Genomic DNA, 288358 nt, shown 5'->3' with positions numbered 1-288358 from the left:
TGATGTTTGTCGAGACATGTAAAAGTAACCTTCACACTGAGAAAAAATAATTTGTTAAACACTCACTTATACTGTACAAAAAGCGACGGATTTTCTTTGCGTAGCACTGATACCCTTTTTTGATGGGCCGACCTGTGTCTGGATGATCCACACAAAGCCAAAATGTGCATCGTTATTAGGACATAGTCTTATATCTCTGAGTGTACACTTTGCAAATCACGAAGCTGTTCCTGTAATATCCAGCACCAGGAGCTGAAATCTCATGTCATTATTGATCGTTCGGACGCTGAAGCGAGGGCGGCTATTTGGGCTAGCGCGGTACCGCTTCTAAGAAAGCTCCGATGTGAGGAGAGAATTTCTTATGGCCAATAACATCTTATGGCGCTTTTTTCAGCTTGTTTATAACAGTTCAGTTCATGCTGACCCGTCGTTTTCGTATTTTTACCTGCTTAATGAGGCTTTTATTGTGCTCTGCTTATTTTTCATCGTCGTAATGAGCGGCTAATTTGACATTAGCTTTTGCAGGCTCCGTCTTCACACTTCGCTGCTTCCGTGTGGAAATCATCTTATTTGATACGAAATAATGTGAAGTTCATATTTTATTGAAACTTTTATGAGTATAGTTATGTGTATTTTATGAAGAAGGAATATTTTGCTCCTTGTATGTGGCTATTTGAGTATGATAGTATATTGGAGCTGTCAGTGAATTTCTCAGGCTGACTATTGGAAAACAAGTTACCGTACTGACACACTAATAAAAATAAACTGACGCTTTTTACTGCGAAACCATTTTCAGTTTCACAAAATATCGCCTTCAATGGAACAAGTTTAAATTGGGTCGACGATTTTCAGTATCTGGGCTTAATTCTAGATAAGATTATTTCTTTTAAAAACACATTACCTACGTTTGCCAGGGGATTGCAGGATATATGGGTAAAGCATTCGGGGTGCTAAATGCTCTCTCCAGCGTCTTATATTCCTCTTTATCGAAAACGCTTTTTCATTCATTATTTTTATCTAAATTTTCAAGCACATTAGTAATAGTTCTCTCAATACAAAAGACTACTTGTCACGTTAAATTAATAAGGCGCCGCGGTCAATTCTTAGGGTTAGATATATTAACAATATCTCGTTGACTCGTATTAACGAATTATATATGCAGTCGAAAATCTTGAAACTGGATGATATGTATAAATTTCAGTTTTTAAAATTCATGAATAGAATACTTTTTCATGACAAACGTCTTTTTGGATCTGTCTTCGTCCCTCTTGTTCCTCGCCATTCCTTTACAATACAATGTATTATAAGGGAATAAATGTACCAGCGGCGAATAAATGTACCAAAAAAGGAATAAATGTACCAAAAAAGGAATAAATGTACCAAAAAAGGAATAAATGTACCAAAAAAGGAATAAATGTACCAAAAAAGGAATAAATGTACCAAAAAAGGAGTAAATGTACCAAAATATAAATGTACCAGCGGCGTGGGCTTTAATTTACCGCTTGTTCGCTTGGAAATGGAAAAACACGCGACAGTTTTCAATTGTGTAAAATATTTTAAGGATTTACAATTATAAAAATGATTGTTCCTAATTCTTTTAAAAAAACAAAATTCCGTGATTTCGTGCTTACCCAGTGTTAATTTGATGTATACTATAGCTATTGTATAGGTTTCATTGCTATAGCAAAAACTATGACATATTTTTTGTTCGTGTGTTAATCTGTGTAGTGTTGATTTTGCCTTTCTAAGTTTATGTTTTAATGGCATATTGTCTGCAGTTTTATGGGTAGCTAGTATTATAGTATATAGGTATTTATTAACATTATGTTTTTCTTGATATTATCCCATATATTATTTAATGAAGTCATGTACCGCCTTCATCGCCTGACCAATTGTCGCCCGTGAAGCTGATTACTTGTATGGGGTATTCACTAGGGATTTTTTTAATATCTTTGAACTTTTTGTTCATTTTTTACCTGTTGCGTACTCCTATATCTAGAAAGAATAAAGAAAAAAAAGAACAAGGTTTCTTCTAATTCTTGATAGATTCTGCGGAAAATTTTTTGCTCATCTTGATGTAAGAGATTCACTAGGGATTTTCACTAGGGATTTCACTAGGGATTTTTTTAATTTATTTGAACTTTTTGTTCATTTTTTACCTGTTGTGTACTTCTATATCTAGAAAGAATAAAGAAAAAAAAGAACAAGGTTTCTTCTAATTCTTGATAGATTCTGCGGAAAATTTTTTGCTCTATCTATATCTATATTTATTATTTATCTATAATAATTTGGAAAATTTTTGATGTAAGGGATTAATTTAGGTTTTGTTTCCTGTTAATTCAATGCGTTTCCTAATGAAGTGTGTTTTTTTACATAGTTCGTAATTGCGTTTGACGTTCTTTTATATATTGTGTTTGACGTTGCAATTATTTATTATTTATAAATTGCGTTTATTATTTTTATTTATTTATATTGCGTTTGACGTTCTTTTCTTACAATAAATTTACTTATTTACTTTTAAAACTCTCATCCGATTATGTTGCAAGAAAATAGTTGTTTTTAAAAAGTGTTGTACGATTTTTAGAAAATATACTTAACATCGCATTTAATTTTATAACGAACTTTTCTCTGATGAATGATAATATGATGATGTGACCGATAATTATTAATCTATATGATGATGCAATATTATTATTGTACGGTTAGTTCGCATAACTTTATTTTTTTGCCTAACCTGCGCAACCTGTAATTAAGATTAAAAAAAATCGAACTCTCAAAAAAATTTTTTGTTAGTCGTTGATTTCTATGAAGATTACTGTATTATAAACATGGTTTAAAGTTATCACAGAAACTTCGCTCACTCAATGCAATAGTCAAATTTAAGTTCGCAAAATAAATTCATGCGACAATATTCTGACGACGATTTTTTAACGAATATGACTGGAACCGGAAAAGGTCATTTTTTGGAAAGGGTCTTCAGAAACTCTAACAAATTGCCCCAGGTTTACCGGTTCTGAGAGAAAAATGTTACATTTTGTGTGTAGCCGCGGGTTCATTAGCCGAAGAGTTCACTCTTCTCTCTCACGGCGACAATCGCTGCTGATCATTAGGAGCAATTGGTCAAAATTGGCTTATTTGCGCGGTCCCGAAGTTTGGACTCGTGAGCGTCGCGTCGTGGACGCTAGCGTCCAAGAATTTGCATAAGGATTCTTGAGCTGGAATTCTAGCGACCGCAGCGTAGGACCTCTGGATGTGCTGGCAGGAAGTTCAGGCCGTAACTGATGGACTTTAGGACGTCGTCGCCATGCAAACTTCGTGTCAAAAATCCACAGCAAATGAGAGCCTCAACCGCTTTATGCTGCAACCGCTTTGTGCTGCAACTCTGTAAAAGAAGACGCACATTATTAATATCTTTAGCAATATTTACATATTTTCTGTAGGTCTAATGAGTTTTTGATATAGAAATGTGAATTTTTCGGTCTCTCAAATAGTTGAGTAGTTAGGTACCAAAAGGTTTTAATCTATATCCTGAAAATCATAGTGTTTCGCTCTTATTTTGCTCGATGAAAAGTTCATGCCCAGAGAGAAACAGTTGCAAAATCAGCTGCTCTGCAATAAGTAAATACCTTCACGAAGTAACCGCTTACAATCAGGATACTGTAAAAGTTGTTTTGAAAGATTCATCACTTCAGTTATATATCTACAGAGTGAAGCAGCTTTTAGCAGCTGAACTATGAACTATGGTTACAAATTTGCATGGAGTGATCTGTATGAGGAACTTTATTCAAGTATATCTCGTCTTTAGTGCAGATCACAACAAGACACGGCCTCTGAAGCAATACGCCCAAATTTTCACTACCTTAAATTTCAAATAAATCAACCGTTTGCAAATGGAAATTTTTATGATCGTAAATCTAAGTTTTAGTTTGCCATCTGCATTCACAATTTATTGACGTCGTTCATAACGAATGTCTCGGACGAATTTACAAGTCAAATGAGCATAGTTCTCATGCAGCGCTGACATCTAGGATTGTGCTTGTTAACATGTTGGCAGCTCGTTAGCTTTTATCGTAATTCATCTAGCAACTCTATAGGCAAAAATTCTGCATTAATCCGTTTTATTGGCATGGTCTTCAATCTTTGTTAAATTTAGCCGCTACGTCTACGTATTAAAATCATATCTTTATAAACGTATTGAGCATTTGGATCCAGTTATCTTTTGCATATAAAGGTACGACAAATCGAGATTTATGAAAGGGGTATTTTTTTCTCTCTATATATAAAAAAATTATTTTTGACTGAGCTTGTGCTTTATTTTAATGATGCATTAATTTGATTTGTTCTGTAAATTGTTCGCGCCTCTTCATGGTTTACGGTTCACACGCTTTTTGCCGGTTATACTCATTATACATTATTCTTTACTAAAGATCTTCGAGAGATAAATTTCGCTATGAAAGTTCAAGAATTGAAGCATTTTTGCCTTTTTTGCATTGTTTGAAAGTGATAACTGTTGTGTCAGCCTAGTTTCAAAGGTAAACATTATGTTCTTGTTAAAAAATACGAAAGTTATACCTTACATGCTTTCCGATTTCAGTCGAAACTAATCATCGGATTTGTCTCTAAGAAGCCTTTACAAACCAAATAAAATCAGACTTGTTGGTTTGAATTTTGTGTCCTAAATTCGTTCCTCTTTCGTTGTGTCTCGTTCAATCCGCGATGAAGCGCTTCCTGACTATTAAACACAATAAATAACATTAATGCCTTTAATATTCCCTAACAAAATTTGTGAGTACGAGTAAAAATCGATGCCATTAGCAAACATCCGTATTTTCGAATAATTTTGAATGTTTATTAATTTTATTTGCTAACATTCATTTTTTATGCATGAGCTTCAATAACTGTATGTTTTGCTGCTATTCTCTATGCGTTCACTCAACTTTGTTTATTCTCTACTACTGTCAAATTTAGAAATTTAGTAGTTAGTAATAAATAATACTGCAACAATGCTGATTGTTGCAGTATATTTGCTTCAACAGATGATCACAGTATGTTTCTTTATCAGCTCCAGCATTGCATCAAATCTAACATGGTATTGGCTGTAACCCAGCACATTGATTAATTATACTGAACCTTCCACTCGCAGGTCGTGGCTACTTGGCTTCTTGAGGAACCTTATTACAAATATAGTCCGCAGTTTCGTATGCCACTTGAAAACTTATAGTCACCCATTTATTACTGGCCCCTGGCTTGCAATTAGTTTGATTTAATCTGGACAGACGTGAAGTCTGTACGACAATCACAACGCAATGAGTGAAAAACGTTTTCAAAAGTGATGCATAAAAACGTTTTTAAAGTGATGCATAAAAACGTTTTTAAAGTGATGCATTTGGGACTGATAGTCTGTTTAGGACTGATTGTCTGCATGCACTTATTTCACTGTATAGTCTTTCTCAAGAAAGACTACGTTTTAATCTCGAGAGGATTAGAATGTCACTCGCTATATAGCTGATACACTTTAATAAGTGATGCCATACTTGAATAATGGAGTCTGTAACTGATGTGTTGGAATTGATATTTAACTTGTAATCTGTGGAATCATACGAGTACGTCAGATAAGTTTATCTACTATAAAATATTTGATATTGTTTAGTCTACCTGCATGCGTTAAACGTTAACATATTCCTGAGAAAATAAGCGCAAGTTAACCAGTATTTAGTCTGGGTGCTTAAAAGAGTTATGAGCTTTCAATGCGCATATTAGCCGGCGTGCTCTAGAATTATGCGCTCACAATGCGCATACTTGCGGGTAGAGACATCGCTCTCTAACGATTGCACTCGCTCGTGCACACGCGTATAGATGAAGAGGTCCAGTGCCTCTGTTCAATTAGCGACTCGTTTCTTGCTTAGCAATTTCACAGAGATTGCCTTTCTTGTGCTATATAAATCTCTAATGACTTTTTTACTACTGGCCTTAAATCAATATTTACAGCATTAGAAATTTGTTCTAATGATGGTATCTTGCATTTATTTGCTGTTTATTTACATTTATTTTACATTTTTTATTTAGTCTTAGTAGGTATTCAGTTAAACTGAGAAAATTTGTGGTTTATATAGTAAAATTTGTAAAAAGGCGTGTTTCTTGTTTGAAGGAATCTGTTATTTTAATCGAGCCTTCCATAGATTCACTATATCAGAACTTTTTTCATTGCATCCTAAAGCAATGACATTGAGTCGTGCACGTAAGTGTGCCGCGTAACAAAGCTACACAAACTCCGTTCCGGCTGAGCCATTTCCCATCACAAAATTAAGTTCATTTTCTATAGCAAACCATGCAACGCGTGTTCGTTTCCTTTTGATTTTCACAGCGAATCTAATCTCATTGTCACTTGTAAATTTAATATTGCTTCTCCATATTCCAGGATGTATAAGAAGCATTTTTCTTCTCGCTGTTCAGCTCAGCTGGTCGACACGCGTTTCAAAGAAATTCAGCAGAAGCCACGATCGAAAAAATCTTTGAAAATGTTCGACCACCCACGCTATTTAACTGCGTTGCTCGATCCAATATTCGCTTGCGTCCATCCATCAATGAGGAATACACCGAGTACACTGGAGCCATCTGATCTGCCATTGAGGTTGGATAGAGCAATTTCAGGGCTTTTCGGAGCAGCAATTTGAGAGGCATAGAAGCCGCCACACGGCGCTCAACTCCGCTCTTCACGAATGACTTATTATTCTTCACACTTGATCAAAGACGCGCGCTACATCTTCACATTTGACCAAAGGCGTGCTTTCGGACTTTACGCTCGGCCAAAGGCATAGGTTTTTATGTTTCCATCCATGCTCTCACTTCACTAAGAGAAATGAGCGAGACTTTGTCCAAATTGCTATGCAATTTTTGACTTGTGCAGGTCACCCTGACCCAGCTTCCTCCTGGCAAAATGGTTTATCATGCAGTGATTGTATTATATTGTATTATATTAATGTATTATATTATTGTATTATATTATTGTATTATATTAATATAGATTGTATTATATTAACTTCAGATATTGTATCATTATTTGGACAACATGACCCATTTAGTAATTTTTCTGAGTGTTGGGATCATTGACGAGTAGCATCATCTTCACTCGTGCAATCGTATCGTATGAACGCAATTGCCACGATTCATTAAATCAAACCATTGATTTAATTTTTTCACTTGACCAAAGTCACACCTCTTCATCGTAACCCACTGAGGCCGAAGTATATGTAGCCGCTTCCGTTCATCTTCATTTACTCTTTTGAGGCATATAAAGCCCCTTTCTTCATTCACTGCTCTTGAAAATCGTAAGCTTTTTGCTTTTCCCATCTGTCAAACGCCCTTTTTTCTCGCATCCAATTCAAAATCATAAGCATTTCCGTAAACAATTTTTGTGCTCTAAATTCAATGCCTATTCTCTGCTAACTCGCTCAAATTCTGTCGCCCCCATTTCTTATTTTTTCTTATTTTAAAATCTAACGTCTTTTCATTATTAATTCAATCGCTCGCTTGAAATCGAACGCCTACTCCCTGACCCATTTGAATTGATTTTATCAATTCGAGTTCTTTTACATTCAAGCATGAACAAAATTCTTTTCCTTTTCGATCAAAAAGAATTGCATTATTCTCTATCTACTCGTATTCGATCTAAAAACGAACATCGTTTTCTCCATCTATTAGATAAAGATTTACCATTTTCGATAGAACAATTTACCATCTCCATCAAAATTGAACTTTTTTCGATTGTAAATTAGCAAATATCTACACGCATTCAATCGAAAACGAACTTCGTCTACACTCACTTTATCAAAAATAACTTCTTCTCCGCACATTCGACGAAAAACAAGCGTTTTCTTTACTCACCTAATAAAAAAACATACTAATTCTCTACTCATTCGGTCGCAAACGACTTCTTCTCCTCTCACTCGGTCGCAAACGAACGTCTTCTCTATTCCCCGATCTAAGAAAGAACTTCTTCTCCACTCACCCGATCAAGAACGAACTTCGTCCCCTCTCACCCGACCGAAAAGGAACGTCTTCTCTATTCCCCGATCTAAGAACGAACTTCTTCTCCACTCACCCGATCAAGAACGAACTTCGTCCCTTCTCACCCGACCGAAAACGAACGTCTTCTCTTTTCTCCGATCTAAAAACGAACTTCTTCTCCCCTCACCCGATTAAGAACGAACTTCGTCCCCTCTCACCCGACCGAAAACGAACGTCTTCTCTATTCCCCGATCTAAGAACGAACTTTTTCTCCACTCACCCGATGAAGAACGAACTTCGTCCCTCTCACCCGACCGAAAACGAACGTCTTCTCTTTTCTCCGATCTATAAACGAACTTGTACTCCACTCACCCAATGAAGAACGAACTTCGTCTCCTCTCACCCGACCGGAAACGAACGTCTTCTCTACTCCCCGATCTAAAAACGAACTTGTCCTCCACTCACCCGATCAACGGCGCTCGGGGATAGAAATGGAGCTTTGTTTAATGTGGACCGTATTATGTGTGCAGAGTGGATGGTGTGTATGTCATTGTATAGGTTATGTGTTCTGTTCGGATGTATTACATATGTTAACATGTGCAGAATATGTGTTCAGCAGATGTTTATGTTATTGTGTTCTGCATTTGATATGAACAGCAGTCATTATGATCCTTGTATTGCATTAGCGTGGTCAATGGATATTTTGAGAATTGTTGATTACTGATTACAGTTAAATTGCGTGTGTGTTATTGTTTAAGGCACGTGTACGTCTATTTTGTGTCATAGTGCATTTATCACATTTTTCCTACGTACGTGTCTGATTTGTTCTTTGTAAATTGCATCTGAATTAATTCTTTCCTCGTTTCTGAACGTCATTTCCACGTTTAATTTATGAATGCGCCTTTTTTCCATTCTTGTGATCAACAAATGAAATTTTAATTCAATTTTTGCTCACGGACGATCATTATTTAAGCGGCTGCCTGAGAAGTTCTGATTTAATTTTCCTTCAGAATTTTTCCCTATTCCTCATTCACGTTTTTCCTGATCCTTCTTCTGGCAATCACGATCCACTTCAACACCTCGCGCATAATACCAAGATTGGTTACGGGGATCGTCATCCATTACCGGCACGCAGGCTGATGCGATTTTTTTTAATTCCAGGAATTGTCGTTAATAAATTTTTCTTCCACGAATTGCCGTTAATGAATTTTTTATTCCAAGGAATTGCCGTTAATAAAATTCTTATGCCGTTTGTAGGTGTTTCCTACTTTTTCATTAGCATATACCGTTAATTATTTTTTTTAAGTTACATTAAAGAGCACGGATTGCATTTTGTTGACAGTTTCCTTGATTGTTTTTTTTAACGAGCTGAAGATTAGATTTAGATTTAGAGCGATTTAGATTAAGGCTCCAGCTAATAATATTAATGTACGAGTATTACTGATTCGTTTTCACGGGTGTTTTCTTTAGTCTTGAAATTTCTCTAGTCCCTCCAGCATCGGCCACAACTGGCTAGCTACAAATCGATGACATGAAGCCTGGTAGTACTTCATATGCTGTACAGTGTACAACCTATAACCTTATTTTGAAGGAACTTGTATTGCTCTAAAGTTCAATTCAAATCGGATACTCTTGTTTGGTGCTTGACTCTGACCATAAATAATGTCTTGAGAACTGAATGAATCAAAGATGAGCCATGTACGGAATGTTAGAATTAATTATTATTTATTGTTTTAATCGTAAAATGAGTTTAAACTGCATGCGACTGTGTTAAGCTTTTGCCATTATTTTGTAATTTATCGAGGGAAAGTCGATAGTAAGGAAGCTCTTCTAATGGTTACACGGCTCATAAAATATTTTATGCAAATAAAAAGCGTACCAGACATGAGCAAACATAATCTTCGAATATTGAAGAAAATTACAATTTCCAAAATTCGGACTACGACTAACAAAGCACATGGACGAGGAGATATATTTTCTTCAATTTCAATTTATTATATATTCTGAAAAGAACCTGCGAGTATAACAGGGTTAACATAGGAGATCCTGCTCACGTTAGGGTGGATGCATCCAATTGGTACCAGAGGTGCATCACTAACAATTGGTATTTGTAGGACGCCGAAGTTTTTTGTTAACATTTTATAACCGAGCGATTGCGCTCTGTAAACAGCCTACCGACACGAACTGCGCACACGCTTCACTGGACCTGCAAGAGGAGGAAGCGTTCTGGCACCACCAGCACGCGTGTCGGCTTATCGGTTCTGGACCTTAGTTCTAGGGTTCTTAGTAAGAACCTTAGTTGTAGCGGTTTTAAACAGTACCTACCTTAGTTGTTGAGTTCTTGATAAAAACCTTGCTTATAGTGGTTGTACTTAGAACCTTAATTGTAGCGGTCGTATTTAGAACCTTAATTGTAGCGGCCGTGTTCAGGACCTTGATTGTAGCGGCCGTGTTCAGGACCTTAGTTGTAGCGGTCGTACTTAGGACCTTGGTGGTGGCGGTACTATTTAGGACCATCTTTTTATCGGTCGTATTCATAACCTTAGTTGTAGCGGTTTTATTCATAAGCTTAGTTGCAGCGGTCGTATTCACGGCCTTATTTATAGTAGTCTTATTAAGAACCTTAGTTATAGCGGTTATATTCTGAACCTTAGCTACAGCGGTCGTATTCTGAACCTTAGTTGCAGCGGTCGTATTCTGAACCTTATAGTTGCAGCGGTCGTATTCTGAACCTTACAGATGCAGCGGTCGTATTCTGAACCTTATAGTTGCAGCGGTCGTATTCTGAACCTTATCTTAGTTGCAGCGGTCGTATTCTGAACCTTAGTTGCAGCGGTCGTATTCTGAACTTTATAGTTGCAGCGGTCGTATTCTGAACCTTGCTTGCAGCGATCGTATTCTGAATCTTAGTTGCAGCGGTCGTATTCTGAACCTTAGTTGCAGCGGTCGAATTCTGAACCTTATAGGTGCAGCGGTCGTATTCTGAACTTTATAGTTGCAGCGGTCGTATTCTGAACCTCAGTTGCTGCGGTCGTATTCTGAACTTTATAGTTGCAGCGGTCGTATTCTGATCCTTAGTTGCAGCGGTCGTATTCCGAACCTTGTGGCAGCGGTCGTATTTAGGACCTTATTTGTAATTGTTTTTTTACCGGATCTAAATTATCGAGGTATTATTCAAAGCCTTAGTTGTAAGGGGTCTTCTTCAGAACCTCGATTGCATCGTCTTCTTCGGGACCTTATCTGTAAAAGTGTATAATGGATTTGTGGTCCTCAGAGCTCAAACTCAACGTGTGATCTTAATTGCTGTGATTATAAGTTATAACAAATATAAGGGGTTCGTAATTGCTTGATTGAATTCATCTCACCAAATATTGCTCCTCATTGACAGTGATCACTATGCTATGGTGCCTCAATTACAGCAATTGAACTGGAATGTGGTGCCCCAATTGCTCCAATCGATATAAAATGTGGTGTCTTAAATTGAACTTAAGTGTGGTGCCTCACTTGCAATCGAAGTGGAATGCGGTGAATTATTTTTAAAAATTGAATGAAAAAATGGGACGCTAAGTCGAGGATTCAAGTACTGGAGTAATATTTTGTATTAAGGCATTTGAAGTGATAATATTTTTTTATTTTGGGCCATAATACATCCATTACATTCTACTGAGAATAACTTTAATCACACATGAAATGTGTGGTTATCGTATGGACTGATAAATCAATGTAAATTAATCCGAGTAATGGACAGATGCATTAATTTTCTGATTTTCATTCACAGAGAACATGTTATCCTTTCCTTGTGCTTTGTATCATTATGAGACAAAAAAAAGTGTTTTGTATCATTATGAAACAAGACTTTTAAATTTGCATCCATTCAATTTGTGACAATATATCATCTGCTTCACTTTTAAAGTATATATCCAAATCCATTAACTTCTTCGGTTACAATTTCTAATGCTACAACCGAAAGTTGTATTGCGAGTCTTTGGTCGATGCAAAAATTACCTTTGATATTTTACTAAAGCGCATGGCTCATTAAGAGTCTTAGGTCCATACAAAAATAACCTTTGATATTTTACTACAGCGCATGGCTCATTGTGAGTCTTAGGTCGATAGAAAAATTACCTTTGATATTTTACTAAAGCGCATGGCTCATTAAGAGTCTTAGGTCCATACAAAAATAACCTTTGATATTTTACTAAAGCGCATGGCTCATTAAGAGTCTCAGGTCCATACAAAAACAACCTTTGATATTTTACTAAAGCGCATGGCTCATTGATAGTCTTAGGTCTATACATAAATAACCTTTTATATTTTAATCAAGTGCATGTCTTGGCGTTCTAGCCGAGGCAATTATCCCAGCGACGTATTGACCAGAAGCAGTTCGAGTTATTGGCTCCTTAGGTGACAAGTATCATTTGTTAAGAGCCCAGCATTAGTGTCGACTGCAATTATGGCGACCATGCAACCGAAATCTTACAAGACGATGATTAGATAATTACATGTTGAGGTTTTCTCTACCATTACGTCATTACGTGCTTCCTTTGAGTATTTTTTATGTTGGTAAGATTCACCATCAAATTTCCAAAATTTACGTGTTGTGTGCTTTTCGCTTTAATCATAAAACTGCCCGACACACGTTTTTTTGGGGCGAACCATAATTTATTTTCTACTTTTTAGTCCACACGAAAAACGTGTTTTTTTTTTTTAATTTTAAGTATTTTATTTATGTTGGTAAGATACGATGCTTGGTACGGCTTCTATAAGGACATTAAATCATTGCCGTTATTGTACCTTATTTTAGAGAAAAATTTGTTCACAACTAGTGCAAAAATCCTAGATATGAAAAATTAAAAACTTCTGTTGAATATCTTCTATTTTTTGAATTAATAAATGAATGTCAATATTCACCGAATTAATAATTTTTCCATAAATACATACTTCAATATTCAAGAAAATCATCAGAAGGTTCAAGGTAAAACTCAGAGTTGTATTTCTCCAATATATTAACTTTCTGCGCTGCATCCGTTCGATGACAATACATTTCGTTTTCTGAAAATAATTTTTAGGGTCCAGCGAACTACTAAGTACATGCATTCGCATGTTTACTTGTTACAACAAAATTATTCAAAAATCACCGGAGCATGTTACCATTGGCCGTTAAAATGCCGTTGTTTTGCCGTCCTCAATAAATTATTAATGGTATCGTTATGGCGGTACACAGTTTGTAATTAATAAGTTTTTTATGTTATGCAAGTGTTCTACTTATGAAGTAACTTGTATTGAAGTTTTACGAAGAGATCGCATTGAAAGTTAGCATGCGAGGGCAAGAACATCATCGAAATCGGAAAGCTGCATCAAGATAACGCGCGACGCTGAACAAATTTCACCTCCGGATAATTGATAACTGATTTTTTTATATAGGATGACGAAGTTTTTTTTTTGTAAATGAAAATGAATGGGTTTCATATTCCGAATATTCATGCTGCGCTTGATGGCAAACCTTCTAAAATTTGAAATTTTTATCAGTCTTATATAGTATTGAACCAACATTAATATCGTAATATTAATATCGAGCGAAAATTCAAAATGGAACTTAGCAGACAACAGCGCCGGAGATGTTCCCTCAGGCAGAGCTGAGCAGGGAACTAGACTCCTGCGTTTGGTATTTTTTTTTATCCGAGACGAGACGAGACAACAGGCTCTGTCCCGGTTCGCAATAAAACCATTACAATTTTCAGCCCTCCGTAGGAATTCCGGGACGATACCGAGACGAGACGAGACATCCCGGTTAAAATAGGTAGCTTAAAATTTCCCGGAATTTATAGCCATTTTAACGAGAAATAACGAGATGAATCAATTATTGATGTGGTGTAAACTTTGAGCTTGCCATCATACATTTGTATAATAACTTGAGACGTATCTTTTTACTATTCTAATTGGAGCTCGGCAATTGAAATGATTTTTGAAAAGAATACATTTAGTGGTTTAATATGGTACTTATTATTGACATGCAAATAAAAATGGAAAAGCACGTTATTTATTTTCCAAAAATTGTGTTCTATGATGGTCTGGAGGAGGCCATACTAGCTGTAGCTGGTGACATCGGCTGACTGGACAGAATTTGATTTGCCTCCAGCTCAATCACAGAATCAGATTCAAAAAATCTAAAAAATATAATAGTTTGGAAAAAATATAATAGTTTGATCTTCAAAAAAGAACTCGAAATATCCATGTGTATCCTTTCTAAATAACGTTAATCAAGCATTTAACAACAATTCAGGAAACTGCGCAATAGTGAAGATTTCCTGCAGGCGTAGCACAAAATTTTTCTGAAGGCAGAGATAATCTAAAAATAGCTTTAGTATTATTAGGAATATCTTACCAGGATTCCACTCCACTGTCTACTAATTGGCCGACTAATCTAGACACTGCGTCCCTATGCTCTCCATGGCACCTGAACTCGTTCCGAACGCGTAATGAAACTCGACTTGTACTCGTACGGTTCCCATAAGTGCTATCGAAGCCTTAGTTAAGACTTAAGAGTAACTGTTTTTACTCAATACTCAGCCATGCATACATTGACAGCTTTGCGGTGTTTGTCGGACCACTAATTAACTGCCATTTCAGTTAGTCAGACAAATTTTACTACATCTGCAATTAACTCAATTTAACTGGTAACTGTTTATGGCTCTATTAGCAATAAAGGGCTATCTTGGCATTCTTCCACCCATGTTTTAAAAATTATTCGTATCGTAATCGAAAAACTTGTTTTGTCTTAAATAATTAAGACAAATCTCGTCTCATCTCGTTATGTCTCGTTTCAAATCTGTCTGTCTCGTCCCTGTTCATAATTTACCGGGACACAAGTTTTTAAGTCCGGGACAGAAGTCTTGTCTCGGTTCATACGTTAATTCCGGGACAAATTTTACCCTCTGTCCCGTTATTTTTTTCCCGGAATTCTCTCGTCTCGTTTCGTCTGTCCCGGTTCATTTCGAGAAAATTATTTCGGGACGCAGGAGTCTACAGGGAACAGCGCCGGAGATGTTCGCTCAGGCAGAGCTGAACAGGGAACATGTTCTGGAGATGTTCGCTCACAACTGAGGTCTTTAAGAGAAGATTTAGCTGCGCGAAGTGTCGCGTTTCTGATAAATCTGGCCATGGATCACAGTGAGCGACCAGCGTTGCAGTAATCGATGTCACACTCGTGCGCTATCCGTGATTTGTGGGGCAGTTTGTAGCTATGCTGAGTCACGGTAGCCTTTGCACAACCACACTTAAAGGTAAACGGGCTTTTTTTTTGTGGGAGGCTGGAGCGTGATTTAATGCTTATCTTGTCGAGAACTGTCTTTTATATAACAGTAATCAATATGTCTAAGCCTGATCCACGTGGTCGCAGGTGCAGAATTTATACGAATATTTTCGTACGTTTATCTTAGTGTTTTTTTTTGCTGCGCTGGATAAGATGAATTCTTCGATGCTTCGCTTTCATATTAACTTTTATTGTCTTCAATTATATATAAACTTAGAAAAATAAATGAGTCATATTGTCCAAATATAGACACTCTTTCAGCACGTAGCACTGAAACGCTCTTTAGCCGAGCCAAACGTACTGGGTCAGCTAGGGTGACCCACACTAAACAAAAGTTCTTCGTAATTTGGACTCATTCTCGCTCATTTCTCTGATTGTACATCTGTTTCATTGCTAGAATATTCCACGCTTCACATGTGTGGATAATTTATTATTGATTTACTTTTATTCGAGATGCCCTAAACACAGACGAATACATAAAAATGGTAGGGTTTATTCAATAATTCAAGTATTAGTCGCAAGTATTAGCCTCAAGTATTTAGCCTAACACTTTGCAGTAAACAATTCAGCCTAACAGTTTGCAGTAAACAATTGAACCTAACAGTTAGCAGTAAACAATTCAGCCTAACAGTTAGCAGTAAACAATTCAGCCTAACAGTTAGCAGTAAACAATTCAGCCTAACAGTTTGCTTAACAGTTTACAGTAAACAATTGAGCCTAACAGTTTGCAGCAAACAATTCAGCCAAACAGTTTACAGTAAACAATTGAGTCTAACAGTTTGCAGTAAACAATTGAGCCTAACAGTTTGCAGTAAACAATTGAGCCTAACAGTTTACAGTAAACAATTCAGCCAAACAGTTTGCAGTAAACAATTGAGCCTAAAAGTTTACAGTAAACAATTGAGCCTCGACAGGAACTTCGTGTAATAACTTTGTTGTCGAAGCGACCTCATCTGCAACGGCCATTGCCTGCCTGCCATTTGTACGGCGGCAGCGCCTGTGACGTGCGATGTTGTGGTGATTTTCCCGCGTTGCAAGCTCTTCATCACTCACAAACATGAATGGTTATATTGTCCTCTTGGCCCATACTTTCAAAAGAAGTTAAGAGATCGTAAGTTCATCAGCCAATCATTGACGGCCTTTCATGCAAAATCCACCAATCATAGACAAGAAAATAGAGCGTAAGTACTTACGTTCACTTAGCGAGTTTTGAAAGTATGGCCCCTGATAGTAACACACTTTCTCACGCACTGAAATGACTGATAGCAGACGTAGCACTGATACGCTCTTTTGCACGGCCAAACTTCGTCAGGATGACCCCCACAAAGGCAAAAAAGTGCGTTACTATTTGGACATTACACCTCATTTCTTTGAGTGGTGTAGTCAGAATTTGTAGCGCAGTTATTTTGTCTAAGATTGTATTATTTGTCATATATGTGACTGGTTGACTAGATTTATTTCATAATAATAATAATAATAATTATAATAATAATAATAATAATAATAATAATAATGAGTTGCAGTAGGCAGTTGTAAAATTTCGATCTGGATGCTTATTGTATTATTTCGTGTTAAAATGACTTGCAAAAGCTCTGCTACATTTTTTATTTGTTATGTTGTTTGCTGATTCATAACTACAAAACTAATTAGTATTTATTAGTAGTAATTTTAGTATTAATAAAGTAGTAACTTTTTAGTAATAACTTGTTAGTAGTAATAACAAAAAAAAAATTATAAATAAAGTTGGCTTTATTCTTGCTATTTGATAATTCATTGACGACGCCGTCTTATACTGGACGTCATCGCGTTGAGGATGGAAGTAAATTAAGTTATAGTTAGCTGCTTTTTCTTTAAGAGTTCCCAATGGAATTTCGCTTCAATAATGTTTGCTCCATCACTCGTGATTTCTATTGCAGTTGTGGCAGTAATTTATGGGAGTTTTTTGTGTGTGAAACTGTTGAACTGATGTAATAAATAACTGCTGTGCCTTGTGAAATTCTGCTGCACGCCGACAGTCATAATTCTTGTGACAATCTTTATGATTTGTTACAAACTGATTGAAGAGCTCCCAGCAATGAATGTTTTTATTGCTGTTATTGCAGTATTAATCTAATGGTTTAACCTTCTAAAAGGTTTCAAATAATAGTTAGATCTATATATTTGTGTAGGACTACAAGGAGTAGAACTTGAAGGCTGTAATTATTATCAATGAATGTCTTTATTTCTCCAACTACATTATTTATAGAATGGTTTCTCCTTCTGAAGGTCGTTTAAAAACAATCGTTCCACCTATATTCTTGAAGTACTTCTTCAAAGAGTAGAACTTGAAGGCTATAATTATTATCAATGAATGGCTTTATTTCTCCAACTACATTATTTATAGAATGGTTTCTCCTTCTAAAGGTCGTTTAAAAACAATTGTTCGACCTATATTCTTGAAATACTTCTTCAGAGAGTAGAACTTGAAGGCTGTAATTATAAATCACTACACTAAATTGTTACCACTTGTGCTGAACACTTAAATCTTGAAATGTATTTTTCTTTCAACATAAATCAAGACTCCGTGGCGTGTGCCGCAAACATCTTGATTTGTCTCTGATATTTGTTAAGCTTTTAACGATAATTTATTAACAATAAAGAGTATGTTAATTTTTTTGCTAACTTGTTAATAAATAAATAACGATACAAATTTTGTGTATGTTGTCTATGCTAATTTGTTGATAAATTATTTTTCAAATTGAGTCATCTATTCGACAATCAAGTATAATTACCAACTATCAAGATACAATTGTCATGGAGTATTTTATTGTGAGTCATTGATAAATTTAATAGCAAATCACTAATTGGATTCATTCTAATTAAAATGTTACTCAAAATTAACTTATTACCCGTTTAACCTTTAGCAGAGTATGAGGAAATTGTAATTTCTCTGTGCTGCTTAGTGCTATATTACTTTAGTGGAAACACTGTCGGGTTTGCGGTCCATAATGTTATGGGAAATATTTAATGTATAACACACATTAGAAGCCACATTGGCTTCTTTTTTATTGCAATTGCGGTAAAAATTGTCGACCTCCCCGTGACAAAAAATTATCGGGTACTGACCTATCGGGTACTGACCTATTTGCTTGCAATTTGATATACGCTATACCTATTTGATATCGGGTTCTGACCAATCGGGTACATGATATCGGGTAAAAAAAAACGACAAAAAATTGTCGGGTGTGCGGTCCTGGACCTCAATTAATGATAAAATATAAGATTTCTCTGTGCTACTTAGTGCTACGCTATTATTACTTTAGTAGGAAACACTGTCGGGTTTACCTGAGAATTACTCGAATTTTAAGTTAACCTCTAATCAGAAGTACTTCATGCATGTACCACTGAGGAATTGAATTTTTACCTAAAAGTTGTTTTTTATAAAGATGCAACCTGAATTTCAAGTAATATATTTGTTGTTGGTTTCCCATGCATGCATTCCTTCTCTACTGCGTTTTATAAAAATTAGAAAATCTAAATTATTTTTAAATCTAAATCATTATAAATAGATCTAAAATCTAATATAGATCTAGATCTATTTTTAGATCTAAAATCTAATATAAATAGATCTAGAAAATCTAAATCATTATTATTTTTTCAATATTGCACAAGATGTATTTTTCATGTAAAACTTGGATGGAAAATAAATAAAGTTTGATTTATTTTTGGCATCCAAAAACTCTTAAAACTTACAAATGCGCGCTTGGACACTTGAAACTTCAGCAAACTGGCCTACTGCCTTTTTTTGGAGACATGTTTTAGTACCACAAATTTTTGTTGGCATTTAATTTTTAAAGTCAACAAAGGCATTGATGACTCATCATGACTCTCCGAAAGTCATCAATGCCGGCAAAATACACACCATGATGGCAATCAAAGTCGGTTTATGTACGGCCACTGAAAAGCTCTCGGCCTGCCGATCGCTTATTTCCAGAGGTTCTGCTCTCTAGTCAGGAATTTTTAAAAGTGTTTCCAGCTGTGGAAAATTTTTGTTTTTTGTTACTCTGTAGAGCAGCCGTGTGTAATTATCAGCCTAATTATTGAATAATTATCGAGGAAATGTTTTCTTGTATCTCAAGATATTTTATTATGCCCCAAAAAAGATTTCTTCTTCATCCGGAAATTTTGGCCAGGCCTAAAAAAATGATGCTTTTCATCGGGAAATATTTCTTAGGTCTAAAGAAATATTGCTGGTCCCTCAATAAATATTGCTTGCGCTTCAAGAAATATTGCTAACGCCACCAGAAATATTGTTTAGGCCTCAAGAAATATTGCTTAGGCCTCAAGAAATATTGCTTAGGCTTCAACAAATATTGCTTAGGCTTCAACAAATATTTCTCATAGCTCTAGAAATATTTCTAGCGTCCCCAGAAATATTGCTTAGGCCTCGAGAAATATTTCTCATAGCTCTAGAAATATTGCTAGCGTCCCCAGAAATATTGCTTAGGCCTCGAGAAATAATGCTTGCGCAGCGAAGAGAACAGGCATTTGCTGCGTTCAATACAGGCTTCGTGTTTAAAGAAGCGCCGCCATGACTTGTGTCTGTCAATGCAGGGCAAACTCTTCAAAAGTTACGTGCTTGCAATGCAAAGTGCATGGTGCATTTGCATTAACGCTGTTCAGATGTTAACGGTCCAATAAGTAAACGGGTAGAAATTTTAACGATTAAAATTCTAGATATGTTTAACGTTGATAGTAAATTGGATTTCGATGCAGTTTTGAATCGAGCTTTATTGTCATCTCCAGTTATAAGATTGGTCGTAAAATGTGTTAATGTTGGCGCGTCTTAATTGTATCATCACTTTTTAATGTTGTCGTTTCTTTACACGCTTGTTCGCCCATTCATGTGGAAACAAGCGAAATATTTACAAAATTTGAGTTGCCCATATACGGCTCGTAAATATCGCTGAAAATTATTTCATTTTTTTTGTGGATCCAGGCTTATAATAAGCAGTTTCCTCATTAAAATTAATCCAACTTGCCCTGGTGCAGTTTTCTTTGTCATGTTCAATCCAATACAAACCTAGACTGTTCGAAAAAAAAACGAAGTAAAATGGTCTGACCGGCATTTCAGTGGCCGGCCAGTACGTTAAGTAAAATACAGTGTCCCTGTTTTGCCAATTCAACACAAAAAACTCGTGCCACATTGAAACAATCGCAAAATTGTCTATTTTCACGGGATGGCCTGCCACAAAAACACAGGTCAGACCGTTTTAAGTCGATATTTCAAACCATGTAGTATATGAACTAAAGTTAATTTAACTCGCAGATAATTTTGACATACACAATCCAGTTGAGCTTGCGTGCAGTCCGCCCTCCCGGAGCGTAGATTATCTCGGTATGTCAGCCGGCGTCCGTATGCCGTAATCCAGTTCTGCTTACAACTGCCTATTTGACGTGACCTCCCCCTGAGAATATGCTAATTACGTACTCTTATGAACGATTTTCAGAAAATTTCAGACCTTCTTGAAGTACCCAACATTTAGGCTATAATTGAGACGTAGTTCATATATAATGGAGTCAATGTTTCTGGGTTCGGTAGCTGTTCTCTTTAGTTGTAATTGCTTTAATTCTCTCAAGACTTGCAGTTGTTGCAAATGGTCCGCTATTTTGTGTCCCTCACAGGTAGAGGGTTCATATTTATCTCCGCTCAAATATGCCTTAGAACATTTTTAGTTTTAAAAGAGAAGCTATTGATAAAGTGAAAGAAATATTTTTCATTGAATTTAAAAGAGGCTAAATGAAAAATTTATTTTTTTGGACAAAACATTTCCAGTATTTATTTTTTCATTTGTTTTAAGTGTTGCAGACTTAGGTCGAATAGCCTTCTATGGGAGCTGAGCCATTACTGAATAGGTTTGCAAAATTATTAATTAGTTTCTAATTTCACTTTTTTATCCATAATTAAAGTCATATAAGCGTAAAGCCGGTTCATTTTTAGCGCATTTTCTCTTTATAGAAAAAATGCACTATTGTGTCATCTCTGATGTTGATTGGGTCTCGAGTTCGTTAATTAGAGACATCGCTCAAGACGGAACTAAGTTCTCTTTATAGAAAAAATGCACTATTGTGCTCGCCATGTCCGTCTGTCTGTCTGTCCGTTCGTGACTTCACGTTTTCGTCGATTTTAAGAAGCGGGCATGCCTGTATCAAAGATACGACATCTCTAGCTCTAATGCACTGTACTAATGTACTAATCGAAATGAAAACTGATTTATGCACGAGAAAATGCGCTCTCTGTCACTCACTGCAGTGAGTACTGAGTTATATTTTTTCAGCGCATTTTCTCATTTATGGAAAAAATTCACTATTGTTCTCGCCATGTCCGTCCGTCCGTCCGTCCGTCTGTCCGTCCGTGACTTCGCGTTTTCGTCGACGAGAAAATGCGCTCTCTGTCACTCACTGCAGTGAGTACTGAGTTATATTTTTTCAGACTGATTTCGCAGCTAAATTATGAATACGCTGATTAAATTTAGGTTAGACGTGACGATAAAATATCTATACCTCTGAGTTCATACATGATGAATATGTATTGTTTGAAGTGATATACGCGTTCACGCCTATAGTAGATACTTCACATCATTCATCGTCTAGCAACAGCTTATAATTGCTGTTATACGCCGAATTATTCATCAATACAGAAGTAGCTAAGTCAAAATCCATTTAAAATATTCAATCCAACATCGTTGTTTGGATTCAACTAACATCGTTTGTCGGTAAGCTGGGATAATTTTAAGATACAATCGACATCGTTTGTCGATATAATGAGATGCATGTTATCGTTTGTTGATATGTTCAACATGTGTGTTATGTGTGCTGATGAAATTTTGGGGTGACGTAAACGGGTGATTGATTTCTTTCTAGTTTTTATGCGAAAATTTCTCGCGACTCTCTTTTTATTGTGAAATGTTGTACTTTTGATGATCTGAGGGCTTATTCTCTGTGCTAGCGACAACATTGTTTTTTTTTACAACATTGCGAGACATTGAATGTTTCGCGTTATTAATTGCCTCACTACGACGGTAATTTCTCATTTATTAATCTGAAAATTTTATTATACCGTCGCATTAGACGGTTATACTATATATAAAAGCTATATATATAGACAACTATATGCATTAGAATTTCTATGTGCCGTATAAAAAACGCATTTTTATGTGAAATAAATATCCCATGTCTATGTGCCGTATAAAAAACGTATTTATATGTAACAACTTCAGCACATAGTTGTTCTATATATAAGTCTGAGTGCGTGAATTCGGTCTCCAGTGAGACAACATTTTCACATTCATAACTCATTACTCAGAATGACTGAATTCAGGGCATAATTATAAACGATGCAAAACTTTTTTCTACGCGATAGTTTTAGAGTGCAATTGTTAGGACGTTATATCAGAGTTCATTATTGTGTCATATATGGGAATAAAAAACGAGCTTTTACATAGAGAAAGGAAATAAGTAAATTTACTGATTACTGATTAATTACTGAATTATTCTTCTTCATAAGGGATCATATGTAAATTTTTAACTTTTCTAACTATTTCTCCAAAAAGTAGGTTTTAAGTGCGTAGACTTTAGCCGAGCTTGTTATTAGAAAGTAAGTGCAGAAGTTGTGGATATTGCAGAATCATTTTCTTTTCGCGAAACATTCCTATTTTAGGCGAGATTCCTAATACTGATTAATTAAAACATGAAAATTGTTGATCTTTTAATAAAACGACCGTATCAAAAAGACGATTACATGGTTAATAGATCATCGAAAAAAGGCTATGTCTCGAGTGCTTCGCTCCTTTAAACTTAGGTACCGCATTGACTTCTCCAGAGCTTTTACATGTTTTAAATGGAGTTTCTTGATGCATTACCGACACAGACCTCCCATTAAAAAATTACCCTCACTCTTGCATTTTACTCCCCTCTCACTCTTGCATTTTACTCCCCTCTCACTCTTGCATTTTACTCCCCTCTCACTCTTGCATTTTACTCCCCTCTCACTCTTGAACCAGTCTGTGCACAACTGCGTCGCTTAGCAATATAAATTTGAAAATACAAATATAATAATATCAATTTAAATACAAAAAGTAAAACATATTTCGTGAATGTTTTTAATGCATTTATAATATTCATGGCTTCAAAATTCACTTTGAAATTTCAGTATTATGTAGGTCAGTAGTGCTGAAAGTATGAGATAATCATAGTGAGAACCCATAATGCAGTTCATTCCGTGCCTGACATGTACGGTTCTAGAGCTGCTAACTGTTCTATTGAGTGTTTGTAGTGATGCTTCAGCGGACAGTGGACGTCAACAGGCTTCAACTGTAACCAATATAGGGGCCTGGGCTTATATCCGGTCGATGTTAATACTAGCAAATACGGCCAATATTCAGCCCCAAATTTACGTGAATAGCTTGGGTTTCGGTCCGGCTGGTGTTACAACTAACAAATACGGTCAATATTCAGCCCAAATTCACGCAAATAGCTTGGGTTTCGGTCCGGCTGGTGTTACAACTAACAAATACGGTCAATATTCAGCCCCAAATTCACGTGAATAGCTTGGGTTTTGCTTCGGCTGATGCTACAACTAGCAAATACGGTCAATATTCGGCCCAAACTTTACGTGAATAGCTTGGGTTTCGGTCCGGCTGCTGTTACAACTAGCAAATACGGTCAATATTCAGCCCAAACTTTACGTGAGTTACTTTGGTTTCGGCAAGGACTTTGTTTCTGACGTAACGTAAAGTCAATATTTAAACGAATATCCACTGTGCTACTCATTGACACCTTAACTTTTGACGTCTGGCCTCTGGATCGCCGAGTCATAAATGCAGCTCTCAAGCAATGCATCGATTACGTTGTCAATTTTACGTTGATTACGTTGTCAAAATCATGAACGAGCCTCTAAAGATTTACATTTGCTGTTTTTCCCAAAAAAGTGAAATCGCCATCGCGCTTTCGAAATGTTGTTTTTCGTCCTTATTTTTTATGTTATCCTGCAATAAATGTGCCATGAATACGTTTGAGATATGATAATGTAAATGTTGAATAAATTAAGAGATTCTGATGCAATTTTGTTAGAAATGTAACCGCGTATTTTAAGATCCAAATGAAATTTCGCAGTGAATGCTTATTCATTGGCAAAAGTTTTTTGAATTAGTGTAATTATAATTTGAACGCTATTATAATTAATTATAATTGACTCTGATAGCTATAATTATATAATATAATTATATAATTATAGCTATTATAATCCATGCCATATGCCTGCGGGCTGGTCGACTTCATGCAAGATAAAGCCCGTGCAAGCGACGGTCCTCTTGACAACAAAAGTGCAACATAAGTCTTGTCTATGAGCATTTTTCCTGCAGCTGCTTACAGAAAAAATCTGCGTGTTCTCATTATCTAGATGCATGTAAGTTAGAATTTAAAATCTATTAATATATAATAGTTAAATATTCTTCTAGAAATTGTGTTTTATCTTAAAATGTGACAAATGAGATATATTTCAAAGCAATGAGATATTTTAAAGACTGAAATGTTGTGTTCGTCTTCCGGTTATTGTTTTCATTCAAGGGTGGCACATTTCAGATTTTTGACCTGAAAGGTGACACGTTACCCCACCTTTCAGTTTGGAAAAACCAAAGCCTCTAAATTATAGCCTGATTAAAATGCTGTGAGAATTTCAATGGTATAATGTGCGAAATAATTATTACGGAAAAGTTATTTACATTAAGACGCATCGATAATCTTCAGAAAAAAGTCCCGTTTTATGAAATTCTTCTCATATTATCGACCCTAACGGCCTTACATTAGCTATCATAAAAAAATACTCTGGTGAATCATCTTCTAATGTATATTTCTCTGACCCCCTAGATAGTGACATATCTCTGAGAATATTATCGCTCATCTCTTCTCTTGATCGCGCCAGAAGAGTAATGATATCAGCCTTAAAAAATAAGAGGGCTGTAAAATAAATAAAAAATAAATGAAATAAATAAATATATAATAAACATCATAGTGTACAAATATTGACACACTTTCTTCGCGTAGCACTGATACGCTTTTTAGTCGGGCCAAGCTGGGTCAGAATAATCCACAGGTACAAAAGCGTATAGATATTTGGATAAAATTTCACTCATTTCTGTGAGTGCTGCAGCCTCCATGGTTGAGACCACCAAAGATCTCTCTGGGTTGAAATGTCATACACGAACTTGATGATAATAGCGGTTTCAGTGTTTATTAGGCCGTAGGCCTGTCGCCGATTCTTAACATCGCAGAACATTAACAGCTTGTTGCGGTCTCGAACTAGCAACTCACTGCTACAATTCTGCTACGCTTAACCGCCCGGCCTCCTCGCCGATTCTGACCAGAAACTGGCGCACAGAGCTGGGAGTACCAATTCAGAGTACCAGATTCAGAGTACTAATCCTGGTACTCTGAACTGTAACCACTGGGCCACCCTGAACTTGCGCGTCCGCAAAGATGACATTGCATACACGCAGTGCTTCAGCTTCTTAATCAGTGCCACACAATGGCACTCGGTAGGTGGCATTTAAACGCAGACTTTTTACCGTTTTGTCTGTGGTCTTCTGCCTCTAATCACCTAATTAAGCTCTATTCTGAAGACCCTCATTACATAACCTTGCTCCCTACTCCCTTCGGGGTACAAACCTCTTCGCAATCTCTGTACCACACCTTTAATTTTATCTCACAATTTGAAGATAATACAAACCGTTAGAGTCACAGTCTACAATAAGTCATATATTCTTCTTATGATACGATGATGGCGCTCATCAGTGTCGGATTTTCTTATAGTCAAGATAAACGAATTACTTTAGTGAGAATTCTGGTATGTGTACAGCATCGTAATGTTTTATTTCAAAATGCTTTCAACGCACGCTGCTGAGATGACGCTCATTAGAACAAGTATTAATTTACTTATATGATATTGTTGTTTCATAAAATATGATTTTTTTTACTGGATGATTGTTGTTTTGCTAGAGTTTTGCGTAATCAGTGCGTGTTTTAGTTCAATAATAATTGTGAAATTTGTTGCCATGTGTGCGCATAAATGTCCAACTACAGTATATTAGGGTACAATTCAATGCGAAAGTCGTGTATGAGTTGCAAAGCAAGTAAGTAGCATAACCATGCTTATATCTAAACATTATGTGTTATTTACAGCAGTCGACATTATCAGAATGATATCTGTATTTTAAGTGGATAATAAATGGTCTGCAATGTTAGCCGCCTCTATTCAGAATATGGACCTTAATAAGTAGGCTTGTTATCTTTCGAGATAATATCTTCTCTAGCGGTGCCTCTGTTTTTTCTGTCATTGTCGTTGTCTCGTTAATGACGACATCTTTGGTCCCATAAATGACCCTGACACGTGAAAGGTGTTACCGATGAATAGACACTCTATCGCATCGCCCTCATTGAGCTATGCACTTTATGTCTTGCACGATTTAGTACACGTGCTATAGTAAATTTAACACGATGCATTTGTTACACTTACAATACAAGTTTATCTGCCGTCAACTTCAGTTATACGTTGCATCGCTAGGCCGACTGCCTGTTTTATATCTTATAAAGAGCTAGCTATTATTCATAACGCTTCATTTTATAGTGTTTAGTATTAATTTAATCAGCAGTAAAATTATGGTAGATCATCGGCTTGCTTTGAGTGCAGCGTGCCGTATGAATTTTACCAGCGCGTGCCGTATGAATTTTTAAAAAATTGATCGAGACGCATGCTATTTTTTCTCAATTATCCGTCATTTCATGTTCATTCTGAAAGATTAATATATTCTAGACAACATTCAAGTATCCAGTGTGAAATTGTTATTGAATTATGCTAAAAAATCATATTGGCAGGCAAAAAATATTAATTTGTTAAATTGTAAATTTAAAGTTACTACTACGAGCGCACAGATAAAAAATCGTATAATTTTTCTACAGTTTCCTGAGAGAGGCAATAGGCAACGGGTTGCAATAGGAGTTTAAGGGGTTTTTGACTGGTTCGACATCACGCGCTTCATGCCTCTGCTATCGTACTAAAATTTGTTTAACATAGACTATTTGAATAGCGTTTATTTTTAGAAGGGTAATGCTCATCTTATCCCGCGTCGAAAAAATTTCTTTTGTCATGTTGGTCAGTCAAATTACCTGTTTCTTTTGTGGTATTTTTACGCGTGAAAGAATAGCATTGGCTCAATTGAATTATTTTCGCTGTGTGTTTGCATGTCAAAGAAAAGGCGCAAGATCTCGCACGTTGCAAATCAAAAGACGGCACGAGTGCAGAGTCGCTCGCGTTTCATGTCCTGAGAGTTGTTCTTGTAAGTACGTAGGCACGATGAGCCTTAAAAACTTACACGTTTCTTACACAGAAAAAATAACACGTTTCTTACACGGAAAAAATGACAGGTTTCTTGCAGATCAAATGGATCGTGCGAAGAGCAGCTAATTGTAATGTTTACCGACGTGGTTTTCCTCGAGGGATAGTAGAAGGCGCTAGCGAGTTTTTTTAGAATGTGATGGATCGTGTGAAATTGCGAGCGATTGCAGTTAATCGATGATAACAGCATATCCGTTAAAACATTGCTTCTTCCACGGTCATTTTAGAATCAGCGAATTGCGCGGTAATGAATTCGCACACGATTTTTTACAGATAATTTGATTGCACTGATGAATGCATCACAATGAATTTTAATGTTTAAAATTTGTCGATGTCTTTATTTGCTCATGAATACAACTTAATATTGCCTTGTGAATAAAATGGTCGAGAAATTAATATATTGTGAGAAATTCCTAATTTCTCACCGTTAATTTGCATTAGGCTAGAGTTTTTTTTTATATATTATAAACCGAATTATCTTACTTCTATAATCCGCTTCTCTAACTTCAGCCGAAGAGTAAGTATTAGTCTATGTCAGGGGTCCTGCCGCGGATCTTAGAGAGTCCTCATCAGCAGCAGTTATTGATTGTATCAAATTATACGTGCAGCCAGTAACAAAATCTGTGTTCAAATCTCGATTCCAATCTAGATTCAAAAGATTAACATTTCTTCAGTTATAATTGCCAATTGCCAGTTATATCAGCCATTCAACCGATTGTCGACTTACCTACATCAACGTTCAAGTATTTCTACCATCTTGCTTTAAGCCTGTTTCTCTATCCCTTGGTTTGTATGAATGTCGTTTGAATTTCGTTATGTTTATTTTTTTGCTCTATTAAATTCATTGATTCAATCTGTTAGGAAGTTGAACTTAGTTAAAGTGTTACAATTCAAATTTCAAATTACTTCAAATTCAAACTTTCATGTTGTAAATTTATTCATGATTTATTATAAATCAAATCAAGCTATTAAAATTTTTTAGCAGTCTTTGCTCAAGAAGGGCGTTTCTTTATGACGTCACCTGCAAAGATCACTATTGAAACCTTAGTCTTAAGTCTTTATCTCAAATTTCTAAAGCATCAAAACTGTGCTAGCTATTTTTCTCGTCCAACTTCCCACCCCTTAAACTGATTTCCGTTATTTTCCTACAAATATTCTTCCTTCAAAAAGTGATCACCACACTGGGCATTTAAACCTCAGGTTTGTTGTGGTTTTTCTTTACAAATTAATTGACATTTTTATTATTTATTTTGGCTATAATTTGCTACTTCGTAATTTTGTAAGATTTATAGTTTTAATTTATTGATTCTACAGTATATGTACATTAATCTGACCCTGAGACTGGACGGCCTTACTTTATATCTACGTTACGCATTCGTCACGTGTTCTGTCAACCATCAACCTTCAACTTATCTTGAACCGCATTCTGAATTTTTGGATTCGGCTCTTTACCATCAAACTTTCTCTATATTGCAAGGAAGGAAATTCTAGTCAAATATAACTCAGAACTTTATTGAATGAATTAAAATAGAAACTTCCTTGATTATTTCTTTACTTTGGACATCCCTTCGATTGTGTGAATACCTTACAATATAACTATTAATAAAACATGAGTATTAAACTATTTGGACAAAGCTACACATTTTCATTGAAATGGAAAACAAATTAGCGCACTTTCCTCTGGTGCATTTATGTACATGGCTGGTTTTGAATTTGATCTGTCAGAACTATAGAAGCGATTTATACTCTTGAACATGCCTAGGATTCTAAAAAAAGCATTCAGTTTTTTTGTCCTTGCGTCTATGACAGCTGGTCAGTGTAACTGCTGCATGATGAGCGATTTTTTTTTTCTTAAAAATACCATCTTCATTTAAAAAAATATACCAGTGTCTCAAAAAATTGCGGATGAGCTCTCGGGAGTGTTGAAAAAGCGACTGTAAATGTAGAATCATCATGGGTATTAAATACATTGTTTGCTTTTCATTCTACAATGGATACGTGGACAAGATCCGTGCTAGTGTATTTTCACGTAAAATGACTGTAAAACAATCTGAAATATAATTTTTTTAGAAATAATTCCATATGATAGTTATTTAATTTGAAAATAATGGCTGTTAAATTAAAATAGACCCAGGGAATGAAAACCGATATCAAATTTGTTGTTTTCTTTGTACAAAAATATTCAGTTAAGCGAAAAAAATTGACTTGAGCCAAGAAAGAGATGCGAGTGTGTGTCAGTTTGGGAGAAAGGCACACAGAGAGAAAGAGATTAAATGAACGCCTGAATAAATTGGAATACTAAAGGAAGTGCGAGAGAACTGCGGAAGAGTCAGTTGGTTGTAGCGGATAAAATGCAATTCGACTTGCTTGCTCCGGACTTCTTGGCAACGCCTGCCAAGTGGTAAGGGCCCCACTCGAGCTGACGTCAAGTGCTCTCTTGACAGACCACGAGTTCTTTTCTTGGCACTTCAGCCTGCCACTTCATGCAAATTGGGGAAACCCGCGTCAAAAATGCCTAAGCAATCCATGAAAATGATGAAAAATTCCATGCGCAGTCACTGGTCATTGTCGAGCGTAGAGCCTCTCTTGCTACTCGCGCTCACTAACAGTCATAAAAATATTTGTTACATGCCGTTTACGGAAAGCGAATTAAATCACTTGGTCGCCCGTCTGAAAATTTCTGCTTGTAGTCGATCTTTGGAGTGTTTGTGAAGGCTTATTATTATCGGGCGTCGTATGAAGACTGTCTGCAAGATTAGAAGCCAATGTTAACATAAGCGGAGACTCGCTCATATGCTAGTATTACAGCATTAGATGTGTACACTGTATTAGATATTACCTGAAAATTGGGGAATATTGGCTGTAGGTGTAAATATACCCTAAATTATAGCCCAATTAAAGCTTTATGGTTGATTTGTTCGCATACCGGCGTAAAGTAGCGGTGTTAAGAAACTCATTGGAATATTGGCTTCAGCTAATGATGCTACACTAGTTAGCTCCTATTTAAAAAATACGAACAAACTGTCTTACTTCCAGACTTCAACCTTGTAGGCTAACGATGCAAATTTCGGAGCATTTATAAACGAAAGCCGACTAAGTTGGTTATACCACCCACAATGTTTTCAGTCCACTCATAATTATAAGCTGCCTGTCGAGCTCCTTCACTCTAAATTCACTTGCATGTACGTCATGGGGAGCAGTTACATTTTTCAAGCCTTCACTTCGTTACAGTTCATTTTCAGTTACATTTTTCAAGCCTTCTAATATTCATGAGAAGTTCCCACTTTCCCCATAGGGGAAAGCCAGAAGCGACGCGCGGGAGAAAATTGTGGTTTGGCGCTGCGCGTTGCGGTTACGGTGAACTGAGTTTGTGTTTTCTCAGTCCACTGGCAAATCAGGAGTTTGTAAGCCTAATATAGAGCACACTGACCGGCGTGAATTAACTGCAATTGCTTTTAGATGAACGACTTACATCCGCCTGCATGGCGTGCTCACTGCTCAATATATCGATGCTTAGCTTGTCGTTACAGTGAGAGAAAAGATGTAAAAATAATGACAGCTCATAACAAATGGTCGTTTCTTGAGGCTTGGGTTTCCTTTACGAATGTTGAAACGAGTATATATAAATTGGAAGGCAATAAATTTGGTGTAACTTTTGCGTAAAAAAAACTGTGTACTACCTACTACATAATAGAAATGTAATGTTTAAATGTTCCCTATATTGGCTCGTGTGCTCTGTGCTCTTGTAGATGATGGATTAAAAACTGGAAGCAACAATGATGGATACTGAATATGATTATGATAGATTCTGCAGTGATGAGTTCACCTATGTTTGTTGCGAGTTTTTATTTTCAGTTGGGACAGAAAATAAGATTAAATATTCAATATTAATAATTATCATAGTTTATAACGTTCGTTTGTTTATCTACACTTTCAAAGTATATTTTTTTTAAATTAATTGGAAATTCCACACGTGTGGTAACTTAAAAAAAATCATCTACATTAATATAGTAATTTTTTTAATGAACCAATTCTTCATTTTTTAAGTTTTAGAGCTAACATTTTTTAATGTTCGCTGCAAAGTAACGATATTACTGTATCAGAATTTTTTTGAAGGATAGGCAGTCACTGCTGTTACACAATGTATTACTATTTCGAAAATCTTTCTTTCAACTCCTAAGCTAGTTTATATACCTAGTTTTTGAAAGCTTTGAGGTGCTTGGACTAAATTAACCCATCAAGAACATAATGTACTTTGCATGCAAAGCGTCTCATATTGCGGAGGAATATTTTAAAACGAAAAGATGCTACAGGCACTCAGACCTTTTTTGGCAAAGTGGGTGCGTGCGACCCACATAAAGTTCATCTTCGTGTACATCTTTTTTAGACTTTGTGTTAATTTTATAGCAACTTGGTGAAGTGGCAATTTCTTAACATCGTGCCAGACTGACAATCAGTTTTTGAAGCCTTGTCTAACAAATTCGAAAGCCAATTCTCTTTAACTAAACTGACTCAAAATTATAGAGGAAAAAATGGAGTCAATGTTTCGGAGAAAAAAATTTCGAAGCGCTCCGTGTTATTTTAAATTTACCACCAAGTTTTATAAACTTTTGAGAGTGCAATTATCTAAAACTACGATTCATGATCTAAAATGCCAATTACTATTGAAAACATTATCAATTTGTAACTTTAAAATTTTTTAGCATCTCCGAATTTCGAAATTCTTGTTGTAATCACATGTCATGTATTGTAAGAATTTAGCGGCTGAGAGTTGGCTGCAAATTTCGTCGTTTGAGCACTTATGACACTTAATTATTATCTTAGCACTCAAGTATTGATCAATAATAGTTTCAAGACATTTATCCTTTAGCCCTTCATTCATGTAAAACATCTCCAAGGTACAAAATTCAAAATTTTTAGACCATGTTGATAGTTGTACTCTTTTTTACAAATGAAAATGCTGTCACACGCTGGTGAATAAACTTGCATGATCAGTCGCTGTAAAAACCTTTAGTCAGCTTCTATCTTCTTATTGTTATATTTATCATATTTTTGTGATTGTGTACTTCTATGTAAAAAAAACTTACGGTTGCCGAACCATTACGGTTTTTCTTTCTTACGCAACTCGGAATAATGTCGGAATCTGCCTCAGCGCTCCTTAAATATATAAAGCAGTATAGCAATAATTGTCTCAGACGCTCCGCAATGTGATGATTTGATTTATTATGATTTCAGTTAATGATTATCATCAGATTACGAGGGATATAAAGTTTTTCTGCTAGGGAAGACGTTTGTGAAATTAACTCTTATAACGTAAGTATTATATCTTGCTTTCTATATTGAACTAAACTTGACATATAGCCACATACATGATGGTCAGAATTAAGTTCGTATTACTCATTAATGAATGACTCTCACGAATTAAATCTTAGTCGTAAATGGGGTAAATGGGACAAAGATTAATCTCAGATGTGAGTAAGTGAACCTTTTTATTTGAAGGAGCTTTGTAGCTTGCTTTACGCGCGTATTTTTTTCTACCTCACACACACTTGTATATCTTTGGGCGCGTCTGCGTCGTTTGATATGTTGCCGATGTGTTGACTGCATAGCCGAAGCCTCGAAATCAAATTATGCAAAAAAAATTATTTTGACGATCTTGATTTTTCAGTTTGCAGCGTCTTTTATTTGGTGGATGTAGGCTGAAAGTTGTCTCTGCCTCATCACAGAAATATAACATTTTTCTGTAATTTTGTTTGTTTTATGGATTTATAACGCTTTGAATTAATTCTTGAATTGAACAATAATATAAGTTGACGAATTTATTTTACTAATTTTGTTATTTTAGATTCCACTTCACTATTGTCTGAATCATTGCATTAATTTTCTCAGATATTACACTTTATTTTACTGAACGTTTTCGAATAAGCCCCTAAAAAAGTTCGAAATACTAAAATTTTTCGCCGTGAACTAGACTGAAATAAACAGCTGATAATTAAAATAATGAAGACAATTTTAATTATTTGCAACAATCTATGTATGGAAAGGTAGTCAATTGGGTTTCAACGCACTCTACAACTCTTTTGTTTGAAACATCTGTGCACTAAGCTGTACAATGTACATGCGGTTCCCAACACTCTTGAACCAGTCTCCTTCTAGCAGCTACACACTGAAATCTTCTCTATCACTCATTATAACTAGGATTAGCCTAAGGATGCTCTACGACGAGCTAAACACGTCGCATAATTTTCTCGATAATCACTCCCACGATGAAATTTGGAGACCAAAATAGAAAGTACTGTTATACACCTCGAGAAGTTGAACTGCATAAAAGTTCTCAGAAAAAAATTAAACGTACTTGAATAAGGTCTTTAAATGAACGTATTTAAACCATCAACCAATGAACGTATTTAAATGATTGTCTTCATCCGAAATACCTATTAATTAATTGATTAAAGAATAGAATTTGATGCTTACAAATTTGAGTGAGGTGATGAAACCCACTCAATTCTTCATTGACCAACAGAGTTTACTGCCTGAAAATAGGTGAAACGATTCTCTCAGGTCAACACCACAGAGCAGTCATTAATTTTGTAGTAAATCATTACCATACATAAGCTTGTACCGAGAATAGAGAGAATATGTGATGTCATGTTTTGCATTACCATACTTAAGCTTGCGTAACTTGTACCGAGAATAGAGAGAATATGTGATGTCATGTTTTGCCCATGTTAAATCGAGTGCCTAAGTGTACCTTGTCTCGAGTCTAGGTCATCAGTGCACTATCCTGTAGTAATGTGTAGCCGGATCATTTCAAGTCAACCGTTGTCCATTTAGCGATCAATTGATACGCAATTGTTTTCAGCACGGTCGGTCTGTGATAAAAAATGTTTCAGTGAGAGACTAGCTACGGCAGGTGTGAATGCCACTCCATTCAATGATACCTTACATAAAATCTTAAACACCTTGTGGTATAGCACGGCTCTCCCGCTGCGAGAAATATGGGCCTTGTGTTTCGCTACTTACGTGCACCCTGTGGCGCGGCGCTTTACCGCTCATCTGTCGCCGCAATAAAGTTATCCAATCATTAAGCGGGCAAAAAATTATAGCACATGCACACGGTCGCCTCTTCTTAGTCTGTAGCAGCGGCGGCGACCATAGAGCACTAAACCACAACATTTGCATGCCATTATCCAGGGTGTAATTAAGAGCATGTCAAGCCTAATGGAAGTCGCGAATACATCAAAATCATTTTATGTTAGGGACATGAGGTATGCCTGCAGCTGCTCCTCTAGAAGCCGAAGAATGCCTTGCACTAATCACTTGTGAATTGAAGTCGAAAAAGCAATAAGTTTATTGTCAAACTGGCGACTGAAAGATGAATGAGGAGGATACCGTTGGGTAGTGTGTCCAGAGTCACCTGCTTGTACTGCGTTTCAGGTCCATGCTACTTTGTTCTGGCAGACTTTCATTTGGCGGGGTCCTTTTTGAATTAGGTCAACTGTACTCGGTCAGCTCCTTTGTCTTGGGATAAGTTAACCGTTGCCAATACTATTTGTATCTAACGGTTAGAAAACAAGTGCTACCGTCAATGTACAAAATTATAACTGTTGCTAATGCAACAGTTATCTATCAGATAACTAATGCTGTTGCTAATGCTACCGTCCGCCCTCAATGCTATCCGTAGCTGAAGGCCCTGCGACGAGACTTGTCCTTAACAAAAATATGACTGAAGAAAAGACCCTGTAACATTGACACCTATAACAGCGATATTAATTTGTATTGCTACAACTTTTAATGTTCACAGATTAGTAGATTATAGATGTTTATACCAGACTAATTAAGGTCTACAACATTACTATGAAATTCGATAACAAAAATTCAAATTTTCTCATTTAGTATCGTTTAATTAAAATTAATTTATTTGATAAGTAATATAATTTGTTATTTGAACAATTATTGGATGCGTATTTTTGTTTGATCGTTAAAGTCCAGATCCATGTACATTAAAATAATTTAAATATAATAAGAATTCAATTAAAATAATTAAAATAATTCAACTACAATAAGAATTCTGTGATATACAAGCACTGTAAATTACAATAATGTGAGCTTTGAATAAGTTCCATCATAGAATTGCCATGAGATGCCCGCTTGCAATACCACTAAACTAATTAATTGCTACAACCTGGACTTGGTTCAAATGATATATTCAGCAAATCATTCAATCCTCTATGTAGAATCGATATATGCAGTCAAATTAAAATTTAATTGTCAGTTGTTTAGTTTTTACATTAATGGATAACTGTGACTTTTAGTTAATTTGTTCGTTAAAACCTCGCGACATGCAACGGACTCTGAGAAGAAGATCGCTACTCTACAAGCTCTGGTACTTTGAGCTGCACAGTTCAGCCAGCGGGCGCCATAGATCACGGGTCACATTGTTCACCATGTGGCCTCTGGACACGCGCCTCACATTGTTCACCATGTGGCCTCTGGACACGCGCCTCACATTGTTCACCATGTGGCCTCTGGACACGTGCCTCACATTGTCCGTAATGTGGCCTCTGAACACGCGCCTCACATTGTTCATTGTCCACAACGCGGCCTCTGGACACGCGCCTCACATTGTCCACAACGCGGCCTCTGGACACGCGCCTCACATTGTCCACAACGCGGCCTCTGGACACGCGCCTCACATTGTCCATAATGTGGCCCCTGAACGCGCGCCTCACATTGTCCACAATGTGGCCTCTGGACACGCGCCTCACATTGTCCACAACGCGGCCTCTGGACACGTACGGCCTCACATTGTCCACAACTCTGGAGAAGACGCCTCTCGTATCTGTGCTACAAGCATCTGAGTGTAACGCGAATTTCGTCCCTTGAATTTTATACTTTACTGTGCTTCCTGCTTGCGAAGCTTATGAGCTTATCGGAATTATTTGTAATGATGTTTGTTATTAATTTTATTTGTCTATACACAAAAGTGATCTCTGTGGCATGGGACATGTTTAGTTTATATCATATCATTTTTATTTTATTTATTGCATCTACCGGGTTAAGAGTCAAGTAATAGTCAATGTAGACCCTTCGTGTACCTATGAGCCAAGATATAAGATATATTTCATAAAGAGCTTTGTCGGGCAAAAATATAAAGTAATTTTTAAAAATTTTAAACCCTTGGCGTTTGGTTATCGGGAAAGTCACAGCAAGAAAATCTGTTGATGAAACATTTCAGGTCACCACAATAAATGCCATTTACCTGTTACGGTCTCATAACTTCATCTGTCGACTCTTTCACCGTGCGAAGTGTGCTGAACGCTGCTTATGAATATCACCGAAAGATGTCATGCATGGTAACTTTGAAAATTCATACACCAGTGACCAGCCATAGTGTAGGTATGTATGGTTTACACAGAGGCTAGTATACACAGGGACTGCGACCAGCACACACTGAGCATACATCACTCGCTACATCCTTCACAGCAGTGTTTGGCGACAGTAATCGAGCGAGTCTGTTAGCCAAACATTCAAGCTTCTTATAGCCCTCAAACGCAAACATTGACGACCGTCACGCTTTTCGCTACCGGGACCACCTTTGTGCCTTTATTTTGTTGTCCGTTTGTCGTGATCGAAGGTCTTGGTTGTGTATTAATTCCGTGTATTTGTAAATCTGGAATGGACTTTCGGGTGCAATGAAATCGTATGCCTGGCCGCTCGGCCGGATAAATTGATTAGTTTTCAATGGGCTTCATGCTAATGAAGAAAGATTATTTATTATGAATACATTTCAAGTTTGTGTTAACTTTAATATATGTCTGGTGATAAATTTCTTTAGTTTTCAATGGGCTTCATGCTCATGAAAAAAGATTACATATTATGAATGTATGCATTACAAGTTTGTGTTAACCTAATATATGTCTGGTGATAAATTTCTAACTTGTGAAAAGCAAACGGACATTTTTACAAATTTCACGTGCCATGTTTCGCGTGATTCATCATTATGAATTTCATGAGTGTATTGACATTATTTCAGATTTTAATAGTAGAATAAAAAACTAGCTACACTAGTGGGAGTTTTTTTTAAAGACGCCGTTTCCGCTCATTTCAATCTTTAAAGGTGGTGTAAAATTATGCCACAAGTCATTTTTCAAGATCGCATTCCTGATGTACGGATGATTGGGACGTGAATTACTGCATTATTTTTCATATCCTCATTTTGGAGTTGATTTTCATTCTTCGCTCGTCTCATAACAAGAAACTAGAATGAATATAAAATTGACAACGTGGCAAAAACGCGCATAAAATTCGTCTTTTTCATAGTCTATAACGATCTCCGTGACCGGCAAACGACACTTCTCTGCGCCATTGTCAAGTTATTCAAGCCTTGAAATAAGTCGTTTTCTCGGTTACATGCAGTTATTTATCGATCATTTTTTGAATTCCATGCCTATTATGGAAGAATGTTGCTCGCTTTTGAAGGCTACACCTTGCTAAACTGAGCCAAATCGCTTCTTTGGACATTGAATTTACCCATTTGTATTGTGTAGTTTCAACCCAACTCTGTCTTTGGTCTTTCCATTGTTCAAGTGGACACCGCGGCACGCGTCAAAGGCAACACAAAAAATGACGTCAAATTCGAACTGATGATGCGGTGGAAGTCCTTTTGGATGTTCTTTAACGTAATTTTCAGTTTATCAAGCCAATTTCTTCTCCTTTTTGCACATGAGCTCGCAGAAAAAATGATAACTTTCTGTAGAACTAACGGAGGGTTATTTTACACCGCACTTAGAACGTACTCTTTTTCAGTTTAAAGCGCAAGGATATGTTATTTGAAGCAAATTTAGCTCCGGGAAATTGACTTGCTTACAATAACGAAGAAATCTGTAGAAAAAATTTTGTTATAACCAAGTCTAAAATGGAAAGCCAACCAAGCGATGCCTCATTGTAATTACAGACTGCTTGACGAGAAAAAAATAATGGCTTGACGGCTTGTTTGAAAGTGAGATGCAAAACAATCTTTTATTTTCGACATAATACTTTCTTCTTTAGCTATTAAGAATGCTTATAATTCAACATTCAAACGTAGTAATCCGAATTTGTTTCCCATCTTTCGTGCAAGTTTCGTTATATGCGATGTACTTTTCGTGCCAATATTACATTAGTTTATTTAAATTTTCTGGCTAGTTGCATTTTGCAGTTGCAATCAATCTGAATTATTCAGAAATATTCAGATTAACTGTCAGATTAAATGAAGAAATTATTAAATTTACTGTCAAAGGACTACTACACAGAAACGAGAAGTTCAACCAGTAGCACTTTATTTCAATATAATTTCTCAAATGATGTTTTTCTGTCCATTTTCACTCAATTTAAAATCACGAATAAAGTGAGGAAATTTTTATTACTAACCTTCTATTCTTGTTAGTGAAGAGAACTTCGCTAATAAAGGTTGTAGATTTTTCCTGTGAAGCCCATGCAGCAGCAGAATATCATCTTCTATTAGCCAGTATTTCAGAATTTTTTTGCGCTTACAAGGCCTCATAAGCCTCCTTACTGATACCTGCTGGTTCGCTGACTGCGATTCAATGAATCGTTTCTGCGAAATGTCCACTTACCCTTTACATGCGCACGTAAAAATCCTGTAATTTTTGCAAATGCTAATCTTCTGAACACAACTTACGCTCGAGCATTCTCGTCTCACTAACAACACAACAGTCGAGTTTTTTTTTATATTAACGAGGACTCTATTGCCTTGTTATTTACTAGCGTTGACGTATGTTCTTTTACTGGTTCTTTTCTGACGTTTACTGTTATTTTTTCAAGATATTTCAATTATCAATGTTATTCATATTGCGCAAGCGATACATTATTTGCTATTAGGAAAGATCATCATTTCTTCGTCAAAACATTTGATCCGGTGTCTTATTATTTTTGTTTGGATTTAGATAAATTTCGACGTTTGAATAATTATCATTCTATTTTTCAAACGAATATTAATAAACTATGATCGGTTGAAAAGCTAGCTCATTGTATAATTTGTAATTTTTAGTGCCATGAAATTGTTATCCTTTGTCATTGCGTTGTCCGTATATGTCGAGCCGAGCCTGAGGTGTAGCGTCGTAAACTAGCTCATGATTTTGAATGATGTGAAATCATGATTACGGAAAACTCGTCATGAAAATCTCTCATAACGAATATAACGAGCCACGTGATGATTCGTCATCTTCAAAATGAGGCCTCGGGAGCATCGGTGTAATTTATTGCGGTCCCATGTAAATAATAATGATTAAAATAAATAATGATGATTGATAATTGCCATCAAAACTCGAATATCTACCGTGTTAGCCGAACATTTTAACTGAATACGACATAACTATGCTGTTGGCGGAATAAAATTATGGTGTCGAATTGAGAAATCATATGGAGCACATTAAGTGCTCGTGGAGCTCAAATAATAAACATGAAATGCTCGCCGTTCGAATAAAGTTCTACACAACAGAATTAGATGTTACCTGAAAAAATTACGAGTGTTTTGTTCCTTAATTTTAATGGTGGAACTATAATACTTGAATAATACTACGTCCATATTTGCTCTGTCGTTTCGTCACGTCCTTTTACTCTGCGAGCATAATAAAATATCCCAACACCTCTTGAAAGTCATCCAACAAAACCTGTAATAAGTTTCAATGGAATTTCATGAAATTTTCGAACGCGTTTGGCAGAACTTCCATCATGTTCTAATAATATAAAATAAGTTCTTTACATGTGCGTTTAAGATTTATTAAAAAAAGTGAATCGTTTTTTATGACAATAACATGCAGGCTTTGATAGGCATCCACCTCATAATTTCTAAATAGCAGCTATACGAGACTAATGTCCTGCAGCATCCGGTTCATATGTATGACATTAAGTAATGAATTTTAACTGCATTTGCCAAACTGTTTTATTATTTATTCCTCATTATTTTATCGTAATCGTTCTGCTTCGCTTGCTGCTGATATATTTTGTGGTCAAGTTTAACATTGGAACTGAACTGGAACTCGTTAAACTTTTTAATACGACACACCGTGGGCGAAATTCCACTTTCAGACACTAATTGTAAGAATTATTTGCTGTTTATACTTGAAATTTCAATAATCTTTATTCATAGTGATAAATATTGCGCTTATTGAACAATGATGCAGTCCAGGATGTGAATTTTTATTGTGATCTTCAAGTATTAAAGATGCTTACTGTCGTTGCGCAGTAATCAATCGAAAGGAATTGTCCGTAATAAAATCCCTAAATTTTAAATCACAGAAAACGCTTTAAATTGTGTACTTCAAACCACAACATAAATTATTTCTGAGCTCTTTCAAGTTGAACTGCAAATGCTTTCATGTCATTTTTAATTTACAATGGCTTGAATTTCAACTGTGAAATAAACTTGTGTGTAATCAAGTAAACGATTATTGCCATTCATTAAATTAATTTTTATATTCTACAAAACTTATCATCCAGCTAATTTTCCATAAACCTAATTTTGTCGTCTAAAGTAATTTTACCACACAATTAATTTTACGGTTCAACACATTTCTCAATCGAAATAATTTTCTCGCTCACTTAATTGTACCATCCAACTTTTATCGAATCACTTCCTTCCAACACATTGTATCTCTACAATTATCTGTAGATCACAATTTCTGCCTTGAAAATGGTGCTACTTGCATCGTTACTCAACTATCAACTATTGAGTTTGTATGGTATGCACTGCGCTGAACGCGTCTCGACTTCACTCATTATGTATTGCCTCGTTTTGTGTTTCTTCAACCGAGAAGACATGTTTTCTATATCGCTATGGTCTCTTCAAACATAACACAAAAATTGGGATATGAGTACGCATTCTGGATGGACATTATTGAACTGTAGTGTACATATAGCTTTTATTTACACGATTTTTTTCATCGTTTTTCATGTATTTTTTTAATTCATATTATATTTCGTTTACATGACTATTTTTTTATTAGGAAAAACAAATTTTCATTTTATTTCACGAAAAACTATGGGAACTTGATTTGTCGCCGAAAAATGGCCGACGTTTGGTCGGCTATGAATAATAATCTGTACTGCTCACGTGTTTATGTGTGTATCAGGTCTCCGTGTTATCCTATAGACATATTCCATAAACTAAAAAGTTTATGGAATATATATTCCATCTCGTATAAACGAGATGGAATATATATTATTTTGAACTGGTTTAAAATGACAGCTTGCTCATTTTGAACTAGTTTATATTGACAGCTTATTGATTTTGAACTGATTCAAAACACTTTCACTACCGTGCATCCACATACGCGGGCTCCATCATCCAAATTCACTACCGTGCATCCACGTCTGCCGGATCACCCAATTTCACTACCGTGCATCCACGTCTACAGGATCACCCAATTTCACTACCGTGCATCAACATGCGCGTGCTCCATAATCCAATTTCACTACCGGCATCTACATACGCGACGCGCGGCTCCATCATCCAATTTCACTACCGTGCATCCACGTCTGCTGGATCACCCAATTTCACTACCGTTCATCCATATACGCGGGCTCCATCATCCAATTTCACTACCGTGCATCCACGTCTGCTCGGTCACTTAGTTCCGCCAGTGGCCGCCTCCGCTCGGCGTGCGCTGCGGTCGAGCGATTGCTCTCCGCATTCCGATTTTTCCACGAGTCCCTGTCCTCGTTATGGCGCGTTTTTCCGCACACACATTATTTCCGCCCCCCGAGAAAACACTGGCTCGGTTTTTTGTTTCTTTTGGGTTCTCAGCGAGGCGCTGAAATGGTCGGTCTTTACCGAGACGACATCGTGGATGCACTTCGATCATTATCGAGTAGGAAAGGACCGTTTGAAATGAAAAAAAAGAAGGAAACATAGATGAAAAAAGAAACAGAGGATGGTATTGCGTTAAATTTATGCGACGAATCTTACAAAAAGGATGCCCTCTACGCGTGTTAACTTGCTCGTAATTTCCCGGGTAGTGAATTTCTATTGATTATGAAGCATAGAATTCGAAATCATCAGGCTCAGAATTTTCAAGATCAACGGTCGAATTAACAATGGAATTTTTTCGTTGTAATGACTAAAATGCTGAATGTTTGTACGATATTGTGATACAAATAAATGAGCTCTGTATAATATAAGTACATTAAGTAGGTAAAAAAACGCGTAGATAAATAATGATGCAAACACAAGGTGATTATGCAGGATGATATTGTACGTTTATAATTGGACGTAAAATTTCAACTCAATTGTGTAAAAATTAAAAATAATTTTAGATAAATGAACGAAATGATTACATGTCTTCAAAGAAGTTATCAGGACTGCAGGATATTCTTATTCATCATTAATCATCAAATTGATTAATAGTAAATTGTTTTACTTGAAATTGAATCTAACTCATTTGCCAGATTAATGGGCCAATTCACAAATTTCGATATGTTTTCATATGTGCCATTTTAATATTAACTATCATCAATAATTGTTATTGATTTCTTAATGAAGTCAAAAATTCTTGAAACAATCACAAGATTTTATAAATACTCTATTCACATCTGAGTCATATTTTTCGGAATAAAATTTTTCTTCATTCTATTTATTTTATGTCTGCTTTCTTGCAAATACCTTGAATATTTTTCGCACATTACTGACGAATCCCGCTTACATTTCTAGAGTTTTTTTTTTTCTGAAAAAATGCTCAGTTTTTGTTCATCAATCTTGCACTGTTTACCGTAAACATGAAAGCTCTCTCTGGGCTGCGTTTTTTTATCCACATTTTTTACTCAAACACAAAAGACTCGTGAGCACATCCTCCATTGTTTACTCCTCGCTTAGAACTAAAACCCTCTTATTTTTGCTTTGCAAATCAGAACTTTTTACTCATTAATTTTTCAGTTTTCTGCACTAGAAATGACAATTTTCCTTCACTTGAAGCTCCGTTATGTTTTGCATCAGAATTTAATGTTTTCTATCAAAGTCCAGAACTTTTTGTCATCTCAAAATTATCAAAATTTTTGTTCTAAGTTCTGTTATTAATTGAAAATAAAAAATAACCCCATCAAAATTCCATAGTTGTATAAAAAAATACAAATTTCTTCAGTGAATTGTTCGAGTTTTCTTCTCTAAAGACCGAAGCAATCGCGCGCGATAATCCGGAGGGGCGATGGTCGTGATTGCGCGGGCCGGATTTTTCGACGCGCTGCCGTGCCCCTGTCATCAAGTCGTCATTCAGGCGACCACATCAACGGAATTAATCCTGACAGACGCTCGCTGCTGGAATCCTAATGATAAATTATAGCAGGACCATAGCCGGCCAACAATCGGCCGAGTCTGGAACTCTAATGATAAATTATAGCAGGATTATTGACGGCCAACAATCGGCAGTGTCGGGATAATAGCCGGCCACCAATCGGCCGTGTTTGGAACCCTGGTGATAAATTATAGCAGGATCGTAGCCGGCCAACAATCGGCCGTGTCTGGGCACCTGGTGATAAATTATAGCAGGATCGTAGCCGGCCAACAATCGGCCGTGTCTGGGCACCTGGTGATAAATTATAGCAGGATCATAGCCTGTCTCTTATACACATCTAGATGTGTATAAGAGACAGGCCGTGTCTGGGCACCTGGTGATAAATTATAGCAGGATCATAGCCGGCCAACAATTGGCCGTGTCTGGGCACCTGGTGATAAATTATAGCAGTATCATAGCCGGCCAACAATCGGCCGTGTCTGGGCACCTGGTGATAAATTATAGCAGGACCATAGCCGGCCAACAATCGACCGTTTCTGGGCACCTGGTGATAAATTATAGCAGGATCATAGCCGGTCAACAATCGGCCGAGTCTGGAACCCTGGTGATAAATTATAGCAGGATCATAGCCGGCCAACAATCGGCCGAGTCTGGGCACTTGGTGATAAATTATAGCAGGATCATAGCCGGCCAACAATTGGCCGTGTGGGAACCCCGATCATAAATTATAGTAGTTTTATCGCCTGCAAAAAATCGGCTGGGTTTGAACCCCGGATAATAAGTAATTGTTGGGTCATCGGTAGTGAGGTGTTGACTTTAATATGACCATTTGTTGAATAAAACTGTTCGAACTCTCCTTAATTTAACTCATGTCCTTCATTTGATTTAAATAAATTATATTTCTAAACATAATAGCCAAGCGCAGTGTGTGTCCGCATTTGTTCACTGCAAGTGCAATGGCAAAATTCTTTCTCTGGGTCACATTTTTTTAAACTCTCCCTCTCTTTTGACTCACTATTATGCTAAGCTTGTTTAATATCCCGCTCATTCATGCGAATTTCTATCATTTTCAATGCTGCAAAGATTCTATTCGGGTATGTTCTTCACGCCTGCGTTGCAATAATGTGCAGATGTGCTCTATTTACTTGCACGTCATCGTCTAGAATGTCACGAATATTTCTCTGCAATTTTGCTGACCACGCTTCCGTTGCACTGCTCTGCAGAGATGCTCTATTTACTTGCACGTCATCGTCTAGGATGTCACGAACATTTCTCTGCAATTTTGCTGACCACGCCTGCTTTGCATTGCTGTGCAGAGGTGCTCTATTTACTTGCACGTCATCGTCTAGGATATCACGAATAATTATTTGCAATTTCGCTGATCACGCTTCCGTTGCACTGCTCTGCAGAGATGCTCTATTTACTTGCACGTCATCGTCTAGGATGTCACGAACATTTCTCTGCAATTTCGCTGACCACGCTTGCGTTGCACTGCTGTGCAGAGGTGCTCTATTTACCTGCACGTCATCATCTAGGATATCACGAATAATTATTTGCAATTTCGCTGATCACGCTTCCGTTGCACGGCTGTGCAGAGTTGCTCTATTTATTTGCACGTCATCATCTAGGATATCACGAAAATTCATCACGCTCTGACAGGACCGCATTTAGTGTATCGTCCAGAATCGCGAGGTTGACAGATCAGTCACGCTCGGGTGAGTTCAGTCGCTAGTTTAGCATTTGACGTGAAAACTACCGTAATACTCTCATATAACAGTGTTTATCAAACTCTATTTTCTTTACTTGCTTTAATAGAGTTATGTATCATAAAGAATTTAATTTTAATAATGGTGTTTTCCTGCATTTTTTTTTATTTCGTCCTGTAGTATAGGTGTAGTAGTCAATTTCTAGTCGTTAAATTATTCATGTCCTCATTCAAAGAATAACCTTAAAGGATTGAATATATTTCTTAAACGTGTAATACGTTTTATGCATTAAAATTCGATCTTAATAGGGCAGAGAAGCCGCTCCGTATTTTTAAACGAGCTTTAATAATAGGACCTCTGACAATAACTGGCAGGCGAGACTCAGAATCCATCTTCATATCAAACATTTCGGGACGGCTATGCCACCATGTGTGGCACAACACCTATGTCGCCGGCATTCAACAGAAAGGATTTATTTAACGAATAATACTGAACCAAAACTTTTTAGCGAGAAAGAAACTGCTTTGCAGTTGTGATGGGATAATTTAACCACCAAATTCGTAGTTCTGACCAGTATTATACGTTTTTACTGAGTGGCGAGCTAAGTTCAGTATCTGCCGAGTGGCGACATGTCATTGATGGTATTTGTTACCAAGCGCCCTCAACAAATACATTCTCGACGTAATGTCTCTGTTATTCATTTATTTAATTCATTCGTTACATTATATCTCCGTTAACTGCCTCTCTAATGTATTCGTTACGTCATACCTCCATATATTTTTATTTATTATCTAACTCATTATTAAACCATATTTCTGCTTATTATATTTTTCACAAATTAGTTACATCATACCTTCATTAATTATCCTGATTGGTTAAATCATATCTCTATAATGATCCGATTAGCTGAGATTTGTTTGTTGTGTTGCAAGGTAAGCTTTTTGATCAGTGCTTACGGCGTCTCTGAACCACGCTTGGTTTTGCGACCAAAAACTGTCGGCTTTGAAGGAAAGCTCAAATGCGTCCACGCAATCGTTGCTGTAAAGTAAAAAGACGCAAGGAACCGTACGTTACAACGTCGAAGTCTTCGAAGCATGGCGGTAAACATTGCCCAAGTGACCACCGTTTTTGTTTCCTAGACTTTCATGGACGAATGAATTATATTTCTTATCTTGTTTCTGCAACGCGAATTCAGTCAATGTTTCTATATTGTGCAGACTTGTCTCTGGTATTCAGTAGATCATGAAATATACTGACCTCATTATAATGTTTTAGATAACGCGTCTTTCTTATCGAATACGACATGCAGTTAATTTTAATGATCGTTTGTTTCTTTAATCTTGCGAAGTAATGCAGTGTTGAAATTGAAGTAGGATGAATCCTGTGAAGTTCGCTATTAGAATGTGTTTTTTTTATTGGATAAGTATTTAAATTATACTCTGGAGTACTGGAAATCGAATTTTTGTTTTGTTTTATTAGCCGATTTTAATCAGTTTTAAAATTGGAGTATGCTTCAAATAGATTATGGAACCTGCGATGTTCGTCAGTAGGATGTTTTTTTGTTTCTTCTGTATTTAAAATACTATTTTAATGAAGCACGAGGATATGGAAAATCGTAGATTTTAGCACTATCCCAATATTTTAGCCGTTGCTTTCCCGCGTTGTGAAAGCCCCGTTGCTTTCATTTCGTGTTGAAAGCAGACGCGATGAGAATCGCCAATGGCGTTAAATGCACGGTCGCTGTAAATTTTTAGGGAATTGTAATTACCAAATTCAAATCATCGATAATGATTAATAATAATTGATCCACTGATAATTGATTACGGGAATAATTATCATTTCATTTAGGCCTCGAAATTCCTGTACTTAAGATAATGTACTAGTATATTTCCAGGCTTTATTCATTCCTGTTTAAGATACGAGCTGGTGCGAACAATAAAGAACATTACTCAATTGTACAAAACCAATTTATTAAGTATATCTGTGAAAACCAAGTGTATTTACTATACGATTGATCCTCCTTGCATGGCAGTACTATAGTGGTACACTAAAATTATAAATAAATATTGATATTAGTGTAGTTAGGCAGAAGTTCTTCATTTATGCAGGTTTGATTGAAGATCAGAGCATGCTTTTAATTAATAATTTTCTTATTGTTTTTTTAATGAACCTAACGAAATTTCTTGCTGGCACTGGCAGGTAAAAAGCATGTTATCAAATGATATTTTACTGGAATACGACGTTTCGAATATTCAATATTCATTCTTAAATATTCAATATAAAATAAAAAACAATAAAAAATCTCAATCAAAAGCATGCTCTGGTCTTTAATTAAACCTGCATACATATTGAAAAAAGTATAATAGACTCATGCTAGACGTTATAACATTCTCCAAAAATTTGACTATGTATTGACCCGCAACTATAGAAGGATACTCAACTATAGAAAGATCACACCGTCATCCGTAAGGATGAAGGTAGCGGCGATCATAGAGTGTGATGACGTGTGCAAAATAAGCATTGAGCTTGATGATCATTAAGGATGCCAGAGACAGATCTACGTGGAGGGTTTCGCTCTTGTTTATGAAGCACCATGAAAGGAGCATTATGAAGGAGCACCGCGGTGACTGAAGCATGAAGTCTGATGACCTGTCGTCACTTCTAATGCCGCCCCAAATGCTGCATGGAGGTTTCTGCATCATAATGCTTTCAGTCTCGTATTCTTATTCTTTTTTTCATGATATTAGGGCCGTCATCAACATAATGCATACAGTCTTGTATTTCGTGCTGGGCCTTCTGTTGGTATATTAGGCCCTTCTTCTTCATTATGCTTGCACTCTGTGTTTCATACCGAGTTTTTTGTCGGGATATTTGGCCCTTCTGCTTCGCAATGCATACTTTCTTGTGCTTCACACCGAGTTTTTTTAACACGATATTGGGCACTTCTGCATAAATGCATGAAGTATGGTATTCCACACTGCGTGTTTTTCGGGATATTAATTTCTTTCGCATCATAATGCTTTCAGTCTCGCGTTTCATTCGGAGCATTTTGCGTTGATATTCAGACCTTCTGTACTGTACTATACATGGCCTTATGTTCTATTCTGTGTCTCTTATCGGGATATTGGGTCTTGGCTACTTGAGTTTTATGACGTATCCTAAAATTAATAGTTTCTTTTGGTGTATCGGAGTTGTTACTTTGTCTTTTTAGGATTTTTATTTGGATGTTGGGCCCGTTCTGCCTTATTGCAAGTTCAAGTTTCCTCTGTTTGAAAATTGTTTCCGAAAATTGGACACTCGCTAATTTTCTCATTGTGTTTAAAGGACAATTAAGTAGCTTGGTCTGTCTTAGCGCGCCAACTTGACTTGTAGAGATGATAAAATTTTCTGAACAAATTTAGCGCTACAACTCACATCTCAAGCGCTACAACTCACTCTCAAGCGCTACAACTCACATCTCTAGCGCTACAACTCACATCTCAAGCGCTACAACTCTACAACTCACATCTCTAGCGCTACAACTCACATCTCAAGCTCTACAACTCACATATCTAGCGCTACAACTCACATCTCTAGCGCTACAATTCACATCTCAAGCACTACAACTCGCATCTCTAGCGCTACAACTCACATCGGTAGCGCTACAACTCATATCCTCTCTGCAGTGTAGATTTAAGTACCAGTCCTTAGTGCTTAAGCCGCTGCCTCTAAACTCATCCTTGCTTGCAGAAGAAACAAATCCTCCGCCTAATGCTATTACTGCATAAATTGAATTAGTCATGCACACTCGTATAAATAAGTATAACTTTGTCCAAATAGTAAATGCACTTTTTTCCGTGTGTGAATCATCATCGTGGCTTCGTTTGGGCGTGCCAGTGCTGCGCCAGATCCCCTCTTGTGCTCCGCCCGGGGCCATACTTTCATAATTCGCTAAGTGAACGCAAGTACTTACGCTCTATTTTCTTGTCTATGATTGGTGGATTTTGTTTGAAAGACCGTCAATGATTGGCTGACGAACTTACGATCTCTTACCTTTTTTTGAAAGTATAGGCCCGGGGGTAAGGAAGTATTACACCATTTGGACAATATAACCCAATAATTTTTCCGAGTGCGCCTAAGGGTAATGTATGGACTCGCTCATTAGGTGCTCGGCGCTATGCAAGCGTTCGCCAATTAATGAATGGCCTTCATAAAGTAACAGGCATGCATGCGAGCTCCGGAGCACCAACTGTCGAACTATTTATCCCCATGATTATCGCATTTATCTTCCTAATTGGATTGTCGTTAGCCTATGTACTGACTTGTGTTGGTACCGTGTATATACTCTCTTTTAAAAAGCACGGTACTGTCTTACTTGAGGAGTTAGAAAGCGTTATCAGTTTATTTTTTCTTAAGCCGTTTGTGCAGAGAAATGTTTAGCGTTTAGACATTATCATTTACTGTACCTATAAGCTATAATGAGGTATAAATAATTTTGAAAATTTTTCTAATAATTTTCACAAAGTTGAGTTCTATACGCACGATTGTAGCACATGAGTTTGTACTACCTGCTTCTGTTCCTGGCCATACCACGTCGCAACTTTTGTGTGCTCATCAAAATTCCATAAGCACAGTCGCTGGACGTTTTAAGCTCACTATTTTGTTATAAATTCCTAATTCTCATTAGTAATTTATTGAGGATTGTTTACAGGTCTCATCAAACTGTGTCAATATTTAACGTGCATTTCTGGCTGCCTTGATCAAACCGAAATCCAATTCAGGCGTAAAGCGAATACACCAGAAATGGGGTTCTATTTGAAGCAGTTCCTTTAATTGTTGATCGGACCATACAATCAAGCTTTGACCATATACGTGTTTCTTTTAAAGTTTAAACTTATCGTCACAATCGAGGTCATTTTCATGACTTAATAAGAATGTATATATACATGTCTGACTATAAGGTTCATATAGACTTTCTTCACTGTTCCTTATTTGGTGCAAATGTGTAATTTTCGGTTACCTTGGTCTGCAACAACTCTATGTTTAATACCTACAGGAAGCCGCTGTTTAATACCATCTTGAGCCGCTGATGACCAACTATCCCAGGAGCAGTGAAACAGACCACTCGCTCAAGAAAATTTCAAGTTAAACTAGTTTAAAGTCAACAAGCTGTCATTTGAAGCCAGTTCATCATCAACAAGCTGTCACTTAAAACCATTTCAGAATCAAGAAGCTGTCATTTTAATTCACTTCAAAATCAACAAGCTTTCAATATAAACCAGTTCAAAATCAACAATCTGTCATTTGAAACCAGTGCAAATTCAACAAGCTTTCAATATAAACCAGTTCAAAATAAACGAGCTATAGTTTTGAACAAATTCAAAACACTTTGACAGTGCAGCCACCCGAGAGATCGTTTGCAGAGTTAATTGGTTGCTCTATAGATTAATACAAAATGAAAACCAAAAATCGACAAAGAGTGTGTTAGTTCCATACCAATTGTAATTTTTTTTCTAAGTCCAACATATAATTTTTCAACCTATTACATTCATTTGCCAAGTTCACAACAGTCTTTGAACGCAGACAACGGAAAAAAATTCATAGAACAAAAAACCTTTTCTATTGGTCATAGAAAATAAATCTAGCTTTTTTTGCTCCGCTTGAGCTGAAAGCGCAGCTTTGAACTTTTTCATTAGCACAAGAAGTAGATTTGAAGGGACATATCATCACTGCTACCGTGCAACAACACTCGGCTCAAGCTCGGCAGCCTAGCACTAAAAAACTCCTCAATTCGCATCATGGCTTGCCATTCATTCAACAAAAGAGCGTAGAAAAATACTCCGCTCTGGTCAATGAGTAAAAAACTTAAGTGAATCTCGCAAGAAACCTAAACGTCGTCATTAGCAGGCTTGCCTGACCACGACCGATCACTTGGCCACAACCACCAGCTATTGAAGGGAGAGGACGGCCAATTGTTTTGTTACCGGTGCAACTGGCCGGTCGTTTTTTTGAGGTGGTGTATGATAATGATAGTGGGTCGTGGTATTTTCGAGAACGATTTCATCGGTACGCGTTAATAGCTTTGCATAGCATAGTATTAGTCGACGCAGATTGATGATAGGCTGATCAAGGGCAGTTGCCGAGTCTCTTCATCTTGTACTCGACAAGCAAAGCTTCCAAATATTTAGCTCAGGACATTTCTATGTCAAGAACTGCACATGTTATATCAATTGTCGAGTGGTTGCATCCTAGTGGGAGGTTCCACTTGTACTTAGAACAAAGCATGATCGAGTCAAGTCTATTCTTGAAAGAGTTCATCATTGGTACATCGGCAGTCTACGTTGGCAGGCCGTTGCAATCAGGGAAGTACTGTCTTTGATAAGCATTACACCTTGGTTTCCTTATTTTGAACTGATGGCTTCTGTTGTTCCCTCAGTGCCCAGCGTGAATAAAATTTTTTTACGGAAATACCCATGGGTGTGCTACCCTTGGTTAAATCGATCGTGGCAATGCCCAAGATGTCGCCAAGAATTCTTCTGTATGTAATGCTAGGAACCTTCATCTTCACCAGACGCTGCTCGACATTCTTAAATCCTGTGATGACTATTGAGTCAGTAAAACTCCTTCGATAAGTTTCTTGTCTTCCTCAAGTCTGGGTGACCAGGCAACGTTACTAAACTCAAAGTGTTGATTAACAAGAGCCGTATATAAATTGTTTTCATTTTAGTGGCGTTGGGAAACTCAAATGATCTTCTAATCATACAAAAAATCTTGTTTGTCGTTGTTGACCTGGATTTCTATATGTGCTTTAAAAACCTCAGCTCGCTCTCTATGTTCACACCCAAATCTTTCTCCAGCAAAAACTCCTTCAAAACGGTTCCAAGGTGCGAGCCATGCTCTCTTATTTCATAAGTGTACTTGTATCTCATGTTTCTAATTCGGAACACATGACACTTGTCGGTGTTGTACTTTAGTTGCCATCAGCTCTCGCCCAGTCCACTAAATTGGGCTAATCTTTCCGAAGTGCGATATTGTCGACTGGTCGATCTATTACTCGTAAGCATTATCATCAACATAAATTTTGCAAATGGACACACTCGAGAAACACCTTGTAGGTCAATAATATAAGCAATGAACAAAAGGAGTGTATTTTGTCCTGTTAATTAAAATTCATTTAAACTGTACGAACCAGTTACCACGTACAAACTTATCTACCCTGAAATTTCAATGTACACGCGAGTTACTGTACAAATAAAAAAAAAAGTATAAACACTTGCACGATACTTAATATAGGTTTTATTTCAACAGATTACCTTTCGCGCCCATTAGTTATCTTTTTATTCATTTATCAATAAAATTTAGGAAAAGTTTCAATTGGATTCCAGATTTTCGGCAGATTCACCAATATATATTTTTTAATTCACGGTAAAATTACGCAAACGCCACGATGAACAATGGGCGTCAATCAACAAAAGCTTCTTGCCTTTAAAATATGAACATTAAAGTGTACGGTATGTACAGAGCATCATTAATATTAAAAGTTAATAGTAAGTAGTAATATTAGTATTATTTTTATTAGTAAAGAGAGACACTGAAATTAAACGTATAGAAGTGGCAGCAAATATCACATAGCCACACTCTCTCATGCACAGCACGACCAAAGAGCGCACGTATCGCTGATACGCCCCCTTTGCTAAGGCAAACTTAGGATGCCTACACTAGGGCAAAAAGTGCATCTGTATTTGGACAAGTTCTCCCTCATTTCTATGAGCGCAAGGGCGGACCCGGTTTCTCGGCATTCAAATGATAAAGGCGTTCTCAAGAAGAGCTCCTTGAGACGGCGTTTTTTTATTATTATAACTGAGCAGCTGAGGAGATTTTGGGCAGTCTTGCAGAAGCAAAGCACGAGGACTGTAGCAAGGCCATAATCTCTGCTGACTCAGCAGTTTTAAGGGGCTTTGGTCTACTGACGAGTCCGGCTTTAATACTTTACTGAGAATAACACACTTCTTGACCACAAAACCGCGTATTGTTTGCCTCGAGTATTCTTGCCGGATATGCCTGGGGTAAACACCGGTCAAGTGTAAAATCACAATTTGTTTGTTGCGAACAGTTACGATCATAATTCCTTCGAAAAACAATAATGGCTAGTAGAAACGTGTCGTTTTATTTCTTTTTTCACTCCGGAATTAATGAAAAAGTTCATAAGAATAAATTTATTGTATGCAAATATGCACATTTAAGGCGATTTTAGACGCAATTTTGAGGTAACTGAACCTCACGTGAACTGAAAGACGGTAGAGGAAAAAGACACTAGGAGACGATTCTTTTCTCAATTCTCAACACGTTTTAACTAGTCCAGAGCGCGTCTTAGCTGAACACGTCGTACACGAGATCTCAAGAGAGATGTAGCGTTCCATGATATATGAAATATGTGGCTTGATTACGAGAAGCGTGGTTGAATTTTTTTTCGTGATATCTATAGGATTTATTTTATGGATTATTTAATAGTCGTATAAAGCGATTACTCTTGATTCTATATATACTTGATTTGAATAATTAAAATGATCTAAATTAAAACAAATGTATTTCAAAAGGATTTATTCAGTAAAACATTATGTCTGAAAATCTCAATTCTGAACATTAAAAATTGAGAAATTCATCACGTTTCAAGCAATGAAATTTTCAAGGTTAATGAAGTTTTTGGACCAAATTTGAATGGATGAAATTATGTGATTACAAACCCAACATGAAACCACAAGTTGCTACTCTTCTCTGCAAACCAATCATTATATTTTTATCAATAGATTTAAGTGGTAATGTAACTTCAACCTAAGAGTTTCAGGTTTTATCATATTTTTGCAACTTTCATAAATTATTTTACATGTAATTACTTATAGCATTAGTCTGCTTAAATCGCAAGTTGACCATGAATTTAAAGGCAACGAAAACGCCAAATAAATTCCCCAAATAATAAATGAAAATGTTTCGTAGACAAGCTTCATCATCAGTTCAAAATCTTTATAAAATACAAATACCATCTTATACATAAATGCAATAATTTAATATTCAATAATGGGTCAAATATGTGTTTTTGGGGCCTATCCGTTACTCTGCAAGAGCTGAGCCGTGAATCGCCGCTGCTGTTATGAGTTGTATCTGTTCAAAATCTCCTGCCAAAAGTATGGACGCTAAAAATACGCTTTCGAAAGAATAAAAAAAACGAATTTAATATGGCATTAAAAAGGTTAAAATACCGTTAATGCAGATTAAGCACCTTCAGTGCGCTAGAAATTCATCTGAATTATCTAATGGACGGTGAATTTAGGAATTCCCTCTCGGCGATCGCCTTTGAACATCGCCTCTTGGTTTAAAAAATAACCCATCCTTGAAATTTGACAATTTATTTATTGAAGTGAAGAGAGAATACGGAGGCTTCAGGTTTCTTTGCGTGCTTGCGGCGGTTTTGGAAAAGTTTTCCATAATTTGCATGGAGGATGATAACGGCATGTAGCGCTAAGCCGGAAGCATGACAAGCTTGTTGTAATATTTATATAAATTCACAGCGTTTGAGAAATGCATTTTTCTGAAGTGAAGCATTTATTAATGGATGTTTGAAAATTTTTAATCGCTTAGAAATTAAATACTCAGGAAATTGTTTTCTGTCCTTGACAAAAATCACGATTAGTTTTTATATTGAATTGAAAAATATGGGAATTTAAATTTCCTCTTTATTTTCGTAACATATTTAAGTTGTCTTGACGGTTTGGTTACGAGTTGTTGCGGACAATATAAGCGCTTCTTTTTAAAGGGCTTACTGTCAACGGCAGAGAATATCGCACGTCAAATGAAATACAGTGACTTTGTGCTGTGGAAAATATGCCTTCCTTGTCAAAAATCTTAGCCGCCGTATGGCTGGCCGCCGAACGGCCGACGGTCGGCAGCAAAGAATATTGTATTAAATTTAATCTGGGTTCATGAGACGTGTTTGTACGTCCCAGGCTCAACGAAAGCGTCTAAACCAACCAGATTAACACACATGGCCAAATAATGAGATTTAACATCGCAGTTTGACCTCACTGACAAACATGCTTCAACTTGAAAGCTCATCTCAATAATTGGTTCTTCTTAATTTTACTGTGTAATTTTATTGCATTTTTAGCACATTTTCTCATTTATGGATAAATGCACTATTGTGCTCGCCATGTCCGTCCGTCCGTCTGTCTGTCTGTCTGTCCGTGACCTCAAGTTTTCGTCGACGAGAAAATGCGCTCTCTGTCACTCACTGCAGTGAGTACTGAGTTACATTTTTTCTTGATTTTACTGTGCATTTTTATTGCATTTTTTTTTAAATTGATTAGGCGCAAAAGTCATTCGCGCATTCAATATTGAAACTTTTCTGAACTTGCATTTTATTTATTAATTTGCTTGCGAAAACTTGTTAAGTCATCGGACGGAACGATCCCATCAAAGAAATCAGTTTGCATTAAATCGGAGGTCGGCAAACTTTTACACCCGCCAAAAACACATTGGATATTTAAATAGAATATTGTAATTTACATCGGTCTTCTATACGCACAAGTAAAATAGTGAACAAAATTTCTCCTTTACCATTGACAAAAAAGTTTTTTCCTTACAAGAGCCCCTTGAGAATAATTCTTCACTCATGTCTTTTACTGTGGTATAAAAAATATGCAAACTCACGTTTTTCATTATTTTTTTTCAAATTCAAACAGAAATAATTTGAATTATTCACGCAAGAAATATTTTTAGGTTTAAGTGCACGTTCTACGTCTGTGGAATATTTTTCATAAAGGACCCATGCACTCTACGCTGTAATGCTCTCATCGTGGTCATTGAATATCGTATCTCAATTTAATGTGGTATCCCCTTTCGACTCCCTTTTGTTTGCATTCTAGAAAATTATGTTTAAATTCTATTGAAAGTTGTTTGCGGTCCTTGACCACGATTATTTGTGATGTTCAATTAATAAAGGAACTTTATTTCCTCATATATTTTTTAATGTAGTTGAGAGGTCTTAGCGGTTTTGTTACGAGTTAAATATTAGAGTTTTATTACGATTATATTCTATATATTTAGAGATTTTTTATAATATTATATTATTTATTGGAGTTGCCATTGTGTTTTCCTTCAAGCAGCTCTCAATAATTGGCATTCAAGAATCAATCTTGTGATATCTCGGATGGTGCTGTAAGAAGTTAGCCGTACAGCATTACTCCGAATTAATTACATTACTCCGAATTAATTCAAGTACCCCAATTTAATTTCCTTTCCCCGAATTATTTCCATTACCCCGAATTAATTCCATTACCTACGAATTAATTAATTGCCCCAATTTAGTTTCATTTCACAAATAATTTCCATTACCCCGAATTAATTCCATTACCCCGAATTAATTAAATTACCCCGAATTGATTCCATTACCCCGAATTAATTCCATTACCCTGAATTAATTCCATTACCCCGAATCAATTCAATTACCCCGAATCAATTCAATTACCCCGAATCAATTCAATTACCCCGAATTATTTCCATTACCCTAATTAATTTCGTTACCTCAAATTAATTCCGTTACCCCGAATCAATTCAATTACCTTGAATTATCGCTATATAAGACATTACAAGATTGACTTGCAATGAAAGGTGATAAATTACAATTTATTATGTTTACATGTGATGGATTAAAATTTGTATGGTTCCTGAAAAATTCCAATATATTCTCGTATTCACCATATGGAGTGCATGATAGTTCCAACTTTAAGTTTACCTGACTTTTTCGTCGAAGATATCTTGCTTGAGATGTGGAAGGCTGAAATGGGTGGTCATCCAAAGGCTGCTTGCTAGGCGACTATTGCAAACTTAAATTAGGTTCGCAAATCAATAGAAGTTTTTGTGAATTTTATGTTCAATAAACTGAATATCTTAAAGATTATCTCACTATAGCTTTATAGGATGAATTGCAATAAAGTTCATAGTGCTCTTCTTTCTGTTATAGCCTAAACCATCTGGTGCGATGGATGCTCGACATCTGCCTTACAAATAACTCAATTATACGCTAGAATAGTTTCATTCTGCTACCTGTTTTGCTCTCTTTCACTGGTCAACGAATACAAAAAAATTTAATGCTTTCAAAGAAATTAATGCAGTGTTAGAGATCTTCTTGTCTATATCTTGCAGAAAGCGGTCATTTGACTTAAACCTAGCTTTAGCTTTTATCTTTGCACGGTGACGATGTTGTTTCTTTAATCCTATAATTTTACGTACTAATATGAGACAATATGCATGTTGCGAATTATGATACAAGAAATTACGAATTATGATAGTAAAGACAATATGCATGTTAAGAATTATGATTCGAAAGTTACCTCGAACTCTTTGTCTCTGATAGAATTTCTAACAATAAGACTCGTTTGGGTTCCTCTCTGGTGGAAATTCTGGTTGTGTCACCAGAGACTAGAGGCGTGATAGGCGGTCAATGTCGTGAAGTGGGAGGCCGTTTCTCATAAAATTCGACCAAAACATGTCCAACCAAAGATAGAAGAAACAAAATGAGCGGGTCATGTTTAAAGAATTATAATTAATTATTATTATATTATGTTTATTAGCCATTATAGCTCGAATTCCTTTATACGTTACTCGCTTCCTCTTATAGTATAAGCGCCATGCATGTTGTCGAAGCACCCATGCATCCATTTGTCCTAAATAAAAACACTGGTCAATTTAGGGCAATAGTAATATTTCCATACCCCCACAAATTCGAATTTTATGTTGGAAAAGCATGGATGAATTATTGTCCAATATCAACGGCGAAGTACGTAATAGTGCCTGACGCTTATCACGTACTATCATTATTGTCGCCATAGAGACGTAACTGCTGCTACTGGCGTCGCATAAAAGCGACCACGTGTGATTTCAACAGTAAAATATGGCTGGTTCTTGGTCAGTGACATCTAACCATTCCGAGGACAAATATCTAAGTTGGCCCATGATTACAGAGGTGATAATGAACTCCTGTATTTGGCCACAACCGACGACACTGAAGGCGGTGAAATCATTTAAGATGTACGCCACCATAGAGGCCTCAATTTAAATGACACTGTGACAAAAGACGACTGCTGTGATCGCTCGCTAGGAGACCTCGCGCGATGAGACACAAGAGAAAGCTAACTTTTTTTGTGTCAATTGCTCTGCATGTGTTGTAAGGATTGTGATGACTATTGCCTTTAACCTCACAAATTTGCTTTTAAGGCTCCAATTTCCCCGGCAGAAATAATTTATTAAACAGAAAACAAAAAATATTCTGCCTCTGGCAAATTGCATGCTACTGAGCTCGACGTTTCGTTCACAATTTAATGAAACCTTACGACGTTATTTACGATTGACTATATCCCTGGAATGTTTTCCTTCCGTTGCCAATCTGTCATGTAACAAAGCGTTTACAGATAACCACGCCACTCTTGAGGAAATATCTAATTAAATAAGAAACGCTTGAAATAATCTAGTATTTGTCGAATGAGCTACTCACTATGAATTAGGACTTTAATAGACGCTCAAGGATTGGTTCGTAATTCCTATGGTTAATATTGTCATTCTATTCTCTCGGTAAGATAGTTTTGAAGTATTTGCCTTTGCCGTAAAAGTTTACTATACTAATTCTTTTCACCAAATACTCCAATTGTAAATTCATCAAGTTTGTAAATTCACTAGTAGTATGGCAAATTCATCTAGTGGCAAGTGTGGAAATTCTTGCGCGCGTTCGGGATTGAATTGAACTTTCGATAAATTTTGTCTCGTGTCCAAAATATTACTTACAGGTAAAAGTTATCTGAAGAAGACTCTTCTATTTGCTCATATTTTCCTATGAGGAAAAGTATGTCTGATGCCGTACTCAAGAAAAATTTCGATGCAGTATTCTAATAAATACATGCGCAGTCCTCAAAAATAGATTTTAGGCAGTTCTCAAAAGCATGTTTGATGCAGTACTCAAAAACTGGTTTGATAAAGTACTCAAAAATGTTTGAAAAAAAATACTACGGAGGTCAATAAAAATGAAAATTATAAATTAATATCAGTACACTAATACAAGAAAAGCACTTTAGTTGAATTAAATCTTCTCAAAAATTATAACTACGGTAATGATTTTTACGCGTTATTTTTATGTCCGGTTAAATTAGTCTTACATTTGCCTTTATCCGTAGTCTTTATAGAAATTTCATCACATTTTTCAAGATTTTCACGGCCTATTCACTGTTCTATGGTTGAGATAGAAGGTCATTTCGGCACGTCTAACGTATTGCGTGATGAGGATGTCGAGTCTTGAATACATTCTTATTCTTAGCTCCCTTATTTCTATAGTATCATTTGGATCAATTAAAGTTTTTTGTCGCTATTCCTCCTTCTTTACCAATTTCATAAATAAAAGTCCGTTTATCTTAAATTTTGATCATGTCAAAGGTAACAATTATTTTATTGTTGAAAAAATACCTGGAAACAATTTTGATCTTCTAAAAATACTAAGTATATTGAATAAATTTTGATATTTAAACGGTACTCACTATAAACAAGAATAATTTTTATCCTTTAAACGGTTCTTGATGTAAGGAACCATGTTTGATCCTCTTAACGGTACCAACTATTTGGAACCGTACATTAACATGATTTTTGACCTCTAAGCTCATCACTTCGATCGCTGAGAATTTTTTAACGCTCTTCATTCTCTTCGTCCCAAAGAACATATTCTGGTTCTCTTAGCTCGTCTCTGTCCAACCACAGTCGATGCTTGCGGTCTCAGAACACTTAGCAAGATCATCTCTTAGAGGCCGTCATTTTTTTCGACTCATCTCATCTAAGCTGTTGTGTTGCACACGCCTCGTTTCGGCTGCAGTTGGTCAGTATTCACCTTATGGCCTCAACATTGAGCGTATTCTTTTTTAAATTGATAGCGATTATTTTGGATGTCGCGCAAACCTGTTAATGCAAGAGCCCGCCGCTATGCTGTATGTATTTCCACTTTGCGCTCCAAGCTTTTCTCGTTATTAAGCCGTCCATTATCCCATCTCATTATCGACTAATTATTAAATTTTTTTATTGCCATCCTTATCCTATTTGACTAGTATTTCATCAATACAACTTTTTTCAAATTGTGATAGCCTTTTTAATGCTCTTTTTTATGAATCCAATTCTGATCATCTGAACAATTCCTAAAAATATATAACCCAGTACTCACTGCAGTGAGTGACAGAGAGCGCATTTTCTCGTCGACGAAAACGTGGTCACGGACGGACGGACGGACGGACAGATAGACAAACAGACAGACGGACGGACATGACGAGCACATTAGCGCATTTTTTCCATAAATGAGAAATTGCGCTAAATAGGAACCGATTTCGATCCTCTTAACGGTACTCATTATATGTAACCAATTTAAGCGGTACTTGATACAAGGTCTACGTAATTTTCCACTATGCTGCCTATGCATTTCTTGTCACTATGATCTCCATTAACCTTACTCATTATATTAACTGACCTGAAGTGTGTTCCATGCATCGCTCAGGCCTATAACACTTCAGATATGCTTCAGCGGTCCTCTCCAATTTCAGATACTGTATCTTTCCCGTTAGCTAGTTGAATCCTGAGGTCGAGTTGAATACACGTGGGTCTCATGACAGCTGCAATGTTGCGTCTGTGTCTTGGACTGGTCCAGCTGTACATTAGAATAACTGTAGACGGTGCAACCTGGTCTTCGAGGTGCGGGAATATTCTTCACAAATACTCTCCAAAGGCCAAACTAGGTGTACCAATTGTATGAGGTCAAACCTACATATATATACTGGATTTTTAGTTGCGTTGCAATTAATTTTGTTGTAGTCGAACCAAACGACCGAGCCCCTCGATAATATTCCAGCCTTATATGCTTCCATCGCTTCAAAGCAGCGTTGCTTGCTTGATCTATAGCCTGGAATCTCGGAAAAATTTATTGGTCGTATTGTCCAAATTGTAACACACTTTCTGCGTTCGAATTTGGACAAGCCCGTTGAACTTGGAATGATGCGCCCCTTTGCCAAACTGGATCAGGATGACCCACACAGCCTTAAGGCTACTACGAAAAAATTTCCTACTAAGAAAAAAATTTCCTACTACTTGCTACTAAGAAAAATTTCCTATTTTCAGAGAGTGCAGCTCCTCAGAGTCACATCATAGTTCCTACAAAATTACATGCCTAAAAACTTACAAAAGTTTTAGGCAGGTTATCTATGGGATCTTAAGCGGTGCACTCCGGTTATTCCTTTTTTTAAAAATGAATCTCAGTCCAGGCATTTCTTTTCGTGCCAAACTTGTAAGATATTTTAAACGTTAATAATCGCAACGAGTCCAATACTAACACCGAACGCGCCAAATTCTGAGATTTTACGAGTAAAAGGGGAGGAGGTAGAAGGATGGTTGGGGAAGATGGCTTATGCCTGCATAGTTTGCATAACTGGAATTTGCCGAAGTTTTGGCATGCGTCCTCATGTCTGTGCTGAATAAGCCTTTGTTCGAGGGAGGTCTGTTTTAAAATCATACCAAGAAATTAATTATGTCATTTAGCAGGGCAATACCATTGTACTTGGTTTAAGTAATGAAGTTTTATTAATGAAGTCTTTCACAGAAATTAACCAAACTAAAGTAGAGACAACAGTGTAGGGGACCTTTAAGATCCGAACTGCATGCCTCCTGGGTTAACTTGTAATGCATTTAATTATGAGCTCCAATTTCAAAGGGAATTTTCGGTGTATATTTTAAATATATATGGAATACACGCTAGCACAAATAAGTTTTTACAAGAACCAGCGACTGTTCAGCACAACACGGCTTTATTTTAAAATTTTTCAACATTGCTTATGTATCATGCAGACCCGGTTGATTAGTGGATTGAAACGTGCGCCTAAAAAGCTGAAATTTTACATTTTGTCCTAAGTAGCTCCCATTAAAAAAATTATCATACATATATATAATAAATATATTTATTCATGATTTCTTGATAACACGTGTCACATAGATGTGTTATAAAAAATATTTTGATTTTAGTCCTGCACCTAACACGTTATTTGAAACATTCATATACCAAATCGATACGGAAAAATAAACACACAGTCTCATTACACGATGCATGCCACAAACAAGCCGTGTTAGGGCGGCTCTGTGCCACCAACATTCAATAAACAGAAGGATTTAGTGACGAAAACTGGTAGCTGATCAGGGATAATTGAGGACACGCTCTCGTCCTGTCTTATAGGATCAGCGTACGTGTAGGATCTGTTGTGTTCCTATGTAGTCTCCTGTCTCTTAGAATAAGAGTACGTATAGGATCTGTTGTGTAAAGTCTCCGGTCTTAGGATATGAGAAAGTGTAGGATCTGTTGTGTTCCTAGTCTCCTGTCGTATAGGATATGAGTACGTGTAGGATCTGTTGTGTTCCTAGTCTCCTGTCTTATAGGATCAGCGTACGTGTAGGATCTGTTGTGTTCCTATATAGTCTCCTGTCTTATAGGATACGAGTACGTGTAGGATCTGTTGTGTTCCTAGTCTCCTGTCTTATAGGATATGAGTACGTGTAGGATCTGTTGTGTTGGGTCTCCTGTCTTATAGGATCAGAGTGCGTGTAGGATATGTTGTGTTCCTAGTCTCCTGTCTTCAGATAAGAGTAGGATCTGCTATGTTACAAATCCAGTGAATTAGAATAAGCGTACGTGTAGGATATAATTCTTAGACGTACGCATGTTCAATTCCTGTCATCTTCACGTTAGAAGTTCATCAAGCATCATAAAAATGTCCTGGTTTACTGATGAAATTAATACGCTTTTCTGTCTCAAAAGCGTCGCTTCAAAGTCAATAAGGAATGTCATGTATATTTGAATAACTTGCTGGAATTATTTTATTTATTTATGCTTTATCGTACTAGTGGATCGTGTTACCTTATTGTACGATCTGATCGTACGACCTGATCTTGTGACGTTACTTTACGATCTGATCGTGTGGCTCGGCACGTTGAATCAATTAACCAATAACCATCGTAATTATATACGTTACTGTTTTATAATCATTATCTTAACTCTATTTGCTAGTGTTATGCATAAGATTATTTTCAATTTTTTAAATTTATCTTTGAATTTCTTGCCGATTTACTTATATTCTACATATTTTATATTAAAACGCTAATGAGCATAATTTGGGACTGTTTACATAATTTTTCTAGTTGCGTGAACATTGCAACAATAATTCTTTAACCCACATAGTCATAAATGGAGATGTTTGAATTGTCCAACAAACTATACCTTAAGTTCTGAAAATCGAAGTTAATTATATTATTATCTAAACATCGTGAAAGGCGTGCAATTGGGACACAGGAACCACTTCAGCTGCCTGGTTAAGCAAATGTACTCGTATCAATTTTGGTGAAGAACCATTTTAAAACCAAGAACAACCAATAAACCAAGAACCAATTTAGCTGACGGTGGAGTCAGCCTAGTTAAGTAAATGTATCAATTTTGGTGAACATGTCCTCGTAAAATCCATTACTTTTTATTTCCGTAAAAGCTATTAATTTTTTTCTTTATTGCTTGGCAATGAGAGGCTTGGCGAGCGTTCTAAACAGGCTTGTTTTCTCCTTGCTTTGTCTAGGAACTTTCGTATGATATGATGCAACCTGGGCCCATACCTTCAAAAAAAGTTAAGAGATCGTAAGTTCATCAGCCAATCATTGACGGCCTTTCAAGCGAAATCCACCAATCATAGACAAGAAAATAGATCGTAAGTACTTACGTTCACTTAGCCAGTTTTGAAAGTATGGCCCTTGAGCATTAGTTTTGGCTGTACTCGCGTGTCGTAAAGTTCATTAGAAATTGACGTTAACGGTGCTAGTTTCGTTCTTAAGTCCTGCGTTCAAAATAAAGTCCCGCATGACTTGGCCGTAATTCAGACAAAATTGAACTGAAGCCGTAACCGAACACATTATTCAGACATGATTAAACTGAAGCCGTAGCCAAACATCATTCAGACAATATTAATCTGAATCCGTTGCCGAACATCTTCGCACATTAATCGTTTCTGTGTGGAATTCTCATTTCAGACAGAAACCTTAAACTCGGACCACACATCCTCTAAAAAACACTTTATACTTGAATTTTGCGAATGATATATTAATTATCATTAAAACAATTTTCAATGAACTATTCTGTAAAAACTTGTGATCAATCGCGTGATCTGACCGACCATGCTCGTGTCGACTTGTACCACAAAGTTCTCAGGGAATTCTAGGCATTTGAAAATAATTTGACTGACGGTACTTTATTTACAAAATTCTCTTAATAAATGCTACTAGTATCTCCTTGGTGTCGCTCATGACCGCAGTCACGCACTACAGTCAAATTAGTGAGCGCAGTAAGACCAGAAGTTTACTGCGCTTACCCGCACTCAGTTAGATAGCATATCAATTTATCATCTCTCGCCATTCTCGTGGTAGGATTAGTTCCAAACTTCCAATGTAGCCACTCGTGGTCTGATTTTTTTGCATTTTGGTCTCATAGGTTCTTTAGTTATTACTTGTAAGCTTGATTAGTTTTTTGTTATTAGATAAATTACTTCTCTCTCCCTTTAACTTCTTAAATCAATTTAAAGAAATGTTGCTCTAAATTCACCTTATGCTCTTCAGCCATGCCATTCCCGCAGCAATATTTCGTCTTGAAAGTTTCGTTTATAAATGCTACAAATTTCAATTTCATATCGCCCCGTCTGCCTGCCACTGCAATAAATGCCATTTGGAAGCGTCTCCAATGCATTAGAAACGAACCTTAGTTGTTATTCCCGCCTTCGTATCACCGGATCTTCATCATATTTTACGTTGACAAATGGCACGAGCTTCTCTGCTGCATTTGGACTGCTTAGAGCCACAGGAATTTCCTCGGCTGATGCAAATGACTGCAGATGAGGCCTGGGGCCATACTTTCAAAACGTGCTAAGAGAACGTAAGTACTTACGCTCTATTTTCTTGTCTATGATTGGTGGATTTTGCTTTAAAGGCCGTCAATGATTGGCTGATGAACTTACGATGTCTTAACTTTTTTTGAAAGTATAGGCCCAGGAGCTGTACACGTAGCTGCCTACGTACACGTAGCAGCCGATTTCTCGTATATGATTGGTGAGTTTAGCTTTAATATACGTCTATTATTGGCTGAAGAAGTTACAATTTTGTATTTTTTTGGAGATAAGGCCCCTGCTGGTTCTTAAGTGCAATGAGGCCGGGCTAAGTTGGGCGTGTTGTCGAGACTTTAGCTTCACATTAGACTAGTTTACTGCTAGTTAGCTACCTGCTTTAGGTGCCCCGATTCGTTCTATTGGAAATTATTGGTCACGGTGATGTCATAATCCAGCATCACTGCATCCTTGTTCAGGTTGAAAATTTTTACTATTTTGCTTTAATTATTTGTATCTATGTTTAAAATTAACTCATTTACTTTAGATTTGGTAATATTTCACGTTTAAATACTTCATTGTGTTGCTTTCGTTGAGTGAACTCCTCTTTGAATTATAATTATAGAATTCATAAAAATGAATTTTGATTCACATTCAATAGTAGAATTTGCTCGTTTTCTACTAAATAATGAGAGTTTTCTTGATTGGGGAATTCTCTGTTGAATAACAGATTGGTATGATTTAAAATTTCTTCCATGAAATTGCTAGAGTATTAATAATGAATGATATGAAGAGATGAAGTTCGCAATGAAGCGATAAAGTTCACAATGAAGCGATAACGTTCACAATGAAGCGATAACGTTCACAATGAAGAGAAGTTCTCAATGAAGAAATGAAGTTCTCAATCCAAACGATGTGCCAGTTAAACATTCATCGACAAGTACCCGATTAAGTAATACGATTGTCGATTTATAGATGATCATTAGGTAAAAGTTTCAATGTAATGTTTGAATTTTATCCATTTCAAATGTATCGTGGGGGCAGCTTCATGTGTAAGCATTAAAGAATGAAGGCAGCGCTGTATACAAATATACGAATGTAAGTATTACTTTACATATATAAAGATTATCTAATGGCGGTATACTATTATACAAGTTTAAACGATACAAGACATCTCGCTATGAGTACGAATTAATGAAGCCCGCTCTCTATGTAAGTGAGCGAATTAAAGAATCTCTCTTTATAATTATGAACGAATGAAGCAAGCTCTATATATAATAATTATTGAATAAAGCAGCTCTTGATTATAAAGCCAGCTCTCTATGTAAGAATTAATTATTGAATAAAACAGCTCTTGTAAAGCCAGCTCTCCTAGCCAGCTCTCTCTACATAATTATGAACGAATGAAGCCTGTTTTATATATAAGTGATCGAATTAAAGAATCTCTCTATACAATTACGAACGAATGAAGCCAGCTCTCTATGCAAGTGATCGAATTAACGAATCTCACTTTATAATTATGATCGAATGAAGCATATATAAGGCTTCATCTCTATATATAAGTATAATTCGAGCTCCGGGGTGGTATCACGCTACTCGTAATTGATAGCGCCATGACTTGCCTCAATAATTGGAGCAACTGTACAGGCAGGCTATTGAAAACCTTACTCTGGTCACACGCGGCCATCCCCATGCTTTTTTCGGCCACCGATACAGGGGATATAATTTTTAATAGGGCAGATGATCACAATTGATCAGCTAGTCCATTAGGTGGAACATCAGTCAGTGTATAGGCGCGATATTGGCGTCTAACCTAACCTATTACCAGCCTATGAACGAACAATGTGGGTGATCCTACCTATCTCAGCCACAATAGATGCATATTACCTTCATGGCTTACCTGCCACAGGTTCGGGTAAGAACCTTCCTCTAAATGAGGAAAGTTTACAAAAATTCTACCGTTTTTGTTCACTTAACGACTTGTTTTCAGGCTGATCTTCCCCAAATTATTTAAGGCCTTTTCACTTTTTTGTTACAAGGATCATTTTCAGGAAGAAGGTCTCTCAGAAATTTCCTATTAATATATAATATAATATAGTTCACTCAAAATTTATGGCGTTTTCAGTAAACGTGCTTATCGTTATGTTAAAAAGCACGATTTTCGAGTTAAGTGAAATTATGCATCTGATTTTTAGCAAACGAAATATTTAAATTTTATACGCGTTGAAGTTATCAGTTATCAGTTATAATATCAGTTTTACTCTGATAATGTCAGTTTTACTCTGATAATATCTGTTTTACTCTGATAATGTCAGTTTTATTCTTATAATATCAGTTTTACTCTGATAATATCAGCTTTACTCTGATATTATCAGTTTTACTCTGAAAATGTCAGTTTTACTCTGATAATGTCAGTTTTGCTCTTATAATATCAGTTTCACTCCGATAATATCAGTTTTACTCTGATAATATCAGTTTTACTCTGATAATGTCAGTTTTACTCTGAAAATATTAGTTCTAATCTGATGCTAACAATATCACTTTAATTCTGTCAATCTCTCTCTGATTCTTCCCTTCTAACTTTGATTTTAGTGAAGCATTATTCTGCTGCCGCCTTGCAATCATGCGGATCTTCACACATTTTTTCGACGTTCTAACTGTGTAGATGCCCAAAAGAATGGCATTGACCAATGTACAATCGGCACCGTTTGCTAAACACCTCGTTAAAGGCAATAGGAACTTGAACCAATTGCAACACTCAAATGATTACAATTGTCAATGCATAGATTACCAAAAAGCCTGTTTTTTTCGACTATTTTTTCAATAATCTTGTTTGGGCATTCCATGAAACGGATACATTGGAAGGATGTGTCTCTAAGAAGAAGGCAATGCTTTAATGTGCAGAAAATTGATATCTTCTGGTTCTTTCTTCCAGTAGATTGCCGTTCTAGTTCCAGTCACTCAATGGAAGTTAAGCTTCGTAACGATCACGCACCTTCTATTTAGTCGCGATCCTAACAAGGTTTTCCTTTGGTCAAATTGGAAGATCGAGTTCTTGGTTAACGTTGTTTCTTCATTTTTGGAAGTAATTAATTTTTTCAAATTGGAATATCGAGTTCTTGGTTAACGTGTTTTCTTCATTTTCGGAAGTAATTAATTTTACCTTTTAAAATTTTTTTCTTCATTTTCGGAAGTAATTAATTTTTACGTTTTAAAAATTTTATTTTTGTTACAAAATTTTTAGAGCTCGAGTTTCGAATGTATATGCTATTATTTTCTCATAAATATTTGAGGACTTGTTGAATTATTTGTCTGCCACAGAACATATGTTAGAAATGATTCTACCAAAATTCAGAACATGGGTTAAGATAACAGAAAATAGGAGTAATTTTTAATGCGTCAAGCATTTGAGCGGAATTTATAATGCTTAAACATTTACCCGTTAATAGTGCACGACTTGTATAGCTTGTTGAGGTTGCCTCCAATCTTCCTACATGAATATGAAACAATACTATGAGACATTTTAAATGCACAATCATCATGCAACGATTATCATACATACCTTGCTGCATACCAAACATCTGCATATCATACCCCTTAATACTATACCCTTTTATATCATACCTACACGCCGGTATAACCTCTCATCCCTCAATATAGCTGCGGTATAATATTTATCCCTCATAGCGCTGGCCTTCAGACGAGCATTTAAATCATACAAAATATTGGCCTCAGGCTTTCTAGTGATACTATTAAAGAGCAAGTCAGAATGTGTAGGATAATAAATTGAAGGGAATTACCCTATATGAGCATAATCATGTCTCCAGCGTCCCATAACAATGGCAGAGCTTCAATATACGAGACAGCTTAATCAGCTTAATTGACTTGAGTGAACACCTCGAGTATTTTGGTGTGGTTTTGATTCTGGATATACAGTAATCCTATTGGCTTGCTGATTTTTGAACAAATATGTTGAACAGATTAAACTTTGGTAATATCAATCTTATCTCACAATTTCGTGTTTAAATTGGCTCCTCAATTCAATCGGAACATGAATGAATAAATTTCACAAATAGAGAGATGCAGTTTAACTATTAACAGGTAATGGACATGACATCCTAAATCACAATTAAATATGTATATTTGAACGAATTAAGGTTAATTCTGCGTTATTTACTTGTAGCTCTGAAGAATGTTATATTTTCATCGGCTTTTTTACATTCTCGGTTGCCTTTTTTCGCTTAACGTAGTGGCTGTTTTTAAATATTTAATTGGTTCATCATACACACTCTATTTGCTTTTTTATATACTAAATTGGCTGTTTTTAAATACCCATTGTTAATAAAAGCTGTTATCTGTTCTATAGCTTCATTTTGAATACCCATTGTTAATAAAAGCTGTTATCTGTTCTGTAACTTCATTTTGAGCTTGCATAGCACATTTAATTATGTTTTCTGTATAGCATATGTTACTCTTCGGAGCACAGCTCTTATTTGAAACTGCAGCGTTTTAATATCATTTCATTTTTCTCTAGCTGTGTTGTCAAACATTATTTCCTCTTGCAAGCATTTGTGCCTCTCAAGTGCAAATCGACGGAATTTACTGTAACGAGATGTGATTGTCTTACCGAAATGCATAACGTTTGCTTTAACGTCAAGACTTCAATCGGCTGGAATACGGCCTATTCTCATTATAAATTAAGGGCCGATAAATAACGGCCGTGTCTAGAATTTTATACGGCCGCCAATAATGCGGCTAGGGTTTTAAAATCTTTTATTTTTTTACCACGAAGTCGAGAGAACGTCACTCCATAGACCTCATTACGAGCCCGGCGTGGTCTAAGCAAGCCTCAGGCCATAGGTTTTGCAAGTCGACATTTCTGGCCTATGGATGCGGGAGAAACCGTCTGTCTTGCTTACTCACCAAGAAAAATACATAGGTCTTATTATCCTAAAGTGATGACTTTTTAGCGCATTTTCTCATTTATGGAAAAAATGCACTATTGTGCTCGCCATGTCCGTCCGTCCGTCTGTCTGTCTGTCCGTCTGTCTGTCCGTGACCTCAAGTTTTCGTCGACGAGAAAATGCGCTCTCTGTCACTCAGTGCAGTGAGTTCTGAGTTATATTTTTTAAACACGGTTCGAGCAGAGAGCCGACAAAGTACTTATACAACCTTTTGCAGAGCCTTAAACTGGGTCAGGTTGACCCACAATAGGGAAAAAGTGCCGCGTTACTTGGACAATGAATTCTAATTTCTCTGCATGCATTTTTTGTGACATTCACATTTCTTAAGAAAGTTGCCAGTTCATGCTAAGTTAATTTACAAAAGTAAGACGGATGGTTTAATTTTTTTTATCGATCAATAATCTTGGTCTGTTTTTGATATGTGTAACAATGTTTTATGGCAGCACGTTAGTCAGGTTTTAATACATGTAAGTATAGGTTCGAGTAGCATGTTAGTCACGTTATGATGCATGTTAGTATAGGTTATGGCAGCACGTTAGTCGATCAGGTTATAATGCAAGTAAGTATATGTTCTGGCAGTACGTTAGTCAGATTTTAATATTTCTTAGTATATTTTATGGGATGATCACATTGGCCAGTTAATATAAGATTTCCATACTTGATTCATAATGTTTAACACATCGAGCGGTATCCGCTCTCAAAATATCAATGATCAATTGGCTGCCCCTGCAATTATTTTTAGCTCTTGTAAAGAAAATGTATCCGGCAGGCGGGAATAAAAGATTATTTCATCTATCCCTGCGTTTTACATATAATTAATAACAACAAAATAAATGCTTTATATTTATTTATGCATGTAGTCTCGTGTAGCTTCGAATTATACTAACGGCAATGATGGAAATGTGTACTACCAAAACTACAGTCTTGATGCTATTAACGTATAATCTTGTTAAATCTGCAAGTAATCATTTTTATTGGAGATTTTCTTAGGTTTCTTGTTATTTTCAACTAAGGTTTTCTAGCTTCAAAGTTTCATCTCGAGAAAGACCCTCAAGTTTTCTATCTTCTTCAGGTAGCCAGGCTGTATTAGGGTGCGTATTAGCGGTATATATCAAAATTTTTAGGCCATTCTCGTGCGGATAGTTTTACGTCTATCCTTACGAGCTGTAAATTTTTCCCGCTGTCTTTGAGTCTTGAAAATTTTTTTTGCCGCGTCTTGAGTCTTGGGCGTTACTGGAGTGCCCGATCTCAAACTTAACAAATTCTATCGCCAGAAGGAAAACTTTTTCGAAAAAATATTCCAAAAATTCAAAATTTTTTTCCGCGTTTATGGGAATTCCAAGAATTAAACTCTGTCAGCCGCCAACAATAATGCTAACAGTCCGTTTTTTCTTGTGCAATCTGCTTATCTTGTGCAAAATTGTTATTGTTAAGCTCTAAAATACGTGAACTAGAATGGCTAATACTCTGAATTACGCTGGATCCGGATGATGCCAATAAAAATATCTTGTATTTGGACAAATTTCAAACTACGTGGTTAACTTGTCGAGATCAGGAATGATATTTAAATGAAATTAAAATGGAAAATGACAGAAATAAAGTTAATACATTTTATTTCATGTGTTCTTTATTCATGTAGCATATCTAATAAATTTTCATAGGAGGATAGACAATGTTTGTTTTATCTTGTTTAGTGTGATAATAATCGTTTAAAATAATGAAAACAGTTGAAATCCTTCGCAAAATTTTCCTATATAACGTATCAGAGACAAGTTTCTTACCACTCGAGGTCTAGAAAAGATGTTATGTTTATTTAATTGATGGTTTGCTTTGGCGAGTAAATGTTTTCCTTACAAAAGGTAAATATTTTCGTTTAAATATTTTCATTTGCTACAGTTAAATATTTTCCTGCCAATGGTCTCTATTTTTCTGTATGTTGCTATCTATTGCGTGATGTTTCTATCTATTTTATATCTTCTATTAAACATCAAGTTATCCAACGAGTGCGTAATAAAATAGCAATTGCACGAAGACAAGAAAACCAAAACAAGATGGTCTAGCAGGCAATTACAAAACATTATTTGCAGTTAGAGTAATTATAAGGTAATTAATTTAATTGAATAATATCAATTAACTTAATTAATCGGGAATTTAATTAATTCACCGCTAATTTATTCTCTTAATTTTTTTATTTATTATATTGATTTTTGGGAAGTTTCATCAAATTCTTGGCACCTCAATCCAATTATCATACTTCTTTTGATAGTTTAACATTAACTTATCGAATGTGATTGCTGAAATTGAACTATGAAGAGTGACGTCCGTAGATTTAACTCATGACACTCCTGCTAGAGATTCACAAAGAGATTGGATCCTGTTCCGAATACAAGTGCAATGTTGTTTAGCTTTATTTTCGATTAATGCAGATATTTTGCTTCATATGAGAGATTATTAGGCAATGACTCATTAGAAAATCTTTATTACTTTGACCTACAAACTAACTTAATTTCTAATGTAAAATGGAATGAGGCGTCCTAAAAATTTGTTTTTACACTTATAGAAATGAGTGAGGCTTTTTTCAAATATCGATACACTTTTTAGCGCATTTTCTCATTTATGGAAAAAATGCAATATTGTGCTCGCCATGTCCGTCTGTCCGTCCGTCCGTCCGTCCGTGACCTCAAGTATTCGTCGACGAGAAAATGCGCTCTCTGTCACTCACTGCAGTGAGTACTGAGTTATATTTTTTCTTTTTGTGTGTCATCCTGATTCAGTTTGGCCTGGTATAAGAACGTATCAGCGATACTTGCAAAAAGTTAGTCACTATTTAGGCAATATTCCCCATTTATTTTCCAACCGTACTTTTAATATACCAACTAACTCTTATAATTCTTAACGCCAGACAAAAAAAATGGGACGCACCGGATAATCTCTTCTACTTTTGGCAGCAACAAACGCGCATAATTTCCAGCATTTCAGGCGCAACCTGAGCGCTGTTTTTTACGCCGCTTGGCTGGACGTTGCAGGAAACTCGCGTGGCAAAGAATAATGACTGTCAGTGGCACTCAAAGAAATGAGGGAGTCTTTGTATGCTGACTGCCATATTAATATGTACTGACTGCCATATTAATATGCGCTGACTGCCATATACAAATGCGCCGCCTGCCATATCAGTATGCATCGCCTGCCATTTAATATGCGGTTATGAATTGCGGTCTTGATAGGAATATTTAATGGCATTAGAGCGCGCATCTTCACTCGCATATAAATGAGCAGTTAAATGAGCTTCTTCGTATGGAGTAACATAATATGTGCTTACCATATTTTACGCAGGTTATTCTTGTGGTTATGCATGCTCTTGTTCTGTCAATATAGGATTTTTTCGATTTTAATAAAGATTATTAATTAATAAAGATAATAAGATAAAGATTAATAAAGATAAAGAAAATAATTAATTTTCTTTTTGTTTTAATGGCGTCTAAATCTATTCGGTAGGAATTTTCATCTGACAAATAAATACCATAAGGAATTAAAGAGACGATTGTTGGTTTGTCATTACCTTTAATAACGGGAATATATTAGACAAGTTGGTCACCTAAAAAGTTATGTCTTGATGACTTATTTTATATCTAATATATTAAACGTATTCAAATATTTCAGGTGTAGTTAACAATGCATTGAGATCCAACATTAAACAAAAATTAATATGTGTCTTTTTATAAGCTGTTAATTAATTATTTTTTAATTATAATAAATTTTTTGAATTGCACCAAATTTTTGCATCTGAAAGGTGAGATTTTCAGAAAGTTAAATTCTGCCGAAAGCGTTACAAGTCCTGTTGTTATATTAAATCTGTCTTTCTTAAAGCGTTAAAAATTCATAATACCCCATTGTCATTTTGGGTTAGATTTTTAATAATTAACATAGTTGTAGCGTAAATAAATTATTACATCGATCATAAATAAATAAATATTTAAATAAGTCCTTAAATAATTAAAAAATAAACAACGTTCATGTCTAACAAATAACAGTTTTGTTGCTTAACAATACAAATCTTTAGGATTACTATGGACATAGCTGGGATTCACCTCTTGGGAGGTTCGTCCGTACTTCTCAACAGCTCCTGCAGGGCCGAGATGTAAGTTTGGGCCATCTGTAACGTCTCGAACTTGGAGAGTTTCCGGTCACTGCCAAGACAAGGCACAACTTCCCTGAGTCTTTCAAATGCGTCGTTAAGACCGTGCATCCTGCGTCTTTCTCGTGCATTTGCTTGTACACGACGTGTTTTTACGACTTCTTTTGGCGGCGCTCGGTGTCTTCTCCTTCGAGTGGGCTTTGGACACTGCCGGTGCGTAGGGTTCTTTGAGTGTTGCGGTGCTGGCGGGGTGACGTTGGAGGGTGGGTGAAGAAGTCCACTTGGCAGGGAAGGATGAGAAAAGTTAAGGTCGTTGAGGTCGTGTTCGATAATAGGCACTCCTTTTAAAGGGAAATCTGACTGCATCTCCATACTATATTGGCCTTCAAACGTTTGGTCGAATGTGGGCATATGCTTCTGGGGGGGTTGGCGGTTGAGGTGAGGTATCACATGATGGACAGGAACATCTTCCAACGCTGGAGAATTTATCAGGCCTGAGTTTGTCATTACGGACGTTGTGTTTTCGTTAACGAAACCGCTATAACGGAGACTATGCATCGCAAGTTGATCTTGCTGGCTTAACTGTTGTTGCACAGGAGAAGGACGATGGGGCCCGATTTGTTGTAGTTCTTGTTCGTAGATAGGTATTGGTTGTTGTGGCTCTAACTTTTGATGTTCAAAATCTTGCTGGGAATTTTCTAGAATTTGTGCCTGTGGTTGGCAATGCTGTTGAATGATGTGTTCAGAGAATGGATTGTGCATGTTATGAGCATCATCTACTGGAATATGGTTAGGCTGAGGAGGGTTAGTTTGAGATGGGAGGCTCATGACCTTGTCCAAGTCTAACGTTTCTTCCGCAGGCGGTGTAAGTTCATATAAAGAATGCCTCTCGGACTCAGTAACCCCAAGATTGCTTGTTTTAATAGTTATGTTGTTGTTAAGCTCTACAATTCCAAAGAAAGAAGTATGATGATCTTTATGTATGTGTTTGGGCATTTCAACAGTCCTTTGTTCTTTTTCCGAGTTATTGTAAGCCGAGGACTGTGAAGAGATGAATGAATAATCCAGCTTCTCATGTTGCGAACCGTTATGATGAATTGGTAAACAATCGCTTTCAAATGGATCGCTTAGAGATGTTAACGGAATCGGGTGAGTTGATCCTGACGTGAAAGTAAACGCTGGTGGTAAAAACGAATCCATCCCTTGACTTCGGAGCGGCTGGGTCGCAACATCTCGTGCCTTCTCAACTTGAAGTTTTTCTTCACACATTGTCTCATTTTCAACAAGTTGAATTACGTTTTCCGGCTTAGTTGAATTATCTGGTCTAATATCGATGCCTGAATCAGGATAAGAATGTTCGTGGTTTAGCTCTGTAGGCGTTGGGTATTGAGGATACTCCGAAACAGGGTAGGACTCTCCGATAACTGTCAACTCATAGGCTTCGGGTTCAGTGACGAGGAAGCCATCATTTGTAGGTTTTTCTACTGAACCCCGCTCGGCTGGCTCAGTGGAATCCATGAGACTAATCAACCCACTCGCTGGACCCAGAAAATTGTCATCTTCTGGGAAAAAATATTTATCCATTGTAGCAATCATTACACCTCTGTCAAAAAAGAGAGGGAAATCAATTTGTGTTTTGTTAATGATTTTAAGAAATTCCACACGTGCTCGGCAGTTACCACTGCATGAAGAAAACAAAAATTTTCTTTCGTAATGATGATTTTTTAAAGAATTTAGAGTTCACTGCTAAGCCTTGAAATTATGAACAAACATCGATCAATTTTTTCTCAACTTCTTGACTACAATTCAAGTTGTATCTCTTCGAACAGAACACCAAATAGTGATCTCTTCGTTCGTTTCCGTAACTTTTTGAGTCTCTTCTACAGCAGAAATTTTGCAGACGCTTCTCTGCCGCAGCACCACTACATCCAACAGGTCTTTGTTGGTATCATCACTCAAAGTTGACAGAACAAATTGCGATCGTGATCTGCCCTATTGAAGAAACTCGTCTCGGCTGCGTACCTCGTCACTCCTCAACTCCGTCATCATCATGGCGTAGTTAGACACTTCTTCTACAGAACATAACTACCTTGTTTATTGAGTTTTCTACATGGTTCTCTTTGGAGCTCAGCCACGAGATGAACGCTCGCTCGCGTTCACTTTGCGCTGATTTACGGTGATTGTGGAAGATGATGACAGTCCGATTTTGCCAGTCATCCTACAGTCTGGCTGCCTCTATGTCCTGATGCTGGCGGTGGAAAGCTAATGCAGATAGGCTCGGCTGCTGCTGCTGATTTCGGCTGAGAATAATTTATCATATTATGATTTACTTGATGTTAACAATATTCCATTGATTGATCCATTTGTTGTAGGTATGGTGAGAATAATTTATCATATTATGATTTATTTGATGTTAACAATATTCCATTGATTGATCCATTTGTTGTAGGTATGGTTGGAATGATACTGTAGGGATGGCCACAATAGTACTTGAGATTTTAGTCTGTGTCTTGAGATGCACTGGTACAGCAATTTTAGAAACGGAGACGTTTAACCGGTTTTTGCAATTGCAGTATTGTTGTGTTTGTTAAGAAATAATTATGATTTTTTTTCACTGTTGAGCTTGGATTTGAGTAAATTCGAGGTTAGCTAAATTAAATAAGCAAGGATTTTTTTATCACTTGCAGCTCCGAAATTTAAATGGATGTTTATGTAGCATTCAACATTTTGTTATTGAATTATTTTAAGACTGAGAATTCCTGGCATTTTTTCAGTTACTATCATCTGAAATAGAAGAATAATGTGCATTAGAAACTGAACAAATGTAATTAAACACTATTTTGGATATATTAATAATCAAGAGAAAAAGTTTATAAAATGCACTTATCTCAATAGCATGCATTATGTAAATGTTCCCCTTTTTAACAAGGCTATAATTAGTCTATATTAACAATATAATAATTGACATTAAGAAGATTGATGACCTTGCTACTTAATTCAATCTCGACTTGTATGATTCATTCTTATTATTTTTATTTATTATTTCCTCGACATTCTTTACTCTTAATTAAACATCGACAAGTCACTTGAAAATGAATAGCTAGACATCGACCCCTTGCTACATCGGCAGACTGTTTCATATTTCCTATCATGCAGTGAAAAAAATGACGCAGGTGCAGTTACGTATAATCGATCTGCATCCTTGTTAATGAACTTAATTTTTTATGTTTCCTCTCGACTCCGTTTGTTGTTTTCCGGTTATGCAAACGAGTTTTGGATTCCATCTGCAAAACCTTGCCCGTTCATTTTTTTCCTCTCGCCAAACCAGTTTCGCTGCACTCTGACCTACTGCGACCATTACCAATCTCGGCCGTGTAATATCCTCTCCAAGGCCTCTTTGAAGATGTGAAGAAAGGCGTTAGCTGTTGTTTTAGGGAGCTATTCGAAAGATCGCGCAGTGACAAGTCAATCTCTACCCAATGCAATTTTTCGTGTGCTTTAAATGTTAAACAAAAGGTACATTTTATTTTTTAGTTTAAATGTTTTTCTCGTGGTTCGCGTGCGTGCATGTTGCGGAGGGTATTATGTTATAATGGAATGTTCTTGTTCCGAAATCGTGATAATATGTTGGATTTTCAATAAAAATGTAATCAATAACGAGATATTTTAAAAATGATTTTTTGAGCATTTTAAAAGATTATTAAAATAACAAAATGGAGCTGTGTACTGCTCCTCAAATGTATTAACATAAATTAATTTAACTTCGCATCGGTGAAATTAGGTTAAATATGTCCGAGTTATTCAGTACAATTCAACAGAAACACAGAGTTCATACATGGCTGCTCGAATGCGTGTTTTCTAGGAATGTGTATTCCGGTGCTTGCATTGCTAAACATTACCACATTCCTAGTGGGAATTACCACATTACCACATTCCTAATGGGAATTACCACATTACCACATTCCTAATGGGAATTACCACATTCCTAATGGGAATTCCACAACCTTGTTCCAGTAATGTCACCAGTAAACCCTTGTCTCTTTAATTACTACTATTCGCTAACAAATTAAATCATATTATTGAAATCGATCACGCCTTTCATACGAATTTAGTCAGGCTATCCGCATGTTTCATGGAACGATTTTAATTAAAACCAAATTAAATGTCAACATGAGTTCATAGCTTAGGAAATACACAGTATTTCGTCAATTTATCTTCATCTTTTAAAGCATATTGTTTGGTCTGCGAGAAAGGGAACGATTATGGTCATTCTTGACATTATTATTGATAAAAATACACTGCAGCACATTAAAGATGCTCATTTTTCTTGTCATGTACCGTATATATCAATGAATTATGTTTTTTTAATATATCAATAACGATAATTGATTGTGATTGAGTTCGATTCAACGAACATTTCACGTTTCACCCTCAAAGGTTCTTTAAAAAATACTACATCACATTTTTCAGCACATTTCATTGATAACCACGTTCACAGTTAGTTGTCTTTTTCACTTCTGATGAATCACTGTTTCGAAATAATTTTATCCAAATTCATAACCTTGAATATAGGTCATATTATTCACATTTCACGAAACAAACTACCAGTTTTCTGTCTCTGAAGCACAATTTCCTTCTTTGGAACAACGATTTCCGTGCTCTGAAGCATAATTTCCTTCATTGGAACCACGATTTCCGTGCTCTGAAGCGCAATTTCCTTCCTTGCAACAACGATTTCCGTGCTCTGAAGCGCAATTTCCTTATTTGGAACAACGATTTCAGTGCTCTGAAGCGCAATTTCCTTCCTTGCAACAACGATTTCCGTGCTCTGAAGCACAATTTCCTTCCTTGGAACCACGATTTCCGTGCTCTGAAGCGCAATTTACGTCATTGGAACCACGATTTCCGTGCTCTGAAGCGCAATTTCCTTATTTGGAACAACGATTTCCGTGCTCTGAAGCGCAATTTTCGGCACGTCCGACATGACCGCAGCTACTGAAGTGACAGAGCCTTGACGAATGTAGAGCGTCGAGTGCTAAAAGCTCTCAATCGCGTCGTCTTTGCTTGACTGTAGCTTGCGTCCTAGTCGGCTCCTTGCTTCTCAACGTCTGAAACATCCTGTAGCTTTTACGGCCGCACTCCTGGTCGTTATTGTTAGGTATCGGCCTCGCGCTTGCCGAAATGAGGTAATATTTCACTCACGTTACTTGTAATTTACTTAAAGTATGTTAGTATTGCGTTTTAGTAACTAGAACCTTAGTGATTTAAAGCAAAAATAAGGAAAGCGATTTGCAAAAGCGACGCATGCGCAGCAGGGCAGAGCGTGAAGACGCCATATGGCTCAGCGGCACGGATGGCCGGAGCTAACGGACCACTGTGTCCAAGAAACCATAATTCCGCATTTTTTCCATGGTGCTAGGAATATGAAGGATCAAAGCCGCTACCGGTGCTGAAGAGTCCTGCAATTCCTCACCTCGTCAGCGGGACTGTCTGCATGGGATGAAGGAAAAAAAGGGAAGTGAGAAAATAAATTGTGTTTTACCTTTGAGATCTCAATTCATGTAGATTGGATCTTGAAGCAATTTTCATGTGTTAATGAAAATTTTTTGTTTCATTTTATTTTTAACTGTAATATTCTTCTATTTATACAGTTTCTACTTCATTTTCATGTATGAAAGTGGAAATCTCTCGATAACAAGTTCCATTATTAGACTAGTTATCCGTTTAAATGGATCAATGCTGTCATGCTTTCTATCATCTTAATAGTTTCGATATCATTTTAATAAAAAGCATGATATGCTATTCGCTAACTTGAAGCGTCTTGTTCAATATCATCGTCAATTTCGATGCTTTTTATTTTTTTGCTTATCGATTACAAGTTCATTTATTACGGGTGCATATAAATCGACTACTTGGACAGAATTGAATACTGCAGTTCAATCATAGCATTACAACAATAATCTATAAGTGGTACAAACCGCAGCTTATGTAAGGCATTCATCTCTTTTATTGAGACAAACACAATGAATCAGATAAAACATGTGGCCGAAGCTTGAATAGATTAAAGCGTAGTAGGCCGGACGTTTTTATCTCTAACAATTCTGTGTGATTAGATTCTCTACTGAACTGTACATTCGAACCGAATAATTATTCGAGGACTTACACTCCGTCTCGTATTCTGTTTAACATGAGTAATGGAACGGAAAGGCGAAGATAAACCCTTGAAATTCTACAGTAGAATGATGAAGAAGATTTGTGCAGTTATTTTGCCAATTGCTTGTAAATAAAATTTATAGCCTCGCGCTCGGCTAGTAACTTTGGGTTATTGTCTCCGATTGTTCGTATGTTCATGACTAAATCCATCACCGTAGATTAAGTGCCTCAAATCAACGGAGTGTAACATGGACAATTTTGGTGGAACAGTGCCTCCGTAAGGCGCCTCTGATAAGTCCATCTATCAGTGAATATATATCACTTGTTTGCTTAAATCGCAAATTGACTAAGAATTTAAAAGCAAAGAAAAGTCCACAAAAATTCATATCTTTATAGAAAACGTATTCATATCTTTTCTATAAAGATATGAATTTTTGTGGACTTTTCTTTGCTTTTAAATTCCATCTATCAGATAGTAGAATAACTTGGTTACATGCAGCCTTCAAAACATTAAGGACCATTGGTCATGGAGTGGTTGAGAGAGACGTAAATCAAGTTTCTATGCACTGCGATCATTAACTATAGTGACTCCCTAAAATATTGATGACGACAGGCACTTCCCACGCAGTGCATGCAAAATTAATGCTGGTTTTCTTCACTTCTATAATGGGTCATGGAGGTTTGATCAAGTGGCTTATTTAACGTGATAGGAAAATGACTTTATTCAAACGTTCCAGAGGATTGAGCAACACCGGAGCTTGCCGCTGCTAAAAATTATTTGTGGAAATCTACTGATTTTTACGCAGAAAGTGCAACACTACTTGCTAGACGACTGGCTTCAATTTAGATACCTTTTTATTATTAAGCTCTATGATGTATACGTATATCAGAATATATCAGAATTTACATCGAATTATTGTTATAATTTTTTTAAAGTAATAAAAGCTATCCAAAATCAAAGTATAACCTTCACATATTCATGCACGTGTATGTTTTAGTGTGTGTGTATTTGAACCTGAAAATTTTGAACAAATCTGAATTGGGGCCTAAAAACCTTTTAAAAGTCATTTATTTACGTGAATATTACCGATTTATTTATCTGTAATAATCATGCAAGATCTTTCCATTGTGAATAGTACTTGGACCTAAATAATGCTAACCATGCAGGTTCGATATTTTCATTTGCGTTGGATTCAAATCCGTCTCTGGATTATCTCATAAAGGAGTCTGAATCTGAAAACTCCATCTTAAATATGATAAGAAACGTCCACGATATTCATTGCTTTATTACGCAGCGGTATTCGAACTCTGGACGATCATAAATCATGAGTGCACGATAATGTCGGGCAGACAATTGGGAGCGTGAAGGAATAATATTGAGTCTTAATATTGAAGCTTTATTCATTCAGGTATCATTCATGTTCTTATGATCAATTCGATGTCGCTGTTGTACATTTGACTTTTCCAATCATACTTCATCAATCGTCCGGTCTATAGTACTTGAATCATTTATTTGACTTATCATTCTTTGTCATTTTTTAGTCTGTCATTCTTCATTATTTGTTGGTCTGTCATTCTTCATCATTTGTTTGCCCTCATGACATACGCTATCTCAATTATTGTTGTTTATAAAGCAAAAATATCGAAGTTTCTTGTAACTGTAGCCGAGTAGTTTTATTTATAGCTTAATGTGCAAAATTTAAAAGAGTGCCTAATCATCGACAACTTAAGACTTTTTCAGTAGTATCAACATTGAAAAATAAATTACAGTAATTAAGTTAGCTTATGTTAAAATCCTTTTTAAATCATTTAAAATCATAGAGAATTATAGAGTATATTGTAAAAGTAACGTCCGTATTTCGATAAAAGAGAATGAATACTGTGGCGAACCGTATACTAATAAAATATTTAATTAACGGGCTTTTGGACTTTCAGAATTCAATTCTCATAATATGATAACATAAACCTGAACTTGGCAGGATATTTCTATTTAACTTTTCCTAAATGTTTTCTAACTATCTATTCTATCTTTTTGTCTCGCATCAAACATTAACTTAGAAATAATATTGTCAGATGAAGTGATTTACGGTTGACCATGTGTAGAAAACATGGCAATTTGTTGACACCATGACTGTGGTGAGTGAAGAATAGCGGCTGGGCTCATGATCACGATGGTATATCACCCGGTGGATCAAAGAGCCATTAGTATATCACCCGGTGGATCAAAGAGCCATGCCCATTTTAGACCCGCCTTTCATGCCGCTGAGTTTACTAAGTCAACATTAGCCGCCTTCGCATTCAAATCCGACAACAAAAATAAACACAGGTTTTAACCTCCGTGCAAAAATCATGTGTCCGTTCAATGCAGCACTGATTTTTGTTATAATTTTATTTCGGTTAATTGAGTGAATTAATTTCAACACAAAGCGACCACACCATGAATTGTGCATTGAATTTAGTTTGCAATTTACATTTAATTGCACGTCGTCAACTTATTGTTTCTACTCTGAATGGTTATCGATTTACGCACAGCTCTTAATTAGAAAATATATTAATCTCTTATGTCTCTGATTTTATATTTAGTTATAAAGTACTCTGCGTCTAGGCTAATACATTCATGTTCCCATCTAAATTTATATACATATATAGCCGTTCGAAATATTTTTCGTCCCGTGAAATATTGAAAAAATTTAGTCCCAATTACACAGTTATTTTAAGTAGAATGTTCCGTAGCTAAAGCAAGTATAGAATGATTTTTATTTGTTCTTTTCGATCTCATCGCATAATAATAGTTTTTGCGGTTTCACTATTTCTTGCTCTAAAGCATTTCTACATTTATATGTAAATAATTATGTGGTAGGTCTCAGTATATATATGCTTTTATATCTGCTAGATTATTTTTCAGAGGCATGGTAATCCAGCATCTTGTGCCGATTTCCAATCTGTAGTACTCATTTAAACTGCTAATATACGGTCCTCAATCATTTAAAGCTTTGCGCTCATTCAGTTAAATCTTTTTGTTGTTTATTTTTTTTCTTCACATTTGTATCCAGCTGGTACATTTATATCCAGTTATCCAACCTCATGCGCCAATTTTGACCCAGGAGTTCCAGATGAACCACGGGCTTTCAATCTTTGACCATTTACATGACTTTCGTGGCCATTTTCCTTGACATTTAAATCCTGTTATCCAGCCTCCTGTGCTACTTTTTGAGCTAGACGTACTTGATGAACCAATGGCTCCCAATCATCAGCTATTTAGAGGCGAGCGCTAATTTATCTGCAATTTTCGATATGGTCCGCGACAGCGTCAGCTGAAAATGCGACCATGTGCATCAGTGCAACGTGCAAAAGTTTTCCTAGTATAACTGGTTTAAACGGTGCCGGGAGCCAGGGCCGCATTTTGCTCCTGCAGTAACTTGCCTACACTAGAAAGAACAATTGGCCGTTAGGTGCAACATAAGGAGGACCAAGTGTATTAATGGCCGACAGATGCCGCTATAATGAACCACCATCCTCGTCGTGTCTCTAACAACCCACTAGTACATGCCAACGCCCTGCACTAAACGCTTACACGTGCGCAGAATTTCTTGTACTTGTTTTTTTTTCCAAATTGAGAAATGAAAGAAAAAATTTAAGGGAAAATAAATAGCAGCATAAATAATTACCATTGTCGTTACGTTACCCCACTTTTTGAATAATGAATGTCACTTCAAATGTATTTTTTGCTGGTTTATGTTGTTGAACAAGACGCATATGCGTAGGTTGCTATAATAGGTGTTGGACAATTTATCTAAGGCATGAGCGACTAGTTCTCATTTATCCTTGCAAATATCCTGACAGGCTGTACTTGGTGGTCGACGCGCGGTAGGACTTTTATCCTACCGAAAAGAATTTCAGGTTTGTAAGTTTACGCTGAACTGCAAACGGTTGCTTACAGAAAATGTTCTATTTATTTATATTAGCATTTAAGGGCATTGTGATAATGTAAATTCTTAGCAAGCTTATAGAGTCATGTCACTATCCTCACCTTTAAATCTCAATTATGGCTAGCAGGAAATTATGTTATATTTTATTATTATAATTCAATAAACGTACATATATGAGTTCTCATTGGCTCAAGATTGTCAATGTTCTCATTGGAAACATGATTGTTTCCCCAATTCCGCTTTTTACTCGTTAACTTTTAAAAATGTAGTATTTAATCATTTTACGTCTTCTTGGGCACCTATTTCCAAATGCTTTTCTTATTTAAATTCATCATTCACTCTGACATGAATGAGCGTGTACATGTTAGCTAAGTCGACGGACATCTTCCTACCTGTTTGACTTAACGTGTCTACTTGCTATAAAATTTCATGAAGGCTTCAAGTTAGAAAATTCGTCACGAAATTGGCTCAATTTCCGTGCATTATTTTTTAAATTACTTTAACAGCAATTTCTCTGTAACAATCCGAAAGTCGGCCTTTGACCAGATTCATTTCTGTTAAAGAAAAAATATGTCCGATTAGCTTCCTTCACTTGACCATGAAGTAGGTGTGGAGGAAAGGTGAGTCTTTAGAAACAGAAACATACAAATGTTATCAATTAGAACGGACGACTAATTCGATTCCCTGCCGAGAAAATTGGTCTCTTTGAAGGCACGCCGATTATTTTTTTCGTCGTGGTTGTCCACAACAGCGAGGATGCAATTGGGAGCAACTAACTCAGAAAAAAATCTTCTTACATATGAAGGTGGCCGAAGGCTACGATTTGGTTCGATGGTTGCTTTAATCAACGAAAAAAATATGATGAGACCTCGGAGCTTTTGTCCAAGGCTAGAAGACAGTGTGTTGTTATTGTATATGTAATCATACTTTCTATTGATTATTCGCGTATAGACTACTTTTATTTTTTGATTCATTTTTTTTCTATAGATTTATTTTCCTGATGCAATAAGGCCTATTAATTTTTGTAGCTGGATTAATTTTTAGCTGGATTACTTCGGAATAGAATTCAAGTGAAAAACTTTTTTTTAAGGTAGAATTTTTTGAAGGTAGAAAATTCACTGTAGAATTGAGAGTCAGTGTAGAGAAGTTCAAAAATCAGTGATGCAACAAAATAACGTCGATCAATTGCTAAATGTGGTCTGTTTTTTTCTAGCAATATTTAATCAACGTCACAGTATCCTGTTTAATACTTCAGAGTATCCTATGTAATACTACAGAGTCCCCTATGTAATACTACAGAGTCCCCTATGTAAAACTACAGAGTCCCCTATGTAATACTTCAGAGTCCCCTATGTAATACTTCAGAGTCCCCTATGTAATACTACAGAGTCCCCTATGTAATACTAAAAAGGGGCTTCAGTTTGGTTATTTCGCTTTAGGTCGTTAAGAGTCTTGTACTTGGGTGTGGATTCAACCGTATTACATAGGGTAATCTGTAGTCTTACTGTGAATCTACTCAATTTCTTCATATATTACTGGATAAATTACTTAGTAGATCAAAGTATTAATGTGCAGCAGGTGACAACATCGAACTTTTATTTGGATTGTGCGTTCCAACATTTGTGTGTTCTGTACCAAGTAGTTGGGCTACATGATTTGAGCGCATGCGTAATTAACCATGCACATAAAACACCGATGGATAGGTGAATGTTAATCCTTCAATTAAATTTCCCTTCAACTTATAGTTTTATTCATTTCAAGTGCTAATGTGTCTCTAACGAAGAAACCTTGTCGGGAAAGTCGCTACAGGGAAATTTGCGGATCATTTGTCAACGGTTGTGAACTCTGCTGCTAGCTACATGCCTATAAATTTATGGTTTAGCTGCTAGGAACTTTCTTCTGCATAATACATGGGTTGGCTTTCCCGTTTGTGTTGCTCACGTGGAGTAGAGGCTAACATGAATAAATGTTTTTATTTTAATTGTGTTGTGGCGCAACTTAGGTACTAGCTGAATAACTTTGTGGGCTACTCATTTTTCCTAAATTAATTGGTTTGCTCGAACTTAATACTCTTACGTGTATGAATTATGGTTAGGGTGTTCTTTGAACAAGTTATCTACACATTTATTAACAAATATTTAACCAGTTTCAGATATGTTTGGGTGACATAGCTAGTAAAAAAAGTGTAAAAGGTACAGGCAGCTGTTAAAAACGTTATTGTGCACTTACTCATCTTATAAAGTAAATTTTTACATACATTGACACATCCATTCTATCAATGACACAACCACAAGTGTATTTTTTATTAAAATTCAATGAAATAAAATTTTTGATGCCCCATAGGCTTCTCACACAACTGCTGTAATTATACACAATTGACGGCCGCTTAATCATTTCCAACTGAAGCTTGTTCCCTATGACCCGCGCAGGATGTGCGGATTCAAATTCTGGTATCAAATTTATGCAAAATGTATCAAAGTTTTTTATGCTCTTTATTTAGATAACATAACACCTTATAAGCTCAACATCGTGGATTCCTTAATAATTCATAATCTCCTTTGCTGATGCTGATGCCGTCCCATATACAGTGGATATGCTAAAATCAATGTATTTTCAACTGTTGAGAAGAATTATATGTTACCATCTTCTTTCTTCTCCAGGGGCCATACTTTTAAAACTGGCTAAGTAAACGTAAGTATTTGCACTCTATTTTCTTGTCTATGATTGGTGGATTTTGCTTGAAAGGCCGTCAATGATTGGCTGATGAACTTACGATCTCCTAACTTTTTTGAAAATATAGGCCCAGGTAATGTTAAAATATTCTGGTGGATTGCACTGCAATTGAGACCATTCTAAAGTAGTTCAAACTTGTTGTGCGGGCCAGAAGCGGTCCAGCTTTTTACGAACTGTCAATGAATAATTTCTCATGAATATTTTAAAGCTTTTAACTCCATGGCCTGAGCAGCCAGAGGCATTGTACGACTTACGTTTCAACCGTCACCTCAACGCTTCCTTTCCGGGCTTTCGAAGTCCGTTTTTTTAATTTTTTTTTTTATTTTGCTTCGGACGTTTTCTTTGAGTATTTTTTTTTTTCATTTGGTGCCGAGAAAGTGGGGAGCGTCCACGAGGCTGATAATTATCTAATGTCTGGCTACTTTTGTCAACTTCATGGTGAATATTTTGCCTTCTGCACTGTTAGAAAAAACGGTGAAAAAACGGTCCCACTGGCGTTCTAGCTAGTGGCCGGTCGCTCCGTGAAAATAAACTGATTCGTCGTTTTTATCAGATGTTTTACGGATTTTTAGTGTTAAATTAGAATAAAAACGGCGACAAGGTGTTTCTTTTCACGTGCCGACCGGCCACTGAAACGCCGGTAATACCGTTAACGGTAATTTTTCTAACAGTGTAATTTTCATACACAAAAATATCGTACGGTGAAATAAGATCACTTTAAGAAAATCAGTTTGTTGTTCTGTATTTAGTGTGTGATGCATTTATTGTTCGAGTGTTTTTTCTGAGTATAGTTTGTTGTGTGATGCCTGTATTGTTGAACTAATGTAGTTCTGTATTCAATGTATTTTGTGATGCTTATTGTAATTATTATTTTGTATTGTATTGTGTTTCCCTGTAAATTCAAATTATTCAAATTCCTTCATAAACAATTTAATATTTATATCTTTCAACGATGTCACTTTTCATTCTTTGCTGTGGGCATTTGCATAATTTAGTTAAAGATTACCTGCATGCAATTTTTTAACCAAATTTTTCACTTTTATGTAACTTTTCCTTTTACGCGAGTTTTTTTTTTTTTTTTGAAACATGATCACGGTAAATACGTTTATACGGAATGTACAACTGAAACTTTTTTCTCTTCTATTCCGTAAAATGTTTTTATCTAAAATATTATTGTAAATTTTGCCTACTAATGTGTTTGAAGCCTGGCGCTGTAATACCGTAATGTGTTTGAAGCCTGGCGCTGTAATACCGTAATGTGTTTGAAGTCTGGCGCTGTAACACCGTAATGCGTTTGAAGTTGTTTGAAGCCTGGCGCTGTAACACCGTAATGTGTTTGAAGCCTGGCGCTGTAATACCGTAATGTGTTTGAAGCCTGGCGCTGTAACACCGTAATACACAGAGGCTAATCGAGTGCGTATCCGCAATACCGTTAATGTCAAGTAATTACATCAGAATAAAATTGTATTTTCAATTGTGAAATAATGAGACATTGAAAAACGGTGTGAAAATAGAAAGACTGAAACATATAAAGATGATTTACACTTTAGTAAATGTATATTTAACTAAAAAAAGTTCATGTAAACTTTAAGTTTAAAAAAAGAGAGCAAGATGGGTTTTCATTAAAGTGTGGGTTTAAATAGTCTTTCTTCATTTAACGTATCGGGATTTTGGGATTGGTGATAGAATTTGGATATTATAATATAATAATTTAGCGATTACCTTTTCGTAGCAACGACTGGCTAACGTGCCAGTTTCTTTTAAAGTTTTCGTGTATGCTCATGCCATTAATAAACCTCCCTTCGCTTTTCACTCAGCAAGCTACATGTATATGGAGATCTCTGATGTCAGCGATTTCTGCAGGTACCAATTTTATAAACCAACTTGTACCAGGTACACTTGCTTGCATGGATGTCTAACATATTACTTGGGGTACCACCAAGTAATTTGTTTGACATCCATGCAAGCAAGTGTATACCTACCTGGTGCAAGTGGGTTTATAAAATTAATACCTGCAGAATTCCTTGACATCGGAGATTTCCACTGCTTGCTGAGTGCACAGCGAAGGGAGGTTTATTAATAGCATGAGCATACACGACAACTGGCATGAGCATTCACGACAACTGGCATGAGTGCATCGTCAGGTTAAATGGCATTCCTCACTTTGAATTACCTGGACTTGCAAGTTGTAGTTTCAATTGTGAAGTTGACTGACATTTTCGTATCGGCTGAAAAAACTAATTATACTATAGTCTTATTTTAATTTCTGCATTTGAATCGAATTATTAGGAACTTTCATTTATCAGAACTTGGTTCATAAATCGTTAAAATAATGTAATTATTTTCGATTCTTGTCTAGTTATAAGTAAAGTATAGAATTACTCTAAATGTATTGAATTAAGTACGTTCGCCGTTATTGCCTGATTTTTTTAAAATCATACATCCCTACCTTCACATTTTTTTCATATTATATCGGTCAATGAACCAGTCCTGAAATGTAAAAACTTACGACAACTCTACTTTAATATTAAATGAAGCAGAATTGCTTTAAACTTCCATAGCCGGTCTATCATATTAATTTCCCTATAATGGCCTTTGAAACACATAAGGAATTCATTGTAATTATTATATTCTATTTAAATTAGTATGCAGAACAATGAAACTCATTCTAGCAGCTAACCATGTATGGTATGCTGTATTAAGATCGCTTTGATCCCACTTTACCCATCGGGACCAAAGTACTTCTCTTCCTGAGCTCTGCATCATTTTTCATATTAGAGGCAAAGCTGTTCTGCGTAACTTCATTGTAACAAGTTCCGTACTCTGCTACACCAAGTCCTACTTACATGTTGCATGGTCCTACTGTGCTGTGCTACAGGCTGCTACTGTGCTATACAGACTCTTACTGTGCTACAGGCTGCTACTGTGCTACAATTTCCTACTGTGCTACAGGTTCCTACTGTGCTAAGGGCAATGAATTGAACAAGTAATTTTTTTCAATTTAGTAGGTTAATAATTTTTTTCTTCATGGAATTACGTTCAATGACGTAAACGTTTGAAATAACTTATTAATGCATTCTTATTCTTCAATAATGGAATACCATTTGGAGCTTTTCCATTGTTATGCCGAGGTTGAAAGTCTTATAATAGCCCATAATAATAATCCATGAACCAAATAATAAAAATTGATTTTAATATTGCAAAATACAAAACTAATTATGCGGCTAAGTTATGCGAGCTTGAGGGCATAATGTACATTGGTTATAGAGCAAGTTTTGTATGAAGCTTTCCTGTTAGCTACCTACTTACACACATGCAATCTTTGCTTCTTTGTAAGCCTCCATAAACTCTACACGTTACACCCCAATAACGGCTGACTAACGTTAATCTTTCGCGACTACATCCTAAAAATTGAAGCGGTCTTCATCCTAAAAATTAAAGCGGTCTTCATCCTAAAAATTAAAGCGGTCTTCATCCTAAAATTGAACGCGTTGCCCAAGCATAGCTTGCCTTCCCATGTTTTGCCTGTCATGCTTGCATTTGTAGTTGTAATTGATTTGAAAGATTTATTATTATTTGACGCTGATAGGAGCGGAAAAGTGTGCGGTGTGTGGGCCGTTCACTGGAATCTTGCGCAATACATTTTGGGGTATGAATATATATCACTTGTTTGCTTAAATCGCAAATTAACTAAGAATTTAAAAGCAAAGGAAAGTCCACAAAAATTCATATCTTTATAGAAAACGTTTTCTATAAAGATATGGATTTTTGTGGACTTTTCTTTGCTTTTAAATTCTTAGTTATTTTGGGTATGAGCTTGATTAAGTGCGTGCCACGTTACAGTATCACTTTCAGCTATTTTATGTATTTTCATCATAATATTATTTGTCAATTTTACTTAAAGTTTTTGTCTCTGAGTACAACTATTTTAATCTATTATTTTCATTCTATCAATTTAACTGTTATAATTACCATATTGTATATATGTATCCATACATTCATATATAATGAAGGTAAGTAAAAAACTGTTTTCACGAAACTGGCGATCAGGGGCCGTGTTTTCAAAACTCGCTAAGTGAACGTAAGTACGTACGCTTTATTTTCTTGTCTATGATTGGTGGATTTTGCTTGAAAGGCCGTCAATGATTGGCTAATGATCTTACGATCTCTTAACTTTTTTTGAAAGTATAGGTCCAGATCAAGACCAAGCATTGCAGCAATTGTACTTATCTCATAAGACTGATATCAACTTGTAAATGACAGCGAGCAAAACATTTCTCAGGCAACCTCACTTCGGCACCTGCAAAATATCTCAAAGTGGAAATGCGACTCATCTAAATATCTCTTTGCGACCCACCTAGCCCACTAAAGATCACTACCTTAGTTGCATCCAAGTCTCCTTGTAAGTCCTTCATCAGACCAAGACTCTCACAATATTTCTGATGGCGTCTGGCAAACCGGAATAAGCAGTTGACAAAATTACTTTCAGCTTGTTATGAATTAGTTTTAATTCTCTTGTGACCCAAATAAAATGATAACTTTATGATCTCTTAGGGATAATCTGAAACTAAATGCTTCATGGCTTGAACTATCACCGCACTTAGTTGGCCAGGGACTTGGTCCTTTGCGAGTGAAACTAACGTGCGATACGTACACTAAATTTTTTGGTTTTAGAACTGAAGGTATGAAAAAGTTAGAACAGGTATGAAAGTCTCCACCAAACCCGAGAATGTTAATTTCACCCACCATGTTACTCGAGTTTGGTGGAGAACAAACTTCATTTGTGACTCTTACAGGTTAATCAACTAATTTAAAAACGACTTAACCCACATACCTTCAATTATTACTGCCAGTACAAAGGCAAACTATTAACATATTTCTTGAGTTTGATGGAGATCGAACTTCATTTGTGGCAGTCAACGGTTAATTGACTAATTCTAAAATGTCTAAACCCACATACCTGAAATTATTAAAGCCAGTGCATAGGTGTAATAATAACACATTTCTTGACTTTGGAGATCTAATTCCATTCGCGACTGTTATCGTCGCCAATTAATTGATTCGTAATTTACCAAATTAAAAAAATATAACTCAGTACTCACTGCAGTGAGTGACAAACAGCGCATTTTCTCGTCGACGAAAACGTGGTCACGGACGGACAGACGGACGGACATGACGAGCACAATAGCGTTTTCCCGTAAATGAAAAAATATAAATCAGTACTCACTGCAGTGAGTGACCGAGAGCGCATTTTCTTGTCGACGAAAACTTGAAGTCACGGACGGGCAGACGGACAGACGGACAGACAGACAGACGGACATGGCGAGCACAATAGTGCATTTTTTCCATAAATGAGAAAATGAGCTAAAAACGACTAAATCCACGTACCTAAAATCATCACAACAAACGTGGCATACATAGCGCAGGTGTAAAATTAAAATGTATCCTACTGGTATATCGTGAGTTTGAGGGAGAATCAACTCCATTTATGACAATCTAATTACCTAATTCCGAATCATCATAAGCCATATACATGAATGTTATGAACTGGACTAAGATATATGAATGACTGGCCGCATTATTTCTAAAATTCAGATAGGCCCAACTATCGCCTACCATGCAATGGCCAAGCGCTATTTGAAATACGCTTTTCTATTGCGATAGCAAACCAATTTTTGGGGTGAAAGGAATTTAAAATCAAATGACAACTTTTAAATTGGATATATTTGAAGATTAACAGAATACATGTGCGTGATAAAAATACGTTGAAAGCACATGTGCTTAATCTTGAAACAGGAAACATAAAAACACAAAAATACAAACGGAAACATATAGCTGAATAATACAATATCGATATCTTTTTCACAAATGACACAGTATTAAATTATACATGATCCATGCACAATTGCAAGTCACGACTTACCCCGGCGTCAAAATCTTACAAACGTAGAAACCAGGGCCTAAATACTTTCAAAAAAAGTTAAGATATCGTAAGTTCATCAGCCAATCATTGACGGCCTTTCAAGCAAAATCCACCAATCATAGACAAGAAAATAGAGCGTAAGTACTAACGTTCACTTAGCGAGCTTTGAAAGTATCCACCAATCATAGACAAGAAAATAGAGCGTAAGTACTTATATATGTTCACTTAGCGAGTTTTGAAAGTATGGCCCCAGTACGCCGGTCAGCTTCAAGCAGCTCATACTGACAGCTCCTGCAAGTTTAACTGAAAATTTAATTTAACGCCAGGGTTGGTCAAACTTGATCTTCGTCGCTTGAATGCACGTAAGAAATATGCAGCCTAATATAATACACTGAAATTATTGAGTTCAGAAGATTTTAAATTAGTTAATTAACCAATAATTGTCGAAAATTAAATTTGGTCCCCACGAAACGCGAGAAATATGTCAATTTTTCACCTGCGTAGTGGCTGTTGTAGTTTCATGTATATGTGGGTTGATTCGTTTTTAAATTAGGTAATGAATCCATAACTGATAACGAATGGCCAAATTTTTCGGCTAAAGAAAATTTTCATTAGCAATGTTTCATAATTGTCTATTTGCTTTCTGTAGTTAATTAGAGTTATTATTTTTACATTCAAATGAAACTAAAATACTATTTTAATAGGTAATTACTATACCTGTAGCTCATAGCGATAGTCTGGTCGCTTATTTAAACTTAATTAAATTTCAGGTTCTCTGACTATTTACTGGTCATTTACTAGCATTACTATATGAAAGTTTATTGTTCTTTTGCCAGTTGCTCTTTGAATAATGAAATTGGTGCTGAATATGTCTTTGCGACCTTCTTGTATTAATTTAATTATGTCTTTAATTCCGAAATTGATTTGTTTTTCTTTGAAATTGTTCACAATGAATTAATTTATCGAGTTGTGATTTTGTTCTCGAGTTTAAATGCTATATCTCTTATAATGTTTATTGATATTTAAATAAAAGCGTACGGTGCGAATCTTGTAGCAAAAGAAACTTTAATTGTCCTCTATTTTGGACATGGGATTCTTTGAATAAATTACTAGTTTCTACGGTTCTTCATTTGCATGCACGACTCTTACAATGCCAGGCACTCCTATTTATTGGAAGTACATTTTATAATTTTATTATTATTATTTATATATATTATTATATTTATTATATATATGTTATTATTATATTATATATATATATTATTTATATTATTTATTATTTATTACATTTTATAACTTCGAAGCCATATAACTCTGTTCACTGCAACTTCGAAAAGTCATGACTAAAAACAAATATTCGCAACGGTGATGAACAAAATCAACTAATATACTTACAAATCGTACCACAAATTACCGTTGAAAGATAAGAGAGCACAATCGTGCTCTCTTATCTTTCACAGTCGTGCTCACTTGCCGGGTATTGAAAATTATTATCTATTTTCAGGGTATTGATACTTACTAGAGCGTTTATACTTTTTATTTATGATCAGTACTGATTCTTGCCTAGCGTTGATACTCATCATCAACACTTGATTATTGATTCTTACTAAAGCGTTTATACATGTTATTATTTATTTATTTATTTGTATTAGCGTTGATGCTAATTTTCATCCCTAGAACATTGATACATGCCTGCAGGTACACGTGCGGTTTAAAGTGAATGTCCTACTTTTTATAAGCCAGTCCAGCACGAGTATGGTCTCAATGCGGATTGAACATCCACCAGAAAACTTGCACGACATGCACAACGAGAAACGTCTTCAGCATATCATATGAATAACGTTTCTCATACATATGAGTGAGGAATACCTATGAATAATTTGCGAGTACTGAAGCTCCAAAAATTGTAATTTATGAATGCTTTGTGTCTCAATTGTTGGCTCTGGCCTTGCTATGGTATTTTAAACAATATCAATTATGTTACTAGACTTAATAAGTCCAGATGACGGAGAGCCTAGCGTGCCTACTGGGCGAGCCTATGCCTATGCCTCCAGTGTTGAACAAATTTATCCGGGAACATCTGTCGCTACTCATATACGTGCACGCTGTGATATTCAAAACCTTGTCGTGCGAGATAATTTTCTAAATTGAGGTCCCGTTTCATTTTTGCTGTTCTCATACAGAGAAAAATTGATGGGTAATAATGTATGGATGTACAATATTTCAATATTGAATATTTTTTTAATATCATTTGTTTCTGCATGATCGAGTTAATATTATACGACCTATTACGAGGCAAAATACGCAAAAATATAATTTTCCACATAAATTCGTCTCTATTGATAGGAAGTTAATCCACTGTTACTATGTATTTATCATAATGCCCTGCTCAGTTCACTATTTTGAAAAAATAGCATGAAATGATCAAATAAATAATCGGAGATTTACGCCAGTCTTCAACATTTGAAATACTTTTTGTCTTGTTATGACGTTTTAAGCTGACTGTAGCCCTAAAATTATGGTGTGATACATTGTTAATTTATTTGTATGTAACGTACGTATTCCTTCCCTTCAATCCATCCTTGGTAAAAACATCTTCACTAAAGGTATAAGTGTACTCAGAGAGAGAGCGTCCAGCACGCAGTGCTTGGAGTTTTATAGCAACCACAAAAATATTTGCCTTCATGGGACTGGAATCAAATCACAATCCTTAAGGAAAACCCGTACGGTAATTGCTGGGACTTTTTTAATCTTTGGATCTTGCATAAATTTCATGCTAATTTTATTGAAGCGCGTCAGTTATTGCATGTGGGAGGAAATCTTGGTGGCATGTTCTGTAGCACGCGGATAAATTCGGTGCCTGTTACCGTGGTGTTTGCATAGAATTGTTATTCTTTTATGCCTATGTTCAGATTAAAAACTTGTTCTCAGATTCAGGTCAGTTTTCTAACTGGTTACTTTGCAACTTTCTTTGATTATATACTATAGGGAAAGAAATATATTCAAACCAACATAATTTTAACTCAAATTAGCATTGTTGCATTAGTTTCATACATTTGAGTAAGGGATCGGTTACTTTGTTAGTATGGAATCTTCAGGTAAAAGAGAAATGAGTTAAAGTCAGGCCTCTTGGCCCCCTAAAGAGTGTAAAAGAGGTAGCCAGGTCTTAACTCAGACTTGCATGCTGCTGTCGTATCACTCATTTAAATATCGATTGTGTGCAGTTGTGGGTGGCGTTCTGGTGCATGTTACATGTTTGTGGTGCATGTTACATGTTTGTGGTGCATGTTACATGTTCGTGGTGCATGTTACATGTTGGTGTTGCATGTTACATTTTTGTGGTGCATGTTACATGTTTGTGATGCATGTTACATGTTTATGGTGCATGTTACATGTTTGTGGACATTGCGTTGAACATGGCTTATGAATCTTAATCAATCGTACCTATACTTCTTGCAGATATTAATCTGCTTAGTAACGGCATGGATGTTAAAAGCCTGCTCCCATTTTGAAAGCTGCCTGTTGAACTAGGTATCAAGTTGATAATTTGATATGATATCGCGTCATAAATTCGAGCATTTGCATTCAGTTAATATCAACCCCCGAAGAGCATCATTCGTTGGAACATACTTCGCTATAAGGAGTTTCGTGTACCTTCTAGATGGTCTTCTCGATAACCGAGTGCATGGTGCATGCAGTGGGGAAAGGGCCTTCTATTTGACACGAGCTTGCACTCTGCGTTAAAAAGAATACGCTTTGTGTTCTTGCTTGCAAACATTTCTGCCGTTATGACCAGCCACTTTGGGACCGCAAACTTAAACGAGGACCGCAAAACTAAACTCGAGGCGTTGATGTGTCTTGATTTGTGGTTTACTCAGTCCAAAGAGCTTCGCTCAAGGCAAGATATGTGGCATGGCGAGTATAAACACCTCGTAAAACATCGACTGCTTTGAATATTCAACGCTTGTGGAAAAAAATTAACTACTTAGAATAGAATAGAATAAAATAGAATAGAAGTGTCGGCACTGAAGAAATAGGCCCATGGCCTGTTGCCGATTCTTGAATTTTTCGTGACTTGGTTCACAAGGGAACCTTTGGAACCCGATCTTTCCATAACTGATGATTGATTGAGATAGCTGCTGGACTTATTGCCTGGTCCGTAATTTTCTAAGCATTTTAAGACTGAACATATGCTCCTGCATAGCTTCGTCTGGACTTATTGCTTGGTCCGTAATTTGCTAGGCATTTTAAGACTGAACATATGCTCCTGCATAGCTTCGTCTAGTCTGTTCTTGAAGATGTTCATACTCGGAGCGTCAACGATGCTATCAGGGAGGCTGTTCCACATGTCGGTGTTTTTTTAGTTTATAGCCGTGGCCCCTGGTGTTGGTTCTTGTTTCAAATTCTAGTAATCCTTCGGGAACCTTGTATAAGCCATGAGTATACTTGTATGCTTCAATGAGATCCCCACGCAGACGTCGATAACTGAGGCTTGGAAGCTTCATAATCTTTAATCTTTCCTCATAGGACTTGCCTTTCAAGCCCGGAATTATCCTTGTTGCACGTCTTTGAACACTCTCTATTAAATTTTTGTCTTTTGATAGTAAAGAATTAAATCAAGATCGTCTTTTTGATCCTAAATGTCTTCTCGCCGTGATTAGGCAGCTACGGTATGCCACAAAACATGGTAAATCTACCGGAACCGCGACACGCCGTGATTCAAACTTGTTAACCAGTCTTTTGAAGCTCGAAAGCCCTTCCCCCTAAATTTTTTTTCAAATTGCAGAATTGTTGGTGACTACAACCTGGCAATTGTGATTATGACTTGCTAATTATTATTTTTATTATTCTGTAACTGTATGTTATATATCTATTATTATAATTTATTTTTACGGGGATACTAGCCTAATTTTGTGTCCAATCACGAAACATTAGGGCCGAATGGTTTGATTTTAAAGAATTCCCAAAAAGTAAAAATTATTTCCCTCCGGCGTGAAAATGTCGAATGGTACGTAGGAAATCTATTTCTTGAAAAAAATCTATTGCTTGGACTATCTATTGCTTGAAAAAATCTATTGCTTGGACTATCTATTGCTTGAAAAAATCTATTGCTTGGACTATCTATTGCTTGAAAAAATAATTAGCTCTACATGTGAATAACTGCGCATGGTTTTCTCAATCGAAATAATAATGAATGGCATCCGGGGGTTCTTGTTAATATGATGAATAATTTTTAAGAGATTGATTAGTTGTGTTGTTAGTTATGGAAGCCTATACCAATAAAAAATAATTTATTCTGAAAACATAGCAAGCGCTAAGCAGATCAAAATACAGGTTGATCCGTGATTTAATTTCTGTTTGATTTAGTTATGTAGACATAACTACTGTCAGCTCTTCTTCATACAAACTTCTGCATGTTTGAATTTTTGATAAAAAATGAAATATTCGTAAATTTTACTCATCCGTGCATATTATTATGCAATCGATGCATAATTTCATTCTATTCACCGCTATTTATTCATGTTAAACTAACTAAAAAACGGCAACTACTTTGCAGTAATTTGGCACGTGTGATGTAAGGCAATTTTCATCATAGTCAGAACCGAATTTCCGTTACCGTTACTTGGTTACGTTGGCATTTTAATTATTTTTTGGTTAAATATTCAGGTTGAAAGCCTTGAAGTATTTACTGGAACATCTGGCCCGGCCTGTTATTTGTGAACGCCCATCCCTTGATTTATGCGCCTAGCCATGTTAAGCTGCTACCAGTTCTAGGAGATCCAACAGAAAGGCCTCAAATGCAGTTTAAACAATCACCAGTATACTGCATCATGATCATGTGGTATATTACACCGTGAATTGCGCACTATATTATTATATATGCGCACTATATTATTATATATGCGCACCAGTATACTACACCATGTACTATATTGCACTGTAATATGCGCACTATATTATTATATATGCGCACCAGTATACTACACCATGTACTATATTGCACTGTAATATGCGCACTATATTATTATATGTGCGCACCAGTATACTACACCATGTACTATACTGCACTGTAATATGCGCACTATATTATTATATATGCGCACCAGTATACAAAACTCCATTTACTATATTGCCCTGTAATATGCGCACTATATTATTATATATGCGCACTCGCGCATATATAATATGCACGCGTCTATATTATATATAGACTCGCGAGGCGGCCCGTGTGTTGCAGTAGCTTCTTCTAAAACACAAACCATTTTTACTTGCTTTACAGTGCACCCGCGAGCTGGAATACTATGAGTGCTAAGTAGTTAACGAAGCACGTGGATAGCTTTAAACCAGTTACCGTGGTAGACAACAGTACCAGTAACCAGTAAACCAGTATCATGTGGTAGACAACAGCTTGTTATCGCCGGCATGCGAAGGCATTCGTTAATGTGTCGTCAGTGCTGTCTGATGAGAATGAATATGGAAGATTAATTTTTTTCCAATACCTTGTATATGGCATATATACGCTCGACCATAAGGCATATGACTTCTTCTGTTGTTTGACCTACTCTTATACAGGTTTCATGAGGTACATTTTATCTTTTAACCATGACACTACAAAAATATACACGTGGAGGCAGCAGAAAGCTTCAAATTAACATAAATTCCGATGAGGCTAAAGTGATCTATAATATGAATGCGATCCGAGTAGCGCACAATGCCTGTATGGGCCTATAAAATTTTCTTATGGGCATGGCATGAGAAGCACTTAACACTAAAAAGTCCGGAGCAGCAACCTTGCTCGGGACCAGATTTAAACTTCGAGAAATTTCCTTGCATCTGATCCTTAACTGTATCTTCGAGCAAGGATCTTAAATCCTGCGTGTTGTTGGGTTGTGCGATTGTCGAGGATTAAATTACCGTTTGATTTAATCAAGTTAATCCTTGGAAAAGAATAGGACAAGAAGCTTGAGTGAAATCAGCCGCGTTGTACGAGGTAAAACCAGCATTTAATTGCAGAAAACAACCAGCAAGAAAGTTGAATTAGCAGAAAATTTCTTTTTAGAATTTTAAAATGAAGAAAACGGCTAAGAACCTTACATTATCTTCGTGGAAAACATGAATATGTTGAATTTACATGGTGTTTTCATTTAAGCAAACTGATGATATGAAACTTTCGGGGATGTCAAAAAAGGACTTAAGTTTCAACGCTTGCTGATGTAAATATACGTGCGATTTATCTGCTGTAGTAGTATTCCAACGTATACTGCGACAATGCATAAGAATTTTCTACGTCGATTTTTTATACACTTTTAATTTATGTCATGTTCATGTAATTTATGTTATGTAATTTTTAATTTTAATCATTACAAAAATCAAAATTATTATTTAGTTTTGAGACGATTTAATTTTAAAAATGAACTAACAGTTCAGTAGTTATTTCTTCCACATATTTTTACTGAAATGAATTTTTTCGTTATTGAACCGTCAGCTGATGGAGACCCTAGTACCGGGACGAGAGACGAAGCGACTTTGGTTTCTTCTTATCCTAATTGCATCGCTCACGCTATTTGTATTCTTCCTGGCAACTTAAAAAGGAATAATCCTCGTTTGTATACAGAATAATCCTCGTTTGTATGCAGAATAATACTCGTTTTAATATGGAATTATTAATACTTGTTGGAATGAGGAATAATACTCGTTTGAATACAGAATAATACTCGTTTGACTACAGAATAATACTCGTTTTAAACAGAATAATACTCGTTTTAAACAGAATAATACTAGTTTTAACACGGAATCATACTCGTTAATACAGAATAATACTCGTTGGAATATAGAATAATATTTGTTTGAATACAGAATAATACTCGTTTGACTACAGAATAATACTCGTTTGAATACAGAACAATTAAAACGCGGTTGAATACGGAAAAATACTCGTTACAATACAGGATGGACTAACCTGGTAACGGAAACCAAGCTGCAAGCTTTCTTTAATTTGTGATGTATTTGTGATGTATTTAATTTGTGATGTATTTGTGATGTATTATGCCGGGGGTTGGAATATAAGATGCTTTCATGAACTGTCTAAAATTTTTAAAGATTCCATCCTTGTATACCTATTTTATTTGTATTTATTTCTTAATATTTTACGGCAAATCATTGCCAACCTTTATCAAGTTGCAAGAAATCCGGGTTGAATTCTTTATTATGTTTTGAATCAATATTATTAGAGGTCGTTGGCCATTACTATATTTTGGTGAGACAAGCTATTTCTGTTTATTAAAATCATATCGCTATTATTCCCATTGATAATTCTTAGAAACTTTGATCTGCCAGAACTCTGCTCAAAAATTAAACTAATTGGATTTTGCAAATCTTCTACTTCACGTTTCCAGAGTAACACTTGAATAACTGTTAAAAATTTCTCCGTCTTCAACTATGAAAGGCGCCAGTAAAACATCTGCTATAGGAAAATTTATTCGATCATATCTCATTGAACGCGTTTAAATGAAAAAAAAAATATATTCATCTCTGTTGCTACGCATAATGCGCACAAAAATGATTACGACAATAGAAAGAAAAAATAAGATAAGCACGTGGCATTTAATTGAGCATTTAATGAAATATGTACTACTGCCTGATGAATAAACGTGCAATCCGTTGTAAATCATTCAGCGCTGCTCTCGTCATGGTTGCTTGCGGAATGATAATGACTTCCATCATCTTTGGGCATCACTCCTTGTATCTCCTTGGATCGATATTGTATTACTGCATAACATGCATTTATCTCGTCCAGATTTGTTGCGGTTGATGTCTTAAATGCTCTTTCATGTGAACCTCATTGGATGCTCACCATTCTTGCACTGCCATCGCAGATCATAGCTCCATAAGTCAATTTATATGAACCGATCTGTTTAATTAGACCTTGACTGCTGCATGCTTGTCAAGAACACGCCTCGTGCTTGTCTAGAACACGCCTCATGCTTGCCTAGAACACGCCTTATGCTTGCAATAACTTACCTCCTGCTTGCTATTTGCCTGTCTAGAATACGCCTAATGTTTGTCTGTAACACGCCTCAAGCTTGTCTAGAACACGCCTAATGCTTGTCTAGAATACGCCTAATGTTTGTCTAGAACACGCCTCAAGCTTGTCTAGAATACGCCTAATGCTTGTCTAGAACACGCCTAATGCTTGTCTAGAACACGCCTCATGCTTGTCTAGAACACGCCTCATGTGCCTCATGCTTGTCTAGAACACGCCTAATGCTTGTCTAGAACACGCCTAATGCTTGTCTAGAACACGCCTCATTCTTGTCTAGAACACGCCTCATTCTTGTCTAGAACACGCCTCATTCTTGTCTAGAACACGCTAGTCTCGGCACCCAAAGCTTAAATGACTTCCAAATCACCTCAGGATGTTTAGACATGATAAATAGCCGTTTTCTTTATGAACTGTATTTGGTCATGCTAAAATGTTGATTATTATTTATTAGGGGCTGGACTCGGTGTTAATTGCAGTGTACTTTTAACCTCCGATATTTGAGTATTACTTATTCAAAATAGCTTCCCTGTTATTCTGATTAATAGGTAACTGAAATCCATTGAATTTGATAAAATCACGGATGAGACCATTATATAAAAGGACTTATCAATTTAACGATAATTATATTCGTTTATTCCGCATGAAATTACAATTTTGGTAAATTCAACTAAATAAAGTTTAAATTCTCTAATCCAACCCTCGGTTTACGGTTACCTTATGACTCCATCACTAATAATAAAGTTTCAGTCCCGGTAATATCCCGGCAAGATAAATATTGTCGATTGCCAGGCTTAAACCACATGCAAAATTACAACTGTTCATCGTTGCAGGCGAATTTTTTCTGCCGGGCAAGTAAAGCAATGACTACTTGCATCTCTTTGGCAAGTAAAGTATTGCCTCAACACATGCGCAATGAAAGACTTATTTTATTTATTATAATAATTATAGATAATCAGAATATTCATCAGAAAAATGGATTGCGTATTAGCATTTGAGCGACAGTTTATTTATGGAAACTAAGGAGCATTGACAGGAACAAAAAACAAAGGAGCACTCGTAATAGCATTGCAGTAACGAAATTAAATGGATTGTAGTAACGCTGCATTTCACATTTTAATTTATTTCTAAATATATATTGTTTTTACCTCAAATTTATTAGCTAGAATTCGTTCATTGATAGTATGCATCTGGCTGTGAGAAATTGCGACATTTTGCTGTCGCAATTTCTAAGTTGACAATTTAATAGAAACTGATAAAATTTTGGTTGGTATATAATTTTGTCGGTGCCCTACCGAAGTTTCAAAGACGTTGCATCGCTGCAAAAGCTCGCTGATCTTCAAATTAACCCACAACAAGCCAACCAATCTTTTGAAATTGATCAAAATCTTCCAAATTCTTTTGTCTTCACAGAACCGATTACTCTTGCCCCATTGAACCCATTTATAATTGTTAAACGATCCTGCGATCTCGATGAAAGCATTCATTGCTTGCAAATTAATGAATCTTTATAAATGACTGATAATTTTTTACATAATTTCTCATTCCGATAATTGAAGTAAAAAAGTCGTGCAGTACTTCGGTCTATGATTCAACTTATTCGAAAATGAACCTCAAATCGTGTTGTGCATCTCATTAAGTCATTCCAGTCGACAATTGGACACTAATGACGTAAATTTAGTGACGTTGTAATTGCTGAATACGACTTGAATTATCAAAACGAATAAAAGAAACGCTCAACCATGCAACATTACTGTTCCTTGTGACTCATACTAACAGATTGCATCGTTACTAAAAGAAAGCTAAGATTCCCAGTAAATCTGAGGCAAAATCTTGTGTTACAATCCTAGATTTTTATTCTCTACTAGACCCTGTCTGGTTCAAAAACTTTTCCAGTTACGCCGGGGCATTGCCATTAAGCAACGGGATTCGAGAATTTAAAAGTGAAGAAAATAGCCAGAAAATTCACCATTTCTTAAAAAGGAAAACGTTTCGGAGTCCAGCTGCATTATCAGTTCAAAACCTAAAATACAGGTACAAACAATTAGCAAGTAAATTCACATTAAAGCATAAATCGTCAAATGAAACGGTATTGCGTCGCACGTGTAAATGTTTTGTTGTCCGCAAACCTGTTCAGCAGACTTGTGGCTGAGAGAATTAAATATCCTTCTAATTTTCTTGCCTGAAAAGGAGCAGCTTATCCCGTTGGTCGAGTATTCATCATTCATTCATCATTCCTGTGTTATTTATTGCTTTGCCTGTAGTATTAAATAAAGGTTTCAAGCGATTATTACTAGTTGTATTCCTTTTAAGTCTTTAATTAGAATTTTGATCCTGATAATTTTGTAAGCAAACCAAAACTTTCTTTTGATTACTAGGTTTACATTTATTATGATTGCTTGCTTTTTAATCTAGAATAACCATGATCATCATCACCTTCTACTTTGTCAAGAAGAGATTAAAATCTCTCGCTAATTTGAAATAATCTGCACAGAGTGATAAAATTAATTGCCTTTGTACAATTTTTTCAATTTATTGGTTACTTTATAAGAATTTATTATACATACATTCGAGACAACACAGGTAGTGCTGAAATAATGACTTACGAAATGACGCCTAAAATAGCCACATGAAACCACTCGTTTAACTATAACAACTGAAATAATGAAAAATAACTGTAAAATAATCACTTGTGTAACACTACGCACGAAGTATGAACAGTAAAATAATTATTACTCATAACAGAACGCATAAAGTATGAACACTGAAATAATTAACAAACGCTCAAGGTATGTACACTGAATTTAATGACCTAAAACAGAACGGCTCACTATGATCTCTCAGTAGGCGACGTATGACCATGATGTCTACCCGCTATAGCTGTCATTCTCCGAGCTCACGTAATTCCCTAGTAATAGATATGAGTTTCATTGCCAAAACGAACACCATCATTTCCATGGGACGGTCGAAGACGTTAATGTGTTTGACCATCGTTAACTGCCCGCTCACTAAACTAAGCTAAGCCGCCGCTCCTGTTTGTAGAGTCTGTAAGTCTGTTAGAGCTCATGTTTGCAGAGTCTGTTAGTCTGTTGAAGCTCTGCAGAAAATACACAGATTCCCATAATGACGCGTTGTCGTCAAAAAGCCAAATGGGTTTTCCAGTTCGCTACCAAATTAGATTACCGTCGCGCACGTACAAAATCACCGACATGGGCTCAAAGAGAACGATCGGGACTTTGTCCGAATAGCGATGCAGTTTTTGTCATCGTTTGGGTCATCCTGATGTTGGTAACTCGGGATATTACATATATAAAATAACTTTCATTTTTATTCATTCATTGAACGATCTCAAATTTTTAGTGCTTTGGGTTAAATGCTATTCATGAATGAGATGCGTACTGCCTCAACTTATTCAGTCATCTCTCATTTAATGTTATTGCTGTTTATATTTTTACTCTAATTTTTGTATATCTTCACTATCCAACACAATCATATCTAACTAACCCTCACTCAAAACTATATGTGTTGCATAATGTATATAATATGGCAATATATTATAGAATGTGTTATTTATATTTAAAAATAATTATCGTCAGAATGAAACTTAAAACTGACAAATAAATATAAATCAAATAGTGACACACTTTCTGAATGTAGAACTGAAGCAAACTTTTGCCGGGCCAAAAATGGGTCAGCCTGGCCAAATTGGATGACTTATATAAGGCATAAAAGCATCGTTATTTGAACAATGACGCGCTTATTGCTCTGAGTGTGCTGCGTTCAAAAATTTGCATGCAAAATATTCTGTAGCACGAGGCTGCGGATCATAAATCTCCTGAAAGCTGCTCCCGTACGTGTTGCAATTCACATTCGACACTCAGAGAAGATGGTGTGTCTTTGTCCAAGTAGCACTGCACATTCTGTTACGTGGGTTATCCTGATCCACTTTGTAGTGGTTAAGCGGCCAATCTGGGCCTATACTTTCAAAAAAAATAAGAGATCGTAAGTTCATCAGCCAATCATTGACGGCCTTTCAAGCAAAATCCACCAATCATAGATAAGAAAATAAAGCGTAAGTACTTACGTTCACTTAGCGAGTTTTGAAAGTATGGCCCCAGGTCTGCGTCCGTGTTCTGCTTGGGCTGTGTATAGGAAAGTGTGTCATTATGTGCGCTATATGACCCATTACATATTCTGAGTGTTAGGTCGTTGATTGCAGGCCGCTGCTGGTTAAATCGTCGCATTTTACGATCTGTGGTGAATATCCAATTAAAGGCCTTGGAAATCTTGTAATTGCTAATCCCTCTTACTTTTCCTGGAAGCCTTAACTGTTCTTCATTTTTCATCTTGAATTTATTCTCTGAATTTTCATGAATCTGTGTTTTTTATATTATCCTCTTTAATTTTGTATTATCTTCTCAATTTTTTTATTCATTATCTTCTCTAATTTCTTTATTTTCTTCTCTAATTTTTTATTATCCTCTGCAATTTTTTTATTATCCACTTTAATTTTTTTATTCTCTAAATTTTTTATTATACTCTGTAAATTTTTGCAGTGCGTGTTTTACGTTTCTTTGCCCGCAAGCTCTCTCGCGTGTGTTGGATTTCGCGGCCTATATTAGTTTGTACAAGTATAATTTTTATTATATGTGTACAAGACGTAATTAGTAAAATTTTTATTTTTATAAGTTAGTACAAATTATTGAAAGTGAATACTTTTGCAGGAAAGAACTTTGAGAAATTTTTTCATCGAGAACAAGTTGCCGTAAGGGCGTCGTTGGAAAATGAATTTCCTTCCAACGAATATATATTCTTGAAACAAAATGAAATTAAATCCAGTATTTGAGTTATTTTATATACTGTATTACATTCAGCAGCATTGACCGTTTAAGCCGTAAAAAATCTATTTATTTTGAAGATTAACTGAAACTATTCATTCCTTGACGTGGTCCAAAAAACTTTTCATTGCTAGATGTGGTGCAAAAAAATTATTCGTTGCTGGACGTGGTACAAAAAAATTATTCATTGCTGGACGTGTGCACAAAATTTATTCATTGCAGGACGTGGCACAAAAAATTATTCATTGCTTGACGTGGCATAAAAAAAATTATTCATTGCTGGACGTGGTGCAAAAAATTATTCATTGCTGTACGTGGTACAAAAAATTATTCATTGCTGTACGTGGTACAAAAAATTATTCACTGCTGGACGTGGCACAAAAAATTTTGCTGGACGTGGTACAAAAAATTATTCATTGCTGGACGTGGTGCAAAAATTATTCATTGCTGGACGTGGCACAAAAAATTATTATTGCTGGACGTGGTGCAAAAATTATTCATTGCTGGACGTGGTACAAAAAATTATTCATTGCTGGACGTGGCACAAAAAAATTATCATTGCTGGACGTGGGGCAAAAATTATTCATTGCTGGACGTGGGGCAAAAATTATTCATTGCTGGACGTGGGGCAAAAATTATTCATTGCTGGACGTGGTACAAAAAATTATTCATTGCTGGACGTGGTACAAAAAAATTATTCATTGCTGGACGCGGTACAAAAAAATTATTCATTGCTGGACGCGGTACAAAAAAATTATTCATTGCTGGACGTGATACAAAAAAATTATTCATTGCTGGACGTGGTACAAAAAAATTATTCATTGCTGGACGTGGTACAAAAAAATTATTCATTGCTGGACGTGGTACAAAAAAATTATTCATTGCTGGACGTGGTATAAAAGAGAATAACGGTTTAATGTATGACGAGAGTGGATGCCATTTATTTACAGGTTAAACGAGAAGTTTTTCTTCTAAATTACAGTTTCTAATTCTTTATTTAAAATACAATCTATTCATGGAGCGATTCAACATCGGAAAGTCCTCCATTTCCTCATTTTTCTGATTGTTATTAAAGTTACAACATTTCAGCTTTAGTCTAATTGCATATATATTTTTCTCAGTTCGATTATCGTCCTAAAACTTCACTCGTGGATTTTTTTTATTTTTGGATGCCGTGGATTATACTATTTTACTACAGCAAAAATCTGTGCGCCAAATAATTGTTATTGACAGTAAAATTATATTAATACTAAAATTTATTGGGACTTAGAATAGCATAATGCGGAGAATTTATGCTACTTTTTTTATCTTAATACTGATTCAAGTTCTATTCTACGCAAGCAAACTTTAAGTGACTTCACTCCAAAATAGTTTATTTGCGCAATTGAATGATTTGATATTGTCGCCATAATTTTACGGCTTCAATTATATTGGCGTAAAATTAACGTCGATTTAACGACTTTTTAACGTCTTTTTAAATTACATATGACAAGTTACTGGACATTTATTTCCACTCAGCTGCAGAAATTTTGAATCCATTTAAATACTCTCGTGCTTGTAAAGATAACCCTTCAGAATCAGGATCTGAGCTGTACCATCAGAACTTAATTAAGTACACACTGCGTCCTGAGTACACGCTGCTTCCTATAAGTACACGTAACGGCCGAATTCTCGTCTGTGATTGGAGAGTTTGGCTTGAAAATCGGTCAGTGATTGGCTGACGGAGTTACGGCCTCGTAACTATTTGATAGTACCCCCCTGTTGGCTATCAAAGTCCGACTGCTGTCTACTTATGAATTTCTCTTCTTAAATGATGAAGGAAACCCGGCTAAGATTTAAGCAGTGTTAGGTGCGAGTGGTGAAGCTATCAAAAGCTTATCTGCATTGCATATAATGTCATGGGATCTTTGCTGTCGCCTCTGAGCTTCTCGGTAACAAAATTCGTCCTTAATTCCTCTTGACGCGAGGCTACAGTGCTTGACCCCTACGAGAACACTCTGAAAATATATGGATCATAGTGTCCAAATAGCAACACACTTTCTTACCCACAACACGAACAAATAGCGGGCGTAGCACTGATACAATCTTTAGCCGGACCAAACTGGGTCATGAAGACACACACATGGGCAAAGTGTGCATAGCTATTTGGTCGTTATCTCCCTCTTATCTCAGTGAATGCTTATGCTGGGTTCTAGAATTATATTTCCATGCAACTGATATGCTCTCTTACTCGAGGTCTTGCTATTGCAGCGCAAAGCTGGCACTCGCCACAAGTCTGCTCTTGAGAACTACAATTGCAATAGAGGATTATCAATGACATGAGCAATTTATACCTGAACCATTTGACCGCATTTGATTGATGCTATAGGTATAAAGTGTTTGCCAGATCTTCGGATGCCAAGAAGTGAAACGCTTAACTGTTCAGTTGTTGTTTCAATTGTGAATGCAACTCAATATTGTGAACCGCTTGTCACTTTCACGAAATAAACGCTCGCAATCGGTGCGCTTTTTCACATGAATATTATTTCCATTGATCTCCAATTTACGGTGTTAAAGATTTAAATACGGATTTAGAAATTTACAATAATTCTAAATGATTTCTTTCATTTCTTCTAAACATCTGAATTTTTTACCGCCTATTCTAATACATTCATGCCTTTAAAATATCCATACCAACAATCCATGTATATTTCTGCCGTCGACGAGTATTTCTAGCGCATTTTCTCATTTATGGAAGAAAGGTGCTATTGTGCTTGTCTTGTCTGTCTGTCCGTCCGTAAGTCCGTGACCACGTTTTCGTCGACGAAAAAAATGCGCTCTCTGTCACTCACTGCAGTGAGTACTGAGTTATATTTTTTCATCCTCGTAGTAGTAAAGCACCGCAACTACTCACAGAGATCGGATGCTACATCCCTAATTACATTTGATGCTCCAGGCGAGTGCTATAAATCATTGCGTAAATGCCGGCAAAAGCTTCATTATTTGCAACGTTTGATCGGAAGTGCGCAACCGCAACGCTGCTATTTCTCATGTGAAGATGAAACTACCACTTGATGACGATTGTTGTGATCTTCGGAACGAGTGCAGCCACGATCGCGAGCTACTCATATCGATCAGCGAATTATTCTCAGCCAATTAGAAGCGTTAATATTGAGGCTTTGAGTGTACAAACAAAGGGATGTGCTTTGAGTGTACAAACAAAGGGATGTGCTTTGAGTGTAAAAACAAAGGGATGTGCTTTGAGTGTACAAACAAAGGGATGTATTAGAAGCGTTCATTTTGAGGCTTTGAGTGTACAAACAAAGGGATGTGCTTTGAGCGTACAAACAAAGGGATGTGCTTTGAGCGTACAAACAAAGAGATGTATTAGAAGCGTTTATTTTGAGGCTTTGAGTGTACAAACAAAGGGATGTAGCGCTATACTGCTATAGCTTGTACACATCCGCCTATCTGTGCTCGGCATTTTTTCTCCTGAGAACATTTTTTATTCGAAATTATTTATATGGAATATTTGCCTTTTAATATACCGTTTAATATGGGTTAGTTAAAAACATTTGCCATATCGTTACCTTGCTCCCTAATTCATGCTGGCTAAGATGGTAGTAACGTTCCAGGAATATTATTCATTTAAATGAATGTATGCAAGAAAAGCGATAAAATTTTGATGTACGAATGAAAAAAAGCACTTTTGTTCAACGCGAAAAATTTTTCCATCAATTATTATCAAACACTGCATGTCTCGCGCGAGGATATTGAAAGGAACTATTGATATTTCCTATCAGAATTCGATATAATAAAAAATTATTAATAAATTTCTATTCAGCCTTTTTAGTGCAGATGCAGTGAGAAAATGTGGGATTATTTTTTTCTAGTATACTCAACTTTATTTTGTCTTCGAAAAAGTTCGTTTCCGTCAATCGAAAGCAAGAGTTTTTGTAGTATAAATTCGTATAATAAATAACACTAAGTAGAAATTCGTTAATTTTACACAAAAATTTAGTAAACCAGGGTAATATGTTTTTTGACAAAATGCTCCTTCACAATATCAATTTGAAAAAGTTTTGAACGCAATAAATGTTAAATTTTATATGAAAAATGGCAAATTAGGGCGTACAAATACTCGAAATGGCGTCACTCTTACAGCTAATCCGAATGAAAGTTTAATATTTTAATTATTAATTGGGGATATCCTTTTAAATATAGCTTATTAATATAACTGGACGATCCAGCAGAAGACCCGCAAATATAATCTCATCCACATTCTTCGTGTTATTTATCGTTAATTGCATGCATTCACATTCGTCCACATTCTTATCTCGTTCTCGTCTGCAGGCTTACGCTTGTAATTGAAGTGTCCGATTTCGGAATTGTGTCGAATAAATCGCTCAGAAATTCGGGCCTTCTCTAAATAAGCGCACCGTCAGCATTTAAAGAAAATTCCAAGTTCGAAGTATTTTCGCAAGATTATTATTCAGGGGCCATACTTTCAAATTTCGTTAAGTGAACGTAAGTACTTACGCTCTATTTTAACACGTTTTTCTTTACTCAGCTTCGCGTTTGTTTGTTACCAATTTCAGATACAATCATAAAAACTAGCAAGTAGAGACCTAAATTAGTTTAATTGAGTAAAGTATATATATATACTATATATATAGTATGACTTGCGGGCGCTGACGTTATATATATAGACGAGCAGGCGCTGACGCTCCGTATCATCGATACGTACGTCAAGTCATACTTAATCAAATCTTAATCGTTTTTCTTGTGGACTAAAAAGTAGAAAATAAAATACTTAAAAAAAACTTTAAAAAACACGTTTTTCTTGTGGACTAAAAGGTAGAAAATAAATTATGACTCGCCCCAAAAAACGTTGGTCGGGCTGTACGTTCACCATCAAATTTCCAAAATTCGTGTGTTGTGTGCTTTTCGCTTTAATCATAAATCTGCCCGACACACGTTTTTTGGGGCGAGTCATAATTTATTTTCTACTTTTTAGTCCACAAGAAAAACGTGTTTTTGAAAAAGTTTTTTTAAGTATTTTATTCTTGTCTATGATTGGTGGATTTTGCTTGAAAGGCCGTCAATGATTGGCGGATGAACTTACGATCTCTTAACTTTTTTTGAAAGTATAGGCCCAGGACCATTTATGGGCGACTGATACGAGGATAGCGCTTATCAGTCTTGTAGTGCAGCATAATTATAAATAACTTACTAACTAGGGTTATTGTTGGAACTAAGTAATTTACTAACTTATGTTATGGCTAGAACTAAGTAACTTACTAACTTATGTTATGGTTGGAACTTAGAGTAATTTACTAACTTATGTTATGGCTAGAACTAAGTAACCTACTAACTTGTGTTATGGCCAGAACTAAGTAAGTTACTAACTTATGTTATGGTTGGAACATAGTAAGTTACTAACTTATGATATGGCTAGAACTAACTTACTAACTTATGTAATGGTTGGAACTTAGAGTAATTTACTAATTTATGTTATGGCTAGAACTAAGTAACTTACTAACTTATGTTATGGTTGGAACTTAATTAGTAATTTACTAACTTATGTTATGGCTCGAACCTAGTAACTTACTAACTTATGTTATGGTTGGAACGAAGTAATTTTATATTCTTTGTCTTGCAATAAAACAACAATCCCTTGTTCTCTTTATACGTGGTGGATGAATTTCAGTGATGAGTGAAAGTGCTCGAAAAAGGCTCCATTAAAATTCATTGTTCAATTAAGAAAAAATCTGAGTTTCGCCTTCTCCTAAGCAAACATTCCGATTTATGTTTTTTTAGCAGTATTCATAAATGGGATTTTTAAATTTTCCTATTTTTTATGTGCCACTGCATTGATAAAACTGATTGACGTTATTCATATCGATAATTGAACCTGATATTATGCAATCTCCTGCATTTCACCATCCTGCTTGCGTGCCTCAATTAATAACTGAAGCTTCACAGCTGGCGCAAACCATTAAATTAATGTGCAATTATTAGAGGTAATTAGCAATTATCTTTTTAATGCTGTTGAGCGCAAGTTGTCCAGCCAAAATATGCCAGTAATCCCTCTGATGTTCAGCCTTGTCGCTCAATCCATCAACCTCTGAAACTGGTAACTTCAACTTGTATCCTAAGATTTAAAATAACATAGATCTTAAACTTTACTTTAATCCTTAATAGGTTTTTATATAAGTTCATGACTTGGTTTTAAAAAAAGTAGTTACATCGTCGAAGCTGCGCTTGCCAATTTTTTTTTCGATTGACTGTACTTTGCTGTCAGGGAATTCCATCTGCCGCGTTAATATTCATAATTATGCTTTTCGGATTATTTTTTCAGTGCAGGCAGCTGAATTGGAATAAACTAAAGCATCCGAAATATTTCAAATTACCTTTGAACCATTTTTTTCCTGAGATTTATTCTTTTAACTTCCAGTTTTCGTTTGCCTCACGTTTTTTTTCAAAATACGATTACGCTTATTTAGTTAGCCGGCAACAATTATGGCTATGTAATTGGATATTGCTTCATTTTAAGAAGTACTGCTTTTAATTAACCTAAATTAGATTCTAACCGGTATTTCTTCTCTCCTCATTGCTTCGTAATGAGAATTTTTTCATGTTTTAGACCTGTGCTTCCCAAAGTTTCCGTTAACGTGTATTCTCCACGTGCCACCCAGTGCCTGCGGTGTATCAATAATACGGCGTATTATTGCTTATTATGTGCACAAGTTGTATTTTATTTTGCTTAATGAAGTAGTAATTATTATGAATACATTTTATTTATTTGTTATTTTATGATTATATATTATGATAATGATTATTAATATGATTATAATTATAGAATTTATCAGAAGGCATCTGAGGCCAGGTTGGGAGCGTGCAGCTGCAGCTAGTGTTGCAGGATCAGCTGAGATCGGCAGTAAATATTTTTCTGTTGACTTAATAAGGAGTATTGCGGCTAGAAGGTCAAACCAAAAGCCATTTATGAACCAAAAAATACATATGTACCACTTGTATCAGTGGCTGTACAATGGAAAACCGGCCGCAACGTGTACTTTGGCTGCTACGTGTACTTTAGGCTGCTACGTGTACTTTAGGCTGCTACGCGTACTTTAGGCTGCTACGTGTACTTTAGGCTGCTACGTGTACTTTAGGCTGCTACGTGTACTTGAAACAATTTTTTTATGGTACGGCCCCTGCGTAACTCTTCTGTTACACGCACTACAGGTCGGGAGCTACTGTTTTAGAGCTGTTGCCATCTTTCATGTTGAATGAAATCTTAATATTTGGTCGTCTTTCTTACCTTCGTGTGATGAACTGCGAGAAGCTTGTTGAACCTGCAGGGTTATTGCTGAATGAGTTATGGTTTTGAATTACGACCAGTCAATGAGGGCCCCGTAACATATGGTCGATATGGTGCCGATCATAACAAAGCAACTATATAATAAATTCAGAAGCAGTATTATTGCGATATCTTCTCTCCTTTTCGGGCAAGGCTTGGGCATACTTAAAGATCAAGCTGGCTCAAGATTGCTTATAAAATGCGTCCTAACTGCTCGTACTAAACCTATTATACCTTCCGATTTGAGATTCCTCACTAAGCTGGTGTTTTTTCTTGAGTGTAATTATAAAGCTTCGGAACAATTTTATCTATATAAGTAATCACTAAGGAACGTCATCAATATTCATATCGACGACCATATTTATAGCATGCATATTGTAACGATATGTTATATGCGAAGCACAGACAGCTACACGTCCTCCCTATTCCTGCACAGACAGCTACACGTCCTCCCTATTCGTGCACAGACAGCTTGTCCTCCCTATTCCTGCACAGACAGCTACACGTCCTCCCTATTCGTGTACAGACAGCTATACGTCCTCCCTATTCCTGCACAGACAGCTACACGTTTTTCCTATTCGTGCGGATAGGCCTACATGAAATCACGAGTCGCATAGCTTGTAGGCATTCGTATTTGCATTTTCAATTTAACTGCACTGTAATTTGGAGACAAAATTGCTATCTTAAATGAAGCTTAGTGGTTTTTTTCGACCAACTTATGAGGTGGCTTATTGGAGAGCATTTGTTTGTTTTGCTCCATATTAAAGTCAAAATTAATGGCAAGTATTCTGCTGTCTAACAAATCGATAGGAATCTGTCGAATTATTTGTCGTTGATCTTATCCTTGTTGTCATTATTCATTGATAGAAAACTATGGAAAGAGCTTCGTCGGCGTTTTAGAGACCGATTTTTATTCAGCAACTGAGAAATTGTGTGTACCCATGCATGAATGAGGTCCGAAATTTTTATATTTTTGGTTTGGCATTTTTTATCCGTCCCAGTAGACATAATAGGAAATTCATTCCTCTAAACCTAGAAATATTTTTTAAGATAATCTTTCACGGTACATACCTCATCGATTCCATTTCTATATAAAAAGCAACATAGGAATTTTGGAATTCGAACATATTTCTGCATGAAAAATAACAGCGTTACACTTCACATATGAGCTTAGCTTCAAAGAACCAAGCATTCCCGCTACATTATGCAGCCGACCGGCATTGTCGCTCCAAATTAAAGCGATGCCATGACCATATCCTTCGGTACAGTTGATCTTCTCGCCTAAGATGGCACCGAATCTGATCGTCTTTACGCATCAATGCTTTTAGTCCAGGGAAAATTAAATCTGGATCTCCATATCGTCTCTTATATGCATGCGCTGAGGCTTAGTGCTTCTTATGCATACTTCGTGATAGCTTTCCTATGCAATTAATATGCATATAATTTCGTTATGGGCCAGTGCTTCCAAGTGCGATAGATTTTAAACCTGATTTATTTAATGAACATTGCTGCATGTCTTATTCGTCATCTTGCAGTGGCACGCAAAGTTTTGTTCATACGACCTATCACGTTTTTCCGTCTGTGACATTGACCAATTGTTCACAGAAATAATTCGTTTTGAAAACATAAATTTATTTTTGTCCTTGCAGTCATAACATTTTCTTTTCATTGAATAAAGTCTAATCTTAACTTGGACATAGCCAGTCACCGGGGTTAATTAGCCTCGTGTTTAATCAGCCAGGACATTCTTTGGCCTTGTCAACATATGGAGGAACAAATTGAGTGTGACTCTTACGCGAATAATTAAGTACTTTGCCCATACCGCAGGCTAGTATGCTGGTCCTTGTATGGTATGTCCATACCACAGGCTAGTATAGGCTGCTGGTGAGGCTGGTCCTTGCATGGTATGTCCATACCATAGGCTAGTAGGCTGCTGGTGCGGCTGGTCCTGGTATGGTATGTCCATACCACAAGCTAGTAGGATGCTGGTGAGGCTAGTCCTTGTATGGTATGTCCATACCACAGGCTAGTAGGCTGCTGGTGAGGCTGGTCCTGGTATGGTATGTCCATACCACAGGCTAGTAGACTGCTGGTGAGGCTGGCCCTTGCATGGTATATCCATAACACAGGCTTGTCTACTCAGAGAAATGGATAATTATTATTATAATTAGTTAAATTATTATTTATAAAGAGGTGCACTTTTTGCCTCGGCAGGGTCAATCTGACCCAGTTTGGCTTGATGAAAGTGTGCATCAGTGCTACGATCGCTCTCAGCTCAATTTGTGAAGAATAAAGTGTGTCACAATTTGGACAATATGACCGGTTTCTAATTAGAACAATAACGACCAATTGGATTATTAACCTCCAATTAGAACATTAACGTCCAATTGGAAGGTTCATTTGTCTTAGTTTAGGCTGTTCACATGAGTCTAATCCTTGCATGACAATGCAAAAGATTCTCGATACATCGCAAGAATGTGCGTGCAGGAGCAGATGACTTATTTTAACTTTTAACGTTAAGGAAACCCTAGCCAATATTTCCGTCACGAGCATATTCGTATTTATAGTAAAACTTAGCACTAAATGGTACTAATGAAGTTCCATATATTATGATGTTATTTGTCGATGAAATATAGAATTTACATGATATAATTGAAGATTCGGTGTCATACGTGACAACGCTTTTTACATTTAAACTAAAAAATCATAAATGATTTCCTACCAATACGTTTTTTTAATAGTTTGATCAAATACTAAAGATACAATTATAGATGTGCCGAGATTATACGTTGACAACGCTTTTTGCATTTGAACTAAAAAATCATAAATGATTTCCTACCAATACGTTTTTTAATAGTTTGATCAAATACTAAAGATACAATTATTGATGTGCCGAGATTTTATCATAATCGTATTGCTGCAGATAGATGCAATATTGATTAATTTTGCACAAAATTAATCAAAGCGTATAAATACACCCACGATTTGACTCACCTCGAACAGCATTATCAGCAAGACTTAATGCCTTGCATGCTACTTAGCCAACTAATTAATATAACTTATAAAAGTAAGGCCTTGCATGCTACTTAGCAAACTTATTAATATTCCTTGCATGCTACTTAGCAAACTTATATCTCTTATTTATCAAATTACTGCCTTGCATGCTACTTAGCAAACTCATTACTATTACTTATCAAAGTAATGCCTTGCATGCTACTTAGCAAACTTATATCTCTTATTTATCAAATTACTGCCTTGCATGCTAAGCACGATGATGCTTAAAGATTCGGGTGCAAATTTAACACATTTTCTAAATGCCATTGGCCCAGTTCATGGCGGGAGGGGTCAGGCTTTCCTGTTTGGTATTCTTAACTTGGACCAGCCGCTGTGTGACATTTGTTTATTCTAAATGTTTAATGATAGGTATAATCAATTGCATTAATAGCAACCTTATCTGATAGCCTATTTTGCTTGGGCAGGTGAAGCAATCGCAGAATCATTTAGGCTATTGAATAGGTTTTTTTCTAGGCTTGTTCTTCATTTAACCAGTCAAATTAAGAGTATTTAGGCTACAATTTGTTAATTCTAATTTAATATAATTCTATTTTAATGTAATTTGTTTACATTTTAAAATAATTCTTTGGCCCATATCAGTACCGTTATACAAGTCCCGGCTATACTCGTATCGAATTTGAATACAACAATCGCCCACAATTAGTAGTTTTGTCTTCACATTAATTAAATTTTTCAATTATCCTGCGAAGAAACAACATGGTTGATCATATTGGCAGGTTTGAAAAAACATGCTATTTAATTATAGCAGAACATGTAGAACAGAGGCGTAAATGTTACCAGTTCGCTACGTCATATCATTTCTACATAATAATTATGGTAGACTATCGATACGAAAGACATGCTCTGCAATAGTATATTAAATAATCTGCACTAACTCTCACCATAAACTTGGTTTTCTGTTCTTGCGCCTGGGCACTCGGTGGAATGAACGCTTTTATGCAAATTAGAGATCCTATCTCTAGGATATGGCATTATGGGATCTGTTTTTAGCTAAGTTGGACACTCGAATTCTTGCTTTGGATAGAACATATCTATTGCAATGTTTAATCTTTAACTATATGATTAACTTTTAATTATTACATGGTATGATTTCATTAAAAATATAGCTGTAGGTATAAACTAGAAATTTCTCCAATTCAAAATCGTTCATAAAAGCAACGACACAATGATAAGCATACCATATTTGATGAATGCGAGTAATATGTCATTCAACTGTTCCCACAGCCTACACGTTTTATTGCATGTTAAAGTGTTGCCTGCAATAAAAGTTATATGTTACTCTTATACATGTTACAGTGATGCATGTTACAGTGATGCCTGTTACAGTGATGCATGTTACAGTGATGCATGTTACAGTGATACATGTTACAGTGATACATGTTACAGTGATGCCTGTTACACATGGTGTTTGATGTTACAGTGTTACATGTTACAGTGATGTAGGTTACAGTGATGCCTGTTACAGTGATGCATGTTACAGTGATGCATGTTACAGTGATGCCTGTTACACATGCATGGTGTTTGATATTACAGTGTTACATGTTACAGTGATGTAGGTTACAGAGTTGGAACTACCCTGAATATTTTTTTATGCGGCCTAATATATTTTTTTTGCTAGGTCATCAATCCGGCTTATATGCCAGCAGCTACATATGCGTAGTATCGCATGCCTGCTGCCTTGCTAGGTTCCGATCGATTTACATATAACAATTTATTGAGACACAATGCACTGAAACTTCCAAGCCAACAATTAACAGAGGATTATTTTGGACCACACTGAATGACAAATTTGTCTTAAGTGAAGCGCCCTTTTTAGCGCATTTTCTCATTCATGAAAAAAATGCACTATTGTGCTCGCCATGTCCGTCCGTCCGTCTGTCTGTCCGTCCGTGACCGTCTTCAACGGTGAGCATGATGGCATAAATGTATTTTTAGCGCATTTTCTCATTTATGGAAAAAATGCACTATTGTGCTCGCCATGTCTGTCTGTCCGTCTGTCTGTCCGTCCGTGACTTCATGTTTTCGTCGATGAGAAAATGCGCTCTCTGCCACTCACTGCAGTGAGTACTGAGTTATGTATTTTTTGAATGGATCTGTACTGACAAGGATTCTGTACAAGTCAACATTGCACGGAAGGTTCACGGTTTTCCCCGTTCATAATTTTTTCTTCTTATCATTAATAATCTTATACGTCACGGGGGATATTAAAGGCATGATTATGCGATGTCTTTGGCGATATGATAAGCTGTGAATGCCTTGTCATTACAAACTCTTTAATTTTGACGGTTTCGATAAAAAGAAGTGAATGGTTGAACCGAATGAATTTTCCAAATTGACAATACGGCCGGGGCTAGAATTCTATACGTTTATTTATTTGTAACGTGCATTTAGTAATTTATCTAAGAGTCAATTTACTAAATGTTTGATGTTAATTCGGTAGCGAGGTAAAATTATGCCCGAATGTTTTCATTTATTATGTAATTTTCTATGAAACTTCTTAGAAGCACTTAAATCAAAAGAGAAATGGCTTCTAGATATTCGTTGAGCGCTGTTTTTTATATTTCTTAGCGATCTTGTTCGTGATCAATATTGAGTAAGATTTCGTGTATAATTATACTTACTCAATTATATATATAATTGAGTAATATTTCGTGAATATAATAATTACATTTTTGTATCTCTAATGCTTCACGTTATTTTAAACTAGTTTATATGTGAATAATGACTGATATCATTTGAATTTTTCCTTATTCATTTAAAATGAATATAAACTTCTATAACGACCAAAATTCGTAAAACCGCTTCATAATTAAATATTTTTTTAGGAATATTGAGAATTTTTTCTCGATGATATCCTCCTTGTGGATTGCCGTTTTTACTGAAGCCTTAACCCTCTACCGCCGTATGTATGTCACTCTCCGGGAACATAACTTTCAACTTAAATTATACGTAAACTATTGAGTGTAGCAACCTGAGGACGTTTGTACGCAACAGAGAACATTTTAAAATTTTCGTAAGTGGCGGCAACCATCAGTGCAAGTCATTTTGCGCTCACTAGAACGTCTCCTTTTTGGGAAGCAGACTTATAAGAATATTGCTCCAGTTAATTACTCATGTCAGACGGTAGAGGGTTAAGAACATGTGAGAGTTACGATAAATTTTAAATGAAAGTGGTGACGTGTAACGAAGAAAACCTTTAAGTGAAAAAAATGTTATCAATATTTTTTAGTCAAATTCGATCGTTGTACTAAAGCCTAAAGTTACTCCTGTATTTGATCTTATCTGAGAAAAAAAAAAGGGAAATCGTTAGTCTCTCAAAACCATTTTAATGTAACTTCTGACCAGTTATCTAACTAATCTTTTTTTAACTTATAAGTAGCAACAACATTACTTCCTGCTTACTTTTCCATATTTGGTCTGCAGAACATATAGGCGGAACTAACTGTGGGAATGTCTATGTTTCTTATACGCTTCACGGCGCGCGATATCATCCATTATTTGCTGCTATACGGTCATGAGCCAATTATTTAGTTCGCCTTGCTTATTTCCTAAGTATTTTGTGAAACCACAGCATTCAGCATAGCGAAATGATCTAAAAATAGCTACACCTAAATCAACCGCATTTTAGCTACCAAGCCCATAAATTCTACGCATTTTGTAGAGAGAACAGATACATTTAGCCCTGCTAAACGATCTCGAATATAGATACAATTAAATCAACAGAATTCTAGCTCTAAACCCATTATATTCTATGCATTTTGTAGAGAGAAACCACATGTACATTTAGCCCAGGGGAACCATCTCAGATATAGATACAATTAAATCAAAAGAATCTAGCTCTACACCCATTATATTCTACGCATTTTGTAGAAAGAAACTACCTATACATTTAGCCCTGCTAAACGATCTCGAATGTAGATACAATTAAATCAACAGAATTCTAGCTCTAAACCCATTATATTCTACGCATTTTGTAGAGAGAAACCACATGTACATTTAGCCCAGGGGAACCATCTGAAATATAGATACAATTAAATAAACAAAATTCTAGCTCTAAACCCATTATATTCTACGCATTTTGTAGAGAGAAACCACATGTACATTTAGCCCAGGGGAACCATTTCAAATATAGATATAATTAAATCAAAAGAATTCTAGCTTCAAACCCCTTATATTATACGCATTTTGTAGAAAGAAACTACCGATACATTTAGCCTCTGCGGAACGGTCTCAAATACAGCTACACTTGAATCAACAACATTTAAGCTTCCAAGCCTGGGGAAGATTCCACACCAAAAAAACCAGTTCGCCTCCTGATTTATGAGCCGATCTCTTTCATAAACCATGTCGCTATTTTTTTAGCGTCGTTTTGGTACCAAGATATTCTCTTGTATTTATAGGACTAAATTGAAGAATTGAACTGTGATATTTTCAATTGCTTTTAAATAAAATGCCGAATGTTGTACCATTGAGTAGTTTTTTGTTACATTTCGTAAGAAATTATACGGTATCTTATGAAAATAATTTAAATGATTTATGTAACAAATTTACTCTTTTTCAAGATAATTTCACAAAAAATTAAAGTTAAACTCAATAGACGCGCTCTGATTTGGTTATTATTTATTAATAAACACAAAAACCTAAACAATCTTAGGTACTAATTACTAAGCAAGTTTGTGAACTTGAATAATTATTTTTTATTTTTCGACGGGAACTGATTCTCTTAGAGGAGCAATTTCAGCGCTAACTCCCACTTCTCAACTGTTATGAAGTGAACATTAATGTTCCTTAAGAATATTAATTACTCAGTACCTGATACGTCAGAAAGCTGTTCACCCTTGGCTACTTTGTATAGCATCGCCATGCAGTTTTAGAACCTTCGAGTCGGAGAAGAATTACCCAGTGAAAATTTACAGACGCGGCAGCTTCTGATTTGGATTACCAGAAGCTGGGGCGACTCTAAATTTTGTTAGGGTATAGAGGGACATTACCTAATTACTAGAGGGCAGTTACACGCTTACTAGAGGGACATTACCTAATTACCAGAGGGCAGTTACACGCTTACCAGAGGGCAGTTACTCGCTTACCAGAGGGCAGTTACTCGCTTACCAGAAGGCAATTACCCGCTTAACAGAGGGCAGTTACTCGCTTACCAGAGGGCAGTTACCCGCTTACCAGAGGGCAGTTACCCGCGCTTACCAGAGGGCAGTTACTCGCTTACCAGAAGGCAGTTACCCGCTTACCAGAGGGCAGTTACTCACTTACCAGAAGGCAGTTACCCGCTTACCAGAGGGCATTTACCCTTTTACCAGAAGGCAGTCACTCCATTACCATAGGTTAGTTATACACGCTTACAAAACACAAATGCCCGCTTACCAGCAGGCAGTTACCAGCTTACCATGGAGAGGGCAGTCAACCCATTACCATAGGGTAGTTAAACACTTACAAAGCACAATTACCCGCTTACCAGAGGGCAGTTACCCGTTATGGTAAGCACGAGTTCCTCATGAAAGCGTTAGAAAGTAGCCGTAAAATAGCGAGTCTATTCCCTTGCCCACAAAAGTTTTTTTTACTGCGCACCTCCAACATTTATTGCCGTCTATTTCTTCCTAAATTAGCTCCGCATTACCATACACGCAGTTTTTTTTGTTGCTCATCTACATCATCTTCAGATCAAAAGAGGTGAACTCGAGTCTTTTATATTTTTAATAGTAGACCTGTAAATTGTATTAGGTTATTATTCACGGCTAGTCAATACAGAGATAATGAGAGGTATGTATAGGTGACTTTTGTATTAGTGATACCAGCTAGTATTCATTCATGTCATTTTAACCAGTATTATTTTTTGATGGTTTTAGTGGACAAGCAGAATTTTGAACCCATTCTTTTTATAATAATATATATATATAGTTTCTTTGGGTTATTTAAGCGGAACCACCCTTACACGTCTCTTTATTTTATAATGGATGTTTGATGAGAAGTGAATTTTTATATTTTTTCAAGTTTTGAGGCTGTGTAACGTTGTACCTAAATTTAACATTGTGCGATGTTTCACAATAAAAATTCAGACTAACATAAATAACTTATGATTATTTGCTTAGTTAATTCCTCATTGTTCACATTAGATTATTATGACTTCTTACAAGTATTAATCTGAACATCAGAAAGAGTGCTAGATTTCAAAGATACTGCAAAAAATGATGAAAAGGACCTTGAAAGGACTTTTTGATTAAAAAAAGGCGGACTTCCTATATATATTTTCTAAATCCTCTTTCGTTTATTCTTGCCCAGAAGCCCATGTTTATTTGAAAATTGAATCTTGCTATAATTACTATTTATCTTCTAAAAATTGTTAGAATGACTTAATGAAAAGTTTGGTTTAAAAATCTCATTGCTCTGTTATTTGCTTATATTGCCGCTTACTTACTCGCTTAATTAGTACTTAAAAAAAAAAAAAAAGCATTTATGCCATCATGCTCACCGTTGAAGAAATTTACGTATCTCTTTTTGTATTCTTTTCCAAGTATGGTTCTGAAATTATTTTATTTTAGTAATAATTTTATTTATAATAAATATATGATAATTATTGATATAATTGTGAATTTAAATTTTTTTTGTCTACAGACATATTAACAGTCGTTATTCTATTCGCAGCTATTGTTCAGCAAATGGGCGACAAATTAAATACGTCAGTAGACAAAGGCTTCAAGTAGCTACCATGTAGTGTCCTACGCCAGGTAACAACAGTTACCGTCAGTGGACAAAGGCTTCAAGTAGCTACCATGTAGTGTCCTACGCCAGGTAACAACAGTTACCGTCAGTGGACAAAGGCTTCAAGTAGCTACTATAGTATCCTTCAAAGATGCTACTCGTATCTATATGCATGTAACAAGAGTTACCGTCAGTAGACAAAGGCTTTAAGTATCCTGATATTTTATTCGAATCTATAGGGAAAGTAATTAGTGTTACCATCAATAGAAAACAAGCATTTGAAAAAAAAACATTTAGTAGCTACTAGTACCCTTCATAGATTGATAATTGATTGGTTCGCAACCTGTATTCAGGTAGACCATACTTCATATGTTCTACGGTGGCTTGGCAAGATATTTCTCTAGGGTATGAACGGATGTAGCAGGTATATTTCCTCGGAGCTATTCAATCAGGTTTGTACGATCTATGTAGGCACTGCCTAGCTGTAACCTGGAGCGTTAGGTGTGCCGCGCGTGGTCGCTTTTTTTAGTTGAAGAAGACTCGGTTATCGTACATGTGATCTTGAGTAACTACAATGAACGAAGATGCTCAAAATGTACTGTTAGTCGATAAAGAGATGCCGCAGGCTATACACACGTGCCATTTAAGCAAGTATATTGCATTTCTTTTATTTTAGGTACAAAGTATTTGAAACTGTACTTCGGATCGAAATGTTCGGGATTTTTTTTTGTTAAATAAGTATATTGGGTATACGGTTGAACAAGAATTTTATGAAAATGTCGGTGTTTAGATTCAACTTCGGTTGAATAAATTTAGTTCTTAGTTCGGCTTCTATACATTGTATTCACTTTATCTCATTTATGAATTTGTCAAAAATGTTGCTTATTGATGTCCATAAGAATTGTCATGATGCATCATTTTTTCATGCCATGATGAGAATTTAATGGAGTTGCAATTATTCATTCTTTGAATAATCTCTTAACTTATTTGGACATTTTTAGATTTAACATTTAAAATAAAATTGAACTAATTATTATCGAAATTAAACATCGCTCTGAACTTCAACCCAAAACAACTATCGTGCCAGTGAATCTCTTACAATTTTTAATTATTCGGTTTACAATTTTATTATCCTGTACCAATATCAATACAATTTTTAATTATCCGGTTTATTATCATTATCATATATTATTATCCCTTTACAATTTTATCATCCGGTACCAATATCAATACAATTTTTAATTATCCGGTTTATTATCATTATTAATTACAATTATTATTATTTATGGAAATTGCCCTTATAAGAGGGAACGTTATTCACAACAGTTAATAAATTCTTGGAGCGTCTCCCCCACGAGCCTGCCATTAGTTTCCTGTTATCCTGTTATCTCACATGCATGCAGATCAGGGAGCGTCCTCACTCAGAAAAATTAACGGGTTTAGTGACACACTTTCTTACCCTCAGACACTCACATACAATAGTGACTCACTTTCTTACCCTCAGACACTCACATACAATAGTGACACACTTTCTTACCCTCAGACACTCACATACAATAGTGACTCACTTTCTTATACCCTCAGCATGCATGAGTATAAAGAGGACGTAGCACTGATACGCCTTTTTACTACACAAAAGTGTGTCAGGATGACCCACACTGACTTTAACTGCATCACTATTGGGACAAAGATATACTCATTTCTTTGAGTATACCAGCCAAGGCGTCTGTAAAGCGCTATCGTAAATCGTCAATTTGATGAACTGTGCTAAGCAGGTGCGATGCTGTTCTCTGGCCACACTGATACTGGGCTACTTAATGGACTTTCAGATTAAAGCGTTAATGGGATTATGAAACTCCTACCTTGTTATGTAGGAATTAGCCACACTTGGACTTTCAGTTAATGGACTTTCAGATCAAAACGTTAATGGGATTGTGAAACTCCTACCTTATTATGTAGAAATTAGCCACACTTGGACTTTCAGTTAATGGACTTTCAGATCAAAGCGTTAATGGGATTGTGAAACTCCTACCTTGTTATGTAGGAATTAGCCACATTTGCTCTGAACTACTTAATATAGACCTTCCGATCAAGGCGTTAATGCGATAAAGAAATAACGACTTCCAATATAGACCTTCCGATCAAGGCGTTAATGCGATAAAGAAATAACGACTTCCAATATAGACCTTCTGATCAAGGCGTTAATGCGATATAAAGAAATAACGACTTCCAATATAGACCTTCTGATCAAGGCGTTAATGCGATATAAAGAAATAACGACTTCCAATATAGACCTTCTGATCAAGGCGTTAATGCGATAAAGAAATAACGACTTCCAATATAGACCTTCTGATCAAGGCGTTAATGCGATAAAGAAATAACGACTTCCTCGCCTAGAAAATAACAGGATTGCTTATGCCTGGAGCTTCATTTTACTCACACTTTTCCTCGGCATCCGCAATGAGAATGCGACTAAAAAGCAATGCATAATAGCCGCATCTTCATCCGAAGCCTTCAGGGACACTGCACACATCGTATCTCGCGGTCAAAGCTCCTCTTCAACTACATTCTCGCCGCTACAGTATAACGGACGCGAATAAATTAAGAACGGCTCAGCTCACTGTTGAACTTATGATAAAACAGGTTATTCTTCTAACCTACCGATGATAAAACAGGTTATTTTCTAACCTATCAGAAAGACTCCAGCTGAAGGCCAGTGTTTTTTTTCGTACGGGCGAATGCGGGATATGTTCCTGTCTACCAGAAATTTGACGCTGAAATAACGTTGATTAAACACTGATTGCTTGACGTTTATTAAACGTTGTTGACATAACGTTTATCAAACGTTGTTGGCATAAACTTGATAAAAACGTTGTTGACATAACGTTTATTAAACGTTGTTGACATAACGTTTATTAAACGTATTTAGCATAACGTTTACTGAACGTTGTTGCCAAAACGTTTGTTAAACGTTGTTGACATGACGTTGATTAAACGTTATTGTCATAAAGTTTAATAAATATTGTTGGTATAACGTACGTTGATCAATTATTTTTGAATAACGTTTAATAAATGTTATTTGCATAACGTCTATTAAAAGTTGTTGAAATAACATTTATTAAATGCCTTATTTCATAAAAAAACAGTAATCAAAGCTATCTCAACGTCATTTGCGTAAAAACAAGTATGTGCTGTCTTTTTCACGTCTCCTTCTAAATATAAGTACTTCTGTATATCGTCAATTTGCTTTCATCGAAAGTTCTCCAAAAATTATAGCAAAGAATACCAGAAGATATAGTGAATTTACGTGGCGTTTTCTTGACTTTAAATTTTGGTAAAAAATTCTCGAAATGTAAAGATGCTGATTTTATTAGCAATTGGCGAATTCTTATGTACACATTCAGTTGCCAATCAAGGTTTGGCATTTTAAAGCATAGGGCTCGGGAATATATGATTATGCTTTACAAGCACATTTCCATATTTATTGAGCCGTCGTTCGCAAGCACATGCACGTGTTCAAAAAATATGCCTTGCATTGTGAATAGCGTGCATTCGTTGCTTTTTTGTCCAATTTATGATGCATGGTTAAAATAGTACACATCCCGCGAGCTCCAGGGCTTCATTAATTGCAATTTTATTCATTTACTTAACATCTTGTACATAATTGTGCTTAATCATACATCTCACTCACAGAGTTTATTTTTTAGAAGACAACAAATGATGATTAACCAAAAATTTTTTTCCCCTATAGGTTATCTTATAAAGAGGGGAAACCCAAGTGTTGAAATTTCAGGCTAGCGTGGGTTCAATATTTATAATATTTCAGGTTAACATCGAACCTTCTTTTCAACCAAAATTCATCATTGCTGGGCCACACCAGCTTATACGTCACGACCGTGACTCTAGTGTACTTAGGCGAATTATTAGCATTGTTGCTTCCAAAGTTTATTCGAGGTCTTCGGATATCATGTAATTCCTGCACGATTACAAAACAGAATTTTAACAATTAATCATGTAATTCAGACATTTTGACGCCAGAGGGTGGTAAAGAATTTAAACATTTCGAAGCAAGACATTGGCTAAGTTACTTATTAGCGTTGATAAATAATGAACAAATAAGCAGGAGTGCGATGCTAACTTACCGAAATAACCCGCTTCTAAGACAGCTATGAACTGAATGCAAGATAAGGACAGACAGGTAAACTTCGGTGCCATGGAAAAGTTAAATGGAGGTAAAAACATAATTATTGAAGTGAGCATTAAATGAAATTGCGATTACACATGGAGCGAAACTCGCTGTTGAATTTTTGCACAGCGCGATGGGGTTTGTATAGATTGCCGTTTTGAAAAAATAGTGCTTGAATTACTTTGCTAAACAATTTTTTGTATCTAACTATACAGAATTTAATACACAGCGTCTTTCATCAACCGCTGTCATTGCAGATACTGAATATGAATACCTCGCTTTGTAATTCCGGTCTCGAGTGAATAAAATATATACCGTATTCATATTGTTATTATTTTATTGCAACGAATTCCTAATTAGAAGATTCAGTATTGAGGAATTTTATTTTATTCTAAAGTCATAGCCAACTCAGGTGTTTATCCACCAGTGATCAGCAAATATAGTAGTTGTTTATTTTCCATCGATTAACATATATTATTGTCCTCCATTGATCAACATATATCAAAGTAATTATCCTCCTTTGATCAATATATATCAAACTGTTAATCCTCAATTAATAAACATATATCATGGTGTTATCCTCAATTGATCAACATATATCAAAGTGTTTACCCTCAATTGATCAACATACATCATAGTCTTTATCATCAATTGATCAACATATATAGTATAGCGTGTTTATCCTCCATTGATCAACATTTAGCATAGTTGTTTGTCCCGATCAATGGACAGCATTGTTGTTTATCCTCCATTTGTCATGTTTCTTGAGATGCACTCAAAACCAATATCTTCGTTCGATTATGTCGTGCAGTCTCAGGCATATTCATTTGTACTAAATAGTGCTACTAAAAAGTTATGCATTGTTATGTACCATTTTTCAATTTATAATAAAATAAGATAGGCCTACTGTTATTGATTTCTGAGCATATTTTTGGTTATATTTCCGGACTTGGCTTCTCGATTCAACAACAATATATAGTTTAAAATTTAGACCAAAATTTTCTCGAAAATTGAGACGGTGAAAAAACTGAATTTACTGGTGCACCATTCCCTAGAACCAGTCTGAACTGGATGAAGAATACTTTTAAATAACAAATAGATTTTTTAGTCCGTGTGTTCATCAAACCATAAGAGAAAACCATGCTTGTTATACGCCCAAAGAATCATGCATTTGCAACTGAATGCAGGAACATATGTCGGGTTAATACTGAATATGCCTGGTTATTCATGTATTCTTGAACTTAAAGAATGTTCATATGCTGCTCATTTAAATGACCCACGTCTAAATTACTCCTCATTGGTCTAGATATTATTGAAGAGTTAAGCTATCAGTGCTGCCTGATACTGTGCTACAGAATATAAATAATATATTCCTTGCTTCCATAATAAGCTAGCAGAAATCTTGTCCTGTGCGCATGTATAATTGTATGTAATGTATAATTATGTCGGATGAGTAGCTGCAATTAGGATAATTTGTTATTCTTCTTTCCCTTCATCACAATCTTGTTTCAATTTTCGCTTTTGATGAATCTGACGTGAATTGTTCTTGATGTTGATGAGATATTGTAGTGAAACCAGACATGCCCCTACTGGATTGCTGTAGATAGCTTCATCTACTCGAGGATGTGAGCATGAAGTAGATTTAGAATTGTGTCATACATCACTTGGCTTAGGATTTAAAAATTGGCTTTCGTTTTAATCATTGTTTTGAAATCGACTCCTTGCTGGCAGGCTTAGAAGATTGATACCCGAACTCCCACGTTGAAGAAAAGTTTGGTGCATTGAACATTTGCAATGCAAAATAATGGGATGGCTTCATTTGGTTTAAGACATTTTTTTCTTGACTAGCGCTGCTCATCATTGCGGTTGAAGAATTTACTATGATTTATATATGACCGACAGCTTGTACTGTTGCTTGATTGGAGGCTTCATCTTATTTCTGCATTGTAAACTGAATTTTTAATCCTCATTTAAACTTATTTTTCGATTCCTCGATCCAATTTCTTTTTGAGTCACCAGCTATATGTTGTATTTTTTAATTAGTATAAACTAGCAACCACCACCACATACAAAGAACAGAAAATAACATTCTTACTTGAATTTGATCAAAAATGGCCTGATATCTAAACAACATCATTAACATCAATGCATAACCAGATATTCAACAAGAGTTTAGCTTTTCGATGCTTCAAAAATTAAAATCAGTAAAAACCCTCACGAATTTTTCCCAGAGAACTGAACTCAGGTCTTCAGAAGGTTACGTATCGCACTGCAGGTATGCGCGGAACACCCCCCTAAATTATTCAGAACTTTAATGCATGCTAATCAAAAGAACTTAATGCAGAACTTTAATGCATGCTAATCGCTCAGCAAAACTTTCTTCATGTCATGCTTCAGCTGCTGTAGATTTGCGATGTAAAACACCGATCATCCCTCTTGGTGGTACAGCTTCCATCGACTCTAAAGCGATACATCGACTCTAAACCGACACAACCGATGCAACAGAGGCGGCTTTTTTAACCTATTAGAATAGAAGTAGCGGCGCTGAAGAAATGGGCCAATGCCCTGTAGCCGATTCTTAAATTTTTCGTGACTTGATTCACAAGGGATCCGGCAAAACTTTTTTCATGTCATTATTAAAATATTAGATATATAAGCGGTCAAATTACAACAGCTGTCACTCAGTTGAAAAAAAAAATCTTTGTCCAAATAGTGATGCAATATTTAGGAAAGTTATTTACCATGCCATCCTAAAAGAGCTGTCACTCAGAGAAATGAAGGAAGTTTGTCCTAATATCCTACTTTCTACGCTTGTATGGGAAATCCTAACATATTCTGGCCGGACCAAAAGGCGTGTCAGTGCAGTAAGTGCAACGTTATTTGGACAAAACAACCCATTAATTTTTCAAAGTGCATTTTTGTGCATATATCCAGCGGCTCACATTTTCTCTTAAAATATCTTGTATATCCGGTAAACTAATTTTCTTGGTCTCATGTAATTGAATGCGGCGTCGAAGGCAGCCCTGCATAATTTTCACCTGTGCCCCAATGTGTTTTTTCTCAGCTGTAGGTAGTCCCTTTTGCCAATCTTTCTTATTATTTAGACACGTTTACATGATTTTATTTCTGGAATTTAATGGCGCTTAAAGGCAATAATTTCCAATTTCTTGGTTCTCTTTTTTTAATTTCATGAGAATGGCGCCTGTTTAACTAGCATTATTAAATTAGCATTCTATTACGATAAATTATCACAAAATGGAGAATTTCAATCGGCACGCATCTCGTAAATGTGTAATTTAGGTGTTTAATTCTATAGTGTGATTAAAGTAGAATATTTTATGCTTCATCGTAGATGGGCTTTTATAATATTGTTTATATATATGTAAATAATACATTGTCAATTAGATTTTTTATACCAAAACCAATTGTGTGCGTTTTTAAGTTTAATTGAAAGTTAAACTATTTATTGCCTTACGAGTGGCGAAGGCTTAATTTTACTCACTGTTTAAGTTTAAAACTATCTAAATTTTGTTCTATAACTTTTGTATAGTTTTTTGTATAAATGCATAACTCGAGGTTTAAAACTGTTTTCAAATTCATTTTAAATAGGACGAAGAGTGGCCTGAAGAAAGAACATATATAAGAAAGAAAGGCCATAAAAAAAGGCTCACATATTTTGGTAAGCTTCCAACATACATATATATGCAAAACCTGCACAGTGAAATCGAAAAAATTAATAATAAATAGTAAAACTAACAACGAAATATATTGAAATTCTATTTAAACTTAGTTTCCTGCACGCTTCTGCTGATCAGTTACCTTATATATACTACAGATTATTTTCTTAAACAAGTTTTATTAACGTTATACGTCCTCTATTTTCCCCCGGACGCATCAGCATCACATTAGCATCCAATTAATTCTAAAAATCAAGTTTCGTCAACATATAAATGTATGAATTTAGCCTCTTATAAGATGCTATAAATGTCCGGGCTCGTGATGAGTATACGGCCTTTCAACGCTTGATTTTTCCTGACTGATGTGCTGTGTGGTGATGATTTAGATTTTGACTTTTCCTGATTGATGTGCTGTGTGGTGATGATTTAGATTTTGATTTTCCTGATTGATGTGCTGTGTGGTGATGATTTAGATTTTGATTTTTCCTGATTGATGTGATGTGTGGTGATGATTTAGATTTTGATTTTTCCTGATTGATGTGCTGTGTGGTGATGATTTAGATTTTGATTTTTCCTGATTGATATGCTGTCTATATATTATAGATAGTTATGAGTGTTCTTATGTATATATATTATATGTATGCTTCAATTATTATTCCGTAAACTTTGTTTGGCATAAATTAAGAATATATACGTGTATCCCTTTATCATGTGCTGCTCTCGTCTTACTTTCTTCTATCATATTTGCGAATTTTTCAAGATGTAAAAGGTACTTATATCACTATAATAAGTACTTATTTCAGTAAAATAGACACCTATTTCATTATAATACTTACTTACATCATTATAACCAGTACTTATATCATTAGTCTAGCTGCTTACATTTTATATCATTAGTCTATTTTTGAACCGATGATAGAGATGGTCACCGAAACATTTTCAATGAAGATATGGTTAGCTTGCTTGGCGTTTTCGTTGCTTTTAAATTCTTGCCCAAGATGAAGTGTTGTTAAGTGTTGTAAGTGATTATGTGTTGTAAAGTTAGACTACTGCATGCATAAGTGCTTGAAAGTTAAGTGTTGTAAAGTTAGATTACGGCTTGCGACTCTGTGAAGATATTTCGCTGCAGGACAATATGCTAATTTATTGAGAACAGGTTACAGGATTCTCAGTTCTGGTGAACTTCTCGTACAATAACGGAAGGTAAATTTGGTGAAATTTTTTTTTGGTAAAAATATAATAATAATTTTAAACTATATATTTACCAAATTTGGTAAATTTGGTGAGAAGTTTCAATTTTTATCAGAATAAATATAAGAATAAACATTTTCGTTCGCTTAGTATGTTTTCAATTTTATTCAGAGTTATTGTAATATAAGTAATTTGCCTCTCAGTGTTTAATATTCAAGAATGTCTTAGTGTTATTAATGAAAGTAATTTAATTACTTGTGGAATTATTCATTAATATAATTTAACGTTCTTTTGTAAAAATCTTGTACGGGCTTTGCTTGGTAAATCGGGTTACGCATCTAAATCTTATATTTGAATTACAAACTTAACTCAAGTGTTTTCGTAGATGAGTGGACGAAAAATAAATTATAGAATTTATATTTTAATTTGTATCGATTATGAGCAAAAATTTTTTACTACTAGCTGAACTAGTAAAATAATGAATAATGTTTGTCGAATGCAGTTAATTGCGATGCCCAATATATAGTAGTGACCAATATTAGAGTTATAATCCATGTATATGAGTAATAATCCATGTGTTATAATGCAGTTATCCATGTCCATTTATATATATAGGACAGCATTCTGTATTCTGAAGAACATCATTCTGCCTTGAATTGTTGATAAAATGCGATTTACGTTTATTCATATGAGCAAAGCGGCATTTATCAAATGATTTGCAATTCATTTGTTCATTCATTCATTCATTCATTCATTCATTCATTCATTCATTCATTTCTGACCTCTATGACGTCGGAACTCAAAATCTAACGCGCATCTTTTCATGACATTGGTCTAACACAAAACGTTTGTCATAAAAGTCATGTGATCGGAAAACAATAAATCTTACACTAGAGCTTCTCTTGACCTCAAGTGATAAATACATTCATATATAAGGTCATGGGTCATATTTAATGTACGCGGAAATCTATTATACTGACGCCCGTAACCATAGATTGTTCTATTGTTTTTACGCATTCTAACCATGGACTGTTCCATTGTTTTTAAGCCGAACAAAAATGTTCAGGGAAAACTGTTCTGTCGACTGGCTTGAGTTTTACGAGTGTTCACTTGAAGGGGCGATGCATATAAAGGGGGAGTTGTTTGCGGCCGAGGCTATCTTTGAGAGGCATTTGTTTGTCATGATTTGATTATGTTTAGTAGGCACAAGAGTTCCATGTTGACACTTGCTGTTGACTTTTGCTGTTGACTTCTGCAAGGGTCTTTTGTTCGCGCTATCTTGACGAGAGATTTCTTCCAGCCGCTACTGAATATATTAGGGATCTTCTTCTCATTATTCTCTGGGTGGTACTTCTACATTCTTCGGCTTGTTTTTCTAAATGTTGTTTTTAGGTTTCAACGAAAGTGTGCGTGTACATTAATATTTAGGGTAATCATATTTAGAAGTAGTTATATTTAGGTTAATAATATTTAGAAGTAGTTATATTTAGGGTAATAATAATTAGAGTAACAATATTTAGGGGTAATTATATTTAGGGGTAAATTATATTTAGGGTAATATTATTTAGGGGTAATTATATGGAGGGTAAAAATATTGAGAGGTTTTTATATTTAGGGTAATAATATTTAGGGGTAATTATATGAAGGTAATAATAATATGAGTAATAAAGCTCAGTTTGGGTGGCAATGTTGTGGACACCAGCGGCGGCGAAGAACTCGTATGCTAATCCTATTGTTGAGATTGAGCAGATGATGAAAGGTAATGTTATAGAATAAAGAATAGAAAATAAGAATAAAGAATCTAGAATCTGTTCTAGAGAATAAAGTGTTGAAAATTCTTTCTAATAATTTTCGTTCACAAAGTCCCTTGGCCATAAAAGCCGAATAAATGAATTTTTACCATACCATAGCGAATAAGTGTGTACTTTAAATTGCTCTCATTCAGAAGAATCAAGTACAACTTTTTAATACAAAAATCTTGAATTCAATTATAATTTTGTACAATTTTGTTGATTTTTTGGTTACTGGTTCTTTAATAGTTTAAAAAAACTTTCAATAAAACAATTTTTCATTGAATTCAATTATTATTTTCTTTAATTTTCGTCGATATTTTTGTTACTGGTTCTTTAATAGTTTAAAAAACTTTCATTAAAACAATTTTTTTAGCCTGAAGCCTTCTTTTTAACAATAACTATTTTAATAGACTTCAGGCCTAATTTATTTCCGTGAGGTTCATTTTCAACGCTTCGCTGTACATCTCTCATGCTGCGGCCCCAAAGCTCGCATGTTATTCATTTGCTCTTTATTCGCCTTATGCTATCCCCTGCCTTTGATTCCCATTCACACTTGTCTTTGATTCACATTCACACTTGTCTTTGATTCGCATTCACATGCATCTTTGATTCGCATTCACATGTGTCTTTGATTCACATTCACATGTGTGTTTGATTCACATTCACAAGTATCTTTGATTCACATTCACATCTGTGTCTGATTCACATTCACACGTGCCTCCGATTCACATTCACAAGTATCTTTGATTCACAATCACACGTGTCTTTGATTCACATTCTTACGTGTCTTTGATTCACATTCACACGTGTCTTTGATTCACATTCACATCTGTCTTTGATTCACATTCTTACGTGTCTTTAATTCACATTCACATGTGTCTTTAATTCACATTCACATCTGTCTTTGATTCACATTCACACGTGTCTTTAATTCACATTCACATGTGTCTTTGATTCACATTCTTACGTGTCTTTAATTCACATTCACATGTGTCTTTAATTCACATTCACATGTGTCTTTAATTCACATTCACAAGTATCTTTGATTCACATTCACACGTGTCTTTAATTCACATTCACATGTGTCTTTGATTCACATTCTTACGTGTCTTTAATTCACATTCTTACGTGTCTTTAATTCACATTCACATGTGTCTTTGATTCACATTCACACGTGTCTTTGATTCACATTCACATGTGTGATTGATTCACATTCTTAGGTGTCTTTAATTCATATTCACAAGTATCTTTGATTCCCATTCACATGTGTCTTTGAGTCACATTCACATCTGTGACTGAGTCACATTCACACGTGTCTTTAATTCACATTCTTACGTGTCTTTGATTCACATTCACACGTGTCTTTAATTCACATTCACAAGTATATTTAATTCACAATCACATATGTCTTTGAATTCACAATCACACGTGTCTTTGATTCACATTCACATGTGTCTTTAATTCACGTAATAACTCAATTCAACGAAATGTTACGAACAAACTATAAGTGTTCTGCGCTCCGGCCGCTGTCTGTACAGATTTTGTGTCGCTGGAAAAAACTTCACTTGAATACACTTGATTAAATCATGTTTAGAAATAACGAAATATTTTGTCACGCTAAATAATATGATTCGAAAAAATCGAAGGTCTCCACCCGATCTCCCAACCTCAATCATTTTTCGGTTATGCTGACACTAAATTTATCAATTATGTTTTTTTTATTGCCCCAGCAACATTATCACTGCGATAAATAATTGAGCTCATTTTTTTCGATCTGATTAGCGTTGATACATAATTTTTTCTACAGTGCTTTTAATTTGATACCACTATGATGTTAGCATGCAAGTTATAACCGTTCCTGCTGTATTTTGAGACATTGGCGGTTAAAAGTCTAATTAAATTTTAAGCAAATTGTCTTCTTAAAAAAGTAGACACGAGCACAATTCGTCAATGAGGATACATAAAAAAATCATACATTATTTCAATGCAGAGTAACGGGAACCAGTTCGATGCACTCGGAGAAATTAGCGAGAATTTATCCAAAAAAGCGATACACATTTTGTCCTTGTATGGGCCATCATGACCAAGTTTGACGCAGTAAAAGGGCATATCAGGGCTACGTCTGCTCACTGTGGGTAAGTAAGTAAGTGTGTCACTATTTGATCAATGTGAACCACTAATTTTTCTGTGTATGCGTGTTTAAACAGACGACATTGGAGACACGGCTTGCGCGAAGGTTGGCCGAATGCACGGCCGAATGCACGTGTAAATATTCAGAGCAAACCCACGCGTTTTCAAAAGTATATCGCGCCCAGACGCGCAGTTTCTTCTGGCTCTATGCCCATAGATTTCAATAGATTGTTTAAGTTTAGCAAATTTACTGGCAGTTCTTGTGCATACAGTGCGCTGTTAGTTAATAACTAATGCGACGTGTTAATTCTTGATGTTGCGGTTTTAGAATAGCTTGTATTTGTGTCAGTAGCGTATAACCGACGCTATTTTTTGAGTCCGTGTTTAGTTGTCCAGGTTGTTAAGAAGCTGCGGAAACATCTGTTTTCATCTAAACATCAAACACACATTTGTATGTTTTTATTTGACACACAACATGGCTGAGCTGATAAAGATCACGTGTAGAGATCCCTGCTTGCTTTATTCTCTCGCTCAATTTCTCTTCATAGCCAATTTTGGTCACCGCGTTTCGGGAGCGTTCAATTGTCTAGTAAAGATGTCGGTTTTAAACCTGCTTTGCGACTTTAAAATAGAATTATCTATGCAGCTCTTGCTCAAGCATGACTATCTACTATAAAAAATTTTCTCGCTATAAAGCCTGGATATTTAGTTATTTGATAAATAAAAATTAAAAAATCTTGAGATTTAAAAAATTAAATTCAAATTTTAATTTGCAGTTAATTTTCTGAAACTAAAAACGTTCATCCTGATGTTTGAAAAATTTTGATGCAATGCATAACGATATTTACACCTGATAAATACATTTCGGCATTCGCATTTGTTGAAATTCCGTAAAAAATAAATATCGTGTCTTTGTTTAATGTAGTATGAGTTAGTGCATATATATGTACGTGTAATTAGTGTAGGTTGGCAGAATTTGTTCCGTTAAGCAGGTTTCATTGAAGACCATAGAATTTGTTTTATTGACAAATTTCTTGTTAGTTTTTTCAATATATCGGACAATATTTTTTGTTTGCACTGGTAAATCGAAAATCAGGGTACCGATGAACAATTTTATTTCGTTAACGATGTTTCAAATGTATCAATCATATATATATGTCCGAACTAAATTCGCTTCCGAGGTAACGGTATAATTACAATCATTGCCGATATAGATAGTCGCTGACTTGGATAAATGTAATGGTTACGGTTTAATGAAACCTCATATGGAACTTAAGCCCTAGAAATCATCAAAATAATCCATGGATATCAATGTAAAAGGTTTCGGTATATATGATACCAATATACTGGATAACAATTCGAGTAGAAAAAATATCAATATATACTGAATATTGGTATGCTAGATGTAAATATACTAAATACTTATATTTTAGATATCGATGTACGGGATATAATGCATGTCAATTCTCAGTAAATATAGTGAGCTACTATATAGCGCCTCCCGACCGCCTGTTTTCATATATGGCGGCTGGGCTTCCATATACATCCGTTAACTGCACAACTGCGATTGCATTTACATATATTCAAATTGGAAGTAGTAACACTAAATTTAATCTTTTATAAGCGTTTTTATCTCTCTGAGTGTGCTCTTCAGGGGGGACTTTTGACGCGTGTCTGTGCTCGTCAGAAGGCCTATGGGATTTCGCGCTCTTGGGGGGTGTTGCGGACTATTTATTGCTTTTCAGCGCAACTGTTTCCTATGGCAGGATTAATTGAATACGCGTGCATCCATGGATTCATTTGTGCTTTACATTCCCAGAAGACACGGTTTCAAAATTCGTTCCTGATCTAAGATTGGTATTTACTTCGCAGCTGACAGATGATGAATGAACGAAAAGGTTTCGCAAGACCACAGAATTAAGCTACTACCCTAAGACAAATGTTGCGTTCACAACAGGGGGATTGTTCCTGAGCGCACCACCGCTGAGCTCGCGGTGTCTGACTGCAAGTCTCAGTTGTAGGGTTAAGTTATTATGTAGGCAGGATTCCTCACAGTTCCTTCTATGTCCTTCTCGTACGGTGTAAGCGACCTTTTGTTTTCGTGTGGTGTAAGCGACGTTTATTCAACTTAATGTCAACAACGTTTGATCAACGTTATGTTAAGAATCAGCGACAGACCCACGGCCTAATAAACTCTGAAACCGCTGTGTATATTACACCCATGAGAGGTGCAATGTTTCCATCCTCTGCAGTCATGTCCCAACCTTTATTTCCTGACTTCTTTTTTCTCCATTTGAACCTCTATATTAAAGCGTTTTAATGCTTTAGAGAGGCGTTAGTTTGTAGTTTACTTTTGTTTTATTGATGCTAAAACTCCACAGCTATCAGTTCAACTTCTGAATCTTGAATATTTAATAGCGTAGTTAAGCATCGTAGACTGTTTTTTATGCCAGACAACGTCGCGTAGAAAACGATTCTGTATTAATTGTTTAACAGAAAACGTTTGCAAACGAATTCCAGACTCCGAACTTCTAATTCATATGTTGGTCTCAATCATTACTTGATCGAATGCATTACTTGCAGTATTTAAATTGGTACGCATTGAGTCGTGTTAATCTGTAATAAAATTTTCACTTAATCAGCTTCGTATGATTCTCCGATTATTTTCATTTTGCATGGTATTCCTTTCTCCTAAAAGTTTGATGTACGGTAGTAGTGTTTTGATGGGATCTCAAGCTTGCATGTTCAACCGATTATCACGTAATCCTCAGATTATTGAAATTCATGGCGCTGCTTATCAAAATTTACTTTTTAATATATTTTTAATGTGACATTCAAGCGCCTTCCATTTATATGTATTTTAAAATAAATTCACAGTCATTTTATCTATTTGATTTATATTATTAGTTGAATATATTGTTACATGAAATATACATGTAGCTTTTTATTTGATTATCCAAAATACGTTTCCTGTTTCGGGATTTTTAGCAGGTGAATCACGTGACTTAAAAATCCTGTTGTGATTGGTGCAGACTCTTTCGCCTCCAAGCCTAGTCTGAAACGCCGAAATTCTCAAAATTTATTTAAAAATTGGTGTCAATATTAATCAGTTAAAAAATTATCAAATCAGGTCACGAAATATTTTTTAGTGTTTTTTTGGTGTTTTCAAGTTCTTTGAGATGATTGGAAATTTCATCTTCCCATGTTATTCTTAGAACAAAATGGCTGTTGCGCTAAATCTGCACCATGGAAACCAGGTGTTGAAATTTTCTGACTTGTTAATCGTAAAAGTGGAGTTATATTAATTTTTTTCATCACACAGTATGTCTAATCCAAATGTCAGGACGCGCGTATCACTTTTACGTAAAAGAAAAGACTCAAAAAAATCTTTGTGTAAAAGAAGTAACTCAACATCACGACGTATCAATGGTAAGGCAGGCTTTTGTTCGTTGTTCCATCTGCTCCAAAAATTCCATAAGTTTGATTTTTGTCTATTGATATTATTACCAAGAACGTGAAATGTAAGTTATTTCTCGCGGAAATTTTATATTACTTTTTTTTGTGCGCAAATTTGACTTTTAATATGTTCTTGGAACTTGGAAGCAATCATTTTGTAATGTGCAAACAAAGGCTTTTTTGTTATTGTAAGGACATAAGATATTAGACCTTAAACACTTACTAACTACCTATTCTTTCATTCACCATTGCCATAGCGTCTAGGCTATCTTGGTCTTTTATTTTAATCTAGGAAATTTTTAACTTCAACTTCCTTCCTTTGCCATTGAGTCTATCTTGGTCTGCTGTAAAATGTGTAGGCTAAATCCTGTTAAAATCTGAAATTTGTAGCTAACTTCACTATTCTTTCATTGCCATTAAGTCTATCTTGGTTTGCACTCTGCAGTTTTAATCTGTGAAATTTGTAACTTCACTGTCACATTGAGCTTATTTTTTTAGTTCTTTTAGGCTCTGACTAGTCATGGTGTAATTCTAGGATTGGCAATACCTACTTAACTAAGGTAGGGTAAACGTGGTATATTCCGTAATCGTGGGCAATTCCGAGACTTCTCAACTTTTGTCCTTTATATTAAGCTTTTTCTTAGTTCCATGCATTCGTTGATGGTTGAAATAGTGACATCATACTTTGGTGCGCACTGTGCCATACTATTGCCAAAACACTAGGTCTGGGCTGTCTGGTGGGAAAATGTTGAGATCCAAAGAGAGACAGTGCGCGTCACCCAGTGAGAACATTGATAAATGTGTCAAAGTTTATAGTTGACCTTGCTCTACCAAATAGTGATAAACTGTTTCTGTAGAAAGAATATTATGGTTTGAGACTTTTAAATACATCTGTGAATATATTAGGAATCCTTTAAGTATACTTGTATTTGCTGATTTCGAGTGGTAAAAAAATTAATAGATGAAAAAGTTGAGAGACAGTTTTAAACACATAAAAACAAATTCCGACACAGCTTGGAATTAGACACACACAGCTTGTTCCAACTTCCAAGCTGTGTGCCTAAATCAAAATTTTCTTAATTAAAAGCTTAATAGCTCCTAATTAAAAGCCTAATTAAGAAGTGTTCAATATTCAATAGTGTTCTAATTCCAAGCTGTGTCATATTCCAATACAGCTCACACAGCTTTTGGAATTTGAACACAAGAGTGTCGGCATTACAAATTAGTAGAGTTTGAAGCACGGTGGAAATTAGTCTCACAAAATGCCGAATTTAGTCACACAGTGTTGGAATATATGGATTTGGTAGGTTTGCATTCTAAAGGCTTTTAAATAAATTTGGCAACATTTTGTGACATTTCATTGTTGATGGCATGTAGTGCGGTGTTTTGAGAGTGATGTAAAGCAAACAAAACTCCGAGTTGCGCGTACGGTATATTTTATATAGCCATTCATTTTTTGCTACATCTTTAAAGTGTCGGAATATACCGTGTTTACCCTACTTGTCATGTTATCAGACTTATTGGTAATTGCTAATTTGCCATCCGTAATGGTGAAGGGTTTCCAGTCTTGGGGGAGGAGTAGTGACAAGACAAGACTTTTGACTGACCCAAGTTTGGAATTTAAATGATTTAATTTTTGGTCAAAGACAATAGTCACTTGAATTTCTGATATTAAATGTATAATTTCATTTAAATAAATTATCTAAAATTAATTACTTCTTTGAGATTTCTTATGTAGGGTAAACGCACCGTATTCCGACATCGTGGGTAATTCCAACACTTCTCAACTTTTTCCTTTATATTAAGCTTTGTCTTAGTTCCACGCATTCGTTTATGGTTGAAATAGTGACGTCATACTATTGCGTGCCATACTATTGCCAAAACACTAGGTCTGGGCCGTCTGGCGGGAAAATGTTAAGATCCTCAGCGAGACAGTGCACGTCACCCACTGAGAACATCAAAATATGTGTCAAAGTTGATTGTTGACCTTGCTCTACCAAATAGTGATAAACTGTTTGTGTAGAAAGAATATTATGGTTTGAGACTTTTAAATAAGTCTGTGAATATATTAGGAATCCTTTAGGTATATACTTGTGTATATGCTGATTTTAAGTGGTAAATTAATAGATGATTTATTTAAGTGACGGTTTTAGACACATAAAAACTTAATTCCGACACAGCTTGGAATTAGACACACACAGCTCGTTCCGGGCTGTGTCCAAAAATTAAAATCTTCTTAACTAAAAGCTTAGTAGCTCTTAATTAAAAAGCTTAATTAAAAAATTTAAATTTTTCATGTACTTATTTGAACTTATTTCCACCAAAATTTCAGTATTCAATGCTTCCTATAATTTGAAAATGAATATTATCACTTTCAAAATGTTGTTAATAAACTAAAATTACTTCCTAAAATCTGCACTTTGAACAATCAACTTCATCTGAAGAATTATTTGTCACTGAAAATTTAAATATATGTATATAAATTTATAGATAAGATTTAAAATTTTATTATCAATTACAGTATGGATGAATTGAAAAATTCTATAATTTGTTACTGCCATGTATTTAATAAAAATATTTTGAGAAAATTGAAAAAAATTGAAGTTTTATATACTTTTGCAGATGCCTTGCGTGTTGCTTTGGACAGCCGTGTGAACTCTGAGGCATCATCTAGCAGCATCTCGGCTACAACTCAAGAGACTGTCAGCAACAGCCCCACAATTACCACTGCTGCCAGTTCAGCCACTAGCGGCAGTAGCAGTAGTAGTAGTCCCAGTAAAAGTTACTCAGGTTTTGCTGCCATAGAAGACTTACTTTTCTTCTCCCTCGGTGAATCGTCAACAAGTTCAGCTGAACCTGGTAGAAGGGGTGACACCTTATCCCCTAACAATCGTGCTACTCTGAAAGAAACTTGTGAAGTTAGTGCACACCCATCTTCTGAAGACTTGCCTAGGAGTGACAGTTATAAGGAAGTGCCAAGTGTAACGGGGGTTGTGAAGAATAACTTTGTCTTGTTAGTTGGGGAGAGTGATAATCCTGGAGAGGGGTCATCTCAGCACATCATGCCATACCATCTCAGAAGAAAGTCACCTGGGCTCAGACTCAAGAGTCCTTCAATAAGTCCAGGAGTTGATTCATCCAATCAAATTAAGCTTATGAACTCTGCTTTAAATTTATCTGCATCAGGATCAGGTTTGGTGGACCAAACTTCTTCTGCATCAAATATTTTTCCCACGTCTGAGTCTAGTACCAGCGGGTGCAAGATCTACCCAATTGCTGCTGGTTCTTCAGGAAGCTCGGGAAGATTGCTTGAAGAAGTATCTACATCAGCAGGATTTAGTGTCTGCTCTCCGTCGTTAGGGGGCCATGCTATGGGCATCAACAATCCCCCTAATCCTCCTATACCCAGCACACCATCCACCCCTGGCCCTTCTCAGCAGATGGTTCCACCTTCTGTTTTGCCTTCGTCCGATCGATCGTTGTCTGTTCCATTTAGTACTCTTGCAAACAACTTCATTAGCATCAACACTCATAATATCCTTGCTGCTTCCAACCTTGTACATAGTGTAAATAGTGGCATTAGTAAAAACAGCAGCTCCAACAGCTCCTTAAATCGTTCAAGACAAGCCGATGAGCTCATGCAATTCATATCATCCAGTCAATGTAGTAACCATCCAAGTTTGCAGGCTTCTAATCAAGTTCCACCTCACCAGTCGCTTTCTATCCTAACAGTGTCGTCTTTGTCAAACTTGTCAACTCTGTCAATGCCTACTCTCCCTATGTCAACTTTATCTAACAGTAGTTTAGCACCTCCCACCTCACACCAACAGCTGCTCACCATTACGTCTGCTACAGGAACCAGAACATCTGCTTCTTCTGCACTGTCATGCTCTTCCAGGGGCGGTTCTCCAAGTTCCCTGGTTATAGGGACTCCATCAACCTCAGCTGCGGCGCCGTCATCTCCATCCTCACTCACTTCACCCTCACTTGTGTCCGTTTCTTCACTTTCACCTTCCATGCTGCCTGCTAGAAAACGGCCTCGAAGAACTTATAATTCAGATGCCGCATCTGCTGCTGGACCCTCAGTTCCAGCCGCCACTCCTGCTGAACCCAGTGACGGTATAGGAACTTCTCCACTGTCACCTTCATCCCCCAACTCCCTTTCTCCATCACCCAACTCCTGTTACGCAACTCTGCCACAAGCTTCTGCTGCTGTCCACTTCTATTACCCTAGCAGCGCTGCCCACTATCTCCTCTATGCCCTCAGTGACGAGGTGCTTCTCTATGTTTTTTCCTTCCTCTACGAGAAAGACTTGAGCCGCGTGGCGCAAGTGTGCAAGCGCTTCCACACTATTGCCACTGATACAGAACTCTGGAAAAGGCTTTACCAGGGACTTTATGAATATGATTCGCCTCTGTTTCATCCGGGGCCAGGCAAGTTTGAGTTTGTTTCTCCTGAAGACAGCGAGTATGAAAACCCTTGGAAGGAAAGCCTTAAGCAGCTTTACCACGGAATACATGTGCGTCCTAAGCATCGCGTGCACGACAGTGGCCGGTCTGTCATCATTGAGGATTCGATACCTAAAGCCTTCTTAAAAGCTGAGGATCAAGAGAGACCTCTTGTCTTTGTGCACCAGGGCACTCACAAGGGGGAACAGGTCGTCATCGAGAACAATATCAATGTCATCGGAGCCGCGCCTGGTGAGGTTTATGCTAGTTTTTGTCAATTATTTCATTTGAGGTATCTATTGCCATTATGTATTCATGTCCCGCAACTTTTCATTCATTCATTATGTATTCATGTCCTGCTACTTGACAAAGCTACAAATTTTGTATTTTTTAGCAGTGAACTGTTACTTCACCACAAACGCTGTATATTCCCTTATTAAAAAACTAAATCAACAGATAATTTCATGATGACTTCAAAGAAGAAGTCTCTCACATGTCATTAAATCTCTTCCCTGTGCAGGCAACGTGGCCGAGAACGTGATCATCGAACACGACCGCGAGTCCAGCGTCGTGCTGGGGCCAAACTCGCGTCACTCGTATCTTGGATACGTGACAGTGCGCTTCTGCCCTGCCGCCGGCACGGAGAGCAACCACGGCACCAAGCACTACTCAATGGAGGTCCAGGGCAACTGCTCGCCTCTCATCGAGCACTGCATCATTCGCAGCCTGTCTCACTGTGAATAACTTCAATGTCTTGAATATATATTGGAGTTAAATCTCTGCTGTAGTGATTAATAACCAAAATTTTTACTTGCTATCTGTAGAGTATGATTTTGGAAATATTTGGAACAATTGTGAACAAATTTTATCACTCGTAGTAAATCAGTTCAGGCTCACTTTATCACAGTGAGAGTCATTGGAAGTTAAAGTAAGAAACGTCGTAAGCCAGGTGTTTTGTTTCTGCAGAAAGTTTGCAACAACGTTCTCAATGTCTATTTTTTTGCAGTGGGTGCAGCAGTGAGTGTATCAGGAGTAGGTGCAGAACCTACCATCCGCAGATGCGAGATCTCAGACTGTGAGAACGTGGGTCTCATAGTGACAGATCGCGCCCAAGGCTTGTACGAAGATAATGAGATCAGCCGTAATGCTTTGGCTGGCATCTGGGTGAAGAATTATGCTAATCCTATCATGCGACGCAATCACATCCACCATGGCAAAGATGTGGGCATCTTCTGCTTCGATGGTGGACTGGTGAGGCTCTGTTTTCATGAAATACATCGTTTAAGCTTTCATTGTGTAGGTTGTGGATTTGAATTTTTAGAGTTTTTTTCCCACAGGGCAAGCAACTGCTTGGAACTGACTCAAGTCGTTTAATAGCATTTCCGTAGTTATTAATCCAGTTAAATGGAAGTGCCTAACTTTAATTTCAGTCTTTATTTATGTGTTATGTTTACTTTTTTGCTCCGAAAGTTTATTTTCTAAAATTCTCAGAGATTATATAGTGCTTCATTCTCTCACCTTCTATTTTCTTAATTCTTCTGCTATTACGTACTGCAAAAATGTCCATCTACTTTTTTATCAGACAATTGCTCCATTTTAACTTTATTGAACTTGCTTCTAGTTTGCTAGTTCACTTTTTTTAGCAGAAACGAAACTTTTAAGCTAATGAAATATCGTTTTCATTGTCCTGAACTAAATTGTCCTCAGATTGATCAAGGAAAAGGTTGCTTGAATTGGTGACACAGTCTTTAAAAATGAATTATATGATATTTATAATCCTTCAGATTAGTGTGTTTAAATGCTTTTAATTTGTTTCTGATGGCGAATTTTTCCAATCATTTTCGGTCTGTTTCACAAGTCGGTACTTGTATGTAATTTTTACTGTTGTTCTGTTACTTTCCTTCGCTAATAATGATCGTTATAGGCAAGTATTTATTTCTTCTCAGGGTTACTTTGACTCCAACGACATCCATAACAACCGCATCGCTGGATTTGAAGTGAAGGCTACCGCCAACCCCACAGTCGTGCACTGCGAGATTCACCACGGCCAGACGGGCGGCATTTACGTGCACGAGCAGGGAATGGGCCAGTTCATCGAGAACAAAATACACTCAAATAAATACGCCGGGGTATGGATCACGGCGCACAGTAATCCCACTATCAGGAAGAATGAGATCTACAACGGCCACCAGGGTGGAGTTTACATCTTCACTGATGGCCGTGGGCTCATCGAACACAACAACATATATGGTGAGAATGCTCAGGCTATGTTATATATATTTAGGGATTTAGGAATATATTTACTAGTTTTTGAACTCTAACCTCACATGATCTTTGAGTCCATGTAATTTATTAGCATCTTCAGATTGATTTTATGGCAGTCAGACATTTGAAATTCCACATAATTATTCACAAAAATGTGACACTGAGCTTTAAGGACGTTTAATCTGATCAAAGACGATTGAAGATTTTATTACTAATGTAATTTTAATTATCCGAATTACAACTCAGTGAATAATTTATTGTCTGTTTACAGGTAATGCTCTAGCGGGCATTCAGATCCGTACTAACAGCGATCCCATCGTGCGGCACAACAAGATCCACCACGGGCAGCACGGCGGTATCTACGTCCATGAGAAGGGCCAGGGGCTCATAGAGAACAATGAAGTCTATGCCAACACCCTGGCGGGGGTCTGGATTACTACTGGTCAGGGCATAAAAAATATAAAAGAATCACCAAGCAGATTCGCCCTATCTTGAATGCAAACGTGTTGAAGACCTGCTCTATCATCAGCCCTGATGATGGAGTTGTTCTCCGAAGCGTTCGCATTGAAGTTACAGGCATCCTATATATAACCTTGTGTCTACTGACGGTAACTATTGTTACTGAAATTTATATTACATTGAAAACGATTGATGCAACTGCAGAAAAAGGGTGCACAGCACGGTTCTTTAATAGAACCTAATACTCATTATAAATGAATCTATATTTTTTCTCTCGATGTTAGCGCCGAAGTAAGATATACTGAGTTAAAATGAGTTTTGTTCTGTATTATATATTCTTTCATTTTGTAAAATTTCCAAATTCGAGTGTTAGAAATTATAACTGAAAATAATATTCTTAACTTTGACGTTTGTGTTTAATTTATCCACATCTGATTTACGTCAATTTTAAACTTCCGAAAGATCAGTAACTGTTCAGGTCATCTTTGAAAATTTGAAATTTCCAAAATATTTTTCCTTTTCTAGTAATAAATTGTTTTTTATGATATATGTGGAACAATTTCAGCCTTTTCCTTTTACCATATCCTAACCTGAAGTATATTCTTGACCATTAATGAGTGTGTTGTGTTTTGTGTTGTAGGTAGTTCTCCTACACTTCGTCGCAATCGCATCCACTCCGGCAAGCAGGTTGGCGTCTACTTCTATGACAACGGACATGGACTGCTGGAAGACAATGACATTTTCAATCACCTTTATTCTGGCGTCCAGATTCGGTGAGTAAACTCAGAGAAATGTGTTGGACTTCATCGAAATGGCGATACTCTTTTAACGATTTATAAGTCAACTATTTGGCACGACAATAAGACTTATTGTAGTTATGGCGGCTCTATGTTCCTGCGCTAAGAAAGTGCGTCACTATGCGGACAAAATTACTTATTCATTATTTTCATTGTAATTTCTATTGCATTATTTATGTGCTTAATGCGTTGGGGATGCAGCAGTTGGGGATGATCAAGTTGTGTCGCAAACATAAACAATTTAGCATTCACATGAACTTTATTCTTGTGCTAGAACATTAGTTTGCCCTATCATGGAACTGCAACTATAATGCAATAGACATCTTTCGATTGATTTTTGTAGACATTCCAACGTTATCTTTTTTTGCTGTATGCCATACTCTTTATATTATTCATGTCTTCATCTATACCCGTAGCTGTTTAACTTTAAATTAGAGCATCGCGTTACAAAGCACAATAACAATAATTATTAGGATCTTTGATTTCACATTGAATAAAAAAACTGCGGAATTTTAATAAAAAATACTTGGATTGCAGCACTGGCAGCAACCCAATCATTAGACGCAATAAGATCTGGGGCGGTCAGAACGGCGGAGTGCTCGTCTACAACGGCGGCCTTGGAGTGCTCGAGCAAAACGAAATATTCGACAATGCCATGGCCGGCGTCTGGATCAAGACAGACAGCAACCCAACCCTCAGGAGAAATAAAATTTTTGATGGCAGGGAAGCTGGCATCTGTATCTTCAATGGAGGGAAAGGTTAGTAACCAATTGGTTTTGGATTGTTATGTATCTTGAATTTTTTAATGGTTTATTCTCCCTCAATGTTGGGCCTATTTCTTCAGCGCCGACACTTCTATTCTATTCTATTCTAATGTTAAGGTACATGAAAACTGGTACCATCAGTGGCAGCAAAGAATTCCACCCTCTAAGCTTGGGTACTGAAAAACAATAAATTTTATTTTAGCAATAATGTGGATATACTCGTATTTTGTTGGGAATTTCTATTTATTTCTCATACCAAGACTTAAACAGAGCTCACGCCTAGTCTCCAATTGCAGCAGAATTGCTGCTTTACAATTAAAAAACCAAAATGGCTGACTAAAATCTTATATCCTTCTATTCTTTCTCCTTGTAATGAATTTGACTTGGTGGAAATTGTGGCATTAATGATTTTTCACCTTTTTTTACAGGACTGCTGGAGGAAAACGACATTTTCCGTAATGCTCAAGCAGGCGTGCTGATATCTACCCAGTCGCACCCAACACAATCTCACCCTGTGCTGAGCCGCAACCGTATATTCGACGGCCTGGCCGCCGGTATTGAAATAACCAACAACGCCACAGCCACTCTAGAGCACAACCAGATCTTTAACAACAGGTTTGGCGGGCTCTGCCTCGCCACGGGGGTCTCGCCCACACAAAAAGGTTAGAACTAAAACCCGTCTATAAACTTGCTCTTCTTGCTCTTGCTCTTCTTCTTGATCCGATCATGGAATAATTCGATTAATGTGCACAGTCACATTAAAAGTATTTTGGGGAGGAAAATTATTCAATTTATTTTCTGAGCTCCTATACTCAAAATTTTCACTAATATTTACGAAGATGAATAAATTTCTCCTACCCATTATACCCGTCTATTCAACTCCCTTCATATTAAGAATCTAACCATCAATGCTGTCTTAGCTTCAATACTTCAATGAAAATTATACGTATGATGTTGAGGTACCAAGTTGACTCAGTTTACAGGTTGAGATCCAATCTAGAGTTACATACTTTTCTTGCTTCTTAATTGAAATTGTTGGCATTTGATACCATCGTTAATTATGCAGTGACATGAACATGATGAGTAGGAGTACCATTGCTTTAGAGGATCCAATGGAAGCAAGATCATAATCCTAACCAGCTCAATTGTTTCCCCCTATCCCTTTCCTTCTCATGTAATTGAAGATCTAGCTGATGAATTGTTTTGTGAACAGTAAGTGAGATTCTATTCCTTGACTCGTAATTTGATTAGCGACATCAACGGCACGGTAGAGAAAACTCAGTTGTTTCTCTGTGTGCCTATTATTCTCATGATTACGGAGTTTTAACCAATGAATTTTTGTAAACGATGAATAATATTCAATTCCTTAACAGGTAATAAGATTTACGACAACCACGACGCGGTAGAGAAAGCTGTGTCTGGGGGCCAGTGTCTGTACAAGATCTCGTCTTACACCAGCTTCCCCATGCACGACTTCTACCGGTGCCGCACATGCAACACAACTGACCGTAATGCCATTTGCGTCAACTGCATCAACACGTGCCATAGTGGGCATGTTGTGGAATTCATACGGCATGACAGGTACGAAACCTATTTTCACTGTTCATTCCATCATAAGAAGTTCTACTTCTTTCGTTTCAGACGCCTTATACTGATATTCGGGCTTGTTCATCAACATCGGGCTTGTCTGTAACAGCACAGGGGCTGGCTTGAAAAACTCGCTTAAGTATTCACAGCAGCTGATTTTTTGTCTGTGATTGGTGGGTTTAGCTCGAAAAGCTGTCAATGATCGGTTGCCAGAGTTATAAACTCCAAATTATTTTTGATAGTGCGGTTTCAGGTTATTCACTGTTTATTTCCTGGCAGGTTCTTCTGTGATTGTGGTGCAGGCACCTTGAGCAACCAGTGCCAACTGCAGGGGGAGCCTACGCAGGACACCGACACTCTTTATGATTCAGCGGCGCCAATGGAAAGTCAAAGCCTAAGTGCTGATGGCTAATGCACGTACTTTATATGGATACCTTGAAAATATTACTGCTGCCAGGTCATGCTTCTAATACAGTTCTTAACACGAGTAGCTTGACGCAGGATGTTTTTTATGTCGTAACTAGTGTCGGGTCACTAGGCATCTGCCATTGAAATAACGTTGCTTAAACGTTTCTGAATCAATCCATAATCAACGTCATATCAACGTCATTTGCCTGAAGGGTTATGTATAGGCTATGCTACACTGATTTACGTTTTTGTGCGACTTGAGGTTATCACTCCTAAATGGCATTTTGGTTTGTGTGGTTTCAGAGACTGTTAATTACTCACCTTTCAGTTTTGCTGTCCTATGACCAATTCAGTACCCCACTAAACTGAGTCTGGGCTAGAGAGGAAAACGTTGCTTTAGTAAGATTAAAAATAATATCGTTTCATGTAATCAGCCCTGATTATGTCGTGCAATGGAATTAGGTGAGTAATTTACGTAGACATTGAACCCAGTTGATGTTTTGCAAAATTAAAACTGCCTTTTCTTTCGGATGTCCATATAAATTTTCATTCACTTTTTATACTCGTATAACAAAAATTCTCTTGGAAGTTTAAATTTTTAGTATATTTTGTTCATGTACATGTGCTCTTAATTTCGAAGGGATTACCTAGACCTGTTGCTTTTTGAGCTGAGCTTCTGAATCATTTAAGGTGTTGGAAACCCCTTTAATTTTGCTCATCTTCAAGCTTACATATTTGCTACTTTATTCATTGTATCATTTAAGTATATATACATGATAAAAAAATAAATTCTAGCATAGCTTTAAAATTAAAATTAAGAATTAGCTGATGACTTCCTTCTTTACAACGTGTCCGGATACTAACAAGCTCCTTGGTGATTTACAACTGAAATCTGATTAGCATTGATTTGACCCCCAAGACTTTCAAGTATTATCCGAGATTTTCTGTCGAATTCCGATTTTTTTTTTAAATAATTTGGTCAGCTTGTTCATGAAGTGACTGCTGAATACAGTGAATTTTAGTTGATAAGTTTTTTGCGAGACTGAGACCACCAATACAATCTCGGATGTTCTTCTCAGGTATCCACTTGTGAAATATAACTCACTGTATGGTTCATAAGTAATCTATTGATCCTGATTTGTAAACTGTAAGTGAGGATGATAATGGAAATAGCAGAACTGGAATCTCTGGAATTGGATTGACACCTAAATAGTTCACGGTATTTTTTCTCGTTTGTGTTGAATTTCATATATATGTTAAGTGATCATTTCACGCTACCAAGTTCATACTACCGGCATGCTGAAATAACCTCTGTAACTATTGCAAATTACAGTGCTTTCTACGGCATGAAAGCTGCTATTTTACGAAAGGCTTACAGTTAAAAGTCTCTTTTTTATGTAAAAAGTTAGCTGTGCCATTTTGAGAGCCCTGCACGTAGAGAAAAATGGTAGCAAGCAAGTGGTATGTCCTGTACCTTAGCTTTTGTGTCTTGTATACATGTATAAATTTCATTACCGCCATGTACGTGTTCCTGAAATTAGTCGAGTTAGTCTTTCGATATATGCCGTGTATTTCTGAAATAATAACTTTATTAAGCTGTGTTCCCTTGCAAGGCTTATTCTCGTGTTCTGATTTTAGTTTTGTCAGCTTTACAATTTTGGGAAGACATTTCAATGTTTTTCTGCAAGTAACACTTCACTGGAACGCTGCATTTGGGTAGCAATTGAATTATAAACACGCTGCAAGATATTATTACAATTAACAAGTGGGTGTGTTTTGTGTATTTTGTATGGTAGTGACTGCTAATCGTACACTTATACTGAGCTATGTGTTAGTTGTAAGTGGCAATGCAGCAAAGAAATAAGGAGTTCTAGGGTTAAGAGTTTTTACGTGTTTTTTGAACACTGTTGATGTGCAATATTCAAGCCGTGCATTCGTGGGCCTGTCGGTGCTGAACAGGCTTACTTTGATGACAATTAATCAATGTTATCTTACCAGAAGGAAATTTCCCATGTTAGATGAAAGGCTATTGAACGTACTTGATCATATCCTGCTTGGTTTGATTTTGTATATCATCGCATGCTTGGGTTACAGTAAATCGATTTTGTACATCTACCTAACAACAGGCGTTTTAATTTGTTCTGATCCACAGTTTTTCCCCAAATTGGAAGGGGATAACATTTGATCTAATTGTTCATCATTACTGAAAATTAATGTAAGATATGCTAGATTCACACGCTGCAGTAGGTTCTTTGTGCAATATGAATAAATACCTCATGAGTGTCGAAAGCAATAGGATTGCGTTGCTACGCTTTCTCAGTTGCTTCAAGTGGCTTCGTTAATATTTTTTAAGAAACTTCTTACAATCTTCATCTACCAACAATTTATCAAGTTTTCTTTATATTCTCACGGGCTAATATGAATTATATTCTAACTTTTTCTCGTGATAGTTCCCCCTTATAAATGTTGAGCATCGTAGACTTATAAATCCAATGCTGACTTATTCCTTTCACAGAACTCAACCTCAAAATTTTTATTTGACTCGCAACATTAACCCGTGAATGTGACTCGTATGTGGATTTAATGACATCACTTGATTTATATCATGGGCTAAACAAGGCATTTATTTATACATTGACGGGACCTTGATTTAAGGTCACTGGCGCCATATATTGTTATTCCGGAAAGCAGAACAAATATGTTTTTGGGGTCTGGAATGCATTTTGGAATCATCTTTTATGTCCAATTTATGTTTTGCAATCATTTGTTGATTCGTCACTGTGATTCCGTTATCAATTGAACTTTCATTTCAAATCCGAAGCATTGCGATTTTCTTCGCCCTCTCAGGGTTTACAATACACATTTTCCCCCAGATAATTTGCTGCGAAAAAAATTCATAAATTTACACTTCCATTGATTTCCAGTTAAACTCTAAATACTATGTATATATATTAAGGATCAATCAAAATGTTACGTCTTTAGCGCCGACTGCTCTAGAGACATTTATGCCCCTTACCTTTAATATCATCGAATGGTATCCTAAATTTATGTCTAAAGCTTCTTCTAATTATGGCTATGCATCCTCGAGGGATCTGCCTTTGTGTGTGTAAAATAAGGAATTAACCGTTCATGTTTTTTGCCCTTAATTTCTTTTCCCTGGATATAAATCAGTCTTAAAATATTCATAATATGTTGAATTTATGGCTGCTGTATTTCTTCACGTTTAATGTTGTTCTTATCTACGACTAAATTTGCAGTTTCTGCCTGGTTGTGTGATCATAAACCATCAGCTATCAAGGAAGAACATTAATTATTTTGTAAGATTTCAGTCTGTTTTTGTGCAATTTTTCTGCTGTTAGTTTGCAATGAATTTGATGCTGATGTTCATGGATTACTTAACCAAGGATGTGAGAGGAAACTTCCCAGGTTATAACTTGAATTCATTGGTGTTTGTTGACTTAGCATTGATCATTGATGAAATTTGTTGACGTCATTGTTATTTCAACGTTGTTTGTTTAGAAAGCTTTTTATTTCTTGAACGTTTAATTTGGGTGTACCATGTAAATTTTACGTAGAGTTATTACTTTATTCCGCTGATCTTAGTTTGTACAGTTTGTAATGGGTAGCTCGTCTCAGCCTTTGGCAGGTTTCGTAGGTTTTTTTATTCGCCTTTGTCGTGGTGGTATTTTTTGAACATAGATACAACAAATCTGCCTCTGAGACGATGGCAATGAGTATGTGAGTGTTGTACAAATAATCGTGTAGCTTGTATCCTTATTCTTACAATGCACTAGCCATACATTCGTCGTTATTATCGAGCCCTCGTGCAGGATTTGACATTTGTTTTCTATGTAAACATTGCCATTAGCAATGCTGTCGTAGTCCTAGTATACTTATCACGCCGCAATTTCAATGATAGTTTATTTCGATTGTTCTCAGGTTTGCTAGATCTCAATCCCATAATTGGCTGATTGTTGCACTATTTCTAACCATTTCCGATATCATTATACCAACAACTTACTATTGTTTTTGACGTTTCCCTTTTTAGATTGAATCAGTTGTAAAAGTGTGAAAATTTAGGTTACGAACTCGATTCAAATATCAAATAGAGATAATTAATTGAAAATCTCAGGTTGGAAGAAGGGTTGGGTTAACGACCCAGTATTGTAGCCCGACTACCGACTGTTGATGGGGTTTGAATATTTTACTTTAGATTGAAAATTCGTTGACTTCAGTTCGAATAAATGATCATGGCCTCTCATTTCATGATATATTTTACTAAACCGTCGCTTCATGAAGGAAATTAAGGGATTTTCTTGATTTTAATTATGTTTAGTTGAAGTTTTTCCCAACCTATCGAGTGTTTGTGAACGAATCGGGGTTCGCTAGCCTAATTTTTTGTGGTAATTATTTTAATCCAAAATGATCGAGTAAATCTGCATTAGAGCTCACGTAAGTTTTATGTCGGATAAAATGTGTTGTAAGAAGTGTGGGCGTGAGCATGGTTGTTAGTATTTGCAATGCACCTCGTGTATGTGAATGAGTGTAGTATTCTAGCATTAGTTGTTTCTCACGTACAATAGTAAATCTTGGTGCCAACGATGTCCCCTTCCTTTCCTAAACCCTTCTCTTTATTTTTAATTTTAACGTTTGTTTCTTGCAATAGCTGCTCTCTTATGTACACTCCTAACTTTATCTTGATTCATTGCAAGGCCTTAAACGAGTATTGATATACGAGTCTTTTAGCCAAATGTTTCTTTTGCAGTATGTCCGAACTGACCAGGAAAACGCAGAACATTTAATAGTCGAAATTTTATTCTAAATTTACTTTTCTTAATCTGTTCTTTATCAAAACCGTTTGTTGACAACCAGCATATTTATATTCTATTGCGTGCCGCATTCGTCGAGGGAGTTGACACATGGCTCTCTGAGCGTGTGGCTCAGGCGGTTAAACTCGACAGAATTACTCTTGATAAATAAAATTCTGCACTTACATATATTGCAATCATGATGTTCCACGAACTGAAAACTTTTATATACTTCATGCGTTGAGAGTCTTCTGGTGCTGCGTGCGAACTTCATACTCTGTCACTAACCATTTTGACGATTTTTGATGCGTTTCACCCCTAATTAAAAACCTAATGCGCTGTCAACAAATTGGAATTTTTTCAATGCAGAGTATTTTATTCGTTTTGTTTTTTGACTTGATTTCATGCAGGCCTTTGTTGTAGGCTCATCTTACATGCCTCTTCTACTGATGTTATCTTAAGTTCTGGTTATTATGTTATGTTCTAACCTAGAGTGAAGAGTATTTTCCTAGCTTGAAGTTACGTGCAATACGATGGTAAGATTTCAATTGTTTGAAATGTTTCTATCTCGCTCTTGAAAGTTTCGTAAATATGAATGCATAAACTCTATCTTTTTTATCGACTTTTTTGCAATTATGAAGCTTGAAAAGAGTACAGTCTCGCAAACTAGTTACTCGTTATCACAAAAACTTGAATGTTTCTAGTATCTCTACCAGTAATTTCAGATCTAACACCAAATTGAAGTACGAGTTTCTGTGACACTAGTGGGTTGAGTAGAAGCAATCGTGTTTTTGTTGGCGCTACTTTGTTAGTTTTTATGTCGTAAGTTTCGTCTTTGTCGTAAGTTGATGCCGAAACATTTAGTTCAGGGCAGGAATTTTTTAATTTTCAGGCATTCACGCCAACTCACAGATCTTTATTTCCATCTCGTCTTCTTCCAAGATTTTCACTGTTAATTGAACTACATTTGTATTTGTTGCATTATTTGTACTTTTTATTTGGTTTCTAACATACTTGATTATTTTTTATGCTTTTCTGGAATTGGTTTAGTGTAATTTGGTGTTAATATATCCCAATAATTAAATGAAATCCATTCACTACATAAATACATTTTCTTGGTTAGGTGCAATTTCATTTATAATAGGTATGATTACTCTCAATGTGAAGCCTCCGGAAATTAAATCTGTTCTGATTCAAATGGAAGTCGGTCGCTTGTAAAGAACTTCAGATGCTTCGAAATAAATTCCATCAAATGGAGCCACACACTTGTACCGAACACTCGAGGTTTGTGTGTATCTTAGATGTCAAAAATGTTTCCTATTTCGAAGTTTTACAAGTTATAAACTATAGATATTGTTAGCTCTGTTTACTTTGTTTTCAAGCTCTAACAGTACGTGTTTATTTTGTGTCATTTCAATTATTGAGTAGAACCACTGCAGTGGTTAACTCGGTTGTTTCTTCCTCTAAGATTTGTTACCGTTAACTACTCCCGTAAAAGCAAATGCTCTATTGGTGCAGCATTGCTATATATGTGCTCTATGTTTTATAGGAGTGTTTCACTAAGTTACCCTTTAATTATTACTACTACTATTATTATTGGTGTACAGAAGTGCACACCGTCGCTGGTTATTCCGTAAAGAAGCTTTAATATTCACTTGCTTGTTTACATTTTACTGTTGGGTTCGTGTACAAAAGTTGATGTTTATGTAGACTCTTTGTGTATCTGCTAGAGTAATTATATTCTTAGGGTAACACTACTGCAGCAGCTCGTAAGAAATACGTTAGTTTTCAGGCGGTAATCCATCAATAAAATAATAAAGATTCCCCGAGACTTTTTCCCCTTGCTCTCTTACTAAATGACCAAGGCAGTCGATAAATAAGGTTAGTAGAAGTGGCGTTAACCTATTCGAAACCCAATGTAGCCTTTTTTTCGTCGTCAATTTCTACAATCTTAGGACTACAACCACAGACGAAGCATTTCGTCATATAGTACTACAAATTTGGCCTTTTGCCTTCCCCTTTCTTTCTAGCAGAATGACAACGCATCATTAAAAGAGAATTAATAACGTGGTTTATTTAATATTTTACGTTAGATTAGTAAGGTTCAACCCTGATGCGTTCTGTATGTTCAAGAGGGTTCAACCCTGATAACTTTGCGTAGTACCAAAGATGACCCTACATATAAGAGAACGTCTACCAAGTTTAAAAGGAATGGTGCGTAAATAACTTATCCGAAGCATATATACAACATTTTCTCTGAAAAGATCATTTGGGGTTAAAAAAAAGCGTTAGGCCTGGCATTAATGGCACGGGAAATTAACCAGTGTAGATGCTTATTGTTCAGTCTTGAAATGCCTAGCACCTTACTAAGCTGGTAAGTCTAGTAGCGAACACAAATGAACGAAAGATCTGGTCTTTCGAAAAGATCTGGTCAAAGGGGCGGTGTTTAGAACTCTGAACACGTCACGAAAAGTACAAGAATCGGCAACAGGCCATGGGCCTATTTCTTCAGCGCAGACACCTCTATTCTAAACCGAAATTAGGAAATTGTGCTCAGGTATAATATGCTTCGTAAATGAGGGACCATAGATTTTATGTAAACCGAAGAGATGAATGCGTGCTAGAAGTGTTCTGTGCTCATGTAATTATAGTTACTCAAAGGGCCTCTATATCATTGAAGGTTTTTTTGAAAAATTACCTTGTTTGATAAATATAAGCATTCCATTCATATCGACATTTTGGTATGTAACTAGTTAAAATCACAATTACTCCGAACAGGCTTAAGGATACAGAATGCATTAAGTAAATGTATCGTCCTACTACGGCGTTGAAATTCCAATAGAACGTTATATCTCATAACAGTTAACATAACTTCTGTGATTGTGTTCATGTGTATTTAATAGTTTCACCTAATATATATTAAATTGGTGCCACAAACAGAAAACGAGTTGCCCGTTTGAGGGTATGTTTCTTCCCCCCATATCCAAGTATTGGACTCATCGTTGAGTTCACTACTTCGCCCAGATTTTCGTCTCAGTTGTGAGTGGACACCCGCTCAGTTACGTACGTTCACGTGGCGCTGTCTTCACTTTTACGGACTTAACCGTTGCTTATCTCACCTTCGAAGTGTCCCTTAACAAAAACAAAATGTCAGATCCAAACAACACGCACAGTATTGCAGATTACCTTGCACAATTGCTGAAGGATAGAAAACAGCTTGCTGCTTTTCCCAGCGTCTTCGTGCACGTTGAAAGACTCCTAGATGAAGGTAGGACCAACTTGTGTGATACTTTCTTGTTGGCGTGCCCTTCCTGCACGAAATGAGAATACCGTACGTACATCCAACACCAACAGAAACCTTTCGGATCTCCTTCTTGGCTTGGGTACTCTGACAGCTAGTTTCTAAATGCCATTTTTGTGTTTGGACTTTTGCATGTGTCACTTGCTGACTCCTAAACAATAAAAGCACAGTTTCTCTTTGTTACAATATTTTACTCTTACGTTCAAACTGTGATTTTTGCGCTTAATCTTTAACTCTTTATTAACGCCTGTCGTTTGCGGTCTTATCGGAATTCGTCGTTTCAGGCATAGTCATTTCGAAGCAGATCGTAAATTCTTGTCAGGTGCGGCGTCTCCAGAATACCCGCCTCGAGCAGCTGTGCCCCAAAGTAACTAGGCCACACAGCGGCACCTAGGCGACCTAGCCTCTGCTATTCACGATTGAAAATTAATGCCCTACCCTAGGGTGATTATGATAGGTGCAATAAAATTCAGAATCTTCTTGGGTGAGGTTAGGTCTGGGCCGTCTGGCTCCATTTAATGAATGAAATTGGATAGAACATTTTTGAATGGTTGAACAATTTTAGCTAGGTACTTTACAAACTAACTGTCTTAAATTCTTTCTAGATGTGATATGATATCCTGAAACTGGCCATTGTGGCCAAAGCCATAACTGCATCTCTGTCACTTTTCAATTTCTCTAATAAATTTCTTAGTAAGACTTTAATTTGCATCCCAGGAGCTGCAGAAAATCAATTGTCCACAAGACAGGTACACTTACACACCTTTCCATAGTGGTTTATAATGAGCTGGAGTCTGGACTAAATTTCCAGAATGCTGTCTTTATTTAGGCCCAATTGGTAGACATGGTGAATTTTCTATGTTTAAAGCTGCAGCCTGCAGACATTCTCTTTTGTCTGTGGTGGAGGCCTGTGGGTCTTTCTCTGCTTCTTTGGAAGTGGATGAACCTTTTTTGTTCAAATTTACTTCTGAACTATTTCAAATTTACTTCTGAACTTCATTTACTATTGTCTTTTAGTATATTGCATTCATATTTAATGTTGTTCATCTATATTTATCAAGTACAATTAATCCCCATAATTTTTGACATCACAATTAAAATCATTAAATGTTAATTGTGTGTTAGCACCTGTAATTTTGTATTTTCCACTAAGCACATGCCAGTGCACATTACTTGCAGGTAAAGATCTTCTAAAATATCTGTGATATTATTCTTGTTGTATGTGCTGACTGAACAGGACTTTGGATGTCCCAAAAAGCCATGCTGTTACCTGGACAAAAGCAGCTCTGGGTGCCTTTGTGTTCCTGTTACTCCCACCTCACCTTCCCATCTTTATTGTTCTGTTGGCCACATTTTCTGGAAGTTTCTTTTCACTTGCCTTACATTAGATGCTGACTCCTTTGAGGGCATTTTCTTCATGTGTAGCCTATTGAGAATTACAATCATGGTTTGAGTAGCTATATTTGCTGGAGAGGTTAATTTTCATTTTTCTTACAATGGTAGATGTTTGTTTTTGAAGAAAATTACATTTCCTTTTTTGAGAAGAATAATTTTATATTTTTTTCAACATTTATGTTTGCTTCAAATAAGTTGCTGCTTTATTAACTAAATATTCATTTTTTTATATTTTCTTAAAAAAAGCCTGATTTAAGAGTTGACTAGGGTATTTTACCAGTTGAAGAGTCTAATATAGATAGGTACAGAGTCTTCTAGAATAATATAAATATATTCTTTTTTATTGTATGTATGGGTCATTATGTATTTGATAAAGTATTGCTATAAATTTTCATCACTGATTGATCAATTTTTATCCACTTCATCATGAATATGTATTATTTTTCATGGGTAAGTCTACAATTTCATTTTCAATCTAATTTTTTAATATCACTTTCAACCTCCTAGTCACAATTCAATGTACTTGGCTGAATCTAAGGGTCATTTGTTGAAATTAGCCTCCTCAATGTTCCCGTTATTTCTTCTCACTATGGCTGAGGCTCGTCACATTTTTTATGTGCATATGGTGAAAGGAAAAATCCTACATGCCATTTAAAAGGAACTGGCCTGTGAATTCTATGGAGGGATTCAACATGCTCGTCATATGTAAGCTGAAGTTTGAGAGATCGTAAAAAGCTTGTATTTTTTAACTGTGGTATGAAGATAGTTTGATGAAACTGACGGGGAGTATGTTTTTTTTTTTTGCGGAATGCAGGAAACTTCAGCCTTAATTACTCGGTTACTTCAGAACCGTTTTCCATGATTTTTTTTTTTTGCTGCTCACCATGTGTGCGTCTCGTGTAGACAGGAAAGGCGGTTGTCTCACGTCACAAGTTCTGGGAAATCTCAGTGTTTGAAAGAAATTTTTCGGCGCCATGTCCCAAGAGAGCTCATTAGAGAAGAATGTTCAGCCCATGATGGTCACTGTGACCTTTTTTGGTTTCGGCGGGTACTTCTAACGGTATATGGGAGGATTTTTTTTTTTGGAAGATAACGAATGAGCTTTGATGAGTTTGGTTTTGTCCTTGCGGTTACCAATCCTTATCTGGTGTGATTTTTTTTTGTACTGAACAAGTGAGAATTTTGACGCTTGCGTGATTTCTGAAGATAAAGTATTGGATTGATGATGCATTGGGGCGTTTCAGGCGCTTCTTCCGTTGTGGTATTTTTGGCGCATTTTCTCATTTATGGAAAAAAAGGCGCTATTGTTTGTACATACGCTCAATAATGCGCCTCTTGAAAATCTCTCCACAAAGGGATGTCGATTTGACCTTTTGATGATTTTTTTTTTGTTATTCATCACGTTACCATCGAGATTTTTCTTGCCTAATGTTTCCGTGCTTTTAATCAAATTAATGTTGGTTACCAAGAACTGGCTTCAAGCTTTACTTGTAAGACATTCAAATTGAATTCTTGAGCGTTTTAATTTCAAGGCGGTCTTAGGCAGAGCCGAATGTATGTACGTATATGTATGATAGTAGGTATTTCATGATGATAATTTCGAGTTCTGAAAATGTTGGAATAAAAGTTACATACAAAAAAATGCGTACAAAAATATTGTGCTTGCCAACGCATTTGGAGATATTCAATCTTGCGAGGCTATAAATTAGAACTATAATTCTAATATGACCGAAGTTCTGAGACCAATCGATTTTTTAGACCAATCGAAACGCGTGTCTGGCTCGCATCGTAGTCCGGCCACTCGTGGCGCTTGAATTTATTGGATTTGATTTTCTGGCTCGCAAGTAACATAATAATTATGTATATTAGCTACACGCTCGTTATGGTTGAACAGAAATATTGTACGATCATAGCTCGTTATTGTTTCACGAAAATATTGTATGAGCTATGCTCGTTATTGTTTAAGTCATCTGGTTGTCTTCAGAATCAGGTTGAGGTTGCCCATTTGCCAGGATATCTCGATGACGCTTTTGTTGCAGTAATTTTGCTGTTTAACGCTATTCCAATGTTTGGTTTCGTGAAACTTGACGCGAATTTCTGACAATAATTTCTTATAAGTTGCTGTTTTTTTAGTTTGTTTAGTTTTTAATGAGTTCTTGATTATTTATTCTCCGCATTAGTACGTTTAAATTAAAGTTATTTGGAGCATGGTTAATATATAGAAAATTATAATAGTTTTGATGCCTAAATTTGTATTTGTTAGGTTAACTATTATTAATACGTAATATGAATTTATCTTGTATCAACCCCTGGGAAAAATTTACTATGCATGAATCAAAACCTTTTTTCTCAGTTAATCAGTAAGCAAAAAATTCACGAATCGCAAACTTCAATTCAATGTTTAAAACACAACTATGAATCAAACCTTGCTAAGGTACCGAAGTGGACCAAATTTGGTACAGTTGCCCGCTGTGAAGCAACCAAGTGAACCAAACCTTGCTAAGGTACCGAAGTGGACCAAATTTGGTTCAGTTGCCCACTGTGAACCGAACAAGCCTCGGTTACTTACCACAAACACAACGAAGACATCGAAGGCTGACAAACGGCCTTGTTTATACCCCGGCTGCACCCATTGTACCTTTCGGGGTAGGTATGATTTAAGCGGCGCGTCCTGCCGATGCTGGTGCTGTGAAAGTTATTGCTTACATGATCGCGTCTGCCCCTCTTGATTATACTAAGATCTGCGCGACAATACTCGGGCGCCATGCGAATCTATCTTTGCCGTCTAGCGATTTTTGAGTGTATAGTTCAGATTATTTACATTAATATTCGATCTATTTTTGAATAAATTTCTCAGTGTCGTTACCCAGACGTGCGAAAAAACTTATTTCTTCATCTTATTTTCTTCAAGTTTACAATTGGGATGAAGTTTTACGGTTTGTTCAGCTTCGATTTTTCTGATCGTATTGCTTGCTTTATTTTCCTGGGCTTGATCATTATTTCTTTCATGTTAAATTGAGTGCCACATTTTAGCAACGTTGAAATGCAATATTTCTTGTCTATGACTTTCTAGTACGCATTTCATATCCGCGAATTTTCGTTATTCAAAAAAATGTTACTTCAATGATGCGAACAAAAAAAAGTTTTCTTCCTCAAATCTTTCCTTTGCTTATTGATCTTGAACTTTTTTTCATCGAAACCACAATTAAAGTGATACTAATGTCTACGGCTCTGAACTACGGGCACCTAAATTCTACTAACTTATAGAAATATTTTATACAGAACATCGTGCAGAATGTGTCTCACTCCGAACTACGGCCATCCATATCCTAATGTCTTCCAGATAAACATTCAATGTAGAACTTTGTACAAAATTCTATGTAGAATTTCCGTGTCTCACTCGAAACTACGGCCATCTACTTTTTAATGTCTTTCAGATAAACATTCTAGTTAGGACTCGTTACAGAATTTTGTACAGAATTTCTGTACGTTGCTTGCTTGCGGCGCGAGATGTCAAGTTGGTTCTCAGCGTCACGACCGCGCTATTCATCTCTGGCGGTATCTTAAATACGTGGCATGCGTACCAGGGCCTATACTTTCAAAAAAAAATTAAGAGATCGTAAGTTCATCAGCCAATCATTGACGGCCTTACAAGCAAAATTCACCAATCATAGACAAGAAAATAGAGCGTAAGTACTTACGTTCACTTAACGAGTTTTGAAAGTATGGCCTCTGTGGTTCATAGATCAAATCAGTGCTTCGATGCTTCATTGCTTACAATGGTTCATTGCTTCACTCTAACTTCGTCTGCCGTTGTAGGAGCAGGATACGAAGGATACTAAGGGCAGGATCTGACATAAGGTCGAGCACGCGCCTATATAGACTGGTACTTGGTTTCGCTTTGACCTTTCGCTCAAAGTTTTGAGTAAATTCGCAATGGAGATCATAATTTATTCCATATATATCTTTGGTCTTTTTATATTGAGTTTAATCTAAAAATGTATACCGAGTCACAAAAATTATTATATGTCAATGCCTAGTTTAATTTTGGATGGGTGAGTCACAGGTAATTACTTCGTTGCCTGAGTCACTATGTCATACGCATCATTCGAGTAAACTTTAATTATTAATCTTGTGCTTGATTGAATCAAATTTCATTATGATTTACACTCGAGACTCATCCACGAAAGGGTCATCATGTTCTAATTGAATGTTATTTGCCATGATGTATTCAACAAGGTTAATAATTTTTTACTTACCTTGAAGTACGAGTCTACATTTCACGCATAATGCCCACCCTTTGATCTTAATATTTTCACTAAGACGAAAACAATAAAGTTAATAATTTTTTAATTTTCGTTGAAGTACGAGTCTACATTTCACGCTTAATGCCCACCCATTGATCTTTATATTTTCACGACGGTGAAATGTTTTATGCATCAGCATTCCCTGCTTCTCTCATGAAGGTGAAACTAGCGCTCTAGTGTCTGACACGAATTAGTTGCCGCCAGGTTCATTCTGCACGCTGGTGATGTATCCGTAAATGATACGACACGCAGGGAGTTCATTTTACGGGTGTTACTGCTGTAGTTTTTCAACTGCCGTAGTTTTTCAACGTCCGCGCCAGGCTTATCCATGAAAAAAGTTCTGTTACAGTTAGGTTTCAAATGATCCCTGTTTTGTTTAATACTTCTAACACAAGATTGGTCACTTTTTCAGTCTTAAATTTTGTACTCAACTAAAAGAATTGTTTCCAGTTTTTTTACTTGGTGCGATTCCAAAGGTTTTTTAATTTGAACACTTCGTATGCGGAAGAAAGTTTGAATTTATATATATTTTTGTCCCGGAATATCATCCTCAGCAGAACGGCTATGTTCAGTTGAATTTTTCGATCTCGGTCAAGAAGAGTAGTAAAAAATTAGATCAGTACTCACTGCAGTGAGTGACAGAGAGCGCATTTTCTCGTCCGTCCGTCCGTGAAGTCACGGACGGACGGACATGACGAGCACAATAGCGCATTTTTTCCATAAATGAGAAAATTCGCTAAAAATTCTGAGTTTTTCATACCAATGCTCAGGAGGATGTCACAGGACGCGTGCCTGCGTGCTTACAAGAGTCCTATGGGAATTGTGCCTCGCCCCCGGGCATTGTTCCTGAGCGCCGCACCCAGGAAAATGAACGGGTTGGGTTGTCCAAATAGTGACGCACTTTCTTTGGACAAGTGGGCAATTTAGAGCGAACTTATCTCTGCTACGCCTTTTTATCGGGCCAAACAGGGTCAGAATGACATTCACATGAGCAGAAAGTGAATCGCGATCTGGAAAAAATTGTCTTCGTTTCTCTGAGTGTAGGCAAGATTCTTTACATTCCTTGCCTCTATCGCAGGTGCGAGCGGCCGACGTCTCATATAGGCAACGTTATATACAAATATCTCTGGTTCTGGCGCTAAATGATAAACTGTTTCTTCTCAATTTACCATAAATAATCAACTGTTCCATCTCAATTTATCCTAAAAAATAACTGTTCCTTCTCAATTTATCCTAAATAACAACAGTTCCATCTCAATTTATCCTATATAACAACGGTTTCATCCAAAATGATCAGCTATTCCTTCTAAAGTTCTTACACTTTGCAGTGAGAGATTCTAACGCTGCAGCTCTATTTCTCACTTGGGTCAGAGGAACCTTAGCGGAGTGAAATGATTATTTATTTTTGAAAAATTACGATAGCTAAGACCGTCTGTACCTGATGGTTTTTCGTAATTTCCACGGCGTGAAAGTTAAATAGCGGATGCGGTGGTTATATATGCTCATGTTTATTATACTAATACTACTTAGATTAATTAAAATATCGAAATATCGTGTACAATCATGTTGTTTGTATGAAATGTGAACAAATGTATACAATTCCCTAACTTATTGTTAGGGAATAGTATACATTTGTTCATATTTCATACTAACGATGTATTACCATCGATATTGGCAATATTTTGTGCGGCGATGTGTCCGCATTAGAAGTGTTCACGAATAATATTTACGACAGTCGGCGTTCTTTACGAATAATAGTAGGTAAGTATTCAAGACAGTCGGCGTTCTTTACGAATAATAGAAGGTAAGTTTTTACGACAGTCGGCGTTCTTTACGAATAATAGTAGGTAAGTTTTTACGACAGTCGGCGTTCTTTACGAATAATAGTAGGTAAGTTTTTACGACAGTCGGCGTTCTTTACGAATAATAGTAGGTAAGTATTTACGACAGTCGGCGTTCTCAATACGGCCGTGTTGGTCATGTGTAGACGCGGCTGTAGGCCTTGTATTATTCACAGCATGCCCAGCACCATTCAGGTTCAAGGTCGTACCGAAGACGCCACTCCTCCGGTACTGAACCGGCATTCCTCACTCCAGGACTGAACCGTCATTCCTCACTCCAGGACTGAACCAGCATTCCTCACTTCTGGACTGAACCAGCATTCCTCACTTGATGACAGAACCAGCATTCCTCACTCCAGGACAGAACCAGCATTCCTCACTCCAGGACTGAACCAGCATTCCTTACTCCAGGACTGAACCAGCATTCCTCACTCCAGGACTGAACCAGCATTCCTCACTCCAGGACTGAACCAGCATTCCTCACTCCAGGACTGAACCAGCATTCCTCACTCCAGGACTGAACCAGCATTCCTCACTCCAGGACTGAACCAGCATTCCTCACTCCAGGACTGAACCAGCATTCCTCACTTGATGACTGAACCATCATTCCTCACTTGATGACTGAACCAGCATTCCTCACTCCAAGACTGATCAGCATTCCTCACTCCCGGTATAAGACGCCTCGAAAACAATGACGCATCGCTGCAAATAAATATTTTTTGATAATATAAATCATTTATGTCACAACAAGCCTTTATACTGGGCACCATATGACGAGATGTTGTAATATTGATCTATTGCCTCACAACGCCCCGACGCCTGTCGTCAACTCATTTACACACATTTTTGGAGTTGCAACTACTTCTTCAAGTTTGAGATTCTTTTTGTCTTCGCTAGCTTTTATTTATTCTTATAAAAATTGGACGGAGATCATTTATAGCGTTGTGAAACTTTTGAACTACTGAAACTTTTATATTAGGTTCACAACTAAACAGTATATAGCGGCATGTGTCGAATTTTAGTTGTAATTTCATTTAGTTCAATTCACTCTGTTTTACATAATAATTATTCTCTAGTGTTAATTGTTAGTCCTGAATACTTGATTTCGAATTGTGCAATTTTAAAAACGTCATATTATATTTTTTTCTTCACGAAACGAAACGTGTACCTACAAATCTTGAGAGAATTTCCATCAGTGACTTTCCGTGAATTTTTTCCACCGTTTAAAATTCAGGGATTAATGACCCTAATATTCAGAAAAAAACTCACACGTACTCAAAAAAGATACTTTTTGGACTGACTTGCGCTCTGGTGCGGAAACTTGGTAATGATACTTACATAAATATTTATTTCATTAATAAAAAATTTGTTTCTTGTGTTTGAATAATAGCGTCAGAAAAGCTTAGGATGGTTATGCATACATATATATCGAAGTCATATGTAACACCTGGTGCGATTCAATCAACAAGCTCTGTTGTGCGTGAGTGCTGCACATGTTCTGTAGTAAGACAGCCACGTCTGCCATTTGGTTTGTTGCGGTTGTCACTTCAAATCTACAATCAATTCTTAATGGATTCTGATGGCCGTGGTCGTGAAAAAATGAATGGGCTTCACTATCTCGTGCATTGCTTCGTGTGTGGGCAACAGTATCCTCATTCAGCGTCATCGCTTTTTAGCGAATTTTCTCATTTATGGAAAAAATGTACTATTGTGCTCGCCATGTCCTTCTGTCTGTCTGTCCGTCCGTGACCTCAAGTTTTCGTCGACGAGAAAATGCGCTTTCTGTCACTCACTGCAGTGAGAACTGAGTTATATTTTTTGTAGTTATTTTGTTGTTTGCATATTACACTTTGTTGTTTTATACTTTACATTTTAATGTTGTAAACATCATTGTTGCTGTTATTCTTATTTCTGTAAAATTTTGTATATCCCGAAAATGTAGCTAGATTTTAACGGCAAAGTAGACGTGCAGTATTAATTTAAATCTACGCAGATAATTTTTTCGCTCTTTAAAAGCTGCGCTTATATAGTCAACCTCACGCCCTTGCTATTGACGAAGTCAAGACGCTATTTATTCTGCAACCAAAAGGACAAGCGCACTAATGACCCCCATTGACCTGGGACACGGCTCATCCTAGATTATTTCCAAACCATTCGTCATCGGCCCTGTTGTGTGATGGATCCAACTCAGCCAAGCTTGTATAGGTGCTTGTAGGCTGGTTTACCCTCCGCAAACGCTTCAAAAATATAACTCAGTACTCACTGCAGTGAGTGACAGAGAGCGCATTTTCTCGTCGACGGAAACATGAAGTCACGGACAGACGGACGGACAGACAGACAGACGGACAGACAGACGGACAGACAGACGGACGGACAAACAGACGGACTGACGGACATGACGAGCACAATAGTGGTGCATTTATGTCATAAATGAGAAAATGCGCTAAAAAGACAATCGTTTGAAACTTGCGAGTCTCTTCTGTTGGTCTGTCTAACCGGTCGCTCGCACTAACAAAAATGTATGGCTCTTATTGTCAAAGTAGCACTGATACGCTCTTTTGCCTGACCAAACTGGGTCAGGTTAACCTACACAAGGGTAAAAAGCGCATCGCTTTTTGGACAAGTCCCTCATTTCTCCGTGTTTGCATTTTAAACTTTGCTTTTAAAGTATTTTCCATTCACATTACTGGTCGCATTCCACTCTAAAGATATGCTGCAAGATATGCTATTTTCATACGGTCGCACGATGCACTAAAATTTGCATCAGTATCATTAAATGAGCGGTTATTTTTACAAAGGATTTTCAGCATGCAACAGTTTAGCTGCGGGAACACGATAGTAAAATGTCTGCGACTGTCTTTTTTTGTATTTAATTCCAATAAATAAATATTTGTTTTTTAATTTGTGTCAGTAATTATGTTAATGTTATATCGAGTTAGATAAGTTTCAATTTTCTTATCATGATCAAGGGTTTGTTGCCCGAGATTAGCATCATCAGGTGACCGTGTGGTCCCGAACTCAATAAGGACCTGATGAAGATGGCGACTGATTCTCGCGACTGTGTACTTTCAACTCGAGATAGATTTTTTTTACTGGTTTATACATAGCTTGATCATCTAATTCGCCTTATTTGCGGTCATACAATTAAAAATTATTTAAAATGCTCAGTGCAATCTTGCAACTTATAGATAAAAGATTGGTGGAGATAAGGCATAACGCTATTAAGATGTGTCTCTCCAAATGATTATAAAACTTGAAAAAATTTTCGCACATTGACGAAAAAAAAATAATTTTCGGAAATCTTCACATTTAATAAATTTAGAGCTAGTATTTAGTGGAAGAAGTCTGCCAGATGTGCACTTGCTTAGCTCACCTGGTCAGAGCGTCAGCAGAGCTGCTACCATTTATGGATGTGGTCATCGGCCTCTCCTAAGCCGCGACTGACGCTGCTTTCAGGGGCCATACTTTCAAAACTCGCTAAGTGAACGTAAGTACTTGCGCTCTATTTTCTTGTCTATGATTGGTGGATTTTACTTGAAAAGCCGTCAATGACTTACGATCTCTTAACTTTTTTGAAAGTATAGGCCCAGATTATCTTCTTCGCAGAACCTCGCACACACTCGTCTAGAGACCCCTGCCCGATGGCTTTCTTAAAAATTGCTTCACAAAAATATTGAAGTTTCTTGTGTTCAGTTAGCACTTTAATTGTTAAAGACTGGGCCTAGTTTAAAAATTGCTTCACAAAAATATTGAAGTTGTCTTGTGTTCAGTTAGCACTTTAATTGTTAAAGACTGGGCCTAGTGAATCGGCTATCGTGTGGCTGCTGACATTAAGCACATGCCGACGTTTTAATTCTCTGCCGACGTATCACATGCTGACGTTTAAAAATACGTCGATTAAACGAAATCAATTCAAAATCAACGACGTCTCTACGAAATCAGCTTTCAATCTACGTTATTTCAACAAAATAAATTCGTAATCAACATTGTTTAGACAAAATCAACTCCTTGTCAACGTTCACGAACGTTGTTATAACAAAATCAACTTGGCGTTGGCATCAACAAAGTTTTAACGTTATTTGCCAGGAATGTTTGCAGCTCAGCAAATTGTGGCAGGACGCAAGTTCGTGTTTATTTTGTCTGTGATTATGCATTATAAGAAGTACTTTTAGTTGCACGCAGCACCTCTAAGCTTCGGGCTGTGAGATGGACTTGCTCACGTTGTACTGCTTTGTTGTATTAACGCAACCTAAATTTATATAGGCGCACCTTCAATTTGTATAGGCACACCCTGCATTTGTATTGGCACACCCTGCATTTGTATTGGCGCACCCTACATTTGTATTGGCGCACCCTGCATTTGTATTGGCGCACCCTGCATTTGTATTGACGCACCCTGCATTTGTATTGGCGCACCCTGTGTATTGGTATTGACGCACCCTGAATTGTATTGATCAGGCATGATGAGCAACTTTGCCACTCCTCTACTAACACTTCATAAGCGCTTCGGTTATGCCCGAATGCAAATTCTACAGGTAACGTCGCGAACAGTTCTTTAAGTATGTACTTTAGGAAGGTCTTACGTTTTACCGAATGCAGGATCAACACTGAACTGATTGTATTCACCTGCCATTTGTCTAGTCCGTGGCCTCAGGCTCCTCGTGTGAAGTTTGCCGCGCATGCCTAGGAGGCTTATGCGGCTCCATCATCCTATGGTACTCAAACACCAACATCTTGGGGTTCTCACACGCTACACCCCGTCGTTCTCACTCGTCATCACTCTTTGCTCCTCTCACGCCAACACCTTGTGGTACCAACGCCGCTACATACTGCGGTACTCATACGTCATAACCCTGTGGTCTTCTCATGGTAAACTCTGTTGTCCTCTCACGCCAACATCATGTGGTCCTAACGCCGCTACATACTGCGGTACTCATACGTCATAACCCTGTGGTCCTCTCATGGTTCACTCTGTGGTCCTCACACGCCAACCTTGTGGTCCTAATGCCGCTACATACTGTGGTACTCATACGTCATAACCCTGTGGTCCTCACACGGTACACTCTGTGGTCCTCACACGCCAGCACCCTGTGGTACCAACGCCGCTACATACTGTGGTACTCATACGTCATAACCCTGTGGTCCTCTCATGGTACACTCTGTGGTCCTCTCACGCCAACACCATGTGGTACCAACGCCGCTACATGCTGTGGTACTCATACGTCATAACCCTGTGGTCCTCAGACGGTACACTCTGTGGTCCTCACGCGCCAGCACCATGTGGTCCCCCCACACCTCATAAAAGTTTATCTGGTCTTCACGCGCCCCATCTCACGAGATGCAGTAACGTGTGTATAAGTCTCCTGTAAACGAATTTCATCCTCACTCCCATGATAGTCCTTATTTATTTATACGTCATTCTTATTATATTTGTTCATAAGATAGGTATGTAATTTTGAATTTGATAATGGGTTGTTAATTCGGTACCTATTTATATCAATGTTTCACTGCTTCTGGTTTTATTTGTGTCAAATGTTTTTGACTCTACTACTTTCAGTGTTATTGATTATGGTGAAAACACGAAGCAAGTTCACCATATGTTCAATGGTGTTTACTTTGCTAGTTAATTCTTGGTGAACTTAAAATTTAGGCGGATTAATTACGCTTTACGGCTGTCATCACAAATTTAGGACTGTCATGGCTTTGGCCGTTGTTTGGCTGCTGTTGCTGTTACTTTTCTGCTGCTATTGCTGTTGATGTTGACGTCATAACTTTGGTGCCACAGTTACGACCGTTGTTCTACTGTTGATGCTGTTGCTGTTGCTGTTGTCACTGTTGCTGCAGCACAGCCGACAGGATGTGACGCGAATGCTGCGTTGCTTGTTTGTTCTAACCGGCGGTCCCTTACCTCTTATTTCATCCGTTCTTCTCGCACACTCCCCACCCTGCCGGCTGGAGTTATTCTATTAATTTTTTTACAAGGTTGTTTGTTAGAGTTATTCTTATTAATTTTTTTACAAGGTTGTTTGTTAGAGTTATTCTTATTAATTTTTTTACAAGGTTGTTTGTTAGAGTTATTCAAATTCTTTTTTTTTGTAAGGTTGTTTGGTTTTGGCATTAATGAGTAATTTAAGCATCTGAAATGCCGGGATGTTTCTGTAGGCAGATGAAACGTATGAATGTATGAGTGGTAACTATGCAATCGTCTGAAGGTGTAAGTGAAAATTTTCTTATATAGAGAATTAATTGTGTTATATTAGAAAATGGTTTCATGTGGTGAAGTAAAGAATTATAGGTATATTATAATATAAAAACCTTAAAACTTCCTAGCACTTCTCTATCAGGAACATTCAAGTTACCTAATCTAGAGTTAATGATCATTGCAGTTTTTTTTACATTTTCTAACTCCAGATGGTGTCTGCAACAAAGAACTGGGATGACTCTTTTTCTCGCCCAGTCGCTTTCCCTGATCAGACATCACATCTGTAGTCTTGTCTTGATCGCCTTAGCCGCTTCGCTCGAATTCATCTATAAAATTACCTATAATATTATTACTAATCTCCTTTTTTTTAAGTGTATAGCCTTGAAACTCGTGTACCGCTGTCGTCTTTTATTAGAATATTACAGAAATTTTGTAAATAAAAATTACAAGTATATAAATGTACGAGTCTGCATACTTTCAGGTATATTTTAGCATTTTTATTTATTTGTAAAAAAACTGGAAATGGTTCTTTCCAAAAACCGGAGATAAATCTTCAAATGTAGGTATCTTATTTTGGAGAACAACGTTCGTCAAACCAGGTGATTCAAATCACTGTAACTCGTTAGATATTATATATAAACAAAGACTCGTTTTTCTGAAACAAATTCCGAAGTCGTTTAGTCCGTTAGCAAAGCTCTGGCCCAACATGTAAACATGAGACGACATGGGGTGTGGCATAGCACCCCTCGTATGGACGTCGCTCCCCTCGTGCAGCGCTATGCGGGTTCCCTCATATACGCACCCTTACTCTCTGCCTCACTCAGCCCTCATTGCCGTTTGATGGGAGTTTTTCTAGGTTCTGCTACGGGCTCATTGTGCCTTCAGTCTCAACCTATTTATTTCCCCTCTGATGAATTCCGTAGCTAAAGGGTATTGTGTGCCTTCAGCCAAAGTCTGTATTTCCCCTCTGATGAATTCCGTAGCTAAAGGGTATTGTGTGCCTTCAGCCAAAGTCTGTATTTCCCCTCTGATGAATTCCGTAGCTAATGGGTATTTGTCTTCAGCCAAAGTCTGTCTATTTCCCCTCTGACGAATTCCGTAGCTAATGGGTATTTGTCTTCATATACCCTCGGATAAATTCCGTAGCTAGAGAGTATTGTGCCTTCAGCCAAAGTGTTTTTGTCTCTTACTATTTTTGTGATAGTCATTGAGTTTATCCTTTGGTGATGACAAATCGCTTTACTAGGTTTATCTTTGCGATAGTCGGTGTGATTCTCCCTGTACAAAATGTACAGGGACATTATACCCCTGTACACAATGTACAGGGACATTATACATGTGCACTATGTACAGGGACATTAAACATGTGCACTATGCACAGGGACATTAAACATGTGCAATATGTACAGGGACATTAAACATGTGCACTATGCACAGGTACATTAAACATGTGCACAATGTACAGAGACGTTATACATGTGCACAATGTACAAAGACATTAAACATGTGCACAATGTACAGAGACGTTATACATGTGCACAATGTACAGAGACGTTATACATGTGCACAATGTACAGAGACGTTATACATGTGCACAATGTACAGAGACGTTATACATGTGCACAATGTACAGAGACGTTATACATGTGCACAATGTACAGAGACGTTATACATGTGCACAATGTACAGAGACGTTATACATGTGCACAATGTACAGAGACGTTATACATGTGCACAATGTACAGAGACGTTATACATGTGCACAATGTACAGAGACGTTATACATGTGCACAATGTACAGAGACGTTATACATGTGCACAATGTACAGAGACGTTATACATGTGCACAATGTACAGAGACGTTATACATGTGCACAATGTACAGAGACGTTATACATGTACACAATGTACAGAGACGTTATACATGTGCACAATGTACAGAGACATTATACATGTACACAATGTACAGAGACGTTATACAGGGACAGCCACGTACTGCACTTGAGCGTTGACCCTGCATGCATTCTTCGCCATGACGTAATGCCGGGCAGAGCGGAGGTGTGGGGCCTGAAAATTGTTGGGGTACATAATACATTACAGATACGCCTACATGGCGTATCATAGTAGCTACGAAAATTGTTGAAATGTTGCGAAAATAGTTGAAATAAAATAATATAGTTGGGGTACATTACAGATACGCCTACATGGCGTATCATAGTAGCTACGAAAATTGTTGAAATGTTGCGAAAATAGTTGAAATAAAATAATATAGTTGGGGTACATTACAGATACGCCTACATGGCGTATCATAGTAGCTACGAAAATAGTTGAAATGTTGCGAAAATAGTTGAAATGTTGCGAAAATAGTTGAAATAATATAATATAGTTGAGGTACATTACAGTGAAATTCAAGGAGGTTCAGGTATGAGGCCTGAAAACCTATGGTCGTACTTCAACTACATAGCGAACACTCGGGGAAATGAGTGAAACATTGTCCGAATAGTGATGTTCTGTTTGCCGTTGTGTGGGTCAGTTAAGGTGGCAAATGAGCAAATCAGCGCTACTTCCGCTCCTTGCTCGTGCTTTTGGTGAGAGATTGTCACTATTTGGATAATAGGACTCCTTAATTTTTCCGAATTAAGGTGATTGCACTGTAAGAAAAAATAGTTATATTTTTCTCGTCAAAATACATAGAAAAAAAGTTTTTTCACAAGTTTTCCGAATGTTTTTTTCTCTTGCGCCGCGACTATGGAAAGGTTTTTTCTACTTCTGCCCAGAGGTCGTCTGCGAGTTGCGAAGGTCGTTGACATTGTCCGACCGACCGTCTTCGGCTGCATAAATTTTACTTGATTTTTGCAGGCGAGTTATTAAAATTAGTTTATCTATTTAAAATCTTCTGTTCGTTTTTGATTATATATCAAGAAAAAGAACTGATTTTGCATTTCACAAGACATATTTTTTGTTAGAACCGTGTCGGGCAATAATTAAATTCCCCCTTTGAAACTATTGCAAACCTTGATTCTATTTGAAACTATTGCAAAAAAAAATAAATGTTATATTACTCTAGGTCATCATCATCTTAACCTCACTTAAATGTTCTATCTGCACCTATGAATAACCTTCCTAAATTCATCACTCGACAAGGAAAACTCCATTGTTTTATTCAGAGAATCTTGTCACTTAGTTCACATGGATGCATTCATGACCAATAGTGGTTGCTGGTTGCATCCAGAATATTGCTGCTACACATTGTTGGGGTCTGGCTAGTCTGGGATGCCTGTGAGTGATCTAGGGTCTAGCTAGCCTGTGATGCCCGTAAGTGGTCTATGGTCTGGCTAGTCTTGGATGCTTGCAAGCAGTCTAGGGTCTAGTTAGCTTGCGATGACCGTAAGTGGTCTATGGTCTTGCTAGTCTGTGATGCCTGTATAGGTGGTCTACAGCCTAGCTAGCCTGTGATGCCTGTAAGTGGTCTAGGGTCTATCTAGTCTGGTTTAGTGACGGCCCAGAGACAGCATGTGGTGCACGTGCTTAATTGGTCTAGCAAGTCTGTGCCTGGTCTAGCAAGCATGTGGTGCTTGCGCTTGGTCTAGGGACGGCGCAGCATGTGGTGCCTGTGCCTGGTCTAGCAAGCCTGTGGTGCCTGCGCCTGGTCTAGGAACAGCCCAACATGTGGTGCCTGTGCCTGGTCTAGGGACAGCCCATGCAGCATGTGGTGCTTGCGCTTGGTCTAGGGATTGCCCAGCCTGTGGTGCCTGCGCCTGGTCTAGGAACAGCCGAACATGTGGTGCTTGCGCCTGGTCTAGGGACAGCCCAACATGTGGTGCTTGCACTTGGTCTAGGAACAGCCCAACATGTGGTGCATGTGGTGGCGGTGAAGCCTCTATAGCTTCACTGCAGCTCCCTCTCCTCCTCTTGAGCCGCTGACAGGTTCTTGTAGCAAGGTTTACTCAGCTGCACAGCTTAGCTATGTCAAATCTGGCTCGATCATTGGTATGCATATTATTAATTAAAATAAATCTGGCTCGATCATTTGGTATGCATATTATTAATTAAAATAAATCTGGCTCGATCATTTGGTATGCATATTATAACAGCTTATGCCTGCTTCAGTGAAGGTTATTTGAGCACTTGAGGTTTCAATCGCGCCGAATGTTAATGCTTTCTGATTCCATATCAGTGAAGAATTTTTGCTTTTTTGAAACTACTTCACTGATCATTAACATTTTTTAATGCACGGAAAAATAATAGTTCCATAATTCCATATAGTCAGAGAATATAATATTTACCAATGATAGGAAAGTGTGTGGGAATCAACTCTGGGCTTCTTACATATACTATACCGCACTTTAACAGAAATGAGGTGGGCTTTGAATCACAAAATCAATTTTGTTATCTTAGTTCGTCGTCAAAATAAAGCCGCAATCATTCAGTTCACTTGAAGATCCATGATGGTTTTCATTTCCTGTTGGAATCCTACAGTATTTCTCGGATTTCAATGAACTAATTCCTTAGCTTTGTGTTTTTAACATCAGTAGGTACTCTAGATAGTTATGAAATCTTTATCTATAAAATATCTGTATCTCTACATAGATATTATAGAATCATGACGTTCTCCCATCTCCAAATAGTTTCCTTTGTGTGCCTATGATATATCAGTACTTGAAAGGATACTCAATTACGGATTTCTTCAATGAGCTCGTTAGAGCTGCGGTATCCCAATACATTTATTGCCTGTTGTATGACCAGTTTTTAGTTCGTGTGTGACTAACCGAACGTGCGGTCAGCACTTTACCATTTCTCTCTTTCTCGTTTCTTTGAAGCTTCATGAACTTCTCGTCTGGAGTTCAATGGTCTCTAGTGACGTTTTGAAAATATCAAGTCAGTTATTTTATGCTATTCAAAATCATTCATTATTACACTTGAATTACGATATAACTTTGCTATACATTTCATGATCAAATAGTCACTTTCTGCCTACCCTGGATGGAGTAACATACAAAAAGAAACTCAACAGGTGTTAATATAACATTTCTATTACAAATGACACAATGGGAAGCACATGATGAATATATCATTTTCAAAGACCCTTTTTAGCACAAGATAAAAGGGTGTTAAAATTCAACTTGATGACGCAGTGCTGATACATGAACATTTTTACGAGTTATGTTATTCACTGAGCGCGTACAGACACCTCTGCATGGTCTATGGCGCTTATACAGTGCAGAGCGTACACCCTCTTCTGCCCACCTCTATTTAAGTTTCTATTTTTTAGCGCATTTTCTCATTTATGGAAAAAATGCTTTATTGTGCTCGCCATGTCCGTCCGTCTGTCCGTTAGTCCGTCCGTCCGTGACCTCAAGTTTTCGTCGACGAAAAAATGTGCTCTGTCACTCACTGCAGTGAGTACTGAGTTAGATTTTTTTTTGTTTAGGGGCAGTTCCCTACCTGTGTATCTAGGGACAGGTATTCGCCGCACACCTGTCCTCTCTGCACCTGCCAGTGCCTTATTATTGCCTCCTGCCTTCACACGTTTCATTATCTCGCATCAGTTTCATCTGACTCCTACCTTATTATTACTTCGTAGCATTTTCCAACAACTTGCAACTTCTCTTCTCACAACTGTCAAGCGTTATACTTTATAGGTATGTATAATTTATGAAAAAATCATGCATATTCATGAAATAAATATCTATCATAACTCGCCTTAGTACACGTAGCGGCGGATTTCTCGTCTGAGATTGGCGGGTTTCGCTTGCAATGCCGTCTGTGATTGGCTGACGCAGTTACAATCTGTAGTAAATATTTTTGATAGTACGGCCCATGAATGTAGGTGTGCGTGTAAACACTGGCACAGACCGACGCTGGTCAAAATCCAAACAAATCTGCATTATAGCTTTTGTGTCTTGTATGATGAAATTACACGAAAAAATACACTAAGAGAGATAAGCGAGGTTTTGTCCAAGTAGCGATGCACATTTTACTCTTTCTTGGGTCATCTGCACTGAGTTTGGCCCGGCTAAAGGGCATATATGTAAATCTTTGCTACGTTCACTATCTGCTCTTTGTGTCGAAATGACACTATTTTGACACTATAATCCAGTAATTTTTCTGAGTGCGAATGTGAACTCTCTCTTCTAGTCAGGTTTCGTAAATCGATTATGTCCAGTTATACTCCAATCCAGCACTTCAATTTATATTACCGAATAATGTCTACTACTTATCAGTGCAGTCAACCTCTCTCTCTCTTATTGATATTAAATGGATATTTTTTATATACATTTGCAAATGCCCAAATTCATATGGATATACGTGTTACTCGTATGATATTCTCTGCAAAATATGAAAAATATTCCGATCGCAGCTGCTAGAATCTATTCTCCTCGGGCTTTCAATTAGAACAGGCGTCTCTTCGGACATGGTTTCAACCCCTCGATTCATTTTATATTTGATTGGAAATTTGTCAAGAAGAGGACGCTCCTAAAGTAATTTGTGCGCGCTGTTTTTCTGTACGGTAATATATAATTCAGTATTAAAATAATAAAGTTTTTATACAGAAAAAAATCCCGATCAGCTCAAACGATTCATCGATCAGTAATCGAATATGTACGCGAGTTAATGTCGACAATTTAGCAGCGTGATCGACAACTCGCTCTTAAATGCCTGGATCATATTGGTCAATTAAGGATACACTTTCTGCAGGGCAGAGCTGTGCCAGGGAGACCTACACAAGGCTAAAAAGTGCATCGATATTTGGACAAAGTCTCACTGAATTCTGTGAGTGCAGTGTTCGTCCATCTTCATTGGGACCCATTTATGTTTTCTAGGGAGATGACTGCGCTGAGTCGTCGTTGTCGTGTTGGGAACTCTGCGTCATTCCCTTGAACAATGGATCGTAAATTGCGCTCTGAACGACCGGCGACGTACTTACTCTCAGGAAAATGTATGGGCATTATTGTCCAAATAGTGACGCAATATCTTACCCACAACACGTACCATTGATACAAAAGAGTGAAGAGTACCATTGATACGCCTCTTGTCAGAAAGTGGACGCACCATTGATACGCCTCTTGCCAAGACAGACTGGACCAGAATGGCCTACACGAGAGCAAAAAATACATCGATATTTGGATTAAGTCCCATTTATATCTCTGAGTGGGCGGGCATCTGTCTCACTGTTCTGATCGTTTCCAAATTACATGGCCGAGTCAGCGCCGGCCAACTGTTGGACACCCTTATATCTTCGATGATTTTGAACTGAGTTATGATAATGCTGTCGTTACCCCTTGTTTTCCCGTGCATTGTTTTTTTCTTTTTTTGTTTATTTCATATTGACGTGACATTGAGTTCCTTTGTAAGAATTTTCCCTTGAACCGTGACCTGACTGACTGATTCTGACATTGATTTGCCCGTGTAGTAACGTATCTTCTCTATATTATCGCAACGCTTTATTCTTGTATCTTATTTTCCTTGATGTAGCGTTGGCAACTAAAGACGTTTGTTTAGAGTGAAATCGTTCTTTCGTACGAGAGTTATAATGCAGTATTGTTGTTTAAGATATTGAAGCAATATTGCTATTCGCGATAAGAGCAAAAAGCTGAATTTCTGCTCTATCTTTATGTTTTTTTCGTTATGTGAGCGCCCCTGCAGTGGTGTCTTAAGTTCCCGGTGTTGATTGGCTTGACTCAATACGATTCGTGATTGGCCCGTGATTGGCTTCACACAATTCGATTCGTGATAGGCTGTGATTGGCTTCACACAATTCGATTCGTGATAGGCTGTGATCGGCTTCACACAATTCGATTCGTGATTGGCCCGTGATTGGCTTCACACAATTCGATTCGTGATAGGCTGTGATCGGCTTCACTCAATACGATTCGTGATAGGCCGTGATTGGCTTCACAAAATTCGATTCGTGATAGGCTGTGATTGGCACGAGAGCATTTATTTGATAGGCTCAGGTATAGTAGCCGCGAATTACGTGCATTCGTATAAGAAGTAATCGTATATGCATCATGAACTTATACTATATCGTCACACGACTCGCATGTATTAGGCGCTAGTAGTAGTCCGCGCTACCTCTGAAGCACTCGGAGAAATAAGCGAGATTTTGTCCAAACATCGATGCACTTTTTGCCGATGTGCGGGCCCCGCTGATCCAGTGTGGCGCGGCAAAAGGTGTATCAGTGCTACGTGCGCTTGCTGCCCATGGTGTGCGGGTAAGAAAGTGGGTCACTATTTGGGCAACATGACCGATGGGGGTAAGAAAGTGGGTAACTGTTTAGACAATATTATTAATTAGTTTTCTGAGTGTACGATTGAAGCAGCAGTCATGACTTATCAAGGATAAGAGCGTCGCTCATAATGAGATTTGCTTGATATCGTTGACCTTCGCGCTGAACTTCGATGCATACTTAATTATATGGAGGATCTTGAATTTTGGACGCATATTACAATGCTTCGTTATTTCGCTTCATTTAACTAGCCTTATTTGTGGCCGAAAACGTTGGTCATTTGAGGTCCATGGTGGCTTGAGTAATACAGCCTTAATTTGCATTTCTGAAAGATATGAGGATTTATTTCCTTCTTTTGACCGTGTTAACGGTGTTAATACGTGTATTTTTAAGCAATTTTGGACCGTGTAAAAGGTGTTGATACATGTATTTTTTAGCTTTTTGTACCGTTTAAAAGGTGTTAATACAGGTATTTTTTAGCTTTTTTGGACCGTATAAAAGGTTTAAATACGTGTATTTTTAGCTTGTATAAAGGTGTTAATACGTAAATTTGTTTGCTTCTTTGGACCGTTTAAAAGGTTGACGTCAATACGTGGATTTTTTGCTGCTTTGGGTCGTATAAAAGATGTCAATACGTGGATTTTTTTTTTCTGGGACTCCAAGAAAGGTGTTAATTAAGAGAATCATTTTCACGCCACGTCCACGTAGGACCAAGAAGTGCGTTTAATGCATGTATGGAGGCTCGTAATTGTGCCCACAGAGAAATAAGTTAGACTTTCTCCCTGTAGCGATGCACTTTGTATTCTTTTGTAGGTCATATTGACCGAATTTACGCAGCAAAAGGACGGTTCAGCTTGCAACGTGAGGGAAGTGCGTATATTAGGACAATAAAACTCATTCATTTTTAGAACGCGTCATGATATATTCCACTAACAAATGTAATTTACTGAAATTATTTCGGTCTTTTCATTTTGCTTGTTCTCGAATTACCCAACATTCACTAACTATAAATAAATCTAGCCTCTATAGTTATATTAGTATTTTCTTCGTATTTAAGTCCAATTTACATCGTAAATTGCGACACTTGCACTTTTTTTAAACTTGCTATTTGCGATGTGCAAAATATTTCGATATTCACACAAATATTTATATTCATCCAGGATTTTCTAAATGCACCTAGAGAAATGAGTGAAATTAGTCTAAATAGCGATGCACTTTTTGCCCTTGTCTAGGCCATCCTGATACAGTCCGGCCCTACAAAAAGGCGTAGGAAGGACACGTTCAGAAAGTGTCACTATTTGGACACTATATATGACCTATTCATTTCTATGAGTGCAGTGGTTTTCCACACCATGCATGACCGGGCGCAAGGTTATAAGTTCATTCGATGTCATGTAACGACTCCTCGTAAAAGTCTTGCTTTCATCTCTGCTATTTCCGCTCTTGTCTCATCAGTAGCGAATAACTCCGTTCTTACTCAGCACTCAGAAATATGAACGAGTCATATTGTCTAATTGGCGGTACACTTTACAGATGTAGCACTGATACACACCCCTTTTGACCAGGCCAAAGTGGATCAGGATGACTCACACGAAGGCAAAAAGTACATCGCTATTTGTACAAATTTTTACAGATTTATCTGAGTTAAGTTGCCATTTTCTGAAAAGGCTTCGCGTCTTGCATTAATTCCTATCTTTTTACCTCATTTTATCTTTTCTGAAGTATTTCCCTTAATATTTAGGCTATGAATTTCTCTTTTTGTCGCTATGAATGTGTAAATTAATGAATGTCTTGAGTCGACATGAATGAATGTCCGATGCATGAGTCTTTAGTCGCTGCTATGGACTTGTTTGAGATGCTTAACCTTTTTGTTCAATCCGTTCATCGGTTATTAAAAATTCTGAACTGCCTTCAGCTGATTAAAGGGCTCTGAATATTCAGCAGATGCTTGCTTTTGTGCTTGCAGAACACACTTCATTTTAGCAACCAGTTAATGAACGCTGCTTTGCATTGCAATATTTCCATTGCCAATCTTTCGCCTGGCTTTATAGTTTTGATCACTCTACTGTGATGTCATTTTGCTGTATTAATATTTTTTATAAAGATTTGGTTACTTTGTTGCTCTTTGATGTGCGTGTTCCTAATTTTACAATTAAATTTTTAATTACAATTAAATTTTTTTTTACAATTAAATTTTTAAACAATATCATTTTGATGATAATTTAAGCTAATATGGAGACTATATTCTGCCAAGATATCACTGTTAATATGAAGATGTATTCTAAATGAAAGCGTACAGACATGATGTCTAGCTTTAATCAGTGACATCCATTGAGTTATTAATGGTTAACGGCCTTATTTTACACTTGGTTGGTCGCGTGAGACCCCGCGTAACTGCCTTACGAAATACGTAATCACCGTTACGACGAAGCAATGTTACGTCATCGTCGATATTCCCATGCAACTTAATTAATGCAATCATTTCGCTAAATTTGTGTAATTAATACGCTTAACTTTGTGTACTTAATCCGCTAAACTTTCGTTTAACATTTATTCAACATTCGTCATGAATACAATGCCTTATAAACAAATCCACAATATTGACAATAATTCAAATCCACAAACAATATCGATGGTTTTCAATATTTTATTCCGCTTCAATGCCACCTTAATCGCTGAATTATAAGGGGTCGAGGAGCGTTTCAAACGTTGCGGTTTTGCCGCCTTGACCTCTCGCGAAAGTTTGCGTAAGTTCTCAGTGTTACGCTATAGCGCTATCGCACTTCCTGCTGCACGCTCTGTGAATCAGGCTAAACATGGGGCACAAATACGTTTTTGTTGTTGTTTTCTTGGGACTTGACCAACCGAATATTCATTACTGTGAAATCCCGGAAGTTGACCGTATCGGAATTCGACGCGAGATTTTGGCAAATTTTCGACGCGAGATTTTGGCAAATTTATGGGTCAGAGGTTGACAAATATTCAGAAGTCGATGCACAAACAAACTTTTTGGGTTTTCTGACCTTTATTTTTGCGCGACTTGCGTGATTTTTTACACTCTTAAGTTATTTTATGGAGCCCCTGTAACAGATGCCAACGTCGTACCACTGTACTTCACGTGCTTGGCATTTATCTTATTTCGTGGTATTTATCTTATTTATCGTGGCACCTACTGAAATTCAAAATTTAGTGAGACCAAGAATGCGTTGTTCCACGCTTCATTGAGACTATAGTTGTGGTTTTGAAATTGCTCTGTCTTAAACTGATGTATCTTGACAATCGTTTGTATTGGAGGTTGTGTTCTGGGTTCCCTATACCGACAACTCGCATAGTTTATTTATAAAAAGCAATCCAAGCGATTGTATTTAATTGGACTGCATCCGCGTTGCCAAGTTGAGTCTTACACGAGTATAAACGCAGAATTTTTTAGAGAAATTCCCTATTTGAGAGGAGGGATTCATTTGAAATCAACGTAATGTTTCTGCTCTTCTTTTTGGCGATTTTTCGCTAAGTTCAATACATGCCATGAATGGTGTATACATCTATTTTTTCAGTATATATCAACTCACAAATTGTTACTGTGTTCAATTCGTTTTGATTTGCAGATTAAATAACGATTAAAACGTTGTCTGATTGAGTACATTGGTAATAAAACATTGTTTTAACGTCAATTACCTGGAGGGCACCGTGCTGCTCATTTGTTTCACATGACAACCTAGACTTCCTTTTTCTACGGCCGCGCAGTGAAAGTGTTTCGTGTCGCTAAGACCTTGGCGTATCGTAAACTGGTCCAAATGTGCAGCTATCGCTGAAAATTCAAACAATTTATTTTCATGAACTGATTAAAAACACTAGTCACAATCCCGAAGATTGCAGTTTATGTGAAAAAATGGACATCGTCACGAAACAATCGGAAATGCTTTTCGTTTTTTGAATTGAGGAACTTCAAATTCAGAGAGTCTAAATAGAGCATCGTTCATATGAGAATGAGTTGGCACGTACTGTATATATGTTTTTATGACTTCATGTGCAATCCAATCGTGTCCTATTCTACGTGTCGTAAACTGGGGTAGGTTTGACTACAGAATATTCGTTCATTTTTGGTTTATAATCTCTATATAGTAACGCTTTCCCTATATGGATCAGACATTGAGTATAGTCGGGCCATAATTTCATATCACATAAATCTAATCCACCATATATTATATCTATCCTTGCATGTGCCGTGACTCAGTGTATATAATTCTGCTGTGCTTTGTGCCGAGTTGAATGCGTCAAAAGATCGAGAGCTCATCGCTCAGTGTGGATCTTAAGATATATATTGCCGAACTTGCTTACGATATAACTATTCATCCCAAGGAGTATGGAAGGAAATTCGAAGGACTGCAGTTACTCGAGACTGGTTTGCTTGAACTCGCGTTAATATCAGCCATTGAGACCTGCATCGCTCATGTCTTCAGAGTAACCTTGTCCCGAAGTTGGTTGATAATATACAGGGTGAACCAGAATTAACTGACCCTTTTAATTTGTTAATAAATATAAAACTAAGAACGTTATGCAGTTGAAACTTGTTCTATTTAAAAGAAGAACATTTTTTGGTAATATTGTATCCTAGTTTTTAGGATACAATAACTATCTAAGATACAATATTACATACAATATCTTAACTAATACATATTATTAATACATAATAAATATTTTAACTAATACAATAATAAAATATTGTAATAGGATACAATATTTTAACTAGGATACAGTATTACCATAAAAATGTTCTTTTAAATAAAACAAGTTTCAACTTCATAACGTTGTTAGTTTTTTATTTATTAACAAATTGAAAGGGTCAGTTAATTCTGGTTCACCCTATACATGCGAAGTGACTGAATAAGCTCAATTGTGTGCCGTATGGTGCGGAGGGATTGCATGTTTATTTGTATGCTATATTTTTCTTTCTAAATTATCGTTTCTTAATCGATTGATTAGAATCTTTCAGAGCATAAATGTCATGCATTGTTCTGCGTAGAACTTCATGGTATGGGGAAAAAAAGAATCGTCTTGGTCATGAATTTGCACAACCACAATAGACAAAAAAATAAATAAATCAATTTTAATCGTGAAGAAAATATATATTCTTTCTAACATTTGTTGGACTACAATGTAATTCATCCATTGACATGCATCGGAGTCACTTAGCGTTGCTGTTTGATGGTCTATATGCCCTGAAGCAACAAAAAACGCCGATTTCGCCTCATGCCCGTGAGTAACAAACGCTATTACCTGCACCCTTTTAACGTTAGAAATATTGTTGATTGCAAGACTTTCCTGCAACAGCGCCGACCCAACAGTACATTTGTAAAGCTGCTAATTTCACCGAGCTAATCGTATGCCTGAGTTAGGAGCATTTTCAAGAACTTTTTATGGTGGTCATTGAACCTTGCAGATCTTAGTTGTGGGCAGTATATTAGAGGAGTTTTATTGACGAGCGGCGACTTAAGTGCAGTATCTGCTGAGCTGCAACTCGTGTGTTATTAATGGTGGTAATTTTATCGTAAGTTTATATTTTTAGCGCATTTTCTCATTTATGGAAAAAATACACTATTGTGCTCGCCATGTTCGTCCGTCTGTCTGTCTGTCTGTCCGTGACTTCACGTTTTCGTCGACGCGTTTTCGTCTCTGTCACTTACTGCAGTGAGTAGTGAGTTGTATTTTTTGGTTTTGGGTAGCATATAAACAAAAGCATATCGATGAAACCTGGATGCGATCCATCGTTTGTGCTGGTCCTGGTTTCAAAATATAAAAAGCAGATGCTTGTGAAGTGTGTCTTACACGCCGCCTATGTGATCACGTTGAAGGTTTGATAGGCAAAGCAGCAGCGGTGAAAAACTCTAATTGCTTCGAGTGTCTCTCTATAGCCTCCTCGTATAGACTCTACAGGAAGACTGGCACAAAGAGAAACGGCCTCCAGGGATTCTTTTTCTTAGAGTGTCAATTAGTGTGTTATTTGTGACTTATATGAGTATATAAGGAGGCTATATTGCCTATAGGAGGCTAGGCTATATTGCATATAGCCTCCTCGTATAGACTCTACAGGAAGACTGGCACAAAGAGAAACGGCCTCCAGCAAGCCTTTTTGTTGCCAACTTCTTTTCTTGCAGACCTGGGTGGAGTGCCACTAAAATGTATAGCGCGTCCGTGTGTACCTCCATCATAATTTCAATCTTTAATAAAAAATATTATTGATCTTCGGTCTTTAAAAAGTACTGCATTGCTCTTTTCACTTTACGATGTTCACCAATCTCGTACTTCCGGTTACAAATTAAGGTAGCACAAAATAATAGAGAGCAAAAACCACAGTCGTTGAAAAAAAATGTTGATGGTCGCGTTGCCAGGATGTGAGAATTTTCACACCTACTTGTTAACAGTTAATGAAAATAAATGGTAAAATGTTCTTTTTTTTTTGCAGGTATGTGTTTTAAATTGCTGTACTCACAAGCTGAACTCAAAGCGGATGGGTGACGTGAGTATACTACTTATTTTTGGTCACTGTTTAGCAATTAGTTGTAAATGTCATTTCATCCACGTAAATTTTCATTGTGCCTGCTTGACAATGTCAACATTTCTTCGAAAATGCCTCGTTGGTATTTTTTTGCCTTCAATTACTATTAAATTATTGTATAATTTTTCTTTTTTGCTGCGTATTCCTGTGTATATCTTTTGCCGTACATGGATTCTGAATGAAACAGTTCGAGCATTGTCAACCCTTGAGATCCTCAATGATGAATAATGCATTAATTTCTGACAATTAATTTGTTGTTCACACAAATGAAGACAAATTTTGTTAATAGGACTAAAATTTCTTGTGTTGGAACCCGCATGACGAGTCGCTCTCCTTGGTTTCTTGTAGTTACATTGTCGCGCTTCTTGTCGCTTTTCCTTCACAATTCCTTCCGTTCTTTACTCTAACACCGGAAGGTCGACGCGCTAAAAACCTGGCGCTACGACTTCGTATGTGAAGGTGAGCTGACGTTGTTGTGTATAATAATGGAAGGCTGCCCGGGCGGGGCGTTCAGAATTTTCATTTATCCCTGGGACTTTGTAATATCAAAATTTGCTTAAAAACACGTAGCGGCCTAAGCACATGTTGCGGCATAAGTACAGGTAGTGGCCGAATTGTCGTTTGTGATTAGTGGTAAAAGAGAAATTATCCGGAGTTACGAACTCGTAATAATTTTTGATATTACGGGTCCAGGCCATCATTTATTCAATGTATAATTTTTAAATTCTTATTAGAAGTCAACATTCACACCAAATTGCTGACTGTTCTTTCGCACAGAAATGTTTCCGTTTTGTTTTTCTTCTTTTTTCGATTTTGGTTTAGCTCATTAATGATTATGCTGTGCGTAATCAACGCTGTGATTGCTACCTGTTAACTGTATAGTCTCTTATAATATTATATTATTAGATGGGATGAAATATGTAACACCAGAAATTTTAAGGACAGCTAAGTTACGAGAATTACAATTTCCTGGGCAAGTTTGGTCATAGCGAGTGACTACTTTCATAGGTCATAGCCCTTTTTTTAACTTTTGGTACTTTTGGTCATAGCGAGTGACGGTAACCATTTCATTTCACCAGTACACTGAATTTTTGTATTCATTTCACTCCTCTATCACCATGAATTAATGTATGAGGTCGGCCTTGAGCCCCACACGCCGCTCGCTGTTGCGTAGCCGTTCTTCATTTGCCATGCCTTCAGGGCCCATGTTCTATAGGGATCAGCCTTGGGCTCCTTTTATCAATGTTATTTGCTATTTTCTATTGTATTTTGGCCAAGTTCTTCGTTTTTGTGTTTTTTTTAGGTTGTAGTTGTGTAGGCTCCTTTTATCAATGTTATTTGCTATTTTGTATTGTATTTTGGCCAAGTTCTTCGTTTTTGCGTTGTGTTTTTATTAGGTTGAAGTTGTGTAGGAGGATGTAAGAAGTTTTAAATGTCATTATCCGTGTTGACATGCTATCGCATTTCCCATGTAGGAACAAGATTTTTTGAGTCTTGTGGGCACAAAAATCAGGTCTCATAATTGTCATGGGATTTTGAAGATTTGCAAAGCAATGGCTCAGGCGTTATACTCTCAAAAATAATTGGGAGTTTGTAACTTCGTCAGCTAATTTTTGAAGGCTTTTCAAGCTAATTTTATTTTTCTTTGACGTTTTTTAAATGTTTAACGGTTTTCGTACGGTTTCTAAATGTTAAAATAACTTTTTTGACACAATACCTTTTCTATCGGCTATAAGTGGTGCGTTTTACTTCACTCAAGCCTCTACAAAATGCCTAAGTTAAATTTTATGCAAACGTATTGTCATTTTCGAGATATCCTGCGCAGTTGTATGCATGTGACTGCAACATGGCTGCGTGCTCCAGTTGCCCATGTAAGGAGTTCTTCAATTGAACTCCGACACCAACACGACGTTTAAGCTCTCCTTCTCTTAAGGACCGATGCATAAGTCTTGTCCTAGTGTGCATTTAAAGTCCAAGCTCTCGATGGTGGTTTTTTTCATCCACTTGCAGCTGGGACTCTTATCCACCCGCAGCTGAGACTCTCATCAACCTGCAGCTGGGACTCTTATCCACATGATGCTGCTGGGACTCTCATCCACATGCAGCTGGGACTCTCATCCACCTGCAGCTGGGATCATCATCCACCTGCAGCTGGAACTCTCATCCACCTGCAGCTGGGTCTCATCCACCTGCAGCTGGGACTCTCATCCACCTGCAGCTGGGACTCTCATCCACCTGCAGCTAGGACTCAACCACCTGCAGCTGGGACTCATCCACCTGCAGCTGGGACTCTCATCCACCTGCAGCTGGGACTCTCATCCACCTGCAGCTGGGACTCATCCTCCTGCAGCTGGGACTCTCATCCACATGCAGCTGGGACTCATCCACCTGTAGTTGGGACTCTCATCCACATGCAGCTGGGACTCTCATACACCTGCTGCTGGGACTCATCCTCCTGCAGCTGGGACTCATCCACCTGTAGTTGGGACTCTCATCCACATGCAGCTGGGACTCTATCCACCTGCAGCTGGGACTCTCATCCACCTGCAGCTGGGACTCTTATCCACCTGCAGCTGGGACTCTCATCCACCTGCAGCTGGGACTCTCATCCACCTGCAGCTGGGACTGCCATCCACCTGCAGCTGGGACTCTCATCCACCTGCAGCTGGGACTCTCATCCACCTGCAGCTGGGACTGCCATGCATCAAGTCGCTCGTGTCGTAGTCGCGGAGTTGAGAAACTCAGAGGCCAGTAAATAGCTTTGTCCTCATTCTTGCTTAGCTGTGTTCGAGCCCAGCTGGGCACAGGTTCTCTCACAGAGCCCTCTCGTGGCTATAGTTTTTAAGAAATATTCTTTATGCTCTCTGGTAAATGCGTAACTTTTGAAAATATTCTTGCGGGTTTTTCTAATGGCAAATCCACTTTGACTTAGCTTCATAACTTGAACATATCTGAGTCTATAAATTTGTTTCATTTAATTCTGATTTAGTTTGAAGCTGTGCATATATGATTTTTGGCTGTGTGCTAATGATCTTTGGCTATGCGCTGATATTTGCCTTGCGCTGATGTAAATGCAACCATACAATTTTTTCCCCTAGCGCTGTCACTTAACAATTATTGCTTGGGTCGGAATGCAAGACATCTGGTTACATTCGATGGCTCACGCGTTTTATCAGCTGCATCGAAGAGTCGCCATGTGTTGCACTTTCTCTGCGCCATTGTGACGCTGTAACGAACTCAATATTTGGTGCCGGGTTTTGACTTCAGCATGATTACGATGATATGATGTACCGTAAAATAACGATGGTTCTCTAGACATAATGGGAATTGTAATTGTTATCATTATTCTACGAAGAGATCACCATAACGTCAGAACTTGAGGCCTCGTCACATGTTAATGGAACATAAGCTAAGGCAAAAAAATATAACTTAGTACTTTCTGTAGTGAGTGACAGAGAGCGCATTTTCTCGTCTGACGTCACGAACGGACATGACGAGCACAATAGCGCATTTTTTCCATAAATGATAAAATGCGCTAAAAATGATGAAAACGACACTTTACACCAGTCCGAGGCTGTACGAAATAATGACGGTTTTGTTCTGGCATGCTTTTCATTGCTCGATTCATGGAATTTTACGTCATGGAATTTTATATCATGGAAATTTATATCATGGAATTTTATATCATGGAATTTTATATCATGGAAATTTATATCATGGAATTTTACGTCATGGAATTTATATCATGGAAATTTATATCATGGAATTTTATATCATGGAATTTTATATCATGGAAATTTATATCATGGAATTTTATTCGCATCTGGCTCGCCACGTCGGTGGAATTACAGCCGAATTAAGCTTGCCCTAAGGCCATAGCCTTTATGTCCAACTCCGGGACGTGTAGCGTCGCTTCTACTTTCTACCAAACTCTCTTCCTACGACTTGGTATTAGTACTTTGTATTTACTTGTGTCCCCTTTATCTAGTATTACGTAATTGCCACGTCTATCATAATAGCCAAGTGGATATGAATATTTAAAGGAATAATTGGAAGTTGAGGATTCAATAAAGGATTTTTCTAAATTTGCTTTGGGAAAGTGTATCGAAATTTTAATAACTCCATCGTGCCAAGTAGTTGTTGCATTAATAGTAAAGTTAAAAAATATTTTTTAATTTACTTTTGAAGTTACTGGCAATTGAACTCCGTTACTGGCAATTGAACAATTCAAATTGAAATTAATTGAATTAATGCTAATTACAAGTGGAATAGAATCCTGCTTAATTTCAAATGTTCTCTTAATGCTAATTACTTACTGATCAGTAACCATTATTTATTCGTGTAGGGAGTGGTCTCCACAATGTCATTTGTTATTCAGCTCATCGCCGCGAATCAGTGCGTATTTTATTTTACGAGTACTTAGATGTTTTTCCTCTCAAACGCGCGATCCAGTTTATTTCTCAAGGCAGAGCAGTGTATTGATTTTAATATTGGCGGACGTCTGCAAGATTTTTCTCGACCGTTTCATTTTTTGTGTGTGTAGCTTCATTTGCATTACACTGCATTCTCGGGTGCTTTACATGCATCCCCTTGCATTTTAATTTTCTAGCAAAGCATCATTAGTTTTGTATGAGATGAAGTTTGTTCTTAATTAAAGATAAGCTATGAACACGCGCTAGAAATGTTAAGATCTAATAAGCGAATGCACGACTCCTCATCAGAACGCATTAACTCGATCACACGTCAGTGCAGAGATCATAAAACTCTGACGTGGTTTTGTAAGCGCCGCCACAAATGTCGAGAGGCCAATAGCAGTTTTTAAATTATTAATTATTCATTATTTTAAGCGATGCTCTACATTAACATACCGCTTGAGACCGCCGCTTGCAAATGCCTTTCCATGATCCCGCTTGTTACTTCATGTACTCTATATGGAGCACTGAGTTTTTGTCTATATTAGTTTTTATATTATATTAGTTTTTTGTCTATATTAGCTATGGCTGTTGTTTTATTAGTTTTTTGTCTATATATATTATATTAGTTTTTTGTACTTCATTTACTCTATATGGAGGACTGAATTTTTTGTCTATATTCGCTATGGCTGTTGCCTGCAGTGGTGGACAATAGCAATGAGCATCAATGTGATATTTGCTATAGTTAACACGTCGCGTATGTGACTTCGAAGCTGCTCTCAAATAGTTCGCTGTGAAATTTATTTAACATTTACGTTCTTGGTTGTCTCTCAACGTACTAAAATATCCTATTCAGAATGAAAATTATTCTGTGATTGTGGAATTTTCTGCTCATGTGTTTTTGAGATCAAAACAGCGGCGGACGACTGAAAGGTCGACTGCGATTCCTCCTCTTTTTTTGGTCGACTGTTTATCCATCTGCATTGAGTAACATGGAATGTTGCTTGATTCGGTCATCGTGCACCGCACAAAATCGTCATGCGCTCTGAAATGTGAATTTTTCTCTACAGTTCACCTCAAAAACCATATTATTATTTGTTTATTGAGGATGTGGGTTTATCCCCCATGTCCCTCAAATACTATATGATCCTGGTAATCTTTAACTGTAGACGTAATGGGAAAAATGTTGTTTCCTGAGGCGGAGCTGTAATAAAAATTTCGCGTTGTAACTACGGCAGCCTATCACTGAACGCTTTCCAAGTTAAACCCAGCAATTACTGAGGAGAACTTGGCTGCTACGAGTACTGTACAACTTTTGATAGGTTGTTTTAATGCGATTTATTTCAATGTTGCCAAGAACATTTGCCGTGATACCACTCTGCGTTAAGCTAGATTCCTTCCATATTGCTATTTGCGAACTTCTCAATCGATACCATTGTAGATACTAATCACTTAGTGTTGATCAGTTGATGCCGTAGGTGATTAGTTCATCAGTTGATGCCCTAGTTCATCAGTTGATGCCCTATAGTTCATCAGTTGATGCCCTAGTTCATCAGTTGATGCCCTAGTTCATAAGTTGATGCCCTATAGTTCATCAGATGATGCCCTAGTTCATAAGTTGATGCCCTGTTGATGCTCTAGTTCATAAGTTGATGCCCTAGTTCATCAGTTTATGCCGTAGAGTTCGATGTAGATCGAGGTAACATTGTGATTTTAAAGCACTTTTTGCGACATATTGTGGCAAGAAATTTTGATGAGATGCCACCATGCGACCGCAAGTGACCGCAGGTCTTGTCGGGCATTCAGAGAGCTGTGCGTCGCCTGCCACTTTCTCTGCAGGCGGTTGTTCCGTGAACCTCGCCAGGCAGGCTTTGTTCAGGCACAGCTGTTCTTTGGCCTTATTGTCTTGTGCTCCTTCTTTCTGTTCTTATTTAGCATAGTACCTAATATCCATGGCATAGCATACCTAATGTCCATGGCATAGCATACCTAATATCCATGGCATTGCTTCTTGTTCAATTTGTATTTTTCCAAGTTTTTCATACAGTGCCTTCACATTTTTTATTGGTAATTTGTCATTTTGCTCACAACTTGTGTGGTATTTTTTTTCTGTGATGTATTTTCTGAGCTTTTGTCTCGTGACTTAATTATAGTTCAATACGGTACACTTTCAAATTCATGAATTTTGTTCGCGTGATTTTAAATACTTGGTACAATCTAGAACTTGAAAATACTTGAAAATACCATTCTACTTGCATTGCCTCATACCAGATCATGTTTTTTATGTTTTGTCAATTATCATCGCCTCTTCATGTAGAAAGTATTCGTTACAAACTAGCCTAGTTCACTAGTTTCAACCCAGCCTAGTGACATTTTTCTCTTCTGATTCAATTTTTTTAATTAGACCTTATGCATCATTTCCTGATGATCGCATTCAATTAAAGATCAAAGCGACTTTTGCAAGCATCTGCTGCAACTGACACATAAAGGCTTCTCTGTAATTATTATGAACGTTTCGTCATGATAAATCGACGCCATGTTGCGACCGTCATTTGTTGCGTCATCGTTAAAACGACGTTACGTAAGTCCACGCCCTGCCAGCCGATCGACATTCGCGCAACCTGTTTCCTTTCTGCGCTGTTCTCCATGTCAATGTGACTCCTCCAACCGTGCAAAATAACGTATTTCTTACGTTTAAATCAATGTCTGCACGCGCACCGTATTTCCCGTAATTTTAGTAAATGCGCTAAGAGGCTTAGTATCGAACTGAGTTTTATCATGTGTTTATTATTTTCTTTATCTTCAAATGCTAGTTTTTTTCTGGCCTTGCTATTTTAATGTTCCTAAGATTCAAATCTTGCACTCCAAATTGTAACCGGAAAAATATTTTATATATTATTTGTAGAACTGCAGTTAGTCTTTGTGTGTAATTTTTTTAAATAAAAGGATGAATTGGTGAATTTTCAAGTTTCTTGAATCGATCTGCAAGATTTATCAAAATTCCAGTGAACGTGTTGGTTTGTGTCGAACCAACACGTAGAGACTGCATTAGCAGTCTCTACTGCTAATGCAGTCCTCTGAACGCTTCTGTTCGTAGTGCCTATCACGTGATTTTGATTAGTTGATGCCGTAAGTGATTAGTTCATCATTTGATGCCCTAGTTTATTAGTTGATGCCGTTGAGTTCGATTCAGTGTGAACATCGCCGCCATTTCAGAGCTGCAGTGAAAGTTTCTTTGAGGCGATCGCAATGCAACGGCCGCGGGACGCTTTACGTGCACCTGTTCCGTCGCACTTGATACGTCTACCGGCACAGCGCTTCTTTATGGTGTTACTTGCACGTGAAAAGCGACGGAAGCGAGGAAGAGGCGAGTGGAGGTCAACAGAAATAAGAAAGGACATGTGAAGAACGAAGGAAATCAAGAAGTGACAGGTTGAGAGCAACAGAAACCAGAAGCGGAATGTGTAGAGCTACGGAGATAAAGAAGAGACAGGTTGAGAGTAACAAATAAAAAGAAGCATGTATATGAATAGCAACGCAAACAAAGAATGGACAAGTGGAGCGCAGCGGAATTAAGTAAGAAGAGGCATGTGAAGAGTAGCGAAACCGACGAAAGGCCCATGGCGGAAAACAATACAAGTCAGAAAGCGCTGCAGGTTGTAGAGCAACGAAACATATTTGCGAAAAAATATATACGCGGATGACTCGCCAGGGTATAGGAAGGAAGGCAGGAAGCCAAGCCTATAGGAAAGTCAACACAGAAACCGCGTGTGTGATCCCTAACAAAATTTAGAGTCGCCCCAGCTTCTGGTACTCCAAATCAGAAGCTGCCGCGTCTGTAAATTTTCACTGTAATAAAATTTAGAGTCGCCCCAGCTTCTGGTACTCCAAATCAGAAGCTGCCGCGTCTGTAAATTTTCACAGGGATGCGATTAAAGATCAAGTGAAAGCTTAATTGTGATCCCGAGTCACGCTCCCTTAATTACCGTGCGTCACCAGGTGATCCGTTGCTTCCTCTTGTTTATTTCGTTACATTTTGCAACGTCACGGATTTTCTCCTGAGCCGCTACTTTTTCTTTATCGTCCATATATTGTGTGAATTTTTCTCGTTACTTATTGATGTAAAATTCTTAACCGTGGAATTTTCTCCTGAGCCGCTGCGTTTTTTTTATCGTCCATATATTGCGTGAATTTTTCTCGTTATTGATGTAAAATTCGCAACAGTGGATTGTGTGACTGTTGTAATAGAATGTTCAATCATTTCTCTAACGCAAAAATCAGCTAAGATTGAAAACAGATGAGCAAATTTTATTGTTTGCGTCCTTTTTTTATACCCTATCTTCGACTAAGTTTTTGCCGCATTCTACCGCTTGTCCACGCATACTTTTTCTCACATTCCCTTTCATTTAACGGTTTGCTTTTTTTGCTAGAATCAGCTGGACAAATGCACCACGTTAAGTGAACTGTTGCCTGACGAGTGACGAGTTAATCGCTATGTTCACGTGGTTTTAATATCACTGACTTTTTTTTTGTTGTTGAAACCGCGTTGAATATCACTAACATTTTTTTTGTTTTGTTCCTGAAACCGCGTTGAACGCTTTCTGATCACAGGGACCATACTTTCAAAACTCGCTAAGTGAACGTAAGTACTTACGCTCTATTTTCTTGTTTATGATTGGTGGATTTTGCTCGAAAGGCCGTCAGTGATTGGCTGATGAACTTACGATATCGTAACTTTTTTGGAAAGTACACGCCAAGGACAGTTTTTGGTTTGAATTTCATATACGGACTCCGGGACTCGTTTGGCGAGGCCGGCGACACCGCGACGAACGGCTTCATTGTTCGCGGTTGCCACGAGAATTACACGCTTTCTCGGCTATTATTGTGTGTATAATCGAGCGCAATTAAATGAGTTTCCTATTATTATTTACTCATCACTTTCCCCCAGACGACCGCTGATCCGAATTTGGATTTGGTTGCTATTAATGAAAACATCTCAGGTTGCGGTGAGGTTTCAATTTTTTAGATCTCGTCTATTGAATTTTCCCCCGTGAAGTGTATGATTTTTTAATAATATAAAATATACTGAATCTCGCCTTGCTTTGTTTTATAGATCAATAGCGTTCTTTGTGAACGATGCTATTCAGTATTTGTGTAAAGTTTCTTCATTAAATCCTTGACTGGAGGCTTCTACGCGTGCGGATTTTATGAACTATAACGAACATTGTTCTCTACCAACGCAATTATGGCTTCTTGAAAGAGAGGAAATAATAACCAGAAATTAATGTGGGAGCTGTTTTTTGTTTATTCAAGGACATGGCCTCTGTAATTAATCCAAAGATCATGTATATATGATGTCCTTCATTTTTGATTGCCATGACTACTTTATAAATTCACAATTTTATTTCTGATGATAGAAATATAGTCAAGAACAAAGGTCCTGCTCTGAAATCGGAATTCGATAGACATGACAACGAATCATATTGTCTTTAGTTTACGAATGTACAAAAGCGTATTATTTTGTTAGAAAATCTGGCGGCTTAATTGGAGCGATTTCTCTGTTCCCTGTCGTTGACAAAACGATGCCGAAATGATGCCACATCTGCGCCAGTTTCGGCATTGCGTGAGCCAATAATTTATGATGCCACATTCGTGCCAGTTTTGGCCTCAAAAGTTCATGAATAATTCACTTTTACTCATTCCTCGCTAGTTATTAGTGATTCAAGTTATCGAGTTATTGTCTATGTACCGCTTTCTACATCAGAAGTGAGTGACCCATATGTTGGCTTCGTAGGTTTTTTATTAACTATTCACTAATCTTGATTACTGCCTTATCATTTAACTATTCAAGTTATCGAGTTATTGTCTATATATATGTACCGCTTTCTACATCAGAAGTGAGTAACCCATATATTGGCTTCGTAGATTTTTTATTAACTATTCACTAATCTTGATTACTGCCTTATCATTTAACTATTCAAGTTATCGAGTTATTGTCTATGTAGCGCTGTCCACATCACACTGAGTGACCCATACATAGCTTCGAAGGCCTCCCCCATCCTTCAGCGCGACCCAAAATAAAGACAGTGATCAAGCAATGCTGCATTTGTGCTAAATTCAATGCGTTAGCATATCTATATCCTAAACCTACTGATTTTCACAAAGATAAAGTAAATGTAATTAAACCTTTCGAGAATGTCGGTGTAGACTTTACGGGACATTTTTTCATTAAGTTCAGTGAGACAACCGTCAAAATGTATCTTCAAATGTATCTTCTTCAAAAATCTTCAAAATGTATCTTCTTCCGGCTTCCATTGCTCGGCTGTAATTGTGTCGAGCGGATGCAGCTCAACCTTCACCTGTGCTTCGTCTAATTAACACTTGAGTCCTTTTTTCTTGTCGCGTTTCATTCGTTCAGGTTTCCGTGTTTTTCACTTTCACAGGTCATTTTTGTTTCTATTTTCCTAGTATTATCGTCGCCGCTTTTTCAAAAGTTGTTGCTGTTGCTACCTTTCCCGACCTTGAACTGTATAACTAATGGTTAAATTTATTACAATTTTCGTTTGTTTTAACAAAGTTTTTGCTGTTGCTACATTTCCCGTCGTTGAACTATACTATAATGGTTAAATTTATTACAATCTTCGTTTGTTTTAACAAAGTTTTTGCGGTTGCTACCTTTCCCGACCTTGAACTGTATAACTAATGGTTAAATTTATTACAATCTTCGTTTGTTTTTCCGTGAAACTTTTGTCGCCTATATACTTTCTTTTACCGTTTTCACGCGTTTTCAGTATCTGTTTCCCATTGTGCCTTTCTGCCTTCTCCCCAACCCTCCTTTCTTTCCTTCTTTCAAGCACCCTTTCGAGAAAGTCTTCCGTTTTTGCAAGTCATCTTGCTTTATTTGCTCCTCCTAAACTTCGCCTCGCTTTTCCCACCGTAGCAGAACCGTTCAGAATTTACCATCAGTCGCATTTCATGATTTGATCCACCAGGCCAGTTATGGAAATGTGGATCTCTGGTGTCAAAGTTACAGAATTTAAGAGGGTAGAATACAAGATATTGTCTATTTTTACTCAATTGCTCCTCCTATAAGCTTCGCCTCCGTAGTTTCCCACCGTAGCAGAACCGTTCAGAATTTATTAGAAGTCACATTTCATGATTTGATTCACCAGGTCAGTTATGGAAATGTGGATCTCTGGTGTCAAAGTTATAGAATTCAAGAGGGTAGAATCTATGATATTACTCCAATATTACTCCAATTACCAAAGACATGAAGGCTCATTTGTGGCCAATTAAATAATCGTATCGATATCACATCTAAAAACTTTAATAACTTTTTGCCAGATAAATTTTAATTTAATTGACGAAACTATATTCAGTTTGCGCTCAACTTCACGCAGGTGGATTAAATTGAACAATAATCCCACCTTCAAATAAAAGGCTTGTATCTGAAATTAATTCATCTACGCATGCAATATTGTTAGTAAACTCCCGCAAGTTTCATGTTTCACATCTTGGTTTGTTTTTCATTAAATTAACACAAAATCACCTAGTTTCCTCCTTTTGATTGTTATTCATTCATGAATCGACATATTTTTCAAGTTGTGTTTCTGTTCAACAATCACTAAATTATCTCAGCTAATAGACGTGGCGCTTAGAAAGACGATGAGTTCACAGCGCTTTACTTCTGGTTTCTGCACTCTGGACAAGCGTTCCTTAATTGCAAGGTCGTTATAAGAACGTTGAGTCTATCGCACCGCAGTAATAATCACACCTAAATCATCATCAAAACGCTATTACATTCGTCCAGTATACGGCGTTTTCATCGTTTCGAGTAAATCACACTGCAGTAAACTTTCGGCCTTTATTGCCATAAAAAGCCAATACATTCGTCCAGTTACGGCATTTTCATCATTTTGAGTAAATCACACTGCAGCAAACGCTCGGGCTTTATATTGCCATGAAGGCACCACTGCATTCGTCCGTTACGGCGTTTTGGTCGCTTCGAGTCATCCAGATCAGCGGAAATTGTAGCGAAAGTTATTGCAGTTTTCCAGGCCAAGCGCGTGAGAAGTTAAGGGTCATCGATGGCGGTGGCGTTGCTCTTGGTTAGCCTCGAGCTGCCAACTGATGTTTGTGAGGGTCTTAGCATTTACTTGCTTGTGAGGGTCCCAGCAGTTACTTGCTTGTGAAGGTCCCAGCAGTTACTTGCTTGTGAGTGTCCCAGCAGTTACTTGCTTGTGAGGGTCCCAGCAGTTACTTGCTTGTGAGGATCCCAGCAGTTACTTGCTTGTGAGGGTCCCAGCAGTTACTTGAGCAGTAATTTGTTTGCTCAAAACAACAAATTGCCAAGGACTTCGAAAGCGATGTAAATTCATCATATTTCATTCTCAACTTCTCGGAGACCAGCTCCATCAATTTAAATATATTTTATAATTAAAGAAGTCTACAATGGAGAGGAAATTTCGCCACGGCGCCGCAAGCTCTCCTCTGATGAGTAATATCCCTGCTTAAGATGACTAATACGCCTACTATTAATGACTAATATCCCTACTAATATCCAAGCTGTGAGGTGAAATGACGAGCAAACTCTGAAAGTTATGATGGCAATTAAAAAATCCGCCGAATGCTATACTGTTAGAAAAAACGGTGAAAAAACGGTCCACCGGCGTTCTAGTGGCCGGTCGACACGTGAAAATAAACTGTTTCGCCGTTTTTATCAGATGTTTTACGGATTTTTAGTGTTGAATTAGAATAAAAACGGCAACTCGGTGTTTCTTTTTACGTGCCGACCGGCCACTGAAACGCCGGTAATACCGTAAACGGTAATTTTTCTAACAGTGTATTAATAAGCCTAATACTGTAGATCTTATGTTACTCAGAGCAATGAGTGAGACTATGACTTATTCGCGTGCAGTGCACACTTCAGTGCAGCGTGCAGAAAGTGTGTCGCATCATTCATTAATTTGCATAACATAATGTATTTATTTTTTGAGAGTATGATGGAACTAGAATAAATCAGCCCCATATAATTAGCCCAACACTATGCATGCAGCTTCATGCTTTCTTGGCGCCTTATCGTGTAGCTCGGCGCCCGGTACAGGGACCATACTTTCAAAACTCGCTAAGTGAACGTAAGTACTTACGCTCTATTTTCTTGTCTATATGATTGGTGGATTTTGCTCGAAAGGCCGTCAATGATTGGCTGATGAACTTGCGATCTCTTAACTTTTTTTTTTAAGTATGGACCCAGATCAACGCGCCTTGCAGAGGAATTTCTGTCATTTGGGCCGTAGACTTAGCGGCCTAGGTACAGGTAGCGGACTATAAGAAGACCTACCGGCCAATTGCTCATCTATGATTGGTGGGTTTAGTTTGAAAAGCTGCCAGTTATTGGCTGACGGAGTTATGAACTCGTAAGTATATTTAACAGTACGGCACCTCGGTTGCGTAAACTTGGACATCGGTAACGTGATCGGAACTGTACAAGATGTTGAGCATCGTGTGCATTTGAATGAAGAATAATTTGAATTCATTTTGCTTACTTACCACAATGTCTCGAAGCACAAGGATAACGCGTGTCGCTTCGCTGAGGAAGGAAATTCCGTGCTACGATCTCTTTGTTGCGCCACTCTTGCTGCTGCATTTAGTAGCAGCATTTTACTGCTGAGTTTAATGGTAGCATTTTCCTGCAGCATCTGGTAGCAGCATTTTACTGCTGAGTTTAATGGTAGCATTTTCCCGCTGCATTTGGTAGCAGCATTTTACTGCTGAGTTTAATGGTAGCATTTTCCCGCTGCATTTGGTAGCAGCATTTTACTGCTGAGTTTAATGGTAGCATTTTCCCGCTGCATTTGGTAGCAGCATTTTACTGCTGAGTTTAATGGTAGCATTTTACAGCTGCATTTGGTAGCAGCATAATACAGCTGCATTTAGTAGCAGCATTTTACAGCTGCATTTGGTAGCAGCATAATACAGCTGCATTTAGTAGCAGCATTTTACAGCTGCATTTGGTAGCAGCATAATACAGCTGCATTTAGTAGCAGCATTTTACAGCTGCATTTGGTAGCAGCATAATACAGCTGCATTTAGTAGCAGCATTTTACAGCTGCATTTGGTAGCAGCATAATACAGCTGCATTTAGTAGCAGCATTTTACAGCTGCATTTGGTAGCAGCATAATACAGCTGCATAATACAGCTGCTCAGTACAGCATGCACGTCCACTACAGCTGTCACGGTCACGGCCGTTACGCTTTATACATGCGAATATTTTTAGCGTTGCTACCCTACGTTGTTCAGATACGCTAATATTCGCTGCTGTATGTTCTACACAAGGTCGTATCGATAAACACACTACACATGCATATGCAGATGGTACACATTTATTGGTAGACATGTAACATTGTAGTAATACTGTGATCAATAAAAGAGATATTCTTGCTTCTGTACTTACATTTTGAACAAATCTATGAGTGAAAATTCTTTATTTTTTCTATTATTAACTTCTCAGTCTAGGTGTAAATTTTGAACATTTTTTCGTGTAGTTCATTTCTGGCCTGTATAGTCTGTAATATACCCTAAGTATTGGTTTTCGTGCCATGTGTTCCTTATTTGTGTTAGTCTTCGTCACGTGTACTTTTTATTCGTGCCAACTTTTATCAATGTACGTCTGCGAAGTATAATGATTTAATAAGCATAACCCAATGAACCATTCCTGGTAGAAAATTAGCGTGTGCTTGAAACGTGTGGTTGAATATAAGCCCGTGTTAGAGACGAAAATACATATTTTTGTAGCGCTTGGTTGACGTATACAAAAAAAACGTAAAATATATTGACGTAGAAATACATTTTTTTGTCGCATTTGGTGGTAGCTACGCCGACAATTGCTCGTCTAGTGACGCTGTGTCAGTGAACAGCCCCTGTGCGGTTGCTGCCTTTCCCGGGCTATTTTTAACTGCTCGCTGCTGCCACTCGCACGATAACTTATTCCCTGCCGCTGCCAAGCGCACGATAACTTATTCCCTGCCGCTGCCAAGCGCACGATAACTTATTCCCTGCCGCTGCCACTCGCACATAACTTATTCCCTGCCGCTGCCAAGCGCACGATAACTTATTCCCTGCCGCTGCCACTCGCACATAACTTATTCCCTGCCGCTGCCACTCGCACGATAACTTATTCCCTGCCGCTGCCACTCGCACGATAACTTATTCCCTCACCAGTACCTTGCGGTTACCATGGATCTTTTTTTTCCTAGTTTTTCTCTATTTCGACTGAAATTCTAAGTTCTATTATTTTTGTTGCATTGAACAGTTTAGCCGGTTATTATATCGGCAGCACTGTTCGTTAGTGCACGCTCAATCCGTTTCATAGCTCGCGCGGCAAGTTTAGGATGTAAGAGAATCAGATTACTCTTCATATAATGCTTGTCCTAAGGTCTGTTTCGTAATCGCTGATATGTTTGCTCTTCAAGTTCATAGCACTCGATCATTAACTGATTTTTGCACTTGGAAATAGGTTTCATTTCTTATTTCTTTGTATCAAGGTTAATGCCCAGAATATATGGGTAACGATTCAATATGAATTACCCATAGTACTGATACGCCTTTTTGTCAGGGTAAACTGGGTCATGCAGGATGCAAGGGCTGTAAACGCATCGATTTTTGGACGTGGAATTTTTTTCTTTAAATGATGGTATAGAAAAGCGGAAGAAGTCCTCGAAGTTATTATAGGAAAAGAACTATCTTTTTCTAATATTAAATGCAGTGTAATATATTTTAATTTGACGGAAGTGATCCTCAAAGGAACTAATTTTTCAATAATTCAATTTTTGCATGCATTTTCTTGTCTTTGTTATGCTTTTATTAAGCTTTTGGCGGACATACCTCATATACTTAACATATTAATATTTTTTTACCTCATACCTCATATAAATTAGCACTTTTAATTATACTTGTGCATTTATGAGCGAAAAAACCGTTATGAGGTATATAAATTAGTTTAACGACATGTTGGCGATTGTGTGGCGAGATGCGTGGACTACATGCTGAGCAGTGCGTTACGTGACTGCATGATTCATGCGTGACGTGACTGCATGATTCATGCGTGACATGACTGCATGATTCATGCGTGACATGACTGCATGATTCACGGCTACGATGCATGATTCACGGCTACGATGCATGATGTCACTGCGAGGGCTGTGGTCGCTAAATCAGGCTGCCTATAAAAACTCTAGGCCGAGCTACCTTCAAGTAGCTACTTCAACTCATTTTAGTGTATGCGCCTTTTATTATTGAAGGTGTAGGTATTATTTTACATTCTAAATTAATTCTCGTTAATCCCTTATTATAAATATTAATTGTACAATAATTCACTCGTTACATTTATGATTGAAACGGAAAAATTCGAAAAGATTGAAAAGTGCGCGTAATCACGTTAGTCCCAACTTATCGTGTTAGATACTTACTCACTCTGTTAAGTTCCAACTTGTGCAGTAAAGTTATGAACTTGTGCAGTAAAGTTATCAACCTGTGCCGTAAATTATCAACTAGTGCAGTAAAAGTTTTCAACTTCTCAAAGTTTTCAACTACTCGGCTTTGTTGCGCATTGCCGAGACCCGAAACTCGATGTGCATGTGTACCAATATTAATAATAATAATAATAATAATACCAATCAATATCATTCATTATTATTCTCAGCGCTACGTAATATTGACTAGTGTTGCTGTAAATTCAATGCCATGCAATTAAGGTAATCAACTATGCGATGGGTTAATTAAATGAATCTAATTGTCTGATTCTGTTTCTGATGGATCGACGGTTTTGTGAATGTAATAACAAATTGTATCACCCTTTTTCAAGTGTTATTTCAAATTTTTCACTTTGTAGTTGAATACTCGGAAATGTGCCATTTCTCTTCATTTGGTGATTGAGCGTCCGTTTCGTCGCTGTTTGTCGCTATAACAGCAATACAGTGTCTGTTGAAGCGCGCAAAGCTTTATTTTGCCGGAGGGTTTATGCCGTAAACAACGATAGTCCGACCAATAGCAGGCTGCGTTCGGAATGTTGGCTTATTCGCCAGTACCGTGCTTGATGAATATTAAGTTAGGAATATTGGCTTACCCAGCAGTCCCGATGCGACGTTACTTTGCGAACGTAACGAAATTACTCTCAAAAATTTAACGTTGTTATAAGCTGGGTCTGCTCGGCCTCGTCGAAAATTTCCTTCAGTATGCCGTTGTTACAGTCTCTACAGTAGAATAAGCTGAAAAAATTCGTTCAGTATGCCAAAAATTCCCTTTGGGGATATGCCGTTGTTACAGTCTGAGCTCGAGGAATATACCCCTCGGGGATGTGACGCTGAGGGCTGCTTCAAAGAAGCTATTGTTCTTCCCCACTCCTCCCCATCCCTACCCTAAACCCTGCGCGGCATGTGTGACGTAACTCAGCCATGTTTATTTTTCTTTCCCTTAATTCCAATATTCTTCCCGCTAGACGTTTACTTTTCACCAGGTTCCTAATGCAAGATTTAATTTAAATTTCACAATGCTTCTATACTTCTATATAAATTCATTGCTATCTACTATTTATAAAAATAAAATTAGCGAGACTACCTATGTTCTAATAGCGATGTACTTTTTTGTTTTAGTGTGGGTCATCCTAACCCACAAAAGAAAAATATGCCGGCGAAAACCTGAATCAGCGCTACATCTGCTCTCTGCCCGTGCAGCGAGTAAGAAAATTTCATTATTTGGACAAAACGACACATTATTATTATTATTTTGAGTGTTGAATTCTTTCCGCGCTACAGTTCTTGTCTCGTCTGTTCGTTGCTCTTTGAGCCATCAAGCGCATGCATTTTATCGAATAATCTTCAAGAACGATCGTTAAAAACTATAATGACTATCGTATAGTTTTTTTTTTTTTGTGGATATCTTATAATCTTTCATTTCTGTCATAAGATCTTTCATTGCTGTCGTAAGATCTTTCATTGCTGCCGTATGATCTTTCATTGCTGTTCGTATGATCTTTCATTGCTGCCGTATGATCTTTCATTGCTGCCGTATGATCTTTCATTGCTGTCGTATGATCTTTCATTGAAGTCGTATGATCTTTCATTGCTGTCGTATGATCTTTCATTGCTGTCGTATGATCTTTCATTGCTGTCGTAAGATCTTTCATTGCTGCCGTATGATCTTTCATTGCTGTCGTAAGATCTTTCATTGCTTTCGTATGATCAATTATTACTGGATTAATGTCTGAGAATGCTACTTCTACTATACGGACAAAAGCTTCTATCATGGAAATGTGCTTAAGATTCTGTGTAACCAATGGACAAGTTTTGGTCCTAAAGAAGATCGCCGTTTTTTAATAACCGTGTATCAAACTGCGCGCCTATAAACGTGCGTAAGCATATTTTACCATGCAAGTCTATAACAGTTGAGCGGGCGCAAGGTGCAGATTTAAACGTACAAGAATTTCCTGATGAAGTTAACTCTACAGGCAATTTATCACATGTATATTGATGACATTTCTTATCTTCACATGCTTATATTAAATCCTGTCGGATAACGCCTGTATTCAGATTGAACTGGTCTCGCATGATGAGCACAGCGTTAAATTATATTGAACTGGCCCTACTCTTTCAATGAGATTCATACTAGTTTTAAACCAGAACTAGCGCTAATAAATTTATTATTACAGCTGACGTTAGTGTCGTACGTGACATGTATGAGCTGATAATTGCGTTAATTAGAAGCGATTTTGATGGAGTAGCGATGCTGATTACTTGGCAGAGCAGCAGCTGTTTACCCGCGAATTATAGCCATATAATTATAGCCATATAATTATAGCAAGTCGTATAACTAAAATTTGGCAAGATATCGCATGATGATCGAGCGCATGCGAGCACCTGTATTACAAATCTCCTACAGAATCTGCTAATTTGTGCGCCGCGGCTACTAATTCAAGCGTTAGTATCTTGTGCTGACAAAAAACTGATTATAGACATGCTTACGGTACGCTTCTCCTCAGCTGCTGCGAAAATAATATTGATTATTTTTCGTTCGTTATCATTTTTTTGTGTCAGTCTGTCGTGAATGTAATTTTTAGTCTCGTTCTCGCCTAATTTGTGTGTAATTGAGAATTTTTTTATTATCGTAGTTTTTTACCTAAGCTGATTAGTCAAGATGCTCCGTGTCATTCCGTATGATTATTTTCAATGGCAGGTGGCACACCGGGTGCACTTTTTCACAGATTCATGGCGTTGAGCAAAAAATTCACGCCCGTTACATCGCGAGATGAAGTGCAGAGACGCCGGCTCCGGCGCGCGCCATGCCAAGAGGAAGCGGTCGCATTTTGTCGACCAATACTCGACGTTTGTAAAGGCAGTCAACGCGTTTAAAAGAACCCGTTATGTTTGAAGAAATAAAGAGTTATATTTGAAGAAAGAACGCGTTATATTTGAAGAAAGAACGCGCTAAATTTGAAGAAAGAACACGTTATATTTGAAGAAAGAACGCGTTATTTGAAGAAAGAACGCGTTATATTTGAAGAAATAAAGAGTTAAATTTGAAGAAATAAAGAGTTATATTTGAAGAAATAAAGCGTTATATTTGAAGAAATAAAGAGTTATATCTGAAGAAAGAACGCGTTATATTTGAAGAAATAAAGAGTTATATTTGAAGAAAGAACGCGTTATATTTGAAGAAATAAAGAGTTATATTTGAAGAAATAAAGCGTTCTATTTGAAGAAAGAACGCGTTAAATGGGAAGAAAGAACGCGCTAAATTTGAAGAAAGAACACGTTATATTTGAAGAAAGAACGCGTTATATTTGAAGAAAGAACGCGTTATATTTGAAGAAATAAAGAGTTATATTTGAAGAAAGAACGCATTATGTTTGAAGAAAGAACGCGTTAAATTTATACGTGTTTGAAAGAAAATTGGGGTGATTTAAGAGCCATCAAGCGGTGCCTTGTCTTTGAGTTTGTTAATTCCTGGGGATACTGCGAAATACCGGTCTGTTTTGTGTCTAAAATAACGCCGAACTTTCGGTCTGTTGTGTGACTATAATAACGCCGAACTACCGGTCTGTTGTGTTACTAAAATAACGCCGAACTACCGGTCTGTTGTGTTACTAAAATAACGCCGAACTACCGGTCTGTTGTGTTACTAAAATAACGCCGAACTATCGGTCTGTTGTGTTACTAAAATAACGCCGAACTACCGGTCTGTTTTGCGACTCAAATAACGCAAACTATCGGTATTGTGACTAGAATATAGACTTATTTTGCTAACGTTTATCTGCTACGAGTGTATGTGGTGATTTACAGACCTTCATGCTAATTAGATGAGCTTTATAAAGTAGAATATGAATTATCAAATTTTTTAATAGCTCGAAATTTTTCTATGCCATATACCATAAAGTAAAGTATAAGTAAAGTATTATGGTATAAAGTAAATACTTTATACCATAAAAATTCCTTGTATGCTTGTGGTAACATGACCAGTGAATCAATTAAATTACTCTTATGCAAATTAAATTATTATTAATTTGTGTTCTTGACCCAAGCTTATGCAGATTAATTATGATTACCAGCAGATCGATTATTGCCTTCTAAGCCGATGATTATGTCGTCTGAATTTGCATCTAATCTGAACTTCGTGAAGCTTGCCGTCATGCATGAGTGCATGCGGCTTCATTATATTCACCTAATTATTGGGTATCTAATTATTAGATTTCTACAATGGGCACGACTTGATTTAATTATTGGGTATCTAATTATTAGATATCTACAATGGGCACGACTTAATTTAATTATTGGGTATCTAATTATTAGATAACTACAATGGGCACGACTTGATTGATACTAAGGCTTCCTATATTATTAAACGATCAGAGGCGATGTTTCCTCATTACTTTAGTTCACTAAGAAAAATAAGCGAGTGGCTTTGTCCAAAATGCAATGCAGTTTTTGCCTTGGCGTGGGTCACCCTGACCCGGCTTGGCCCGACAAAAGGACATAACAGTGCTACGTATGATATGTTCTTGCCGTGAGTGGAAAAATATAAATATTTAGACGATATGATCCATTCATTCTTCAAAGTGGACACTTGTCCAGCTTCCTGCAAGATTACTCCTCAATGCCAATTAAGTTCTTCAAATTTTATCCCTCTTTAAACGAAACGTGCGTTTGAATTCCGTAATGTTCACTGGCAGCTGCATCCAATCATATATTTTTTATCTATTCGGTCCCACTGTTGTTGATGTTCTTGTATTATTTTGAATAATCCTTGTCATCGTTTACAATTTTGCCTGAATATGTATAGTATATTAAAGTTGCCTGAATATAGAAGTAACGAAGTCTGTTGAGAATATGTCGTTTCTTGAGCCGAGGTTAGGCATGTAAAGTCAGTTTTAAAGTTTATATTCCAAGCTGAATTTGTCCGTCTTATTGATATGTGTAGCCGGTGAAGATATCGTGTTCAGCGCTAAAGTGAGTAATTGAAGCTAGAATCCTTATAAAAGTATGAGTATATTTATTATCAACTTAGAAATCGAATTTCTTTCTTCCGGAAGAAAACAATTGAAAAGGATTCTTTGCCCATGGATGCACGGATATGAAGTTAATTATTATTAATGCAGGAAATGTTTGTTCGTGCTAGCAACAAGTAATGTAATATTAATGCATGTTATTATGAGTGCATACTAATGAATGTAAATGCTCACGGGCTCTACTATCATCCCATCTAATTGGCTACACGCCTCAGTAGCATCAATATTATTCAGCGTCTGAAACGCACTAGCACTTAGAGAAATTGATGGAATCTTGTCCAAATAGTGATGCACTTTTGTAATTACGTGGGTCATCTTGACCCAGTTTAGCCGAGAAATTGATGGAATCTTGTCCAAATAGTGATGCACTTTTGTAATTAAGTGGGTCATCTTGACCCAGTTTAGCCATTAAAAATCACGTATCAGTGCTACAGGCAGGAAGTGTGTCACTATTTGGACAGTATGACCCACTTATTTACCTGAGTGCTAGCTCTTAATCATTGCAGGATATCTCTCAATTATGCGTAATGATGCCCGGGGGCGCATTGAGGCTTCGTGATGTACATATATATGTGTTATATCATATATATACACATCGTATAATAATCATAGTCATAAGCGGGAACGACTCCACTTAGAAGAGAGCGCTTAATTAATGGCTGCATTTTATGTTGCACTTCTCTGTACATTTAATTAGAATGAATTTGCACTATTTTATGCGTTATTTATTGCAGTGGGATCGAAAATGGAGATTAATGCTGAGCTACAATTCTGAGTCTTTAAGTTCATGTTTTTAAAGACATTAAAATTCAGGACTTGTCGCTTGTCAATTTATATTATGTCGAGTCATTGCCAGCGGAGCGAAATGTTATCTAAGGCCACTTATTAGTTCGTATTTCTCTGTTAATAATGATAGTACGATAAACTACTTAGAAGATTCATATAGCAAGCTATTTCTTTCAACTGCGCGACCGCCAGATAACTATTTTGTTTATAGTATTCCGAGAAGATTTTTTTTGAGTTCGAAAGTCCATTAATTTGAAAAATTCCTGTTGAAATATTTTTATTTCTTTATATATTGAATTTATTTAATTTAGCCTGTTCGAAGGTTATTTCTAAAAATCTATAACATAATTCTAACAATGTAAACGAGTAAAGCTTCCGGTTTTCCGCCATTGCTCGTGACGGCTTACAGCGTATAATGTTCCTGGATAAGGAATTTAATGTTTATGGATAAGGAATTAAATGTTTATGGATAAGGAATTAAATGTTTATGGATAAGGAATTCAATGTTTATGGATGAGGAATTAAATGTCCATGGATAAGGAATTAAATGTTTATGGCTGAGGAATTAAATGTTCATGGATGAGGAATTAAATGTTCATGGATGAGGAATTAAATGTTCATGGATAAGGAATTAAATGTTCATGGATAAGGAATTAAATGTTCATGGATAAGGAATTAAATGTTCATGGATGAGGAATTAAATGTTCATGGATGAGGAATTAAATGTTCATGGATAAGGAATTAAATGTTCATGGATAAGGAATTAAATGTTCATGGATAAGGAATTAAATGTTAATGGATGAGGAATTAAATGTTTATGGATAAGGAATTAAATGTTTATGGATGAGGAATTAAATGTTTATGGATAAGGAATTAAATGTTCATGGACGAAGAATGGCCTGTCGATCGAAGTTGCGTGTCGGACAAGCAAGCCTCGTGTTGGGTCCTTCTCGTTATCATCCTAAATTACCAGCAACAAGTTATTAAATTAAGCCTTGCTCAATAATAAGTAATTAGAGCCTAAAAACATGGTTCTTTGTTTTTGCCATGAAGAATTATTACAATACTGCGCATGATTTACAATCGGCACGATACAATACTGTGATAAGATGCCGATTATTAGGCTGAAATGTAACCGAAGTTTCTTTGCTTGATTTTGTTTAAATTAAGATCATGTTCATGAACCTATAAGGATTATATAAAAATAAGATAGTGATGATCAATGGTTTATATTAGGTTAAGGTCTATTTATTACTATTATTTTATTTATCATAATGCACTAGTATCATAATGCTCACTATAAAAATAAAATTATTATTTGTCATAATGTTCTAGAAAAGAAAATGCCTCCATGCAAGATTAGACAAAAATAAGATTATTGTTATCTAGGCTACTTATTATAGGTCTATGACATTCTTGTTGTTGATGCATTACGGCTGTAAATATCTAAAGAATTCTACAACAATAATAATTTGGTTATCAATGGTAATGCCTCTTGGATTCTACTAATATAAAGTTATTATAATCTATTTGGTCTATGTGGGGTCTCGGACATTTTTATCATTTAATATTACAGCAAATATCTCCAGACTGGCACGAAAAAGACCGTGATGACGTTATCCTAGGCCTTTAAAATATAACTAAGCCTTTAAAATATATAAATTTTTCTCCGTGGTTGGGGCGACACGTGCTTCCAGGCGGCCTAAGCAATAGGAAATAACCGGCCATTTGAAAAGAATAGTCACGAGCAGCAATTTGAAGGTAAACGTTCACGTTGTTAGTGCGTAACATTAATGATGGATAATTTGCTGGTAGTTCTTTGATGTCAGTCACGCTTTCATTACTTTAGCCTTGAGTGTTTAAGTGGTTAAATAAATGAATAGGTCCATAAGTCCAATGAATAAGTCTGCGAATAGATTCCTAAACGGATGGAAATGCATCAAAACAACTATTATTACCAGCATTCCAGAAAGTTCTAATGAAGATAGAATTAATTTGATTTTACATCGTTACAAGTGTTGCAAAATGCTTTCATATAAGTAGTTTTACAATAAACTTCAACAAAATCAACTCATTATCAACGTTTTTCCTGGACAGATAGATTTATGGTGTTGATAAGCCAAATGCATTGTTAAATAGTACCGCTGCTGCTCTATACTCGCAATTTTCGCCTGCTGTTCTTATAGTTCTTCATCCCCGGCAGTTCTTATAGTTCTTCATCCCCGGCAGTTCTTATAGTTCTTCATCCCCGGCAGTTCTTATAGTTCTTCATCCCCGGCAGTTCTTATAGTTCTTCATCCCCGGCAGTTCTTATAGTTCTTCATCCCCGGCAGTTCTTATAGTTCTTCATCCCCGGCAGTTCTTATAGTTCTTCATCCCCGGCAGTTCTTATAGTTCTTCATCCCCGGCAGTTCTTATAGTTCTTCATCCCCGGCAGTTCTTATAGTTCTTCATCCCCGGCAGTTCTTATAGTTCTTCATCCCCGGCAGTTCTTATAGTTCTTCATCCCCGGCAGTTCTTATAGTTCTTCATCCCCGGCAGTTCTTATAGTTCTTCATCCCCGGCAGTTCTTATAGTTCTTCATCCCCGGCAGTTCTTATAGTTCTTCATCCCCGGCAGTTCTTATAGTTCTTCATCCCCGGCAGTTCTTATAGTTCTTCATCCCCGGCAGTTCTTATAGTTCTTCATCCCCGGCAGTTCTTATAGTTCTTCATCCCCGGCAGTTCTTATAGTTCTTCATCCCCGGCAGTTCTTATAGTTCTTCATCCCCGGCAGTTCTTATAGTTCTTCATCCCCGGCAGTTCTTATAGTTCTTCATCCCCGGCAGTTCTTATAGTTCTTCATCCCCGGCAGTTCTTATAGTTCTTCATCCCCGGCAGTTCTTATAGTTCTTCATCCCCGGCAGTTCTTATAGTTCTTCATCCCCGGCAGTTCTTATAGTTCTTCATCCCCGGCAGTTCTTATAGTTCTTCATCCCCGGCAGTTCTTATAGTTCTTCATNGTGTCTGATGCTACTGCAGGCTCTGCAGGGCCTGTTATCACTCTTTACTTGCTGGGTCTGATGCTGCTGCAGGCTCTGCAGGGCCTGTTATCACTCTTTACTTGCTGGGTCTGATGCTACTTCAGGCTCCCAACAAATCCAGATCCAGCCTTGGTTTTTTGCGATGTTCAATCACAAGCTTACAAGCTAGCGCGTTCGTTATACGCTATCGCCAAAAGGCCTCATCTAACTCATTCCTCGCCACTCGATCGTTCACTTAAAACTCACTCCCTATAAGGATATCTTTGCAACCTGCAGCTTACCTATTAGCTCAATCGGGTCTGGGATTGTGCGTTGTTGGTTTTTTTGCTACTATCTCATAATCCTAACTTAACTCCTATTATAAAATCTCCTTAACTCCTATTAAAAAAAATTGTTCTTCGATCTTAATTAATTACTCAAGTTTTTCACTTAGATTCAGGTTTTAATTATCATCATAGGATATTCAGTAGAACTTTTTTGATTATATGATATGCTTGAAGAATTCACGAAACCGCGAGTCGTCTTTTGAAGCATCAGTCTCCTAGCAATGAGTGTTTCTCTGCCACGTATTGTCACGCTGTGCTCATGTCTGAACATAGACATGGGCGAGCTATGCGTGGCAACACAAGAAATGAACATAGACATGGGCGAGCTATGCGTGGCAACACTCAACACACGAAATGAACATAGACATGGGCGAGCTATGCGTGGCAACACACGAAATGAACATAGACATGGGCGAGCTATGCGTGGCAACACACAAAATGAACATAGACATGGGCGAGCTATGCGTGGCAACACCATTAATGAAGTGCATGACATTTGTTAGCGTCCTACCTCTGTCGGGGAGCGGACTACACCTTCGTCTTCTGAAGCATCACCAGCAGAGGGTGCGTCTGCTAGAGTTGTTGTTCATTAACTAATGCCTTGTGCAACGTGCCTCGTTTTTATCTACAAAAATCGCAAGTTTTTTAATCTTTAATGTCTTTGTCTATGGATTCGGTAACGTTCATTAATGCTGTTTGGATCTATACAGGGCTGGTAACTAGAGATACTGTCAGTAGGCAAAGCGGGTAATGTATGGATGGACTCGATGTCTACCCATACATTAATGTATGGATGGACTCGATGTCTACCCATACATTAATCTTACCAAAATGCCTCGGTGATGAAAATTACCATCGAAAAAATTTCAAAGTTTTTGAGTAAGAATATTTTTAAATATGTGTTTATAAAGACGTTCACATCTTCTATCCTTCATGACAAAGAATTAAAATCCGAGTTCTTAGATTTTCTCCTAAAAATCTGCTCTGTAGCCATTATTTTTATTTCGTAACGGTAATAACCATGGCTTATGCTTGCATACAATTCATGTCTTCTCTACATATTTTTGTTTTGAAATTATTTTAGTGTGGACGAGCTGCTGGTCGTGCTGATAGGCCTTTCATGCCGGCATATAAATGAGCGTTTAGTGGAGCCTGTAATTATGTAGGCTCGAACTATCATCAAAAAACATTATTGATGTACATACTTTATTGATGTACATACATTATTGATGTATATATATTGCTGCGTGGAACACGACGCGCTTAGTGTGCACTTCACTGTTCGTTGACGTGCTCGGTCCTGTCCTCGCTTGATATTTTCATTTTGTATAAATCAGATTGAGTTTAGTTAGTTTAGTTTAGTGGCCAAATGTTTACTAGCGCTTCAGCTATTTAGCTATCTCGCACCGAAAGTCAAGATGAACATCACCATAGAGGTGGAAGGTCTCAATTATTCATCATCCACAAGGGGCGGAAGGTCTCAGATGTCCAGCCCGCTGAAGCTGGCACGATGGAAGCAGCGTTAGCATCTCAAAGAGAGATTGAGGTATGCAGTCTATGTATAGGTGTGTTATGCATGACTTTTAAGGTACGGCTTATATTATTTGGTATTATGTTGAGCCTAACGCACATATATCCTATGTATTCTCTGTATTATTCATAAACTCCTATCGAGTTCTTATATTTAACTATAGTTTATCGATTTTCAAAATTTTGTTCGGCTTCTAGCCCAAATTATACGAAATCATGTCATGCGATGTTATATCTCATTTGATCATTGCCGAGATATCCTCGTTCAATGCAGAGTTCCTGCGGATGATAAAACTGACCCAATGAAGATGTTGATGTTGAATTTGCGCTTGACGAGCATATTCGACTTTAAAATGTGGTTCAAAAATTCTCAGTAACGCTCTGTTGATAATGTCATTACCTTTTGATCGTCCTCTTAGTGCAAGTCTTTGGCTTGCTTCTGCACTCAGAGAAATGTAAGGGACTTTAACCATACAGAAATGCACTTTTTGCCTCTGGGTGGGTCATCCTGACCCAGTCCGGACTGGGAGAAACACGTGTTAATGCTACGTCCGTTCTGTGGATAATAAAATTATACACTTTTTGGTCAATATGACCCATTCATTACCCACAGTGTATGCCGACTTTAACTTCAGGATACTCGGCTCTCCGGTTGCGATGTGAAGTTTATCGCATCGCTAGCGAGTGAGTTAATAACAGGAATGTTTTTATTGCTGTTTTATCACTGACAAGGTACTTTGTTTGAGAAAATAAGTGATTTTTTGCTGTTGTAAATTTCTGGTCCAGCCCTGGGGTCATACTTTCAAAACTCGCTAAGTGAACGTAAGTACTTACGCTCTATTTTCTTGTCTATGATTGGTGGATTTTGCTTGAAAGGCCGTCAATGATTGGCTGGTGAACCTACGATCTCTTAACTTTTTTTAAAAGTATAGGCCCAGATTGGGAATATGCAGGCAGCACACGTATATACGCTAGCTTGAAGGAAGGGGTTTTTCTAGTAATCTAGTTCATCTCTAGCGATGCGTGTGCCTTTGCTATGGTTCACTTACGAGGATATTTTGATAATTAGTGTTAATTATATACTAAAATATCCACAATGTTCCCTTAAACTGATGAAAGTAATTTTTCATTGTTATTAACGTCCATCTAATTTGATTGGAATAATTTTACACTGTTAAAAAGGTCTCTCAAACTTGATTGAAATAATTGTACACGTGTTGCAGTTGCACGAAGCCTTCTATAGGTTGATTAGTGATATTTCCTCGAGGTGAAGTCCTGCTGCGCTGATGGAGCACATTACCTATGATGGATCGCTTGTCATGTAAGCGTCCAGCGGTCATTAGCGATCCTTGTGGAGCAAGATAAAACTAACCGCTTGTGGCAGTACCGTGTAAATATCATTTCAAAATAAAATAGTGTACAATAATCTATCCGTCCCGAAACCATTACAATTGCAATCAACAAAAAACGTATTTTTTGCTCACTTGGAACTGCAATCTCGGTTCTCTATGTCATATGGAGTAATTATTTTATTTCAATGTACGTGTCATATGATGGTAAGTTCCTGAAGTAACTCAGGTAAACGTTTCAACTGACGAGAAAAGTGTCGGGAAGTATTCCGGAAGTATCAAAACCTACGTGCGGGTAGTTCTTTAAAGTGGTGCTGGCGATGGGTGATTACGTCTTGGTAAATATTGAAGCTTAAACCCTTCACTCAAGTCAGGATGTGAAGCACTTGAGTGCCCTCGGATGACTTCAACCCGAGGGTACTTGTAGAAATTTAGAAGCTACATTCATTTAAAAGCTGCTGAAAATGCAAAAATTCATCTTATGTCTCCGAAAAAATAAACATGACATTCAATTTATTTTTCGATGCTAGTGTGTGTGTTTTGGTCTTTGTTTAGCTCTTCACGTCAATGTAACAAATTTTTGTTGAATTTTTGTAGTTTCTCTCTTTGATCAATGAATTTTTTTCTCGGCGACGAGTTGGGCAATTTATTTGCCGCTTAACCTCGATCGTGTACCGATTTTATTGTCATAAGTGTATATATTCTTTCCATTTAGATTATGGTGATTTTGAAGTGTTTTCAGGCAAATCTACTGTAAACTAAAGTTTGTATATTGATGGCTATGTGTCCATACGTGATTATGATGTGATGGTTAAAAGTTAGTCTAAAACCAGTGCTCGGCGGAGAGGACAGGATGTCATTTCTCCATGCCTCCTTTCACCCCAAAATAGGACTCCTGTTGGGCATGGAAGCTTGCCAGCCAATATTAGGCTATGTAACGATTTCTATACATAGTATTTCAAATTATAGTCAAGGTACATTCCTAATTCAGGAGTAAAAAATGTCATCGGATTATCATTTGAGTTTATAGAAGTGTTGTACACTTTATTTTCCTAAATGCACATTGCTTTCTTCCTGGTTTATCTTTCCGTCAATTCCCCAACTTCCTGACTTGGTCTTGAAATAAATAGTTTGCTTCATGAGTTTCATCTCTTGCTTCATTGGATTTATGTTGTATTCGGAATTAAAGCTTTCCCAATAGGCTCACCGTATTACTTCGCACATTAAACTTTCCTCTGCTAGTATATCCACGAAAATAAAGGTGAATCCCTGAAAACCGCATATTATCATGTTCTCTATTAATGCCGTATTTATGGTGACCTGCTAAATATGTTATAATCAAATATGGTAACTTGCAATATTAGACCGCACGTATTTCACTTTATAATATCTAATAAAATAAAATAATAATGCTACTATATTGCTTAAATCGCATATTAACCACAAATTTAAAAGCAAATAATAAGCCAGAAAATCCACTATTATCTTCATTAAAAACGTATCCTATAAAGATATCCCATTTTTTTAGATTTGTTCTTTCCTATGAATTTTAAAAAATCCCATTGGTGGAAGATTTTTTATAATGATATGCTTATTATTGGCTTTTAAATGTAAGGAGAATCAAATAAGGTTGCTTGACATAGGCCGACTCGCTGCCTGCCTGGCCTAGTGCTCCAATTCCCTCGAGCGTGCCTAGTTTTTTTTTTTATAAAAATATCAAATATTTTAATTAAAATATCATTATTTACTATTATTTGCTATTATTATCATTATTATTGGCTTTTATATATCAGGCGTATCAAATATGGTAGCTTGACATAGGCCGACTCACTGCCTGCCTGGCCTAGTGCTCCAATTACCTCGAGCGTGCGTATTCTTTTATAAAAATCAAATATTTTAATTAAAATATCATTATTATTTATTATTATTTGCTATTATTATCATTATTATTTGCTTTTAAATATCAGGCGTATCAAATATGGTTGCTTGACATAGGCCGACTCACTGCCTGCCTGGCCTAGTGCTCCAATTCCCTCGAGCGTGCCTAGTTTTTTTTATAAAAATATCAAATATTTTAATTAAAATATCATCATTATTTACTATTATTCGTTATTATTATCATTATTATTGGCTTTTAAATGTAAGGAGAATCATATAAGGTTGCTTGACATAGGCCGACTCACTGCCTGCCTGGCCTAGTGCTCCAGTTACCTCGAGCGTGCGTATTTGTGTCAGGAAGCTGCGGCATCAACGGCCTTGGCAGCAAACCGCGACGTCACGTTCAGCCTCTGCCGCCACCTTTGTTTTCCCGCGCATTTTTCGCCTGCCGGTTGCTGGTCAATTTTGTTTGGACGCCACCTGGCTACAGCCGGCCATGTTTTCCACTCGGAGAAATCAGTGAGAACTGGTCCAAATAGCGATGCATTTGGTGCCTTTCAGTTGCTTATCCTGACCCAGTTTTGTATCCATGGCTGAAAGGTGTTTTAGTGCTAGGTGTAGAAAACGTCGCTATTTAGATGATGTGTTCCATTCATTTTTCTGATTACTGCATTTTTATGTTTGCGAGGGACAAGACTGAATGCACATGTGGTTTTGTATAAAAAATTGATTTTTGGTACTTTTTTATTATATTTGTGAAAATTTTCGCCTGAAAATCAATATTGATCTCTGTCTATAAGGAATTTTCGAGTCGCAGTCAATCCAAACACAAACTTGAGTTCAATTCAGACTCATGCACTGCTTAGCGAAGATTCGTTTATAGATCATTTATGCGTACTCATCTGAAACGGCTTGGCTCGGTATGAGAGCATATTAGTGCTATGTGCAGAAAATAAGTTACTTTGGACTATGTGACCCATGAATTTTTCTGAGTGTAGATGTTAAGTTTTCCTTCCAGGTCACTATTTGAACTATATGACCCATAAATTTTTCTGAGAGTAGCTGTTAAGTTTTCCTTCCAAGTCACTGTTTGGACTATATGACCCATAAATTTTTCTGCGTGTAGATGTTAAGTTTTTCCTTCCTTCCGGTCGGCGTAGCGACCAACCTCACGGAGCGCCGTGACGTAACCAGAGCCGTACGCTCGTTACCTCATCTGGCGCTGGGAACCTTGCGGTCGCTTCTCAAGCTTTGGTCTCATAGCAGGTCACCGGCACACAACCTTCGCGGTTACCCGGGTTCTCTGCTTATTGCTTAACTAAGCAGAGCTTATTATTATTATAAGCAGAGCTAATTATTGCTCGCGGTTACCCGGGTTCTCTGCTTATTGCTTAAATAAGCAGAGCCCTTATATATCATATAAGGGCCCAATATATATTATTTCTTAAATACTAATTACCAGAAATGTTTAATTTATTTACGGCTTCTATTAAATTACTGTTATTAAGGGCTATTCGGTCAAGCTCGAGTATAACGCGTGAATTTGTGTTAGTTCTTCACGAGGATTGATACGGAATTTATTTCAATCAATTTTCATTACTAATTCAAAATTTGTGATAAAAGTTTACTCGTGTAGAATTTTGAATGTAATCCAAAATGTTGCTGAAATTTCAGTTTCGCTATAAATGTGATATAAAATACGATTTTTTTGCACAAGATTAATTTTCTTAAATGTTTTGCGAATACTAATAATTATTTGGAACCTATCTGGTGATTTGTTATAAGGCCGAAACTTATGAACCAAGTTATCAACTTATATAATTAAGGTGATTGATATTCGATCGCTATTACAATACCAAGCGAACGTCATTGTTTGGTCGACGCCGGATGCTATAAACTGTTGGATGCTATAACAGTTGGAGAGAAACAATACAGGCATCAGAACGTTGTTGGTCTCTCTTGTGCTAGTGTAGTGCATCTAACGAATATCAACTGTATTTATAGATTGTTATAATTATTATTTTTAGTGGCTTTCGGGTTTAGCATGACAAAAGAAACACTTATTCAAAGCGTTATAGTTGTAAATGACGTCAAAGCTTCTTCACAAAATATTCATTTTCGTGAGGTCATGTACTTTTCACGGGTAAAACCCACGAATAAATGGTCGGCTGCGAGTAGTTAGCATGACGCATGCTTTGCAATACCCTAGTGGTCATTAGATATATAGTAATTAATGCAAGCCCATGGCGTGGTGGATAGTCACGCTGGAACGTTATACACCCACGCAAGGAAGAGTCGCGTTACGTTAGCTACAGTAGGAGCCGTAACTCGATAACGTCGACCAGCTTCTTCTCTCCACCTAACCTGTAAACACGACGGTTTCGGTCTGCCAGATCGTATGACCAATCGCCAGTTCCTGACATATTCCTAGTGTTGCGACCGGTGCAGTGCATGGGAAATCTAAATGAAGTAAAGAAATTTTTTCGAGTACTTTAGTAGTAGTGTAAAAGTCGATGTGTAAACCTGTAAACATGAGGGTTTCGCTTAACCTGATCGTATTACTAATCGTTAGTTCCTGACATAGGTACTCTTAGTGTTGCGATCGGCGCATGGGAAACTCAACAATGTTAAATTTTTAAAATGTTCAATAACTTGGGTACTCAGAGTTTGTTGCTGTTCGATGGAACTATGTGAGTGAACAGGACGGTTACATTTGCCTGTGTTGCAGTGGTACCAGATGCATGGGCTTCGTGTATTGCTCCAGTTTTTAATTTACTGTAAAGGTTTTTCAACATATAGAGACATCGATGAACGTACGTCTCGAAGACACTTTTTATCAAATTTAGTGTATAATTGTATCAGGCTGATATTTTTACGTCCATTTACAACTATTTTGTAGCCAATTAGTGCTAAATATTGGTTTGGATTTGGCCCTTAGCTCAAAGGAAGGAATGAAAGCGTTGTCCATTGTTGGAGCTGGTGTCATACTATTGCAGTGTCGTCCATCTAGCATTACAATGCGACTATGTAAACGATATTATGTGTGTAAATGCAAAATAATGGTTCGTTTTACAGCAGCAGTTGCAATTTTTTCCACTTTGTTCAAGCAAATTATTGCATTGCACGTCGATCTGCCATCAACATATTTTGCCTGACAAGCGCCACGTTCCCTCAACACACTTTCGTGTTCTTTTTTTTTTTTTTTTTTTTTTTTTTTTTTTTTATTTTAAAGAAAATATATTGTTGTATACTAATAATTAATTCTTGTACGCTAATGGCTCGTGGTGCGGGGGCAGGCTGGTCGGTGATCGTGCTCGAGTGTTAGGTTGTATTTGGTTTATGAAGCCATAGCTCGTGTAGCATTGTTTGCAATGGTACTCTAACTGACAGCGCGTATTTGTCTGCCCTTGACACACGCGGCCTTGTCAACCCATCGTGAAACACCTGGGTGCTCGTAGCCAGGAAACTTCTAAATAATCGTAGCTTTATGTTCTGAAAATTACAGGAAAAATTACATGAATACTCCTAAAAATACCATGCTGATTGACTGAGTTCAGTCGACAGTTTTAAATGTCGAACTTATTACTTATGTTGTGGTTTTGAAGGTAAATTTTATGGGGGTCATCGCTCCCTACCACATTGATCACCGCGCGAACAATTATAACGTCATGTACATAGAAGCCCCCGATATATGAATTTTTCTTAGTTTCAATATTCAATCAATGTTTCAATTTTCAATTGTGCTTGTCGTACCATCAACAAGTGCTATTACATTTTATATAAATTTTATGCACTATTTTCTGTTTTATGGGAGAGAATTTAGTTCTTGATGCGATTTCGAACGACCGATAAATTTATAGCCTCTCCCATAGAATAATAAACATTTATGCTATTCTCGGTACACTCTTAGAAAAATTACCGTTAACGGTATTACCGGCGTTTCAGTGGCCGGTCGGCACGTGAAAAGAAACACCGTGTCGCCGTTTTTATTCCAATTTGACACTAGAAATCCAAAATATATCTGATAAAACCGGCGAAACGGTTTTTTTTTTTTTCACGGGGCGACCGGCCACTATATAGAACGCCAGTGGGACCGTTTTTTCTAACAGTGTATATGTGTTGCAAGACATATGATCTATGGTAGGTGTGATACCAGAGTCCCCGCGATACCTTCAGCTTAGGCTTGTTGTCGATGCTTATATTGATGAGACTGTCACTTGAATCGCCGCCCTCTGCTCCCTTTATGATCTTCGAGTATTTTCTTTGCATTGCAGCTCTCGAGAAAAACTAGTTGTGTTTCTTATAACTTCGTCTGATGTAATGGCAATAGTATTTCAGCGCACGCATTTAGCTTATAACATTAATGGCATCGTTGGATTCAAGATAACATATTAATTTTCCGCCAATAGTCGATGAATTTATTATTGAAATCGATAGTATACAGAGTTGTAACGATCGTAGTCGTTCGATTTAGTGATCGATTTTTACACACCACACATTATTATTATAATTAATATTGTTTAAATAAAATAAATCTATTTAGGCAGTATACCTATTTTGTAGAAATCATTTAAGTTGAACTTAATCCAACGAAGTGACGGTGACAAATTTCCCCTTAGATGTGGAAGAATTCTACGTGTTTTTGTCATCAAAATTGAGCATGAAGAAGCATTTTTGTTTAAATCATCACATTTAATCACTGATTTCATGCCTACAAAAATTTTATATCCCATTTCCACCTCCTAATTTTTGCTTGAACTGAACTTTAAAATTCACCGAACCTTTAAAAATGCCTCTAAAGCTTCATAGCTCATGGCCATTATTGAAGGCCTGACGTCGCATTGTGCTATACGACGCAGTTGTCCGTGTTTGCAAGTGGGCGATATATAATGTACAGTTCAGTTATAGTTATAGTTCATAGGGCGATATATATAGTTATAGTTCAGGGCGGTATAATCTATAATAGTTCAATCTATTAAATCCATGCCTACACGCGACTGTCCTCATCACTCAAAGATATAAGAGGGACTTTGTCCAAATAGCGATGTGCACTCATTGTTCTCGTGTGGGTCATCCTTTATACCTAATTATAATCGACGTATACGGGTGTATCAGTATTACGCTCAGGAAGTATGTCACCAGTTGGACAATATTACAGATTGATTTTACTGTGTACACAGCTAGTCCTAGCTGCTGGTCAAGGAAGCTTCTATTTTTTTATGTAAATGTGACTGCTTTAATTTCAGCGACATATTGTAGGCCAATTGCAATGTTATGTTTTTGGCTACTTGTTTTGATCAACACAATTGTCAAAATTGCGGCAAATCGCAATTGAGTTTCTAGACGGTCTATAAAGATCTGTTGATGTTACAGAATTTCAAAGATCAGTGGTATTATTTAGATTTATACGAGACTTTAAGGCGATGTTTTCCCTGTGAAATTTCCTGTTGGTTTCAATAAAATATTATTTAATGTTGTTATAATTGATCGTGCACCGAATCATATTTATTTATCTATTATATTCTATTTATCAATTAGGTATAATCATTTTTGAAGCACAAGGACCATTTAGCTAGCAACGCATTAGCCGGTATCGCACTTTAATAGATTCTGAAAACTGATCCTGTCGTCCGAAGGTCGCCAGGTTTAGCCAAACAAGTCTTGTCCTGCAGAACAGGTGCGTGTAAGTCCACTTAATCTTTTATCTCCACCTGACACATTAAATCCATGAATGAGACTGTATTTATTGAGTACTTCGAAGCGGACGCTTTTTGTCTAAGCCAATCCCTGCTACGCAACTGCCATACAAAATGATTCAAGGTTCAGTACTTTATTGACTCGACGCGTTGTTCTGAACCAACGAACGTAATTCACAAGAGTTCTCTTATCGTATATGGACTTGGTCAATCTTTGAAGTCTGTGCTTTGAAAAGAAGTTGCGCATGTGCTGTGTACACTCAAAGAAATGAAAGACTTGTTGTCCTAATAGCGATGCGGAGATGGCTTGTTCCTGGGTCATTCTGACTCAGTTTGGCCCGACAAAAGAACGAATTAGTGGTCCGTTGTTGTCGCTTGATGTGAATAAGAAAATGGTTCAGTTTTTAGACAATTTCCGTTTGATGTGGGTAAGAAAATGCATGGCTGGTTTTTGAACAATATGATCCATACATTTTCTGAGTGCTGCTTGAGTCTTGATGCAGAGAGTTTGTTTTATTTGTTGTGTTGTGTTATGAGGCGGCCTTGATAGCAAGTACTGCATGTTGCGTAGACTATAAGTGCTTGAGTAAACTTTACCTTCACTTTATGCAAACTCTTATCTTACCAAGGCCTGCCTATATATAGGATACTATACATGCATCTCATTCTACAATTTGTGTAGAACTAAACGCAACACTTGCTCTTCTCTGATAATAATTCGTTCTTATTTACACTTTAACATTTATTTATTTTAGTTTATTCTACTTGTGTGTAACAAAACGCCGTAATTGCTTTTATGTTATAATAATTTGTTCATATTCTCGCTTTAATATTAATTTGATTTAGGTTATTCAACTTGTGCATAACGAAACGCAACACTTGCACTTCTGTTATTATGATTCGTTCATTTTCCCTCTTCAATATTCATATAAATTGGTTTATTCATGAAAGATATGCTGTCGATGTAACTTCTCGCCAACTGAAATGAGGTATATTCATACTTGATATTAATTTGACATTAACTCTAAAAGAAGTGAAGAGCAGAAGGTTCGTTAATGAGATTCTCTGCCACGTTGCTCTTCATTATGAATGGTATCATGTTATGGAATGTGAGTGATGCGGTAAAAGCATTTATTATATTTAATAAGTTTGAAATTTAGTATTGAAACCGTCTATCGTATTTATTATTGTGCATAATTTCAGTAATCGTACACTGTTAGAAAAAAACTTACACTGTTAAAAAAAACGGTGAAAAAACGATCCCACTGGCGTTCTGGTGGCCGGTCGCCCCGTGAAAATAAACTGTTTCGCCGTTTTTATCAGATGTTTTATAGATTTCTAGTGTTAAATTAGAATAAAAACGGCGACACGTTTTTTCTTTTCACGTGCCGACCAGCCACTGCAACGCTGGTAATACCGTTAACGGTAATTTTTATAACAGTGTAATTCCCACGTAGCGTCCCTGGAGCCTTGACGATGTTTGCAATATCGCCTGCCCCCGCGTGAGTGACGCGATAACATAATTAATTATATGGAATAAGTTTTAAATTGAGTATTAAAAGCGTCTATCGCATTTATTATCGTATTATTGTGCATAATTTCAGTTAACGTCAAAACGTAATTCCCACGTATGCGTCCATGGAGCCTTGACGATGTTTGCAATATAGCCTGCCCACGCGTGGGTTACCCGCCTACGTGCGAGCTGCCCACGCGCTCTTAACTTTCTACCGTGTGCCCTCGTCTCGATTATTCGCCCACGTGGCCCACTTTTTTCATACCCATTTTTTACCTGCCCACTTATCCTTCCAGGGCCTATACTTTCAAAAAAAGTTAAGAGATCGTAAGTTCATCAGCCAATCATTGACGGCCTTTCAAGCAAAATCCACCAATCATAGACAAGAAAATAGAGTGTAAGTATACTTACGTTCACTTAGCGAGTTTTGAAAGTATGGCCCCAGATGTACAGTCAAGAGCAGTGATAGGTCACAGCTTGGTTGGTCACAGACTTTGCGTTTACATACATGTCCCCCCAGTGTTTATTTTATTGTTCATTATAATATGATTAGAGTATGAAGCGATGACGCATAATTTGTTGATTGTGTCAATGCCGACCAGGATCCAAAAATATTGAGGCACATTTACTCTTCTTTGTGCTTATATAGGCACTAGTTATGCATGAATTCAATGCTGCACAAGGTTGTTTTTTATGTACATGGTCGGCACTTGAACGATTTCATAACGTGAATACCTGAATAACATTAATGTTCTGACCGTATTTCATTAGCCCGACAATGAAACTTGAACAAGCATTGTTCAACATTCTTTAGAAAATCAGATTACGTTTCGTAGTACGTACGCCGCTACGAGGAATATTTCCCTTTCCTTTATCATTATACGAGATAACCACCGAGGATACGTTTAAATTCCCGTGTCTCAATGTTTGCAGTTTAGGTTCGTTTTCGTTGATGATTGATCAACAAACATCAATATCAAATAAGTCTAGAGGACATGATTATTGGCTTTTCCTTTTGATATGTATGGACTGTGTTCTGTATCGCGGTAAATGCAGGGTCGCTCGTCAATGCCACTCGATCAAGCCGTTCGTTACACGCATGTTTATTGTAGTAATAAAATGAAGAATAGCATAACAGTTACTCGAATCAAGTTGATTTGTAAGTTCTGGGATAATTTTATCTTTAATAAGCTCGTGACGGAGCTTTTTCAATATAAATTTAGTTTTAACTTTATGAAGTATTATATATGAGTTGTAACATAGCCACCAGCCCTCGGATGCTGCTCCGAGATTTCTGTAGATAAATTGAAATGTATAACAAACAAATTATTCTTTCTAGTTATTGTTTATCATTACTTTTTATTTATAGGCTTAATGTTGTAATTGTTTCTCCCACAGAGATCGGCAAAGTGCGCGGCAATCTGTTTCAAATCAATGGCGGGGTTAAAGAACCACTCAATCTACCGGAACCATCAGGAGAGACAGTCTCCTTGTCGGAAAAAGTCTATGTTCCTGTCAAAGAACATCCAGATGTGAGTACCCTCTATATATAATTAATGCCATCAATGGCACTTTAGTCGCCACTCAATATATACCTACTGCACTTAACTCGCCGCTCGTCAATAAAAGCGGACAATAAAAGTCACTGCGTTTTGCAGGGTTCGATAACCACGTAAAATAAGTACGAAGCTCTTTCGATCTCGCTCGAAATTTGCAGTTCAGTTTTGTTTATAACCAATATAGTTTCTATTGAAGACCGGTGACATAAGTGCTGTAATGTTACTTGATTTATGAGCACGAGACATTCGGTGACGTTGTGATGTACAATGTTATTAGAAATTAATTATTTGCGTAATATTTTCATCTCTTATCTCGTTCGCTTCCTCGTACGTATTTTGCTCATTGTATGCATTTTCATTCTTACCAACATATCAGAACTTCAGTGTAACTCATACTTACTGTACTCCAGCTTAAGTGCTTAACTGAGCTTGAGCGCGTAAAAAATTCGGACGAAAATATATAAGAAACTTGATACATTTCTTAGTAAAATTTAATTTATTTTCAAGTGTGAAAATACACCTCACGATTTAGCACATTTTATCTTAGAAGGAGATTCGCAGTGCGGATCACATTTGCAACGTGCACCTAACAAGGCGATATCGCGCCGACGCGCTGCGACCAGATATGGCTGGATCTCAGCTTGGGCGTGTGTTTTCTTCTCCTTAATGGCTTTAATGTTCGCGCCAAACTCGCTAAACTTGTTTTCTTTGAGTCATCACATCGAATCCTGTCGCGCCAATCAATGAAGGCACTTAGGAGTATTAAATAGTTAGTTAGTTGCGCTCTAGGCACTTAGGAGTATTAAATAGTTATCATTCTGACTCGGTTGTCGGTGTTTTATCGGTGAATATGAATCTATTTTCCGTATCAACTTTCAAATTGAAGAAATTTTCTTATAATTAATTTCATCATTCATAATACGTTTCTACAACGTTAAAGTCGTGCGGGCAAACTTGCAACCTGTTTTGAATGCACAATCGATATTTAGCTAGCTAACACCCTGTATTATTTACCAGGCGTTCATGACGTTCTATACAAACATGACACAATTGAGTAGACTGTATTCATGAGTCAAACAGTTCTAATTTCCTGTCGCGGATATATTAATGTATTATGAGTCACTTGTGCGCTGTACTCCTCATAATGACTGATGCATGAATGCTGAAGTAATGTACTGAATACTACTGCTGTACTGCAGTATTCAGTACTGAACTTTATTTTCAGTACAGTACCGAAAGTACAGTCTGAATTACTATACTGAAATACGGTAATAAAGTACAATATTAATGTATTTAGTATTTACAGTATTAAAGTCAAGAACCTTAGTACATTACTTAAGTCGGAAATTAAGCACGTACAGTACTAAAGTCAAGTATACCTTAGTACATTACTGAAGAGCTGTACTTAAGTCGGACATTATTCACAGTACTAAAGTACATTACTGAAGAGCTGTACTTAGTAAGTCGGACATTATGCACAGTACTCAAGTACATTACTGAAGAGCTGTACTTAGTAAGTCGGACATTATGCACAGTACTCAAGTACGTTACTGAAGAGCTGTACTCGGACATTATGCACAGTACTGAAGTACATTACAGAAGTAGAGGCTACATCCTGTGCTGCCTTCCTCTAAATGCTTCGTCTCGTCATACTCCTTCGAAGCCCCGCCACACTCAGACTAAAATAATGGGTCAAATTGTCCAAAAAGTGAGATACTTTCTGCACGTAGCACTGATACGTCCATGTGCCGAGCCAAATTGGTTTACGATCGCCCACACAAGGGAAAAAGTGTATCATTTTTTGGACAAAGTCTCGTTCATTTCTCTGAGAAATGAACACATTGCCGTGTTCATTTCTAATATATAATTCATGTATATATACTATATGCATATATAGTACATATGTTACAAAATGTATGTATTATATGCATATGTAGTACATTTGTTACAAAAAGTAATTACACTGCAAATATTCTGCTCAAATTTTGACCAAGTATTTTTTTAATTAATAGTTATTTATTTATGTAGAGTAAATTGTCGTAAATTTGTATGTCATCCACATTGAAAATAGAAAAATATTATTAATTGATTATTTATTGATTTATTGAATGGATATTGAAATGCAAATAAAAGCGAACACTCACCATTCACAAATCCTAGCATTACCAAATGCGAATGTTCGAGCTGTAATACAAAAATTTCTTTACCCTTGTTTCACAATATACAAAGAAATGTTCAAGTAAAAAACGGAGCTGCGCTAAGAAAGATTCTCTACATCATCAATCTCTTGTCATGTTTAAAAGCCGTGTCATGTCATATGAGATGAGTGATGTTTAGTCAACTCTTCTTTTGCTAGTTCCAAACTATATATATGTTACTCCATACTCCATATATATATGTTACTCCATATATATATATACTCCATGTATATATGTTACTCCAAAGTATATATATGTTACTCGAGAGTATTTTGTGGAAAATATCTGAACTGTGGAGAATGCGGTTATTTGTTTGTAATCTAAAATTGCTCAATAAGTGTGAAATTTTCTTACAATACATAACATTTTGTCATTCATACTAAATGTATTAAGATGAGGGTTGTCTTCCTACATGGCGTTGGATTTCCTTTCTATTTTTTCGCGATTATGTCTTGAAATTTACCTGCAACGTTAACGCGAAGCACTGCAATGTTGAATAATCAAACCTTCTATTTGTTCAATCCGATTTTGCACGAGTTCACAATTCAAAGTGAGGAAAATGAGTCGGCACAGCCTGGGTAAAAATGATTTCTGTTTTTATAGGAAGGAAGGAAAATTCGTTATTACAGCATGTTTAAAATGATACGTACTGTCTTCATTGGAAGAGAGAAAAATGCTTCTGTACAGCCTGGGTAAAAATGATTACTGTCTTTATTGGAAGTGAGGAAAGTGCTTCGATACAGCCTGTGTAAAAATTATTACTGTCTTTATTGGAAGTGAGAAAAATGCTTCGGTACAGCCCTGGTAAAAATGTTGTCTTTCTTATCTCCGGCAAACGAGCGACCGTGGATGACACTTTGAGCTCCAACGTAGGACGAGTGTCGCCCGTACAAGGCTCGTGACAGACACGCACGCAACACCTGGGCAACAGACCTTTTTTATTTTCCTTCAATCATTCTTACTCGTGGCGCGTTTCTTGAACTTTAACATATAACTAATTTCATCGTTTGATAACGTGCCATTCAAGGAACGCTGTAGAGGTATGCATAATATCTTTCAAATATTTTATGCATATTCGAATTTAGAAATCATGCAAGATGTCTAATTCGCCAAATTGATAAAAATAGCTGGCAAATTCTCAATGAGAATTACTCTCTTGTCAACAAAGCCTGCATTAAAGAACAACTTCTGCCAGACTATGCCAATGCACCCGCATATCATCTACTAAACGCCTATTATTCGTATAAACCTTAAGAAGAATATAACCTGAATGTTATGAGTAATAATATCACTCGTTTGCTTGAATCGCAAATTCACTAAAAACTTAATAGCAAAGAAAACATCACAAAATTTCATAGTATCTTTAAAGAAAACGTTTCGGAGTCCAGCTCCATCGTCAGTTCGAAAATTCTAGAACACAGATAAATCAGTGATTAGTACAGTCAAGATACTATGAAATTTTGTGGTGTTTTCTTTGCTATTAAGTTTTAACTGAATGTTATGTACGTAGCCTTGCTTTAAATCATTGAAGGCCAGGAAATAATGCAATGGCCTCTGTGGTGATTGATAATGCTTTAATATATAATTAAAGCATTATTTATTATATAATCTTTAATGCTCTTTTTACCTGCGTTGGCTGATTTAAATTTTGCGCATTTTTTCACGTATCAGTTTTTGGTTCTAAAAATGATTTGTTCGAAATTTCGCTTCACATCTATTATCGAACAGTAATAATTGGCATTTTTGGAACATTTAGTTGCACAGCATAGTAACAGTTTGGCCACATTATTTCATTCTGATGAACAATTTTCATTTAGCGAATTGCGTACAAGTCATTCGTCAAAGCTTGCAATAGCATTTCTGGACGCCGATCAGATATTTACAACATCCGTTCAAAAATGAGCACACTTAGAGTAACTATCGTATACCTTATATGTAATTATTGAACAAAAGAGCTTTCTTCTTCATGACACCTACACACAATTCCAGTTTCACGGTGTGTTGGAAACGAGCGATCAACAACCTGCGTGGGAGTGTTCGCGCAGTTGTGTTCTTTATAGGTTAAGGCGCGGTCGTTTACAGTACTCGGTATTCCAGCATACAGTAACTGTATATTTACATCCAGCTGCTTCTTTTAATTGTATATTAACATCTAGTTGCCTATCTCCGTCTTATTGTGATCATGGGTTCGTATGAGACACCACCCAAGCTTTAATCTTGCGTCGCCTACCCGCAGAATTTTCGCAGCTTGATATGGCTCGAACCTGCGAGTCTGTTCCAATCTCGGTGAACATCCAAACTCGAACAATGCGAGTGGGTACTACCCACTTGTGCTCACGTAACAGGGCGTGTGCTCACGTACCTTGATAAGGTGACTCGTGCCCGCGTCCCGAGCGTCATGAGCCCACGTACTCTGATGGAGCGTCCGTCTCATGCCCACGTACCCTGATGGAGCGTCCGTCTCATGCCCACGTACTCTGATGGAGCGTCCGTCTCAAGCCCATGTACCCTGATGGAGCGTCCGTCTCATGCCCACGTACCCTGATGAAGCGTCCGTCTCATGCCCACGTACCCTGATGGAGCGTCCGTCTCATGCCCACGTACCCTGATGAAGCGTCCGTCTCATGCCCACGTACCCTGATGGAGCGTCCGTCTCATGCCCACGTACTCTGATAAGGTGACTCGTGCCCACGTCCCGAGCGTCTCGTAAAGCTCCGTCCTGATGCTCTTCCTGGACCATCTTATCGCCAGACTCTTGCTCTATACTGGACCTGCCACACTATGTCTTTCATTTCCATTCAAATCGGTGACGTATAGGCAGATTAAGGCTTTCCGTAACGCTGTTTCTATATATTCAGTTTGGGTCCTGATTCTACTCTTCTTTTCTCGCGGTTGGATTTTTTCGACCGAGTGGTATTTTTATCGGTCGCAAAGTATTAGTTTGCTTGCTTTAAGCTAGTCAATGGAATGCTAGAGATTTGCTTCGATGATTATAACTTGATTTATTTATGACTTCTTATTTTGAATAATTGATGCCTAAAGTTACTTGGACTGGTTTAACGCTGATTCTGTTATTGTTATCATAAAGATCTCTCATGAGTGGATCTATAAACTCGTGGTACGTTTTAATATCCTTGACTAATATTTGTGGTTCCTGTTAACCTGGGGCCATACTTTCAAAACACGCTAAGTGAACGTAAGTACTTACGCTCTATTTTCTTGTCTATGATTGGTGGATTTTGCTTGAAAGGCCGTCAATGATTGGCTGATGAACTTACGATCTCTTAACTTTTTTTGAAAGTATAGGCCCTGCATCGCAAGCAGCACTGAGAGGTCCACTTCGTTAATTGGCCTCCGCAGATCCCGCTTATCTGATGGACTGTCAGAGTTGGTCGGTATTGGCGCTGCCGCCTCTAGCTGATGACTTGTTACTGCAACTTAATATTCATCGCCTTATTGCATATGCTGCGCTGTGTCATATACAGGCTATATCATATATAATATGTATCGGTATTATCTTCAATATTATAACATAATATAATTTATAATGTAATTTGACAATAATATAATTTGACAATGTATATTAATAAATACATTTTACTTTATAATATACATAATGTACAGTGTTTATTGTTCCTAATTAACGAGAGCTCGTTTGCGTCGTTAGCGTTCGCTTGTTTATGCAACGTGTGGAGGCGTTTCTCAACTTGATCGTTTCCTATTGCTTCTTGCGATCATATTTTATTTTGGAGTTGTGTTTCTTCGAGTATAGGAAAGTTATTTTTTTACTTCCAGTTTCCGTATTATGACGATTTCGAGGTCATGAACGATATTTAGCTGTTTTTTACTGAAATTTATTATTACTGCCTCGCCTAAAAAATTTTGCTTACGACTTGCAGCTATAATACCCGTAGCCAATCATCACCTAAGCCCAGTTTCCTTCCGTAAAATCCTAACCGTACTTGCATTTATTTCATTAATTTTAATGCATTGATAGATATCAGAACTAAAACTACATATTAGATGTTGGATTAGTGGCACAACATTCCTACATACACATTAGTGTATGTAGGATTAGTGGCACAACTCAATATATATCTCACTTGATACTCGACTGGTAAAAATGTTGGGAACCACTGCCCTAGTGTCCCTAGAACCACTCTAAATTTCCTCGTGCCGGGTTCGTATTTATAAAATCTTTACCTCGGTACTCGAAGTATGCTCGCGTACTGCGATACAATCGCGCCTTTTGTTGCACTCCCGCACGAAACGCAAATTCTGATGGATGCATGGAGTGTTTTTCTCCCATGCATCTATGTATATCGTGTCTGCGACATTGCTGCGCTGTTCTCTATGTGTGGCTCAGAGAATAAAAAATTCACAGCCTTGGTCGAACTTTCTGAAGCTCTTGGAATTATCAGTTCGCCGATCTGTACAAGGTTTACTGGCTCTTTGAGAGGCGGCGCCATTGCCTCTGTGTACGAAATAGCTTTGCATTTTCAATTTGTACGGAATGTTTACCTAGTGCTTCTTCCTTTTATTAAATCGCTTGCTCGGCAAATCCAAAATTTGATGCTCTGAAAATTGATAGTGGCAAGTGGTTTTACTTTCGATAGTGTTCAGATTTGCTTTTTAAATTGTTATTTGGAACTTTCCTTTTGAATGCCGACTTACATCTATCAGCTTTCCTTCAATACACTCGCTAATACGCTCCTAATTGAAGTACCTCTCGTACAAGAAAGTCTTGGCACGCGCTGTGAAGCTATTTTCTGTACCCATCGGACTGCGTCGATTGTGTCTTTATCAGAAAGCTCTTCTTTAGTTCCTTTTTCGTGTGCCACCGCAACGTTTGAAAATCTACGACCACACTTAAAGTTAGCTCGCTTTTCTTGCTCCCAGCCAAACTAAACACCCAAGCTCAGAATAACTTGCCTTGCTTCAGTCGAGTTTTAGTTGCGCGCGTCCGTTTCGTTGGCTTGAAGTAACTCAGCCAAATCTTTAGTAGACCCAAGTTATAGCGACAGTTGAGTTCGAGCGTTGTCAATTTTGCGTTTTTTTGTGGTACGTGCGCAGAATTTTACTGTTTCTGTGTTGAATTTATGGTTCCCTGCGAAGAATTTAGGAGTATTAGAATGAATTTTTTCTTTTGCAGGTCACAAGATTTAGTCCATATAGCAAATTTTAGTCCATGTAGCATAAGCCGTGAAGGCTTATGAACCATAGTTGAGAGCGAGCGAACTGAGGTCAGCACAAAACGTAAGATGGCTGCACTCAGAAAAATGAGCGAGTAACACTGTCAACATTGTGACACACTTTCTGCACGCAGCACTTATACGTACTTCCAACCCCTGGGTCAGAGTGCCCCACACAAAGGCGAGAAGTGCATCGCTTTTTAGACAAAGTCTTACTCATTTCTGTGAGTAAGACGCACAAGGGATGCCCACCCTTTGCTCGCGTGTTCGGTTGACCCCGAGTCAGCGGAATATAATCTCGACTATCCAAAGAGTCCAGGACAAACACGACCTAGTGATCTAACGTACACTTTAGAGTCACGCACATCTTAGGGATCTGGAACTGGCATTCTTTGGGCACGGATAGTGCCAGTCTAACTTTTAGTCTCGTATTTCATCTTATCCCTCTTCCTTTATTTATGCATTTTATCTTAACCCTCTTCCTTTATTTATGTATTTTATCTTATTCCACTTTATTTATTTCTCCAGATTTTTTTTTATTTCGATCTGTGTGTACTGTAGATCAATTGAAGCACGAAACTTGCATAAATAAGTGATTACTCGCTCATAATCTTCATTATTAACTTATTCATAACCGACCATATATCTTGAGCTACGAATGCGTTGCAAATGTTTGCATGGTGTCCATTGTGAGTGCGCTAAGTCGGTACAATGAGTCTATAGTGAATTATAAATTTCTAGTGAATAATTATACGCGTCTTGGCAGTGCTTGAAGAGATAACCTCATGCCTAATAAGTCTTGTGGTCAGATGCGGAGAAAGTGCTCAGCCTTACACAGACACGTGTCCTTGTTTTATGCAGTTATACGACGCCATTTATTCTGGATTTAAGGTACTGTTATTTACGGGGCTGGCTCTTGCATGTTTTATTAGCTAAGATTTAATCAGATGCCCTTAATTTGAATAAATTTGCGTCTTGAATGTGACAAAAAGAACACATGCTTACGGCTTGCACATCTGCGCGATGTCTCTTACTTTATTGAGATTTTTTTACTCGTGTTAAATTGTAATCAAAACCATCCATAATGCAAAGTATATTTAATAATGCTTATTAGTTTTGACCACTGCGGGAATTAAGTAAAAGTTTTCAATTGTACATTGAAGCATACCGTACGCATTGTTATCGGTCAATAGAGATTTATTACGATATGTGTTCTATAATTATGATTTAATTCCACAGTCAATATAAATATCAATTCCAACGCTTTATTCTCTTAAATTCTCTTTCTTCGTGAAGCTTTCACTGAGATGTGTTTTGGATAATAATCGTCTTGCTTCGCATTTTCTTTTCGGTAAGCTCCTAATAAATAATTATCCTTTATATTTTTAATGTTTATTTCACGGAAATGATGTACCTACTTTCGTCTCAAATTGTGAATGTCCTGAGATTTAATGTTTGGTTCTGCGCTAACTGTGTTCGTTATCTTCTGGTGGCCGTTTTCTTCAAATTTCTAGTTGCTTAAATCTGATGAGCCGACGATATGTGCGATTCCTCATTTCATGCTGCGGAAAAATCATTCAACATAAGAATAATTTTCCCAGAATGTCAGAATTTCTTCAGACGAGCCAAGCGTGGTGATCGAAACCGTCGATAAGGTGGAAGTGTCGCCGTTTGCTGTCGCTTGTTTGACAATTCGAACATGCATGTCTCAAATATCGCTTCTGACTGACATTTGGTGGGCTCATGTAACATGATGTATATTTTATGAATTAAATTGTATTGTTTTAATTTTGCGCCGTTCTTGCATTCGATTTTTACTTCATGTCTACTTCGCTGAATCAATTTTGAAATTTATTTTCTGAGTGAACATTTTTTCTCATATTTTGGAGACTGAACAAGGTGCCAACATGATTATGTTTGAATGATCTCTAATATTGTAATCCAGCCTGAATGCGAAAAGCTCATTTGCGTGTGCATCTAAATGTGTACGTAGGTCTGTGCATGTGACTGTACAATATCCAACTTATATCCAATCATATCCTAATAGTCCAATATCTTACTATCCTCTGATCTTGGCTCCGGAACTGAACACAATAGCCCAACACAAATCTTCATCGCGAGGGTCAACCTTGGCTTCTCGATTGTGCATTGTTAAGACAGACCATCCTTCCCTCAGGCTCAGTCGACTCCACCATGTTTTTCCTAAAGATTTTTCTCAGTATAAGTAAGTACTCCACCCAGATCAGCGTGTGCCGTCCATGCCACTCCACCCTTCTTCGGTGAACCCACTTCCACGCGCACTTATTTCACCAACGCCCATATAATGTGCTGGTCAAACGGTCAATTGCACCCATGTAACATATCCAAGTTATTTCTCAGCGACCCTCCCTCAATTCTGGCTATTTCGTTGTGCAATCTAGAAAAATTGAGATGTAAAAATAAAAGAATAAGATATGGAAAAAATTATGGTGTGCGTTTTCGATAGGTTTTGGTAAATAATCATAATCGGTTCAAGGACATGCTTATGCATCAATTAATGATGCGAAGTCGAAAATAATGCAGTGTAGTGATAATTATTAGTACGTATTATCATTTTTTATAATAAATAATACCGATTATTGTTAAAAATGTTTGTTTTCTCGTCTAATTCGACATGCTGTGCATACTATTATGGTTTAACAGTGTTGAAAAATTGTCTCAGTGTCTGAATTGAAATATCCTGTTTACAAAGTGTCTTATTTCGTTGTAAAGATAATTCGCTGTCAAATGGATCTTTTTTCTATTTTCAATAGTAAAGGCTAATGAAGCCTTCACTTTTAATATTTCAAGTAATTTTTTTCTATTTTCAATAGTGATAATGTTAAAACACACGTTCGTTATTCCAAAAACGAATACAATTTAAATTTAAAATTTTTACTATGAATGTCTTCTAAAGCCACATAGTGTATTTTGTAGGTGCATGCGCAGTTTGCCGTGCATGTTTAATGGTTCATATTTACCACGACATCACAGTTGAAGAAGATTGCTCGATCTGGCCGTTCAGCCCTCCATAAATTCACTGGATCGCCCAGACGTCGAAGATTATTTTCGTACAGAAACAGCTAGGCCGGAAATACTAATGATTAGTGTTATATTGTACTAATTACAATCGTTGAAAATAATCTTGTCTTGTTTGGATTGTCTTTAAATTGTATTGATTTCTTTGATGTTAATTTGAGAAACATTTAAAAAGGATTTATCGTCTGAGTTATTCATTCAAACATTTTTAATCTTAACGTATTTGGATTTTCAAAATCATGTTTACCTGTTAGCTGTTAATTTAGGCAACATTTTGAAAGGATTTATCACTTTGAATTTCGTATTCGAGCGATTGGTCACGTATTAAAAAAATTGACGTTTCAGCATGAGAATTGAATAAAAGTTGTTTGCAAAACGGAGTTTACTTAACGACGGAGGTTACTTCTTCGTGTACAAGAAGAATGTCGAAGCCCGTACTGGGAGTTTGAAATCTGCAAACAATGGCTTCGTAGTGCCCATTGTTAAGTGCATTCTCGCAGGACCGACTGTTCGGATAACTCGAAGAAGGCGAAAAATGTTCCTGTACCCGAAACTTTTAATTGTTCTTGTGTGTGTCGGAGGTTAATTGGTATATCAAAAACTTGTATAACTGTTGAGTTTTGATTGTTTTCGTGGGGAATTCAGAGATATATCGGTACACCAAAACGTTGTATACTTGGTTATTGTTGTCACGGGCTTCACGCATATGATTATTGTCGTTGCTGGTTATGGATGGTTTGCTCAAAAATGTCGGTCTGTTAGTGGGTCGTAATTTATTTTTTTTGCTGTTATTTTTTAATGAACAGCGACAATTTCATGCTATTCACGTTTTTCTGTACCATAAATTAAAATGATTGTGTCTTTTAATACTTGAATGTGCTTCAAAAATTATCGCGAGCGCGTTTAGGAACACTTGAAGAAAAATCCTCTCGCACTTCTCGCTCCAAATTTCTCAGCCTAGAACATGGCACTTATTTGTGATGGACGTGTACACGAGCTAAGCGTACCTACGCCCTGTGATAACCCCACGCTAAGCCTGCTTAGCGTATCAGCCTGCTAAGCGTATGGGTATGTCCTTCAATAATGTCTGTGGCAGGCTGCACTCAGAGAAATCATTGATACTTTGTCCAACTAGCGATACACTTTTTGTGCTTGTGTGGATTATCATGATCCAGTTTGGCCATGCGGAGGGCGCATCAGTGCTACGTCCGCTCTCTATGCGTGCTTTCGTTTAGAATGTTTCTCACTATTTGGACCATATGACATATTTATTTCCTAAGTGTAGTGAACCGCGACATCTAGTGGACCAGTCGTACGTTGAGCCTCACCTATCCGCCACACTCACTTATCCATCAGCCGTATTCACAGACACGGTGGCACCGGACAGGAGTACATGTATGTTACGGCGGCCTGCAGCATAAAATTATTACTTTTTTCTAATTGAAACTTCTAGAAAGTTTGCCGCATATATAAACATCTGTTCAACTAAGTTGTAGGGAAGTAAAGGTACTTCTGTACGACAGCACTTGTGTAAAAGTTTTGGATATTCTAAAATAAGCATTTAAAGGAAGATTTGCCTACGTAGGTAGTTGTTGCTACTTTTTTGGGGCGGGGGGGGGGGAAGGGGACTCGCTTAAAGGTCACTTAAATTTTTTTTGTTCACACTTTTTTGCAAGGCATGCAATATGACGTCACTCGACGATAATCATGCAGTTCGTCGTGACTAGTAATCACTACGGTGCTCGATTATCAATCATATCTGGGGATTCATCATCGTGTACGCCTGACAGCTTGCAGTCGCGATCGTTCATTTCATGTCCTCGACGTGTCGGCATGTCGAGCTCTGGTGGCCATAGTTTCAAAACTCGCTAAGTGAACGTAAGTACTTACGCTCTATTTTCTTGTCTATGATTGGTGAATTTTGCATGGATGGCCGTTAATGATTGGCTGTTGAACATACGATCTCTTAACTTTTTTTGAAAGTATAGGCCCTGGCTACTCAGCGCCACCGCATCTCATATATATCTTCAATGACGACATGATGAATTTAATTTTTTTGCTTTTAAATTCTCTATGAACTTGCGATTTAAAAATATTAATGATATAGAATTCATATGCATTTTATAAGCAATATTTTTAAACATTACTACTCTGATGCTCCTCGTGTGGTATATAGATATGAATAATTACTCTATCGCCTTGATGTTGTGTTTAAATCAATCTCAATTTATTCATTATCACCGTAATGCTGATACGTATCATCAACAATCAAGTATGAACCGTCAGAAGCTTGTGCTTTTCATGATGATGCAGATGATGCATATATGATGACATGATGATGACATGATGATGCATTTATATATAAAGTGTCACTGGAAAGTATGTAAAATATGTCATCATATCGTAACATTATTGAACCAGGCTTGTCTGTCAATATTATCGGTGTTTTTACGCCCTATCTCAAATGAGTTGTTTTTGTCGAGACGAACTGGCGGAACTGCTGCTGTGGGCGACATGTGGGAGGCTTACAAGGTGGCAGCAGCCCTGGTCGAACGCCCTCTGCCTAAACTCTTGAGCATAATACCATCTGACTAGTTGTATGCATGATATGACTCGTATGCATGATATGACTCGTATGCATGATATGACTCGTATGCAGGATACGACTCGTATGCATGATACGACTCGTATGCATGATATGACTCGTATGCATGATATGACTCGTATGCATGATATGACTCGTATGCATGATACGACTCGTATGCATGTGCATGATATGACTCGTATGCATGATATGACCCGTATGCATGGTAAGATTCGTATGCAAGATTCGACTAGACTGTCATTACAAGTCGATCACGATATGACATAATCTCGTCAGACCGGTCGCATGAACCAAAATTTAAACCTTTAATTTCACTTAATTAATCAGTAAGGTATGTTTTTTTGTGGGTAAGAATAGGGTTAGCGAGAGTTAGTATAAATTTCGACGAAACTTTACCTTCGCTGAAGATTCGACTCGGGCAGAATCAGCATTATTTTCATTAATTTGAATTACCAAAAAAAGTTCCTGATTTTTCAACGTATGTTAGCCTAGAATTATCACTGAGAAATGTCGAAGTTGTGATTGATATCATCACGCGAAACAAAGTATTTTTACTGACAGTGACTGTGAACAACAACAGGGCTCTTACTTGCATGGTCTCACAGTGACTGTGAACAACAGCAAGGCTCTTACTTGCATGGTCTCACAGTGACTGTGAACAACAGCAAGGCTCTTACTTGGATGACCGGGTGTTGCGACGACGCTGTTGCTCTTGACCAAATACGGTAATCTCGCACCTCCCACGCTCAGTGTTTGCCCTTATACCGCGCATGCGGTGCCTCGCGCCTAACGTCCTGTCGATACGAGGCTATGAGCTGGCGCGATTCTCGCAACAAATGGAAAGTAAAATGCTAAAAAGGTGCATGGATAAGATTCTTCAGCTTTATATTTTCATGTGGGAGACCGAAATAATTAAATAATTAACAAAGCGTGAATCTGCGGTTGGATAGGGATGTGATGGTAGACGGATATATCTTTATTTACTTGCAAAAGTTTTGCAAACCATTCTGGCTAAAATTATTTTCGCATTTCGAATTACGAAAATATTCATTTCAAGGTATTCAATAGTTAGAAGTCCAGATTTTTTGTACGCAAAAAGGGATTGTCGTTTCTATTTGATATGCTAATGAATAACTATTTGTCGTCTAAATTTCAAGACGTCATTTAATTAATAAGGATTTCTCATACATTTACTTTTCAGATCCGACGTATATTGTCTTTGCAGGGAAATATAGTTTATGTTTCGCTGGATGTCAAGTAAATTTTGAAAAGAATAAGCCATGGGTAGTGCAGTCGTGCATGTTAGTTGATTTATTATGTTACAATATAGTTGCCTCTGATTGATATTTCTACTTTGAAAAACAAAATCTTTGAAACCAATCGCAAATTGTCGGGCTGTTGACGTTAATAATTTTACATAAATAGAAAGCCCTCTCAATTTCGATGCCGATATTGCATTTGATCACCGATTTGGGAATTCATGTTATGAGAGAGGTATTTACATACAAATTATATTGTTTTTCGGTCATTTTTCTATATCTTAAATTATTCATCTAAATCACTAAATTTATGTTGTTGGGCCACCAGGCATCTGGCGTTGAAATAACGTTTATTTAACGTTTTTTCGACATCGATCGACATTTAAGGTTTTTTTCGACGACATTTCGACGAAATAACATTTATTTAACTTTTTTCGACATCATTTGCCTGGAGGTGATGAAGTTACCTCATTATATTTGTTCCCTGCTGCTGCCCACGCCGTACTGATCAGAGGTTCCAGCTTTCGCCCACGTCTGACGCGTTGTCGCCAACTTACATACTCTCTATGTTAACCAATATGAATATTTGTTTCTTTTTGACATCTGTTATTGTGTCACAATCAGTATGAGTAGAAATAAGTCAATATTGTATGATATGCGTTATTTTTCCATAAGTTTGTAAGTGCAGAATAATCGGATGTCGCAACGTCAGCATCACACAACACTTGAGAAAAGTTCTTTCTTAAATGTCGCAGAATGAAATTCTATCTGCTTAAGAATATTTTTACATTTAAACACTTTTTGGAATCTCACATTGTGGTACAATTAATATTATTGCATCTGACGGTCATTATTTTGAAAATATACGAGATGAAAATCAATTCCCACTGCAAACTAGCGTATCACGCATGACGAACTCGTCGTATAAGAGGCACACCCTGGAAAAATAAGCTGGACGCCCTGAGGGCGCACGATGACTCAAGTGGTCGGAAGGGAGGAGTAGCTCTACGCTGCATCACCAGCCACATAAATGGTCTCGCTCTAAGGAAAAAAAAAACTTTGGAAACCTTCGCCTTAAGGAGGCGGTATAAATTGCCCTGCATGGTAATCGAGTGATGACCATCCCGTCCAACGCCCTCACTGTCTCATGTGCCACGCCTACGCTTCTTCCTTATGGAACTGAAAGCCGTACGCATTCTTATGGATATGGCTGTAAGATCCGTACGCATTCTTGTGGATATGACTGTATAAGAGCCGTACGCATTCTTTTGGATATGGCTATAAGAGCCGTACGCATTCTTGTGGATATGACTGTATAAGAGCCGTACGCATTCTTTTGGATATGTAGCCGTACGCATTCTTATGGATATGGCTATAAGAGCCGTACGCATTCTTATGGATATGACTGTAAGAGCCGTACGCACTCTTGTGGATATGACTGTAAGAGCCGTACGCAAACAAATGCATGTGCATATAAGAGCCGTACGCATATTTAATTGATATGCCTAATGGCCGTGCGTACACGCTTGCTGATGCATTAGGGTGTTGCTGCGTAATTTTAAGGCAAATTTCCGTGGACAATATTCATCGGTCTTGTTACCCTCGAAGTTAACGATAATTTTCGTCGAATATTTTGTGTGCAAATACGTTGTAAGAATATTGTATACAATACATTCCACTTACGAGGTTGACTGCTAGTGAAAAGTAGTTTGTTTCGCACTAATACGTTGAGCTAATTCTCTTCCGCAATTCCCCAAGCTATTTTACCAAGCTATTTATTTTAATATTATAAATAAATATTTATTTATTTATTTATTTTCCTCTTGCTATTTTACTGCGGCAGCCATCCCGCAGCTCCTGAACTTCTTACTGTCACTGTCCAACCCCAACTAATTTTTTCAGCAGTTGCTCTCTATAAATCCTGTACCGGCTTTGCCTCCCCTTCCTCCCTCCATTTCCCCTGTGCCGAGAAACGCATACCTGTTTAGAAACCTGGCCACCAAAGCCTCTTCTTCTTTCTTCCCAACTGCTTCTGGGAAATCAAGCCAACTTTTGCAAGCCCTCATCAGATTGATATTTCTTATTGCTTTCAGTTGAATAGTTTTTTATAGTATTTTTAATTCATTCAAAAATAGGCATGTAATCCACGAGTGTTTTTGCCGTACACATTGATTTTTATTTTCGTTAGTGTTTATAGGGTTTACGAATATCATTAATTGTATTAAAGCATTCTAATTCTAGAGGTGATGTGGACATGTTTACTTAATTATAGGAGAAATTGAATAACCAATTCCATAGTGAGCATTTGGGACGTAATATGGGCAGTTTGGTGTAAATGGGTTGTAAAATGGGCTGACTCGTCGAAACTTTCTTGCTAAGTTAAGGTTTAATTGTAACCGAGGACTGTGATGTGGTTTTCTTAGGGTTTATCTTGACGTTATGAGCAGGTTTCTCCAAACTGGAATCCCGAGCGCGCTATTCCTCTGCCGTTATCGTATTTCTTATCTGCCTCTACTGAATTCTACCGCTCAAATCAATGACTAAAGCTTCGTTAAAAAAATGTTATTCGTACTACGCCTCGCACCTTTTGAATAGAATAAGTAGACTGGCGTTCAGGGGCCATACTTTCAAAACTCGCTAAGTGAATGTAAGTACTTACGCTCTATTTTCTTGTCTATGATTGGTGGATTTTGCTTGAAAGGCCGTCAATGATTGGCTGATGAACTTACGATCTCTTAACTTTTTTGAAAGTATGGCCCCAGGAAGATAAAGCTTCCTCTAACTAAACTTTATAGGTGCATGTCATCTGACCTTGTATCGTTGAGCTAAATGTACTCTATATAACCTTTTTATAGATTACTGTTCTTCACTTTTATTATATAAATATTTTTAGTATTTTTCACCTATAAATCTTTCTGACGGCTTAAACCTCACCTAGATAAAAATATTCTACCCTAGTACTCGCATATTCAGTATGATTTTAATATGAATCAACTCAGCAGTGTGGGGTATAATTATTATTATTATTAAAGTTTTATTATTCAATATTTTTATTATTAATATAGTATCTTAATATGTAATATTATAAGTTTAATATTATTAGTATTATACGAAGAGATTAACGTGTGGTACACCATAACTTGGATGTCACATGCTACAATATCGTGGAGGTCAACAGCACCTAGCAAGACTGGAAGCCCGGCACTCTGCTGCCAAATACGGCAAGCTTGTATGAGGCGGAGACGCTCGAGTCATGCCCCGCAGCGGCGCGTGGAGCTCTAGCGCCGCTCTCTTACCCAGTGAAAATTTACAGACGCGGCAGCTTCTGATTTGGATTACCAGAAGCTGGGGCGACTCTAAATGTTGTTACCCAGTGAAAATTTACAGACGCGGCAGCTTCTGATTTGGATTACCAGAAGCTGGGGCGACTCTAAATTTTGTTACCCAGTGAAAATTTACAGACGCGGCAGCTTCTGATTTGGATTACCAGAAGCTGGGGCGACTCTAAATTTTGTTACCCAGTGAAAATTTACAGACGCGGCAGCTTCTGATTTGGATTACCAGAAGCTGGGGCGACCCTAAATTTTGTTACCCAGTGAAAATTTACAGACGCGGCAGCTTCTGATTTGGATTACCAGAAGCTGGGGCGACTCTAACTTTTGTTAGGGTACCGGTACCAAGTCACTCTGCTCGTCTGTCGCTGATGAGTGCATGTTGTGCAGTCACAGAAATGATTGGGCAGTATTGTCCATATATTAGCTATAGCGTGCTGAAAAATTAATAGGTGATACTGTCATGGTAGTAGCTATAGCACCGCACAATTCATCTGTCGCTCCTTCGTACATGTCGCATTCTTCGCTGCTAGCACACTTAGGAAAATAAACTGGTCATATTATCCAAGTAGTGACTCACCTTAATTATTGTTTTATTGTCTCACAGCACCAGGAAATAGCGCACGTTGCATTGATACGCTGTTTGCCGAGCCGACTGGGTCAGGATTACCCACTTATAAGGGCCAATTTGCATCGTTACTTGGACAAAGTCTCGCTCTTTTCTCTGAATGAAGAGGGATGATAAGAGTCAGTGCGATTATATAGTCTCATTTTACATGTCGAGATCGTACGCACATAATGGTATGAAATTTCTTATTTACACAGGATTCTTATTACTCCCAAATGCTACTTGATAGTACATAGCTCTCTCGTATTATAATACATGGTATCTTTATTCGATTTCATATATCAAGTGCGGAAACGCATGGCAAGTATGACACGTTGAATTGTATGGCAAGTATGACATGCACTCGTATGGGAAGTATGACGTAGAAGCCGTATAAAGAATTGTAAGAGGGACACCGTGACCGTATATATTTGCTTTAACGCTGAGTCTTACGTGTGGAAAAGAATGTTATACTTCCGTCCCGTTAAACCAAAAGTAATATTCTGACGAGGTTAAAATGAATTACGTAAACGAACAGTTTTATTAAAGAACGAAAAACACTATTATTGAACGACAGAACTGGTAAACAACACTAATGCCAAAAATATAATTTGAACTAAATGTGATCACTAGAATATCTGAGCACAGGCGGGGCGGATAGGTAATGGGCTTTGACAAGATAAGATCCCTAAAAAGAAAAAAATTATCCAAATAAGGTGCTGAACCAACGCTGAGTACGTATATTTACACGTATCACAAATCATATTGTACCTGCACAATAATGCAGAACAATTCAAGGTATAACATTGAACAACATCTGGAACATACCTCTGTAGGTGCCTACGTTCGTTACACAAAATTTTGCAACGAAGCCCAGAACAAAGCAGCATAACGACGCACGCTGCTATCGTTGAAACAGCGTTCAATGGGCGTTATATCTATGTCAAATGCCTGTTGGGCTTAGACTTATTCTATCTTATTTATTTATTATTTCAAAGTTGTGCTACAACTGCGCAAAGCACTAACACAGATCTGATAAAACGCTTCTAACTGAGCGACCGTCAAGCCAGGGTAGTTCAACTATCTATCTACTGTGTTCAATCCATCGTCCATCATTCTACCGTCTACCAAAGTAGCCTCTACAAGCCCATCTATCATTGCAGTCCCATCATAGAATTCACTCAGCGAATTCAATTTACTCATCATATGTTCAAATTGAATTGAATTTATGGTTTCGATAATTATAGGATATATATTTCGACGTTGAAAATGAATTTGGAGATATTTGAGGCCTAATACTTTTTTAATTTTACTTGATTAATCTTTTATCGATTTTTAGCGTGACAATTTGTAGGAAATTACAAATTTATTAATTATTTACACCTCTAATTCGCTACCATTCACGCGAATGTTTATGCAACAAATAAGTTTGTTACCTTGTCTGTTTTTAAAGAAAGTCGTAGCGCAGAAATGGTTAACACGAAAATGTGAACAAGCTGTTTTTGCTCACGTGATCTTGTTAACCAAAACCTGCTACAACTTCAAATCAGTTCGCTCGTTGAGAACATAGTTTCTTATATTAACTACAGGAAATTAACACTCGGAAGAATGAGTTGGACTCATTCTTCCGAGTACAAATAACGGTACAAATAACGATTCACTTTTTGCGCTAGTATGGGTCATCCTAACCACGGTTTGCCATTAAAAATGGCGTATCTGTGCTACGACCTCCCTATGATTGTGATGTGGACAAGAAAGTGCGTCATTATTTGGACAATGTGACCCACTCTTTATTCTGATGTGAGCTCCCAACCTCGTTAGGCGGCAAGGTCTTAACTGGGCACAGCGAGACTAGACTGTCGGCCCCTGGAGCGCTGAATGCCCTGAGGCAGTCGCGAGACTCAGCTGCTACGACGTCAGCCAGTCGCAGTGGTTTACAAAGAGACAATCTAACACTCAGAGAAATGAGACCAGTCGCTGTGGTTTACAAAGAGACAATCTAACACTCAGAGAAATGAGACCGGTCTCTGTGGTTTACAAAGAGACAATCAAACACTCAGAGAAATGAGACCAGTCGCTGTGGTATTTTTCATGACATTTGATCCAATCGAAAAATTGTTGATATTGCATATCCGAATGAAGATAATGACCAATAATGATAGCCATGAAATGGATTTGCCGATCTCGTCTCTTTGTCTCGAAGTTATTCAGTTGCAATGCTCGCTGAAATTAGTTATATGAACCCGACTTACTTAATGTTATTATCTTCTACGTATGTGGCATGCTTCTTTTACTGAACTCTAAGCTGTTTTAGTTCTCAGCTCGTACGTATGTTCGATGATCGGACTTAATTAGTTCGATGATCGGACCCTGTTTGATGTTAATATCCATCGGGCAAATTACTGAACCTAAGCTGTACTAATTCCCATCCTGTAGGTACGTATGTATTAAGATTGATATAAATCACAACGTGACTAATTACGATAAATTTTCGCAAGAAATATTACTATTATAACAGCTTCGTCAATTGGACGTTTTGTGTGTCATAATTGCTCTGAGTGAAAATATGATCTCGATTTCAATTGTTAGCAATAGTTATGAAACACAGACTAGATTTTGTTGTGCCTTAAATTATTCCATTTTCTTTAATAACCTCGGTTCGGTGTTTGCACCACTATGGAAAGTTATTGACGCAAACTCTTGCTTACTCCATTGGAGGAATATTTGAATATTTTCCCATCTGATTCAATCTTCGAAGCGTTTATTTACCGTCACATTCATGATGAAAAACCGTTGAATTGCAAGAGTTATGATCTTTTTTTAAAGAATCGCTGGCAGTTTAGCTGTGCGCGCTTTGTTTCAGCGTTGAAAATAGCTGCTGATTAACCGCCTCATTAAAACCTTCGCAAGGACCTTATTTTTCACGTTCGAAAACACGCTCTTATCTCCATAGACAACTCACTAATGTTTTGCCGCGCAAATTTATGTGTTTGAGCAATCTCTTCCTCTTTTTTTTTTGTTGTATTTTTCGTGGCTGACGTTCATTCTCGTGAAGTTAATTGAACTTTTGATTTTCCTTCATTTCCATTACAATGGAACCTGTTCTTCTTGAATGCTATCAATTAATGCGACGACACTTAATGTGTTATCATTCATTGTAACTTTAAAACATTTTTACTGCGTTTAAAAATTATTTCATTTTGCATGTTATTTTACACATAGCAAATATTTAATTATTCTAAATGTTAGGATTTTTTTTAATTTAGCATTAAAATTTAAAAATAATATCGATTTTTACTTCTCTTCCGTCAATTCGTTTAATTTTTCTCCTGTTGATAGAGGAGCGACGGGTGCGCGTGGTAAAGTTTGTAGTAAATTTTAGGTAAATTATTAATATTATTCTCCTTTTTTTTGTTTAGGAACGATGGTCATTTTGCTATTGAACTTTATGTGTTGAGTGCCAAGTCCATTAGACGCAATTGTGTTTACTTCACTAGAGGGATTGAGAGCAGCTGCTAGTGAACTGACGCTTTTAATCAACTCTTGTTTGCTGAGACGCTAACTTGTCAACCGCCTTGCGACTAACGAAACAATACTCAACCGCACAGCCCCACAGTACCCGTTTACACTTCTTCTCACACTTTTCTACAGAACGTAAGCTCATCTTTGCCCTTGAATTAGATTTAGGTTGTAAACATTCTAGGCTTCTTCTACAGTATCGACTTTACGCACTTTATTGTTTTGAAAGATTTTATATCCAGTTTCGATGCGTTTGAATCGTTCGTTAATTTCAGTCTCGTGTAGAAGTGCTTGGGTACTTTTTAAGGCAATAATATTATGACTGATGCGACTCAAGCTACAGTGGGGGGAAATAAATATTCGTACACTTGAAAAATCGTATTTTAATGTATGTAAGTACACAAACTGAACAGGAGAAGTGATTTATATTATGTATAGAGGCGCATTGTATTCAAAAATAGCATCAATGGAAATTAAATCTCAATGCAACAAAAATTAATGCAACATGTTAACTTCTTCGGGTCAAAAAAGTATTCGTACAAAACAACTTTTGACTAATATTTCATACCAGAACATTCCAGAATGTACTAGAAACATGTAGCACGTTCCAGTAATGTAATCAGTAACCATAGTTATAACGTATTTTGCAACTACCAGATCATTCTGCAACTGCCCGTAGTACAAGAAAGTCTCAAAAATGGCTAAAGGTAAAGAACTAACAAGTTCCCAAAAACAACTAATTCTATCGCGTTGGAAGGAAGGAGAAAGTTATAGGAAGATTGCTAGCCACTTGAATGTTCCTTTTTTTTGTTGCATTGAGATTTAATTCTTTTGATAGTATTTTTGAATACTATGCGTCTCTATACATAATTTAAATCACTTTTCCTGTTAAGTTTGTGTACTTACATACACTAAAATACGATTTTTCAAGTGTACGAATATTTATTTCCCCCCACTGTATCTCTTAATTCTCATCTGGTTTCTATATAATTTTGATGCTAAAACGAACATTTTGTTGTAGTTTGAATGGTATCGATCTATTGATTCCCAAGGAAAATGATCTTCAATGCCACTCGGTATCACTACGCTTGTCGAACTGCCTACCTTAAGTATGTGTTTCGGACGTAACAGTCCCAGGTCACGCTGAAGCTCCCCCTCCGTATATGCACAATTCTGCCTTCACTCGATACGATTATAATGTCGTAAAATTATGCCGTCTGACAAAGGTTATATTTTTCGTGCATGAGAATTTCTCCGAGTCGTCCGGAAGGTTGGATGCGTTAGCAGCAATAGCGATGACACTTATAGCCATGCGGGGGTGGGTGGCACTGGTGATGGTGTGGCACTATGCCAGAGCGACAGCACATTTCCGGGTGCCACTACACGTACTCAGCTTGATTCACACCATCAAACGCCTACGCAGTTAGTTCGCCATAAATTCCTTAATTAATTTCAATGCTTTTTGATGTCTAGTGGCATTAAAATATTGATGAAGTTTAATTACTCACGACAAGTATGTTTCGATTATTAGTTATATCTCGCGAGCTCATATTTGTATATGAAAACGTCGTTAGTTTTAAATGATAATTACGATCTGACTTAATGCCCCTTCTTAATTGTATACTTAGCCCGCTGGACATTTGTGAAGAAACGACTTTTCGGTCGCTAATAGTTTGTTTCCTCGCATCAACGATATTAATAGTTTAGTAATGTGTAATTAGCCCTGACTTAATCTCTTCTTGTAATGCTCCTCATAGTTTGTTGAAAAATCTGCTTTTCCTCTATTGTTCACCTTTCCTTTGCCCTCAAGCTACTCGATGACTTGGCTTCGTATATTGTTTAATCGTGTTTAGCCTGGCACTACAAAAATCTGCTATTCCTCTGTTGTTCACCTTTCCTTTACCCTCAAGCTACTCGATGACTTGGCTCCGTTTATTGTTTAATTGTGTTTAGCCTCGCGCAGCATCGGTGCGTGCTTGTGGTGTGCGTGGCGGTGTTGGTTATGGTGCTGTAGATGAGCATCATTCCGACGAGCTGATAACACCTGGTGCGCGTCTTGGCAAGAGACACCACAGAACACCACCACTTCCGCACCCCTTCGTAGGCGTCTATTTCGGGCCATCATCCCCTCTCTTACTGGGTGCTTCGTGTTTCTTCGTCCCTCTCCATCCCTCTATTTCGGGCCATCATTCTCCCTCTTACTGGGTGCTTCGTGTTTCTTCATCCCTCTATTTCGGGCCATCATCCTCTCTCTTACTGGGTGCTTCGTGTTTCTTCGTCCCTCTTCATCCCTCTATTTCGGGCCATCATCCTCCCTCTTGCTGGGTGCTTCGTGTTTCTTCGTCCCTCTCCATCCCTCTATTTCTGTCCATCATCCTCCCTCTTGCCGGGTGCTTCGTCCCTCTCCATCCCTCTATTTCGGGCCATCATCCCCTCTCTTGCTGAGTGCTTCGTGTTTCTTCGTCCCTCTCCATCCCTCTATTTCGGGCCATCGTCTTCCCTCTTGCCGCGTTTCGTTTGAAGAATTTATGTGATCTAAAACGAGAGTGCTTGCTAAAAGTACTAAGATGCTGCCGAACTACTAGTGCTACTGAGGCAGGGACGGAACGAGCCTTTATGCTGTCCATCTGGCGTGGTATGCACCTATTTTAATTACTGAATTGCGAGTGAAAAATTCAGTTCAAGGGACAGGTTTTAATTCTGTTGAATTGTGTTCATGTTTGTTTCCAATTCTATGTGCGAACTGAAACATAAATTTTTACGTCGGTTTTTGCTTTCTTCATTCGTGTTAGACATTAGATTCTGTTACAACGTTATTACCTAATGTAAAGAATTTAAAAATCTGAACAGTCGTTCATGCGCTGATGCGTTATACTATTGTTCATTATTGTCAATCAGCATGTAAGAACAACGACAGGAAGTCTCTACGATGTTTCTTAAAATTTATATCTTTTCGTGTTTATAAAATTCGCTTTTAATTTTAATGTCATAATTGAACGCTACCTAACTTTGAAATGAAACTCGATTTGAGTTTGTTTCGGAAGTTTACGCTTCCATTCGACAACAGCAAGTTTTAAGACCATTCGACAACAGCAACTATAAATGACAATGGTTTTTATCGTCATAATAAATTTTTCATTTAAATAAGCTGTTCGGTCTAGTAATTGTTATGGGGGCCGGTTAATTTGACGGATCGCACTCCATTTGAGTTTGTTTATACACTGAATGGGTCTGAGCTTGGCTGAGTCATGTTCCTGTGCGATGCTCAAGACGGGACCATAATATTCCTGACAGATCTGCTGCTGAGTATTTGCATGAATCATTCAACGTGACGCCCGACAAAAACTATGTCGCTACAGAAACGTTAAAAAAAATATAACTCAGTACTCACTGCAGTAAGTGACATAGAGAGCATTTTCTCGTCGACGAAAACGTGAAGTCACGGACGGACAGACGGACGGACATGACGAGCACAATAGTGCCTTTTTTCCATAAATGAGAAAAATGCGCTAAAAAGAACGTTAGTGTTTCAGATACGCGTGTCAGTCATTGCAATTTCTCGAAAGGTTTTGTCTGTGAAACAGAGGAAGAGGTAGTGTGGTATTAGGACCACTTCAAACGCTAGATTGAACTTGTCTGAAAATATGATGTTCGACTTTTATGAATTTGAAGTACAAATAGAATAAGGTTATAGTCTATCTCTTAGTCATGCATTTTATCACACCGAATGAAAAACACGTTTCAACACATATTCCAATGCGTTTTACGATTGTATAAAATTTGTTGGGGCAAAGTTGCTGCTAAGTCGTTTAGAGATGTATCGTATTCGGTTGTCACACTGAATACGTTACTTTACAACGTTACTCGTCACAGGTGCGTTGCCTGTAGTTTTGGCACGCGCGTTGGTCACATTCCGACGCTGTGTCACGTTGTTCTTTTCGTAGTCGTTAGCACCTTTACAAAAGCCGTAAAACGATGACTTTTTACATCCGTGTTATGTACTTCGCTTTTTGCCTGAAGGTACCAAATTTATGTTTGATTATTAACTTGCTATTTGATATGCTCATTGATGCTAATGTGATCTCTGATTTTAATTCAAATGTTGTGGTAGTATTTGAACTACAAATATTTTTTTTCGCTTGAAATAGAGTAAATTACTCATATTTGCATGTAAATGTCAATTTCCGTTTCAGGCAATTTTCAATCTTGCATTCAAATTTTTTTATCTGATGTGCAAATAAGTTTGCTGCAAACTTAATTCTTAAGTCTGAAAAAGTATAGAGTAACATCATATACCGCCGTCCGTAACACTTAAGAGATAATGATACATTTTTTCTGATACATATTTGATTTCCAATCACAGTTTTGTTGAAATCATTGCAAAATGTTGGAACTTTTGAACTTTTTGTCCTTTCATCATTCTTATTAACTTTTAATGCTTATCTCGTGCCTCATCGGGGGTCAGCATCATTAACCCTTAATAAACAAATTTGCATAATGCACAATACGCCTTAGAATTTGGTGCATCACCTTTGGCTTGTGGGTTGCCGCCCAGCCAACTGCATGCGATCCGTTTCAAGATTTTCCAGCGATAAACCATTCCTCTGTGCTGGGAAATCTGCCATGCCTCAACAACATATTTCTGTGAGCACTTGAAGGCTGCATGTTATCTCGCCGGATCTACTGGCGTATTATTTACGGTCGCACATCCACAACGGTTCTTTATTTAAAGACTGCGCTTTACTGAAAATATCTTCATTAATCCTGAACGTGTATGTATGCCGGAGCTTCGAAATGGCGGTGGGTGTGCCGTGCTGTTTTAGGCCTTATTTCTGATCATTATCTTTAATGCACCGAACAAAGTCTTGCGTCGTCGCAGAAATTTGTTTTTCATGTCCTATCGAAGATCTTACTCTCATTTCACCGACGGGAATGGGAGGCAACTTACGGCGTTGTGTTCTAAAATATGATATTCAAAGAGTGTACTTTTAAAGCCCGGTACAAGATTTATGCAAACCTTAAATGTATCATGATTTTTATGCATTTAACCTCTGATAAAAAACAGTCGTTCTATATGTGATGCCTTCAGATCAGGGCATTTCATCATAAGTTTTCGTTAGTATTATAATAACATCTTAATATCTAAGACGAATTGGCGACAGCGATCGAAACGCTCGCACGACAAAGTTGCGTGCAGCTGCATCGATTTTTTTAAATAGCTGCTGCCTTTTCAGACGTTGACCTTTATGAGCTTCGCTCATGACACTTTGCACTATCCAAAACAATTGTGCATAGCCTCGTTGCCGCTCTAATTCGCAACTCATTGCTGTTTTTTCGTCGTGTTGTCTGTATAGCGTGCGGCGTGTTCGGAACGTCGGGCAATTATCGTGATCATCTCTTTTGTTCTGTATTAAAAAAAAACATCGTCTCAAATCTGAAAATGTTATGTGTGCTCGCTAGGTTAGTTGTTTTAATCGATAACGTAACGTGATTAAGGTCAGTTTCGTTAAAAACACAAATTTAGAACAATCTTTATTTCTGAAAAGTAAACGCTTTTATCGATTTTATTAACGTTCAAATTCTTCAACTTTTTCAATAAACTATTAGTCTTTTAAATTATGTTGAAATTTAATCTCAAATAGCCCTGGCATGCGCGCTTAATTCCACATTTTTCCTGGTTTGTTCATGGCGTAAATTATTTGGTTCCTTTAAGTCAAACAAAATGGACAGTTTCGAAGCGGTACGAACGAGAATTCGTGTTAGGCGCTCATGAATCAGGCGTGTTCAGATCCCATCGATTTGGTGTGTCAGGCGAGCATGCATCGTTACGAGTGCCAGCTCCTGCGTGCCAATGCTCCGTAAAATTAAATGGTTTCAATTGAACGCGACACTCGTGCGAGAAATCTGGATTGCATCCTTCATCAAATATATAAAATCTATGACAGGCGTTTCTCGGCGTTGATCGTTTTGTGATTTGGCGGATTTTTAAAGCTCCAAATCTCTTGTTCCTGACGTAAGAACTTTTGTGCTATTCAGTGATGATTGAATCGCGAAGTAAACGAGTCACGTCGGCTTTTTTGTTCCCCCAATTTGCAGCTAAGTCCGCTGAAATCCGGAACTTGGTCAGATTTTTCGACTTGTGTGAGGAGGCATTTACGCAGCAAAGCAGCGCATTGCGTATTGTACACTGCTTGTCGCAGTACACCTGGGTATATATCAACAGGATAACTCCATATCTCTGTTTATTATGTTCAGAATTTCCAATGTTGAACTTCAATATTCTAGCCTTAGAGTGGTGAGAGCTGGTGCTTGCTTTACTATGCTTTATATGTTTACTGTCTGCCGCTGTGTATAGCCTTACAGTATTTTTCATGTTTTACAGGCTTGTATATCGGTGAATACGTTATAGATACCATCAGATTCCAACGTAGATGTCGAAAATTTAATATTTACGGTAACTGATTATCTTCGATAGTTAACCACGTTAACCACATTGATTTCAAAGATCCTCTCACTTTAGGATACCAAACATATCCAAGACCTGTCCTAATTTCTACCCACAAGACATTTCAAATTGAATCAACTTTGAAATAAACTTTATTTAGTTGAATCAACGTTAATTCAGCGTTTTTTAACGTCATTTGGTAGTACGGACGTCATTTAGCGTGTGAAGGAAGTCTGTTGCGCGACGAAGGAACTCTAGAGCGACGAAGGAACTCTAGAGCGACGAAGGAACTCTAGAGCGACGAAGGAAGTCTGTTGCGCGACGAAGGAACTCTAGAGCGACGAAGGAACTCTAGAGCGACGAAGGAACTCTAGAGCGACGAAGGAACTCTAGAGCGACGAAGGAACTCTAGAGCGACGAATGACAAAGGAACTCTGTATAGACCGATGAAGGAACTCTGTGGAGCGACAAAGGAACTCTGTATAGACCGATGAAGGGACTCTGTGGAGCGACAAAGTAACTCTGTATACACCGATGAAGGAACTCTGTGGAGCGACTAAGGAACTCTGTATAGACCGATGAAGGAACTCTGTGGAGCGACAAAGTAACTCTGTATAGACCGATGAAGGAACTCTGTGGAGCGACTAAGGAACTCTGTATACACCGATGAAGGAACTCTATATAGAGCGACGATGGAACTCTGTGGAGCGACGAAGGAATTCGTTAGAGCGAAGGAAGCGCGTGAAGATGTAGCGCGGTGAGGTAAATAGAAATGACGTTAGCGCGGTGCGTGGAGCTCGAGACGAGCTATTCCCGGCACAGTCCCTCAGCTCCCCTCGCGCTCATTGTTTATGTTCAGAGGCTTGCTGCCGATCTCTCACTCACGGAAATGAGAGGGTCTTTGTCCACGTAGCGATGCACTTTTTTCCCTTGTGGGGAACATCCTGACCCAGCCGGCCCGACTAAAGAGCGGCGTATCAGTGCTACGCTATGCTGTGGATAAGAATGTGCGTCACTACTTGGATAATATGACTAATTAATTTTGTTGAGTGTTCTGTTTCACGCCGTTCTCATCCTGCCATTTTGTCTCTTAACCAGACGCCGTTTGTCGCCAACTGCCCCAACCGTTGCTGCAAAATGTGGAATTTTTTTCATTCTTACTCCACTTTCATTCATGTTTATTTCTACGCACCTGGTGCCTTTATTTTCTAGTCAATTAATTTCTAGGAAATTTCCTCTCGTGGCTCATTAATGGTGTAATTTTTTTGTAATTTAGTTTGGCAAGCTTCTCGCCCTTCCCTCTTTTCTTATAGGAAACAATTACGTGTATTTCTGTTATTTCTTACGTGTACTGTTATTCCTTACGTGTCCTGTTATTTCTTATGTGTCCTGTTATTCCTTACGTGTATTTTATTCCTTAGTAACTTGTTTGTTTTTTGTGTGCAGTTCAATTTTGTGGGGCGGATATTGGGCCCTCGTGGTATGACAGCAAAACAGTTGGAACAAGAGACTTGCTGTAAAATTATGGTCCGAGGCAAGGGATCAATGAGGGACAAATTCAAAGTAAGTAATCACAACTATACTTATGTATAATTTGTTATATTTATGTTATTCATATATAGCTGCTTATATTCACATTAGTTGTAAATACTGCTAGTTATATTTTTTTTAGATACAGTTACTTATATTTAACTATAGGTATTATATTCATATATTCACACCGCAGGCTTGTACTAATGTTCAGAAAGCTTTGATGATTGATTCATGTTTATTTAAATTATCCGAATCAAATTATTTCTATCATAATATTATTGTTGTAAAAATCATTAGGTTTAGTTCATCTTTTAGAATTTTTGGTTTGAAATATTAGATTCTATTATTGAAGCAATGATTATATCGCGTACATAAATGAACAATATATTATATATCATGCGTTAACGCAATGTAATTTAACTGCTGCATTGTGCACAATGATCGTAAATATTAAAATATTAACAATTTCGCGCACCATTTCCCTATGCGTTTTTTCACGCGCACGACTGTCCCTGCATTCGTAGCGCGCCAGCCGATGGGTCTTCTGTTTGGATCAATTGTAATAACTTTACTCCTTGTAAAGTTCATAACTTTACTTTAGTTTAACAACTTTACTCTTTGTAAAGGTAATAACTTTACTCCTTGCCGCCCCAACAGCAGGACCAGAACAATAACTTTACTCCTTGCCGCCCCAACAGGAGGACCAGAACAATAACTTTACTCCTTGCCGCCCCAACAGGAGGACCAGAACAATAACTTTACTCCTGGCCGCCCCAACAGGAGGACCAGAACAATAACTTTACTCCTTGCCGCCCNCTTGAGGGATGGTGAGGTGGGGTGTGGGGACTTGAGGGATGGTGAGGTGTGCTGTGGGGACTTGAGGGATGGTGAGGTGTGCTGTGGGGACTTGAGGGATGGTGAGGTGTGTTGTGGGGACTTGAGGGATGGCTAGGTGGGGTGTGGGGACTTGAGGGATGGTGAGGTGTGCTGTGGGGACTTGAGGGATGGTGAGGTGTGCTGAGGGGACTTGAGACTTGAGGGATGGTGACATCTGCAGAAAAGTTTTTTCGCTTAGCATTCCAATTTTCGATCGAGAATGATTCCAATTATCGGATTTCTATTGCATTTCGTTCAAACAAGTCTGAATTAATTTTTTCTGAAGCCAGTAGAAATGATAACATTTATGACGGCGCGTGATGTTTGTGCAGAACGATGGTGAAGATGAACTGAAGAAGCGCCAGCTCATGGAATTGGCCATAATTTATTTAATGTATTGGCCATAATTATTTACTAAATTAATTAATTGTACCACCTCATCTCAAGCCAGTAGAAATGATAACATTTGTCACTGTGCCTGACGTTTGTGCAGAACGATGGTGAAGATGAACTGAAGAAACGCCAGCTCATGGAGTTGGCCATAATCAACGGGACGTACAGAGACAGCTCGACCAGAGGTCTCGTCATGCCCCAAGGTAGTCTCTCGCTCCTGTCCGAACTCTTGCCACGCTGGGACAGTTAGTTAACCTCGTTTTCAGTTCTAATCTAAGATTTTTGTTGATATTTTTCAATTTGCTGTAACTTTTATCATCTTGAATAATTCAGATTTTCTGATCTGAGATTCTTGTCGATATTTTTCAATTTGGTGTAATTTTTACCATCTTGAATTCTTCAGATTTTCTAATCTAAGATTTTTTTGTCGATATTTTGCGATTTGATGCAATTTTTCCCATCTGGAATAATTCAGATTTTCTAATCTAAGATTTTTTTGCCGATATTTTTCAATTTGATGCAATTTTTACCATCTTGAATAGTTCAGAATTCAGTGTGTTGACTGTACCACTATATTTTTTATCAAGTCTGTGCTATCATAATGCTTCGAAAATGAAATAATTTTGATTTTTAAATTAAAGTCATTCATTTTTTTTAGTAGACTCGTGCATTTCTATTTATTGCGCTTCTATCTGGCAGCGTTCTATATAATATGCTGTCAATCTGTTCATAACAACATTATTTTGATCAAAAGTTCATTAAAAACTTACAATGTCATTGTGTCAACGTCATTTTGTTTATTTAATTTCTTTACGTTATTGATTCAATGAGAATGCTTAGCTTAAACATCTGAAAAATACTAGCATAATAACTCTGCCTTTATATACATTATCGTCTCTAATTCATTCTAGCTTGTTCATATAACTTGTGCGTGTCTAGACAATATCCTTATGTTATTTTTCATTTCAAGTCTTATAATATTCATCCTTGTTGTCATTAATATTTCATCAAAATAAATAATAACTAAAACAAATCTATAATTTTCAAAATTCTCAAACTTTTTAACAATTTTTGTTTCAAAATTTATTTGATTTTATTTAATAATGTTTAATATAATTCCTAACAGTTTTTGTTGCTATTTAACCACTAGAGTGAATAGATTTTTTATTTTCTCTTAATTATTCATGTCGAATAATACCAACTTAACGGTGATTCAAGTTGTTGGGAATACTACTTAACTTCTGACTCAATTAAATAGTATAATTACATGGCAAATGCAACAATTATTTAGCCGTATGGAGGGAAGTGATTAGGGCCTATACTTTCAAAAAAGTTAAGAGATCGTAAGTTCATTAGCCAATCATTGACGGCCTTTCAAGCAAAATCCACCAATCATAGACAAGAAAATAGAACGTAAGTACTTACGTTCACTTAGCGTGTTTTGAAAGTATGGCCCCAGGTATCAATTAACTTTGTGATGTATTACTAACACTTCTCCCCTGTCCCCTCTTGGCCCCTTCTTCTACCCTCAACCCTGCAGATTTTGAGGCCCTGGGCGCACTTTCAGGTGATCTACCGCGTCTGTTGGCATCTGGGGCCCTCATCCCCTCACAACTGAGGGCCGGCACGCCCCTCACTGGACATCCCCTCATCATGCCCGCCCGCATCCAAATGCCCACCACAAACACACACCTCATGAACGGCACCAGTTTGCCCCCACCCCCCATGGGCATGATGCCCCCTCTAGTGCCCGTTAGTGAGACTGGCGGTGGGCTTATCTACGCGTCCCCTTACGTGCAAGCGTCGGCCGCTGATTACACAGCCCTCACGAACCCTCTTCTACAGGAGTATCACCACGACCCTAACGGTGGGTTATTCGCAAGATGAAATGGGGCATCACACGCGCACACGTCCAACACTGCAGCGTCACTAACAACCTCTAACTATCATCATCATCATCACCATCATCCTCACAATCAAATTAGTGGTAGTGCATCACAAACACACAGTAATGGTAATTCTTATCGAAACGCCAGCAATGCTCATCACTTCGAAGCGGCAATGAACGGCGTTGGTTTGTATGCCGCTGGTATCTCTGAATCACAAACCTACAACAGTCAGGCTTATCTTGCGCATCATCTTTCATCCAGCCAACAGTATGTTGGCTATCAAACTTTCTCCAATTCAAACCATCATCATAATAATTCCGCTCCGCAAGAAAATGATCATCTTCAACCTCCTCCTCTTAGATCGCTTTCTTCGTACCATCAACTTAGCCACGTTTCAAATTTGCCGTACTCCAGTCAGTATCACTTCTTAGCGTTTCCCAATATAAGTTCGCTTAACGTTGCTCCTAGTCAATTGTACTTCCGACCGCCGAGAGGCATGAACCCTCGCATGACTGCTCCCCTTATATTCTCCCCTCACTATTTCTTCAGAAATTCTGTGCATCCTCATGTCGTTGGTCTACCTCAGTTCCCGCACTCCGGCACCGCTGGCGTCGCTATCGTTAGCAGCGTCACCTCCGTCACTGATGTGACGAGAGATGATGTCGAAACTTCGGAAAATGTTTCTGTACCGATTTCGGAGACTAGGGTCCTAGCTGAAACAGGGTGCAATCTCCTCCACGTAGGCAGTGGCCCTGTAGTTCCCCAAAACCTTAACCAGTTTCACCTTCAAAGCAACAATGGTGCTGAATTCCCACACGATAAAAGTGGAATACCAACTAGTTGCATCGATAGTTCCGTGAACCTTGTCTCCACACCCACTAGTTCGTGTGGAATTAGTCATGAAAACGTAGGAATGAGCGCAGATCAAACTAGTAAGCCATCTGATGGTCAAGAATTAACTAGTAATTTGACTAGTATCTCTGCTCAGAATCCTGCTAGCGATAGCAAAGTCCAACACGTAGAATCTCTTGCTGCTAAAGCCAAGAGCTGTAATGAAGCAAGCGCCAACGGTTTAATAGTTTCATGTCAGGATTCGTGCACCAACAACAACCTTCCTTCAAAAGCTCCTGGTCAAAGTTTGCCTGACTCACGAGTCCCTGATAATAATGTTCCATCGAACACATCTAATGAAATCCAGTCCCGTGACGCTAAACTTTTACCACCTTCTAATTTATCTGATGTAGTCGCACATAATAATGCCAGTAGCGATTCCTGCCAACGATTCCTGGGAAGAGAATGAAGATAATATTTACGTCATTTCTTGACTTCAGCTTGGAATTAATGTCTTGGAATCATCTTCGATTCTCATTAAACGATTCTTTGGAATCATAAATCATTTCGCAATGCTTCACTCTGAAGAAATGGAGTTTTTTGATGAATTTTCGTTGGTTGAGAAATAACTGAAGTTTTTTTTTTCTGCATCGCAAACGTAAAGTTCTGTCGAATATATTGATGGAAATTCTTCATTATTATTTCAGTCTACATTCTTGGTGGAGTAATAGCTTGGTGCCGAGTTTCTGAACTTCGTGTAGGCCTAGAACTGCTCGTTCTGAACCTCTTCTTCCCCCGACTGCGGTTTTATTGACGTTCTTTCGTCCTTGTTTTTATTCTTTTCTCATAAAAAACCGTTCGACATTTTTCATCATCATTTTCATTACCATTCATCTTCATTAATGTCACTACGAACACGTTACCTTTACATTGTTTACACACTTTAACGAACATTTATGTGTTCTTTTTGAACCCTACAGCAGTGCGCGTGTGATGATACTTAGTTGTTTTCAGATTGATAATCTGAAAAGCAATTTTTGTAGTTAAGAATTGGAGGTGTTATTTTTTTAACAGGTGCAATCATCCGGCAAGTGTGTGTTACACAAATAATCCCAGTATCCGGAATATATGCAATTATTTTTTATTGATTGCATTAAAAGTGTGATTTCTCGTGTCTAGGATACGGAAGTATCTGAACAAAAATTATATATAAAGGATGTCATCTGATGGCGAGGAAATTTAGGCTTAGGACAACATATGGTGGTTCTGATTTGTTCTTAAAACAAACTGGCTATGTTTGGTGGTGCTATTTCTCGATTGTCTCTCTATGTGCGCCTGCTTTATCAAGCATGCTTGTTGCATACGTTGGTTGTAGTACCTTTAGCCTAGATTTTTGTATCGTTTCCTTTGCTTCGTTTATATAGTTTTATGGTTCTTGCTTTGAGCATCAACGATCAAATTTTTGTTTTCTTTTACGTTTTAGTTATTTCTGCATGATAGTTTTTACTTGTATATTAGTGAGATATCTACACGATACTCGTCTATTTATCGAATATTTAGCTTCTTAAGATAGAGTTTAAGCTCGAACACTGAAACCAAATTCATCTGAACGTTAAATTAGCCTAAGTCTCGTGGTGCTCTCGAAATACTTCTTTGCTGATTTACAAAATCCAGTTTAGTTTATTACTGTTCGCTTGTATCCACACGTATCTTGATGTAATCGAGCGTATGGAACTGCCAGTGATCCGATATGGTTAGTCGTTTTTTTATACGCCCCTACCATAATTTTTATTTGAGGTAGAATTAAGCATCGTTGAGTTCTGTAATGTCAATAGTTTTGCATCTTGTTATCTAAGTGCAATTTTTTTCACTTGCTAGTAAATGGCCTATTTTTTTTCTTCTAAGTGCACCAATTAATTTAAGGATATGCGTAGCATCCAACCTGTTATTGCGCTCGTCAAAGCTCCGAGTGTATGACTAGTTTCCTTGCATGCGGTTTCTTACTTTAATAGATTATTTTCACTCATTTCGGAATGCCAATTCAATTGGTAACTTATGGCTTCGCTCAAATTATATAGAGCCTGATAACTCCCTTCATTCATTTCCAAATATTTTCATTGTCAGCCCTGAAGAGATAGAATTCATTCAGTTACCTCGGTATAACGAGAAGTGATTGAAGCCTATATAATCGATATTACGGGCTAATTTCACTCCTAAGATTTTTCTGTTTGATAGATTTAGTTTTGGGAAATGCTTGCCACAATTGGGCAGACACTAAAAATTTCCACAATCTTCGTTATTAATTGAATGCCTCTAAATTTTATAATTAATATTTTTTTTTAATATTTTTTATTTAATTTTATTTTTTATAATTATTTTATAATATAAATTATATTTATAAAAGTGTTAAAATTATAACTCTTATCATTGTAACTCTTCACATATACATATGTTTTTCTTTCGTTTCCGAGTGTGCACTGATAGAGCAGCTCAAGACTTTTTGTTCTTGTTGGTATTAGGTTTTAAATTTTCCGAAATTATATAGGGAATAGGAGGCATTTGATCTTAGATTTGCCTCCTATATACATCGCACATCACTAGTCGACATCAATTTCATGTTATTACGAAGATGGACGCGCGTATCACTGTTAAAAAAATTACCGTTAACGGTATTACCGGCGTTTCAGTGGCCGGTCGGAACGTGAAAAGAAACACCGTGTCACCGTTTTTATTCTAATTTAACACTAGAAAACCGTAAAACATCTGATAATAACGGAGAAACCGTTTATTTTCACGGGGCGACCGGCCACTAGAACGCCGGTGGGACCGTTTTTTTCTAACAGCGTATTATGTCCAGCCCTGTAATGATTCACTTGCAAAAGCGTATCAGATATTCTTCTGCTGACCACGAATTTAAAATAAGGTTTTTGGTTATCTAGCGATTCTAGTAAACTAATGCAAATGGAAACTTATATTGCAGGATTTTATTAGTGAGATCGTGTTTCACAAGTTTCATTTTGTTTCATGTCTGCTATTTGAATTCAAATTTTAGGTAGTGAACTTGTTAAAATAAACTCGGTAATGTTACATCTTCTTTTGGAATGATGACACTCGAAGTTTAGGCTACTATTTCTGCTTCTAAAATTATTTGCTCGCTATGTTTGATATGAATGAATCTACCATTGATATGAATCTGATGATACCGTAGATGACTTTATTTGCTAGGTACTTCTTAAGATTCTTGTTGGTGTAACTCTTCGATCAACTTGGGAATGTCAGTGGAAATTTCCTTTTTTTTTCACGTCAATTCCATCAAAAATTATTGGCTTACCTCCTCTTATTCAACTCTCATCCTAAAGCGATTTTTAAAAATGCCTTCTTAATCTTATCTCGTGATGCCAAAGCCATTTTGTTAGCAATGTTGGCCTTCCTTCACCTCGAAGGTTTTTCAGGATGATATTTGGCTTTCTTAGTTAAGTATCAATAAGAATTCATACCTCCCATTTGTCTTCACTTGGAGAGATGTTGAGTAACTTTAGGTGATGACTAGTTTTAAGATGTAGATTGTGATGCGTGTTGTATTAGATTTTAAAGGCTCATGGGATATGTTAAACCTGTTCACTTGCAGTGCAAAATGTCCACCAACATTCACGTTTATTACTCGAAAAATTGTAATCACGTGACAAATTTTCTACTATGAATGAATTACTAGAAGATTCGCACAATTTTATCTAAATTTCTGCCCACTTTTATTCGAGCTGGTACGTTGTTTCGGTAGGAAAATATTTCTGTTTAATTCAACGTACGATGTTTAAACTCTGGCTACCATCCACCGTATCAGGCAACCAAGTGGCCGTGGCAGCGGGCAAGCACAGGAACCATCGGCATTTTAACCCTCAAGGCACGAGGGATCATCCATATCATCGATCATAATCCCTTTGCCTTAAAGAGGCTGAATGATGCCGTCTCAGGTTAGTTCTGCAAATGTCCCTCTGCCTTGTGTCTCATTGTTCCTTCTTACAGGTTCTGCCGGCTGCCGAGTATAGCGAATCTTATCCATTTTATTGTTAAACTTGTTTAATTTAGCATCTAAAGAATAAATGGTTTCATCTATCACTTGGTTGATGAATTTCAGTAAAGCTGCTTGCACTCGTGTCAGCTCATGTTCGAATGCCATTCATCGGTTGTTTCCTAAATTTGTTAATATCTTTTCTTACATTTTTTATTATCTATCCCGTACCTAGGATATTTTTCGTGCATTTCTTGCTAGAGCCGCGTAAACTAAGTTTTGCTAGTTTTGTATTTATTTTCCGTCTCCGTTTTTCTAGTTTTCTTTGTTTCCCGTACTTAATTATCTGTACATTCCGTCCAAGCATTTTTGCGCATTCTCGTTTCTGTTCTCTATTATTTTTAAGTAGTGACTTATAAGAGAGCCAGAAAAATATCGTCGCTAGTCTTTTTCTGCGGGTGACACTTTCTCGTCTCTCATTGTTTAGGTTTCAATATTTTCCGACTTTAAATTTTGTAATATTCCATTAAACCGGTTTGCTCAAAAGCGCCTGTTCATTAAAATTGATTATTTCTTGCCATCTTCTTCTTACGTAAGTCAGTGTATTTTATCAATCGTTGGTCGAATTTAATGATGTATAATTTGTTGTCACGAGATCAGCGTTTGGGACGATTAATTATTAGGTCTCAATCAAATTTAACCCGTATGGGTAAATTATATTTTATAAGGAATCCAATTGGACTTAATTCGCTAGAATGTCCCTTCCCAACTCTATTCTCCTTGTGCTTTAATGCACTCTTTGTGCCTAATTTGATTTTTTTCTTATGTCATGCCTAGAATTATTGTTTTTCGCTCACCTAAGGGTGGATTTCGTCATTTTATACGCAATAAATTATGCTGGACGTTTTCTTTGATTTTTCCGATGACCTGCATTCGGCGAAATTACTTTTTTGATGCTGAAAATGCAGTGAAATTCATACGGTTGGAAAACAGTATATCAATTAAAGTTTGTATGGAACAATCCTTGAAACTCGGCCATTTAGAGATATCCTGGGGATTGATAAGTTCCCGGATGAGATGCCGAAATCGCTGTCGCTCAGCCTATGAAGAGAGTACATGGCACTTCAGTTTGAGTTTGTTTTAGGTGTAGTGAATTGAATGATGTTTGACCGATTTATGTGCACATCATAATAGCAGTTTCTGGTGCTCATTTGAGCAATTATTTCTCTTGTTGGATCTAATGGACCCCAGTTCATACTAACTAATTGCTCTGTGATGCGAGAGATTATTAATCTTGAAGTTCTAAAATCAAGGTTTAGTTGCTAATATATTCCGCCGTTGAAAGCGGTTCGTTTTTAGCTCGTTAGTTTTAGCCTCTTGTAAAAAAATAATTATTTATAACATTCTAACGGATTTTTATTCAACTAATTGATTACTACTGAGATTTTTGCAGCTCTCAATAATACTTTTTCATATTTTGTCAACTGCAACCCGAAAAATATTATTTAACCTGTGAAAATTCATGTATATTATCAATATCTGGTAAATGCTTTGCCACAGGTAAGGGATTTCTACCACATCCCTTACTTTTTCATCGAATTAATGTTTACTTTTTGCGAAAAATCTTCAATACTTGAATTCATGAGCTTAATTGTTAGAATGAATTTTTAACTGCAATGATAAGTGTTCACTATCAATGATCTCGTGTTGAAGTTTACAGTATTTCAAGTCAGTAATTATTATGACAATAATGTAATTGGATCTTGCTACTTCGTTTCCATCTTTGCTTGAAATTAAAAGCTTTGATCTGTGATTGCTGAATCAAGCTGTAGCTTTAGCTAATTCTTGACGTTGCGTTTACAAAATTGCCTTAACTTTTCAAAACTGGTGTTGTGACCTAAAATTTGTAAATTTACTAACAATGGTTTCTCTTTTCTCGCTAACTCCTTCAGATGGCGCGTTGTTGCTAACCCTCCCACCACCTCCACCTACTACCACTTCTGCTCCTACACTACTAAACAATAGCGCTACCTATGAAGCCATCCACTAACCCAGCGGGATCTACCACTGCTGGGCCACGCATGCGTCCGACGCTGCTTTCAAGTCGCCTTGCAAGAAGCCCTCAAAATATACCTCAGCTTTAGTGAGTAACATCGCCGCGGATAGCCTTCATAATTGTATGTGCATGAGGAGAATCGTAAAGTTCAGTCTGTAATTGGGTGTGGGTGTGAAAATTTCATTAAGACTCTGAACGTGTAGTGTCTACTTCAAGTTTAAATTAATAGGATGAACGCACGTTTGATCAATAGTAATGCAGGTGTTTGTTTTGTACGATCTTCATTCGTTTCATTCGATATTTCACTAATGATAATCGCAAAAGATCCACGAAAGCGATCTTAAATTCTCCAATCGAGTCAATTTATTTAAATTGTTACCAAGTAACATTGTAAACGGGAGAATCGGAGCCCGGTTCGCATTATAAAAGTAAATGAAATGTTCTCTATTGCTTATAAAGTATTCTGTAGCTGGAGGTGGTGATCTAGGGCTTGCGAAAAAAGGTTGTTGTAACGTCTTTGGCAGCTGTAAAGATAAGCATTTTCCCGGGAAATTGGCTTGAAATCGTCTAAAATTTTCATAACTTACACATGTGTTCGTTAAAATGCTCTGCAGCGCTTTTAACGTGGTGCTAATACATGTTGAGCTTTTCAAATGAATTTATTGATGTTCTATTGGATTAATTTTGCCATTAGAAGGCTTTATGTGTCCGTAATTAATATTCTGACGTCACAGATAACAGCGGCACTTATGTCGTTTACATGCCCATTGTTGTCACAAAGAAGTTGGTTAGATTTTTTTAAGTAATTTAATGTATTGTAGTATTTAACCCAGATATGTTCAGTGCCTTAACATTTGCCATTACCGCACAAGTTTCCTCCAGCTGTAATGATTAGCTTTTGGCTTACAACTTTTTCAGTCTTCTTTATTTTTCTTCTGCTAAAGAGTTGAGAATTTTCTCATCGACTTATACACAAGATTATTTGCCACTTCAGCACACTACCTTCATTAACTGATTACTAATACAAATAACTATCGACAGATGAGCACCTCTAAAGAACTCTGTGCCTATTTTGCTGTGCATTTTTTTAGAAACATTCGTAAATAGTTGCAGTTGTGTTGAGCCTCTATTGTTTTCCATTGGATCGCTACTCACGTTTATTTTTTAATTGAGGTTGTGCACAGTTTATGCCCATTTACCCTAGCATAATAACCTGAATTCACTGAACGCTCACATCCAGTTATGTGTTTCACATCCACGGGTTCATTCGTAAACTGGATATCGGGTTATTATTTGCTGTTAGGTCAATTATTAGTTGATAACAGCATTTCGGGGACGGAGTTTTTTGGGGTGAAGATTCTTGATTTACTCTAATATATGCTATAGGAAACTTGTTGCATTTTGGGTGTAGTTCCGTTTCAGTAATTTTTTGTGTTGTGGAGAGCTAGTGCCATAGCAGGAGCTTCAAGACTTTGACTCTTGATAGGAATGCAATATCTTACGCAACGTATGTTCTGTGGCTTACGTTGACTATCACATCAATCATGATGTATTGAAATCTAAAGCTTTTTGAAGCACGTTGCACTTGCGGTTTTAAGATTAAATTTTACACTTAAGCTTGAACAATTTTTCTTTTGAAGATCACTTTTAACTAATTTCGCTTTTGTTCGCTTAAAAATGAGTTAAGGCATAATTGGTATAATATCTCGATGAACAATAATAATTCGAGCCAAATTTTAGGAAAGGTAATGACCTCATTGAACTTATGTTTTTCTTTGTACTTTCTTTACTCAAGTGCCAATAGCTTTTTGTATAGAAGCATTTCTACTTAATCTTAGGTAAGAAGTCGTATTAGTTTATTATACGGTATATAATTACTTTAGCCGCCGTGAACCGGCATAATCTTGAAGAATCTGTTGATGTTGTAATCCTTACTGAGTGTTGAGTGAAAATGTGCCTAGCATGCATTTCGTTAACACGGATTCTGATTATTGATCTTGACTTGTGTTAGGACAAGTTTCGTCTGGCCGAGGATATAGTTAGTGTATTTTTACGTGCCAAAATGATTGTGTTCATCGAACTTTCTCATGGAACATCGAATTGATATACGAGTATAACGTGACAGTTGCTAGCGTCTTCCAGACTCCGTGTTTGATGTATGTTTGTATGAGTGGTTCCCAAGTGCCTTATAATATTTAAAGCGTTCACCATATAAATTGAAATCTTGTGATCTTGGAATAATAATAGATTCTCTCGACCATTACCGATTAATGACTGAACGAGCTGATTTTTCGAATAATTGTGACGTTTTAACGTTTGAATGTTAATGGATGATAATTGAGTTTTTGTCGTTACTAGACTTACTAATCGGTAGTTTTTGGTGTCGAATATCGGATATTATTTGTGGCTAGTTTTAGTTGTGTGAAGTATTTAGTAGTTGTTTGTAGACTTTTCTTATAGCAGTAATAATTAGAATGTTGAACATAAATATCGTCATTGATACATTTTCAGGAGGTTCTTCTAGTTCACAGCATATCTTATGCTATTGCATTGTGCATTGGTTTCGTTGGCGCCGCTTAAAAAACTTTCATGCAGTGCCTTTTGTTATATCTCGATGAACTCCATAGAAAAAACAGCTTGCAAATCCTCAAATCCAAAAATTTATTATTGTGGCACATTATTAAATTATTAATAATATTCCTGTGGCATACACCGGGAGGGCTCAGCAATCCGATGTGTATTTATTCGCATATTCTCCTTTTTTCTCTTATGTTTATTTTTCTACGTTTTTTTTTTCATTTGCTTTTGAGTCTAATTTAATGAAGCTAACTTTTTGCGTTTCACCGCATCTATAACTTATGCATTTGTTCATCGCCTTCATTCTTTCATGATGCATTCTTCCCTCATTGTTACTATAATAATTATAACAAAATTATGGTGCCCTGATGTAATGTTTACCTAAGGTGAATTGTTTATTTGTGTTTTGGAGTCAAAATTGTTATTTACTCGACTAATTTCTCTAGAAAATATATACATGATTACGATTAATGGAGGACAACTGAAGCCGTGCAATAATTTGTTCTGCCGCTGAAATAAACGAGATTGTCGTTATAAGAGAAGGTTAAGGTTAAGCAGCGGCGTCCATGTTGACGTTCGCTATTTGTCTCACAATCTTACCCAATAGGTGCCAAACTATAGCGTGTTGTCGGCAACGCATAACCTTAAGACGATTAATACATTAGTACCTATCTCTTAATACCCTATTTGTAAATCTTCTTTGCATGAACAAATAAAGAACTCATTGCTGAGCTTATAGTAATCATTTAATCTCGCATTTGTTGGAGGCCTTAAAAACATTAATACTGGAATGCTGTCCTAACGAGAACTTTCCCTACTAACGAGCCGCCACCCCAGTTATATTTCTTAGTAGTACGGGGATCAGTTACCAAAGAACTCAACAATAATTATTATTATAAAAATAACACATTAAATGAATCCAATAACAATCTTCATCGACATTAACGGTAAGTTTTATTCTTTTTAAGTGGTCGATAGCTTTACTTACTTTAAGGATTTAAACAAGGAGTTGTGGTATAGTAATCCAAGTAATTAGGACGTGTTAGAAAAATCATACGTGGATTAATCAAAAGGTAATGCGTTTTGCATGGGCCTTAAATCCAACTTGGAACAACATGCCTAATTATTTCACTTATTAAGAAGTGATACTACTTAGTTTAGAGATGACTTTTTTGGCATTTAACCTCGTCTCACACACTAAAACTAAAGAATTGATAATTTCGTTCTGCAAAAGTGTTGATGTGGGAGATCTAATAGCAATTTATTCGCATTAACTGCAACCTATCAATGAATAATTTACTGATTACATCAAAAATACAATGCGTACTTAATTAGGATATTTGCTGGCATCTTGCCAAGTTCCTTATGTGACACAAAAAGGTCAAGAAATATTGTTGAAGGCAATATATTAATACTTCATTATTTGATGACAGCAATATATTAATACTTCATTATTTGAAGTGATATTAAGACAGCAATAACAATACTCGCGCGAGCAGCAACGCAGCAAAATTTAAAAATTTAGAGCTGCACCGAAGTAGCTGATCTCAAACCTTAGCACTTACGTCACCGTCCTTTACTAACACTTCGCTTCTCATTACTATTATTATTATTATTAAACTAACTCATCAGTAAAATTAGCAACACGATATAATCAAGGGTTCTGCGGAGACGCAATAATACCTAGTTGCACTAATAATAATAATCGTTATTAGTGAATTTCTAATTCATTGAGTATTAACGCTTAAAAAGTTAACTAATCGTTAACTGTAAGAGTGCCATAATACACTCTAAATATAATGAAACTTTTTTTTATTCAAGAAGACTATTTATTCATCATAAATTTTATACTTAGCTTCGTATTTTTTACAGTAATCCGAGTTTCTTGCAAATTGAGATGACTTTGAATTTAAATTCTACATGATAGCGAAATACCGAATTATTTGGTAGGCATTTCAATTTAACTTCCGACACATCCTCGGTCATAATTAATTTTCCGATCGTCGATCAATGGGAAAAGATAAGTGGAGTAATAAAAAATATTTTAATAAATTCCAGAGATTATCAAGTTATAAACATCGCAAATGAATAAAATATTTGTGGAAATCTTTCATTATTTAAATTCGTATGCTTCGCTCGCAGTGATGGTTTACACGTTGATTGGGCAACTACTTCCTAGTACCGTCGCCAGCGCCGTCACTGAAAAAAACGTATTTTGGGTTAATGAATAAATGTTAATCGGGAATGATGAAATGCTAATAAAAATGCTCTTCCACTATGATAATGACTGATAACTATACATATCCACTGACTGTTGTTTATTAGTTGATATAATCTGGTTAATAGCGATTGCCTTCCACGTTGATAATGGCTGATATCTATACTATCCACTGACTGTTACTATAATCTGGTTAATAACGTTTGCCTTGCTCTGTTCGAATTCAATGGATGTTTATTATGCATTAATGTTTAATTTTAAAGTAAGCAAGCCAGAATTTAAATACATTTCAATATGTTGACTTGGGATTAAAACTAGAGCTTTTGTTGTTCACATTAGCTCACATAACGCAGCACAATGTTTAATATTATACTTCATATTATGATGGTAACAGTACTCACGATGATGGTAGCGCTACCTAATCGCGATGATGGTAGCACTACCTACTCACGATGATGGTAGCACTACCTACTCGCGATGATTGTAGCACTACCTACCTACTCGCGATGATGGTAGCACTACCTACTCACGATGATGGTAGCACTACCTACTCGCGATGATGGTAGCACTACCTACCTACTCGCGATGATGGTAGCACTACCTACTCACGATGATGGTAGCGCTACCTACTCACGATGATGGTAGCACTACCTACCTACTCGCGATGATGGTAGCACTACCTACTCACGATGATGGTAGCGCTACCTACTCGCGATGATGGTAGCACTACTTACTCACGATGATGGTAGCACTACCTACTCGCGATGATGGTAGCACTACCTACTCACGATGATGGTAGCACTACCTACTCACGGTGATGGTAGCACTACCTACTCACGATGATGGTAGCACTACCTACTCGCGATGATGGTGGCTCTACCTACTCGCGATGATGGTAGCACTACCTACNAGTACTCACGATGATGGTAGTACTCACGATGATGGTAGTACTCACGATGATGGTAGTACTCACGATGATGGTAGTACTCACGATGATGGTAGTACTCACGATGATGGTAGCAGTACTCACGATGATGGTACTACTCACGATGCTGGTACTGGTCCGCCGTCTTGGCCAGCGCTGTTATGAGGCGCAGCAGGAAGCGGTGGCAGGCCGCGTAGCTCGCCTCCAGCCTGCACAGCTCAGCCTGCCCACACCCTCCCCTACGCCACGCACCCCCCACCTCCTGCACCACCCACACCACCTGCACACAAACACCAGGATATTAGTGCAATGATATTAGTCCAATGATATTAGTACGATGATAGTAGTGCAATGTTAGTCCAATGATATCAGTACAATGATATTAGAGCGATGATATCAGTACAATGATATTAGAGCGATGATATCAGTGCAATGATATTAGTACAATGATATTAGCCTGACGATAGTAGTCCAATGGTATTAGCACGATGGTATTAGCCCAATGATATTAGTCCAATGATATTAGTCTGATTATATTGTATTAGCACGATGATATTAGTCCTATGATATTTGTCCAATGATATTAGCAAGATGATAAAAATACAAACTGAAATAAAAATCATGATAAATACATTCCTAATTATATTATTTAATTTAAAATTCTCTAGATTTATTTCAGGGATTTATTATATCGATTTAACTACAGCTGAAACTTTTATTCCGCAACTATTTTACAGAAAGAGAATAATCGTGCACAAGCGTAGCACAAGTTAATTATAATCATGCACAAGTTGCATCAGTAATCAGATTATATAATTTAGAACGATCTTGGACATCAATTTTTACTTTATCTACATACAGATGCAACCATAACTATTAGTAGACATTAGCATAGTAAAAAAATAAGCGAGTAGACATTTGTTCGAATTGAAATAAACTGGCAAAAGACTTGACGAGGAAATTATGTTTATGTTTAGAAAGTTCAAACCTGTAAGGATTAGAAAGAAAGTATAGAATCTTTTCTTGATTAAATATAAGAATATAAAATACTAAAAGTATACAAATTTTAAAAAATTCAGTAGGAAAATGACTTGCTGGAATGGTTTTCCATCTAAATTGGTGAATACCTCGTGAAAAATTCGTTCAAAATATAAATTCTAGAATGGTTTTCCATTTCATTATTGGTTGAAAATAGGTATAAAAGAAAATCTAGACTAGTTACCCATCTCACTGGTATTCTATGAAAATTTACGGAAAATAAATTTGTAAATACCTCGATAACAATTAAAAAAAAATATAAATTCTAGAATGGGTTTCCATCTCATTATTGGTTGAAAATTAGTATTGAAGAAATTCTAGACTAGTTACCCATCTCACTATTCTATGAAAATTCATGGAAAACTTTGAACGAAGGAATGTTGCCGGCTGACTGGAAAGAAGCTCAAGTGACACCATTGTTCAAAAAAGGTGACAAAAGCTGCCCGGGCAACTATCGCCCTGTCAGTTTGACAAGTGTCGTTTGCAAGGTAATGGAATCTGTTGTGATGACAACATTTCTTCTCGCTTCGAGTCACCGACATGTGGAACAGCCTCCCTGATAGCATCGTTGAAGCTCCGAGTATGAACATCTTCAAAAACAGACTAGACGAAGCTATGCAGGAGCATATGTTCAGTCTTAAAATGCCTAGCAAATTACGGACCAGGCAATAAGTCCAGACGAAGCTATGCAGGAGCATATGTTCAGTCTTAAAATGCCTAGCAAATTACGGATCAGGCAATTAGTCCAGCTGCTATCTCAATCAATCGTCAGTTATGGAAAGATCTGGTTCCAAAGGCCGGATCCCTTGTGAATCTAGTCACGAAAAGTTCAAGAATCGGCAACAGGCCATGGGCCTATTTCTTCAACGCCAACACTTTTATTCTATTTTATTCTATTCTAAAATAAATACTATCTGAAGTGACCTGCTTGAGGGCAAGTTGTGCTGGCGACTCCGAGTCGCCGCCGCTGAGGAGGCAACGTTGACGCAGCTCTGTCACCAGCCGCGCGTGTTCTGTGCACCAATTACGACATCGCTAATTAAATTTGCAATATTTCTTTAAATTGTTAAGTTACGACATCGCAAATTAAATTGCACCCAAACTACGACATCGTAAATATAAAAAAATATAACTCAGTACTACTGCAGTGAGTGACAGAGAGCGCATTTTCTCGTCGACGAAAACATGAAGTCACGGACAGACAGACGGACATGACGAGCACAATAGTGCATTTTTTTCATAAATGAGAAAATGTCCTACACACGACATTATTTGATATCAGTAAATTTCGACACTGTAAATTGAACTTCACACAAATTGTACAAAACTACAAACTCTTCTGTCAGCTCACAGCGCATAACGATGCCTGAATGTGACGTATTGACTCCAAAATATTAACAACTATGAAGAAAATCACGTCGGGTAGGCTAAGGTCTTTCTTAAGCAACAAAGCTCGAGTTATTAATTGGCAACGAAGGCAGATAATAAAGATTAAGAATCGACAAATTGGTGCTCTTCACTAAAGACATTAATTTTAATATATATAAATATACCACAAAAATTGTATGACCTCGCAACCTTAGCAAAGTAATGCAATTCGCGCGTTTCCCACGAAATATTCATGCTATTATAAATTAGCAACTAAACATCGAAGTGTAACTCACCAGTGAGGAAGTGTTGAAGTGGAGGTCTGGAGGAAAGGAGTTGATGAAGGGCGTGCTTGAAGGGCAGGATGACGACGGTGGTGAAGTGATCGTGAAGGGCGCGGCAGAAATGCAGTAGCCAGTGCCGCAGTAGCTGCAGCCTCAGGAGGCGGCTCCTGAGGGGGCCATCGTCCGGGGAGGTGTCGGCGGGGGCACTGGCGACCACCTCATATGTGCGCATGTCTGGCGAACCGAACATGGTCATGGTCAGAGGTGGACAGTCGTGATGGACAGTCACGATAACAGTCATAGTCAGAGGTGGAAAGTCGTGACAGAGATGGGCACGATAACAGTCATGGTCAGAGGTGGACAGTCGTGATAGAGAAGGACAGTCGTAATAGAGATGGGCACGATAAGTCATGGTCAGAGGTGGACAGTCGTAATAGAGATGGGCACGATAAGTCATGGTCAGAGGTGGACAGTCGTGACAGAGATGGACACGATAAGTCATGGTCAGAGGTGGACAGTCATAATAGAGATGGGCACGATAACAGTCATGGTGAGATGTGGACAGTCGTGACAGAGATGGACACGAGTTAGTCACGGTCAGAGACGGACAGTCGTGAAAGAAAAGTTCGGTTTCAACACTAAAAACTCTGGATTCCATTACTAACGCTCACATCTTCACGTTGGGTGCAGGTTCATCGCTAAATTGTTTGCGTCGGTCTATATATCCCAATTCTAATCTACACTACAGCAAGATTCGTAAATATGAACAAGTGAATGAATGTCTTCATAAGTTCATACAAAATTAATGTTCTGAAACCTCTATAGATTTGAAAGCATCTATAGATCATGAAATAAACTGAATTTTAATAATTTAGATTAAAGCTAAAAGAAACCTTTAAAGTTAAGAGCGTGCAGCACATGCAGCGGTTGCTGCAGACGGAAGCAGAAGTGCAGCACTGAGTTGTAGTGCTGCACGATGTCAGCTGGCAGCACGGCACTCCACGGCCAACGACCCTTCAAGCCAAACACATTCATTTATTCATTCAGTGAATTAAATCCTGCGATGAATCTTATGGTACAGTCCTTTGGATAATATAAGATGATGGATTATGTTCTTTTGATAATGTTCTTATGACAGTCCTTTGGATAAAAATAGTTTTAACCGCGATATAAATATAGTGAACTCTTTAATTAATACCCTATCGGTTATCGAGCCTCATGTGTTTATCACTATTTAAATCTCAAATAAGTATCGAGATTTCCTAGAGCTGGTCTGACAATAAATTTTTTCGCGTAAGGATGCGTCTTGATTATCCCCAATATTATTAAAAAATTAGTAATGCTTCATTTTGACTCTTAAGCACTCTAGTTGCCGTGATAATTTAAAATACTATTACTAACAAACTCACCGCGTAGACGATACAGACATGCGACAGATCCTTAGCCTCCAGAGCGCCCAGTCTCGACAAATCCAAGAGCTTCAGTTCTTCATCGTCGAAAAACTCGCGAAGAAGTTCGTAGTCTTGAGAATTCATCCCCACATTCAGACTCTGAGGATCGTTATTCATTTGAGGATGAATTTCACACGGTTTTTTATTCCCGCTGTAGGATGCGCCGCTCATAGGAGTCAGGGTACCAGGAGTGCTCTGGCAGCTGCACGTTGATGGCTTCCTTGCGACGACGGAAAATAAACTGGCGACTTTGGGGTGGACTTTTTCCAAACAGTCCCGCAGTTCGGTGGTCAAGTAAGCCGTGTTTATTGTTTCACATAAAAAGTCCTGAAGAAATAGATATACAATACAATCCTGAATAAATAGATGCCTAACCAAATGAATCATTTTGCATACATAATCATCATTTAAACCCAATCGAACAATTAGAGAAAAGCTGTAACGCCAGTATTTTTAATAGGGCTGGAAAATGAAAGTCATTTATACGTCTAAAACATGAGCAGAGAGATAAAATCTTAAATAATTATTGCGATAAAATAGTAAAGACCTTCTCTAGGAGCGCAGCAGTGAAGCCCTTAAGGATGTTTGAAGGCTGTAGGAGCATCACGCTGCACAGAGCAGAAACGTGCTCGCCTGCAACAATAATGTACACGAATATATTAACGAGTGGTAATATATTAATAAGCATAGTGGCAAAGCGGAGGGTTTTTAAAGAGAGGCTGAGGCCGAGGGTAAATACAAAATAATAATACAGCAGTATCAGCGACTCAGCGTTTATGTTGGCTGTTGCCGATTCTTAAACGTCACTGAACATTCACAGCTTGTTGCAGTCTCGAACTTACAACTCACTTTCAATTTTGCTGTGCTTAACCGCCTGGCCTCCTAGTTAATAAGTATTCTTTGTTCTCATTGTATGATTGCGCTCTCTGTTCTTCTCTTCAGAAAGACTGAATATACTTATTCTCTTATCGTCTTTCGTAATTTGGTCAAACAGATGAGAAATTAAACTGCATTCCTACAGTCTCTGTTCTGTTCAAACAAGCAAATTTTTATCGCATTCTCTGTTCTGGTGAAACAGACGAACTTTATTCACTTTTTGACCTCACCTAATTTAGTAAAACAGACAAAAAATAAATTAACTTTTCACGTCTGTCTTAACAATGAAATACACGGAATTCATAACATCAAGATCATCGGACCACACGGAAATGAAAAAAAAAACAGAAGCAATAAATTGTCCAAAAGCTGGTATTTCAAAATTTTACGGCAATTTTAATTTGGATTTGCCTATCGCATTATCTGACCGTTAAATTGGTTGACTGGCCACAAATTATGAAATAGGTACCGAAAAATTACCTTGTTCCATACAATTTTACGAACCGTCATTAATGCTCTACGTAGCTACAGGCATGATAACGAGGGTTACCGACAGATACCTACATCTACTAGACCTAGTAACTAGATAAAACTTCAATAGACATGGTAACGTTAATATATTGAACGTCAATAGACATGCATGGGTGCTAAACGTTAATATATTAAACGTGAATAGACATATACACAGAAAAATTAAAGACTTTATAAACATAGCGATGTACTTCTTGCCCTTGTGTGGCAATCCTGACGCAGTTTTGTCCGGCAAAAGGACGCATCAGTGCTAAATAAGAGAAAATGCTACTAACTTAGCATGACCCATTTATTTTAGTGAGTGTAGAGTTAAACACAAGAAGAGGTAATCGTATAGAGTTAAACACAAGAAGAGGTAATCGCATAGAGTTAAACACAACAAGAGGTAATCGCATAGAGTTAAACACAACANCTACTCGCGCGCACCTCTCCTAACCATCTGGGCAAGTAACAGCAATGGTTATTATGATATAATTTACCATGGTAAATTATATTTATGGTATATTTACGAATATACCATAAATATAGGCCACTGCACACCGGGCTACTCGCGCGCACCTCTCCTAACCATCTGGGCAAGTAACAGCAATGGTTATTATGATATAATTTACCATGGTAAATTATATTTATGGTATATTTACGAACATACCATAAATATAGGCCACTGCACACCGGGCTACTCGCGTGCACCTCTCCTAACCATCTGGGCAAGTAACAGCATTGGTTATTATGATATAATTTATGATGTGAAATTGTACTTATGCATTTATGGTATATTTACGAATATACCATAAATATATACCATAACAACAATATTATGGTATATTTGCATACAACAAGTAAATAAAAATATTTGCAGGATAATAATTATTGGCTGTTTATTTGTTTACGAGTTAGTTGGCTATTAGTGTTGATTAGAACTAACATTTCTAGATCAACCAATTCATCAATCAATTATAAAAATAAAATATAAAATTATTGATAGACCTACAGTGAGATGAAATTAGCATTCAAGTTTCCAGCAACCACAAAAAGCCCAGGTTATTAGGGGACAGAAGTGAGCCAGTTAAAAATTAACTATACCTGTTTAATATAACCCAAACATTGTCTTAATTATTTCATATACAGATTTGTATATGAAAAGTAGATTTGTTACTTACAAACAGGATTCGGGATAATCCGATTATAAAATTTGCATGGATTATATACAGACTATTTTTTTATATATTTCTATTTTTTCTATATTTCTATTTTTTCTATATTTCTATTTTTTCTATATTTCTATTTTTTATTATACATCAACTCACGGCTCATGAATGGAGCTGCCATTGTGAATGTTGTCACCATTCGCAACATTTGGAGTCGGTTGTTCGCTACCTGCGATCCACTTGGCATTAAGTTAAAGTACGATCCACTAAAAATTTTAAACTATTTAACGCAAAATTTTTCTCATTTTTAGCACAACCTAACACTGAGATGACCTTGACTGTATTGGTTAAATTTGTATATAATATAAATTAAGTATAAATATTGAATACAAATATATTATATTTATCCTCAATGTATTTCATCTTTGCATTTTATGACACAAAACATTGAGCTGACCTCGACTGTTATATTTAAGAAGGAAGGGGTCGTATTCAGGCAGCGACAAGGCAGATTGCAGGGCGTCTGAGAGTGGGTCATCACGACTCACATGCGGCAGAACATCGGCTGTGAGCTTTTGGACGTGGCGCAACAGCACGTTGTAAGCATCCACATCTATGAGCAAATAAAAATTATTGTGATCGTTAGTAATATTATCAGTCTTATTATAACTTAATCATAATCTGCTTAATAATTGCTCTAATTCGCAATCTCGTTAATTAATCTAGTTAGTCTCCACAGCTAAGATTAATAACTTAATCATAATCTGCTTAATAATTAAGATCTAATTCGCAATCTCGTTAATTAATCTAGTTAGTCCCTACAGCTAAGATTAATAACTTAATCATAATCTGCTTAATAATTAAGATCTAATTCGCAATCTCGTTAATTAATCTAGTTAGTCCCTACAGCTAAGATTAATAACTTAATCATAATCTGCTTAATAATTAAGATCTAATTCGCAATCTCGTTAATTAATCTAGTTAGTCTCTACAGCTAAGATTTAATTGAAAAATAATTAACATTCATGGTTAACGAATGAATTAAAACATTCATGGTTCAGGATTATCCAAACCTATGAATATTGTCCATTATTTTCTTGAAATTTTGACCTCAGTTAATTAGGCAATTCAAGCTAATTAATCAATAATGCAATAGATTATTATGAATCTAATAATTATTATGACAATAATAATTATTATTATGAATCTAATATGAACTTGACCATACATAACTAGTAATGCTTTCTTCTCCTACTGGAAATAGTCAATAAATAATAATGAAGTGAACACATCATTTATTCAAAACAAATTGTGATGCTGCTGCTACCTACGACTGTCACAGCACAATCATTACAATACAACAGACAGTGTTTGCCTGCTGACACTCACAACTGTCATAGCACAATCATTACAATACAACAGACAGTGTTTGCCTGCTGACACTCACGACTGTCATAGCACAATCATTGCAATACAACAGACAGTGATTGCCCTGTCTCTTATACACATCTAGATGTGTATAAGAGACAGNACAACTGTCATAGCACAATCATTCCAATACAACAGACAGTGATTGCCTGCTGACACTTACAACTGTCACAGCACAATCATTCCAATACAACAGACAGTGATTGCCTGCTGACACTCACGACTGTCATGACGCAGGCTGACAGCAGCAGTCTGGTCAGCGTTCTCGTAGTCAGCTCGCAACCAATCACTGGACAGCTGCAGCGCTGACACCAGCTCTCTGCTCTTGGCTGTCGTGCGCAGCGTCTCCATGATAGGCAGGAAACATGTCAGCCCGCTGGGGAAAATTCATAAATTCAGCGTCACAAGTAAGAAACAAACAATTATCTTGTACAAGGAAGTTGTATGCGATAAAATTGGTATTAGGAGGAAGCGAATAGGATAAATGTACATGCAAGAAGAACGCAGGAAGTGTCACAATAGGAAACAAACAATTATCTTGTAGGATTAATTTGAATTGGTAGTAAGTGAATAGGATAAATGCATAAGCAAAATGAACATAGGAAATTTGGTATTAGGAAAACAAATATAACTTACGGAATGAGTAAGTTATATATTTATATAATAACAAGTAATAGAGGTAACTTACGGAATTTGTAAGTTGTATATTTATATAATAACAAGTAATATAACTTACGGAATCTGTTTGATATGCTCCATGAGGATGGCAGGCTCTTGATATGCCTCATCCCAAAACTGTAAGCTTCTTACGTCAATGTGGAAATCTCTGCAAGAAAAAGTTATTGCAGGATTATACCTTATATCACACGTTATATTATACGTTATATTTTATGTTATATTGCATGTTATATTACGCGTCATATTATACGTTAGGTATTATACGTTATATTACATGTTATATTTCCTGCCATAGGTACTATACAAGCTATATTGCACGTTATATAACACGTTATATTAAAAATTTTTCGTAATAGTAGGTTGGAATTGGCCTACTTTTGGGCTACACAAAATGTCACTGGTGGTATTCAATATTTTAACAGAGTTTATGATTACTTATTATTTACCACTGAGAAATGTTTAATCATTTCTACGCAGCATTATTGAGTTGAGACCCAATATATTAAAACAAGACACAAGTTAATTACACCCTATAAAGTATTAATGAGATGAGATCCAATATATGAAAACAAGATTTAAATTTATTCCACCCTGTAAAGTATTAATGAGTTGAGAGCCAATATATAAAAACAAGATCTAAGTTAATTCCACCCTGTAAAGTATTAATGAGTTGAGACTCAATAAAGAGAAAAACGAAAAAACAAAATCTCTGACCTGTAAACGATGGAAGGCATGACAGTCTCTGCAGGATGCTGCAGCAGAGCGTGCAGCAGAGGCTGCAGAGTTCGCATCAGCAGCTGCAGCAGCAGACTGCGTGATGCAGCTGTACAGCAAGTGTCCAGACTGTGCAGCAGAGCTCCAAGCAGTCTGCGGGCAGATGTAAAAAGCTTTTTCTACTTCATATCTAAATTCAAGCTAATTTTATCCAAGCAGTCTGCNAACAAAAGAAGGTTACAACCTTCTAAAACAAAAGAAGGTTACAACCTTCTAAAACAAAAGAAGGTTACAACCTTCTAAAACAAAAGAAGGTTACAACCTTCTAAAACAAAAGAAGGTTACAACCTTCTAAAACAAAAGAAGGTTACAACCTTCTAAAACAAAAGAAGGTTACAACCTTCTAAAACAAAAGAAGGTTACAACCTTCTAAAACAAAAGAAGGTTACAACCTTCTAAAACAAAAGAAGGTTACAACCTTCTAAAACAAAAGAAGGTTACAACCTTCTAAAACAAAAGAAGGTTACAACCTTCTAAAACAAAAGAAGGTTACAACCTTCTAAAACAAAAGAAGGTTACAACCTTCTAAAACAAAAGAAGGTTACAACCTTCTAAAACAAAAGAAGGTTACAACCTTCTAAAACAAACTTCTAAAACAAAAGAAAGTTACAACCTTCTTAAACAAAAGAAAGTTACAACCTTTTAAAACAAAAGAAGGTTACAACCTTCTAAAACAAAAGAAGCTTACTTCATAAACAACCTAGTGTCAATGCATCACAGATCACGTAATATAAGATAATTTAATTACACAGGCTACATCAAGCGCTTATAATAGCGCTACATCAAGCGCTACATCAAGCTTACTTACACAGGCTACATCAAGCGCTACAGGCTACATCATTAGCAGGCTACATCAAGCGCTTATACAAAATTCATCAACTCCATGAACAAATCGGATATCAGAACCCAATCATTCATGACAGATAATAAATATTTTTCAACAAACATGGGACATTAACATATCTAAAAGAATAATTAATTAAGCAAGCCATCACTACGAACTTCCATCTCTGACGAAGTTAACAAACTCTTCTAATTTCTGGTAGACGCGCGCTTGCCACTCAGACAGCGCTGCTATGAAGGCTTCACGCAGGCTGCTCTTGGCTGAACATTCATATGGTATTTTCACTCCAACGTTCGAGTTGCGACGATAATCTGAGCCAAGTTCATGAAATGCTGAATTAGAGTTCAATTTTTCCTCGGTGTGGAGTGCTGTTTTTTCACCACAAAAATCTTCAATTCCAATATTTTTTCTGGCATAAAGCCCAGTGAACGTTTTTTCTATATCTTCGAGTTTCTCTATCATGGGCCGAAAGTTCTTCTGCAACACAGATTCAACACGTTCCTGAAACAAAAATAAGTATTAACCGATAAAAATTTTCTCACTATGCTGACTAATCTTATTGATCTATGAATCTTCAGAACAAATATTAATTTAATTAAGGTCAATATTTACCTGGTTTAGGGTTGGGGTTGCTGGGGTTTGGTCGAGCAGGGAACGGAAGAGGCTCGGACAAAACAGGCTCTGCAGCAGACGAATCACGAGCTCCTCTTCAGACACGCGTTCCACACCGTAGCTGTTGCACCAATTATTCAACAAGCACATAACAATTAGCACTACAATTTCTATCAGTCGATCGAAAACATCATCTTGACCATAAATTTAACTGGTACATAGTTAACTGTTGTCTCTCTGCATTCATTTGAAAATTTGTTTTAATGCCTCAAGGATTACAATACAATAAGATACACTAAGCTTTTGGCGCTACATAGGGACTTTTTAGCACATTTTCTCATTTATGGAAAAAATGAACAATTGTGCTCGCCATGTCAGTCTGTCTGTCTGTCTGTCCGTCCGTGACTTCACGTTTTCATTGACGAGAAAATGAGCTCTCTGTCACTCACTGCAGTGAGTACTGAGTTTTATTTTTTCTTCTAGGTCCCATACATTTTTCATTATTGACTCGTAAATTTATTTATATCAGATTACGCTGCGAGCCAGAATTGTAAAATAATTTTTCTCACAGCGAAGACATTCAAGAATATCTCACCAGTCCACGATAGTTTGGCGCGTGTTCGCGTCCAGCCATTGACGTGCACGAGAAGCTTCTTTGAGTAGCTCAGCGGAACTGAGGTTGTCGCAAATCAGGGCTTCAGCTTCGTTGGAAATAACAGGCTGGCTTGCCTTAGAATCAGTTGCTGTGACACTCACGCCGTTGCCAACCCGAGATTTGTCATGGGTTGCTGTATTAGATTGGCTAACTGAAGGTTCACAAGTTGATGCATGTGAAGATGAAAGGGTGCTGGTCACGGATGAGGATTTCACGTGTGGCAAGAAATTCACATTGCCTGAAATATGTACACACATTAAATAAACAGATTACAATTTGTCCATATCTTCTTGTATGGTTATAGTTTATAAATAGTTTTTTCCAATTTGCGCAACACAATAGTATTGGTTGGCATAACTAAATAATTGTATATAGAAAAAAGACCACCAGTAGTATTTTTCCGTGTGTGTTCTCTCTTTGTTTCCGATTTTCACTTTCAGAGCTGTTAGACTGTTAGGTACCAATTAAACCCAGTTTAGGCAAGGGGCTTTACGGACTAGCTTCCAGTGCTCCTTTAAGAATAAATAAGAAAGAAAGAAAGAAAGACCACCAGTAGTAATTAACTAACACGTATCAATCATTACAAATGAAAATTATTCAATATCCAGTCAAATTCACTTAAAAAACACTAATTAGAAATAAAATAAAATGTAAAATCCAAATCCGGTCTCAATGTTTACATGATAGCAGGATGTTAAACAAATTACAAATTCAACTACAACCAAAATATCTTCCAAACTTCAAGACAGAACTTTTCTTAATGTCAAATGCATATTAAATGTCAAATGCATAAAAAATACCTACATATTAATGTCAAATGCATCTCTTAATGTCAAAAGTACGTATTGAAATGCATCTTGATGTCAAATGCATTAAAATGCATTTTAATGTCAAATGCATTGAAATGCACATTTTAATGTCAAATGCATCTTGTTAAAGGCAATAAATTTATCCTTAAACTACGAGAAAATAGAGCCCTCACCTGCAGCTGTATCAAATTCCAAATTTTTTGTATTTCCATCTTCAGGTTCGTCATCTGCATCCGACCAATCCTGTAAGGCAGAAATGAATTAATTCACATTGTGGAAGTTTACACCTGCATAATCATAAATTCTTCTAAAATTACGATCTACTGGCGCCACCGGAAATCAGACATCCATTAAAATCCATGTTTTCATAGAAAAGTAAAATAATGTTGTGCATAATACCAAAATTCAAAATGCTATACTAGTTCCCCTGTTCCCGGAATGTTAAATTCTTATATAGAAATTCAAAATACAATAGATTCTAGAATATTAAACTCTTGCATAGAAATTCCAAATACTATGTTTTTGAGAATTTATTAGCTTTAGCAGTTCAAAAGCTATTATTCAGCAGTTCAAAACCTCTTATTTAGCAGTTCAAAACCTCTTATTGAGCAGTTCAAAACCTCTTATTTAGCAGTTCAAAACCTCTTATTTAGCAGTTCAAAACCTCTTATTGAGCAATTCAAAACTATAGTTTCTGGATCATTCTTCTCACAGAGAGGGGCTCATCCGGCAGCAAGGGCGGGAGCGTATCAGGCAGCAGTTGCTGTAGGAGGTTTGCTTCGATACGTGAGCCGCTCCGCTGTGTCTCCGCAGGCCATTGAGAAACATGGTTGGAAGAGGGTAATGGAGAGACTTGATGGTTGGAAGAGGGTGATGGAGAGATGTGATGGTTGGAAGAGGGTGATGGAGAGACGTGATGGTTGGAAGAGGGTGATGGAGAGACGTGATGACTTGTAGGGTTATAACTCAGCTCCAGCAGCAAGCACAGCAGAGACCAACGAAGTTCCCTCTGTAATTACAGTTGCCAATTATATATAACTTTTATGTATGTAATGCTAGATGTAAATAAAAAATAACAACGGCTATTGGTCAAAGGTTTCTTTTCAAATTTCCTTTCCTGAAAAGATGAGAAACTCTATGCATAGAATTGTATAAATCAATTTTTCATTCCATGAATAAATGTGTCTGTCCTGAAAAGATGAGAAACTCTATGCATAGAATTGTATAAATCAATTTTTCATTCCATGAATAAATGTGTCACCTGCTCGTGAGCTTCAGGAATAGCAGTCCACTCTTTCACTAGTTTTTCCAATCTGTCTCGGTTGCCAGCACGGCCATGCACTGCGAGTTTGAGAAGTACACCATCCACCTGCAAGTTATCAAAAGCATTGAGTCAGTAAAAATTGATTAAATTTTTTTCTTTAGTAGCATTAAAGCAGCCAAAACACAGTAAAAAATATATTCAAATCTGCCACACTTGGTTGAAATTCTATGCATTATGCATAACTATACATATATGAGGCACTGACAAGTGAACAAGCCGGTACCTATTACAAAGGTATTATACAAATAAGTTTCACATTCTGTAATCAAGGCTAGGTTTCTGGGAAAAAATGGTTACTTAGGTATTAATTTTCAAGGAAAAAATTGCAGTAGATTACTTAGTCATGAAAAACAGTCATAACATTCAAAATAATTTTATTGACGGAAGCAAGCAAAAATGCTGGAAAACTATTCAACTTTAAAACAATTCAATGTTACTAAGTGACTTTTAATACTCTAAGTGTGACAGCCTTTAAGGAGCATTTAACTAAGAAAGTCCAAAAAAGAGACATGTAAAAATTAAAAATTAGGATACAGTCATTACAGATGTTTAAAGTATCTGAAGAGACCTGAAAATATTTATTTAGGTACTTTTAAAGACACAATTCAATTTTTGAGCCAAAGTTTTTAAATTTTACATGACAGAATCCTCTTTCAGTAATGATGAATTACTTCAATCAATAAAAAATGTATATACACAAGATATAAACTTATTAATCAAATTTAAATATTAATAAAAATAGAAATTATCACAGTCATTCATCTCAAAATATTAAGATCGTTTGAAGCTATTAAAACTAAATAAAAAGAATCAAATTTCCATTTCCATCCATGATAATGAAAAGAACTAAAATATTCTCATTTAAATTACTCTGTATACAAATAAAATTACACATGGAACAGTACCGTAAAATGGGGTAACTTAGACCGCTTTTTTTTCAAAATGATGCCATTTTTTACTAGATAAGTTAAACTTAAATTGAAACGTGCAAAATACAGGTCTATACTCTAGCTTTACTCACCATAAATTGCTGGCTCCTGCCTCTCATA

At 37.0% G+C, this 288358-nt stretch overlaps 6 protein-coding genes across 7 annotated transcripts; 2 read left to right on the top strand and 4 right to left on the bottom strand.

The window, feature by feature from the left end:
• Positions 1–74644: 74644 nt before the first annotated feature.
• On the bottom strand, positions 74645–76508 carry LOC108672327 (protein twist-like). The gene has a single exon (XM_018159969.2). The coding sequence runs from the start codon at positions 76386–76388 to the stop codon at positions 74742–74744; it is 1647 nt and encodes a 548-aa protein (XP_018015458.1). The 5' UTR covers positions 76389–76508; the 3' UTR covers positions 74645–74741.
• Positions 76509–140716: 64208 nt separating this feature from the next.
• LOC108672330 (F-box only protein 11) lies at positions 140717–158330 on the top strand. Its single transcript, XM_018159973.2, has 11 exons — positions 140717–140942; positions 143592–145670; positions 145939–146154; positions 146425–146669; positions 147365–147668; positions 147955–148125; positions 148783–148915; positions 149477–149697; positions 150132–150365; positions 151077–151284; positions 151570–158330. Exons 1-11 carry the CDS (start codon positions 140837–140839, stop codon positions 151700–151702), a joined length of 4050 nt encoding a protein of 1349 aa, XP_018015462.1. The 5' UTR covers positions 140717–140836; the 3' UTR covers positions 151703–158330.
• Positions 158331–159538: 1208 nt separating this feature from the next.
• LOC108672326 (protein held out wings) lies at positions 159539–272166 on the top strand. Its single transcript, XM_018159968.2, has 8 exons — positions 159539–159774; positions 227808–227941; positions 257629–257745; positions 258414–258482; positions 259061–259229; positions 260525–260851; positions 265546–265675; positions 267666–272166. The coding sequence occupies exons 1-7, from the start codon at positions 159654–159656 to the stop codon at positions 265635–265637; spliced, it is 1029 nt and encodes a 342-aa protein (XP_018015457.1). The 5' UTR covers positions 159539–159653; the 3' UTR covers positions 265638–265675; positions 267666–272166.
• Positions 272167–272407: 241 nt separating this feature from the next.
• On the bottom strand, positions 272408–278258 carry LOC108672329. 2 transcript variants are annotated; one of them, XM_018159972.2, is made up of 7 exons: positions 278178–278258; positions 277589–277957; positions 277073–277193; positions 276192–276413; positions 275452–275540; positions 273613–273769; positions 272408–272545 (listed from the first exon to the last, which is right to left on the bottom strand). In XM_018159972.2, exons 1-7 carry the CDS (start codon positions 278232–278234, stop codon positions 272496–272498), a joined length of 1065 nt encoding a protein of 354 aa, XP_018015461.1. In that variant the 5' UTR covers positions 278235–278258; the 3' UTR covers positions 272408–272495. The 2 variants fall into 2 exon arrangements, with proteins under 2 accessions (XP_018015461.1, XP_047739886.1); XM_047883930.1 differs by having other exon boundaries at positions 272482–272545; positions 273595–273769.
• Positions 278259–279436: 1178 nt separating this feature from the next.
• On the bottom strand, positions 279437–283158 carry LOC108672325 (the record flags this gene model as incomplete). The annotated part of the gene is given in 6 exon segments (XM_047883931.1): positions 279437–279740; positions 280345–280414; positions 280643–280798; positions 281835–281989; positions 282350–282439; positions 283006–283158. Coding segments are annotated over 6 exon segments (852 nt in total).
• Positions 283159–284059: 901 nt separating this feature from the next.
• LOC108672324 lies at positions 284060–287354 on the bottom strand (the record flags this gene model as incomplete). Its single annotated transcript, XM_018159966.1, is given in 6 exon segments — positions 284060–284410; positions 284522–284642; positions 285117–285414; positions 286159–286228; positions 286698–286994; positions 287247–287354. Coding segments are annotated over 6 exon segments (1245 nt in total), but the record flags the coding sequence as incomplete, so codon positions are not given.
• Positions 287355–288358: the final 1004 nt, after the last annotated feature.

This window comes from Hyalella azteca, unplaced genomic scaffold (assembly GCF_000764305.2).
Source record: "Hyalella azteca isolate HAZT.00-mixed unplaced genomic scaffold, Hazt_2.0.2 contig14059, whole genome shotgun sequence".
NCBI lineage: Eukaryota > Metazoa > Arthropoda > Malacostraca > Amphipoda > Hyalellidae > Hyalella > Hyalella azteca.
The sequence above is the reverse complement of the archived record's forward strand: the minus strand, read 5'-3'. Positions and strand labels throughout refer to the sequence as shown.

Coding starts and splice junctions, on each gene's coding strand:
- LOC108672327 (XM_018159969.2), bottom strand. CDS start 76,388: ATGATTGCTACAATGGATAAATATTTTTTCCCAGAAGATGACAATTTT.
- LOC108672330 (XM_018159973.2), top strand. CDS start 140,837: ATGTCTAATCCAAATGTCAGGACGCGCGTATCACTTTTACGTAAAAGA. Junction 148,916..149,476: donor TATTCTGGCGTCCAGATTCG/GTGAGTAAACTC, acceptor CTTGGATTGCAG/CACTGGCAGCAACCCAATCA. Junction 149,698..150,131: donor TATCTTCAATGGAGGGAAAG/GTTAGTAACCAA, acceptor CTTTTTTTACAG/GACTGCTGGAGGAAAACGAC.
- LOC108672326 (XM_018159968.2), top strand. CDS start 159,654: ATGTCAGATCCAAACAACACGCACAGTATTGCAGATTACCTTGCACAA. Junction 258,483..259,060: donor GAACAATAACTTTACTCCTG/GCCGCCCCAACA, acceptor TGATAACATTTG/TCACTGTGCCTGACGTTTGT. Junction 260,852..265,545: donor GTATCACCACGACCCTAACG/GTGGGTTATTCG, acceptor CCACCGTATCAG/GCAACCAAGTGGCCGTGGCA.
- LOC108672329 (XM_018159972.2), bottom strand. CDS start 278,234: ATGCTCCTACAGCCTTCAAACATCCTTAAGGGCTTCACTGCTGCGCTC. Junction 277,958..278,177: donor CTGCTGCGCTCCTAGAGAAG/GTCTTTACTATT, acceptor CTATTTCTTCAG/GACTTTTTATGTGAAACAAT. Junction 273,770..275,451: donor CACAACTTGCCCTCAAGCAG/GTCACTTCAGAT, acceptor GTTTGTGTGCAG/GTGGTGTGGGTGGTGCAGGA.